This window comes from Thunnus albacares, chromosome 21, assembly GCF_914725855.1.
Source record: "Thunnus albacares chromosome 21, fThuAlb1.1, whole genome shotgun sequence".
Lineage (NCBI taxonomy): Eukaryota > Metazoa > Chordata > Actinopteri > Scombriformes > Scombridae > Thunnus > Thunnus albacares.
The window spans coordinates 15,360,347-15,628,968 of NC_058126.1; the positions used below are offsets into that span (position 1 = coordinate 15,360,347).

The 268,622-nt window shown below is 40.4% G+C and overlaps 7 protein-coding genes, 1 long non-coding RNA gene and 1 other non-coding gene across 11 annotated transcripts; 5 read left to right on the top strand and 4 right to left on the bottom strand.

The window, feature by feature from the left end:
- The first annotated feature begins 25,774 nt into the window (after positions 1 to 25,774).
- Positions 25,775 to 149,838, top strand: sema5a (sema domain, seven thrombospondin repeats (type 1 and type 1-like), transmembrane domain (TM) and short cytoplasmic domain, (semaphorin) 5A). The gene is made up of 22 exons (XM_044340182.1): positions 25,775 to 26,363; positions 59,112 to 59,323; positions 71,160 to 71,259; positions 73,839 to 73,884; positions 84,649 to 84,711; positions 88,130 to 88,228; positions 94,799 to 95,012; positions 96,319 to 96,604; positions 98,992 to 99,127; positions 103,077 to 103,281; positions 105,659 to 105,866; positions 107,764 to 107,881; positions 110,584 to 110,765; positions 111,851 to 111,994; positions 116,178 to 116,325; positions 125,322 to 125,547; positions 139,364 to 139,573; positions 141,851 to 142,021; positions 142,293 to 142,448; positions 144,408 to 144,452; positions 145,497 to 145,708; positions 149,431 to 149,838. Exons 2-22 carry the CDS (start codon positions 59,176 to 59,178, stop codon positions 149,548 to 149,550), a joined length of 3,237 nt encoding a protein of 1,078 aa, XP_044196117.1. The 5' UTR covers positions 25,775 to 26,363; positions 59,112 to 59,175; the 3' UTR covers positions 149,551 to 149,838.
- A 44,448-nt stretch (positions 149,839 to 194,286) lies between these two features.
- LOC122972134 lies at positions 194,287 to 199,495 on the top strand. The gene is made up of 2 exons (XR_006399644.1): positions 194,287 to 194,371; positions 195,941 to 199,495. It is a non-coding gene; the product is annotated as an uncharacterized LOC122972134 (long non-coding RNA).
- mtrr (5-methyltetrahydrofolate-homocysteine methyltransferase reductase) lies at positions 199,230 to 225,489 on the bottom strand. 2 transcript variants are annotated; one of them, XM_044338905.1, is made up of 16 exons: positions 225,312 to 225,364; positions 223,710 to 223,894; positions 223,346 to 223,490; positions 222,675 to 222,828; positions 222,377 to 222,494; positions 221,762 to 222,278; positions 221,505 to 221,618; positions 221,237 to 221,393; positions 220,983 to 221,071; positions 218,951 to 219,131; positions 214,643 to 214,685; positions 212,287 to 212,467; positions 211,481 to 211,599; positions 205,650 to 205,742; positions 201,880 to 202,080; positions 199,230 to 200,453 (listed from the first exon to the last, which is right to left on the bottom strand). In XM_044338905.1, the coding sequence occupies exons 2-16, from the start codon at positions 223,805 to 223,807 to the stop codon at positions 200,309 to 200,311; spliced, it is 2,355 nt and encodes a 784-aa protein (XP_044194840.1). In that variant the 5' UTR covers positions 223,808 to 223,894; positions 225,312 to 225,364; the 3' UTR covers positions 199,230 to 200,308. The 2 variants fall into 2 exon arrangements, with proteins under 2 accessions (XP_044194840.1, XP_044194841.1); XM_044338906.1 differs by lacking the exon at positions 223,710 to 223,894 and having other exon boundaries at positions 225,312 to 225,489.
- Positions 225,490 to 225,595: 106 nt separating this feature from the next.
- On the top strand, positions 225,596 to 230,980 carry cct5 (chaperonin containing TCP1, subunit 5 (epsilon)). The gene is made up of 11 exons (XM_044338907.1): positions 225,596 to 225,829; positions 226,759 to 226,819; positions 227,518 to 227,682; positions 228,237 to 228,435; positions 228,626 to 228,818; positions 229,215 to 229,364; positions 229,518 to 229,637; positions 229,805 to 229,990; positions 230,081 to 230,218; positions 230,333 to 230,513; positions 230,662 to 230,980. The coding sequence occupies exons 1-11, from the start codon at positions 225,725 to 225,727 to the stop codon at positions 230,787 to 230,789; spliced, it is 1,626 nt and encodes a 541-aa protein (XP_044194842.1). The 5' UTR covers positions 225,596 to 225,724; the 3' UTR covers positions 230,790 to 230,980.
- Positions 230,981 to 231,131: 151 nt separating this feature from the next.
- On the bottom strand, positions 231,132 to 233,363 carry cmbl (carboxymethylenebutenolidase homolog (Pseudomonas)). The gene is made up of 6 exons (XM_044338908.1): positions 233,239 to 233,363; positions 232,834 to 233,048; positions 232,600 to 232,707; positions 232,247 to 232,389; positions 231,888 to 231,979; positions 231,132 to 231,684 (listed from the first exon to the last, which is right to left on the bottom strand). Exons 2-6 carry the CDS (start codon positions 233,046 to 233,048, stop codon positions 231,505 to 231,507), a joined length of 738 nt encoding a protein of 245 aa, XP_044194843.1. The 5' UTR covers positions 233,239 to 233,363; the 3' UTR covers positions 231,132 to 231,504.
- Positions 233,364 to 234,917: 1,554 nt separating this feature from the next.
- On the bottom strand, positions 234,918 to 234,991 carry trnat-agu. The gene has a single exon. It is a non-coding gene; the product is annotated as a tRNA-Thr (tRNA).
- Positions 234,992 to 238,742: 3,751 nt separating this feature from the next.
- On the top strand, positions 238,743 to 254,403 carry LOC122972608 (E3 ubiquitin-protein ligase MARCHF6). The gene is made up of 25 exons (XM_044339845.1): positions 238,743 to 239,159; positions 239,871 to 239,970; positions 242,669 to 242,742; positions 243,019 to 243,162; positions 243,759 to 243,831; positions 244,043 to 244,211; positions 244,769 to 244,958; positions 246,466 to 246,527; positions 246,635 to 246,667; positions 246,784 to 246,835; positions 246,942 to 247,000; positions 247,102 to 247,182; positions 247,306 to 247,374; positions 247,679 to 247,753; positions 248,941 to 249,075; positions 249,222 to 249,442; positions 249,766 to 249,903; positions 250,017 to 250,239; positions 251,105 to 251,174; positions 251,385 to 251,566; positions 251,980 to 252,114; positions 252,352 to 252,441; positions 252,598 to 252,730; positions 253,036 to 253,171; positions 253,845 to 254,403. The coding sequence occupies exons 1-25, from the start codon at positions 239,141 to 239,143 to the stop codon at positions 253,930 to 253,932; spliced, it is 2,751 nt and encodes a 916-aa protein (XP_044195780.1). The 5' UTR covers positions 238,743 to 239,140; the 3' UTR covers positions 253,933 to 254,403.
- A 107-nt stretch (positions 254,404 to 254,510) lies between these two features.
- LOC122972609 (arylamine N-acetyltransferase 2-like) lies at positions 254,511 to 255,851 on the bottom strand. Its single transcript, XM_044339846.1, has one exon. It carries the CDS (start codon positions 255,545 to 255,547, stop codon positions 254,681 to 254,683), a length of 867 nt encoding a protein of 288 aa, XP_044195781.1. The 5' UTR covers positions 255,548 to 255,851; the 3' UTR covers positions 254,511 to 254,680.
- A 1,478-nt stretch (positions 255,852 to 257,329) lies between these two features.
- LOC122972765 (palmitoyltransferase ZDHHC20-B-like) lies at positions 257,330 to 266,757 on the top strand. Of its 2 annotated transcripts, XM_044340076.1 has the most exons (14): positions 257,330 to 257,490; positions 259,251 to 259,277; positions 259,667 to 259,761; positions 259,850 to 259,970; positions 260,085 to 260,154; positions 260,257 to 260,289; positions 261,056 to 261,176; positions 261,801 to 261,836; positions 262,057 to 262,189; positions 262,468 to 262,594; positions 262,705 to 262,794; positions 262,913 to 263,025; positions 263,133 to 263,180; positions 263,404 to 266,757. In XM_044340076.1, the coding sequence occupies exons 1-13, from the start codon at positions 257,373 to 257,375 to the stop codon at positions 263,174 to 263,176; spliced, it is 1,128 nt and encodes a 375-aa protein (XP_044196011.1). In that variant the 5' UTR covers positions 257,330 to 257,372; the 3' UTR covers positions 263,177 to 263,180; positions 263,404 to 266,757. The 2 variants fall into 2 exon arrangements, with proteins under 2 accessions (XP_044196011.1, XP_044196012.1); XM_044340077.1 differs by lacking the exon at positions 261,801 to 261,836 and having other exon boundaries at positions 257,333 to 257,490.
- Positions 266,758 to 268,622: the final 1,865 nt, after the last annotated feature.

The window sequence follows — 268,622 nt, forward strand, 5'->3', positions numbered from 1 at the left end:
TGTATTATATTTGTGACCCATTTTTAAAGATGTCATGATGACATAAATGACATTCACTAGGAACCAATGGCAGCTAGGGAAATCAAAATATTGAGAGACAAGCTGATGCAATGTTGTTTTTGCTGGCAACAAAAACATAGAATAATGCCAGCTTTATCCTTAAAGATAAGTACTTGAGTCAATACACCTGGTTACTTTCCACCACTGTTTATTTACTTGATTTCATCTTTCCTCATATTATCAGTTCTGTCTGTTTATGTAGTTCATTGTTTTGGGTTATACCAATTCACTAAAACATACATTTATATTTACTGAGCTTTGGCTGTGGCCATATTGCCTTTCTCAAACGAACCAGAAAGTTTTAACTGGTTCTTTTAGACAACATAAGACTGAAGTCCTGCACTCAGCAGATCATCACATTCAGCTGGTACAGTATGTGAGCACTAGAGAGCAGTGTTGCACCATTGAAGATTTCAGCCACATGTTTTTGGGCAACCTACACCTGTTGCTGAGCAGATGTGCTGAGTGTGAAATAAGTCAAATAGGTCGAATTCATCTCAGTATAGATTGATGTTTTTTTATTACATATTCCACGTGACAGCTAAAGAAAATGTCACTGACTTTTGTTCCAAAGTTCTATACTTTAGATGGAAAAAATAATTGGGCCCGATCAAGATCAATTGAACAACCCTCTGGTGGAATGTATAGCAGTCTCGATACTCAAGGACATTCATTTTTCATATCTTAACTTCTCAACCGCTGCATCGCTAAGCTGCATACAAATAAGCTTAGGCTGGAAAGTTCACAATTGATTATAGACCTTTTTGGTCAGCAAAATGTTGTATGTGAGACAGAAATCTGATAAATGGTTATTTGTTAGGCAAAACTACAAAACAAGCCATACAAGGAGAAAAAAATAAAGGAAAAACAACCAGGATTAAATGCATACTCATTATAATACCTGTTGTTGATGGTGGAAATAGTTACATTAATTAGGAATCACATATGTTGTTAAAGAACACACATATGTGCTTAATGAAATAATGCAGCTACTCATAAGTATTCATGTATTCATGATATTCAAAATAATTTGTGTCAGTATTAAATATAGTTAGAGCAGCAGAATGTGTTTATCAGTCCTACACTGGTTTTGCTTTGAGTTATTGATGTTTTCAAGGGAAATATTTGCATTTTGGGAAAGAGGCAGCGATCCATCTCGCAAACCGCTTTACTAATCATTACATCTTGGTATAAACAGCTGTATAATAGATACAACACAGAACAGACTTTTCAAGGATATTCACTGAACCCCTTTCAAGATTACTGAGGTCTTCAAGGGCGTTTGTGAAATAGAATAGAAGGCTCAATTACCTTGCGTTGTCCGCCAAAGATGCATTACACTTCCAGGCCTTGCCTATAGGTACAATACCTATCAAATGACAAGTATTTTGAGGGTGGTATGCAGTGGCCATGGAAAAAAGCCACACCTTTTGAATTCAGCAAGAAAGCACATTCCAGACATGGGTGAGGATGGATAAGACGTCAAAAATACTCCTGTTATTGATTTCCCTACCTCAAAGTCATTTCAGTTGAGGATACCCATCACTAGCTAGACCAACAGTGTTATTGTACACTGTTTAAATTTTTATCTTGCTTGAAATTCATATCTTATCCTTGTGCAACAACAGTGTAACACTGCAACACACAACAGAAGGAACCTTAATGAGTTTTGCAGGTCATTTAACTGCTAACAGATTTCTTCCTCTTGCTGTGGGCCCACCTTAATCATTTTTTTTTGTACTGTCTTACTTTACTTGTGAGATTCAGTTTAATCTAGCCAAATATACAATTAATTACGATTCTGAATATACATTTGCAGTACGTGAAACATAATTAATATGAACCATGTCCATCATAATTACATATGGAGAACTGAGCTCGGCTGATAAGCTTCAGTTCTTTAGCAGCCCCTCTGGCAAGCGGCCGTCTTTTGCAGATTATATTTGTTTCAAAAAGCTAGTTGGTGGGTTTAATAGTAAAGTTGTTTGTACACTTATCAGCTACTGTGGCCTGTTTACAGACAGGGGGATTTCCTGTCATGCATGTGTCCCAGAGTGTAAAGTGTCCAAACATTAACATCTGCTCAAATATTGTTAAAGATCAGAGACAGCATAGTGTGCAAATCATGTCAGCGCAGGAGAATGACATCTTTACCCACTTAGTTTTTTCCTCTGTTAGTGGGTACATGGTGTAGAAAGCAGATAGATCATATTTTTAGACAAAAAGTACACGCAGAATGTCAGTGGTGATGGCTGCGGTCACATTACATGCTGAAGTGGCCCAAATCAGATTTTGAAGTGGCTCAGGTCAAATTTTTTCATATTAGATCTGGGCCACTTGCATATGTGTTCCTAGATCTGATTAATATCCAATCTCTGGATATGCAACTGCTGTCAGAACGGTCAGATTTTATGTCTTTTTTAACATCTCACTTCTCTGTACATACACATATTGCCTGTTGTCATCATTCAGTGTGGGCATGAACATGTCGTCTTCTAATTCTCATTCTCATTCTCATCATCTGTGTTGTCTGCTGACCTTCACAACAAATAATCCTGAACACACCAGCACAGACATGTCGTCCATGTTTATGATTTGACTGTCGCACAAATTAAAATAGTGTTGTTATTCTTGTACGCATACAGCTCACATTTCAGTTAAATCTGTGCATGTGTGGCAGTTTAGGACCTCAGTGGTGTTCACACTGGAGCTGGATACATGTCACTTAAAAACATGAATGTAAACCATCAACACACACACACAAAAAAATCGGAATTGAGCATTAAGGCCTGTAATGTGAACATAGCCAATATGTCACATATGTCCAACTCATGCGCTTGTCCAGTCAAACTAAAGTCAAAATGTTTTATTCTGCTTTTCTTAATGGTTTCTGTGGTATTTCAGCATGACACAAACTATTTTACTACATGATAAGTAAAGTGTATTTATATATTACCTTTCTAGATCAGAAGTCACAAAGTGTTTTACAATGCAAGACAAAGCAATAGGGATGTGCAGAGATCCCAGTGTTTGTATTTGTATCTGTATTTGTTGAGGCAGCAAAATTATTTGTTTTTATAATCGAATGAAAGTGGAAAGAGGCTTAAAAATCCTGTTTTTGTTTTTATTATACTTTTAATTGTAGAAAATTAAAGTGTTACAATAAGTGTTCATGAATAAACTACCGTATGTAGGAGGTCCCCACACCAGGTCTCAAAGATGACTGCGTTGATCACTGAGATAAAACTTAACTCATCGCCTCCTTGCAGACAGACCTCTACCTATTTATACACCCATAACACAGAGACAGCACACTGTGCAACATGTAGGGAGGAACTTCAAAGGCAATTATTGCTTTGCACTTTTCATTTTCTATTTTTTACAACCTAACTTTGTGGGAAGGAGAAGGGGAACAACAGGTTATGGAGAGTCCCTTGGGTGCACTTCGCATGTGTCAGTAGCTCAGCTTTATCTCTGGGGGGGGAACACCCCAACAAATAATTTTTAAAATATTTGTATGAAACAAATATTCGTATAAAACCCATTATTTGTGCTTTGCCGAATAATGCATTTGTATTCGGGCACACCCCTACAAAGCAATATATATAAAAAAAGGCAATATAAAAAGTAAATACATATAGAGAAAGGATAAAAAGAACACAGCATATATATGTAAACTGTTCTGACTCTCTTTTCCTCCATTTATATAGAGAGTCAGAATATGTTTTTTTCTTCAGTAAATAGACTGAGTGTGTGCTTTGCTCCACACCGTGTTTTAAAATACTGCCGTCCATACCAGCTTTCATCAACGTCAAGTGCCGAAAGCATGATAAGCAGGTTCATCATTTCTCCTTGGCCCGCCGCTGTAGATATAATCTAGAGGGCAGAGGCATGCCTGCTCCTGTGTCTGTGTGAGGATAAGTGAGGATGTCTGAATGTCAGGAGGAAAGGATGAGCACTTGGCTCAGACAGGCATGTGTTTGAGCATAATGATGTGGCAGTCAAGATAACAGGTTGCTTAATTTTAAGAATGTATAATTATCTGTAGGTTATTATCATCATTAATTTTCCTCAGGACCTATTCATGATGGCTCCAGTATCTAGTCCCACCAAATGGCACAGTGTTGTGCAAGCAGTGCACTCTCTCCAGAGGTAATTTGTTGGTCGCTGGGGTCAATATGTTTTGCATTTTTTCTAAAAAATTACTCCAAATGGAAAGCTGTCATCCAGGCAAGTGAGTTTGTGACTTATACCCACCACTGGCTTTATCTGAGTGATGAAAGGTGAAAATTAGAAACTCTCTCTCCTCCTGAAGGACCTGCAACTCGTCTCAGCATCGGCCTGTGAAGCAAACCACTCATCTCTCCCGCTGCTGTTCCTTCAGCGGTGGGATAAGCTTCAAAAATAAGCTGAAAGTTGGTGCAGAAACAGTTTGGAAATATATATATATATATAGCTGACTTGCAGAAAAGTAGTAATTCTTATCGGGATTCAGTGTTCCAAAGTGTTCCATTTGCCCTTCAGCGTATTGGGTTTGACGTGATGTGCATTGCTGACTGCCATGACTCACAGAAGTGTGTCAGCTCGTTGCAAACAATGTCTCTCTGCTTACAGTTAGTAGAAAAGCTTCAAAGGTGCACACCATTGAGTTTGTCTGGGAGCTGTCAATACAGTAGACAAAGACCTGCAATACTCAGAAGATACATGTTGTGCAAGAAGCAAAGGAAGCAGTCAGGGAAACAGCAGAGACAAGACCAGTCTGTAAATCCCTCTGAATGGAATCACGCCTGAATCCTGCTAACCTCCAACCTTATGTTAATTTGTGTCTCTGCCTGCCGGGCCTCATCGCTCACCTGCTGTCCCAAAGAACAACTTCTAAGTCTCTTTGTAAAAGACGCCTCCTGTCTTGTGCCCGGGGAACTGAGAGGACTGTTGTTCCCGTTTATCAGCTTAGTGAGAATTTACATTTTAATTGAATTCTGATGTTTGAGCCAAACTATACTTGCTGAGTAACTGGAGCCCCTTCAGAGAAAGAACTTACAGACTTGAAGTGTGAGTCCACTGAAGATGACAGCCAGTCAGACCCATTCACATTGGCTATGCAGAATTCAGCTTCATGTGCCAAGATTGCTCATGCTGCCATCACCAGGAATATCCTTGGATTGTGTGTGTAGGAATATCACAAAACCGCAGCTGGGCTTTGTGTGTGTGTCTGTGTGTGTGCGTGTGTGCATATTTACACATCAGCTTGTATGTATTTTAATGAGTTTGAAAGTGCCACGATTTTTCATGCTTCCATTGCCAGGGATACATTTGGAACGTGTGTGTAAAGACAACAGAGAATTAGACTTGGGCTCAAGGTGTGTTTGTGTGTGTGTGTGTGTTTGCATGTGTGTTGTCTGTGTTCTCAGATCACTCACAGATCAGCGCTCTATCATACTAATTAGGATGGAAGCGTCCACTCCTACACTCTCTTTGATGTGGCATGTTGGCCAACTCTGCTGATGTGAGAGATTCTGTCTAATAAGACGCAAGATAAAAAGATATGATTCGTCAGCACCTGTCTTTGTTTGGAAAACCTCTCACATCTATTTACAATATCCCATCAGACAATACGTGGGTGCAAGCAATGGGCTTCTAGTTTTATGTCTTCACAAAGCCCACTGCATGTCTTCAATCATTTCAGCATCTGCTTTTCTACACTTAAGAGTAGAGCTACAACTAACGATTTTCACTAACAAAAATTTCATTTCTTGATTAATCAATTAATTGTTTGGTCCATAAAAGAACAAAAAATGTGATGTCTCCAAATTGCTTGTTTAGCCAGACCAACAGTCCAAAACCCAAAGTTCTGTCTCACACAGGCTCTGCCCTGTACTGGACTCTATGGATATTACTCTCCTCCAATCACACGCACGCAATCGCCCATGCATGTACATAGCCTGCCAATCAGTATGTGCCTACTGATTCCGTGTGTCCCAAGCAGTATAAAATGCAGTGCCTCACTGCAGTTCCCATCCTCTTCTCTTCAGCGATAACAAAATCAGCTTACTAATCTTACTTCTCCACGGATGAAGTTGCCGCTCCAAGCTCGCTCCTGCCTGTCTTATCTCTGCTGACATCTCTTCTGCTCTAAGTGCCTCGGACGGGACATGCTGAGAGTGGTATGATGCAGTCACCGCCCTGCATGCACTGCAAGGCACATTCTCCACCTCAATGCCAACAACAGTTTCCAGCTGTGTGACGTCTCACTTTGCTGCAACAAGAGCGAACCAGAGCTTGGTGAAGATGAGTTCACTGCTTCACCCGGCACTCCGCCGCTGAGACTCTCCAAGTGGCTTCACCAATAGATGATGACGATAACCTTTCTTCTGTGTTTGCAACATCGCTGACCTTTGGAAATCTGCCGCAATTTCCCGAAGGTTATGGCCATTGCCGCATGTAGGGCTCTCTCTGCCTGAGACAGGCTGTCCCGGTGTGCTTCATCCAGCCAGTCAAAGAGACTGTGTAATGCAGAAAGCACTTGCTCAGCTGGCAGCCCTCTTCTCTCTGTCAGCGAAGCAGACGGCGGGCAGCCTCATTTGCTAGCCGCAAAAAGCTTGGTGCTTATCTTATTCATGAACGCTATGTTAGGTGTGATGTAGTGAGATAGAAACACATCCCACCCGCCATAGTGGCACTCAAAAGCAGATCTGTCTCTTGCTGCACTCGCTGGTACCGTCATTTATCGGACCATCCAGTGTGACTCATCTCCCCAGGTAACGGTGAGGTGGTGAGTGGCAATATATCCTCACGTAGGAATAATGCCTCGTGCCCACACATTGAGCAGGGTGAGGCCGCCTCATGTCTGCTTTTTGTCAGCATTGTCTCTCACTGTTTTTCGCATGGGAACAGCATACACAGCTCACTGTTCGGTTTTAGGATGACACTGCCAGCAGCGTTACTTCCTCCTTAGGGAGTCATGTCCGCACACGGGCTGAGGAGAGGAGACTGCTCCACTCCCCTCTGGTTATTTCTATGAGAAATATGGAGGGTGACGGACACACGGTCACAACATCTAACACTGTATTGAGGCAGCCGACAGTGATACGTTCATAGACCGCTCCATTGGCTCAGCCCTTTCAATACCTGCCCCCCATGGGCCAGTCTTCCATTTATGGAACATTTGGCAGTGGAGAGGGCAAAATCCAGATATCACAGCTTCCTGGCTTCTGCTCCCCAGCTGACCGGTGGGCTTCATAGGCGAACTGCCTGCGTAAGGCCAACCTCTCCAGGTATGGCTCCATGGCTCCTGAGAGGGACAGGTGGATGCGGGCTGGACTGTTTGCACAGGTGGTGCAGATCATCAGCGAAAGCAGGATCCACCATTGCTTGCTACAAAGCTAAGTGGTTTCGACACCAATGCTGGTGTGAGGAAGGGAGACTGGACTGGACCCCCTGACATGTGCAGTGGGACATGTTCTTTCCTTTCTACAATATCTGGTGGAAAAGAGGCTGTCTCATGTCATTGTTAAAGTGTATGCAGCAATTGTTTCCTCCTGTCATGAGGGCTTTGGGAACAGACCTGTCTTCACCCACCCCCTCGTAAAACATTTCTTACAGGGGGTTAGGAGACAAGTGCGTGTCTCAGTCCCCCAGTGGGAACTGCCATTGGTGCTTGAGGCCTTAGTGAGTGATCCCTATGAGTCTCTGGAGCGCTCCTCTCTGAAGGCGTTGTCATTCAAGACAACTTTGCTGCTTGCGCTGACTTCGGTTAAGACAGTGAGTGAGCTATGTGCCCTGTTGGTTCACCCGCGTTGTGTGCTGCTTTGTGGTGACCACAGTGTTGCTACTTTCAGACTGAACCCCTCCTTTTTTCTTAAGAACACAAGGAGTTCATTTAGGTCAAGAACTATTCAGCTAGAGGCATTTTGTCCTCCACCCCATGGAGACGCCAGGGGTGCATCTATGGCTTTCTTCAGTGGGGTGAGCGTTGAGGACATTTGCATGGCAGCGTCTTAGTCTATGCCTTGTCCGTTTATAATGCTCTATCTCTGGGACATGACGGGCTTCTTTTCAACATCTGTGCTGGCAGGTACGACTGAGGACCTGTGAAAATGGTGGTGTGTGTCAGTTGTGGTACACATGAGGACCCTCCCAGGCTATTATACACGTGCATTTTCCCATGATCCAAGATGATTCGACTCAGGGAATGAGGTGTGCAGGGTGTCTATTGTATGACCAGTGACCCCTGCAAGATTAGGCCATGGTTTCACCCAGTTCATGTACATGTTAACTGCGATAGGTTGGATCCCCTACTGCTCCGCTTAAGCAGCTGGCATTATAAAGTAGTAGGAGGGCCGCGACGACTAACCTATTGCTGGTCGGGCTCAGTGAGGCAGTCTGATGACATGTCTTGGCAGGGTGAACATTGTACCCACAGAGTCCAGTAGAGGGCAGAGCCTTGTGAGATAAAACGAAGGTTTCCATATTGTAACCCTAGTTCTATAAGCACAGGCAGAGCTCTCTATCTATGAACCCTGCTGCTCCCACGCCATTCGCTGTTCAGGATGGGAACTGCAGTGAGGCACTACCTTTTATACTGTGTGGGACACACGGAATCGGCACGTCCTGATTGGCTGGCTATGTACATTCAAATTTCAGTGGGTGATGTGTGATTGGAGGAGAGTACTCTCCATAGAGTCCAGAAGAGGGCTCCACCTGTGCTTATACAACTAGGGTCACAATATTGTAACCTTTGATCTTCAATATTATAATATCTGACAAACAAAAGCAGATCTTCAAATTTAAGAACCTAAAACCAGTATATGTATGACATTTGTGCTTGAATAAGATTATAATCTTCAACCATGCTAGTAACTCTGTAAGGCTGTACTTTGGCACTTACTCAGGTTTGCTTTGAGCATGCTAACAGTAGCATGCTACCATGCAAATATCTAGCAGGTGTAATGTTTACCCTTTTCATCTTAGTTTAGCAAATGTTAGCATATTAACATAGCAATAAACACAAAATACAGCTGAGGCTGATGGGAATGTCATTTGTTTTGCAGGTATTTGGCCAAAAAGAATTGGACTAATTGACATTTTGACCTGATGATGGTGCTGGTTGAAAGTCAAAGGATGAGTTATTACAATTTATTCTGAGGGTAACATGAATATGTTTACCAACTTTCATGGCAATGCATCGAATTGTAGCAGAGATATTTCAGTCTGGACTAAAGTGGTGGACCGACTGAACAGTCAGCATTGATATATGCCACAAGCGTGGCTAAAATTATTTGAATTATCAAAATTGTTGCTTATTAATTTTCTATGGTTTATTGATTAATTGGCTAGCTTTACTAAGGTCATCATCTTTTACTGAAGGTCTAAATACAAAAACACAAGAAGTTCTATCCTTTCTCTGCTCCTTCTTCTGTTGTCTTCTGCTCTTGCAAGACACAATCTGATTTTGTGTTCTTGAAACAAGTTAAAAGCTGAAGTAAAACTCCAGCAAATTCTGTTTACTCTAAATATTGAATTGAACTAGAGCCTTCGCAAACATCAGCTTCACACTTGCCATTAGATTAGTACCAGTCCTATTTTAGAGATATTGTTCTGTGTTTTTTGAAAACAGAGACACAGGTGAAGGACTATATGTACTGTCTCATTGACACTGATATGAGACCACAATCAGTGCAATTAAAATGCTAATTCCAGCTGTATTATTACATTATTTCCAGACTTTGGCACCTGCAGCTTTCATCCAAGTGCTGTATATTGTAACAAGATAGTGATTAACTTCTGCATTATCATACTGATAAAGAGCAACTGAAAAGTCGAGAGCATAAATTGAGCGACAGACTGCCAGAGATGAGTTTCCAAAAGAAGTCATTAGGATTCTGACTAATTACAGTACATCTAGTTTGACCTTCCATTCTTATTGCTTCAACCCGAACAAATAGATGTTCGTCTCTCTGCTTTTACTTGGTGCTTATGGAAATTAAAATAAAGTTGTGGTACAGTAATAGATGTTAGCAGCGACATTGTAACTTAAGCAGATTATGCTTCGGTGTCACACTGGAAAGTGTTATCATTGTAACAGTGAAGCAGATAAGAGTTAATTAACTGATAATGGCATTCTATTCACTGAGATGAAAGTCAGTGAGTAGAAATGACAGGGTGGAAATGAAAGAGAAAAATGGACATTCTGTAAATCGTAAAGAAAAGCAGATAATTTCACTCCTCCTGATTAAGTTTAACATTGGGATGGCATGAATGCCAAGAATGCTGAGTAATCTTCATCACAGCTGCCACAACAATGACCTAAACCAAGAAGTATTCATTTCAACATGTCTATTTCTATACAAATTGCATGACAAGGTTCTTGGAGAAAACACTATAACTGTCACATCAGAGCCTTTGATCTCTTGATGATGACCTCTTTTATTCACTCCTACTCTTCTTCCAAAACCCAGCATAAGACACCAGAGCAAATTGATAGCAACAGCACCAAGGAAGCCGAAAATGTTCTGGTTTGGAGAAAGTAAACTTAACAAGAGGGCAAGAAAAACACAATTCTTCCTTCCTGTATGCGAAGCTTTTGATCAACTTTCCAGCTGGGCAAGTCGGGGGTTTTATCGGCTCTATCCTCTTCTCTCACAGATGAGAAACAATGTGCTTTATTCCATTACACTGTAAATCCAATCTCATGCTTCACGGTCTGTAGAAGAGCGGCAGAAAGAGGGAATGAATGAGATGGCATGGGGAAATGTTGACACAAATCCCAAAATCCCTAAGGCGACACCAGTCGGTCATTGGGGTACAGTTTAGGGATTCTGAGCAATTAACCAATCAATTAAGGGATTGATGGGGCCCCATGTAGCTATTATGGTAATACATGTGTTGCTGAAATGAGAAGTGAGCACTTGGCTCAATGACACACCAAAATCAGGCTGTTTATTGATTGTGTTGCCTATTTTAGCCAAGAGGTCACACTTGGGAAATGCCCTTCCTGAGGGAAAGCTTTCAAGTATACAATTAAGAAATAATTAGTATTTCCTACTTAAAATGTAGACTTGCAGCAATAAATTCTGCAATGTTATCACCATAGAGGGCAATAGAGCTCATTCTGGTCTTGTGAAAGTGGTTGAAAATTTCTGAACATGATCAGCTTGAGAATGAGTCTCTCCAGGAGCCCTCCATTACTGCTGTTGACTCACCCAGACAGCTGATGAACGCCTAAATCAATAATGGATTGGGAGGAAATAAATATTTAATTCTTTAAATCTGTTGCAAACAGTTTGTAATATTCACTGATCTATCTCTTTCATGATTCACTTGGTAATATAATACCTTTAAAAAGCCCCGAAGCTATATGCTGCTACCACTTTAGAAGACCAGAACAGCATTCATCTTCTGGCATCAGTCAAAAAATGTCTCACATGTGGAACAGTCACAATTACCTGTTAAACACTGAAGAAGCTGATGAATGACTAATTGCTGAAGAGGCTGTTATTGCAAAAAAAAATCTGTTCAAAATGTTGCATAATGCCACATAAAACCAAATCTATTCATCACAAGCTGCAAAAATCTAACATAATCAACATCTTTACTGACTAATGCTGCAGGCTTTAAACTAGATTTGATTTTTAATTGTATAAACTATGGACTGAAATCTCTCTTCTCTGGTTAATGATATTTTGTAATTACTCTGTGGATATGCATAGTTAGTTGAGAATTATTTGTTAAGGAAGTCCCACTGAGTAGTAGATCTCTGAATCCAGTGTGAATTCTGGGGATGGCAATGACAGTCTGTCAGCCAGTCCAAGTGAAATGTCTCACCAGCTATATATAACTAACTATATATTGCCATAAAATTTTGTACAATCATGAATCCTACTGACTTTGTTGATGCCACCAGGCATGTCAAATGTTTTACTTATCTTGTGAAATATCTACTGGATGGATTTGTGCAAAACTTTGTACAGACATTTGTGGTTGCCAGGTGGTGAATCCTGCTGACTTTAACCCTTTAACATCCACCCTTTTTATAGAATTTTCGCCTATTTGGCACACTGAAATGGAAAAGCTTATAACAGAAGAACTGCAAGGCCACGATACATGTATTAGGCTTCATTTGACAAGTGACATCTTCTAGTTTTTTGGAAATGTGCTTGTTTAGCATGTGGCTAAAACACAAACAAAACTACATCAGTTCAAATAAGGCTCAAAAAAGTGTTTTTGGTCCTTGTCTATAATGAGCCATATTTGAATAACAATAATTAGGGCATGCCTTATACCACAATTATGCAGAACACCATATACCTTCTACATCTTTTCAACCTGTATAAATTTCCAGACGTCAAGGCCCACTCCTTATGGGAGCTAGGGAGTTTTTAGTTTGTGGTGTCACTGGTGTTCCCGAACCTCTCCAATTATCTCCAATTGGCCAAATTGTGCCAATTGCTTTTACTCATTACTGGGTGATGTTACCGCTTACAACTGGCTTCAGCGGTTTGCTGGCGACCTGGTGGATGTTAAAAGGTTAAACAATGTCTAAACAACTATTGGATGGATGGATTGCCTTGAAATTTGGTACAGATACTTATGTCTTCCTCAAGATGAAATGTAATAACTTTGGTGATCCTTAACTTTTCCTCTACCGCCACCATCAGGTCAAAATTTGTCCATGACCAAATACCTTCAAACTAATGAAATTCCCATCAGCCTCAGCTGCACTCTTAGTTTGGTGCTAACCAGTAAATGTTAGCATGCTAAGATGCTAACTAAGATGGTGGTCATGGTTAATATTATACCCACATAAAGGTATAATATGTAATTATTCCGCATTAAAATGTCTAAAAACAACTAGACCTATGTTATATATTTTGTTGAGTTGTGTACTTACATTATCCCAAATGTTTCCAACAATTTTAAAACCCAGAGAAATCTGTCATTTTAATCAAAGTAACGGACCGTTTCATTTGGTCGCCTGTCAATGGCGTCATACCTCCTCTACCAATGAGTAAACATGCACAAGATGCATACAGCAGCGCTGTGTTTGTCCGCTACAATGGCGTCTACCGAAGAGTAACTTACTCACATACAAGATAATACATCGGCGTTGTGGTTGTTCCACAGAAACTGTTATAAATTGACTTTTATTCAGTTTTAAGCCACATTTTCATGATAAATTTAGGTCGCTTTTAACTATATCTTTTAGCTGGAAGAAGGATTTTAGTCATTGGACGTCTGGATCTTAAGTTATCAGAGAAATAAACTGGGCAAACATTAGCAGCAGCTAAAAGCCCCTCCAGGAAGTCCGGTGGTCGCCGAACATCGTCGGAGAAACACTGATTTTTAAGTAAAAACAGCTTTAATTAGTATTTTAATGATTTTAATCTGTGTGTACGTTTCTTTTTGGAGAGAAGGAGACCTCTGCGGATAATTCGGCTCCCAGGAGAAACCAGCCAAACGTCTGGATCTTAAGTTATAAGAGAAATAAACCGATGAGATTGATTGAAAGACCACTAGTGGCTGAAATTACATATTGTGCGTTTAAAACCAGGTCGAGGCTTTAAGTAACATTGTGAGTACAATTCCCAAGTATGTATGGCATTGTACCATATTGATTAAAGAGGACAGCCATGGTAATTTAAATAACCAATGTCACCACCTTTGAATTCTATTACCAATTACCAGAATTGATTAATTATGTAAGCAGTGCATATTTCCATCTTAACACAGTCACATCCCTCTACTCACCCCTGTAGAGTATGTTGCTTTTAAAAATCTTCTTCCAGCATGTGATGATGCTTTTTCAATGTGCAAAAGCATGTGGTTTGCCCAATACCATTAAAGCATTATAAACTTTCCGTAGTCTTTTGTTTTCCTCTGAATTCTTGCTTTTAGAGCCACTTTACGTCACATCAGTTGTCTCCATATAGTTTGTCTAGCGTACCCTGACTGAAGTGTTGAGACATTTCCTTTCATCTTGTCCAGAGGCATGCCTCAAAGATGGGAAAAGGTGAAAGTGACTCTGGGAGGGGAGGGGGGGGGGAGCATGTTCAAAGCCAGAGAAAAAGAGTTTCTTCCTTTTTTCGAGAACTGGCCTAAATTTCATGAAAACAAGCATGTGCTTCCATCTTATAATGCCATTTTGACGGTTCCAGTTCCACTGTGTGAGGACAGCTAGACTCTCCAGAGCTTACTCTCTCGATCAGTAGGCAGAGCAGCTCTTAAGACTTAAACTTCAGAGAGGAGTCTGTCTGAATATACTCACAGGTAAGTCATCACCCCCAATATACAGTTATGTCTACTTTGATGAACAGAAAAATAAATATCAGACTCTACCTCCTATACAGAGCCTGGTCCAGCGATGACTTCTAACCTCAAACTGGAGAGCTGCCAGTAATTGAAATTAATTAACTTGTCCAAAGTGAGGCAAAAACAATTACCCTAGCGCCCCTTGCTTGTCAACAAAGCTCGTTTCTCGTGAGAAGAATGGGTAGTGTGTAACAGTCCTTTGCAGTTGGCCCCTACAGGAGTCATACAAGGATGATGGATGTCTGTATTTCCAATGGTGCCTTCTTTCTAATGAGTTCCTCTGCCATATTGCAGGCTCATTATAAGAAACAGGATCTGCATTACTGAGAATAATAAGAAATGATAATATCCCGGTAATGAGCATGATTATTATCAGTTAATGCAAGTTTTGCTTGCTGTTGTCAGCCTTGCTGGTTATTTCCCTTTCTTTAATGGGGCAGTTTATGAAAGTCAATGTTATCTGAAGGATACAAAAATCATCTCTGTAACATACAAAGACAGTGTTGTGGTTCATTTACCAAGAACATACATATCTTAATGCAAGTTAAACATTTCTTCCAAAGCTGTTCAATTTCTTCAAGTCTGTGCATGCCTGTTAGACTGGCAAACTGTGAAAAGCCCCTCAAATTTTTGACATTTTTCGTTTCCTCTGCAGACCTAAGAAGCACACATAAATCAAGGTTTTCAAATCTCTGGAGATCGAAATTCAGCGTAGCGAGAAGACCAATCTTGAGTTCCTGTGTACACCTGCTCAGAGTGCATCACGGTTCACGCAAATACGAACTCCCCTTGCTTTGGTGGGTCTGTAGGTGTAGGTGTGTTTTGTGTTTGTGTGTGTGAGTACGAGAAAGACAGAGACGAAGGCACATCTGACAATGTGTACATGGCTTTACATTTATAAATCTAGTGTTTACGCTTGTAATATGAGTGTATACGACGTCTGTGCCCTCAGTCAGTGAGGACCATAGTCTACGGTGAGGAGACAGACCTGTGCATGTGTGCAATAAGACCCAGCTATGCAATAAGACCCATTGTGAGAACAGACAGTGTCGTAGGGCAAGAGGCCAGTGAAGGCACCCTGAAACACAAGATGGTGTTGAAAGAAACAAATTGCCTTCTGCCGAGTTAGAAATTGCAGGATTTATTCTCATTTCCTGGGACAGTTAAGTCAGTGTTGGTGAACAATCACTTCAGTCCCCTGTGGTCATGAGGAGCGGCGTACAGTTTATTCATCTACTTATTCTGTGATGGTGCATCGATGTAAACCTCCATTAAGGAAGAAGAGGAAAAGGTGGGAAAGTGGCTGTGACTTCAGGATGATTTTCTGCATATCAGCTGAGAGCGTTGCCGATAATACAAGATCCACTTAAAAATACATTTTTACACTCCACACACACAATGTGATTCCATATGGTGGTTCATACATACTGACTGGACAATTTCAAGCTATATAAATAATTTATACATTCTTTAATTGAGTGGTATTCCCCTTTTAACTCTGGGTCTGCCTTCAAAAGATTACAATGCACAGGAGATGGTGCTAGTTTTCCCCACTGTGGCTTCTCTGGATTATACGCGCCTTGAGTACTTACATAAGTGGCTTTATTTTTCTATCCATTTAGCCATGGGTAGCTTTAGCCTTCTCTATCTTCACTTAAATTGCTTTTGGCTCCCCAAAATTACTGACTGGGAATAAAATATCTTCTTAACACAGACTAAAATCAGCAGACTGCACTCTTTACTGTGAATGGCGAACACCATGCCCAGCAGTCACATACATAATTGTCCTCCACAGCCTTACCCTCTCCATTTTGACATTAATTAATCTAAAGCAATCTCCAAACTGCCCATGGGGCCAAGACCTCACGCCTCCAAACCTTCAATTCTCATGATTGAATTTCACAGAGTTCATCTCTCCAGCCCTTAACTTTGCCACTTTGCTAATGCTAATGGTAATCGAAAAAAGAAGACACTAAAAAAGAAAAAGAAAAAAACTCTCACCATCAGCCATATTCTTTTTGCTATCCATCATGGGCCATAGAGGGGAGGACAAAGACAAATACAGCTGGCCAGAATCTCAGCAGAAAAGTGAGAAAGATGACCCCCTTGAACTCTGGTGCTGCATTTAATTATCTCACTCAGTCCATTCATTCACCACATTTGGACGGTCTGGGACCCCAAAAACACTTTATTACCTCTCTTATACCTCTACACTGTACTGTAGCGGGCTAGTGGACCGGATACTCTGGTCAGACCCACACGGATAAGACCAAGATGGAGTAAACATTCATGATGATGTTATAAGCAAGAATAGGAAGCGTAAACTGCAATCAGCCGAGTATCCTATTTTACTACAGAGTTTGACCATATTCTCAGATCTTAAACCTCTTAATTATTTTGCTGAGTCTGACACCTCCAGCCAGAAGTACTCACCCCCCCCCCCCACCCCCACCCCGTTGCAGACGTATTTCCTCTAACCCTGTGACAGTTACGGCATTATTGTCCAATCCTTCCTCCGATGGAGCGTGGCAGTGAAAGTAGACTTTGTGGAGTCCTGGCACTACATAGCCCTGGATGCTGCTGCAGGGGCGCAGTAAGGCTGAGTAAGCCTGAGAAATTGCATGGCTTTGGCCCTGCTGCAGCGTGGGATGGCTCATTGAGTCTGCAGGTATGGAGCTGAGAATGAGGAATGACTGCAGTCTTTCACAGCTGGCCAGCCTTTCACTCTCTCCCTCACCCTTGCTATCTCTTCATACTCTTCCTCCCTCTACCCCTGTTTGTTCCCCTTTTCATCCCCCAGCTACCTTCTCTCCTGGGAAATGGCCGCCTCCCTATTTCTCTCCGGCATCAGCTACAGAACTCTCACCTCTCTGAGTCAGTCAAACACACAGTCATTCTTGCACAACCATGCATATGTGCAAGCATCTGTATCTCAACCCCCCACATGTGAAAGTGTTGCATTTATGTGTCAGCGAGTGCATGGGTTTTGCATGTCCCAATGGCTGTCTGGTTGCATGGGTGTAGATTTGGGTACAGACAGTAGGGACATGTCCCTGTCAATGTGAAAGTGTTGCTGAATTGTCTCTACCAGTTGCCAACTTTCCATTTTAACTCCACATAATGTTATCGGTTAGATCTCTGCAAAGTTGCCAGGTTTGTGTGTTTTCTGAAAAAAAAAGGTTATTATGATAAATAGTGGAAGAGGGGGAAACTTGACTTGATTGTCTGGCAGCCCTTAACTTTAAGCTGTATTTCGTATTGTTGACTAGCCCAACCTGGTAGTAGTAGTCTGTGATGAACAATGGTGAATTTGAAGCGTTTAGTATTTATTCATAGCTTAAATGTTTTAAATATAACAGAATTGAAAACGTCCTCACTGGACAGAATTAACAACATATTTAAATTTAAGGCGTTAGCTGTTAGCTGATTTACGATTCTTGCTCAGACATGTCGTTTAATTATAGAACTATTACTGAAGGCGAAAAAGCAAATTAAGACTTTGAGTCCTTTTTAAAGAAGAGCAGAAGTGTAAGTAACGGCTTTGCTAAAAGAATGTTCTGTAATCAATTATTAATCTTCTTTGACATTATTAGGAGAAATATTTATATAACCCCATCCCTTCCCTGTTCAAAGAGTGGATGAGTTATTATTGCATATGGGTCATTACAACATGGGTTATTTATAAGCTGAATTAGTTGCAGCTTGTCCAACTGATTTGTTTGTGAATGTGTTGCTTCATTTATTATGAAAATCCTGTCAGCAGCAGCCTGAGCAGCACAAAGACACACAGACAGGTGAGTTGTAGCCTCTCAGGTGAGCTCTGATGTCACAAAGACACACAGACAGGTCTGCTGCTGCCTCTTACGTGAGCTCTGACGTCATAGTGAAAGATCTAGCCAAAAGTTCAGGAGTTGAATGAAAAATAACGCAAATAGAAGTTTTTGAGATGATTTAAAGATATCAATCAACAAACTGAAAGAAGAGCAACAGAATATCAGTTGAGCTTTGAAAACCTTACAGCAGATAGTTCGTTCACATTACCTACAGGTTGTTATACATTTTCTTGTATTGATATTGTGGAAAATCTATCATTCATCAATTTTAAATATTATTGCCTGTTCTATCTCACACAGGCTCCAAACTGTACTGGACTCTATAGGTAATACCCTCCTCCAATCACACGTATGCAATCACCCACTGAAATGATTACATGTGTCTCGCTGCCACTCACATCCTTCTCACTTCAGCTGTAGCGAATCTGCTCACTGATCTTACCTCTCCATGGATGGAGTCGCCACTCTAGCAAGCTCATTCCTGTCCATTGTGCCCCGGCTGCTGGACACCTCTTCTGGTTTGCCTTGGTCGGGACCATGCAGAGAACAGCATGATGCAGCTATTGCCCTGCATTTACTGTCAACAACATCCTCTGTTTCAGCACTGGCAATGGACCATTTTTGGCTGTGTGATGTCTCACTCCACTGCGACTAGACCAACCCGGAGCTTGAAATAGATCTCTGCGTTGATGATGAGTCCCTTGCTTTGTCCAGTGTCCCGCTGCTGCTGGAAGCCTTGGCTAAAACCGTCCCAGTGGCTTCATAGCTTGACTGTCTGACTAATGTCATCCTCTGGTCTGTGTCTGCAATGTCGCTGACCTTCGGAAATCCACCTTCGACATCAGTTCACCATGGTTTCCTGGAGGTTATGGCCATGGCGGAGGAGCATGTAGGGCTCACACTGCCCCTGGCTAAACTAGTTTGCCGGCCATGTGAAAGAATTTATGGTCCGGCTCATCTGGCTCAACCAGCCTTTGTTTCGCCTCCTCTCCAGGACATTTGGCATTGTATCGAAGCATCCAGGAAGGAGATGCTGAAAACAAAGTCACCATTTGTGGGACTGATTTCCTTCCTGAGAGTGCAGGACCACATGGAGACAGGCTGTTGAGGTGTGCCCCCCCCGGAAGAGGCCCTTGCAGCCCTCCTGATTCTTCACCTAGCTGGCTGGTCAGAGAGCAGGAAGCTACTGCCTCCGCTGTTGAAGGACACAGACACACTGGAATATTTCAAGAAAAATTTTTTGCCACAGCAGCTAACAACCTGGGAGTGTCAGGTGTTGCTGTGGCTAAGCAGAACGGGTCAAATGTCTGAGCCACATCATCGGCCAGATGAATAACCTGATTCAAGGAGTTGCTACTGCCGTGGTGCATGTGATGTTGCTTGTCACAGTGGGCTTACATCATGTGTGGCTGGGATTCACCACCCTACAGAGAAAGTAGAGAGAAGACCTCCTGGGAGCTCCCATAGCTCCAGACAGTCTTTTCAGGTCCATTTTCTCTGTCACTCAGCGCTTTAAGAGAAAGCGCAGCTGAGCTGCCGTCTGCCACTCGCCCTTTCTTCTATCCAGAGAGGTGATGACGTGCACCACAGCAACACCGTGGCAAGGAGGAGAGCGCGCAGGCAGGGCAGAGCACCGTCAGCCCCTGCCGTGTCAGCCACCTCCCAGACCACATCAATGGAGACACCGGCCCATGCTGGGATTAAAAATGCCAGCAGACCTGCTGCAGAAGCCCTGTGCATGAGGAGAGTCTGCAGTGCTACAATGACTAGCAGCAGGGGAGAGTGTCACATTGGCGCAGGCTATGTTCAACAGCCTCTCCCTCCCCCCCGGATGTGCCGGTGGAGTTCACCGCCCCCTTCCACAACTGTTCATGTTCATGTGTTCTGCTGTGTTGAAAGTGTTTTAATTAAATAACTTACATTTTACACCAAGGAGCAAATCCTTCACCCTCCCCTCTTCCACTTCTCCAGCACTCCATGAAGCTGTAATGATAGCAGCCCAGCCTGTTTCATCCAGCTGGTCACAGAGGCTGTATAATGCAGAAAGCACTCACTCAGCTGGCACCCCTGCCTCTCTTCCCTCAGTTAGGGAAGCAGACAGCGGTCTCACTCAGCTGCAGGCTGTGCTAGCTGATAAATCGGGTGGAGAGCAACATGTGACAACCAAGGAAACACACTGGAAATTTATAGGTCGGAATATAATTTAATACCAGTTTGCAATAAATACAATGGATTAAAAACTGTTGGGCTAGGAAAAACTAAAATTATAAATATACTTCTAAAATTAAAAAAAATGTTGAAACTAAAAATACTAAAACTATAAAATGTTAAGATTACAAGCCTGACCCTAATAATGTCCTTTATGCCACAGTTCACAGTCTTTCTAGGTGGAGAGGAAAGGGACTGGTCCAGGGAAATCTGGGCCATTGGCACCATGGCACCTTGGCTGCACCATGGTGCAATTACTTGCCCTTACCCCAACAGCCGCTGCTTATGCCCAAGAGTACTTTGTTTTTCTTATACTCACACAATGGGGCAGAGTACAAACTCTGCCCCTTGTATGTGTCGCACCAAAGTACTCTGGCTGCAATCTAGTGTTCACACTGGTGGGCCTGTGTTTCCCATGTCTCCTCGTCACTTTCTCCCATCTCCGACTTTAGCTATGGCCGCCAGGAGGGGAATGGCACTTTGGGAAACTGGAGAGCATCACCCACCCACAGTCTGCGGTAGCCATGGGGGGCTAGCTTGTGGGCCTTCTCCCTCCTCCCCCACGATTCCGCCAAGGTGCACCCCTAGGTACACCAAGGGAGAGAGGGATACTCACACTGTCCACGGCAAAGCTACCCACACCTGGTTCCTACCTGGACGACAGGCAGGGTCAACTGCTGCTCCTCATGTCTGCTGTCCCTCCTCCAGACACGTGCTCTTTTGTTCTTTCTCCACCTGATTCCTTTGTCTGTCTCTCTCCTCTCTTGCGCTCCTGCCATGTTGTTTGCCCCGGCTTTTATTTCTGTCAGAAATGTTTGGTCCCTTCTCCTTGGCACGCCATTGGTCCATTGACCTGCAATCTCCTCTCCAATTGGTCTATCAAGTACAAGGGCTCAACCAGGTGCAAGTGTTTAGTAATCACGGTAGGAAGTAAATATGCATTAAACCACTAACAACAGTAAGTTTCAAACTAAAAGCATGCATAAAAACAAAGCACAACAATAAAAGCGATTCCAGTGGGTCCAGTGGCCTCCTACTGTACATAGTGGTGTTCACAGATGGATCCCTGACAGGTGGGGAGGACACCTGTTTGGGGAGAGCGATAGGTAGTGTGCAGCCTTAAGGGGAAAACTGACACATCAACCTCCTCGAACTTCAGGCGGTGCTCTTGGATCTCCAACACTTCCTGACTCTGTTTCAGGGGAAACATGATGGTGAGAACAGACAACCACACCACGGTTGCCTTCATCAACAGACAGGGCGGAGTCCAATTCACAGGCCTCTTGGAGATGGCAGAGAACCTGTTGCTTTGGGCCTCAGAACATTTCCTGTCCCTGAGAACCCTCTGCATTCCGAGTCTGGAAATCTGGGGCGCCGACCTCATGTCAAGAGGCGGCCCTCTGGCAGACAAGTGGGAACTGCATCCCGAGGTGGTGTAGTAGATTTGGAACTGGTTTGGGAAAGTGGAAGTGGACCTGTTTGCCAGTTGAAAGAACACCCACTGCCCACTCTGGTTCTCCCTGATGCCACAAGATGATCCATCCTTGAGGGTGGACGTGTTTGCACAAGTGCCATGGCCAAGGACGCTGCTTTATGCCTTTCCTCCTTGTTCATCTTGTTCCGCCTCTGCTGGAGAGAGTGAGACAAGAGCAGCTGTCAGTCATCTGGATAGCCCTGGACTGCCGTTTGATGCAGTGGTAAGAGATTCCCCAAATGTTGGTGGCCCAGCCCTGGTCCATCCTCCAAGTTTCCAAGTCTACAGTATCTAGCAGAAAAGGGGCTGTCTCATGCCACTGTTAAATTGTATGCTGCAGTTATTTCCTCCTGTAATGAGGAAGTTCAGCGGTAGTTCCCGCTGAGGCTCCAGTGAGGGATTCCTATGAGCCTCTGCAGCACTCCTCTCTGAAAGCGTTTTCATTCAAGACAGCTTTGCTGCTTGCGCTGACCTCAGCTAAGAGAATGAGTGAGCTGTGTGCCCTGTCAGTTCACCCCAGCTGTTTGCTGCTTCATGGTGACCACAGCCATGCTACTCTCAGACCGCAGCCCTCCTTCGTTTCCATGAACAGAAGGAGTTCCCTTAGGTCGAGAACTATTCAGCAAGATGTATTTTGTCATCCACCCCATGGGGACATCAGGGAGGCAAAACTGCATCTGTTGTGCCCAGTACGTGCATTGGCATGTTATGTTCACTGCAGTGAGTGCGTCCCCCAAGCCTACAGGCAGTAGGTACATGTAGGATAGCAGCATCATCAGCCTTATTCAGCAGGGTGAGTGTCGAGAACATATGCACAACAGCATCTTGGTCTACACCTCGTCCATTAATAAGGTTTTATCTCTTGTACATAAAGGGCTTTTTCAAGGTCCATGCCCAAAAGGGTGATTCAGGACTTGTTGAAAGGGTGGTGTGAGTGTCAGCTATGGAACACCTGACCACCCCACCCTGGGCAATATATGCCTGCATTCCCCTGTAATCCAAGATGACTCGGGGAATGGGGTGTGCAGGATATCTGTTGTATGGTTTTTGACCCTGCGAGATTAGGCCATGGTTACACCCAGTTTCATATTCATGTTGACTGGACTGGGTTTGGCCCCCCACTGCTCTGCTGAAGCAGCTTAGATTCTAAAGTAGTAGGTGGGCCACAGCGACTAACCTATAACTGGTCAGGCACAGTGAGGCAGGTTGTTGACATGTCACAGCATGGTAAACATTCATCAGGCTCTGCCTACTGTACCCATAGAGTCCAGTAGAGGGCATAGCCTGTGTGAGGTAGAACAAAGGTTATGATATTGTAACCCTAGTTCTATAAGCACAGGCGGAACCCTCTACCTATGGACCCTGCAGTTCCTACACCGTCCGCTTAAGTGGTTTCTGAATGCGAGCGGCAGTGAGATGCTGCCTTATATACTGTGTGAGACACTGGTAATCAGTAGGTGCATCCTGATTGGCTGGCTATATACATGTAAATTTCAATGGGCAATTGTGTGCATATTATTGGAGAAAAGTATTACCCATAGAGTCCAGTAGAGGGCTCCACCTGTGCTTATAGAACTAGGGTCACAATATCGTAACCTTTGTTTCCGGCAACTTATATCAGTGTATGAGTGTGAGCATATGTGTGCATATGAAAGAGAAAAGAGAGGTAGAGAGCACATACTGTTTATTTTGGGCCTTTGATAAAAAAAATGTCCCTACCAAAGTTAAAACCCAATCCACGCCCTTGGCTGGTTGGCTGGCTGCGTTTGCAAGGTGTGAGCTGACCTGGTCTTGAAACAGCAGAGTAACTGCACGACAGATGGCCTGTTTGAGAGAGGGATTTGGGGGCATGGTTACGGTCAACAGAGGTTTGGCACAAAAGCAGGGGCTTGGCCTGCTGTTAGTATCTCCCCTCCTTCCATCACTAGCTACAAAAAGACACACACAAGCTTTCACACATACACACGCCTGCAACAAGGAAACACAACAATGAATAAACATGCCAGGGAATATTCTCAAATTAGTATTTTGTCCTCTCTGCTATGCCTTCCCCCCTGTACAGATAAAAGTTGGCCTTCAGTTTCTTTCATCATGACATTACTTTGAAAATTTTATTTGGTCACTGCACTAAGTAGACTAAAAAAGATATATAAAACCCCACTTCTTCAAAAAGCTGAGAGATGAAAACACTAACACACACACACACACACACACACACACACACACACACACACACACATAAATACACCCTACTGAGATCTCATACAACCAGGTGAAATATAGGAGGCTCCTTCTGAAACAGATTTTTTTTTGGTTGCTTGGCAACTTGAGTTCGTTTGCCATCAAAACAGGAATGCTGAGCAACAAAGGTGGCCAAACACACACACACACAAACACACACACACACACACACACACACACACACACACATCCACAAACACTCCAGAGGAGACTTGAATGCCAGTGTAGGTTTGATTCATTCTGTCTCAAGCTCACAATCATCCATCACTGTGCCTGATGGCTCATTCAGAGACACTGTATTGTTTTTACCGATGAAACTTGTTCACTTGGTGCAGTTTAGACAGCTGAAGCCTTACTCTGAAGTTTTGCCGGAGCTCTGAAAACCATGCAGAGAAAAAGAGAGTCTGAAATTCCTGAAGCGAGGAGAAGAAGTTCTGGAGGTCACAGCACTCTCAGTGGATGAAATGTTTGATGGCTGGTGGCAGTTTATTTTGTCAGAACTGAGTTTTCTTTTTTTTTTTTTGTTTTTTTTTTTGTTTTTAGTCTCTTTGTTATATTTATCAACCACTGCTGCCGCCTTTGGCATTCCATATCTTCATCCAATCTGCTCTGATATTTTAAGAGAGCAGATCTGTTCCCTTTGCGTCTCTCTATGCAGCGAGAAAAAGTAAAAAGGTTACCCACGCATTTCCCAGAGTTGCAGGGAGGCCACTTGAAATGTAAATCTCAGCTTTACTTCCCCCTATCGTGGGTAGCTACATTTTTATGAAAATCACCTGATTTGAATTTAGATGTGGGTATACAGGAGCCAAGGCATTCACTGAGGCACGTTCCTGTTTAACGAAGAGGCGTATTAACTGGCTGTTGTTGACTGCGCTACCTGTCTGTCAAATAGACACACTTACTGTCATAGCCCTAAAGCTGTGTACGACACTCTTTGGGCTTTGGAGCTTGATACAGACTGCGTTCATACACTGAGGGATAAATAGGTAATTGAACTGGGGATGTCACTATTAAAATGCACAAAGGCACAGAAACACAGTGCTGTCACTCTCTTTCTTACTCCCTTCCACTCATACACCCACACTCATATCAGACATGACATATATTTACTTTCTAAGATCAACTTGCTGTGCTTCAAAATAGAGATGAATGGAAGACTGAATCATCTTTTACTGCTCTTTTTCTCAGTTGAAATCGTTTTTTGGCTATGAAGGCCTATAGCATTATCAAAACACAAAAGCAGTGACCTCATCTGCAATACAGGACAGCTGGGTCCCAGTGGTTACAGAAATGCATGACGGGGTTCAAGACCCACTTTCAGTAAGCATCCTTTCTGCTGAAAAGTCCTTGAAACTGATTCTTTACCAGCTTTGTCTAAGTGTGCACAGTTTTGATGTCTATATTAAGGGATGTGTGTCCAAATGTAGCTCAAGGTTCCCAGAATTACTTGCAAATAAACAAAGCATTAGTGCTGTTCTGAGGCTGACTTTCACCTCTGACCTCCCTGGAAAAGACAAGCTAGATTTTAACTGCTGGAATAGAGTACAGCAGTGCATACGGGTGAAAATGTCAATATAGCTCAAACTGTCCAAATCTCAGTCATCCCACTTGTTGCTAGATACTGGGCTGTATTCCTCTCCTCCACCTGCAGGACAGCTGTGCGCCGCTGCCACGTCTCTCCTCGCTGCTGGAGTGGACGCGCGAAGTGGGGGCGCACTCCTCAGCCATCAAAACCCTGCCCGTGAGATGCGCAGCTGTGACTGAGAGCAGCACTGGACACATCACCCACCTCCACAGCTCTTGGCTTTTTTTATTTGCATGAGAACTAGACGTTTTAGTTGAAGGAAAGTTTAGTTTTTATCTCCGTCGCGTTTTCGCACCCGCGCCCCCTCCCCTCCACACCCCCGAGGAGCGGAGGCATATTGTCTGTGGCGCAGCGCGACAGTGCGGTGTCCGATTACAACCCGTGCGCCGAGGAGCCACCGGCACAGAGCGCTTCTCTGTGGGGCAGAAATAGAACATACAGCTCCGGAGGGACGAGAGCGCAGAGGAATCTCTGCAGAGAGAGAGGGGGAGTTTTACCGAGATCGATTTCTGGAAAGAGACACAACAGAACTGAGGATATTTCATCTTCAGCTTGTCTTTATTTTTTTGTTTGTTCTTACTACTCTTCTCACCGGTACAAGACACGCAGCTTCGCTCTCTACTATATGAACGGGAGTTGGACACCTCACTTGGTAAGACGAAACATATTTTATTATTAATTGTAATTATTAAGATATGCCATATGCAGGCTCCTGAAGCAATTTCTCTTTTCGCGTTTGGGTTTTTTGTCTTTCTTGAAAATAAACCCATGACTTTTACTGCTTGCCATACACCTTATTGTGCAGTCATACCGCCTGTTAATATAGCTTACAATATTTCAAAAATGAGAATGTGCCGACATCTCACGGGAAACCACACACTAATCCACAAATCCAAAATTCCACAATGTAAATAGTCAGTTTTAGAAGTTTTGCATTCTGCTCTGCGATGTCTGACCACTTGGTGGTGCTGGCAGAGTGCAACCCACAGCGGAGAAAGCATGAGAGCTTCCATCAAATCTTTATATTCAACAAATTCACGCCGTGTTTGCCTTCTCTTTTCCGCTTTCAGTATCCTATGACAATTGATTAAAGTCTGGTATCACAACCAATATCGCTTCAGTAGAGCAAGTCTTCTGCATTAATTGCAGCAGGTGCACAATTATGCACTTTGAGAAAAACATGAAAAAATATTACTGGTTTTTAAAAAGAAAATAGTCAAGGAAATATCACTGCACCAGTCCTCAAACTGTCAGTGCCTTGAAACAATTTATCACTGTTGTTTCCTGGTTAATTGTGCCTCCTACCTTTTTATATTCTGATTATATTAAGAGCAGTGTTTTAGTGGCTGTATATGAAGTATCCTTGCTTTTATATGCTCTGAAGGTATTCTTGTTGTCTGACTCTTGTGTTATATATGTTGTTATTGTTCTGACTAAAGATTCTTCTTCTACTTGCTTTTGGTGAAATTATGTCAGTTATTTTAATGCACAAAGGATATGAACAAACCTTTATGAGACATACTGATTATGTACAGAATACAGCTTTTTATTTCAGACCTTCCAGCTACACACCTTCAACTTCAGGTTTCTCACACAATTGCAGAGCCAAATGCCGAGTCCTTGAATGTTTATACTTATGGTTTTGTGAAACTTTTTACTTTTTTATTTTTTACAAAACTTATTTCAGGAGTAGAATACTGTAGAAGCTTCGTTTGAAATAAATTTCTCAATAAATTCCAAATTTAACCAAACATCACTCTTTCATGAAAGCCGTCCTGAATCAGTGTCATATACTTGTCAGTGGTTAAAGAAGATTATAAAAAGGATACAGTGATTAAAGCTCTAGCTGTTTTGTAGGTTAAAACGTGATTTGTGTTGTGAGCATATATTGTTCGGGTGCTACATGAATTCACAGCTCCTCAGTTACCCCACGGCTCTGTCCTTGGCATCTGTTCTTACCGGCCCTGCAGCAGGTTTGGATGAATGCTTATCTCCAACTCTAATCATGCTGATTAATGTACAATTAACCGGACATAATTGTTAACTAAGTCACTGATTCACCATTGTTTATTCAGGCCTAGGGCGAACACCTTTTCAGAGTACGGCTTTTATGCAAATTTTAACACTGATTTTGTGTCCAGAGTATAAAGCACTGACACGTACTCTTTTCCATTCCATTGGTATTCATCTGGGTCTTTGGTTGTTTTGGTCGTGCGAGCTTTTGGGACTTGAAAGCTGCAGTTCTTATAAACACAGTCAGCTTCCTCTGATCTTATGGCCTCAGACCCATGAGGATGCTCTGGCTCGTCTGTCCTGTCACACTGTGCTTACCAATGGAAAAAAGTGACCCTCATCCAGATGGTAAAATTACTTTAGACTTGCGGCGTCCAGGCCTTTATTAGACGTTGGATGCTAAAGTCCCCCAGGACAGGAGAGGGAAAAGAGATGAAAAAGAAATACAAAATGAGAAAGAAGGACAATGTGAAAGTGCTGAATCAAGAAATCATGTGACACGATGCCTTTTGGCAAAGGTTGCCAGTTTATATTGCGGCTAGAGAAACAGTGCGTGGAGAAAAAAAACAACCAACATTAACGCTTACACTCCTGCCAGATAAAATCATGAGAGATGAGCATCAGATACAGATGAGCCCATAGCATGGAGAGCAGCCACACATTCCAGCGCCTAGTGAAGAGCAGCATATGATTAGCGTGATTGATATTTGCTCTGCGTTGGGAATTTGCCTGAGCACTGACACAGAACACAAGCACAAACACAGCAATTAGTCCCAGCCAGGAGAATTCCAGGATGAAAATGACCCCGGTGGCCTCAGTGGGCTGTGTGATCGCTATGGAAACCAATTGAATGACAAGACCGTCGACCTTTGTGATTCGGCATCCCTCGAGGGTCGAATCCTGTTGGGAGTGAAAAGTGAAAGGCATTATCATGCACGTGTAAACTAAACAGCCATTACCCTCTGGCCCCTTGGTGCTCTTTAAGGCCCTTTGGTTACTTATTTATCTGACACAAGCAAGATGGGGCTTTGGGATAGTTTGTCCCTACACACACAATATCACAAAAGATCTTGGTTTATTGGCTGTGAATTGCATGGAAGCCCGATTTTACATATTCTCCTTAGTGGAAGATTTATTGCTCTTATGCGAGTAAACCTGGAGACTCAAACAATAGTTGAAGTGGTTTGCTGTTCTTCCCCGCTGTGCTTTGTCCTCTCACTACCACAGGCTATTTATACATCACAACCACTTTGCCATTATCCCCCCTCCTCACCCCCCAAGCCCCCCACTTGTTCCTTCTGCCACTGCATACTGATTTCAACACTGTAGTCGTTCCAAAAAATCATCCCACATGTTAGAAAACAGTGATCCAAAATACTTATGCTCATTTTTGAAGCTCTTTGGGGTTATTTGTGCCAGTAGCACTGTATTCAGATATGTTTGCTTAGGATACATTTGCTGAAACCATTACAAAAACAGTATGCATGTTCTTATATTTGGATACATCAGCTTAATGTTACAAAAACAGTCAGCATGTTCTTATATTTGGATACATCAGCCTAATGTTACAAAAACAGTCAGCATGTTCTTCACAAAAAGACCAACCTCAACACTGGATCCAGACATCACAGTCTCTGGAAAAAAAACAAAAACTACAGATCGTGTCTGAGTTGAAATAACTTGGCATCACTGTTGACTCAAATCTGTCTTTCATGCCACACATAAAAAAGTTGCAAGGAAAATTATACTTTTTCTGGCCAATTTCAAATTTACATGGAACTGCATGATCACTAATGCAATTAAAATGTTCATGAATACAATGATCCTCCTACACATCACGTACTGTCTAACAAGTTGGTGACACGTCAATAAAACCATTCTAAAGCAAATAGAGTCTCTGTACAAACAAACATTAAAAACTCTAGACATGAAGCCACAAGGATTTCATCATTGCAATATTTTGGAAAAGCACAACTTCCTATGCTGGGAAAACATGGTTAAATACAGTAGACTGTGTCTTGTTTTCAAGGTATTACATACAGCTCCTCCACAACTCCGTACTTACATCACATTAAAAACAAGCCGAAGTACTTGAGCAAGAACTAGAAGAGATTGTCTGACTCCTAGAAGACAAAGTAGTTTTAGCTTTTTCTGTCAGAGCCTCTCAGGATTGGAACAATTTACCACAATACATAAGAAACTGCGCCGACTACCATTCATTCACCACAACATTAAGAGTCTGGTTCATTAGAAATCAAACTTGTGAACACTGGAACAGTGAGGTGTTTTTGTGTTGTTTGTTGTCTTGTTTGTCACTATTATGCTTAGTGTAAGAGCTGCTCCTGCTTATCATAGGCTCTGTACATAATATCCACACTTCACCTGACCTAACATTGTGTTGTCATGTCATTTGTTGAATGAGCTTTCATGCCATTTGTTGACTGTTGTCAAGCTATTGTTCATTTTGTGTGTCTTAAGAGCTATCTTTCTTGTCTCTATGTTGTTCAGGCTCTGTTTGTATCTGCATATGTTCACTGCTTTTATTGTTAATTGTATTTTCAATGCTTTTATTCATAATGCTTTCAACTATTGCCTGCCCAGGGACTACAGATGAAAATGAGCTTTTCTCTCTAAGTGGCATAATTTCAGAAATGTGATTAATATGCACTATTCTTGTCAAATAAAGTAATAAAATAAAATAAAAATAAATAAAAAATATCTGACCCATACAGAGAAAGTTGTCAGAGGGAAAGTGAATAGTTCTCTCTTTTCTGACATTCTTATTTATTTAGCAAGATGGTGCAATGTTGCTATGGCTACCTCCAAGGGAGCTGAGAGCCTGTCTGTCACAAAGGGCATTAAAATGCTGGCAAAATGAAGGTTTATCATCCACGCCACTTCTGTTCTTTAAAGGCCAAAGTGTCATGGCAGTTGCCATGGAGATCAGATGGAAGCTATTAAGTGGCATACAACCCCATGGCATCTGTTGTTTATCCTCACAAAAGTCTGCATGGCAGCTACGTCATTGCCATAGAGATAGAATGGAGTTACATCTTTCTCCATCAAGGTCAGCTCAGAAAGTTTTGTCACTTAAAAAAACGGCATGGTGCCATTATTTAAAAAAGAAACACACAATGTGACTTTATATTCTGCAAGGAATATCACACTATAACGCTACACAGCATTATAGTGTGAAGAAATAAATTGAGTTATAGTGAAAACATGCCATGCGAACACTTACACAATGAAGAGTGATGTATGAAAGGAGCTGGAAATGAAGTGATAAGAAGCGAATGTCGGCTCATGTCAAAACACACACACACACACACACACACACACACACACAAAGTCATGTTTCCATCACTTCAGAGGACATTATATTGACTTACATTCATTTCCTGGAGACTTATCCTTACCTTAACCCTAACCCTTACCCCCGTTAAGGGAGGCGAGTCCCCACAACACGACTGTAAACAGATTTACTTCCCCACAACATGAGGAATACCTGGACCACACACACACACACACACACACACACACACACACACACACACACACACACACACACACACACACACCAGTTCTCTGATGGGACAGATCCTTGTAAAACAGACAGAGGAAGCTGTGGTAATTTCACACTGCATGCTAAACAGCAGAAACAGAGCCAGTGCAGGTGTAGGAATTAATGTGAGTTTGCGATGCAGCAGGGAAATGCAGGCAAGCGATATGTGATCCTCGATTGCACTATTATTTCTGCTGCTGCTGCTGCTGCTTGGATCCAAGAATGAATGTCTGTGGTTTGAGTAAAACATCCAGTTTCATGTCCACACGTCAAAGGGAATTAGCACCACTAAACCAGCGTTCACTCGCCAGCACTGTTACACTACATTAGCTCTGTCCCTCTCTTTTCACTACAACCTCAAACCCCGCTCAAATAGCAGAGGAATCTGTCTTTTAACCAGGATGCCAGTATGGGAAAGAGAGGGAGGCTCTATTTGGGTCACGATTAAATAATCCCCCAAAGCCTCTTTTTCAGTGGGGATCAAGCCAAGAGGATATGTGAAAGGTTAAACAGAGATGGATCCAAACTTCTGCGACAACAGGAGAAGCGATTATTGTAAACTTATTTAAGTTTGGAGGTTTTTTTGTACTTTTCTTCCGCACTTGAGTCTGTATTAGGCTAGTGAGAGAGCAACCGAGGGAAGGAGAAGAGTAGAGTAGAGGGAGGACGGCAGAGAGTGTGACGAGGTGTAATGAGTCAGGGGAAAAGAGGTGAAAAGAGGATTTTAAAATGAGAGATCGAGGAAGAAAGAGCGAAGAGGCTTTGCTGGTCTTTGTTTATTGACTGATTGAGTGCCACAGGACCATTTGAAGGGTGAAAAGAGTCATGAGTTGTCACAAAACACACTTGCAGACACACATACACAGAGAAACACACACGTTTCCCTCTCTGGGCCGTCACCCAGCTGTATTTCGCTGGAAGATGAATGACTTTGAAGCATGAATGAGAGGATCATTTGATAGCCGCGCTCAGCTCGTATATTTCTCTTTTATAGGAGCTTCTTCTTTCAGGTTGTAGCTTGTACCTCTGAGGTGAGAGGGAAATGGGACTTCCTCCTGTGAGACTTTGACACTCTATGTATAGTCACAGCTAAATTAGCAGCTTGTACCTATTAAAGCAGGTGTACGGATATGCGTTTCTGTGTTTTATTTGCGTGTCGCGCAATGTTGTGTTTGCCATATGTTTTTCGTATCAGCAGGAGGAGGTAATGTACTGTAGCCAAAGTCTTTCGTGGATTTGAGTATTTTACTCCTCGTGGGAAATGCATCGCAGCATCTTATCTTTATAGAGCATATCATTATACGATAAGAACCTCTTTTGATGTGATGTGTTTAGAACTATCTGAGCTTCATCTATCGCACTGCTGCAAACAGCCAGAGAAGCTCTAATTTGATCAGCGCGAGGATATAAATACAGAAAATCCTTTAATCTTCAGCAAATGAAAACATTTATCTCTACTTTGAAATCATTACGAAGGGCTAATCAGAGCAATATCCTCGAAAAAAACCCCCCGAAATATTCAAGTTGCAAGAGGATGCGTGGGGATGCTTCCCTCAGCAATGAATGAGAAAACAAAATTACAGAGCGTGGTATATTCTTTTTATCCGACCTTATATGAAAGTTTGCGATAACATCTAAAAGATAAAGCGTCCCACTACTTGTAGTTTGGCCATGCAGGAAAAATGGGAACAGAAGAGAGATCAGAGGAGAGATAGAGAAAAAGAGAGAGAGAGAGAGAAAGGGAGATTTGACAGTGCAGATTGAGGTGAAAAGATAAGAACTTAAGTTTCTCAGACAAAGAGGGGAGGCGCGTGCAGTTTGAATGCAGTAAGAAAGGGCAACAGAAAGAAAAAAGGATGAGGAACTATATAGAGATGGAGGGGGTGATACAAAGAGTGATGAGCAGACAGGCAGGCCGAGTGGTTTGAAGGAAATTGCTAAATATACAAGGAGGAGTTTCTCTCTGGAGTCTAGTTGGTCCCCGGATGCATCTGACAACTGGATTCATCTGTCAGTGCTAGAGGTCCGTAGAGAGGGACAGGCGGAGAGGCAGGCAAGCAGGACAAGACAAGAAAGAGAAAAATAGACTCAGAAAGTCAGAGAAGACAAAGAGAAGGAAAGATGAGGGAAAGAAAAAAAGAGTGATACAGAGAAAGAAGGGAGACTGAAAGACAGTTTCAGTTTATTCAATAAAATCTCTCCAATCAGTGTCTTACTGTCCAGCTAGTAAAATCCAAAGGATGTTGCCACCAAAGTCCAAAATTATTAATGTTCTCATCTGAGTAGCCTTCAGTTATTAAGTTTTACAAGCAGCAGCAATTGATTTTGGGGTGTTTGTTGCCCTGGAATTTGCCTCTCAGGCTACATAGAGATTGCCCTTCTTATTGCTGGTGTTACCCAAGGCTGTAAAAAACACTGCCATATTTTCTAGAGATAGAAAAGGTGGAAATACAGCATAAACATCATCATAAAGCATCTAGACTCTATCAAGGAAACTAATCATGATTTGAAGTAGCGTTATCGCATAAATAATCCAGCAATTTACCTTTTTTTTTTAATACTTCTTGTTTTGAGGGACCTCTGACTTTATTGTGTGTCTGAAAATCAAACCTATGCCCTTGAAAGGAAGGCAAAGTAAAGAGTGAGAAACAAATAAGAAAACACAGTCGCATGGTGGCAATGGTTGTGAGCTCCTTCACACACACACACACACACACACACACTTACTGTATTGTTTTCCAAAACCATGTCTGCGAACACTACACACTCCAGACATGAGTCTCCCATGAGTCATGCCCTTTACTGGTCTGTGTGGAGCACGAACGTGAGTGTGTAGTCTACCCAGTTGCACACACAATGCTGCCTCAGTTCTGAAGGTGAAGCCACGCGGAGGATGTGTGGTCTGACCGTAACCACCAGCAGTGAATAACAAACCACTTATTATTCCTTCTGAATAACATTTCATTCTTTCTTGAATAAACCATCAGCAAGAATAAGCCCTCAGTTAGAAACCGGTGTGTCTGGATGTCTGCCAGGTGCGAGCACCTTATTTTGTTGATTGTGCATTTACAGTAAGATAAGCCGACTTGACTTTGATTTTTTTTTAAGCTCTGTGCATGCAGGAAGTGGTTATTTGGAGTTTAATTCTATTGTGCATGAGTGGGAGTTTGGTTTCAAGGGATGTGTTGTTATGGAACATTAAGTCTATTAAAAGTCTAGCCAGGTACTGGGCCTCGGCAATAAGGATATCAGATGCTGCAAAAGACAATGGAGTAATTCTAGAGGTATTGCCAGGAGTGTCCTTTTTTCAGCAGACAGCGTTGGTTGGCTAATGTAGTGGTCTGATTATGCTGTTCATGAAACAAGAGAATGTTTCTGTTCTCCTGCTCCGGCTCTATTGTGTTACTGAATTCCCATGAGAAGTGAGTTACGTTCAAGAGTTGTGCTGACTCTCTGCCTGTGCTTCTTCCGCTGTGCTGCCCTGTTGGGACTGAAGTGGATTGTTTAAAGATTCTAGGGGATGAAATGTGTTTTTCCCTTCTCGGTCTTGCATAAGTTGTTGTTAGGCACAGAAAAGAGAAGGCGTGCAAGCACACACACGCGCCCGCACAATTCTCAAATACAAATAAACACCAAAGTGCTGAAAAACACACATCCCAGTTAAGGTGGTGTTCTGCGTGCTATTGTGATGTTTTAACGGAAGAGATGAGCATTGAACCCTGCAGCATCACACAACGTAGGCCGACATTTGACATTTGAAAGGGAGAGAGGGAGAGAGGCGGTAAGATGATATCGACAAATAAATCTTCAAGAATAAACAAAGCTGGGGTAAATCGAGGCAGGAATGAAAATATGCCTGTGTACAAATACAAAGAATATTAATAGCTCTGCTGTTTATTTCACAGGCAGCTCTGTTCACAGGTGCAGAGGTCATCACACTGAAAGGAAAGGCTCCAGTTTCACTTTCTCAGAAGATGGTTTGCTCTATGTTGACCTCAGTTTAACCAGATATGACCCTTAACCCAACCCTGACTTCTATGCTGCCCTTTCATATATATATGTATCTATATATATATATCTATATTTATATATAGAGAGAGATAAATAGATAGATAGATAGATAGATAGATAGATAGATAGATATAGATATAGATATATGCATAGACATGCAAGAAGGGTGAGCTGCAAAGCCACACCAAACATACACACAGTCCATTTCTTTCATTGCTTATCTTCTCAGCAGGTGTCTAAAAGAAGAAAAGACAATTGCCCGATTTTCTGTAATCAGGATAAGCTGAGATCAGCACAGTCAGATCATTATAAACGGAGGATAAAATGGATTTTGTTGCAGGAATCCTTCACAGTTGTTTTTTACTGAAGCTATTGTAGAACTCCTAAGACAGGCACAGCGAGGGAGGGACTCCCACGCAGAGGATACATTTCCTCTGGACTTGCCCTACCACAACACTTTTTTGCCGTGCTCTTGTTGTCATTAAAAATAGACCTCTGCCCTTCTGAAGCGAGGCCCCGTAGCATCCTGATCTATTTTATGCTCCGTGCAGTTCCCCAGAGGCTTTCTGGGTGGAAAAGCACTCCCTTCACTCCAACAGTTAAGGGCGTAAGAGGATTCTTTCCTACAGGGTCGACGTCTTTTTATTGACTTTAGAAAAGCACACAAAAAGGAGTTGTATCGCTCAGTGCAAGAGAAAACTGTTGCAAGAGACCATCAGGCAGCTGATACTCAGGAGGTAATTGTGCGAGTGCAAATAGTTTACTTTTTTCTTCTTTTTAATGGCTCTGCTGGTGTTACAAAGAGCTCAAATTTGCAGCTGGAGATCTACAAACCATTCAGAATTGTCTTTAGAGTAAAAGGGATGTTTTTTCTCCTATATCCCTCAACCCCATTACAGTTTCCACCCTCTCTTTCACTCTGTATGGAAAACCATAATATTAATACAGTGTTTTATTCATCCCCAGAGGGAAATAATCTTTTCACTCGCCCTCCCTCTGATATGGGAAGGTCAGAGTGCAGGGTCAGCTGGAACTGGGAGGGATGCAGTAACTTATTCAAGGACACTAACAACCCCCGTGTTCAGTTTTACGGGTAGTGTTGTGTGCTAATAGGCATGAAACAACAGCGGTTTCTGCTTCCTGGAACCATTTCAGTCCAAACACCCACAGGCGGTTGCAGGTCTCTGCAAACAATGAGACCCACTGTAACCTGTCATTGTCATCAGCGGAGCTCCACACCCACACTGCCTCCACTCGATCCCCCCTGGGCCCCATATATCATAATCAACACTTTCTCATTCCAAATGTATGTTTCTTCTTAGCTTGCTCCTGAAAAGATGTGAGAGAAAACAGTCCTGTTTTTTCTTTTTTTTCAGTAATTGCATATGTGCACATGTGCATGCACCCTGTGTGTGATTCCTCACCCCCTCAGATATCCAGCGTTCATTAGGTTTAGCTGAAGCAATTATAGTAATTGGCAGGTTACAGTCACATTTTTTTCATCTTTTATTCTCACTTTTTTGTGCCTCTTAATAGTTTGCCACCTTTTCCCTCTTGCTCTGTATGAATCGATGACATCCTGACTTCTTGCTGAATACCTGAGTTGAAATTATGCTTTTTTAGAAGCTTCAAAAGCTAGTTAGATGTTAGCAAAATAATTTAAGCAGAAAAGGCTAAAGTGTCCCTAAGACACACACACACACACACACACACATACGCACACACACAAATAATCTGAATCATTGCATCCATCCTTAGCTGCAGAGCATGATTACCGTGAAGGAGGTAAATGATGTTAATTGCAGTGTACAGTCACATGATTTACAGCTATTGTTGTAAAGCAGTGGTAGCAGAATGTACCTAAAGAAACAATTACACAAATCATACTGTTATGTCTGCATGGGCGGCTGGACTGTAATTTAACCGCACTGCACTCTGATTCTGTGTTTGGTCCCACACATTCTGTCACTCAAAATGACCCGTTTCTCTCTCTTTTTCTCTCACACATACATACATTTATCATTTTTGCACAGAATGTAACTTGACGGGATGATTAATGCAAATACTCTCAAATCACCCAGCTGTATCATTCTCTTGAGAGAAGCGAGGTTTTGCACATATTAAATACATATTTCTACAACTATAGCAAGATGAATGCTCGCGCAGGAAAGCAGAAATTTATAGATGTATATACATGGATGGTGGGATGATAAAAGATGGACAAAGTAAAAGTGGACATACCCTTGGGGAGTTGGGAGGTTAAGGAATAACAGGGATGGAGCTGAACACACACCTGCAAGCCACATGTGGATTGTCCCGTGTTGGAAAACTCCATCGTCATCATTATAGTAAAGGGTGGAGGGGATCATTAAGTCATTATTTATGTGCTTTCTGCTGGTTTATCACCTCCAGATGCAGCCTCACAATGCAGACACCCACACTCACAGCCCCAGAAGAATAACATAATTGTATGAGCCAGTCAGGGGGTCCCGTCTAATAGAAAAAGTGCAGACATTAACAGTCTGGGCCAGCTGTAGAGACGACTAACCCACCACTTTTTTTTTTTGGCCCCTGTTAGGCTCGTTTACACCTAGTGTTGTTTATGTTGATTTACATGCTGCTCCCAGAATGAACCTTCACTTCCAGATTTTCTCCGGTTTGAGGGAATAACACATGCAGAGGAAAGTTTTTACAGGCAATTTCCCCTTTACAATAGCTGCAGTTTTCTTGATGAGCCTGAATAAAAAAAAATAAAAAAGAAACACATCACAAACGGAGCACTTTAAACTCCCTCGCACCCAATTTTAGCTTCTTCCCCCGCAACATTTTCCAGCCTATAAAAGCTGACTGTTGTTGTCGGTATTTTTGTTTGAACTGATTTATTTCAGGCTACCTGTCCTTGTCAGGGGGCGAGTTTGAATCAGTTTTCACCCATTCTGTCATTATTTCACACAGAGATGGATTATTACACTCATATGATTGCAGTTTACATAAAACAAAACCAAAAAAGAACAGGTGTGTTCATGAAAACAGACACACATATGGGGTCTAGGTGGTCTAAAAGAAACTGGATCTTAAACAGACCCTTCACTGTGTTGCACCTGGAGCTGTGGCTCCAGTGAAAGGCCATGAAGAGTCAGCTCTCTGGACACCGCAGTCCCAGATACTCAGAATACTGCCGTTTCCCCTGGTGTTTCCTTTCCCTTTAGTTTAAAAGGGGGAACAGTTGCTTTTCCAGCTGTGCCTGACCACCTCACTCTGAGCCTGTTCCCCTGTTGTTTTCTTGTCCTGATTCAATTACCTCTGTGGGACCACTCTCCTGACATATGACATACACTCATGGGCTGGAGAGATGTGAGGAATTGCAGTTTTACGGCATGCGGTGTGTGTTATTTATGGAGATCCCAGCCACTCTTCACAGCAAAGCCACACTCCTTTCCAACTTCGTATTTCCTACTCTCTTATTGAAGTGGCCCTAAACTCCTCAGTCCTCCTGTTTCCATCTAAACTCGTCTTCTATTAATCCTCTCCATTATCTTCCTTCTTTTGTTCCTGCCTAACCTCCTTAACACCCCTCTCCTCTTCTTTCCAAAATACTCTATCCTCGTCCCGTTTGCTTCGCTCCCCTAATTTCATCTCATCCAACCTCTTCTCTTCATCCTCTCCTGCATCTCCTTCATCCTTTGTTCCTCTATTCCTCCCATTATAACCAGACTCTCTCCTTTAATCTACCTCAAGTGACCCTAAACGACTTTCTCGCCTCTTCTTCCTCTCCAGTTTTGTGCTTCTCTCTATACATTTTGAAGAGCAGGTCAGTGTGTGTCTGAAAGCCATTCCCTCATCTAGTTTCAGTCCTACCAGACAGATGAGAAGCCTGGTGCTTCCAAGAATATATTGGCAGACACACATGCACATAAATACATACACAACATGCACGCCCACACAAATTCATGGACATATGTATACATATCCACACTTGCTCTCAGCAAATATGATATATGTAGGCATCCACGCGAACTCGCTAGAGTGTTCATCTGGAGCTTAAATTGCAGACATTTTCACGCACATACACACATATTTGTTCTGAGTTTATCCACTGACAGCACGCATTTGTACAATGCAACTCGGCGTAACCATGTGATGATTCTCTTTTGTGTTTCTATGACAGTATAGTACACTTCTGCAGTTATACTACAGACCATTTAACACAAGACTGGAAGTAAGAAGAGACCAAAATTTCTGCTAATATCTAATTACAAAAAATAACATTATTTAGATATTTCATACAATTGGGAATATGGTAGAGATTACAGCATTGTATGAGGGTAATCACAGAAAGAAGCAGATGCGTCTTAAATACCTCTAAGTTGTTGCTAATCTGCCTCTCATGTTGACATCGTAATGGGAGGATTTTGGCAGATGCAGTTGCATTAAAAAAGAAGCCTTACTTTATACAAAAAAAAAAAAAGTCATTATAATGACTCTAGTTGGGAAGTTATCCCCATATAATCATATCATCTTGAAATAAATGTTTAAGCCATTGTTGTTTATGAGGAACTCAATACAGTTAAATAATGCAGCCAAATCCAAATCATCCAAGACCCTACAAAGAGATATCTAGACTTAAACATCAACCACACAACACATATTATGTATGACTTACAAAACACCAGGGCTGCATTTTTTTTTTTCATTATTGCTTATTCTGTTTTCTTGACTCTGTTTTGTCTATATAATGTCAGAAAATAGTGAACAATGTCCAACTATCCAAAGATATTAAGTGTACTAATAGAAAAGCAACAAATTCTCACATTTGAGAAGCTGAAATCAGAGAATGTTTGGCATATTTTCTTGAATAATGACTGAATCGATTAAAGGATGATGAAAATATTTTTTTTGTCAGTCAAACAATCTATAAAATGAGTAACCTTGTCAGCTCTACAAAACATACACAATCTTTTCTTCAGGGTTAAAAGTAAGAGGATTTTTTGTACGCACAAAAAACACATCTTCACACATAGACTAAGAGACAATAAACAGGATCAACACACTGAAAATTGTTAAAATACACAAGAAGGTGCAGATATGAAACTCACACTAGCAGAGCAACATGCAAGGTAACATAAACTGAAACAAGTGGGTCAGGTACACTCACACTGACAAAGAGGCATTTCAGCAGTAATAGATACATTTGGGTCAGGTAGACAGCTGTGCACACACAAAAACACACACACACATACGGGCAGAAACATCTGTTTTTGGCCTACAATCAAGCCCAGATGGACCCCGAGGCTGGTGCGAAACCAACAGTGGAGACCACACATTAAATACGCCCTGTAGTCTTCGGACTGACTCCTGGAGATTTAGAGCGGTGAGGGGGTATTAACCAGGACCAAAACCTGCAATTGTTCTCATAATGACACAGGAAGGTATTTCCAAATTAATACGTGCCATAATTTCTGGGAAATTTAGGTCAGTCGACCAAAATCCGATGAGCGCGGAGTCTTGTGTGGCTTGAGACTCTTAGGCGTCATAATGTGTGTACAGTGGGTTGCATGAATATGCATTGTGAGGGCAAGTTAACTTTTTTTTTCATCTAAGCAGGAATATGAGGCCGAACCTAAACATAGAAAGTGAATTAATATATTGGAGTTAAAAGTGATGATATTCAGCTTTGATGTCGAGCGATCAAAGGCATCATGAAACTGCATGGTTCAGAGGGGCAGCGTTGCACTGTATATTTAGCTGTGAGCTTAAATTAGACCTGTCACAACTATAGACACATGCCATACTCGCTTGTGTGTCTCTTCATCAGTCGGGGAAGTTGATGTAGCTGTTGCTGCTGATTAGATGGTATTGTTTTTGCTTCCGGGTGGCATTTTGGGAGATGTTGTGGTGGCATGTATGCATTAAGAGAAAGGTCTAAAGAAATACAAAGTTTGCCGGTGTGTGTTTGTGCCTTTGTGTACTAAAGTGTGTGTGAGAGTCAGCTTGTCCTTGTGCGAGCCGTGAAGAGAGGACACAAAGTACCTGGCCTGTACCTGCCTAATCAAGTTAGTGGAGGAGCCTGCAGCTATGGAGGCTCAGAGAGTTAATACTGGCCCAAATAGAGACTACGGCTCCTCACTTTTATCCCGGAAACCTTGTAGTTTCCCCCACTAAACTCATTAAACACCAACATGAAGCCTAGAGCTGCTCAGTGCATTTACACCACACACACACACGTACACACCTGCTCTCCTTGTACTGCCGTATGCCTGCTGACACATGCATTCTTATAACAATTATAGACCATCCACCCGCCTCTTACCAACACAGAGGGGTGAGTATTTGATAATTCTTTCTTTGTAGTTGTACCCAGACGAAAATATGTTAAAGATATACTGCATCTGTGATATGTGTGTAATTTACAGCTTTATAAGTCTGTTTGATATGTGCCCCGACAGTATTTGCGATTGTACGTGCACACACACACACACACTCTCTCTTTCTCCGTCTCACAGACAGACAGGATGTGTGTTCTCACTCTCCCTCTAATCCCGGTTGCTGTCTCAGTTTTTCTGAGGGAAGTGATGACACATTATCAAAGTGATTTCTATTTGTTACAAGGCTCATTTAGGTCAATTAAAGGAAGTTCATTTTGTGTTGTCAGTGTTAGTGGCACCATACCCCAAAGACTTGCAATTAGTTGTCTGACTTATCTGTGACGTCCTCAGATAGTCACAAATGTTTGCAGTAGGGAGTCTTGAAAGGCTGTGTTGTTGGTACAAGGCAGTTGTGACATGAGCTCAAATGAGCGTTGTTGTTTTGAATACTGCATGCATGCATGGATGTGGAGCCTGTGTGTCTGTTTGCAAGCAATTTGTGCGGAGTAAAAATTTAGTATTAGTACCAAATACATAGTGAATTATTATTTCTTATTTATTTAAGTCACCACAGGTAGGCTTTAGATGTTGACATTTTATTTGAATTATGTAAAAGTAATCACCATTATCATAAATTACTTAAACAGCATGTTAGAGCGATGGAAATAAAGAAGTAGCAATAAAACTAATTTAGGTCTACTTTTGAAAATGGTTGTTGCTGGCAGTCTTCTTGGGAACAACATAATTGGTCATGATAATGTCTCAAAATTCAAGTGATAGCAGTCTATTTATGTTAAAACGTTGTGGTTGTGGGTTGGTGAAATATGGCAGAGTAATAGTTGGTACTGAAGTAATGAAAAATATCTTATTGGCAGGAACGGAACATATATTTTTAAGTAGGGATGCATCAGTCCAACTTTTACCGACTGCATGGGACTCATTTAGATCATATCATGTAAGTTAATATTAGGCTGTGACTGTGAACTTCTTAGCTACTGTATATGGGAGACGCGCTTTCTTTTTAGCCGTGTGCCTATTTTAATTATATACTTCTAGACAGCTTATGAGATTGAGTTGTTAAAATGCATCAACCTCAGATACATTACCGTATACTGACCCAAGGGCAAAAACACCATCACCTTCAACTTGTTTAATGCATGTAACACACAGGGCTCATGCTGTAGGATTACTGTTGATGTGTAGACACAGAGACCTTATAACCACTGCAGAGCCCGTGGCACTCGCTATCTGAGGCGAAATGCGTCATTCAGCTTATTTACAGCCTTCTGCAGTTATTCACCAAACCTCTTCACCTCTGTGGCCTTGTGTTTTTCCTTCTTTTTCTCACAAAACAAAACCAACCCACTAAATTAACACTACACCACCCCTCAGAAGTGGGTTTTTTTTACTTTAGCTGTTAAAACTCTCATTAATGAGATTTAATATCAGTCTTCTTTTTCTGTGCTGCTCTTTGTAAGCTTTGTAAACATGTAATAAAAGCTAATGTTACTTGTCCATTTAATGCTTCATAATGTCTAAAATGAAATTATATACAGTCAGTCCTTAGTAACAGTATCTAACTGTGAATGGCGTTGTCAGCACTTCAGACCACTATCACTACCCATGTTAAAATACATTTACTGTAAAGCACATTTTGAGAGTGATGATTAAGTATCAGCAGTAGATTAAAACATCAAAAGAGCTGAAAACCGACAGCTGTATTTAATGTGGATTTGCCATGTCTGGCTGATATCACAGCTGCTTAATGTGGTCAGTATCAGGGCCGATACAGATCTGACAAATCAGAGCATCCCGATTTCTAAAGTGATTCCCAGATCCACTTGTGTGTGTGTTTATGTGTGTTCTGTGTTTTTTTTAAATTTTCATTACTGATTCATCTGCTGATCATTTTTTTTTGATTAATCAATTAGTTGTTTGGTCTATAAAATGTCAGAAAATAATGAATAATCCCTGTTAACTGTCAAAAACCCAAAGATATTCAAATTTAGTGTCATGTATGAGGCAGAGAACCTTCAAATCTTCACATTTGAGAAGCTGCAACCAGGAAATGTTTGCCATTTTTGCTTAATAAATGCCCAAAACTGTTATTTCATTATCAAAATAGATGCAGATGAATTGTCTGTCAATCAACTAATCGATTAATTTACTAATTGTTACAGTGTTTACTTGCCCCTGTGTGGTCCTGCACACCTGTAATCTAATCTGTACCTACTTTGCATTCCACCTGATCCTCTGTCCATCTAACGTGGCATGATGATGATTTAGCAGTACACTGGCGGAGTGGATTAACTGTGCAGTTCACGCTTTCTGTCTGAAGTTTCATGCTTTTAAAGGAGGGCAGAGTGTCATTGATTAGAGAAGGAGACAGTGTGGAAACATTATAGTGAGACCTGATTAGTAAGAGTGTAGCGTGACGTGCCGAGGGATCAGCATCAATAATGACACCCGCAGAAAATCTGCTTGAGCCTCAGTTTTCTATTTCCCTCAGAAGTTTGATGTCTCCCCTCCTGTCCTTGTCCACAAACTGTGACAGCTGCTGAAATGTATCAACCCCCCCCCCCCCCCCCCCCCCCCCCCCCCCCCCCCACCACAACCACCCCCCACTCAAACTGCCATGAAGGTGTGTCATATAATTGCAACAATTTACCCTAATGTTAGTAGTTCACCTTTAGTTTGGTTAACATGTGTTATTATTTCCACATTACCATGAGCACTTCCCTATATGAGGGCAAAACCCTCATTTCGCTGTTTCTTTTTTGGCACTTTGTCAACTTTGTGATCTAATTCACTGCTTCTTGTGACCTTCCAATTGGCATTTACAGAGGAAATCTACCTGCACAAAAGGCTTTGTCACAGTGGTTAATGAGCACACGGTGAAGGACAACCTGGTCATTAAGCCTTTGGACCCAAGCATGGAGATAATGGCATCTATTGATGTGGGTGAGATAATGACGGGGCCATATGTGTTGTGGTCTTACGCTTTCTTCCTTACAGTAGATCCATTTGTGTTGATTTTAGTGAACTTCAGTGCAAGGGGGGAAATGTTGGTTGTTAAAGATGTCATCTATCGGCTCCAGTGCTTTATAAATAGAGTGTGAGTGGTGAATATTCATGCTGCATGGTTATTAAGTTATTTTGAACCCAAAAATAGCGAAAGAAGAGGTGAAATGAGCTGAAGCCACCAGGCAGAGTCTGAGTTAAGCAGTGAGTTTGGCATTCTGCAGAGGCTGTGAGGAACAAAATGTATTTTTGATTGATGTTTTCACTGTTTAGTTGGATATCATTAGGGACAGTGTTGAAGCAGATTTCTGTTTTTCATTCCACAGACATCATGACACAGCTACGTGATGACGGACATATCCCTTTCTATTAATATTTGTGATTGTTACCCCTATTCTTCCAATCTTTCACGGTTTACCCCTCAGAGAGTGTGTTGCCTAGACCCACGGATGCGACGAAATGTGTATGTTGTTGTGCTTCTTCAAAAACAGCCTGGCCTCTCTCATGGGGAAAATACACTGGATCACACAGAAGGAAATGCAATTACCGCCTCCCAGCAGAATCCTAATCACTGAGCCCTGATGTTAAAAGTTAGCCTCTTTAATGTGTTGAATTTCAAAGACGTAGCACAAATCATTTGATTCACTCACTCCCATCTTCACAGGATGTAAATAAGCTTATTAACTAGCCATTTTTAATATGGGCGTCCTATGACCTCAAGAGGAGCGTCTGACTTTATTCAAATAGGGTCTCAAAAGACACACCAGCTAAATTAATATATTTACAGTAAATATGTTTATTTTAACACTCTTTTTCAGTAACCCTGAAAAATTCTGTTGGTGTAGCAATTTGGACAGCAGATGTGTGCGTGCGTGTTTTAGATACACCTGAATAAACATAAAACCCCTCTGTGCATTTTCAAACCTCCTCCAACACAGCATGTAAAACTAGTTAGCATTCAGTTTAGTGTTGACGCAACATAAATCTCTAAGGTTTTTCTTTTACTATGCATAAAGTCTGTATGTAAAGTATGCATGTGATATATATGAATGCAGAATCAATATGTTTCCAGCAAGAAGTCCAAATGAAACGACCACATAGGTCATTTGACCATGCACTCTAGAACGACCCATAAGAGCATTTTCTAATCAGGTGCTTATATCGGCAGTAATCGGCAGGACAAAATCATTTGTCTGAGCCTTCCAAAACCGTTACACATCACTGTTAAAAATAATGATGTTTTATGGTGTGACAACGCTGTGGTTTAGGCACAAAAATCACTTGGGTAGGGTGGGAAAGATCATGGTCTGGGTTAAAATGATCACTTGAAACATGGTGTGAGTTAAAGTTACTACTCCCTTAAATTTAGGCAACCTTCATCATCATGGCAACAGTAAACACCACAACAATTGCAGTTACGGTTTTCAAAGAAATGTCCCAACTCGCAGTTGGGAACATGACATTCGCAGTTGATAGCGGGAAGCAAGCAGCGATCTCCTGCAGCAAAGTCCACTAAGTCCACTTTTTGCAAGTTAGGATCTAACCAGCCACCCAACCCGCCACCTCCGAATATGGAAATTTGACGTCATTTGAACTGCACCACTTCTCTTTGTCATAATTACTACGGCCGCTAGAGAGTGTCTGTCACTCAAACGTAACTATAGGTTGTTTTTGGCGACTGGCATTACGACCTATTGTGTCATTTTTCTTGGAAGGACAGGCTCATTTCAAGTTCTGCGGCTCCTAATTGTACCACTGACTAATAAAGTCTTCTTCTGGACTCCAACTGGGAATCAAATGCCCAATTAGAGCCCTTACCCTTAGGCCCTACTCTGGTAGAAATTAACAGAAAAGAGGAAGAAGAAGCAGAATTACTGAAGTAGTACATTCCATAGTTAGGCTGACGTCGTTGCCTTAACATGGCCTTAATAGATCCAGAGACACAAATTGCCTGAGGCTAAGGTGTGCAGGTTGTTTGAAAGTGGCTGCAAGTCTCAGGCGTCTCTGTTTTTTTTTAAGAGGCTAGCTGTCAGAGTGGACTAGTCCATTCAGCTCTCTGTGAAACTCAGTCCGTCAGATGCCTCACTAGTACATAGAAAAAGAAAAGAGAAGGAAACAGAGAGAGGCGAGACACACAGGGAAATAGGCCTACATCTGTTTGCTTGGTCTAGCAGAGACACGATCACATCGGATGCCTGCAGGCTCTGTCTCCAACTCTGCTCCTCTGTTGTTCCAGTTTACCTTTGGGAGACATGTTCGTGGAGACGGAGACTCAGGCAGGCACACACATGCAATCACACAAACACACTTAGACCACTTCTGCTATACCCTTTCTGTGTTAAAACAGCTGTTGTTAACCAAACCTATTTCTCTCTCTCTCATTAATGGTATAACTTTCTGCTATTGTGCCCGTCTCTGGCATTAACGGGACAAATTACAAAGGCCAGGCACTCAACAGACACACACAGACATGCACATATGCACACACTCTGGTAATTAATTGGTTCCAGTGGAGCCAAGAGCTAATTTACCATCCCTCCTGCCACATTTCTTCTGATACAGTCAGACAACTCATCTCAAGGCAGCTTCCTTATGGCTCCCTCCCCATCTGTAGGTCCTTTATGTGGGTTGAAGTATATGTGTGTATGGGAGTTTTTTTCTGCCAAAGAGGTGGTTGTTGTTGTTTTTCAGGCATATAATTACTGAGCTGTAGGAGTTGGCAGCCTGTTAGGCTTGTTATCTTGGATGTGTTGATTGCAAGAAACATGTGCCCCTTGAAGTGAAGTGAAGTGCCCACTGAAGGGAAGCATCAGTTAAAATAAGAATAACTATGCTAAAACACGTTTGTGCTAAAACATGTCCTTAGCTGTAGATATTGTTGTGCAGCTTGAACATTAGGCTAAGTGGTGAAAAAACTATGGAAGGCCATGTAGTTCACAAACTTTGTTAGATCTAGCCCAGTAGTTTAAAAAAGAAGTCATCTCCTTTTGTAAAGTAAAGGTATAAAACCCAAATTGAATAAAACTCCATTAAAGGAAAAATACAAAATTACAAATTTTAAAGTGAAAATATATGTTTTTTTGCTTTAACTTATCATAATGAAGTATATGTGGATTGCACAGTGTTATGTCTATAGAATAATGACACAGTCGGCATTTAGATTGGTTCCCTATAAGCTTCACTTTCACTGCAATTCTGCCACTGGTACGATCTCCCAGGAAAGTGAAGGCTAGATTTACAGCACAAAGGAAGTGCGTCAACCATTGCATGACCAAAAGAGGAAGAAGATAGCACTTTTGTTTATCCCAGTAGCTATTGGTAGCTATATCTTATAATAATTTGTCAGGTGGTCAACCTCTTTGCTAGACCAAGCAAACTAGTCTTGCTAGTCTTGTTATATATTTGTCTATATACATATATAATTATTGTTATATGATAAATGTGGAATATTGCACAGGCAAATCTGATGACACACTACTAATATCTGCATATGCTACGTTTTCGTTGCATTGAGTATACTACCCAGGGGTGTAACAATACATGTATTCGCCTCAAGCTGTCACAGTTCGGATGTTACAGTTCAGTGTATGCAGTCCTATAAAGAATATGTGACCCAAACAATTACTTTACTGTCAAAATAGTTTAATAATCTACTTACTCTGACATGCGGAACCATAATTCTATAGCATGAGTTCCACCTGCAACGTTTTGACAGTGCACCACTGAACTGTATCATAAGTTAACTATTCAGTAATAGTTTTGGCCAATGAGCCATTGTTTGATGTTTACATTTTTCAAAATAAAAGACCAAAATGTTATTTTCTACCTTTCTTTTTTTTTCTTGTTGTACCAAAATTGTACCGAACTGAGACCCCAAAATTGTGAGTTTTGTGTACCATTACACCTTACACCCCTAGTTTGTAGTTAGCTAACACTATGGAGCAATATCCTGGTCAGGGATGTCAACAGTTAACCACTGAGATTATTTGACCGGTTACAAATGTCAGTCTACAGGTTAATTTGTATACACACTCTGCTAATGGCTAGACAATTACGTGTTCACAACATCAGATGTGATCCTACACAGAGTGTTGCATTACGGGTTGTTTGTAGACTTAATGTTTCTAGGTAAGCGAGTGTCTTAAATTCTGTTTACAGTGAGTGTCCAGTTTAACCAGCAGGAGTTTCTGAAGGCTCATGTAACATGGTTTTGTGCAACAGAGGAAATAAATTCATGACAAATGAAAATGTGTCCAAAGCGTCTTCTGATGTCTCTACTGCAGAAATGGAATATGTCAAGCTGCCAAATACCACTGACACAGATGATAAGGAGCTCAAAAAGACAAACAGGCAGTCTTATAAATGCTAACTGCTGGAGAAAATCATTTTGACTGCTACCAAGAGCCTGGTAGGAGAGTGTGTGACCAGTATGCTTTAAAAGACAACGTGTATTAATACTTACACTGTACAGCTGCTTGTGCTTATCGCATAACGTTAATTGTTAGCTAATGTTACCGAACAGATTAGCTGTTAGTGTTTACGTTAATGTTACACATATATATGCGGGAGTGGGAGAAATCTTGCACTACTACTGATGATGGAGACACTGGGAAACACTGAGTCTGTTTATTTGCTGCATCGCATGTAGTTTTAAATGAGGAAATGTGCAGCTTTCTTTTAAGGGCACAGCGGCCAGTTCAAAACAGGACATGCCAACTGGCCGTGTGGGTAGTTAATTTTAGAGGGGGCATTACGTCCACACTCCGGGGCATCCACAGCACTGCCGTTTGGCGGTGGTATAATTCCTGCCCTGCATATTCGTTTGATCCACTTTAAATATATATATATATATATTATAGCCACTTTTAATGGGTCTGTAAAGTAAATACAAAAGAGTAAAAAATACAGTATTTAGCCCACAGTAGCTTATGAAGTGTAGTCAAGTACAAGTATGAAAAATATCACCATTTGGAAATTAGTAGCCTAAAATTATGCTAAAGTGAAGTACATGAGTACTTTTCCCTGCTATAGGAGGTCCAACAGTATGTAGCTGAAAAATCTGTACATTTACAGCAAGTATAACCAAAGAGATAAATATAAAGAGACTCAACCTCCCCTGCAGTGTAATCTATCTGTAAGAGATTTCATCCATCATTCCCTCAGTCATATTCTGTTACCTCTAAAGCTGATATGATTGATTACAATATTAGTAATTGGATGATTCAAAACTGCGGTATTCTAGGCAGAACAAAAAAGAAAATTTCCACTCACTGATTTCACATTTTCAACTGAATGAGAGGAATTCATCCTTGGATAAATGTAATTTTCTTTTCATTCAGAGCCTGGTTAGCATCAAGGTAGCATTTCATTCATCTGTGAGGCGAGACTGTGCCCTTTTGGAGGTACAGATCAATGAACTGGTCTTGTACTTAATAGTGACCCTTGATTTTGGCATAGCAGCGAGCGCCCTCACTTTGCTTCCTCACCTTGGAGGTGTAGGAGGCAGATTCGGTTGTGTGACTAGAAAGTCAGTTTTAGACTTGCACCTGTGCACAGCTGTAGACAGTGATAGTGTAATTTTGCGCCCAGTGAGACAGTCGGCTACCCGTTAGCCAAGCATGTAATTAAAGCTTTAAAAATGTCACCATTCCACAGTGGTGGGCTTTATGCCCCTTATCACTGCAGTCCCAGGTGAGCGTGTATGTGCCAGTATGAGTGCGTGAGTTTAATGTTTGTGTTCACTGGATGTGTGGTGAGTTATTTTGTTGTAGGTCTTGGAGCGTGGTGGCCATCTTCGCACCGCTGCCTTGATCAGTCATCAGATGACGCCACTCCTCTTATGTGGGCTGGCCCCGCTAATACACCACACAGAGAAGAGAAGGCTTTGAAGTGGAAGAAATCTTTGATGCCAATACAACATCCAAGCAGTTAAATGTTGAGAAAAAAATCAATCCTCCACGCGATTGTTTTGATCATCTCCAGGGTGAAAAAAATAGTGATCTTATGCTTGCAAATCAGTATAGGGTTTTGGGGGTCGGTGTTAATCTTCAGTTCTAGCTGTTAACTCAAAATCATTGATGACAATGGCATTAAAAAAGTGCTCCGAAACTTTGTATAAGAGGACTAGTAGCAACCCAACACTTGCTTTCCTGTCAGAGAGGTAACTTTGTAGTACCTTGCTAAGGTTGTTATGGAAATATCAACTCCCAGTGAGATGTAGTTCTGGGACAGCAGTGACAAACTCTCGGTTTCTTCTGTGAGATTTAAGCCACTCCAGTGCTGCGAGGTTGTTGTGACAACTTGCACCCTGTGAACAGCGCTTTCTTGACACTGAGAACAGCTCAGACAGTAGCCTGAGGGTCTGGGCTATGTGTCAGAGCCGCTGTCTCAGCAGCCGATCAGTGCCTGGGTCGGCCACAGGATTTTTCACAAGTTGACACTGTATTAAATAGACATCTCTCAGCAGTAGCAGCAACGGCTTGGATGAAGAGGTAGAGATTCAGAGGGTTCAGGCCTTGTGGGATAATGTTAATTGGCACTGAAAGGCAGTGTGTGTGCTGTCCATAGAGCCTTATGAAGCTGATTGTTTCACTCCTCTGTCTATGCCACATGTAGCTTTGTTTTCTGTTTTTTTCTTCTCTTAGAAAACTTTAAGAATAACTAGACACAGTTCCTAAAAGAAACCTCATAGTACCTTTATCAAAAGCTGAGAAGAAACCAGCCAACCTCAGAGATGATTAATTCTCTGTAATTATGAAGTTGGCTGTGTAGGCTACAAGGCCTGACTCTGCCTTACCTTGACCTAAATTTGGAAGTGAACATTTTTAAAAGCCCTGCTCTGTATTCAAAGGGCTAACCTGCCAGGCTTTCTGTAATGGTTTTAAGTCACGGGTCATATTGAACTACCTCCAGCAATCATGGAAACAGCGAGACAGGGCCAGGTCATGCTGGTAATTGCTGTCTAGTGGCGCGTGAGAGCTTTTCACGCAGATACGGATGTTTCTCTCTTTTTCAGGCGTGATGTCACTCTTTCTGCCACATATTGCATGTTATTGAAGCTTTGCCTTGTCTGGAATTGTGTTATGTAGACACACACGTAGACCGCATCCAGGCACGTGATAATGCATCAGCATGAGTGCGAGAGGGTAAGCAAGTTGAGTAAAAATAACAGCATAATTTGGGAACCTCTGGAGAGTTAGGGTGGGACTCAGATGAAATTGCTGGGTGTGTGTGAGCAAGACAGTGGAGAGAGTTAGTGTGTGTTTCTGTGGCTTGTTGTTTGTGTGGATTCAAATGTGTGTGATGTAAGTCCCAGATTTAACTGCACCCAAGCTATGGTTGTGGTCAGGCCAATCATCAGGGCTGGTCAAAAAAAAAGCCTTCCACCTCAGTACAGTACACAGCCTTTGGTGTGTTTATGGGTCATTGTGTTTTTCCACTTGTACAAATTTTTTAAAAGAATAACAAAAAAACAGAGAGTCTGAGGTGAGTACAACCATTACTCAAGAGCAGAGGAAGGTGACATTATCTTAAATCGATCCCAAGATTATTTACTGTAAAAAAAAAAATAAAAAAAAAGTTTCGGTAGAAGTTTGGCCAAACAAACTTGGAGCACTGAAACTAAGTTGAGTACCCGCAGTGTTAGTTCCAGTCGGCCACCAGAGAAGCTCTCTCCGGCTCCTCGTCCCCAGGGCCTTGTGTTTTATCAACTGAGTCCCTTCACTCCATATTCTGAGAGCAGAAAATAAACAGCAAATCACAGTTCTGTTTTCCAAACCATACCACTTTTGCTTGCGCAGCATTCCCAAACCCAACAACAGATTGGAATCTCAGAGCATCGCTCCAACAGGGGAACCTGATATTTGTTTTGTTTAATCTTTATTCCAATTTAGAGTTCTTTGTGGAACAGGTTCAACACAAGTTCAGCCTCAGAGTCAGATTATGTCAAGGAAAAGATATAGCATTACTCTAAAGAATTGTCCATGGCACAGGAACATAAACCTTATACTGTATGTCCAAATAATCACTTTTCAACAAGTAGGATTCATAACACCAAAAATAAACGTGTAAGAATTGCCAGAAAATGAATAATAATCATCAAATCATAAGAATAATGATAATATAATGTCAAATTCATTTTATTATGCAAAGAATATAGTTTAAAGTGTTCTACATTAAGGAGAAATAAGAAAATGGGTGAGCAATAAGGCAAAAAGTAATATATTCATATATATATATATATATATACAGGATGTAATATATAATAACATGCTCACATAGGCCCATAGGTCTTGTTTCTGTTTCTTTCTCACACACACACACAAGCAGGACTCAGTCCAATAGCAGAGAAATAGCAGTTGGGAAAAAGGAAGCTGGAGCCCAAAATGCATTCAGGCTGGGGAGAAAACTGGAAGAGCTGTTAAGTCAGCATTGTGTGTGTGTGTGTGTGTGTGTGTGTGTGTGTGTGTGTGTGTGTGTGTGTGTGTGTGTGTGTGTGTGTGTGTGCGTGTGTGTGTGTGTGTGAGAGAGAGAGAGAGAGAGAGAGAGAGAGAGATTGTGAAAGAGCAAAAAAGACAAACTGCACATGTGAACATTTGATTTGTGCTTCAAAAGCCACACTGTTCACCACAGATAAGGTTTTGAAACAAACAAGCCATCTGATCCAAGTGCGTTTTTCAATCCCACTCTTGGAGAGACACAAACATTTCCTCGCACGGAATTAATCTGCCCTCTGATCTGGGGGTCGTAGAGCGGAAAGGGTCCTGCTGTGCAGCGATGAGCCTTTGATGGTGATATCATCACTCCGTCATTCTTTCTGTCATCCTCCGCTGAGCTTGTGAGACACCCAGCAGACTGAAGTGGACTGAAGATACAAGCATAAACAGTGACAGAAAAGGTCAATGAAAGGTAGAAACAGAGAAGAACAAGGGATGGATAGCGATAGAAGTTAGAGAAACCTGACTAGGCAGCAAAAAATATATATATATCGTAATGAGAGCCAGAAGACAGTTAAAAGTCACTCAGTTAGCCACTGAGTCTGTCATGTTGTGTTTTATGCAGCAGTCATTCACTCAGTCAGGCACCTCATCAGTCTGTCAGTCAGTCACCTGGTTCGTTATTTTTAAATAATTTGTCATTCGACCTGTCTGACATTAGGTCATCTAGTGTGTCGGTTACACAGTCGGTGAACCAGTTGTTCAGTCAGTTAGCCTTAAGTCAGGCACTCATCTGGACATTAAATTGATCCCAAAAATCAGTAATTTAGTTAAGCAGAATCAGTTATTAATAAGTTAGTCTGACATTCAGAAAATACGATAGTCAGCTGTGCTTTTCAGACAGACTAACAGACAGCAAAGTGAAGAGCAAATGTCTCCTTCATATCCATGTGTGCTTTGGTCTAAACACAAGACACCAAAATCACAGATACCAATTGGCAGACAGAGACAAAGAACAACAAACAAAAACTGGCAATAACAGGCTTGATAGACAGAGTGATAAACAGGCAAAACCCCAGTCAGTCGCATCCAAAGAAACACGTGCACATATAAGCCTCACAAACCTGCAGCTATATAAAGCACCTCAGTCGTGTCTGTGTGTGCTTTTGGCCTAAAACAAAGTCTGGGTTGATTTTACTGGTGTGTGTGTGTGTGCCCTTTCTGGCCAGAGAGAGCAGAGTGAGAGAGAGAAAGAGAGGAGAAAGAGAAAGTGAGAGATCTCACACTCCCCTGACTGTGTTTGGACAGATGGATCATCAGTGCACCACTCACATTTGACAAACGTGTTTGTATGTTGGCCTATGTGTGTGTGCGTGTGTGCGTATAACTGTGTCAGCGTGACAAATACAAAGCCGACGTTTATTTGGGAGCCTATTCATTATGTATAGTGTAATTCAACCATTATGAAGTGCCCCTCAGACAAAATCAATAGTGGTGTTAATATGATCCTCTCTCCACTCGTTACTGCAGGAAGACTTTAATTGATTAGTTAGCTGACACCTCAACTTCCAAAATGCAAAGATACAGAGGAGTGTGTGTGTGTGTGTGTGTGTGTGTGTGTGTGTGTGTGTGTGTGTGTCTGCCTTGCAGCTCTCTATATGCAGCTGAAGGTGTCATTATGTAACTGTCGAAAACTGTGAAACAAACAGCTATTGACTGTCTGAGTCCATTTATTATTCATCTGTATACATTTAACTGCAAGCGGACCATTCCTTTGCATATTCATCATTTTTTTGAGGTTGATAAGTAACATGCAGTCTTTGAAGGGGACATATGCTTTTCATGCTTTTCTGTTATTTATATACTCTTATAATGTACGTCTATGTTGAACATGGTCAAAGTTCCAAAACATGAGGTGAACATATGTAAAAATGTTCCCTGAACGTTAAAAGCCCACGCTTAGGATTGCTCTGAATGCTTCATTTGCAATGTTACCTCTACTTCCTCTCAGTGATGATGTCAGATTGTTCGTGCATGCCAACAAACGACCATCCACTCCATAGCCTTTGTTGCTAAGGTTGTTGCTAAGGTTGTTCCATGGGTTGTCTGTGTTGTCCACTAGCATATTTTGGATCTGATTCGAACTCGAACATGTACAGATGTATTTGAGAAGCTAACGTTTCGATTAAAGAATGAAAAAAAGAAGTGAAATCTACCTACTAGTTTTTGTTTACGTAGTTGCCAGAAGCTAGCTGAGACACAGCCTCTGGGGTCTAACCAATCAAAACAGAGGGGGCTTCTCAGGAGGGGGGCCTTCAAGGGACAGGAGGTAAAACAGCCTCCTACAGATAGAGGCTGAACTGAGGGGCTGTATAAAGCGCCAGTATAAGATACATAAGCATTTTTTAAATTGTAAATCATGCAAAGATATTGCAGAGCCCCAGAATATAAATATAAATGAATAATAATAATAATTATAGACCTGGAAATGTGCATGATACATCCCCTTTAACAATAGGTTTTGTGAGGACATCAGAGATTCAAGCCATTCAACATTTTAGATAATTTGTAAATTTCATCAAAGTCATCAAAAAACAGGACTTTTTGTGAATTATATGAGTTTAAGTTCAAGGAGGAACATGTTGAGCCGGTAGATTTATAAGAAATTAGACTTTCAGTATTTAGTGTTTTGTAATTTGATGTTTAACGAGTACAGAATTTGTAATTTGTACTATAACTAAAGGAAGCAGAAACAACCTCAGATATCATCCTGATAGATGCAAGTTAGCCAAAAGCATTTAGGGAATAAAGCATGGTATATTTATGAAGAGTTGTGCAGCTTTAATTTTGATTGTCTGCATCTCTGTGTCTGTGTGCATTCCCAAAGTTAGAAAAAAGACATCAGAATTTATCCTGTCTGGAATACTGTGTTATGCTGTATCATCTGCTCTTTATGCATTTGAGATGACAACATTGTGTACCCCATGTTTAGTTTTTGCTTGGCTAGGGCTCCCCCTGCTCCATGCACTGAATGTACCAGTGTTGTAATCCATCACAGGTCCCAAAGTGATTTCAGTGTGTGTGTGTGTTTGTGTGTGTGCGAGTTTGCTGTAAACGCACTTGTACAGTACGTGTGTTCTTGCGTGTCTGTAGGTGTGAAAGAAAGTCAGAAAAAGGAGTAGGAGTGGGAGCAGGAGGAGGAGGAGGGTGACGAGGAGGTGGTGGAAGCTTGTGCTGATGCCCTGGAGATGATTTAGAGTTTAGACCACTGAACAGCACAGAAAGCTCTTGCAGTATTCTCCCACAGGACCAGTCGGTGGCTTGTGGTGAGCTAAAGAGAAAATAGGATCCACCAGAGATCACTTCAGGGGAATGAAACAGCAGTTCAGACGGTTTAGTTTTAAATCAAGTCATGGCTACATGGGAATAAATCAGATTCAGGCTTCAAATGCTGAAAAATATTTGCACTATCTAGGGTTTTAAAGGTATTAATTGTTTCGCCATGTAATGGCAGGTTTTCATTAGGGTTCATTTTGATGCAAATACAGTAAGTCCAGATATGGAAAGTAGGTAAACACAATAAGGGTTCATTTGCATTTTGAGTCTAGCATGAAAAGAGAACATTTCAATTTCAATTCAACACACTGGGTATGTTTAGTTTTCACTGCTGCTTGCATAAAACACTGCTGGTCATTATTTGGTTCCTTCTTCATTCATCATCAATTAGAAATGTGTTCAGTAAGGAGAAAGCATGAGCGATTAAGGAACAGATAAGAGAGAATAGAAACAAAGATCCTTGTATCCTGAACATGCATGTGTGTGTGCAGGCATGTTAAAACTGACAGGAGGTTACGTGCAGGGTTGTAACAAAGGGAGCAAGGTTAACAAAGATTGTTCAACTCACTGGCCTTGACTCGTACTCCTGTCTGCTAACCCTCTTCGTGCGTGTGGGTGTGAATGGGTATTGGTTGGTTGGAGACACATATGCACGCAAGGATCCATGTGAATACCACAGCCCTTTCAAATCACTCAATATATCATTCAATGCACACAAAACTGCAGAAACATCAATACTCTACTTTCCTATGTCAGCTTAATCTCTTATGAAATATTTCGACTAAGTGAATGCACACTTAAAAGTCTATAGGACTATATTAAAAATGACAAGAAGAACGTCCCAGCGAGCAGGCTACCTAGGGAAAATGACTCACTGGCTTTCAGCTGCAACAGGTAAAATAGCTGTTTGGCGAGGAAAAAATAGTTAAAGACTGTCAAGGAAACTAGCAGACAAAGAAAAGTGACATGTAAAACGAAAGGTTGACTAAAGCGAAACAGCGAAAGAGTTCAGAAGTTGACGTGTGAACCAACGAGACGAAAGGGAAAAGGAACAGAGAGGCAACTGGCAGTGGCTGTCACTTGCTTTCCCCCACTGTGGATGACAGGTGTTTTACATTACTTTGTGGGTGAAGGAAAACCACATACCCACACTGCCTGTGCATTTATACAGTGGACTCCGAATGAATTCCGTACAGGCCCCAAGGTCATGAGGCTTATTTATACACAGTAAAGGCAGAGTAAACTTTCCATTCAAGGAGAAAATGGAATAAAACCACCGCAGTCGCAGCATTAGGGTTTTTATTCGAAAGCAGGACAAGAGAGGTGCCTTATGTTCAATCGCACTCCAAGCTTTCCAGCACTATACTTTAGAGAGAAAGACATAAGGTTTGTCTGAGGAGAGCAAATCTTCTTCTTCTTCTTTTTTTTTTCTTTTTTGCAGCATACATTTTTTCCACATTTGATGCCTTCCGACAACAAACACTGTATTAATAGTTTCTGCTTATTTGCAACTGTGCACCTACCATTCACACTAAATCAAGTCGGTCATGGAGGGAGGATTGCTCTGTTTTTACTCTATACAAAGCAGTTTTTTTTTCCACTGACTGGACAACAGATGCAACAAAATAATAAGAATGCTCCACAGGTTCAGCTACAGAACACATTTTCTTTTATTAAAAACACTTTAAGGAAGGCAAAGCGCTTCTCATTACTGCCACTTCACAGCCCGGATCTTTAGTATCTTTACTCACTCCACCACACTGCTGCTCAAAATGAAGCATACTGTCAGGGAGGCTTATTCTTCTGTTGCGCACAGCGTGAATCATTCTTGGTAATAGCATCATATAAATGATTAAAAAGTAATGATGTAGATGGTCTAGACTGCTCATCAATTCACCCCCACAAAGAAAGAAATCATGAACAATTGAGTTGCGCAAACTGCTTTCTTTTTCTTGCATCAATGACTTTTCTAGGAGGCATGAATCTGCCATAAGCATTATATAATAATCACATTGAACAATTTGAGGGTTTTGTTCTGAATAAAAACATATCAGATTTACATCAGCTATAGGATTTAATTGACCCACGAGGAGTTCTGCGCAGCTCCATACATACAGTATATCAGGCACGTATACACTCCTAATAATGAATACACACATACACACACAGCAAACATCCAACTATTTCTGCCCTTGATCAAATATGACAAAGCTCCTGTCAGAACATGAAAAGACATGTACATGCACAATATCTCAGATACCGGAGGACACACACGCACATGTACATACGGTAGGTGTTCGAGGTAATGCAGAACCATGTCTGATTCATGCGCAAGGTGTCAGAGGTGAGAGGTGTGAGGTCTCTGGGTGCATGTGGGGAGCATGCAGGCTGTTGTTGCTCAGCATAAAACTCCCCCCCTCCTCTCAATCTGTCACACTCTCTCTTCTTAGCACCTCTCTCCCTTGTTCCCTGCTTGTGAGGATTTATTTTTACTGCTTTTCATCTCCCGCCCTGAATCCTTGGTGATTGTGGCAATACAGAGGTGCTACACTGTAGCAAGCTTTTCAGCGGCTGGATTAAAATTAAATATGAAATAAGCCTTTGTTTAAACCCCAAACTGTCGTCTTCACTCTCTGTCTCTTGTTGTATTTCTCCAGGTGTGTCTCTCCAATGCTCTTGGCCCCTGAGGCCTGAGGAGAAGTGAGCCAAGCCTAGGCCCCCATGGGACGCCCTGTTACCCAGCATGCACTGCTGCTGCTGCAGTGCATGCTGGTCCTGCGGCCTGGAGGCGTGGCCAGTAGGAGAGGGCCGGTGCTGCTGCCTGAATCACCCTGTCACAAGACAGAGCACCCACTCGTCCCACACTCAGGTAGGTTTCAAACAAACACACACACACCAGACTGAGACCACTGATAGGGCTCATCAAGTTTTCCCTCTGAAATTATGTGCATATTTTCTGTATGCTGCATGTAGTTATTTATACCCTTTTCTATCTCTCCATCTATTTCTCCAACACTTAATTCCTTCACTCTAATCACATCACATTGACCTCTCCTTTCCTACCTTCGCTGCAGTTAGATTTGTAGACCTTATATGGTCAGTTTCTTGATCGTTTCATCACCATTATGACTGTTGCTAGGACACATAAATACTAGGGATGTGCATCTACATCACTGAGGGCGATGTGATATGCATCTTGATGCATTGCCAGTGATCTGATATATTAAAGATATATATGAAGCAACTACCAATGTGATATGATACGATTCACCCCTATTGCAATGCAATGCGATTCAAAAGAATGATGCTGTGCAATTCAGTATGGGTCAGAGAGTTTGATTTTATTTCTTAAGCATACAGCAAATCATAAATTAACTAAAAAAATGCCATTTTTTTACATATTTGTTGCTCTACTGCAACTCAGTAAGCATGTCATTTATGCTGCTTCTTTTTGACCTCTAAAAGAACACTTGGACCTATCACAAACAGGCCTTTTCCCTTTGTAATGTAGTGTTCTCTGTCTCTAGTTTACATGCATATGCTCCGTGAACCAAACAATTACTGTCAAAATAGTTTAATAATCCACTTACTCCGATGTGTGGAACAATAATTTTACAGCACGGGTTCCACCCAGAACGTTTTGTCAGCACACCACAGCTGTAGCATGCCAGCGTTTAAACAGTTTAGAGAAGAGAAATCAATCTAAATATCAAATTATTGGTCACAAGTTATTGGTCACATTTCTAAATAATAAAGGCATAGGGCCCCTACGAATAATTATATATAAATAAGTCGGATTTTGCCGATGCAAAGATGTTAGATGCATTGCGGGCACGTTTTTTTTAATCGTTTTTTTAATCTTTTTTTTAATCGGGCAAGTGCATCATGAACGTTTATGCTGGTGCACTGATGCAAATCGGTGAATCTTCCTATCCCTAATGTATACTGTATTTTCTAGCAAGAAGAAAAGGTGATGTGGAGTAAAAGTAATTTCTAGAAAGGACCGTCTTATATTTGATCCTTGAAAACACAAAATCCAGGTGACATTAGGCTGACATACTTGTTCAACTCAAAATAAGTGAATTGTAGACTTTTCTGGTTGCTTCTTTGTGATCAAAATAATTTACATCATTCCTTACTTTCCTTTTTCGTTTTCCTCTTTCCTTCCCATCCTTTATTTGCTCCCTGTTCTTTTCTTCATGCACAAGCAGACACAATCTTCCTTATATGTGTTAACTACATGACTGTGCAGTTTTTAGATGAAGTATGTATTCTGCGTCAGATTTCATTGCCTTTCCCCTTGATCTTACATTGCTATTGAACAACTAAACTGTAATGAAATGCTGTGTTGAATGAAAGTATCAATAGCGATCAATGCAGTTCTGTCTGCCCACTGCGGAGTAGCAAAATGTCATTGAGCTGTTTTCAGTCCAGCAGAGTTCTAGTCAGATAATCACATAGCATTCTGTCTAGGAAGAAATTGACTGGAAGACCAAGGTCACTGCATGTGTGCAAAGAGCCACATGCATACCAAAACTAACATTTTGTGTACTACTCTCCCTCTTCAACCCTTTTTCTCTCTCTCACTCCAATTTTCTTCCCAGCCTTTGTCACTTCATTGTTAGCTGAGGTGGCACTCTTCCCTCTGCGCCAATTGAGTGCAGTGATGATGACTAACTACCCAGCTAACGTGATGCGTTCCCGCCTTGTGCTCTCTGCGCAAGGGGGGGATCATACACCAGTTCTTGGGTCAGCTGTGGTCAATGCGTTTGCTTTCTCTAATGTACCAGAATGGCCCATTAAGCTCCACTGGCTTAATGCTTTGTTTGAAATATAGGAACATTAATAAAGAGGGTCGACATTTCAGTTAGCAATCAGGCATGGTTCACTAACACAAAGCCTACTGTACAGAAGAGGAGAAAAGAAAGGGAGAGAAACTCAGAGACTTCTCTCTGTCTGTGGTTCAGTGTCTGAATGATCCGCTATGATGATACAATGATACAGTTTCTTACTGCAGGGAAGTAGATAATAGTCTCTAGAGCACTAGTGGAAATATATTAGATAATAGTAGATGATGTATGGTAAATGGAAAGGTGAAGTTTACCCAAATTACAAAAAAACATACTCACTTACCTTCAGTGCAATCTTGGTTTTATTTGGCCATATATTAAAATAGTCCACAGGCTTTGCTGTGAACAGTTTCCACAGTTTCAACTATTTTCTACCAGAGAAGTAGTCCATATGAAAAGTGTTGGCTGGCAAGTTCTGTGGGAAAATATGTTGTAACTTTTTTTCATTGTCCCTTTAGATGCATGACAGACAGATTTCACTTTGCGTTAAAGTTTGGCTTGATCAGTTATTGCTACATTAACTCCTGTTCACACATACAGGCTCTCTCTTGTGTCTCACAAGCTTGAAGCTTGAGGGCACATTTAGCATTGAGCCTGTAATTTACATACTGATGGGGCAGTTATTTTCTCCAGTTGTCACTGCACCAGCGTACGACATAGTTGTTCATTTCTAGAGCAATGTGTTTCCATGTATGTTTTTTTATTCAAGTTCTGGTAGTTAAAGTTACGGAATAGAGAATAGGGAAGCCGTTGAAGGCAATGATCAACTTTTTCTTTTCTTTGTTTGAAGTACTTTTATGTGCTTGAGTGAAGAAAACAACTGCTTCTAGAAGTACTAGAATTGCATTAATGCAGAAACCAGTGCAGCATGCATGTTAATTCCATTGCATTGTAAAGTCTCTTGACCTCAAAAAGTTCACCCAAAGTTGCTGAGAAAGTTATTTACTGTCTATACATCAGCTTTATTGCTCTGGTTATAATGCTAAAGCTCTACAGACTTTGCACAGCCAAAGGTTTTTTTTTGCTGTCATGTGAAAGTACATGAAGTTTCCTTTTAATAGAGGTTTTATCATTATACATTGTTTACTTCCCTCCCAATATTATTTATTCTCACCATGTGTAAGAATCAGCACCTTTACAGAGCAGCTGCTTCCCATGGTCTCATGAAGATGTCCATTTATCTTTGCCTTCACAGTTATTTTCCCCTCTGTTTTTTAATAACTTTCCTTTCATGGCCTGATGGTAGTCTTTGTGCGGTTCAAACACATCTCATTGTTCCAAGTTGTACAGTATACAAAGCTTTTTCAGACTGCCAAATTATAGCCCTCGCTTTTTTTGCAATAAACGCAAAAAAGCTGTGAGTCATTACAGAATATGCCAACACATATATGCATATGCAAGCATACACATACGCACAAACAGTGTGTGAGTGAAGAGAAACATCTCGTTAAACCTATTATCATTCTCTTTTGTGAGGCATTGTGCTCCATGTAATGTAGTGTAATCCCTGGTTGTTGAGAATGTGCAGTGCCAGGCTGCCATGGCTCCTCTTCAGCCAGGCTGGGAGGACTACAAACACATTAAATATACCCCTGTGAATCACAACAACACAACATTCACACTCTGCTAAAGCGAACCTTATCCTTTTGGACATACACAAACATACATTTAGAGCTGTGGGCTGAGTCTTAAGCCCCTTTCACATATGCAGTCTATCCCTGAAATGTTCAGAAACATTTCTTACATAGGATCATGTGTGAATGGGAGCAGGTATCGATATTCAGGGAAATCTATACCGCCAGTTTCCCACTTCAAGACCTAGTAACATTTCAGGGAAAATGCCAGTACGGCTGCACCTAAAGGGTTACGTTAGAAACCAATCACAAGATTCCACTGATGATGTATTTGAATCCGCAACTTGTTTGCGGTTGCCTTGCCAATACTTTCGCAGGTGAATTGTCTTGCAACTTGTTGAATATTAAATACTTTACAAGAACATCAGTACTGGACAAAAACAGCTCCTCACCCGCCAAAATAACAAGAGACGTCTTCTGCCGCGTACATGTACATCTGGCCTTGCCCCATTTTCTTCTTCTGTTGAGTTTTATGGCAGTTGGCATCCATAAGTGTTTCATGGCTACCATCTGCTGGACTGTCCCTTGCCCCATCTATTCTGGCATTGCCATGGCATATGTGAAAAGGTGTAAGATGGAAATGGTCCTGAATGTAGCTTCATGTGTGACTAGTGAAAATCACTAGCGGTGCCTGATGTTTCTGATTTAGATAAGAAGATTGATACCACTCTTATGTCTGTATGCTAAGTATGAAGCTGCAGCCAGTAGCCAGTTAGCTTAGCTTAACATAAAGAGTATTAGAAACAGGGGGAAACAGCTAGCCTAGCTCGGTCCAAAGGTAACAAAATCCACCAACCAATATCTTTAAAGCTCACCACATAACACATTAAAACCACAAACTGTTGTCTTTATACAAGTTTGTATAGCCTATAGTAGCAAATAAGATATAACGTGTTCATTTGTGAGCTTTAGAAGGCTAGGCGGACAGAGGTTGACTAGCTGTTTCCCCGTTTCCAGTTTTTATGCTAAACTTTGCTAACTTTCTCCTAGCTGCAAGAGCAAGCTAATGCTGTAAAAGAAAACTGTGACTAAACAGTTAGTCATATTACAAAAAATTAATCAACAACAATTTTGATTATTGACCGATTTTTGGCAGCCATGGACCAGCCTGTGGTTGGTCCATGGCTGCTGTGGTTGTCCGTGAGTGAGTGACTGAGTGATTAAAGAAGTTACACCATTGGTCAGCTGGTGGTGTTGGAGTTTCCCCATTGGCCATTGCTTTTTTAAAATGAATTGGTGCAAGATGATGGAAGTGAAGGACAGCAGTGTGACGCAGAGTGACTGTGTTTCTTGCTCTGAGCTCTGACGCTCTCAGCTTCAGAAGAGTAGGCTAAACTCCTGTTTAAACAGACACATACCAGCATCTGTACCGTCTCCTCCTCTACTGTACAAGGTGATTGACCCCTCAGCATTTGGATTTTATAACTGAACTAATAGCCTATTATGCAAACTGTTTATTTCTCTTACGTCTTCACATCACAAATGATGAACAACAGCATTAAAACATGAGTCTTGCAGGTAAAACATGCAATTCATGTAGCCTGGGGCGGCTGCTTTGCAGGTGTGCTTGATTTGACTGTAACTTCGGTAACTGGGCAGAGATGAGCCTCCTGAATTTGTACCCAAAATGCTGTCAAAACTTTAATTTACAATTTCCACCACAGCCTCCATGATCATCGACCACGAAAGAGACAGAAAAAAAGCACATAGAGGCATGAGGGAGAGCAGACAGTCAAAGCACCCCAAATAACCATCACTCTGACAAAACACTCAATGCAGAGTGAAAAATGAGAGACATCTGCAGAGTGAAACAGATGAAAGAGCAGGGGGAGTTAATAGGTTACTAGAATAGTTATAATTAGAATTAAAATAAGTTCTCTTTCAAATCAAACATCCCAAGATATGAGTGGAAAGTATTGTTATTGCAACTGCATTTATAACCTCTTTTTATTTTTTTTGACTGAAATGTAGCTTAACCATGTAATGTGATGCTACTTCAGTACACTTTAACAATAAATATTACTGGGACCACTACAGAAAATTGCAGATGGACATTTAATACCCAGGAATTCACATTATAGACACAACCGCTGACTATCGCTGTAACAAATTGGCCACAGTTTCACACATTGACCATACATAGTCCAGCCATAAAATAGGTTTTGACCTGGTTTCATTTAAGTCATTTATCAAGCATAAAATGGCAAACACTTTCTGGTTCCAGCTTCTCAAATGTGAGGAATTTGCTTTTCTCTGTTTTGTATCTTTGTAAATTGAATAGTTTGATCTTTTGGACTGTTTCATGGGACAAGCAATTTGACAACATTACCTTGGGCTCTGAGTCATTGAAATGGGTATTTTTCACAATTTTCTGACATTTTAGAAATTAGACAATTAACTGAAAAAAACAATAATTTCACAAATCAAAGGTCTTTGGCATTTCTTCTTGCTTGAGGTCCGAAAACTTAAATGAGATTTTTCATTAGGGTAAAGGTTATAGGAAATAAACAGCAGAACATGTTGCTGTCCTTCAGTAGCCTGTGTCACTGGACCTTTAACTACTCTATTGAGGCTGTTAGGCTCATTGAAACAGCTCCAAAACTAAAAAAAAAAAAACAGGACTTAAACAATACAGAGCACAAAGAGTGGTTATGAACTATCATGGGAAGCCAAGGTCAAGTTTTGTCTGAGTGTGTTCCAGTGACAGCGTTTCTTTCTCTCTGTGTGATTGTGGCCTGACTGTGGAAGGGTGTGCCTCACATGGGTTTGACCCCACTGGGGATGGTGGCTTTCTGACTTGGCATAACACTTGGCTGACAGAACTGCTACTGTGGTGCAAGGATGCTATAGTCTAAAGACCGCTCTCTGTTTTGTATGGTGGTTTTAGAAATAAAGGGTTTCAGAAAAAAAGTACACTGTACAGTTCTGCGGCAATGGCCCAAATGTTTACTCAAAAGGTACACTTGCCATGCTTTCACGAAAAAAGGTCTCAATATAGCGTCAGTAGAGGTCCAGTGTAAATGTATGTAATTTATAGAATTATTCAAGGAGGAATGTCGAAAGACTTCATCCCCATTTCCAGAGAAGGATATATTTTGGCGAAGGTCTAGTGACATTTGTAGTGTTACTGTAGTTCCAAGCCCCAGAGATATACTGTATTAATAAAGGGTTACATTTAACAAGTGTTCCTGGGTGTAGGCTTGACGGCTTTTAAAGGTTATAAACTGTGGTGTAAACAATGCCTTCACAGGCCAAGCAGAGGGCCATGTCTCTGAGGAGAACCGGCAGACTTGTTTTACAGCCACAGACCAAGTTCAGCTTTTATCATCCCTGAACGGCTAACACATCGTTAGAGGGAGGGGAGTGAAAGCAGGAAAATAAACAAATAGCCTCATAGCATTCATAAACGCAATAAGCTACAACTGATATCAGAGATCTTTTAATTGGTCATTTGGGGATGATTCTTTTGAATTTAATACCCAAGGTCTTTGGACTTAAATTCCAAAATATTAACTTGACTCTATTCATGTCCAAGGTCAGCTATGTTCAAGTCATGTTTTATTTTATTGGAGGAAAGGCTACCAATGGAATGATGAAGGGCCTGATCATATTTTTGGATCTGTATGTCTTTCATTTGCCTCTCTGCAATAAAAGTCCCACATGTCATTCCCTACATATATATTTTCATTTTTTTTTAATTGGCCTGAAGAGATTTGGTCATCTTGTTAAAAGGCTGTCTCTTTTCCTGCACTCAAAGAATCAAACGACTCCACTCCTAAATACATATTAGATTTAAATATTTTATTGCACACTTGTTTGTGGTTTCATGGTGGTTTGTTTTGCCTGATTCACTCACTGCCCGCAAGGGCCACAGCACAGCCATGATAATTTGAGTCTGAGGACTTTTAACTGTAAAATGTGCTTGTTTTTCTTTCTAGAAATAACATAATAGGAAGAAACCCCGGAGCACAGAGCCACGCGCAAAGGTTTTAACTGACCTTGCCTTTTGCTTTAGATTTTCTCAAACTGAGCAGGTGTTTGCTGTTTTGACTGCTCAGCCAAATCGTTTCCTCACATCAACTTGACCAAATAGTTGCAATTCTTCTGCTGCCCATTACCACAGAGCTGCATTTAGAGTGAATTGGCTCTTCATTTGTATGAGCGCCTGCTGCCACACTCTATTTACACCACTCACAGAAAAACCATTCATGTTTGAGAATTGGTTCCACATGTTGCCATTGTTGCTAGCCTGGCAGTACTGTAGAGCGTTAACTTTGAGCGCTGGCAGACTGAAGACTGGCGTGGCCTCTGATGCTGGGCGTAAATATTTATATATCCTGTCATTTTGCCTTTGTGTCAACTGCTCCGTGTCAGAGCGAGGAATAACAAACGGGATGTGAGTGATGGGGTGTTCTATTTTGAGGAGGAGGGAGACAGGGGTTAAGGGGATAAGATGGGACCCCATGGGAGGGGAGGGGGGAGGTTTATATATGTGTATGTGTATGTGTGGGTTCGTTGGCTTTGTGTTGGCTTGGAGCCCTGGCTGCTTTCTGAATTTTCGTCCTAATCCGTGTGTGTGATTCTGCATGTGTGTGTGATTACTCCTTCGTCTCATCAGAAGCCAATCCCCTGATTCAGTCAGCTGCTGTACGAGCATGGCTGTGATGTGATTACATTATCACATGCATTTAAAGCACATCTGATATGAACCCATGTAACAGGCAAAGCAGACCTGAAATCGAGGAAGTGAGATGGGGGGGCGGATGTTCTTACAGAGGGTTTTTTTATAGACATTTATTAGCTAGGGGTTGTCCTACTGTTTCCTTTGCAACTGAGCTAACGATAAGGTTGATTTGTTGGCTCTATATGGGATCATAAAACACTCCCTAGGGTGCCCCTAAAATTAGCTATTACAATCCCCAAAAAAACAAATAAATATCACATCAAATGGCTGTGATTAGTCTCTGTAGCGAAGCTAACTTAGTGTCCTGCAGTGCTGTTTTTAAAAATTTGTCCAAATGTGCCAGATGTTTGCATCTCTGCATCCCTGTTGTAAACCCAAACTGTGATCTGCTAAACCCCATGAATTTGACTTTGGGAAGCTCTGTATATTTAGCTCCACAGCCTTAGGAGAGACCATCCATGCTGCTTATGAATGTTTATGAATGGTCCTTGGCCTCATCACATAGGGCCATAAATCCTGTGAGTGCTGTTGTGTTCAATTAGAACCTTTTGCTCCCTTTGCACACTCCAACAAATACCCTCTCTTTTCTCTTTCTGTCTCACACATGCAGACCAACACATGCACGCACGCACACTCCATCACCCTGTTAGCAAGCCTTCCCTGGTGAGTCAGGGAGATTTATGGGTAGAAGCTGGGTTCGTCAAGCACCGTCTTCCCCCGGGGGGTGTCACAGCTACATTTGTATGCCAGGAATCCTCTCGATGGCATAAAAAACAAGCCCAATACAGCCAAAGGCCTGGCACAGCCAAAACTTTTTGTCTACCCCCAGAATAAGCAGAGCAGCAGTCATTAAGTGAAATGAAATCTTTGCGGTGAAGTTGGTTGTGGTCTCCCAGACATTAATTTCAGCACAGCTAATGAAAATGTATTAGTGCTTTGAAACCTGAAGTCAGATGCACTGTGTTTTTTCTTTTTTTGCAGTTTTCTTGTACTCATCACTGAAGACTTGAAAGAGAACAAGGGGAAAATGTCTTGAGATGACATTGTTTTGTTTGGAGAGCCAGAGTTTGGTCCCCCTACGTGAGCTGGAAAAGGCAGATGTTCTTCGGAAAACACGTTTTCTTGCTGTGTTTGTCTTCATTTTGAATCACTCAGAAATCCCACGTTTGTCACCGAAACGACTTGCTTTTGATGCAGTCAAGGGAGAGCGTGCTTTCATTTGAAATGCTGTCTGACAGGTGTGCCTGAAGAAGCAGATAATGTGTTTCGAGGAGGATATTCAAGCTGTCCTCTCCCTCTGTTCCGGCCCTGATGGAAAGCTCCCTGGTAAATTAAAAACGTCCCTTTGAAATTTTTAGTCTGCAAATAGCTCACAAATGCAGTGATGAATGACTTAAAATCACTGTAGCAACCGTTGCTAAAAACTCAGCCTTGCTGGAGTTCAGGCGTCTTCAAAAATATTCTTGCATGTTCTAAGTTCTAGCTATGTGAAGGAAATGTCCCATTTATGGTAATGGCTTATTGAAGCGTAATTTGACTTGCGTATACAGTAGTACTGGGTAAGTTATTATGACTACAGATCAAGCATGTGTTGAGCAATGGAGAGCATATACACCGCCATAATGACTGATTGACCACCCTCGACTAAACCTATCGGGTAACCAGACGGTAGACAGGCTGTCCTCATAGCTTGGCAACCAGCCGGGGCCTTTGATTCGATTGGTCAGGGGTTAATGGGTTGGGCGCCATGAGAACAGGCATGTTGTGGTGTCTGTCTGGGATATCTTTCTCCCGCTTTCTTTATGTGTGTGTGTGTGTCTAACTGTTCACCATACAAGACAAGGTCAGTTTCCATAACAAGTCTCATTGGCCTTGCATGATCCTTGCACAATATACATTTCCAGGAAACCAATCAATCAACAGTAGTTTTTAATGGTACATAGACATCAAAGGACTTCCCACTGAGCCACAGGACATCTAAATTTCAGTATTTTGTACACACATGATCTCATGTCTCACTTTGTTTTGGGGATTTTTAAGACAAGATGACATAATGTACGAGAACTTTGATCCGTGCAAAATGTTCTTTTGAATGAGTGACCTTAACCGAGGCTCTAAACCTTTTTGTTCTTCATTCAATCTCCTCTTCATTTCACTCAGTAAGGGGGCCCATTTCTATGTGATGGCAAGTAAGAAGTAGCCTGACAGTTTTATTAAGGAATTGTGATAACAAAATATGTTAAACTTTGTGGCAAACTATGGTAAATGCTCCTCTTGCTGCCTTCATAGCAGAGAAATATAACTACGTGCAATGCAATTATGCACACTTAATTTGTACATCCTACGCAGAGGGAAATGAAATTTGTTCTAAAAAAGGGGGGGCTTTATAACATATTGAGACACCCTCTATTCTTAGTTTACTGTAAAAGTGGCATAGAGACATGTTTTTTTTTCACTTAAAAGTAGAAAATGGGACAATACTCCATTACAGGTTAATGTCCCACATTGAAAATATTACTTAAATAAAAGAACATAGGTACTATCAGCTAAAAGTGTCAAATGAAATATACTTAGTTACATTCCACCACCTGTGCTCCCGCTCAGATTACTGTCCATGGGGAGCTATCTGCTCTGGCGTGATTTGTTTTGTCCAGAGGCTGCTGGTTCTTAACCGTGAACTGAACCTTTACTGATCTGAAATAACATTATGTTAAGCTGTGATAAAGATTCAGAATATCACTGGTTTTCATGGTTGGTACACAGACATTCAGCAAAGCAAATATTTAGGAGTTATCGCGGCTTTGCTGATGTGTAGCAACACCTGTTTGCACCTACTAATAATTTTTAGCACTGCTGCCCTATACATAGAGGCCAACATTTTAAATATAGTCTGACACACCTCAACTGCTTTCCTTCCTTATCTTCAGTGTCTGTGTAGTGTTTGTATTTTGTGTGTTTTTAAGGTATCTCGTTGCTTATGTTTTATTGTTTTTTCTTTTATTATATCTTGTACTATTTTTATGGTCTCATTTCTTTAACAGTTTTACTCTTGTGAAGCACTTTGTGACCTTGGTCTGTGAAAGGTGCTATATTAAATAAACTTTACTTACTGTACTTACTTGATTCCAGTTTCCACTGTCCAGGCATATACACTTGAGCTATATTCTTAGTGAACATGCCTTAGTTTGATTTGTAAATGTAACTTCTTGGAAACTTCTAAACTTATTGCAATGCAAAATTTAAATTTGACTGCCTTTATATTTACGCTTCAAATGCAAAGCAACATCAGTAAATATAAAAGAGCAAATACGTCTTCCCCTAAATTAATAAAAATCTAAACAAAGGCAGTAGTGGAAAGATCTACAGACTTGCTGTTATTATAAGTCTGGTCTTTAAGAGCCACTCTCTGAGTGTCTTAAGAAAAGTTACAGCGACCCTCTGAACGCAGCCAATTCATCAGCACAGCTGTCATGTGCTGTCTTAAATTCTCTACTCTCATTGGTTCACTGTCATTGTGTCCTGTGGTGTTGTTGGCAGAGATGGAGCCGTGGATCTTCAGGTTCAAGGCAGAGGGCACGGTGGATTACTCACAGCTGACCTTTGACCCGGGCCAAAACGAACTAATCGTCGGGGCCAGGTAACCTATATCTGACTTTGTCTTCTCTTATTCTCTGTCTCTTTCTGTCCCTGTCTCCCATCCGTTCTCCTTCTTTTGTTGTCTGCTCTTTTATTGTCTTTCTTTCCCTGCTTTTTCAGTGTTTGTGGGTGCATTGCATGAGTAATGATCAGTTTCTCTATAGATGTCTTCAAAAACCAAAGAGAAATGGCTGTGGAAATTGTTTCCAAGTCAGTTGTCTTTCTCAAGCCCAGCTGCATGTGTGTGTGTGTGTGTGCGTGTGTGTGTGTGTGAAGGGAATGCTCTCATTTAGTAAGCACAAAAAATTGTGCTTTTATTTCTCTGTGTTCATGGGAATTTGTGTGTTCTTTAATGTGTTGTGTGGGATGGGTGTATACACTCGCTGCTAGAGTCTCTGGCTGATTCCAAATGAACTGTGCTCTGCACTCCTCTTAACGGTTCAGTTGTCAATAGAACGAAACATGGTAACACTATATGGTACACAAAATTGCACGTAGTTACAGCCCGAAAAGTACTTACATATTAGTTCCTAATGGAAGATTATATAGTAGATAATGATGGGTTACTAGAGACCAGACTGGGAGATCCTATATTAATTAGGTAATGATAAGTTCATGAATATCTGTGAATTAATTCTGACTTTATTCTCAGAATTCTGAGAATATGTGTATATGTATATATATTTACACTTACCGGCCACTTTATTAGGAATACCTGTGCAATCTATTGCAATCCAATACAACAGCTCATAAATTCTACTTTTATGAAGGTTATACATTTTCAGTTTTTGTTGACATTGTTAGAAAGGTGATAATTCTACTATATGTTTATTATTGAGGTTGTGGTGGGTGGTGGTGTTGTACTGGAGTGCATTATATTTAAAAATGTCCCTAATATTTTGCCCCCCTCATGTATGTTAATGGAGTGGACAAAATATTAGGAATACCATTCAATATAATGTAGAATGTAGATTTTATGGCAGAGCTGTTGTGTTGGATCGCATTGGATTGCACAGGTGTACCTAATGAAGTAGGTGGTGAGTGTATATAAATGTATATATATATATATATATATATATATATATATATATATATAATGGTTTTGCTGGCCATTTTTTATTTTTAGCTATCATTCAGCCAATTCTATCAACGCTTGGTATTTGGAGCACTCAAAAAATCAAATAAGAAATTTAGTTCAGTTCTTGGTGCCAACTTGACGGCTCTCAAGTGTCTAACTGTGAAAGGCGATGTGGCTGGATGAATGGCTGCAGGCTAGGTTAGAAGTATGAGTGATAATGGAAGGAAAGAGGGATCGATGTAAATATCAATACAGTAAAACGGGGGGCCACGGCCACGCTGAGACCTGGCTGACCCACTCTTCAGGAGATTGATAGATCTCTGTGAAAGTCTTTGTATGTGTGTGAAAATGTCTGTGTGTACGTGGAGAGGTGTGCAGATACATTTAAAGAGTGTAACTCTATCTACTTTATGGAAAAAAAATAATGCCTGCTCTTTAAAAAATTATTGCTGGGATGAAAGAAATAAGAATTATGTGTTATTGTTAAAGTTATTGCAAGAGAACAGGGTTTTTTTTTAGAAAAGAAAAAAAACATATTAATCAGACATACTGATTTTTATGCTAAAATCTTTCAGTTAAATTTCTGAAAAAGTTGTTTTTGCTGGAAAATTCCATTAAACTTACCAGATTTTCAAAGGAAAAAAAAACAACAAAATGTGGATAATACAGACGTCTCAAAGGGAAAAGAAATTACAATAAATAATGCTTTTAGTCTTAATTGTCAGATCTCATATGGTCTCATTCTGGTAATGGTTCATAATGGTTTTAGAAGACAGCCTGAGACATCGTTAGTCAATATACAAAATATTTCTCTTGAGAGGGCATTCATTAGAACTGAATGTTTCTTGAAAAGTTGAAAATGCCAATGAAAGTATTTTGTCTCTGCCTTGCAAATTTAAAAAGCTTCGAGCAAGGACAGGCACTTATTAGAGCGTGGTTTCACCAGCAGGCTTTGATTTTCTTTCAGTGTCTCTCACACTCTTACTCTCCTGCTCCCTGTGTCACAAACACATAAAACTCCAGGAGATAATAGCATAAAGTATTTTGTTTTATCAAGTCTTTTTTTTTAACCTCCCAATTACTGTTTGAAGAAACCTAGATTCTGTCAGTTGCTGCAGTGGTTGAATAAAACCATTCACAATGAGTACCCTGACTAAGGTTAATTTTAATTTCTAAGTGGGGAAAACTTTAGAAGCGTCAGATGCAGCAGTTATAAGTATGTCGACATCCCCTAAACTGTTTTTCACCTCCCAACTTTTCTATTTAAGCAGTTTAAATCTGTATGCACCACTTTTGGAAGTGGAAATTCCTTTGTACTGGTGGTACTACGGATAGGAGGGGGTGAAGATGAAAGGACTAGAGAGAGAACATAGATAAATACTGTACAGAGCTTTGGCCTTTGAGCTGGGATGCTGTAACATCCACACATTTTTGTGCCTGGCTTATTCAGTTTCACAGAAAATAGCTCCATCACCTCACATGCTTCCATCTTTTCCTTTCAGAAATCACCTCTTTAGACTCAACCTGGAAGACCTGACACTGATCCAGGTGAGTGCTAATTCTCTCTAACTCCGTCTTTTTGTGACACTCCCACAGTCTGACTCGCACATTTTCCTGAGTGAATATGTTCTCTATGGAGGAAGTTCCATCTGTTCATACCACTCTTACAGTCACGCTGGCACAGGCATCCAGAGCACTGCCTGCCTCCGACAAACACCGTGCTAGTCGTAGCACGCTGCCAGCTCCCACAACTTAAAGCTGTTACAGTAAAATGGTTTAGCATTTCACATGTCACAACAACTTCCCATCCGGTGGAGTGACAGTGGGTTTGGTCGTCAATGCCGTGGGTTGATACACAGAGGGAGGGAAAGAGAGTTGGTATAAAGTCTAGTCAGTGTTAATACCTTTCATGTTGAAATCCAATTTGAAACTGAAAATGGCATATACTCTGCAGCTGTATTTCATTGTTACTCTTCTACTTTTTCTAGGGTATTAACACCGTGTGCAATTTCTTTTATATTATGCTACCGTTTTAGCTAAACTCTTCTGCTCTTTTCAGGGTAGTAAGGTCAAAAATTTAACATCCACAGAGAGAATCATTAGAATTACTAAACAGAGATTAAAGAATGCTAACTTCAGGGCTAACGCTTTGCTTTCTGCCTCTGGTGACTTGTAAAATTTGCACAAAACATCCATAAATAGAATAAATGCTCAAGGTAGCAATTATGCTTTTTTTTCAATCTGTCTTTCTTCCCCCTTCTCCCACATGTTGTCATTCACATTTTTTCTGTACCCTCTCAGTTTTCTTTCCTTTTTCACAATTGTTTGAGACCACATGCCCACCCCTGCAGGGCTAAGCATTTTGTGACCTACTGAGCTACCATACAAACACTGACACACATTTCTAGGTGGTAGCAGCAAGGCGTCTTTGATGGTTAGACAGCTCTTGATGTTTGCCATTTACACCCTGGAAAACCAGGGGAGAGGATGAGGAGGGAGAGAAAGAGAAACAGGGGAGTGACAAAGGCTAGATGGAGCAAAGGGAGAATGGAGAGAGTGGCGTTATATATTCGCCTGGAAAGGAAAATGAGAAAAATGGTCAGACGAAATAAGAAGACTGAATTTTTTGGATAGGAAGGAGTGGAGGGTGGCGCACACAAATGAATCAGGGAGCAGTGAGACAGCACACAGACAGAGGGAAGAAAGCAGAGCAACCCCCCATGGAGAGAGATGAGGATTCATGCGAGGCCGGTCTTTTGTGGCCGCTCACTGGGACACAGATGCTTTTTTTTAAAGATGCTCTGTGCCATCTGTGCACCCAATCATCCCCTCTTCTTTATTTCATCCTGCGCTCGGCTGGCCCTGCAGAATCAGTGAGGAGATTCCACTGACCCAATCAACCCCTCATCTCCAAGACATCTTCTCTTGAGAGAATAGGACCTGATAATCCCTGCCAAGGCTTGGGGCCAATTTAAGATGACCTGTGCAATGTCCCTGCTTTGCATTTGACTGGACCAGGGTTATAGTGTCAAGGGGAAGGCTAAGTTCAATGGCAGGAGTTTGAGGAGCACAAGTGCTATTCTTCCATTCACCTCCTTCTGAAATCTTTTCCTTTCCTTCCTTCTTTTTCATCCCGGCATAAAACAGGAGATTAATTGCACAGAGATTTGGTTGCCTCTATGTCTGAGTTTACATGTATTTGTCATTCTTATTGTTGTTGGATATGAAAGACTATAATGAATTTCCCCTTTGGCACCATTGCTCCACTCACATTACATGCATTGCTGATTGATCAAATAGATTTACAAGGGAATATGGTGCTGAAAGTGCCAGAGTGAACAAAGAAAGTTTGAGCACAAATAGTCGTTAGTTGTTCAGTGTGTTTTATGTCGGTTGCACGGATGTTCAAAAGAGTTGCATGAGATTTTTTTTTTTTCATGCAGAAGGAAAACAAGCTAAAAGCTACACCTACGCTTGTCTCTGTGATTTCACCCCATCCCCATGTATCAGCCTTGTCAGATAATGCCCAATGGCAGTGATTTGTTCTTGCATGGCTGGCAGCACTGAGAGGGAGGCTATGTATGCTTTGACAAAGCACAAGGCTTAGCGCCAGTGTAATACAAACAGTCTATAATATGTTAAAGAGGTGGATATAATTACCATATGATCAATGACAGCCTGATCTCATCTTGCATGTACATGATGAAAGCAGTAAAAAAGAGCCACCCAGGTCTTTTGCCACATGGAGGCAAAATTAATCCCTTCCACCTTTCCTGCCCTTGGCTGCAGTAGGAGTTGTTTTCAAGCATTCTGCGAGGCAGAAAATGAACTCTGAATACCTGGTAGTCATACCATTATATTATGGAGGGTTTAGAGAGCAGTGACACTTAGGGTGGTAGCTAAACACTGCTGGTCTAACCCGCTCTATAGCACATATCGAGTTGAGACTCTGAGATCGATTGAGCATGAGCCCAGCAACCATAATCTCCTCAGTAAATGCCCTCCTTGCTTGGAGGTAATAAAAAAATAGAAAAAAAGCCAGGAACATCAGAAAGTGGAGAGAAAGGGGACCTTTGTAAAAAAAAAAAAAAGTGATGATGCTAGTGATGATCTGAGAACTTTTTATGCTTTCATTGCCCCTATGTCTTCTGAGGCCGCCCCTTGGATTTGGTCTTCGGTAATTCCTGGGAGTAGAAGGGGTTCAGTCACTTAGGAGAGATATAAAGGTTTGTCTGAGGGACTGTTTACAAGACAGGGGGACACTTACAGAATCATAAACAGTATAAGTAGAAAATCTTCCACATTACATGAACTTGTGCATGTACTCAAACTGAGAGGCAATCGGAGGTTGAAGTGGAAAAAGTCGGGCATTCAAACATGAGTCAGCCCTCCCTATGGCCTTGATTGGAGTTAATATCTGGTACTTAAAGTTTTTTTTTCTGCAGTGTCTCAACAGCCTGAAGAGGCCTCCCTCTCCCTGTCAACCTCTACTCTCATCCTCACTGATCTGGAAAACATTGTCAAGAGCAAAAGGTCAATACGTTGTTCCACTTTCAAGTGAAAAAAAAAAAGACAAGGACTTTATTTCACAATATACTGGACTAATGAGAGAATCTATGACATAATTTAGAGCTACCACAGCCAGAGAATTAACTATAAAAACAGCAACCTTAAAGCACAATTTCTTTCCTCCGTCCAGGTGAATCCCACTTTGTATCTCACATCTGTTCAATATTGTCCTTCTACCCCCTTTGTCCCTCCCTCAGCTCCCTGCCCTCAACTCCTGCCAACCTTGGGTAGGCGTATCAACACTGGTACCACCATTATTTACCCTCTGTGGCCCAAACACTGATGAATTGGCCCCTCTGCATTTGCATTGTGTTCAATTTCCCATTGTGTTGCCCAGGCTGATGAATGGCCAAGCAGGCTCGATGTACCACTCAACCTTGTGTTTCTGTCTGCCCATGAGCTCCTCAAATAGTCCTTTGACGGCGATGAATACCCTAATGCAGTTATTCCCCCCTGCCCATTTTTGTTCCATTTTACCCTTGCACACCTGGTCCAATAGGCCACACACTTTCATGCTGTTCTTGAAAGCAGCTGCAATAAAGGCCCAAATGCACTGAAAGCATCTGATGCGTTCGTTTTGAAGTACACCTATTGTTTTAAATGGCTAAACATGCACCAAAAGCGTTATGAGGCACTTCAAACTTCCTTTACACCCCTACTCCGACCTTGTTTCAATTTTGGAGCATCAAATGAGGACCCAGCGACCAAAGCTGCTTTTTTTGCAGCCGAAAAAGAGAGAGATAGCACGAACAAGCTGAGAGTAAGAGTGAGAGAGAGAGAGAGACAGCATGGCAGTGGTTGAGTGAGGAGAGTTAGCAGTTGCAAGAACAAAGATGGTGAATGAGAGAAATAAAATGATATTTTCTGATTGTTTCAGTGGCGGTTTAGCACAAATAAATAACCATCAAACACTCAACAGATGATTTACTGTGGAAACAGACGCTAGTTTTATTTTCCTCCTCTGCATTTCTCCTTTTCATCCATTCATTCCATCCAACTCATGCAGTAAATACAAAGAACAACAGGACAAATCTGTGTTGGTTCTGTGGTGTTGGCATTTCAAATCTGATGCCTGGAGTGCGCCATAGGAGCATCAAATGACGTGCGTCAATTATCGCTTTCAGTGCATTTGGGCCTTAAGAGCAGGTTGAATTCACCAAACGCTAAGCAAAACTTTTAGAAAGAACATCCCTTTAAAAAATCCATTATTAATGTGCTGTTTCCATACTAAATCAAAATGGGATGCAGACAGTAAGGCTGAGTTTCAATGGAAACTCTGTGGCACAGCATTAGTCAATAAGCTCCGGGATGAGCAGGATCAGTGGCATTGTTTACCATTCAATAAAGCACCAGAGGAGGAGAAAATAGTGGATATTCACTCCAGCTCCTCTCCTTCTGCACTGGCACACAAACAGTCACATGAAAACACGATACATAACAGCTCCCACTGGCAACAGACACTGTATGGTGTTCAGATGTACACTGCGCCTCCATTTTTCTTTGCTTCTTCTCATAGAGTCATGTTGTTAGGAAGGAAGGGAACTCCAAAGAAAACAAAAGGCTCTCTCTAGCCTCACATGTTGTATTTAATGGGCCTGTCTCTTGCAATTACACTTCGTCAGGCAGACAATTAGCGCTGGTAATCAGTAGCTAACAGAGGCCGTCCTCCATAGGTTTGGAAGCATTGCTAATTCAATTACTAGAACCCACTAACTTGGCCATTTAAATGCATAGAATTAAAAAGCATCAATGGGATTAGAGATGCAGATACCAGCACAGTCAGTGATATCATGGAAATTAATGCCATGTTTAAGCAAGAGTGCTGTGAACCTGAAAACCTGTTAACACTTTGTTTTAAATGCAATCGGATCACAAGTGGACAGCGCTAAATACAAGACACATGTGATCCGATCACTCAAACCACTTGCCAAGGAGATCTGGGACGCATTTGACCACATATCTTTTGTAGTGTAAACACTAATGCGTCCTGATGTGTCCCCAACAAGGACGTAACAGGAAAATATGTCATCAGTGCAGGAAGTGGTGGTGGTCGGAATAGCCCATACATGTATATTAGTTCTTGAAACATTTTTGTTTTCTTTGCTAGCCCGTACAAAACAAATCTAGCGCTTGTCTGCTGACAGATGGTCGTAATAACTGTGCATGGGCCCTTTGACCTTCTGGCAGAAGTGACATAGGAAGTAACAAAGTAACAGTGGTCAGCTGGACACTTTGGAGACGCATGATAGACGTAGGTGTGAATGGCGATGTGTCTCGGCTGTCCACTTGTGTTCGGATCACCAACAAGCATTTAAAACAAAGTGTAAATGGCTTCAGAGTAGTAAGAGGCATAGTAGGGGGTCACTTCAACTCCAATTCATCTTTGTATGGTGCCATGATGATATGTATAGTGAGTCAGACCTACACACTTGCTCAGACATGACATCAAGACCAATTTCGTGTGTAAATCTTTCAGCAGCTTACATCAGCATACATCAGTCTGAATAGTAAATATTGTGCCAGCACATCAAAAGGTAATATCAGCTATTCATAAAACAGATTAGATTTCCCCGGCAGGATTTGTCCAGCTCTTACTCTCAACCCGCCATCTCCTTGTAATGAGACACACAGCCAGTCATTTCACAAAGCCAGACAGCTGTCAGCAGAGAGTGTGTTCTCTGGACCCTCTTTATGCAAAATATATTCAATATCATGTCTGGAAACAGTGCTGTTTTGGAATTCAGCTCTGCAGACTCTCCTCTGTCTCACTGACTACTTCACTCTGCCCACACTGTGTCCCTTGTTCTGGTTTTGGCTGACTTCTAAGTTGGACTCTGTTTTCTCTTTGTTGTTTTTTTGTGTTTGTCCCTTATTTTCCTGTTTCTGTCCTTTTCCCTATCTCTGTCTATCTCTCTCCCTGCCCACTCTCTCCCTTGGTATCTCTCTTGCACCCACCTCGCATTGACAATAGCCCCTCAGTGTGAGGGCTGACGAGAGGCTCGAGCACAATGGTTTATCTCTGAGGATTGGACCCATTACAGGGGACAGTAGAGAGGGCGGACACACAGAACGTACAGTATCTCAGGAATTTTTTCTTCAGCCTCCCTGAAGCAACAATGGATTGCTACCAACTGTACCAAATTCTATCTGCCTCTTTATAGATTTACATATTCCTATCACACTTTTCCTTGCTTAAAAGATCATTCCGATATATTACATATTTTATACCTATTGGTAATAAGACAATTGTAGTTACCAAGTTAATCTGGGAATGTGGAGACATTGCTAAAAAGGTGTCCCACAAGGCCAAAAACATGAGAAATCAAATAATCATCGATTCTACGTCAGGTTGGAAACAAACCCCCAGGTTAGCTAAACTTATTTTGAACTTGAAATAATGATGAACGATAAACTGTCCTCTTTTATGATAACCAGAGACTATATACCAACTTTCTGGTTCAACTTTTGGTATTCATGACTTGGGATTCGACTTAGACTTGAGACAGATGACTCAAAAGGACTTGACTTTTTTTCATCAAATATATGCATTTTTCTAGATATTGAGAAGTTATTTATTGTTTTTGAAACATGACTGGGTGATTTCTAGTGCAATGCACGCAAACCTGGCAACCTACTAGTTGTGCGGCAGACCAGCAGAGGCCAATGCAGAAGGCAGCTATCATGGAGGGGGCTAGTCCAAAAATAATATTCCCCCTGAAGCTGAAAGAAAGCGAATTTGTTCCCTTGATATCCAGTGTAAAACCAGCTTCAAACGCACTGGTTGTTTATCATTCACAGAAAACCTCCTGCGCCTCGTTTGTGTTCATGTCAACAGCAACAGTGAACACAACAGCTGTGAGTGCAGTGTCAAAGCTTTGGGTCTGTCCCGTTGGTCCCAAGTGCTGCCACTGCTTTAGCCCTGAATGTTTTAGCCGAGCTCTGCATAATTCTGGTATTTTCATGTAAAAGAGTGGAACTTAACATGGAGTGTGGGAGGGAAGGGGAGAAATATGGTGCTTACTACAGTGAGCGGAGTAGTTTCCAGTGTTTCAGGCTTTTCTCCATATCTCAGCACAGAGATCGGTCCATTGTGAGAGAGTGCAGAAAAGGCAAACGCCACAGTTTGTTTGTCTTTGGTCAGCAGAGATACACACACACAAGGCTCTCCAACATCATAAATCAACTTTCATTTATTTAGTTTCTATTACTTCTAGTATTTTGCTAGTATTTTATAACATAATCTACTGAAATGTCCGTCAGAATCAATTATTTATGTCATTCAGGCAGGTCTGCAATGTGTTAGATTAATGTCTGAATCTTACAATAATGTTGCTCAGATGTTACTGAAACATCAGTACTGATGTTGTTTTTGCTTACAGCTGCTGTGTGTCAGATTCTTTCCTTTGACTTTATTAAATACCTGCAGCATCACACAGCAGCAGAAACAGTGAGCTCGTCTTTGAGTTGAGAGAGTGATTTGCGCATTTACATATGTGGCAAGTGGCACAGCAGCAGTAACTTCATTAACACGCCAACAGGATGGTAATTAATGTTTTGTGTTCTGCTACACAGTACACAGTGTACAGTATATAGTGAAACAGCGTGTAATTAAACCGCCCTTATGGATAAATCCTGGGCTCCATCAAAGTTGTGAGGACTTTTTATTTTAAGTAGCTAAAAGTGGACAGATGCTGATAATATAATGATAATAGGATATAATATACATAGATGATGCTAAGGAGAAATGCATGACCCTCCTGAAGGGGAGCTAGGACAGGAGGCTTAACATTGTGATGTAAATTTTTCATGTCATACTTCTGTTTAGACTTTAGAGCCCTTTAGAGGTAAAGGGCTATATTATAATATCAGAGTCCCACTCTCCATTGTTATTCATTTAGGAGGCTTGTTATTGATTGCCACAAAATGTCAAATATCAGTAAGATTTATAAGGTGTAAGCAGGCTGCAGCAGTTTTCATTAACGTTGAAAATAAAACTCAATTTTTCATGATCACTGTCTTTTAACAGATTTAAATGTGGAAACTGGGATAGATCATGAGAATTTCATATGACTTGACTTGTCTTGCTCGACTTATAGCAGGGACTCGACTTGACTTGCGTGATTCTCACCATAGTACCTTGGGACTTGCTTGAGACTTGAAAGTTAAGACTGTTGTCTCGCAGCTCGTATCTTTTTACCCCATCATATTATATTGTAGTAATTTCCCTTTGTTCCCAGATCTTAGCATTTACCAAAACCAATAAAAACTATTACTTCTTGTAATAAACCATTATCCATTATCATTTAGATGTATATCTCCCATTTCAACAGATACCTTCCATCTAATAGATGCTTTTCTCCAAAGCCAATAACAGTTCTATAATAGATTAGTTTTTTTCTAATTTGGACTAATCATAATATTCAGCTCACTAAATTAGATCCTGGTCGTCCCCTTTTTTCTCACCTTCTTTGTTTCCTTCTTTGTTTCTCTAAGTCTATATCTCAGTCTCCTCTGGGTGACAAAGCCTCTGGAAAAGGTCTCTGTAATGCAGCTTTCTCTGATAAAGCTAAAAATTATTATTTAATGACAGCACATTGCGGACATATTTCAGCTCAAGACAGATTCATCTTAGGAGCGCAGTGGCTGAACAATAGCATGTTAATGAGCTTTTAATGTTTCTTAATGACACTGGCACTCGCCTTTGCATGACTGTGATTCTGTTCTTTACTTCGGACCATTTGAGGCTGGGCAGTCAGAGAGGGTGGCTTTAGTGGTCAATGAAGCCAGCACATCTCCACACTTACAGGCTTACGGACTTCACCTTCTTCAGGAGCCATAAAGTTGATGTCTTAAAGATGTAATGAAAATATGTAGTACTCCGAAAAACTGCTTTGAACTATGTTGGATGATGATAAATCACATAATCGCCCCATAATGATAAAAGCAACCACTTTGCGCCCATTAATGTGATCTCAAGTTGTAATTTTGCATTGTATTATGATTGATTTTTACACTAAACATGAGGGAGTAAGGTTTCGGGCCATTAACAGTTTTTTTTTTTTTTTTAACCCCCCCCCCATGCGATTAGTGAAAGCACTTTCAGCGCCCACATTCAATTCAGCTGGGACTGGCTGTGCTGCTGTATTTGCAGGCTGTGCTGCTTGTGCTGATGTGTGTGGTTTGTGTCTGTGGTGGCTGCATGGCCCCAGAATAGCCAGCTTTGGCCTGGAATGTGAACTGACACACACACACACACACACACACACACACACACACACATACACAGAGAAAGAGAGAAGCCAGCTCCCATTAATACTCCATATCTTATCCTCCCTGAATAGTACCACACACCCTAAGCTTTCTCCTCTCTCTAAGCTCCCTCCTGTTACGCCTGTGTGTGCGTTTACATGTGTGTGTGAGTGTGTCCATATGGGTGTTTCTTCACCTCCCAAAGGCCAATGAGGGTGGAAAACCATACAGCACACTTAAAACATACAGAGGAAACTCCCAGAGTCTTCTCAAAGAGGAAATGAAAGAAGTTCACCTAGGTGCTGAGGGGGGTTCAGCTTTCTCCCCCCCTCTGGTCCTGACATAAAACAATCCTGATATCAAGGTGAAATCTAATAATCTCTTTCAGTTAGTGATATTTACTGTATTCCCATAGAGAGCGAAATCCTTCACCTCTGGCCCCTAGCCAGGTTATTACTGCAGGAAAGTCACCTCTCTGTGGCCAAAGAGAAGTTGAATAGTTTTGCTTTTGGAGACTTTTCATGACTTGGCGTTAAGCGTATTATTGTGCCAGCCAATTTTTCTGCTAAGTATTCCTCTCTCTGCCAGTCATACGGAGCTAGTGGCACTGACGACTAATTCCGCCTGTCACACACGTAAGTGTCTTAGTGGCCCTGCTGTCCCGAGGCCAATACTCATTTCATGAATAGAGAACTTTTATCAATGAGAAAGCCCCCCCAGAGGTCACGCTGAAATTAAATGGTAGAAATCGGAGCACGCTGATGTCTTCCCTCTCGGAGGAGATGAGTCGAGGTTTTATCTCCTTATTCCTCTCTCTCCTCTAGTAAAATGTAAAAGGCGTCCCTCTGTTTCTTCCTCACATGTAAATCACGTTGACATCCTACTCCAGGGACTTGCATGTTATGTCTTGAGATCCCTCCTTTTCCCTCACACATAAATCAAATTGGCATCCTCCTCTGAGCGCACTTGCCTCTCGTTTCTTTGGGTCTCGGCTTGGTATGCACCTTAATTGGATTCCGTGTCTGTATTTAACATGGTTTATATACTTGTGTGTACTGTAAGTGTGTATGCGGATGTGTGTGTGGGACTGAGAGTACAGTGACGATGTAATGTCAAATTAATTTACCCCTAGCTTCTGTTTTAATCCATTCCTCCCACCTAAGTCAAGGAATAGTCATCACGCAGAAATCCATGCTGCAGCCAGCATATCAGACTCGTCACATTATGGTTTCCGTTACATTTTCTAACTGTGTTTTCATGTGTCCTCGGTGGCATTTTTATTGCTGGGCTATCTCAGACAGAGTCACCAGACATGGAATTGACTTCAAAAGGTGGGAATTTTGCCACAGTTGAGACAGCTGGGCATTGTTTTGTTTGGGTTCCCTTAGTGGTTTTCAAAGTGGTTCATGGTGACATGGCGCCAAATTTTTCTGATGTTTGCTTCTTCTTGATGGTTTATTTGGAGCCTTATGCTGCTTTTCTCTCTCTCTGCAGGAGGCTGAGTGGCACTGCGATGAGTTCACCAAGGGAGCCTGCTTCAGCCGTGGAAAGTCTGAGGTGAGTTGAAGTGATGCCTGAGCATTTGAAGTGTCATGCTGTTATATTGCTTTATCAGACACTTGTCACACCGTTGAGAAAAACAAGTTTAAGTATTGCTGTTGTATTTAACCGAAAAAACAGCTTGTCCCTCATTGAAAAGGGTACTTCACAAATTAAGCTTGGTTGTTACTTCGCAGCTAACCAAAACTATTGGTTTTGGTAATGGCATGTAAAGGGGCATTTCAGCAATTAGGACTGTACTTCTATAAAGGTGGTGTCTTGTGAGAGACATATTTAAGAAGAAATGGTCAAAATAAATGCAGGAGAGGCAGAGCTATCCTTACTTTTAGTCCTCATATGGGTCAAGCTCCAAATTCCCTAGATCCTACACTTACCACAATGCAACTTGATTACATCCCTTTCTAAGATGGCCTAGTAAATACCAGCATCTTTCAAAACACACCCTGTTTGTCATGCAAAAGTCTACAGCTATGCCATTGACTTTGTGAGACTGTAGTTAGGCATCAGTCTTGAAAGATAAATGCTACCATCAGCATGCTATCATGTTTACCATGCTAACACGCTGGATGAAAAGTCAAGGATCACCAAAGTTATTAGGAGACATCATCATACACATTCAGTATGTCATGTCACAAATGTTTGTGCCAATTCATCATGTAGATGTTGAGATATTTCAGTGGATAATTAACTTTGATCAGTCCACATTGCTTTCCCTAGAGCAGCACCACCAGTGTGGCTAAAAGTTTAATGTCCAAAGCCCAAGCCAAGATAACCCTGATCAACCTCATCACAGGGGTTATTTTCACTCTCTCCAGAGCCCAGAAGACGACTGCTAAACTGATATTAATGTGTCAAATTTATGGAGTCTTCGTAACAACAATACGAACAATAAAAACTACAAAGCAACCTCCACCACTGCTGAACAACTTTCTAAGCTGCGACCTCCAAACCAGCTGATGAGTGTTCAACATTTTCCTGTGGGTTTGGTATAAAAATAACACATGAACGAATAGATGTTTACCAGTGGAACTGGAGGCCCCAGATGTTACACTTTCCCACCAGCGCATCAGTGCTGCATAATAGTTATGGCTATAGAAAAAAATGTTAAATCTCATAAAGACAGAAATCACAGATCTCCCGACCAATCAACCTCGACAACCAAATAACACGTGAAGATGAAAACAAGTGATGATGAAACATATTGAAGCCTGAAAGCAACATGGAGCTCATTTTTCAGCCTTAACATAAAGAGTCAAAAGAAATCCCTGCTTTGTGAGTGGGATTGACCTGAGTGAGGATTTAAATCAACCTGTTGTGAAGTAAAAAAGTTTCCACACTTTAACTCTTATGCATAGACCTTGCATAAAGGGAGTTCCTATTGTTGCGGCAGTTTCTTTTTGTGCGCAAATGTATGTTTTTGTTTGTGGTTAAATGGCAAACTCTTGTCTACCAAACAGCTGGTTTAGAGCTGAACTTGACTTGTAGGTGAACTGCCCAGCCCTGATCCCTTTGTGGGTTTGTGTGTGTGTGTGTGTGTGTGTGTGTGTGTGTGTGTGTGTGTGTGTGTGTGTGCACCACTGTGTATTTATCCTCTTGTGAAAGGTGGTTAGGGACCCATAATAGGCATGCACAGGCTGGCCAGCACAAGATAGCTGTTGTGAATTACAGACCAAAGCTACCTCAGTCCTTGAGAGTCGCTGCTGTCTGGCAGAGTCAAATTGTTTTGCTCACTGTTCCCTTCTGAGGATCAGCTCCTGTGATGTACACTAAGAATAGCATTAAAAGACTTCATTCTCCTGCAGCTGACAGGGCTTTCGATGGTTTATTACCTAGCTCAGCGCGCAACAATATACCATCGCTTAAGCTATTACACAGATACCGTGCCTGTGCTTTGAGTGAATTTACAAGTGATTGTATTTTTTTTTTAACTAATGCACTCTTCCGCTCTTCTCTTGTGTATTTGATTTATTTCAACTGGGAGAAGAAAGGAGAGTTAAATTGACTTGACAGGACTTGATTGCTGACTCTGTTTTGTTTTATAATGCAAGCGCCAAGCATAACAGCCTCTGTATTACAGTATGGACGTGGAACATTTGTCAGGAAGTTTTCATAAACAAGTCAAGACTGTGAGGCTGGGCAAATATTAAATATGCCAGTATTTACCATAGAACCAAACTGCAGAGAAGAATTGAATTATGCAGAGCTCTTACAACCCACCCCCATCCCTGCACCCACATGTGCACACACACATGTACACACAAGCGTACAGTACATAAGGAGCTGTTCAAACAGCACAGATATATAAGCGTACATAACAAGTGCTAACTACACACATGCACACATCTTCAGTTTTGAACAGGCAGACACATAAATACACACACACACACATACTTAGGCTGTGCTTAGCACCAGGAAACAAGTTGTTTTACGAGCCAACCTCCATCTTGATAGGGGGAAATAAAAGTCCTTCCCCTCCATCTCTCCTGCAGTGCCCCCAACTCCTAAATCAGACCCTTGAGAAGGAGAGGAGGGGGAGGTCGCCCTAGGCACCTCTAGTGGCTCAGACAATAGCAGATTTACAAGGTTTTAAATTTCTACGAGGGCCCCTCATCAACCCAGCCATGGCCCCTTTCAGATGACGGGACCCTGCGAGTTTATTACCTTGTCCTAGGACAAAAACAAATGCCGCTCTCTGACATGAATACTGACTGCTCTTGTTACATTTGCTATGAGTTTTGTTGATGGAAATCTCCAGCGAACCTCCATGAAAGCCTGACGGCAGCGTTGAGAGTTCAAGGCGTTCAGCGGCAATCAATCATTCAGTCAATCACTCAGTCCGTCATTACCGCTTTATTTGCCGTGCACTTTTAAGCAAGTGCTGAATGGTTTGCTATAAACCCAGGCCAAAACCTCAGAGGAGGAGTGAGCCAAGAAAAGAGTGGTGAGCGTGTACTTCACTATAATTTAGAGAAAAGTGTCTTGAATTGATTAATGTAGAGAGCAGGCTAAAAAGAAACATGATTGAATAAAGTATATGAGAGGCTACATTTTCATTTCACTTTTTGACCAGTCAACAAAGCCAATGCAATTTTCTAAACTAATCCTGAGTGGTCCTCTCCTACACCCGCTGTATTTATCTCTTCTCCACCTCATTCAGATCCCTCTCCAAATCTGGTCCCTGTTGAATTAAGATGTGACATGGCTAAGCCGTGTGGGCATTAGCCTTGATTTGACTCTGTCAAGCTTGGCCACGTTTTAGAGTAGCCCTCCCGTGGTTGCAGGTGTTTGTCTCATTTATTGGCAGAAAGTGTAATTTTGTCCCGCTGCCTAATGCTGCTGCTTGTCAATGGATAGATAATGGTGCCGCTGCTAACTGCTAACGGCGATATGTGTGTTTGCTTCTGTGTTTCCATAGGAGGAGTGCCAGAACTACATCAGGGTGCTGCTGGTAAATGGGAACAGGCTGTTTACCTGTGGAACCAACGCCTTCACGCCCATCTGCACCAACCGAACGGTATGAACAACAACATCAGTTCCTGTTTGTGCCCTCTTTTTTTGCTTGTTTCTCATTCTGCTTTCCTTTGACTAGGTTCACATGAATACTAATCATTCTTGCCCAATTAAGGCTACTGTTACTATTTAAGTTGCCCATGTCCCATCTGTTTGTCTTGATTAAATTAAAGTCATTTTGCATATTCATGACGGTGAGACTTTACTGCTAGCATGTTTACTGCCGGCTGTGCAAGCTATTATTACAATATTATCTTATATAGACCACACTACTGCTGTTGTTTTTATAGTTGATATTGCAATGAATTATTTCACAGGGAAGTGATATTTGAAAATGTACTGTGTCTTTTTACTACAATAGCGTTGAATTGTTTGCTCTTCATTATCTCTCAAGTTTCTCCAACCCATCCATTCACTGGTGGACACACGCTCATATTAAATAGAGGAAAATTCTGAGATAATAGAATTACATTACAGAAACATTTCTCTCATTATTTACATTCAGCTCACAGTGATAAGGTAGTGCTTTGTCCAAACTAAATAAAGGGGAAAGAATAAATAAACACGCCAGGTTAATTAAAGCAATAGTCAGACATTTTGGGTTAGAGAGTTAGTTGAGAAGTTTGACAGCACTTCCATGTCTGTATGAAGCTACAGCCAGGCTTAGTAAGCTTAGCTTAGCAGAAAGACTGAAAGGGGGGACAGCTAGCCTGGCTCTTCCCAAAAGTTAGAAAATCCACCTACTAGCACCTCTAAACATCACTAATTGACACGTTATCTCTTTTGTTTAATCCATAGAGAAACCATAGTGTAAAAACGTTGCGGTTTTAAGAGGAGGTTAAGCGCCAGACTATTTCTTGGCCAGGAGCAATCCTCCTGAAGTCTTGTCATAAATGTGAGGCTGCCAGGCAACCAGCAGAAACCTGGAGAAGTTTGCTCTCAGCCAAGAAAGCAAAATAATGTCAAACTACTGTTCAACCAATGCTTTAACAAGATTTACTGTATTTATACTAATTTTTCAGGGACAGTTGTGTTGTTCGCTGCAAAAAACTAGCCTTTCTGATGCCTTCAACTGCTTGTCCCTCAAAAGTTTCAAATTCATGTCACAGTGCAGTATTGAAGTTGACAGCAGCCATAGCTGCTCAGTTTATTTTTATTTTTCTGTAATATGCATCACATTTGTTAGTCAGTGCTTACTGAAAATCAATATGAGAACACCTGTCACTCCAGGAACGCAACTTAATAAGTCATTATCTCGGAACAACAGTGATTGTTTTGTCAAGCTGGGTGGGCCTGATAGTATTGTGAATATGAATATTGAGTGGAATTGATGGAACTAACAGTATCAGAAGCAGAGGTCGAGGTTGATCAACACATTTAATCAAGGTGTGACTTGAGACGTGATGTTAATATCACAGGATTTACTGTATGAGTTCCCAGCTCCTGTTGTGCTTTCAGGGAAGGTAGACTAATTTCTTATTAAGCGCAGTTATTTAAGAAGTGGTGTTACCTCACACTTGTTAAATGTTGTAATCAAAACATTGCCTGAAGCTCATTACTCCCAATAATCATGGTTTTGGTCTACAAGTAAACATACTCCTTTCCTCATCTGTGCTGCTATGCTCTTCTTCTTGAGTCATTGCAGTTATTTAGCTTCTATTCTTTTGAATCACATTATCTTCGCCTGTGTTTAATTCAAATGCAGTTAAATATTTTCACCACTCTCTCTCATGCTTCTACAAATTCCCTTTAGCTTTTAATCCCATGTTTTAAAGGGATGTTTAGTCAAAATGTTGAGTCGCTATTGTGTTTCAGCAGGCTCTTGACACAGTGAGGGCACAAGATTTTTATATGTATTAACCACTGGTTTTTAACTTGCTGCTACCCTTTCATTTTTTATTACAAAAGCATACAGCACTAATAACCGTGTTTCTTGGTAAATGAAGTGTCAGCATAGAAATTTTTTATCCACTACTGTTGGTGACAAGTGCTTTCTGAAGTAAAGTATAGACCAGCATTTAAAATGTCAGAGTATTGTGCTTACCTTGGAACAGCAATCGGGCCATATCAAATATCTGCGTCTCCATCTCTGGGATTTCAGAGGAGGAGGTGGCAGGAGTTTACTATTATGATGACATTTGTTTTTGTCCAAAAGCACTGCATCCAAAGGTCACAGGCTCATAATGACTGTTTACCACTGTGAAAATACATATAGTTGAAATGTCATGACATTATTATAGCAGTATTTCATCAAGCACTGTCATATTTACCCACTGAACGTCTGTTAATATGAAACACTGGTTGGGCAAGGCAACAGCAATAGAATCACACTCAGACAGATTTACTATCAGCTGTGATGGATGAACAGAGAGGGGACAGAATATCCTATTAGTTTAATAAGTGCTATGTGGTTACAGATTAAACAGCTGTAATTTCACTGATTTTTAGCCATCCTACCACTGATGATGATGACAATGATGGTGATAATGATAGTGATCATGGCTTTTCTTGGGGGACAGAAGTCAGGGGGATGCTTTTACACAAAAAACATCATAAGAGAGCATGTTTCTATTGTTTTAGAGAGGATATTGTATGAATGCAATGTTTGGTTACATTATAGAGTGATGAATTTATGTGTTTGGTTTTGTAAATACAGTATTTTGCCAAATTGAATATCAAATTAATTGAATACATTCATTTTTGTTCATTTCTATAAGCAAAAATAATTTTATTCATTCATTCATAACACAATTTGAATTCTGAGCCTGCATTATCACCAATGAATCTAGGAAAGTCTTTCCATTATAATTCAGAAGGAAATATGAAATAAAATATACTGCAGCAAAGTTTCTGGGTTGTGCTTAAAAAACTAAACTCATTCTTATGCCTCCAAATACTTTGAAGGTTAACGTGCCGATGAAGCTGGTGCCACTTCATGTGGCTGGGGAGGCCGATACATGAGCCACACACTCCTCCCCCACAGGTGGGGCAAGGGAGCCCAGATATTGGGGTAATGCTGGCAGTACTCTGGTGTCGTTGGGCACGTCTTTCAGTCCTCCTCTGTTGGTTGGTGTAATTTATTTGTCTGATCATTGTAGCACAAGTGACCTGCCAGGCCGATCTATCAAGTGCCAAAGGTTCAAGATGGGTTGTGTTTATATTGCAGTTCTTCAGGAGGCCTTTGGTATAGTCCTCATAGCACCTCTTTTGTCTGCCGGCAGCCCGTTTTGCATCAATGAGTTTCCCATAGAGGGATTGGTGGGGTAGACGGTGGTCAGGCATGCGGATAGTAAAGACCTATCCAGCAAAGATGTTTTTTAGCCACTGATGCTTCCATGCAGATGAAGATGGTCATCGAAAGAATCTGAGTATGGGGGAATTGATTTTCCCAAGACAGGCTGAGGATCTTTTGAAGGCATCAGATATGGAAGGCCTCCAAGTTTGTGATGATGCTGTCTGTATAGGATCCACATTTCCCATAGAGCAGAGTGGAGCCACATACTGCATGGTATACGGCAACCTTGGTACTGACCTTGAGGTTTTTGTTTTCAAAAACCCTTATGCGGAGGTGCCCAAAGGCTGACCAGGCTTTGTTGAAGCAGTAGTTTTCAGTGTCAGGGGAGCAGTCTGAGGAGGGTGTGCAGCCAAGATAGGTGAACTGGTCCACTACTTTGAGTGAAACACCACTGATTTGGAAGCTGGGGGGTAAAGGAGGTTGAATAGTGAGTTGTGCCATGACTTCAGTTTTTTGAATGTTGACCTGAAGACCAAAGGACCGGTGTAGGCCGGAAATTGTTTTGGGCATGCTGCATGGATTCTGGGATATGTGCCAAGACAGTGCAGTCATCTGCATATTGAAGCTCACAGATTCGGCAGGTCTTTGACTTTGTATGGGCCTAGAGTCGTCAGATGTTGAATAGACTTCCATCTAGTAGGTACTCCAGATGAAATCTCTGTGTCATGGCGGAAGAGGTGGGTGATTGATGAGAGGAGGAGATTGAACAAGACGGGTGCCAGGACACAGTCTTGCTTCACTCCAACATTGACCTTGAAGGACTCTGACTCGAGTCCTCCTGTGAGTATATATAAAGATTCTAATCTAATCCCAGTCACTGCCAGTCATTCTCATACAGATTTTTTAAAACATCTTTAATATTTGTGACTAACATCGACGATTGACGTCACTTTTGTGTCACCCTAGGGTACCAGTAAATAAATAAAAGAAGGGGAAAATGGGAAGTAAAAAGATTTGTAGTGTGAGTCCACCGGAATGAAATGGAGGAAAAGCTGATTGAGCGGTAAAGAAAACAAATGTGTCTACAAATCAAAGAGCTATACAACTGACCAGAACCTGAAGTTAGCTTCATTTTACAGAGTTCACTACCTCCAATTTGATCTGTAGACTATACAGTCCACATTACCCATGTCTCTCCATCCAGGACCTCACCCAAACCTGGCTGGTTCTTGTGGGATGTCATTACTGATCAGTGGTTCGGTATTTTGCTTGTGTGATTACTCATTCATAAGGTTTATGCGCCTTCCTGACTGTCATAGACCAAAAAATCAGTGTCAGTTGGTGGAAACAATCTTCATGTGTGGTCTATCTTGTCTTTGTGGGTTTCAGCAAGTCTTCAGGTTTGTCCCCAGCTTTAATCTCAAGATGAGAAGGAGTAAGCACAAATCAAAGAAGTTGAGTTCGATATCTGCTCACACATGCATGACAGATAGCTATTAGGATGTGTCATTTGCCAGCCATCCACAGTGAAATATCAGTAAAAACCCTGTGCACTAACCAATCTCAAATCACACTTGCATAAGGCTTATGGCTGGATTTCCTGTCATAGCGGGTAACTAAAAATTCTCTCAATAGCCACAACAGCGTCTCAGTAGCTCCTCACATAGCAACCAACTGGCTCTCACAGCAGTCTGTGTAAGCTGTGAACTGTCGCTGAAAAGTCTCTATTGGAGGCATTCAAAGTCACTTCAATGTCCTACTCGCACAGCTGCTTGGTGTTTTACAGAGACGACTTTCATTTCGCTTCCTCAATATGCATTAGATGCACTGCAGTGTATCTATTTATCACTCTTCTTCTCGTTTTTTTTAAAGATCCAATTGACCTAAACACAGCTATTCCGGCCCGCAGAATGAGTCCTGTCAATAACAGGCTTTCATCTCAGTCCAGCGGAAAACAGACAGAGCTGCACTGTTTTGTTGTGGTTTGGGTGGAGCAGAGGTGGCAGGAGTTAACAGAACCCTTGATCCAAATCGACCGGCTTCAGGAAATTGGCTAAAGAACTCGCCTTATTTCCCCCAACACATGCACTGAATTGGGTCTGGTCTCCTGTGTGGAAGAGCTGTCCACAGATTATTCAGTTACTGAAAATGTGAAAATGTGAGAGGAGAGGAAAGATTGAGCTCTGAATCTTTCAAGACTGAGAGTTGTGCTGTCACTGGGGGACTTCTGCAACCAGAGATAAGTCAAAAATGTGGAACCTTGATTGATAGAGAAGTAATTACAAATAGAATAATTTTAATTATTATTTATGGATTTCAAAACCTGAGATTAGTGTTTGTTTTTTTTACTTTGCATCATGGATTTGCCCTCAGAACTTAGATGAACTTGGAAGGAAGCACAAACCATGAGCTAATCCCCATATACTGTGTTTCCTTTTGCATCATAAAATATAATTACATCTTGGATTTAAAAAATGCATTACGCCTTTTTGGTATTCGAGGCTGACTCACTGAGCTATGGCCTGTATTTTTTTAAGTAGGAACCAGTGCAGTGTGTCAAGGCTAAGCCAGGGTCATGCTGTAAAGTATTTTTAAAAAGCGCAGAGCTGGATTTGGCCTCACATTCAAAGCCAGAAAGCAGGGGAAGACTGCATCTCACATCAAGCCTCTTTTGAACACAGAGAGGCTTCTCAAAGATGTGGTATAATAATGTTATAGCCAGGCAAACAGCTGGTTGTCCTGCACAGACATCAGAAACCAAACCAAGGAAACTGTGAGGCCAAAAGTAACTTGATTTAAGGAGCCTCTTTGAGGAATTTTATTGGTTTCTTAACAGGTGGTTTCTTAATATTGAAGTTGAAACAGCTGGTCTATTTGTATGTTTTATGCTGCTAATGATTCCAAATGTGTTCTCTGATTATGTTTCTCGCTCCTGAAGGTTTCGCTCGTATATATCTTTGTGTGTGTTTCGCAGTAGATGTAAACCGAACAAAACATAATGAGATGAAGTATTTTTTTCATCTGCACCATTTGCATATTGGCAGCAACAAACAAAACATTACCAGACTTCTCTGGTTTGCATTTTAATGTTGCCCTTTGATACACTGTCTTATATTTTTTGCAGGTTTTCTACAATGATCCATTATTTAGAAACAAGAAGAAAATGCACCCTATCCCCAAGTATATTGCATCTTATTGCTTTAGTTACTCAAGGGATACTCCTGTTACAAATAATCAATCGTTCTCTTTTAGCTGTGTCTAGGCAACGTCTGTGTCCTGTCAATACTTATTTTTCCTCTTTCCATTAAAAACCTTCCACTTTCTTTCTCTGTGTTGCAGCTGACAAATCTGACCGAAATTCACGATCAGATAAGTGGGATGGCTCGGTGTCCCTACAACCCACTCCACAACTCCACCGCCCTCATCACCTCCAGCGGGGAGCTTTATGCAGCCACAGCCATGGACTTCTCTGGACGAGACCCTGCCATCTACCGCAGCCTGGGCGGCTTGCCACCACTGCGCACCGCCCAGTACAACTCCAAGTGGCTCAACGGTAAGGAGCTGGGGTGCAGATAGAGGTGTTACAGTGTATATAAATGGAGAGGAGTCAAAAGTTGAGTGGTTAGATAAAGATAAAGAGACATTTTTAAATATAAAGAAACAAATGAAGGAGAAAATTGTCATTTGGCTTTCCCACTTCACAGCAATTGAACATCACCGCTGCAGCTGGTGGGGATTCAGTGTTTTGCTCAAGGATACTTAAGCACGGCAGATGTTTATCTGACATGGGACTTAGAATCAGCATCCCTTGGTTGAAGGATTGTATTTCTCCTCAAATCACCACTGTGGTGCACCAAGTAGTGTAGCGAATGCTGGAAAAGAAGAGCCTCTCTTCATAATTGTTCTGTTGCCTTTTGTCAGTAAAAACTATTATTTCTATAGTTACTAAGCAACTAGAAAATCTTTATATTTAACTCAGCCTTTCTTTGAGTAGCATAAAATTGTGAATTCTGTCAAAAATCGATGTCTTTTTTCCCTGAAAGCTCAGACCTACTACGAGCACTAAATGCCTCATGGAGCCTCAGTGCAGATTGGAGAACTTCAGACAGCTTATGGTGTCCAACCTACAGAGGAGCAGGTCAATCAGTATCTTGTCAGCAAGTGACTTTTATCTGATTCACATTTAAGCTAAATTGAAAAAATAAATTAAAAGCCACCACATACATTGCTTTGGAGCAACCTCTGGGAAAAGGCTTAATAACTAATTTTATGGCGAATTGATTTTTTTCCTCTGTCTCCCCCTGCACTGCCCTCCAAAGGTGCAGAAGAGAAGAGAGTTGAAATGAGGAGGAGGGGGAAACACTTTCATTTAAAGATGAATTAAATCACTGTCAGCAAGAATAAAGTGTACGGTTTAGATCCAATAATGTCATACATAAAGATGAACGCCTTAGCTGTGACAGTGTCGTGGAGGTCGCATGTTTCAGATAGGGTGAGAGCTATTATGCTACAACTGTTTTGGTCATTTCTCATCCTAACCTTTAGGTTTGGGGAATGAAAAATGAGTTTTCTTATTATTACACAACGCCATTAATAACATGGCCTGTAGTTATTAATCCTGATCACCTGCTGTTGTGTGGGCTGCACGCTCACACACACTGCGAGTCAATCTGTCATAACATACATCCATTCCACCCACTCTCCCACTCCCTCTTACTCCCACAATCTTAAATATTTTCCTTTCTGTATTTCTTCCTCCTTTCTGTGCATTTTATCTCTCTATCTCTCTTTTTCTAATGTCCGTTCCCACACTCATTTTCCTCTCCTAACTTCCTCTGCTGTGATATCTCCTTTGACAGAACCGAACTTTGTCTCCTCCTACGATATTGGCAACTTCACCTACTTCTTCTTCCGGGAAAACGCAGTGGAGCATGACTGTGGTCGGACGGTGTTTTCCCGCGCTGGGCGCGTCTGTAAGAATGACATCGGCGGCCGCTTCCTCTTGGAAGACACGTGGACCACCTTCATGAAGGCCAGGCTGAACTGCTCCCGGCCAGGAGAAATCCCCTTCAACTACAATGAGCTGCAGGGAACTTTCTACCTGCCTGAGCTGGAGCTGCTCTACGGCATTTTTACAACCAATGTGTGAGTTATAATTTCACAATAATAAAATGACAACAAATTCCAATTCATTGAAAACAAACATACTTGGCTAAACATATTTCAGTAGTTTAATTTATTATGCTTTTCCTTATTGTCAGTCATATATATATAATGTTAAAATGTGATGTTCATATTAAACCTGACCAAAGTGTCAAATAATGAGGTAAATGTATGTAGAAGTAATCCCTGTGAGCCAAAAGCACCGGCTTCAGACTGCTCTGAATGTTCGGTTTCCAACAGTTTTTTCTCTTTGAGCCCAAGCTGACGTCAAATCATGATGGATTTCTTTATATGGTCATCTGCTCCATGCATAGCACACGAGTTCACTGCTCCGCTCCACTAGGACATTAGGACATTTTTCCATTGTTTTAGGGGTTGTCACGCGGAGCCATGACTCAAGTTGAGCTGGCACGCTGTGAGTGTTTTTCCATTACACAGCACGGCAAAGTAAAATAAATTTTTTACCTGTTGGAGGTGTGCTGGTCATCTGTAGCACTTCATCAAACATCATCATCACTGTGGCTGTTTCTACTTGTACTATCCCTCCTTGCATTATTTCTAATTGATCTGCTAAACAAATAGCTCCAAACAGCTTCATACATTATTATGTCGACCGGTTTTTAGCACTGCTAATGAAGCTCTGCTAATTCAGTGAGGAACACATTTCATTTGCTGTAAATTCTTCACAATAAAAGTCTCCTATATTTAGTTATTTAAAAGCTTTTAATATGAAGCAGTAAAGCAGGAAATGTTGGGTTTGCATCAGTGGTAACTTAACCTGACAGTGATACTGCTGCCCCTCAGCAGGCTCCGGAAAGCTGGCCAATCAGAACCGAGTGGGCTCTCTGGGAGAGACAGGAGTTAAAACTGCCTGTTAAGAGACAGGCTGTTAAGAGATAAAAAAGTTTTATGAAGAAGAAGAGTTTTTCAAACTGTGAATTATGTAAAGCTACTCTAGTGGAGTCCAAGAATAAAAATATAGAGCTGGAAATGAGCATAATAGGCCTCCTTTAACAAATATCTCTGTTGACAAATTCATTTTCCATCACAAGTGATTTCCTGGCAAATTATTATAATTTGCATACTTTGAAGGAAATCCAGCCTTTGTAAATAATCAGTCTAAGTCAATTATCAAATCGTTTGATCACAAGATTTAGTTATTTTAGAGCCAGTTCCACGGTTCTATTTGATAGTCTGTATAAGTTGCACTGTTAAGAATATACCAACGGTAGACTCAGTGCACAGCATGTTAATATCACTCAGATTTTCTGATTTTTAAATCTTGTTCTTAATGCACCCACAGAATAGCTCCCATGATTAATTCAGTGCTTTTGGCATCACATCACACACATTTGTGTAAACAGACACCTCGACTACATCCATGTTAACAGGCCATGTGACCTTTTGGCACCATGCACACTGAGTATATAAAATTGACTGACATATAACATGTTTTTTACATGGCCAAGTGGATCTTCAGTTGAATAGCCACTAGAAATATTCTCTTATATACACCCAAACTGGCTACACTTATACAAGCTGTTATTTCCCATTTAAATCCAGTGACAGAAGCTTACCATCACTTATTAAAATTGTACTCTGTATCGTGCTTATAAGAGATGGTATGCACCCATGGATGAAAACTATTATTTTCATAAACATTACAACCCTGTCCTCTTTTTGTCTCTCCATCATTCATTTTTTTTCTTTCCCATACACACAAACACACACTCATGTGCACACACACGCACGCACGCACAGACCATTATTAAAAGCTGAGTAATCTATTCTTTATGGTCAATGCCTTCACATTGCTGAAAAAGAAGTCTTTTGAAGGGTATTGGAAACATTTCCCCCTGCAGGCACAGAGTTTAATGAACAGCCGCATTGGATTATAATTCACATCGCCCAAGTCTCACAGTTTGAGTTGAGAGTTAATACTCTCATTCTTTACTTTCTCTTCGGTGGGAGGAGACCGGTACTTGTTGAAACTGACAGCTTAAAAAGTCAAAGCTGTATTTCAGGCTCGAGATCTGTACAGTTAATCAGACAAGCCGAACAGCTTAATTGTGTCCCATTGCTGGATTTATAATCCAATAATGACGATCACTTACACCGGCGTATGCGTCTGTCTGTCCAGTGTTTGATTTGTATTGTTGGCTGAGAGTAATACAAACAAATACAAACATGCAGAGGTCAGTCTTACAAATACAAAATCTGAACAGTCTCTTGCTATAAGGTGTCCTTTTCTAAATTTCTTTCTTCTAATACTTATCTCTGTTTCTCCCTCTCTCATCCATCATCCCCTCTATCCTCTTATCTCCCTTTGTTGGGTCTCTCTTCCCTCTTTTTCTGTTCCTGACATTCAGAAACAGCATTGCTGCATCTGCTGTGTGTGCCTTCAATCTCAGTGCCATATCACAGGTTTTCCATGGGCCCTTCAAGTACCAGGAGAACTCCCGGTCGGCCTGGCTGCCCTACCCCAACCCCAACCCAGACTTTCAGGTAACAAAAATATAGAGAAGCTCTTCTTGCCTGGACTGTTTTGAGACTCAGCAGCTCAGAAACAATCCAAACATTGAAAAAACATGTCCAGTATGGCAATTTATGAACCATGCATGTGAGTTATCGTCCAGAGATAATCATTAAGGATCATTTGTTCATGCTTGAGGTAATTTAGACCAACATACTGCCCAATCAGCCAAACAATATGTGTGGCTGGGTGCATGCCTAAGGTAATTTGCATCTTTATGCGTGTGCGTATCCTGATACATAAATGTGTGTCCGTCCTGATGAGCTTGCCTCAGAGTCCCAGCAAACTCCTCACTCTCATTAATTTCTTCTCTCTTTCAATCACCCCTCTCTCTGCTCATGAACACACACATAACGACTGCTCGTTATAAGATCCAGTGGTTTTTACAATGGCACAATCATTCCTTTAAAATGTCTCATAACCTTGTTCTGTGAACTGTAGTCCTTCCCAATAAACTGTCCTTGTTTTGCACAAGTGGCCCTTTATGTTTATATTCTGTCCTAAAAACCCGGAGGGGCAAACCGAGCAAAGCTGGGGCACCTTATCCCGATTTGAGGAGCTGCTCTTTACTGACGACACAGAGAGAATGTTTTATTAGCAGAAGAAGTGGCTCTCATGGAACGGGCTTAGCAGATAGCGAGGGAGCTAATCCATGCAGCTCTCCATGAGGGATTGAATTCCCTCTGAAGCCTGGCTGCCAATGGGTGACACACGCCTCACTTCCACACATGTTCTCCATCACAGGCCCTCGATCATGTTTCTGTCAGGCCAGCAGATGCATGAGCATTCGAAACGCCAGCTATCAAAAAGTTGCACACACACATTATCTATAATGACATGCTCATGCAGAAAAAAGTAGATAAATGCTCATGCAGAAAAAGCACTAGCTGTGACAGTTTCCTAAAAAAAAACATGCACTCACCGTGAATCTGTAATATAGAAAGCCTCTCACTGCCGTCATGCATTCACATGTCAGCCTATCATTGCTAGTTGAGAAAAATTTACTTACCCTTTAGAAAAAACTGTTTTCCCTATCTGGTCAGTGCTGACCACAGATTTATCCTGTTCAGCATATGGTAGGTGCACCACAGAGGGGTGTCTATATACCACAGGCTTTTATGAGGCTGTGTTCCTCAAGGATAAACTAGGATCAGCTTTTCCTCTCTGTCCCCATCTCTCCACTTAAGCTAGGGCACAATAGCTGCTCCTCACCGCTGGACCGATGCACACTTTATCTACGTTTCAGTGACATCTTCATCAAGCATTTGTCAATGTTGGAGGATTAGATTTACGAGCACAGGATTTATGGCCTGACCATTTTTTTTTTCTTCAGTGCTTTGTGCACACACACAACTACACACAGGTACATGCTCAAATATGCACCTACAGGAAACCTACACCCATAAAAATCACTGGCCATTTACATATCGTGTATGCAAATGCATTCATGAAAATAGTGGGATATATATTGCTGCCAAATAGGGATAATTATGACTGTGAACTCATCACTCAACACACACAATGGTCATTGATTGAGAGCTTAATTCCCCGTCTGTCTGCAGAGAAAATCCCCCCATTTATTTGAACCACACGGATTGATCCTGCTGGGTTTATTCAGGCTATGAGTCATGTTCGTTGTGCGTTAGGAGCTAATACTGTCTCTGTGTTGTATAGGTTTTCTGTCACACTGTAATTGCTTACTGTAAAAAGGCATTCATTCCTAAGCTCCATATGTAGGAAAATATGCTAACTTAGACTTTGAGCCAAATACTGATGGAAGATGCTGTTATCTTAACATTTCAAGTGCAGCAAAAACAGAAGTGTAAGTTTACTGTGATCATGATCATTTGGAGACAAAACTGACAAAATATTCTAATCAGATCTTACTGGGATGCTGAAACTTTGAATAACCTGGGAGGCGTAGTAGACAAAAGCCCATTTTGCAAAAACATGCTGTAAAACAACCCTATTTTGCAGTGACACTTATCATCTTGGCAGAGCACACTGCGCTGATGATGAGCGAGACAGCTGAGTGTTGTATGGGCCCTCAGCCAAATGATGGTTCTGGCCCTCACCTTGACTCTACTGTGGAAATCACACATCTATCTTTCTATATCCATAGATGCCATAGACCTCCACTGGTCAGCATGCCTAAAAACAATTATGGAGATGCTTTAGGATTCACACACATGCATGGAATGCAAGGACAAACACACCGAAGGCGAACCACAATAGGAAACCTGAGACATATGTTATTATATAGCCCACACCACACATGAGCCACACATTTTTGGCATAAGCAAGAGGCACAAGTGCACGAACATACACAGTTTTGCATTTCCCTGTCCTTCAGGGCTTTAATTTCCCATCTCCTGATGTGGTGAGGGCACTGATCCGTTGCCCATCCCAGGGAAGCCCTCCATGATTCTCATATGTCAACCCAGGGAAGGCCAGAGATTGATCTGTATAAAGTGTCTGTGCCATTGCCACTGTAGCTAGTCAGTGGGAACTAATCGCCACCCAAGGTCCAGTCTCAGCTAAATATGACCAGGTTGTATATGGTTAGCCTGGAGCACATTCATCCAGTGCCTCCATGATACTATGCTCAAAACAAAGACAGTTATTTGGATTACTGTTATTGTCAAGCACAGCTTATTTTGGTTTTCTCTGCTCTTTGTCCTAAAGTAGGCTATTCTTTGTGGATGAGGCCTCAATCCTCAATCCTGACCCCAGCCTGGGACTTCTTTTACTGAAAAGGACATGCATGGTTAGCTTTACTCCTCCAGCTCTCCCTTCAATTGGACTGGCTTTATGCCTCACTTTGCTCTTGCTTTCCTCCCCCCAAAAAACATACATATGCAACAAAAAGAAAGACTGTCTATTTCCTACAGTGTCTGCCTCTGATAGCAATCTGCCTTTGATATCATATTCTATACAGTTCCAGTCATAACAATTGTAACCTCTGTCCAAGATCACATGCTATTTTGGTTCCCAGGAACAAGAAATACAGTTTAAATAATGTCATTTGAACTAAAGAAATGAACAGAGATGTTGAAATTGCTTCAATATTAAAAAAAACACAACCTTTAGCAGCACAAAAGTATAAATTACACTTTTGACCCCTGAAAGCATCCTGTTTTTAACTCCCATTTGGAAACAGTGCACGTTATTAAAGTCCTTTTAATAATTGCACTCTGGGAAATATCTTGTATATCAGATATTTCACATTATAAGCAAGTACTGTGGCACTGACTCTGCTATGGTAGCAAAACTCTACGAGGACACAAGATGAGAACTTGGAGTCAACAAGGTTTGATAAAACCAAATTAATATGTGTTTATTTGTGAGATACTCCTGTTATTGCAACTGCAGTGTTTTCTAGGCAGGTCCTGCCATTTTGGGCACGTGTCATTTTGATTCTTTATTTTTAGGGGGAGTCCTTTGTTTAAATTATATTTCTGCATTTTTTTTTCTGTGATATTATGAATAGCATCAATGAAGCTCTGAAGATGAAAACCTTTTTAAGATATTAACGTATTTTTGAGATAAAGCGCGAACAATCAGAAACATAATTATTGGCGCACGAATAAAACTCACCAGCAATATATATGCATATGAGAAAAAATCTAATAAAAGATTGTTCAGTCAAACATTCATTCATTCTCCTTCCATTAGCCTTGGTGTATTGACTACAAAGCCTTAAGGTTGAAAGGATAACAAACCATCACAACGAAGCAGCAATTGACTTTCAAGCCTTGTTCATTTAATCATTCAATCCCTCTCTTTTCCCGTTTCTCTCTGTACGTCTGGCCACGAAATCTTAAGCTTATTAAAGTAGCTTGTCATCCCAAAGATGTACACTTGGCTTTTATTAATATATATAATATATATTATAATTTTCCAATCTCTCCATCTCCACAGTGCGGCACCATTGACTCTGGCTCCTATGTGAACCTGACAGAGAGAAACCTGCAGGACGCTCAGAAGTTTTTGCTAATGCATGAGGTTGTCCAACCCGTGGTTCCAGTGCCCTACTTCATGGAGGACAATGTTCGCTTCACCCATGTGGCGGTGGATGTGGTGCAGGGGAAAGACATGCTGTTTCACATCATCTATTTGGCCACTGGTATGTTCCTGACAAATGACATGTCTTTTTCAGTGCATGAGGGCATATTTAGCAAAATCAGTCTGTTTTCATACATGTACAGTATTTGTTTCTATCTTTTTTTATTCACTGGTATATTTTTTGTGTCTTCTGTGATTTCGTGTCTTCTTAAAGGCCCTGAAAACCTTTTTTTCTTTTTTTCACAACCAGCTTCTTATTATGGGTGATGTGCTCTTAAATTAACACATCATTTTCTGCCAAAGTTAGAACAGTTTTGGTTACTTCACATGGGAAATTTTTGTATTTTTGTCAACGCCATTGAATTGAAGTAGGCGGGGCTTGATTGGAAAAAGCTGATGTCACATACTTCCATGCACCAATCAGGATTTAGAAATATTTGAAACAAAATGTGATGATGATGATGTTGCCAACACTGTCAGCCAAATTTGATCAAAACACACATAGAAGCAGATTAGCTGGGTTTTTGGAGTGTTAAACTCTTTACTGCCTGTCTTTCCAAGCTAAAGCTTTGATTGTTGCTTCTATTGTCACGAATATTGTTTGTTATAGATAAAACCACGATTTCAGGGGCTGTTAGCCCTTGAAGTGCACTTTATGCAAGAGAAAAAAGAGGCCTGTGAGAAGAATAATGAAAGCAATAGATCTGTAGTTCTAAGGAGACATCAAAGCTTAGTCTTCTGACACGAGTTTGATCGCTCTTTACCTCCATATGTCCTCCATATGCACTGACAGAGCACACACACATGCACCGTACACTATAATATACACATGCACAGACAACTGTGCACACATATCAATCCCTCTCTAAGAGATCATAAATGACTGCCAACAGTCATGCGTCAGAAGAAGACAGACGGGTAATTAATAACACACAGCTCTGATTTAACCCTTACACAGTTTCCCTGTCTGAAATGCGTGGCAGCGTCTGCTTATCGGTTAGTTCATAACAGACTGTTATATCATACTGGTGTGACAATATGTGATGTTAGACTTGGCGAAGTGCCAAAAACTGTATCAGCAAGACACTAGATACACACCGGGGTTTGGGTGTCTGTTCAGTATTATACTCATACATACAATACGGATTATGAACGGGTGTTCTGAGCTGAATTTGAACGTAGTGACCCACTTCACTGTGCTAATGTACCATAGACCCACTGGGAAATGTCAACATGATCTTCCTGTTGTAGCGTCAGTGTTATTTTAGGATATCACACATACACACACACGCAAACTCACAACCTATTCCAGTTCACTGGCTCCATGCTTGGCATCTACCTCAAAAACTCCTCTCTCATTGTTTGCATGGTGCTGTGATCAATGTAGCGTCGTAGCAGAGCTGCCCACACTGCAAGTTCCCCAGACAATAACCAGACACTAATGAAAACATCTGATACGCTGCCAAGGCCATTGGCTAGCACACATACTGTACCTAATCACATGCAATTATTAACACTTTAACGCACTGTGCTGATTGCGGGCCTATGTGGAGAACCTGATAGCTCCAACTGGAGGTCCGAACATGTCAAAGTGTAGGGTTCTTTCATATGAGTGCATGGCTTGCAGCAGATTTCACCAAGCTCTCGCTCATTAGTAATTTCAACCTTGCAGCAGTGTTTTAATCTTCCAGTTAGCGTGAAGAGAATTCAGTTAAATGCAAAAGACTTTTTCAAACTTCCTGGTTCACCAAAGCACCAAAATTTTAACCTGTTATGGAGTCTTAGTATATGCCTTGAGAAAAAGGAAACTTTGGTGCAATACTTAACCTTTACATCCCCCACCTTGAAAGTATCTATTAGCAATTCACCCTTCTTCCCTTTGCATCACTATCCACCTAATTACTTTCTCTTCACCCAAGGGATTGCATGTATAATAGATTATGTTTGTTTTAGCTCTCCCAAAAGAAAATCTGCCCCTAACTTCATCTCAGGAGGCCTACCTTACATAAAAGAAAGGTCAAGGCGTATTCACAATGACATGGATTTCCACATTCTTCCCTCTTATAACTATCACCTCAAAGAAATGAAGGCCAGAAATCATGTATTCAGGTGCCATACCAATTCCCCGGTGGCATCTACAGCACTGAATGTTGATGGCATAACCAAGCTTGGCACGCCAGACACCACCATTCTTTTTGACAGTGTTATTTCAGAGCCTCTCTGTTAGAGAGCGATTGTTGTGTGGTTCACTCTGAGTTCACGTCAGCTTGCGTGCAGTTTTGTTCATCCAAGTTATGCTTTTTTGTATTGTTTCCCTCTTCAAACTCCCCTCTACTATTCTTACCCTGCCCCTCCTTTGCTCTTTCCTCCACTACTTTACCTTTCCTCTTGCTGTTAAAAACCCTCCTTCTTCTTTGTGATCAAATCCTCTCTTCCAGATTATGGTACTATCAGGAAAGTGCTTTCCCCTCTCAATCAGTCCACGGGAAGTTGTCTATTGGAGGAGATCGAGCTGTTCCCGCCCAGAAAGAGGCAGCCGATCCGAAGCCTGCTGATCCTGCACAGCCGCAGCGAGCTTTACGTGGGTGTAAGAGACCAGGTCATCAAGATCCCGCTCAAGAGATGCAGCTACCACAAGAGCAGAGAGTGAGTACATGCCCAAACACCATTAATCTCACTGGAAACTGTCAAAAAGCAAATGTGCACACGACAAAGTTTTAAAGCTCCCTCTCTCATAAGATGCTCTTTATCTGAGAGCGCCAGGCCTGTGTGGTGGTCAGGGGCCTTTGCTGAGATTTAAAACCCTGTAAATCAGCTTTTGTCTGAGCCACTGGAGGTGTCCACGGCTGCCCTCTTTCTGTCTAACTGTCTTCCCCTCATTGTCATTGACCCACACACAAAATTGTGCGCTTTCCGCCTCGCACACAGTCCTGCTGCAGCTGTGTGTGTTTATCAGATATATTGAGTTTCTGTCTGTCTGGAAGACAATCCGTCAAGGCATAAATATTGGCAAAGAAAACCTGAGACAGAGGCTGGGATGTGAAGACTCAACACGAGATTGGGATCCCATCCATCATTGCACGCAGAAAGGAATCACACCTGCATTCCTTATCTCTCACACAATGAGCTGTTATTGGAATACACAGAAGAGTTAAGGCTTTATATTACAGCTGTGGCTCTGTGATATATGCTGCAGCCATTATGGCACTTCATCACCTCTTTCACAGTTTTACTTTTTTTTTTTTTTTTTTTTAAGAGAGTGCAAGAGAGTCAGAAAAAAAAAACACATAAAAGAAATAAACCCGTGCGCACAGACTGGCAGCTACAGGGAGTTACTGAGTTCATCGCTGACATTTCTTTGAGGTTTACCTGTTTGAAATATTAGACGGCTGTCTCTCTGTTTGGCTGTTTGTGCTGGGTGGCTCACTGATGGGTAGTGTACAATCTGCAAGGCCCTCAAGGCCCTCTGAAAGACAGGTATTAGCTTGTTCTTGCTCCTTTTCATTTTGTTCTGCTGCCGTCTCCCCTGATATCCCCGTCCGAACAGATACACTCGATAACTCTCTGCTTTTTGTTAGTCACACAGACGTTACGTCACTCGCCGTGTCTCTGCAAGCAAGCACAGAGTGTTTGCCTTTCTGCATTTACATACAGATGGAAGCATATGATCTTGTGTCCTTGTGTTTGTGTCTGCGTGCGGATCATTGTTATGGAATCCACGGACAACTTTGGTTACATTTCACCAGGGGCATATCAGGGTGCTTTGATGCCTCAGGCTCCGAAACATGTCATTGTGCTGTCACCGTAGACGCATATTTGCATGAAAAGAGTAACATCAGGCTTTTTATTGCACTCAATAAACCACCTGAAGCAGATACGGCAAAGACAGATCTAGCTATCTTCGCTTCTGTATTCTCACAGTGAATATTTGTTGGGCTGATAAGGTATTTGAGTCAGAAATGTACGTGTGTATGGTGAACACAAAACTATAATCCTGGCATTTGCCTAATGATTACCTGAAATATCAGTCAGCACATTGTGTTAAGACATAATTTTAGGATGCTGATGCAAAGTAAGCATTGTGGAGCATCCCAATGCTCCACATTCATAAATAAACAAAATTAACATTTTTCTCCCGCCTGTCTCTCATATCCCTGCCTTTCTTATCGCGCTCCTCTTCTCTGTCTCTTCAGTAGCTTCTCTCCTCCCAGTTAATTTTCTTTGCACTTGCCTCTTTTTCCTCTCCTCCAAAGTTCTCTGCCTTTACACCTCTCTCTTCCTCTTTCTCCTAATCTCTTCCTTCCTTCTACCTATCTCCCCTACCTTCCTCTCTCATCTTATCTCCCCCAATTCCTATTTTTCCACCCATCACTCTCCCACCTCCTTATCGTCCGACTTTCTCTCTCTCTTTTTTTTTTTTTGCATTTTGAGCTCATGTTTGATTTCATGTCCTGTCACAATGCAGAGTCATCTGTACTCATATATGACAGGTTAATAAAAGCCGATTAAAAGTGAACTTTTATTCTTTCTTTTCTCCCTCCAGAGCGTGTGTGGGGGCCAGAGACCCATACTGCGGCTGGGATCTGTTGCTGAAGAAATGCACCACACTGGAGGAGAGTGTCCGTATGAGCCAATGGGAGCAGAGCATCACAAAATGCCCTGTGAGTATCGTAGTGCTGCTCCCTGATCTGTAATTACCTCATTGTGGTGCACTTGCTTCCTTTTCTGTCTCTACTTTGAAACTTAAAAGTTGGTAAAAAAAAAACACAATTATCGTTACTCAGCCTCCTTGTTCACTCTTTTCTCCACATGAATTTAATACTCACATTCATCTGTGCTCCTCTCCTCTGAAAGCTACAGCCTGCTCTGTATTCTCTCCATACACTCACAACTTACAAGCAACAGCCCCAGAAGCCAGACTGAAAAACATATCCTTGCCAAAGAAAGGCATCTTGGGACTGAACAACTTGACTATAAGGGAGCGGCTTGTACCCTGGGAATGATCAAGAGCGCTGCCTCAATCATTCACCTCTGACTGCTTGTTCATTAGCAAAACAGCTCTTCCATTTATTTCAACGTGCACCAAATTTGGGAGCAGCATTAGGGGGCGGTAAGCCTATCAATTTCAGCATGGCTCTGCTTTTTCAGCGTTTCACAGACATCATTTTCAAGCCAGTCACATCGGAGAGCGTTGTGTTCCTCCGTACCCTTTTATGTGGCTTCATGTTCAGACAAATATTTGGCACTCAAGCCACTGAGAACCCAGTGGCATCTGTCAGCAGAGCTCTGGCAGAAACGTGGCTAACGCTGTATGCACATATGCATTCAGACATGCACATATGCACATGCATATATGTGTATAACCGAGCATTTTTGCCAAGTCAGTGTTGCAGCTCAACATTTTCTTGTTATGCTGGGGGAAAATTTGCCACAACCAATCAGAGCATTTCTGTAGTAATTACTGTAAGTCAACCAGGACCCGGTTAGCTAAGCTGTAATGTTATGTTTAGATAAGAAGTGTATTACATATTGTGCACATGTATTTTAAATGGGGAGGTCTGATTAAAGATAATACCCATATTCCCAGCAGCTTTATAGCCACTAATCCTTTAGTTTTGATGTATTTTCAGGTGGCCACATACCACTGCCCACACCACAGATGGACTATGTATTTACCCACTTAACCTTGGTCTAACCAGGTCCAATCCATTTAGGGTGAGCATGAATTAACTCCAGCAGTAATAACTTTGTATGCTGACAGAGAAATGGCTATACAATAGGATTTATGAAGCCAGGCCAGGACGGGAAAATTTTCATGCTTGAAAATAGTTCTATGCCAAGTGAAGAAAAGCAAAAAAAAAAAAAAACATGACATTGTCTTCTATCAGTTAGTTTCGTTCCCCGTGAGTCCATTAGCAGTTTTGAAAAACAGCTAAAGTGACTGAATGTCTGCTCTGTTGCAAAGTGGAAGTTTGGAGCTGGAGGCCTGTCAAGGGTTTTGCACACTGAGACGCGTTGTGTAGGCAGAGACAGGAGATACGCTTTACCAACCTATTCACAAACGCCATCTGGCACCACAGTCTCATGTCTAGATGGAGAAAAAAAAGTCTCTCTGTGGTTTTAGGGAGAGTACAATAGAGTCTTAGTCACTGTTCTGTATGTTTTGTCTAAGTTTCCACTCAGGTAAAATGGAAATGACAGTACAGTAAATGTTATAGTAAGGACCTCAGTTCAGTAAAGTAACTTTAATCAACCCACACTCTGAAAAAAAGACATACTGCTACAGTATTCTTGAGATTAAAAAAAGGGAAATACATCATTTCTGTCTATGAAAATGTAATTATTCCTCTTATAATCCACATAAAACACGATAGCCTTCAGACTCTATCATCCCATTTCTGGTGTCCTTCTTTTCTAAAAAAAAGATTCTATTCTCCATTTTAATAAAAGTACATGTACTTTTCTCACCAGAAAAAATAAGTATTTTACTGTCTTTGGCTGTGTGTGTTTAGTATAGTCATTGAACAGATATTGTCACACATATGTGCCATGTCATTCATATTCTCAGCTATAAATAATTGAATAATTGGTGAAAGAGATGTGATACTGGCCGTCTCTTTGTAGTTGTTTGCTTTCTAGGCAGTCCCTTAATGCAAATGTTGTCTGTCTTAGCCACGCGTCCCCCATTTAGGAACGCAGCAGAGTTCAGTTACCAGTAAGAGTGGAGGGCAAACGTTATTTCTGCTTCTGCCACAGCAGCTAATGATCACACTCTCTCTTCTCCCCATGTGAAAATGTTTTTTGCATTTTTAAATCACCCTGAAATGCAGCGGCAACATAGCTCATATCATCTTCAGTTCTGAATCTCACACCAGTTCTTTTTGTGTGTGTGTGTGCATTTAGCTCATATGCCCAGGACATCACTCGTAATTCATAGCTCCTGTTATACCGGAGCCTTCCTGTTTCTTTCTATTTTGCTTCAAATATCTATTTATGCAGCCACTTTTATTTCCTCATATTTCTGTCCTTTGAGTGTGTCCATTCACCCTTCTCATTTACCCCCCTGAATCTCTTTTTTCCTTATTTGGAAACTCATCATATCCTCAGACAATTTTCATATATCTTCCTCATGTTTGAGGTACATTTTCGTGCCTGTAACTGAACAATTTTAGATTGCTGTAGATGATGTAATTTCTGCATCTATTTGAGGAAAATTGATTTCTGTTTGCACCCACCATAGCTGTGGGCTGTGTTTCCCAGAGCAACGCATTCCTGAGAGCATCATTCTAATGCAATGACCGGTTTCTGAGAAAAGCCATTACTTTTGAAAGTTCTATTTTTGAACGTTCTTCTTCGCCAACAGGTCCGTAATGTGACGGTCGATGGAGGCTTTGGTGCCTGGTCAGGATGGTCCACTTGTAGCCACAATGATGGAGGCAGTGCAGGGTCCTGTCTCTGTCGGACACGAGCCTGTGATAACCCCGCCCCTCAGTGTGGCGGCCAGCTGTGTCATGGGATCAGTGTTGAGGTCGCCAACTGCTCCAGGTAAATTTCTTTGGTGATACATAAGCTCATATCTGTAAATCTGTCTTCTGTCTTTACTATTAGTATTTGATGTATAGATCTTTCTCTCTATTTAGACAGATGGATAGAACATCAGAGGGATAGATATAGATATTTATTTATTAATTCACAGCACCCTCACACCTACTTGTGTAAGGGTGCTGTGAGGACAGCTTGTGAAATCCACACACAGTAAATTGTTCTGTGTTGAATATTCAGTGTCACTTATTTGAGGCTAACAAGTGTTGATTGGGTGTTAGTACTGATTATGACACTCTCATTGTTAAAATCTGAGATGCTGCTGCTGTGCATCAGTCTTCAGCCTGCTGAACATGGCATGTGAACACACACCCTTGCATAAAAAAACACTGTAAGCCTTGTGAGCTGATAATGGGGAAGCAATTAATGATTATTTTTGTTATTAATTAAACTATAGATTATGTCTTCCAATCGAATAATATTTTTGTCTAATAAATATCTAAATTTGGTGATAAATGTCCATCGTAAGTTACCAGAGATGTATTGAAATTAAAACAGAAATACATTTTTTTAACTATACTTCCCTTAAACTCTCAGATTATCATTATCAAAATAGTAATTGATTCATTTTTTGTTGATCCACTAATTTCCCACCACCAATCATTTGGCAATCATGACAGCAGGTTGCAATAACTTGGTTGCAGAACTTGCCTGTCCTGTGTGCAACCAACAATGAGGAATGGGTTTTCTGTCTAGACATTTATTTCATCCTGAACAACAAAGATTGCAGAATCTGACAGGAAATTGACTGAAAACATCTTCTCAGGCTATCTCTATTATTAATGATGTTAAATAGCTTTTATTTATACCTTCAATTTCAGAAAGACATATGGCATGGCTCAGCTTAAATTTATACCGTATTCAAAGCAGAGTTAAATGAGCTAGTTTCTCGTGGGGTGATGAACTCGGGGGATTCATGTGGTGAGGCTATTATTAAAATCTTCAAGCTGCAATCTTATTGTTGTTATCCACCTCTCCATCAGCGGCTGAAGTAACTTAGATTGATGTTCCTCTGTTTGTCTCCATAGAAACGGAGCATGGACTCCCTGGACATCCTGGTCTCCCTGCAGCACCAGCTGTGGCATCGGCTTCCAGGTTCGTCAGCGTTCCTGCAGCAACCCAACCCCTCGCCACGGTGGACGAGTGTGTGTGGGTCAGAACCGTGAAGAGAGGTAATACATACACACACATACTTACATTTTATACATGCAATCATGCGTACTGACTAAAGCGAATACTTTCTGTATATGCGTGTTTGGATTTGTGTGCATGTGAAAGAAAAGAAAGAAGTCTTTTTGCTCCGTAATTTGCAACCTGCAGTTAGGAAGTATGACTTTGACTGTGACTTTTTCTTTTTCCTTTTTTTTCCCCCCCTCCACTTCTGTCCAACTTTGTGACAGCCAATTAAGAAATGTGTGGGATAGGCCTGTGCTTGGGTAATTATCTGGCTTTCACACACAGACCGAGTCTACGTTTTGAAGATTTGGAGGCTTTGGCGTAGAATAATCGCCTTTTAAAGATGTTTGTGTGGTTTCTAAGCAACTTTCAAGGTCTGAAAAAAAAAAACAGTTTTTCAAGGAGAAAGTATGTGAAGAAGCACAAAGAGACATACAAAGCAGCCCAGGTAGAAAAGGTCAGGAGATGAAAAGTTTTAAAGTTGAAGTTTTGTTCGTCTCAGTGTGCCAAATCAGAAAAGGAATAAGTAAAGCTGTGACAGCTCTGGGGCGTTTGAAAATTAGATGGCAGTGGCTTTATTACATTATTTCAATTTGATCTTAATAACAAGTGACATATCTTAATTAAGGCATTCTTCCTCTCTGTCCATAGTGTCTGTGTTACTGAGCGAGGCATTATGCTGATGTTTTTCATCCGACTTCTGCTGTTAACCAGAGGTGGAGGGAGAAAAAGTGCAAATAAATACAGTTCAGAGAGAACAGGGAAGGAATGAAGAGAAATAAATTGTTACCAATCGTTACTATGGCAACAGAAACAGCGTCACGATGTATGAGTAATTGGATATGGCCTTCAAGAATGAACCTTATATTACATCCTTTTTTCTCTCTTTTCTCTGCACTTTTTCATTTCCTCTTTCACTCCTCTCGCCTCTCACCCTCCTCTCTCTCACTCACTGGTGTTCCAGGTAGAGCAGTCCTTAGCGGTCCTTTTCTCAAGGACTGCTCCACCAGGAGCTCTGTGGAAAATATATGAAGTGACTGGCACAGCCCAGTTACTTATGAACCACACCAAAAAAAAAAAAAAAAAACGCTGGCTGGCACAAAAGACCGCAGGAGACCAGAAACAGGTTTTGCCGCCCTCTCTATTTTTCTTTCTCCGAGCTTTAATCTCCTTTGTTTCATCTCCCCTTCCTGCTCTCAGTACTTGCTCTGTTCAGCTATTTAAAACACCTTAGGCCTGTTAGGGGCCAGCTATGAGGGCTGGAAAAGGATCTGTACAAGGTGTGTGTGTGTGTGTGTGTGTGTGTGTGTGTGTGTGTGTGTGTGTGTGTGTGTGTGTGTGCGTGAGAGAGAGAGAGAGAGAGAGAGAGAGAGAGAGAGAGAGAAAGAGAGACAGACCAACGGACGAACATTGAGGCAGGAAGATAGAAAGAGAAAATGTGTTAACAGATGAATTGTGCTGTGTCAGTCTGTGACTGCCTGAGGGAGAAAAAGATAGGATGCAGGGAAATGTTTGCTTGTGTGTGCGCGTGCATGTTTGTGTGTGTGTGTCCAATATGAGCATATCCAGGCATGTCAGACAACGTGTATCGCCAAAGCTTGGAGAAAATAGGGAAAACCTTTCAATGGAAGATCACCGTGTGCAACGGTGTCCAAAAACTTCTTGCACATCTGTTGTTTATAGTTGCCCATGTGTGAAATAGGTAACATCTTCTGTACAAGCTTTAATCTGCATGGAATGAAAAGGACTGGCACTTTATCAGCTTTTGAACACTGAACGATTCTTTTAATAGCGTGAACGGCTTTTATTTTATGGGGCACAGACCTCCTTTCAGAGGTGTTTGACGTCTGCAGAAAGCCTCACTACACACTTTGTTCTTGCCTGCAGTACCAATGCACTGTTTGGATTAATGCACATGCCTCATGTTCACATGTGTGCCTGCATAGGGTACAAGCTCACATGTACATATGTTTACAAAAACTAAAAAGATTCAAAGGACAAATTAAACCTCTTCTCCCACCTCTTTTCAGGCCTTTCTTTTAGCCAACAGGCGTCCCATAAGTTTTATCCTGATTGTTTGCAGCAGGCAGAGCTTTTAAAGATAAAGCAAATGTTTTTGCACAGCAGCGCTATGGGCTTAAATCTGGCTGTTTAATGCCTGCATTTATGGACCTTCTGTTGGTATTTCCCTTAGCACTCTGACATCGTCCACACTGCTTACTCAGCCTATAGCAAGTAATTAGCAGCGGTTTAGTCTGATCAGCTCTGTGTGTTTTTAGAGCATAAAGGATAAGGGAAGATGGACCAACGCCACTGACTTGTTGGAAATAATTAAAAGTGTGTATGATGATGATTTTAAAGCTCTAAATCTGCTGTGTATTGATGAGAGCAGTTTTTTATTGGTGCAGCAGGGGAATTTTGTGTCTGTATGCAAGCCTGCATTCATGAATGTGAGTGTGTGTGTGTGTGTGTGTGTGTGTGTGTGTGTGTGTGTGTGTGTGTGTGTGTGTGTGTGTGTGTGTGTGTGTGTGTGTGTTTGTACATCTCTTCTTCTCTCAGGCATGTACAAGATTGTAATCCACACACACTTCTTCTCCAACCCCGCTCCCCCAAACCCCGCTGTATCATCCCACTACAAGTGTGCAGATTAGTAAAAGTGGAAAAGAAGACTGCTCTAAGGATTTTAACAACCAGGGTGTACAGAATCTAGCTTTTGATTCACCATGAACAATAGCAAAGTATTTGGGAATAGTACAATGGAAATATCCAGCCTGAGCCGCTGGAGAAAGGGAATAAAGTTAAAGCTATTTTAGCACAAGAGGACTCAATTTTCTTCAAAAGGCAGTCATGTGCCAAAACACAACAAAATAGCAATAAAAGCAATTTTATAGTATGCATAAAAAGTTATAAAATAAATTATATGGCTCTAATAAGGCTGGCATTCGCCTATCGTTATTGTATAATGAGGACTGAGTAATTACAGTAAGTATTTTAGACATCGCAGTAATCCTGTCTTGTAAAACGATGTAATTAGAGATGATGTATGCATCTTTGTGGCTTTTTTAATAGGCTGTGTCAATGAATTATGCAAAATGCATATGCATGTTCATTAAGATTTGAGATTGAATTTTCTTAGCTTGTGCTTTTTTATCCTTCCGACGCTGCCCTTTACACCACACACACAGATATATGTCACAAACCTGTCTCTAGTGGCGTGATTCAATCATATGTTCTGGTTCACTGTGTTCTCTGCACTCAATGGCCACATCAAACAGATATGTTGGGCTTGTTATAGTTTGTTTTAAGTGAAGTTTACACGCCTTTTTTTTTTTTGAGACATCCCTGTTTTGTGGTATGAGCTCTTTGTAGCTATTTCAGTTCAGCGGCAAAGCTAAAAAGTGTGGTGACGTCTCCAGTGGCCTTCACATATAATTTTAGTGCTCCTTCAGATAAAGTAGTTATTTAATTTTCCAGAGACGAGTCGAAGGAAGCTGTCATGCTGGATTCAGTAGTTACCCACTTCATTCATACATACTTCAAACTACCTTATCTTGTAAGTACAGTACGGGACTGTAGGTAACAAGTACATTTACTCAAGTATTCTTATTTTATACCATTTCTACTCCACTATATTTATTAGACATTTACTGTAATTACTGTACAAATTAAGATATTACATACAAAACTTTATGACTTGATGAATTGTTATCAATGAAAGTAACCAACAAGAATATATAAAATCCTCAATTTTCTGCATTTAGTTCTTTTACTTTTGATGCTTAAAGTATATTTTGCGATAATACTTCCATACTTTTACTTGATTTTTTTTTTTTTTTAAGTGCAGGATTTGTACTTTTAATAAAGAAAATTACGAGCGTGGTGTTGCAACTTTTACTTCAGTAAAGAATCTTCTTCCACCACAGCCAGCAATTACCTAGACATCCAATATGTATGCTCTAATATTTTCATATCCCTTGGAGATGTTTTTCTGTTTTTATGAATTGTTTTTCTTTCTTTTTATCGCTTGATTAATGGATGTCTGACATTTAATCACCTCTTTTTTGTGCTGTATACTCGTTGCGATTTTGCTCTCAGGTCTCTCATGACAAAACAATCTTGATCTCAATGACGCTACCTGATTAAGCAAACTTACAAACTGAGCCCTTTTCTCCTTTCCAGGTACTGTAATGAACACCTGCCCTGCCCGCCGCACGTCTACTGGTCGGCCTGGTCGGCATGGGAACGCTGCACCGTACCTTGTGGCGGAGGCATCCAGTCACGACGAAGAATCTGTGAGAACGGCAACGACTGTCCGGGGTGTGGTCAGGTATGTCACGCAAAAAACAAAAGCTCTCACATGTACCATCCATCTATATGTCCTTCTCTCTTGTCTATTCATTGTTTAGGATCACAGCCTGAGCCATTTGAGGCGATGAGCAGTCACTGGTGATGAAATTGGAACATCTAACATGACCAAATCCCCTGGCTATATTTATACAGTGGCAGCATCCATCAGATTTATTACCAAGACCCATTTAATACCACACACACACACACACACACTCACACACACACACACACACACTGTAATCACTCCACATATGAATAGGCTTATTTTCTGCCACAAAGCTCTCTCCAAAGCACGGATGATGCAAGGAAGTGTTGAAATATGAGCCTCTGCGTTCTCCTTGTTGACAGAATGATGTGATGCTGGTGTTATTTCTGGTGCTATTTTCACACACACACACACACACACCCTCATCCACAGTCCTGGTAAAAATAAGAAGGAATGAACACGATAGCTGTAGCCTCTTGTGTCCCTCTTTGAAATGAATTAAAGAATATGGGTCAGGGCCTTGTGGATGCACTGGATTCTCGAAGAGTATTTTTGTTTGTTTGTGTGTTTTACTTACAATTTTGATAGAAAAATGTAAGTTTTGGATGGTGTAAGGACAAAAGGACAAAGTTGATCCTCAAAGCTTACTTTTTTAAATGTATTACCATGTATTTGATATGTGTATAAGCACATATTTCACTATCTGCGTGTATGTGGAATAAATGATTGCACACAGAGATTCACTTTGTAAAACTAAAGTGGCGTTGGATGACATCTTTTTATATGCTTCCAATTGCTAAAAAAGCATTCAACTACCCAAATCACATTAAGCTAAAAGAGCACATCCCACAGGTTGTGTAATGGCCCGTTGTGAAGCTAAATAATACCCTGCCAGCATATGAAACATCCCACACGAGGCCTCGCAACCTCAAGAGCATATATAGTATCTGATAATTGCCCATGACATATTAGTAGCTGCAGAACACCCAAATGAAAAGAGTGACCTCCCATTAAGCAGCAATTTAGCAGTCACATCATATCTTCTACTGCTACGTGTACCTACCTTCTCTCTCTCCGTGTATCTCTCCCTCTCACTCTCTCTCTTTCTCACACACACACACACACACACACACAGATGGCAGCTGTCTTATTTCTGTCATTAGGTAGTGGCCATTATCCTCACTGAAGCATCCTGGGAATGCGGGGCATTCCTAAAGGAAACTCAGTTCAGAAACGGAGACTGATGGTGAGCACGAGGGAATCTCAGTACCTCTGCATTGCTGTTTCCAAAAGGGAAAGTCTATCTTTGACTGACAGTATTTTTTTTTTGACTCATCCTCCGTTTGGAGACAAGCTACAGCTCAGTTGGTATCTGGGGAAGGAGTAGTCTCGTAATGATTACAGACAAGAAAGTGACATAGAAAGAGCAGAGCTGTGTCAGTGGGAAAGGTCAGAAAGGCACCTTGTATAGACTCACCCGCTCCCTCTACTTCCTCTGTTTCAATCATTAGCAGTTTGACACTCTTCTTCTTCACTGTTGCTTTTGGACTTTCTCTTGTTGTCCCTTTTTGTTTTGTTTTGTTTCCCTATTGACTCCTTGTCTTCTAACATTGCGACATGAGCTAATTGGGGCCGTCTCAGCCACCAGAATTGTAATTACATGCAGACTTTAGATACACCTTTGCTTTCTTGGGAGGATTTTATTTGGACAGCTTGGCTAACAGGTATTATTGCTGCATATTTACTCAGATCAAAGAAACATTTGCTTGCCTTTCATTTACAACTCTGATAAGATGCTTAATGGCACAACAGTTAATGTATAACAATGTCCTCAATGCAATTAAAGCCTCTAGGAAGCAGAGCTTCAGTGTTTAAGGCAAGGAACTTTAAAAAAAAATTGAAATGGCATGCATGTTTTTAATGAAAATAGTTATACATTTGTATTCAACACTTGAAGATAAAGGGTGATGGGAAAACATTCTTTTAATTTCATCAAAGACCCCTCAAAAAAGTGTTATGGAGTTTGTTTTTATGTGCCATCTGTCTGTGTTCTGTTCCCCTAGACAGATCCATGTTTAATTAAACAGAAGGAGACCATACACACACACACACACACACACACACACACACACACACATTGCAGACCAAACGCCCCGAGACCTTAAAATAAATGTGTTAGATGTCGGTGCATGTATGTATGAGTGTACGTTCATATTTACCTGTCAGGATTGATGTTGCTGCAGCCACCTGTGGTCAGCTCCAGGCGTTTGCCAGACATTAATTGACAGTGGTAGGGTAACATCTGCTTGGTGTTTTACAGAGATGTCAGGCAGAGAATTTGCAAGAATTACTAATACTTACTTTTAGAACAGTGCACCGGTAGATGGTTAACACTCCCAACATGCTGTAAAGTGAATCACTGAGCAAAAAATCTATTCAGTTATTTATTTTTTGTGATTCTCTATTGATCGCTGAAGTACAATTTTCTACGCTTATATCCATTCCACAGGGAGCTCACAGAACAACGATTCAGAATAGCACAAGTGAAACTAGTTGGGATTCAGGTCAAGGACACCTTAATTTAACCACAAGTGTCTCTACTCACTATGCGACCCCTGAAAACAAAATGTTGCTACATTCATGATTAAAAGAACAGACTCTTGGATTTATTTCCCTCAAACCTGCCCTAATGTGGCCCTGTGTGTGTCATTGCCTTCAGCCTCAGCAGTCTTATCATCAGGGAAGTATTTAGTCCCGAGGTGCTCTGCGCCTCATTTTGCTGATGCAAAAGGGCACATGACTGCAACTTCATCAGTCTGAACCCCGGTCCACGCGGCGCTGCTTCATCTCTCTCGTTTCACTGTATCTGCATTACAGGTTTGAATCCTCAGAGGAGCTTGCAAAGTCTGGGCTGGAAATAAATATGCATGGTGCGCGATGCTCTGGTGGCCCAACGCCAATGTACAGTACCACGAGTACATTACTTAGCCCCATCTTTACCTCTGTGATGACTCAAAGGCTTTGCTAAACAAGAGGAAATGTGTTCAGTCAGTCAACCTTGGATAAAAAGTCATTTTTTTCAAAACAATGAAGCACTTAGTCATTATCCATTAAGGGTAGGTATTCTGAAAAAGAGGTTTGATACAAAAAAAAAACATTTGAAAGATAAATTATAGTTTTTCTAAAAGAAAATAATTCCCTAATTGAACACTTTTAAAGAAGTTCACATTCCAAGTTGAATAACATACTGTATATAAATGCTGACTGAGTTCAACTTGTTCATAATCATAAGAGACAGAAAAAGAAAGATTCATTTTCTTTTCATTATTCATGGTGCTACAGTTAGTTTTCAGGGCTCATTCTCAAATTTCTAGAAGCAGTGATTTACAGAAAAAAAATATTCACAGACACCTACATATTGGCCATAATGCATCAAAGCAAATATGTAGTCTTGGCCCTGGATTTTTATTCTGTGGCTACTTTTTGGTGTTTATGTTTCAGTGTGTTCATCACAGCGTACTTATCTTTCTGTCAATCATATGACACTCACAGGGAGAGATGAACATCTCCTCCATGAAATAATTTAAAAATGTGTGTGTTGTGAAATTTAATATCACATCCATGTCTTTTTACATTGTGCATATTTTATAGCCACCAGGTCACCTACATTAAGGCATTACAAACTATGCCAAATGTGTAAATTTTAAAAAATCCACTTTCATAATTTCTGCATACATCGTAAAATAACTTTAACTAGATCAAACCAAAATTAAATGAGCTACATCTCTACAGTAAATGGCACCCTGGTATTTTACTTTAATGGAAGACGGCTTATTTCAGAGATGTTCCGTCTTCAAGAAGATATCACTCACCTTGGCATTTCCTACTTTATACAGTAAAGTACATCAAATATCAAATCTCACTTCCGCGGATCAAAAAGGACCATTGTTCTCCTCTGAACTGCACATCTTGACTCTTTCTCCGTGAGTTAAATAAGTCAAATATGAGCCATGCAGAACTGAGGACGCACAGAGCTGCTTAATGATATTGAGAGCTGTTCTATTTACCTGCAAGGAGTTCAGTTGTGCAGCCAGGCTATGAAATGAAAGTTAAGTACCCGGTGTTTGTGTAGGCACACTGATGTGTGAACACACTTGTGTGTGTGTGTGTGTTTGTATTGTTCAGAGTGCTCACTGAGTGTTAGTGTATGTGTGCGTGCGTGTGTGCACTGTTGTGTAGCCAGGAGACCTGCTCCTGGCCGACAGCAGGCTTCATTATAGAGTCAGAGTGGTGGGGAGACAAAGAGAGAGAGAAGACTGTGTTTGACAAAGTGTGTTTTGGTCGACGCTACTAATTGAACTGATGTGTCACAGAGACTTGAGGAACATTAGGCCTCCGTCTCCGTGGACTCGACCACAATAGATAAAGATGTAGGCACTGGGGAGGATTAGTCACTCTCACATCTCACATCTGTGGCGACTCACTTAAACGTCAGTGTACAAGTGTGTATATGTAGGCATCATAATATACATCAACGCACATGCTTTCCTCTCCTCGCACTCCTTCTCTCCCACACACACATACACAGCTCTCCCAGTCCAATTAGAAGTATAATGAGTGTAATGATGGTAGGAGGCTGGAGAGGCACGACTCCTTATTATTCACCTCCCAAAGCTGGCCAGACACCACACACAGCCTTTTGTACCTTACATACATACACACATTCTCTCCCCTTCACACACACACACACAAAGAAGTAAAGACATGCAGTATACTTCACTCTCCACTCCCCATACGTATATTCTTCAATAAAAATAAGCAGCGAGTCTGAGGACACCCAGACACTATGCTGACACATACACACTCCCTCTCTTTCTTTTTTTGCCCTTCTTCCTCCTCAACGTGTATCCCCTCAGCCTATAACACCTGAAAAATAAGCAGAAAGGTCTGTGGATGGAGACAGAATGAGATAGGAACTGCCTGAATCCATAACTCAGTCATGCATAAACTTATAAACATGCACCCACACGCCCACACACAAATCAGTGCCCAAGTGCCAGCCTAAAGTCAAACTTTCACTCAGTAGTCAACTTGGCACATGAGTACACAGTCTTGCACATACAGTACACAAACAGCCCGATCACCACATCTATACTGACCAACCGGGCAGCTTGTTCGCGCGAGGCAGTAAAGATGCTATCACGCCTCCTCCCGGCCCAGCTCTCCTGAGCTCCAGCCAGAAACACATTACAGCGTTGGCCGTCTCCGAGCAGCTGCCTGTTAAAGGTGTTGCACAGCATAAAATCACCGCTCTCCATTTGCCCGTAATGCATATCACCATTCTCGCCAGGGGGAGCATGGATATGAGTTGAAATCAGCAAACTAATTGAATCCAATTTTGCGTTCCACATGCCACTTGTCACATTCAACTGATTTCCACCATGTGCTCACTTTCGGTTAATTTCTCAGAAATTGAGATGTGAGTGTGGCTGAGTGAGAAATGCAGGAAATGTATCTTGGTTTTTGTTGGGTTTTTATTGGTTTTTTTGGGGGGGCGTTGTAGCTTTATCACTTTGCTTTATTAGCTCACCATATCAGCTGGAGAGAATGAGATGAAACACAGAAAGAGCTAATTTTGATCACCTTGTTTTGCCTAAATGTATGAAGAGCGCAATTAATCACAGTTTTAATCCAAATTCCTTCTTATTTTTCATTCAGACAGGCACATTTACATTTACACATTTACGAACATGTAATGTATGCCTAAGATGACCTATTTGCTGCTCAGGCACAGAGAATATCATTTGAGTGGAGTTATTTAATTTGTGTGTGTGTGTCTGTGTGTGTGTGTTCATGTGTGCGTGCGTGTGTGTGTGTGTTGGATTTATGAGATTTTATGGGCAAAGCTGTACTGATGTTTATTTCACATCCTCGGGTCCATTTTCAATATTTTGAATGCATTATTCAAAACATGTTATAAAAATTGCCACTCTAAGAGCAGCAGGGACTGTTTTTGTTTTTGTTATTATGCTAGATTTTGTATTCACATGCATAGCTACTATAACAAAGTTCTTTTTTTTGGCAGTAAAAGACAATAAACTGCCCATTCTCTTTCAACAGTTGTTATTGGAGGTAATATTGTCAGCAGTGGGAGTTTTCAACCTGTTCTGCACATCATTGACTCCCAGGAGACACAGAGTCGATACTGGGGACCACTACTGTATCTTCATGGCGTTGCGTCTTATTCTCGCTTATATTTATGGTGATTAGCTTGGATAGCAGTATAATTATTCATATTATTTCACTACTTTTATTACATTTTCAATAATTTTCAATATAAGTATACTCCACATAGACCATTCTCACAAACAGTCCTCAACACACACCCACACATAAATACATATAAGAACAGCAGCATAATTATATAAAGTGGCTAATTTAACATTTGGCTATGGGACAGCAGTTGATAATTTGCCTTTTGGCTGACCCTGGTGCATTTACAGTGATGTTGATCAATGTGCATTGCCCTTATAAAAAAACACATAGATAAATAGATAAAACAGCGGAGAGAACAACAGTAGAATTTTTCTTCACACTATTACTAATTCCAATTTTGTGATTGCCACAAAAGTTTCACAGACCCCTCCCTGCAACTCTTCCACAGACCATAACGTCAGTGGTTCCCAACCTTTTTGGCTTATGACCCTTTAAAATTACCTAATGTCTACTTGTCATCCCACATCATGGGTCATGACCTCAACGTGGATGCAAGTTTTGAGTATTTCAACCAAATTAGTCATCTTCCCCTCCATAATCCTGTCATTTGAAGGATTTTAATGTATCCAGTATTTCACAAAAAGCAAAAATTAGAGAAAGATCATAAAAATGATTTCTTACCCCTGAGATTTTTCTTGAGACCTCAGGTTGGCAACTATTGCTTAAAGGTCTACAGCAAAAATATGAAAGTAACATTCAAGTGCATGGACATTCATACAAGGACATTTTTAGTCAATGCGACATCTTTATGACATATACATTGATCATAATGCTGTAAGCTACATATACCTTAGCTTTAGTTGATGTTGATGCCTTCAGAGACATTGAATGAGGTTTAGCTTTAAACCCAGTAATTATCTCCTTAGCCCTCTGCATCTCCACTAATCCTCTGAGAGTACAGGGAGAAACGCTCACCAGACAAGCCTCATTAAATATTTACTGTGTTTGGCCACCATCAACAACTCACACAACAAACACTCACAGATCGTTTGCCTTTTTCCCCCCTATTCATGCCATTTGTTGCTTTTTTTTTGTCGCTGTAGGCAGCAGCGAGACGCTGAGGTGGACTCTTTTCCCCCTTCTTCCTCTTTGTTATTGGCTGATAATCACAGATTGCCGGCTGGTCTGTGATGCGTGATAATGTTAAATATTAATGTCTGGAGATGATTACTGCGCTAGATGGGGAGAGGCAGGAAGTGCGGTGGAGGTGACACCCTCATTCATCACGGGGCCCTAACAGAATCTAAATCCTCCCAGTGTTTTTAACCTTGGTACCCCGGGGAAGAGAGGCAGAGAGAGAGTGAAGGGAGAGGAGGAGAGAGGAGGAAATAGAAACAAAGGTGGATGGGGAGAGACAGAGAGAGATGAAACAGAGATACGGAGGGAAAGAGGAACAAGGGGAGGGAGAAAGAGAGCTGATAAAAAGCGAGTTATGAACAACAAGGTGATGGAAGAAATATAAAGATAGATGGATGGATAGTGGGACTAAGAAAGAGCATAAAAGGTGAAGTAAGATGGTGAAAAATAGACCCGTATACTGTATAACGTATAGTGCTCCTCTCCTCAGCTGACCTGTCAGCGTATCCCATGTGACAGGCTGATGGATATGCAGAAAGGAACTCTTATCTTATTTTGTCAAGGTCTGGCAGTCACTCAAGGCCTATTCAGCATAAATAAACAAGTAGCGAGGAAAATGGCAGCCATCTCACCTTCTCTTCTTTGAGTTACTGTGTCATTTACTCCAGACGTATCACTACCTCCACCTCCTTATTTATTTAGCCAGGCACAAAAGGAGACTGGACTGCCTATTACCCACCTATTATCTCCTTGAATCTCATCATCAAATATAGCACTATAGAAAGCAAAATATTTCTCAACCATGAGTCCAAATAGAAGATGGCTGAGGGAAGTAGAGGCCAAATATATACTCATAGCACTTCTGAATGAGACTCACATATCATCCTGTTCGAGCTTCAGTGCTGTGTTTTTCATTTTTACTGCCCAGCTCACAAAGCCAGATGTAGATGGGAGAAAGAGTTGCCATTATTGCCTTCTCTTTTTTTTTCTTTCCCCTCCACTTCTCCGCCTCTTTCTCTATCAACTTCTCCAGGTCCCTGCCATCACCCCTCCTCCCTTTCCTCCCCCTTCTCCCTCCAACCCTCCATCCTTTCCCCTTGGTTATAAATTAAACTTGATCAATGACCTTTTCTGCCTGGCTTGTTTGCCTCTTGCCATGTTCAGCAAGTGGTCTAATGGGAATGTATCCTTAGTCAGTGTGTGCCTGCAGAATGGCAGGCTAGATTGGGCCAGGCAAAAAGGGTTTGGGTTGGTTGGTGACAGGTATTTTGATGGATGAAGGCTACTAGATTTAGCAACATAAACCAGCCAGAAATGGAATCAAGTGGCTTTCAAGGATGAACAACGATGAAAGCTTTGAAAAGACAGTTTATTTCCTCATAAAATAAGCTGTTTAATATCATATTAGTCACTCTGCTGAGAATTTCAAAAGCCATTGTCCTGTGCATTATTATGCTTGGGAAATACACTAGAAATTTCTGTCTGAGTGTGTCATGCTTAATTATTGCTTTAATGATGTGTGATTATCTCTTCCTTGCCAGACAGGGCAAAATCACCTGCTTGAAAACGTGCTTGCCACAACCAAAAGCTCAACGTTAAGTGCAGTAAAAAAAATTTCGTCTCTGTGACTGCAGGAGTACCAGTCGTGCAACACCCTACCATGTCCTGACCTAAAGAAGACCACGCCCTGGACTCCGTGGACACCTGTCAACATCTCAGACAACGGCGGGCACTACGAACAGCGCTTCCGCTACACTTGCAAGGCTCGCATCCCAGACCCCAGCCTGCTAGAAGTAGGCAGGCAGAGGATCGAGATGCGCTACTGCTCCAGTGACGGCTCCACCGGCTGCTCCACTGACGGTGAGTGAAGAGTGGGAGAGACAGATGGTTTCTATCCAGTTATCTCAGCCTCTGGATGTTTCAGTGTTATCTCCCTCCAACTGGCTTGCTGCGCCTCTGCAGGCTAGTTATTGGCCTCCTCGCCTCAAGCCCTCCTTTCTCTCTGTGTGTCTGTTGTTCATTAGATCTTCTCTTTCCTTGTGTTCTGTCTTGCCTTCTCTCATTTTCAAACTTTGCCTCTCTCTGTCCTGCGAAAGTTAACAGAGTGCTGTCTTAATCAGCTCTTGTGTTTACGGTCCCGTGGTTCTCGACTTTATCAGCGGATCAAAGCGTCAGACGTGTTAATGAACTTCCAATCCACGAAGCCAATCAGCAGTTTACAACTAATTTTAGAACTCCCATGCAATCTTTCACACACACACACAAACACAAATCCGCAAACACACACATACAGATGAATGCACACAGTTCAATTATAGGCACACAAACACACTCTCTTTATCCATCATCCCAGCTATTCCCTTTTGTCTGAGTTGGTACACCACACAGTCTCAGTCAGCCACGCCCCTGGTGAATTAAACGCTGTAAACGTTTGTACAAGCAGGCTGCTAATTGACAAGTTGTTTATGTTGTCAAGTGGAGGGATACATATTAGAGGGCAGGCAGGCTGGCACCACACCACAGTAAAGAGGCTTCAGATACAGATGCAGCAGTTAAGTTTGTTTATGGTATTGCTCACAGCCTCAGAGGGAAAAGCAGGTTTTTTAAGAGTTTGGAGTTAGCGCCTTGCTAGGCTGCGGCAACCTCCCATCGCTTTGAGTTCATGTATGTCTCTGGGTGGTCTGTTGCTACACTACTCACATGCCACATACTGCAGAAATCACTGGGGTTATCCCTAATGTACACTATCATGAGTTTTCTCTCTTTTGATCCATCTCTTCCTCCTTATTTCTGATTATTAGTCTCCATCTGTCCTCTGATGCTTGTCGCTGGTACAAGTTGTTCTCTTCACACTTTGAAGCAGACGCTTAAATGTTCCTGAAGGGTTTTAAATGAGCGCTGGCAAGCAAAGGGAAAACCTGACTTCAGACTCAAAGCCTTAAGAGGAGTGACAGGCACACATCCAAGACATTAGCCAACAAAGACATGAGCTTTAATAGGTCTGCATTGTTTCTGATTAGCAGGAGGAAGTAACAGATACAATGTGTTTCATTAGAGGTTGTCACCAGAAACCCAATGTCAGATTAGTTTCAGTGTTAATTACACCAATTGAAAAGCGAAGGCTGTGGGTTCGGCAGTCACTTTTGGAAATGTGTCAGTCAGAGTCGGAGGATGTGAGCAGCCTATAGGCTACAGCAGACAGATGGTGATGTATGAGCTGTGGAGCACAAGTTTCAAATCCCCTCAACAACCGGTGTTTTGTCAAATCTGTCATCAGGAAAAATGGGAAACACTGTTGACTCAGTTTATTAAGGTGAAAATTATCTTCTAGCATTTGGAGCCCCTGTTTTTTAGAAGGGAGGTTATAATTTCTCTTTTAATAGAGAGAGACTTCATTATATACCCTGTGCCAAAGATTATCAGCATCAGTGATCTGTCAAGATGCTATTGCACTTTATATTCCACTTATATCGGCGTTTTAACTAGATAATTAATTAATATCACTGCAGGCTATATTGCTGGCCTAATATTGCCTCAAAGCATTGGCGGTGCCTTGTGAATTAAACAGAGTGATTTTATATGAAATCAAATATATTTTGTATATTTTTTCCCTATTCGCTTCTTCTAAATGATCAGTCAAACAAATTTCTTTTCAACATCAAAACTGGTTTACTCAGAGATATGGTTCTTCTTCTCATCAAACGCTTAACCGTGCATGTTTTAGGGGAAAAAACTTCAGTGTGGAATTTGAAACAATTTCTTCATCCATGGGGAAAAAAAAGACTTCAGTTGTACTGTGCAGCTTGAGTGAAAGCAAGACCTATTGAGGTGTACGTGGCCTCTGTGTGCTACTCTCCTCTCCTCCCGCGTTGATTGTTCATCTTCAGACTTCAATATGATTCACTTCTCCAAGGAGTCTTAAGTCATAACTGTCGAAAAAGAGGATGGACTCCAGTGATCCACTTCTTCATTTCAACCATTATCAAACTTGCCATCCATCTGCAGAGCACCGGTGTGTGTACTTGTGGGTGTGTGTGTGTGTGGGTGGGTAGACATGCATGCATGTGTGCAAGTCTTTTGGGTTGGATATGTGCGCTTGTATGTATGTTAGTGTAGGTGTGTGCGTGCATGACATGTCCTCCTCCCACCGTCCACCTCTCATAGATGCATGGGGTGCCTGAGCCCCGGGGACAGCACTTAACTTTTCTTTAAGCAAGAGGCCATTGCAGGATAATTACCGTCACAGTGGTGGTGTGTATTGATGTCCACAACTGGGGCAAAGGACGCTGCGATCCCTCCGAGATGATGAGCACCCGAAAGGAATGGCGTGTCACCTGATAAAGATTTACTATTTGCATCAGGCGGGTTAGTATCGATTAGAGCTCTCCGCAAAACCGGGGCTTTTCTTGCTAGAGCTGTTATAAAACAGGTTGCCATTATGTGTGTTTGTATGCATTTGTCTGCATGCTTTTGCTTACATCTCAACAACATCCAACAAATCAGTGAGGTAAAATATGCATAGAGATTATGTATGCTAATAAAAATAGATGCTCCTTTTAAACAGATTAATAGGAGTGTCTTTAGCAGTCAGGGATAGAGTGTTTCAAGGGAATTTACCAGCCAGAAATGTCCTTGCTTTTGTGTTCTCATTTGAAGCCAACACATGAACTTTGAAAGAACTTTCTCACTGACGTCACTTCCCTGCTACTAAATAAAAAGCCCAGCCAGTTTTCTGAGATCTTCTCCATCTCCCTGCGTTCGGGCAGAATGTCATCATGTTTGTAGCTTTGAGCGTCAGAGCTATCAGATGTAGTACCTGACATTTGACGATTTGGATCATATTCAGAGATACGGCGTGTGTTATTGACACATACCTGGAAGTCTTGTCTGTGATGCGCAGATACGGAGAATTAATCCTCTGTCAATGGAGAGAAGAAATTGATGTTTGAGATATGCTAGCGACTTTCCCAACCTCTCGCCAGCTTCCTGCAAGTCTCGCTGTCTCTCATATTAAGATCTCTATCTGTCTTTATTATGAGGGATTGATTATGAATATATGATTTAACCAAGCATTTACAATGAGCTTTTAAATAACATAATGAGTTGTTTCGTATCAGTGATTGTAGCTTAATGATAGCAATGTGTTAATTATTTAAGATCTGTAGTGATTTAAAGACCTCTCGTCATGTACGCCCAGTGATTAGTCTTGCAGCTTTTGTAGCCATTTTTCCTCTTTATCACATATCACGTGCCTGAATGAAGCCAAACATTTGATAATTTGCATTACTGCCTGTATAGACATATATTTTTAAATGTTCATGTAGTAAAATCCTATGGGCAATTTAATAAAACATGCCTTTTCTTTTCCTGCCAATTATGTGACTCTTCTCTTCACTCTATACTTACAATAATACAGTACTTCTTCATATATAATTTATGCTTAATGCATAACTTATGGGCGGTTTACACAAGGCGATTGGTTTTTGCATATTCTTCATCCCACACACTGTCCTCTTCACCTATATGGCAGCACAGTGTAGCAACTTAGCATCCCAGAGGTTCAGTGTCTTGCTCAAAGAGACACCAGCAGCATAAATTTAATCATAGATGCAACTGAGCATTCAGGAAGCCGAACCCGCCTTAGTCACTGTCTAATTCCCATGTGGCATATATGCTGTTTACAGTGATAACAGTAACAGATTTACCACTCATAATTCTTTAGCATTTTTAAAAATAAATTATTCCTTTATAACCAGGCTTCTCATTCAACCCAGTCACGGTTCATTTTGCTGGCTAAAAGGATGCTGGCTAATATTAGTACTGGTAGCTAACTGGCCAATTAAGCTCCATTAATTCGTTAAAAAGGCTGATATTTCAAGCAGACAGGTTTTAAAACAAGAATCCTGTAAAGAGGTCTTGATGGCTACTTTCATGACAATGTGCTAAAAGACACATTATCAGGAATGTGTTGGTTGAATGTGTTGGATAGTTGGTTTCATAACCAGTTGATGATCCATGGGAGACAAGGAAATAAAGATACAGTTGTTTTTCTTGTATTACAGTGTAAAGCTAGTTATTCTAATATTTATAATAGCGAAAATGTACAATCAGACTGTTACAGTATTTTGGTCTAACAAAACTCTGTTGGACTAATTAGCTTTTCAAAAAGTTTACACACACTATGTCGTGCTACTGGATTGTAAACTTCCCCATATCCAATGAAGAGGAGAGAGCTGCTAATGTTAGCCTTAACTCTGCTAGCATCCAGGGCCAACTGCCATGCATTGGGTAAATATTACACAGATGTGCTAGTTATGAACTGGGCTTTTATGCTTTTACATAACCCACAAAACTAATGTAGTTAGATAATACTATAATGTGCTCCTTGGCATCCTTGGTTACCATTTGGAAGCTAGTAGCCAGACATGCCAATGACTGCAGTTTACATTAGAGCAGTGTAACTCATTACTTACACTTTTACTCTTAAGTCTTGGAGACTACACTCCAGAACTACCCATAGTAGCTTTTTCAGAACAACCCAAAATAGGATCGTAAATTGCCGCTTCCCAAAACTGTTACAAATCACTGTTAAATAATTATGTTTTATGGGGTGACAACACTGTGGTTAAGGCCTGGTTAGGTTTAGGCACAAAAAACACCTGGTTAGGGTTAGGAAAAGATCATGGTTTGGGATAAAATTATCACATGAAATGTAGTTAATACTTCCTTAAATTTACACAACGTCGTCATGTCAACAGTGACATATACAAATGTCCCGAATCGCAGTTGAAAATGGAAATGATGTCATCTGAACTGCGTCAGTTCCTCAGATCATAATTACTATGGTCACTAGATGACGTAACGTAACTATAGGTTGTTTTTGCTGGCTGAATTTAGAACTATACTGTCATGTTTTTTTCTTGTGAGGACAGGCTGCTCTCACTGAGCCCCATGTATAATACACTGCTTCGGAAGTAGAGAAATCCACAGCTTGACTGGTCTGATGTGCCTAGTCACAGTTGCTAAGCTATGACTGGACAATTGCTGTTTCAAGGAAGAGGTTTAGCAAACAGTCAATTGCTAACCAGCTTTCAAACCAGCAACCTGTCTGTCATTAGTCAGTCTCTACCTAAATAAACTTCTAAGTTATTAGTCACTCTTGCTATATGAAGCCACGGAACAGCACACTGCACCAACAGACAATTTAAATGGTGATTTCTGTGAAGCCATATATCTATGAAAGAGATATGCCCACATGATTTAATCAACTAGTGTAGTGCCTGTTCAGAAGGGGCCAATTGCTTGGCCTCTGGTATTGCTGCTTCAACGCATATAAAAATTGTTAATGTGAGGTGTGACTGAGTATATACACCAACAACATGAAAGATACTAACAATTTATTATACATAGATGTTAAGTACTATAAGTGAATCTTTTGTCATTTCAAGTATAATGAGGGCTGTATTTAAAAATGATATACAGCTTTTATATAGCGCTTTTGAAAAAATGTGCATCCTAAAATAAAGTGGATCGATCACGTTGGGCTCTTGGATTGTTTATTTTCTGTGGCTTCAGTTGGGATCATTTGAGTGGGTATATTTGCTGAAAAGATTTGTTCTTATATGAGATATAATGGTTTTGAACTGTTCGTGGGAAGTAGCTTAAGAGTCTGTCCATTCTTGATTGAAAGCTGTGTTTATGCTGTCTACTTTTCATTTTTTAGAGCATGCCATGTGAAAAAACTTTTCTCAAGCTGAGCTGATACTAAAAGGTGAAAACACTGCAGACCACTGACTGGTCAGTCATTTGTCTCATTCAGGGGCTTTCTGTTTCAGAGAAAGCTTCCCACCGTTCCCTCACACTGTGTATGTGTGTGTGTGTATGTGTGTGTGTCTGTGTGTCTCTGTGTCTGTGTGAATGTATGCTTGTGTTGTGTGTGTCTAGGTCACTGTCCCTCAGCTTGTGGCATGTTGAAACATATTGGGCAGCAAGATATGCCAAAATTTTTAATTTTGAGAGGTCATTAAACTCTTTGAAATCTGAAATTACAGAGTTCAACTGTTAAAGTAAATGTTCCACATTTCATTGAATGTTTTCTCTCTCTCTCTCTCTCTCTCTCTCTCTCTCTCTCTCTCTCTCTCTCTCTCTCTCTCTCTCTCCAGCCGCCGTGTTTGAAACAAAGCATTCACACATATGGAAAAAACAACACAGATTTGTCCTGTTGTTCTTTGTATTTACTGCATTAGTTGATGTAATGAATGAATGAAAAGGAGAAATGCAGAGGAGGGAAATGAAACAAAGAGCGTCTATCTCCACCACTAAATCATCTGTTGAGTGTTTGATGGTTGTTTATTTGTGTTTTAGAACGTAACCACTGTGAAACAATCAGAAAATAACATTGTATTTCTGTCATTCACAGGCTTTTTCTCTCTCAGAGAAAGCTTTTCACCGTTGTCTCTCCTCACCAGCGCTTTTTTAAAATGAGTGTGGAATTCAACAACAAAGCCTAATGTTTAACCTTATCAAATCAAGAGAGGTGTCGTCCCCTCATATCTCTCATGGCAGGGTTTTACCACTCTGATCATAATATGCAGCCCCACGCCGCTGCTGCAGACCAGAGCTGCTCGCTGATCGCTTGTTTATTCGAAATTTATTAATATTGATTGTGTCTTGTATCCAAATTGCACCATATTTAACGCTGCACTTCCTTAGATCCCCAGCAATGCACCTGCTATGTGTGAAGTAGATCAGATGAATGGTTCTCGAGATTTGCGAAGGACATACATACTGACAGAGATTTCTTCCTTTAGTAGAGAGACATCTCTACATAATAAGAAAGAGTCAAAAGTTTAGTCAGGCTAGTTTTATGAATCGGGCTTATAAAAGCATTGAAATCAGGCATTCATCCCAGGGTTTCTTTTTATTTGCATCTCACAAATATTGAAGTTGACACACTGAAGGAAAAGAAAGCACGCCACAGTAAGATGAAAAACATTTCTGAAGAAGGTTGTGAGTTTGTAATTTTGCTAGCCTGTGTCGGTGAGTGATGGCTTCATTTTTTCCCAGGGAGAAATGGTAGCGTGTCAGCAGGCTGATGTGTTTCACTTCAGCTGATCTGGTATCAAGGCCAGGGCCTTCTCATCGGCGACAGATTAGTTTCTCCTGCACAGATGTCATGAACAGACACTGAGTAGACACAGGACAGTGCTGAGGGACGCCTCTGACGGATGACAACCATTCCAGTATCCTTATTGTCTTTCTGTTTCTCTGCCTCACTCTCAATCCCCACAGTCAGCACTCTCTTTGTCTGTGCCTGTTTATCAAGAAAGAAACAGAACTAGTTGAGCTAACGTGAGCACAGTGTTTATTCAAGTTATACAACACATGTCTTGTGCCTGAGGTGCATTCTTCTAGTGGAAATTGCTACAAAAATGGATGAATGATTTTTGTGGATATTCGGTCATTAAGAGGTTGGCATGTACTCCCTATCTTTTGCATTCTGAGCACTGCATTATCACACATCATATATTTTAACAACGGGAATTCAACTGGAAATGTATAACAGTGTTTAGCAACAGAGTATGACTTATGTAATTAGACTCCGTCAGCATGAAGTATCTTCATAAAATAAAGGCCCATGATGACAGGAGATAGAACAGGGTCTCCCTGGAGATTGACGCTGGTGATGGAGTGAAGTCAGTAAGTGGAAAATGGAAGCTCTCAGCTGAATCTTCCGGACCAATCTGGAGACGGTGGTGCTGAGGGGGATGGGTGGGCTGTACAATAGTAAGTTTTTAACAGCAGCACCCAACAGTGGAATGATTGATGAAGTGTAGGCAGAAAGACGATTGGCTAATTCTGATGATTTAAGAATTTGTGACTGACAGAAACTCTGACAGCATGGCAACGGAGAAGTGACAGATAAGTTTGGACAGGTTAGAAATAGCTGAGATTCCTCAACAGAGTAATGAAGGCAAGACATGATCTGAAGGGATCCTACATAGTGAACTTTTGCCAAATCTTCATTAATAGTGGGTATACACAGCAAGGGTGTAGTTTTATTTGGAAAAAAAAAACAGCTGAAAACAGGTGAATAAATGTCAGGAGCAAACTGACTGAAGGCCAGCAGATGAATATCAGCTCAAACAAAGAGCAAGTTTCATTCACCACAAAAATAACAAAGCACTAATATCTCATATTTTGGCTAAAGTTTCCAGCAAAGTTAACTTTGAATTGCTGAATCTTCAGTCTTCACTTCAGGAGTCAAGGAGTCTGCAGAAATGCAGACAGCACCACTCCGCCATCGCAACCCTCATTGTGGTCGGAGGGGGGATTCAATGCTGCCTTCAAGTGCTCCTCATAAACTCTAGGTGTACTCCTGCTTTACTCAGAGTCTGTATTTTTGACGGTATTGAAAATCATACCTTCAGGTTTTCTAAATACTTTGTAATGTACCGTAATACCGTGATACTAATTGTGATATTGCTGCATATCTTGTAGTACAGAAGCTCTCACTAAGTTGTTGATGACTCCCCTTATATGTCTCTCTGTTATGCCTCAGTTAAGTACATAACCCATGCCCTCTCTCAGATTACTACCAGATGGAGACGACAACCCTATGATTGCATTTGTCCTTGACACCAAATTTGCAGGGCACTGTTGTAGTTCCTATTTCACCTTTGCTCCCAATATGGCACACATAGAGCGGCACAGATTTTAGTGACATGGAGTCAACAATTTAGCAAGCCAGAGTAGGCGAAGATAAAAACAACACTGGCTGTCGGGAAAAATGTACTCACAGAGTCACTCCTTGCCCAACATGGCTACATGAAATTATGACTCTGAGCTCTTGAAAACATTTTAACAGGAGGTTTTGACAGCACCTTCTAATCAGGTTTCAGCAATAAAGATTGCACACACAAGAAGTTTCTAGTCTCACACGTTCTGACTTAGTGATAAGCTTGTCTTCGCTTGTCAGCCCTGACATTGGTTCACTTTCCGCTTTGTTGCTTGTTTTGACCAATCAGACTGGATGCTACCTCAGAGTGGAGAGCAGTGCTGCGGTACTTCAAATTGCCAGGGAGAAGGAAATGGCTGTTTCTTTGATGGATGCAAGTTTTTTTTAGGTAGAAAAAAATCAATCCTGTTTGTACTGTTTGTTGGCAATTTCAGGTTGTTGGAGTTGCTTTTGAAAGCACCTACAATTACGACAGACCCACCACGACAGCCTGCAGTACCAGCTGGTATTTGGTGTTACCTGTGATTGTATTGGCAAGTGAGATAAATGGATAGAAAATGGTCTTGACCCTCTTGATATTTGCCTTTTTCTGCTGTGTTCACTTAAGCAAAAAGTCAGGCATGAGAGCTTATGTGCAAGTGCTCCAAGCTCAAGTTCAGTCACAGCCAATTTATATCTTCTATCACAAGTGTATTGCATATTTAAGCTGATTTACTACCAAGTCCATATAATTTACATTGTTGCCTACACTTTTCTAAAGCTCACCTTAAACTAAATTCCCACCTTTCAATCAGCTGCTGGTTTCAGTTGTTTTCACTACAGTATAAAAAAAAAATCAACTAAGAGACTTGAATCCTACATGCAAACGGTAATACATCACAGTAAACATTTATTTACCACAATTTTCATGTCAAAGTTGTGTTATTGTTGCAGGGACCATTTTAACACTGTCTTTGGTGATGCATTCATGGGCAAATTGACAATCAGAAGCTATCAGAAAACTGTCAGAAAATCAAACTCACTTGATAAACAACAAGCAAACATGCATATTGTTAAAAGAATAGCATGAGTCGAAAATGTTGCTGTTTGGCAGCTGACTGAAATTGTCAAATGTTGGCAGTGATGGAAACTATTCTGTATGTGATTTGAAGCTAATGGTCTGGAAGCGCAACCGTGAACTTGAGTTTCACCTACTAGAAATCAATTTTAACATGAAACCCTGCAAATGTCAGAAAAAATATGTCTCAAGCCAACAGTAGGTCTCTCAGTACAGACACAGTCCAGTAAATCTCACTGTAGTCAAACCTACTGTATAAGTGGGTTATGACTATGTTTTAGTAGAGGACGCCACACTCTGAAAGAGTAGGTCGGGTCTTTAATCCTCCTTTAAAAATGTGTCACATTCACAAGCCTTCACAAGCCTTGCCTCAAGTGAATTCACAAAACATGTACTCATATCAGGCTAGCGTGTATATCCATGTTCTCGTGTACTTGTGTGTGTTCTCATGTATGTCTTTGTTTCTGTAGATGTGCTCTGATCCATCATGCTCTTCAGTTGCAGGGTTTTAATTGTGCCCTTAGAAACTTTTAATTGGATCTTCCATGAGAATTCCCCCCTGGAGGGTAGTTGGGTCTACTATTTCCTGGCAGACCTTAGGACAGCTCAGGGAATACTGTCATATCGTACAACTGTACGCAACCAGAGCCCCTCTTTTTATGGTTTCATGTAGCATGACATAAGAAAACACAGGCATACATTTGTATGTACAGACACACACACACTGAAGAAAATCGGTTCCCCCACAGGGAAACACTGCTGAACTGGAAAGTAGAGGAGGAGGAGGAGGAGGGAGGAAGAGTAATGGGGAGTAAATATGCTGTTCAGAATCTAGGACAGGGTGGAGGAAGTACTCCTCCTCTACTCTCTCTCAGTGTGGTCCAGTGTTTTTCTGGTGTTGATAAAACTTTGTTCACACGTGATAGTGCATCTCTCCTCCCTCTTCAAGGTTTCAGATTTTTCCACCTCTCTGTCTCTGACATGTCTGTCTTGAAGCAGACTTGTCTCTCTGGTTTGCGGATGTCAACTCATCTCCATCTCTGCCTCTGTCTGTCTCTTTCTTTCCTCCTGATTTGCCCTCATTCCTCCCACTTCTTTGACTGAGTGCCTTTGCAGTTGCCTATACAGTACATTAGATTGCACAGTATTGCGTGTCTGTGTGGCCTCCAAATCCCTCTTCCTCCTTTTCCCACACATACATACTGTCTGTCTCACACACATACACACACATAGAAGTTCATAAGTTTGTTTACAGTATATTTTGCCTTTAAGCAGGGTATGAGGTTGAGCAAAGGGAGGGAGGGAACTTTTTTATGTCCTAGTTTTTTTGGAGTGGGGACTATTTGATGTTGCACTGTGTCCTTTGTCTCAGCTCAGCTCATCAGGAGAGCGAGGATTAATTCTCTCCGGCCGTGTGTGGTTCTTCTGCGGATCGATAGATCCAGTCGCTACCTATTTGAGAGGGAGAGCACCACGCTGTTTGTTTTGGCGACGGGAGGGAGCCCCTGTGAAGTAGCATTAACAATACACACAGTACATCAGAGCAGTCACAGGCCAATGATTGAGCAAGCAGAGAGAGCAAAGTGCTGTGTGTGGGTACTATGCTTATGTTAGTGTTATTTTAAGTGTAAATTTTTGTATTTGTACATACCTGTACTGGGGTGTGTGTGGGTCGCAAGTCTCCTCTTGGCTTTTTTTTTTAAATAAAAAAGAGCATATTTGCATTTATATTGTGAAAAATGACCAGAAAAGAAAAAAAAATGTTTTTGTTTTTCAGAATGACAAATGAACAGTAGAATGTTAGTCCACTGTGTGTCCAGATGACTAAAAGGCTCTTGTAATGTGTGCGTACATGTTTGCTTGTATGAGAGGGATGATTATGAAGCACTCCATTTCCTTTAGAGCTGAGCAGCAATCCAGTCTCTTGGGCTAAAGAGGGCTTGATAAAGAGTACGGGTCACAGTGGCAGGCGGGATTGTTCGTGCCACTGTCTGCTCAGAATCGATAAAGAGCGGGGGCCTCGACGGGCCTGTCAGCACTCACGCCAGCTTGATGCTGGGGTTAGGCGGCCTGTGCACTGCCAAGGTTGGCCATAGTTATGAGGAGGTCGAGGATTTGCGCTAGGTAAACACACTGTCCTCTCCCTGAGAATACAAAGCAGCCATGCCACGGTAACTGTCAGTGAAAAGAGCACGCTGACAAAACAACGAGGCCAGGTTGGAGGACAGAGAGAGAGAGTGTGAGAAAGAAACAAAAAGCAAGAGAAGGTTAATGGGAAAGATAGACAGAGGGGAAGAGAAGGGATACAAGAAGCAGTGAGAAAAACAGATGAGGTAGAGATAATAAAAACGATAAATCAAGAGATTAAAAGGAGAATCAGACAAAAAAGGAAGGTTGCTGTGGCACGGTCCAATGGCAAAGTCTCAGGATCCAGATGTGCTTCTATTGTGTGTTTCAACCCTCTCCTTTAAAGAGATCAAGAAAGAGAGCAAGAAAGAGCAGGGTGACGCAAAGCAGAGGCAGCACAGACTAAAAATGAAGACTTCCATTGTTATCTGAAAAAGTAGACAATAGTTTTGTTTGCTGAATGAGTGAATCATCAGAGAAGTGCTTGGACAGTTTCTGTAATTTCATTGGAGGTGATTATTTTTCACTCAAACAGATGAGTTCAGTCTTTTCATTCAAAAAGGCCAGAAGCTTTTCTTCCTCTCTCATTCTGCTCTCTGTGTCTCACCACAAGGCACATTTCCACGGCGCTGATTAATGCATGCAGTAATTATAGTTTAATAGAAATTACAGTTTCATATTTCATTAGGAATCCTCTATTCAACTCATTCCAGATGAGAGTACACAGATTAGTCAACTGATGTTGTTTGATGAGCGAGCGCGTCTGCATGTTGACAGGACACACTCGGCTCTCACTGAATCCATCTTTAGAAAATGACAAGAGATCTGTGAAGAATTAAATGATGGATTACATTTGTGCAGCTGATTTCTGACGCCATCAATGTTGTATCCATCCATCTGTCTGTCGACTGTATTTATCTATCTTGTGCTTGACTTTCTTGAGTGAATTTCTCATGTTGGTTCTTTATACTCTTTTTTGCTTTGTAGCAGTATTAGTAGTGCAATACTTCAAATAAAAACACTGAAGTAAGGGTTCTGCTCTAGTGCACAAACAACTAGCACATCCATGCTAACAGCTCTGTGAGGCTACATGCCAAGGTCAGCATGATGTTTAGCAGGTATAATGTTTACCATGTCCACTATCTTAGATTGCGTGTTAGCACACTAACGTTTGCTAATTAGCAATAAAAACAAAGCCTCTGGGGATCATGAAAGTTGGCGACTAAAATGGTCTTGAATGGACAAATTGGCCTTTATGTTTATATATTTCTGAGACATCAGTATAATTTCAGATATGATTTAGTAAACAGACTAAACCTAATATTGACAGCATCTATGAGTCTCTATGCTGCATGCATGTGGTGCTCTAAAAGTTGATTTTTTTTTGAGGAAATCTGTGCTTTACAGCAAAAAATAACTTAATGACAACAGGAAACAAGAGGTAGGTGCTGTTCTTTCAGCACAAATCAAGCTAAAGCTTTTAAAGTATCTCCCTGCGGCTCAAGTAAAGGCACAGTCACTATTATCAAGAGCTGTTATTGACTCTTGCCCCTCTTCTTGCTCTTCAAATCCACACAGTGATGCCAGGAAGGGAGGATAAGTATCATCCACTTTCTTACAGAAAACTACAAGGTTTACAGGAAAAGTTGTCTTAATGCTGAGAAAAACTAACAAAACCACATGTGTGAGATACAGCAGTTGTTTTGATAAGGTCTCTTTTTATTTACATCATCTATGCTCTCTAAATCCAACAGGTGAGGTGCTTCGTCTCGGAAGGATCTCAGGCCACACAGTAAACGGCGGCTGGTCATCCTGGAGTTCCTGGTCCCAGTGCAGCAGAGACTGCAGCCGGGGAATCCGTAGCAGAAAGAGGACCTGTAGCAACCCAGAGCCCAAGTACGGAGGTCAGACCTGCCTGGGGCCAGCACAGGAGTACCAGGAGTGTAACATCACCCCTTGTCCAGGTAAGAGGCGCACACATGTATCGTATACACATACTACATGCCAGCTTTAGTGGCAAAGACACACATACACAAACAACATCACGGGCATATTAAGCAGGGGACACACAGAGATAAAAACACACACAATATCAGGAGTCAATTACTAAGCCAGCTCTGTTTTTCTCTCACACACAGATAAATACACACTATTCATACTCGGGCCATGTTTTTCCCCTTGATTAATGGATAAGGAATTATAGTGACAAAATGACTTACCAAATCATTGGGAACCACAAAAGAAATCAGTTGTAGATAAGAGGTATGACGAGGACCCCAATTTACACCAGGAATCAAAGAGACAATCCCTGTGGCGCTCCAGTATGTAATTACATTGCTGGGTAATTATGCTGCCAGCTATGGGAGGCCTTATTCTGTTGTGAAAAACCCTGAGACAATACATTTTCAACACTCCTCTAGCGGAAAACGGCAAGAGGAAGCTTTCTAATTAAAAGAGTACTCTGTCTGACAAGGGAAGTAAGCTGTCTAAATGGAAATCCAGTGTTTAGTTTGGCATAAGGCACACCTGGTATCCAGCACAGACTCCAAGCAGACAAGCAGGACGTCGTCTCAGATGATTATTAATCAAGCCCCCCGGAGAAGGTTGCTTGGGTATCTCGCTAAAAGCCTGGATCTTCACATCGTCTTCAACACCCGTGATCTGTCTTCATAACTGCTGCCACGCAGTAAGCAAGCAAAAGAGACAAGAGAGTTAACGACCATTGATACTATTTTTACAGCCTGTTAATTCATTCAGCGCAAGTGCACGCCATTGAACTCCCACCGGCTCGAACGCAGTCGCTAATAGGGTGAGCTGTTATCAGCTCCATGCTCAGATGAAGACTTTGGATGGATCCAAGAGCATAATATTTGCTGTATCCAGGGAAGCTCTGCCTCTATGGTCGCCGCAAGTGTTCCCCTAGAGTAAAATGTCGAGTGAATGGTCTTTTATTATGCTGTGCCACATCCCTATGCTAATACATGTAATACACCTATCCAGAGATGTTGACTGTAATAATACCACAGCTACAGTATGTTGATGAACAACTCTGCACTCTTGTCCCCCAAAGAAACAGATTTAACCTAGCTTGAGTAGCAATATATTTATATACAATCCATGATGAATACTAATGCATGCTCAATTAGCACCCCTCTGAAAGTGAGATATTATTTTGAGGCAGGCTGATTGTGCCAGTAGACCAATTGTAATCCTCCTATGGCTAATCCAGTTCTTTTTAAATACTTTAGTGCACTGTGAAGGAGAAGGAGAGGAAAGGTGTTATGCCTACCATCCATCTGGTTTGGAAACAAATGAATCCGTGTTTTTCTTGCGTCTACGCCTGAGATGAGACGATCCGTCATCGAGGGCCAGGAATCGACTTCCGTGTCACTTTGTGATAGAGAAATTACACTGAGATGACAAAAAGCATCGGCAACTTCAATTACCTGCACAGTGCTGCCAGCCATCCGCAGGTCTTTAAAAGCAATTCTCAAGTGGTTCCGAAAAGGGAATTTCTCTCTGCCACAATGAAGTGGGGTTTTATCCAGATGACTGGCAGAGTATTTACCTCTGTTGTGATTCATGGCCAAAGATTGCCCCATTTTAATGCTCTTTTTCCTCCCCCCCACCTCATCTCCATCTCTCCCTCTATCCATCTATTTATGTCTTCTTTGTGTATGTTTGTGCAGATGCTGTCATGAATTTTCACGTTTTTAACTATGTGATGTTTGCCACTTGGCACCACATGAAGGGAGGAACAACAACGCATATTGCAATGGTTCATTTATCTTTATTAATCACAGGGGAAGCTGTTGAATTGGGGGGGTAGGGGGGGGTCAGGGGTTTGCTGTAACAGCTGGATGAAGCACACTTTCTGTCACTTCAAAACACTCTCTTTCACACACACACAAACATACATATTCAAATTGCTTCATATTCCTGCGTCACGCATCGCTGTTTGAGATGGCTCGGAATGACTTCCAATCACTTGTTGTTCGGAGTAAATTGTCTTTTGAAATGACCTGGAACTGAAATCCGAGAAAACAAGAAACTGTGTAATTTAGCAACTATTTTCTGTTGTCCTCCATCAATTACACAAGTAAAATTGTTTATTCTTATATAATAACTCAGTTTTTAAAATAATTTCAGCATTAACACAAGCATGTTGATAGTGAAATCTGCCTTTACATGACAATGTGAAGAATCAGCTGCATAATGGATTGAAATGTTGTTTGGTTTAGTGGATGGCAGCTGGTCATGCTGGTCTTCATGGTCCAAGTGCTCGGTGACGTGTGGAGGAGGACACTACATGAGGACGCGAACCTGCAGCAACCCCCCACCAGCTTACGGAGGGGACATATGCCTGGGCCTGCACACTGAAGAAGCACTGTGCAATACACAGCCCTGTCCAGGTACACACACACACACACACACATACACACACCTCAGTGATAAGTAGCTTAGGGCCCTTACGCGGCCACCAATCCATCACAGGTTCATTGCTTATTTTCTTTAGTCTCTCCCGGCTCCTCTGAGGGCACTCATGCGTGACTAATATGCAGCTGACAGCACAGACAAATTCATACAGTACCGTGCACACACACAGACACACACGCATATACAGACACACACATATGGACACTCTGGACAGGTTGTGAGATATACTGTCATTTCTGTTTCCAGAGAGTTGGTCCAGCTGGTCGGAGTGGTCCCACTGTGACTCCAACGGGGCCCAGCTGCGTGTGCGTCACTGTGATGTCCTGTTTCCCACTGGAAATCAGTGCTCAGGAAATACCAGCGAGACCAGGCCATGCTCCCCTGACTCCAATTTTATACCAGGTAATCACACACACACACTTATATTGCAGTCTTTTTGGGAACACACAAGCTTCTTTTCTTTAGTAATGTCTTGGGCATTCATGCATGACTTAACACACAACTTTGAGCACACATACACACATTCGGCACCACCCGCCACCGTATGCCCACAGCGGTAATTCAGTTAATTTTTCAAGAATCCTGTGATAATGAAGTACATTATTGATCCATTGAAAGGGCTCGTCTCGGGTCAGAGGTCAGGTTCAGTGACAAGGCAGCACTTTTGGGGATTAGTGTCTTGCTCAAGGACTCCTGAGTGCGGCAGGTGATTACATGGGAGCGTGTACCCGGGTGCTACGCTTACACCTACTCATTCCTACAACCCTGCTGCTGTATTACTTTCATTATGAGCTCAGAGTTTTATCAGGTCATGCAAAAAGCACTTACAGCAGCAGTTTCACTTTTTGCAAATGTTGGAAAGAAATGAAGAAATGTCTCCTGGTTAATGTTTTCTGTACCCGGTCAATGAGGCTTAAGCTTTTTGTTTTTTTCTACACAAAAATCCGGCATCTATGTTTTAGCAATGATCTTATCTTTAAAACAGAAACCTCTCTATTGCAGTGTTAATGTTAAATGTTAAATGTTAAAGTTAAACATTTTGAGATATGCCTACTTCTTTCTTTTTCTTCTCTGTCTTGTGTTAGGTTAGAAGATTGATATGACTTTCATATCTGTCTATTAAATATTAAGCTGGTGCCAGGAGCCGGTACACTTAGCTTAGCAAAAAAACTGGAAACAGGAGAAAACAGCTAGCTTCGCTCAGTCCAAAAGATTAGACAATCCTGGTACCAGTGACATACAAAGCTAACTGTACAAAAAACAAAGTGTAAAAACATCAATTTGCCATTTTTTGAGAGATTATGTGCCAGACTATTTGCCAGCTAAGAAAAAGTCTGGCACACCTCACAACTGCCCTAAAAATAAAATTTCGTCATTTTTAAACTTTGGATTTTGCACTGATCAATTAAATTACATACAATGTATTTAATTGTGGATCTGGTTACTTTTGAACAGAGCCAGGCTAGCTGTTTCCCCTTGAGTGGTGTTTGTGCTAAGCTAAGCTAACAGTTTCTTCATATGTACCGTACAGGCAAGGGAGTGGTATCAATCTCCTCATCTAATTCTCTGCAAGAAAGCATTTAAGTGTAAGATAAACTGTATTGATGCAATACTGCGAAATTAAATGATTACACAAAAATACACTTTTGAAAGACACAAAGTTCAGAAAGTCCTAATAAAACCCAAATATACGCATGCACACACACATATATCCCACACACACAACATTAGTATTGATATCTGCTTAGACAGGCATCTCCTTATTGAAAGCCAGTAAAGCGAGACCGAAGAGCATTGATCTGTGCTACAACGAGATCAGCAAAGCAACTCCCCCCTTTAACGAAGAATGCTTGTATTATTCACACTGTTTGACTGGGAATACTCCAACTACTATTAAATGTTTAAATATATTTGGCTAAAAGTTTTTAAAAAATGTAGCTCAACTATTAATTCAACATTCCTGGGCAGAATCTTTAAACTTAAGGAATCATTAATCATTAGATAGAATAAACATTTGATTGAAACATAGATTTATGTAACCTTTCTGTATTAATTAGCAGGGATTACCCATTTTCCTTTCCTATACCTTATTATCCATCCCCCTTAATAGGAGAGGTAGTTCATTAAGGTTCATTAGCAACGTCTTGTACTTCATTTCTTTTAATGAGAGCTGATACTTTTCATAAACCAATCCAGGTGCCACAGCCATGATTAGCTAGTGGAGTTTTTATGATAATCTGTTTCATATTGAGTACAGCTTTCACTTCACATTCACCTTCAAGGGTACAATTTGTCACGCTAACAGGAGTGTGTTTGTACGGCTTTTGGCCCTAATTCTGCTGTTTCTTCTTTCTTTGTCAGAAGTCTCGATTGCACGCTCCAGTCAGGAGGAGAGGCGCTGTGGAGGTAATTTATGTGTGTGTGTGTGTGTGTGTGTGTGTGTTTGTGTGTGTGTTTGTGTGTGTGTGTGTGTGTGTGTGTGTGTGCGCAAGAAATAGAGGGAAAGAAAGATGCGGGGAGGGGAGGGGGGGGTGAAAACACTTGGCATTACACATACATAGTGTCTTAGGCAATAAGCTAGCTTTTCTTTTCTGCTTGGCAGTGTATAAATCCAGCTGTAAACACACCCAAGACACATTAAAGAAAAATGGTGATCCAATAATATCTGGTGGTAGTCTGAGATGCTTTGTATTTTTTCGAAAATGCATCACTCTTTTCAAGCTATAAATGTCAGCTCTCATTTTAAAATATTGTCATCTGAAGTGCAGTGTGGAAGCGTCTCAGCAAATGTTGCTGTCTATTATATACAGTAAGTAGTGCTGCTGATGGTTTATCTCAACTTTCATTGGCTTAGGATATACTGTACAGTAAAACCCAGAGGACTTTGTTCCACAGTTACAGCAGAGTTTGAGTGAATGGATAAAATGACTTTTAACAGTGTTTACTTACTACACAGCTGCAACGATCCAGGTATAAAACTGCTCTGAGTTGATGAAAATGCTCATAGACTCCTCCAAGTTGCCTTCAAGTGGTTCTTTGGGCTCACAGCAATAAGCTACATGAGGAGAAATGAGGCCTTTGGGACCTTTTTGTCCTGAGTTTTGCCTCACAGACGGGCTACAGGCTGCTTTAACCATCTCATTTAGCTTGAAGGAGGCTGCTGTAAGTGTTGCATTACGTTGGTTTTTCAACGTAATTGTCATCCGTAACTGGTTCCACTAACACACAGAAAAAGAGAAAGAATAAGAGAGAAATAAGATAAAGAGAAAAAAAGACAAGACAAATATTCTTTAATTTCCACAACAGTCCAGAGGGTTTTTTTTGTTGCAGAACTCTCCATCATTACCATATGAATTGCAGCTACAATTACCACTTCCACTTGTATGAATTGACAGAGAATTACCCCCAGCCTCTCTCAACCTCCCTCTCCCCCTTCCTCTCTTCCCCCAGACTTCAACCTGTTCCATATGATCGCCGTGGGGCTCAGCAGCTCCATCCTCGGCTGTCTGGTTACCCTGCTGGTCTACTCGTACTGCCAGCGCTACCAACAGCAGTCGCACGACGCCACCGTCATTCACCCAATCTCAGCCGCACCACTCAACACCAGCATCACCAATCATATCAACAAACTGGACAAATACGACTCCGTGGAAGCCATTAAGGTCTGTGGACAGGTTTGCACATGGTTCACTGCGGGTCACACTTGACAGATGTCCGGATGTGTAGACGCAAAGCAGCATTTCTAACATTTCCTTACTGTTTGACTTAATCAATTGATCTCACACTCCCAGTCTGAGTCAGTGAGCAACGGTTTGCTCTTCCTCCAATGTCAGTTGTGATTAAATACACTTCTTACTGCATGACTCTCACTGTCACATCACCTAGTGCACTGACACTCTCTAGTCGTCGGCAGGCGTGCATACATTTTCTCTCTGTGTGCTCTGCTGTGTGTCTCAGTGTGTGACTTTGTTCTGTCTCAACGGTCATACACTGCTTTCTCATAACATACTAATGCAATTACTTATCAGCGCGTGGGTAGGTAATCAAGGAAGAGGCTCCGCATCTGCACATCTCCCTGCTTAGACAGGCTCTTTGTATCATTATTGCAGTATAGTGTAGACTGTCAGATACACCATAGCCACTGACAGAGATCCAGTTACTCTCATGGAACAAACAGCCTCTTATCCACTGATACACCAGACTTTTAGTGCCAGACTGAGCTAGTGATTAGTGTTTGTCCATAGCTGCTCCATGCTTCAGCTGAGCTTTTTTTTAGAGAATTCCCAGCACTCTGAGTCAGAGGGTGTTTCAGACACTTTAACATGCATTTCTTTTACCTAAAAAGAGGGTTCAGAAGCAAAGAATGTGGTAATAATATTATACCAAACACAAAATTGGATTCAAAATATTTTTTTAGAAATTGCATTTGTAAGATAGTCTGGTTCTAGCTGGCCACTTTTAGGCTCTGGTACCAATTTGTCTTACTGCTGATAAGCAGCTATTGGACATACAAACCCATTGGAATAAATCATAGTCTTAAAGCAGCTAAACTGACCATTTCTTAAGCCCCATCCCTCTAAGTTTCTGTTTCTACACCTCCTGCTTTAAGCTTTTTGTTCTCACGCAGTGGGAAACAATGATAACAGCAGCAGATTTTGAAATTCAAAGTAATTCAAACAGTGGACTCTTCTTCCAGTTGGCGACTGTCGATTTGTCAGCTGGCACATTTTATAAGCTGTAGCTAACTAGTTTATTAAGCTGACATTAGCTTCATGTATTGTTTGGAAGAGCCATCTCCAGTTGACTTATTTTGACATGAGACTCTTGTATAAGGAATCTTAAATATGCTCTTTCTGGCTATATTTACTTTATATTTTGCCAAAAGTATAAGTATTAAAAGTATGATAAAAGTAAGATCGACTAACCTCAATATTAACATAAACTCTGATAGCATGGACTGGCTACCAGTAACGCTTGGTAAAGCTGAAGTAGTAAGCTAATAGCTGATCATGATAATGTTTGCAGCTTAAGTAAGTGCAGACAAACATGTTTTAATTCATTCCTTTAGCCAATGGTCAGTTGGTAATCTTCTACTCAGCTTGGTATCTGCAGTATCAACTTGATTTGGTTGTTTACTGTAATGCTGATAAATCCATAATTGTTAGGAAGTTTGTTTTTTGTAAGCAGGAGTTGGATGCTCAATTTTGTCAGAGGAAGTCTTCAATATCAGCAATAAATAAAGTGAATACCTGGATGTCTGTTTGCAAAACTACTTCACAGATATGAAAGTGTTTTGTAAGAATGCTACAGAGTGAGTACAGACCCATTGGCACAGTGCAAACCTCTCTGAATGTAATTTCATTGTGAAATAAAGGTGTGAGGAGCATTCATCTGTCACGCAATTACAGTCAGAAGCATAGGACATAATTCAGTTAGTTCGGTTGCAGATAGAGGTAGCTATGAATATAGACAGTCCATGTGAAAATACAAAAAGTGCTACATGACAAATGAACACTCTAATTTTCCAAAAGCACATTCTGCCTCCAGCCTTCACTCAGTAAGCCTAAATGGTTCAGATGTTGCAGTGAATTTTCAACCATTGAAGTGTGCAAAGCCGTAATAAGTGGTTGAATTGAGTGTTTATAGAAAGGAATGATTAATACTTAATACCATATTTTAGAGAGTTTTGGCTCAAATCCTGATGTTGATGACACATTAGTCATTATTATTATGCACGATGTATCATTTTCATAAACGACAGATACCCTTCATACTGGTTTGTTGGCCAACTGGAGTATTTCCAGGCGTCTAGTTTATGATCACAAACCTAAATCACCATGTCGCTATAGTTTTATGTACAGTTTATCATATTTCCAGAGGGAATATGGCCTTAGGGTTTCTTTGAGGATGACTCTTGCCCATTCCTTTCCCCCTTGCAGCCAGATGTGTCGGTACTCTTGCCCTTGGACGACCCCGCCATGCACCAGCCTCTCTCTGCTAACATGGGGGTGTCCATGCGTGGCCTGGAGATTTTCTACTAACCACTGACCTCTGACCTCTACAACATCCCGCCTCTTGACCCCCCCCAACAACTCTTTGACCCCAACCACTACTACTTCCTCTTCCCCACCGTGCCCCTTCCACTTCCTGTGGCACTTCCTGTGTGTGGCAGGTTGGAGTACAGACTCTAGTTTCTCTTTCTCTGCTCAGACCCCTTCATCCCTCCATCCGTCCATCACGCAGGACCCCTCCCCTTCTCCCTCCCGGCTTGTGAGAAGGCAGTGTATCCCCCTCCCCCCCTTATTTTTCTCTGTCAACAAGTGCCTCCATTTGCATGTTTTTTTCATGTTTGTCTTTGTTGTTTTGTCAGATTTTTACTCGTCTTGATGGTTTAATTTGATAGGTTGAGAAAGAAAATTCATTGTGATGCTGTTTTAAAATACTCCTCTGTTACCTCTCTATCACTAATTCCACTTCATAGATGAAGCAAATTTTTTTGTTGTTTGTTTACTGCACCAAAAACGCAAATGTAATCATTCTTCAGCCAATTAAAGAGATTTAAAAAAAGAAGACAAAGTAGATGATGCTAACAAGCATCGTAGCGCAGCTGTTTAAAAGCAGCTATGGGGCCACCTGCAGAGACACATAACCGTCTGCGGGACTGCGGGAGCGTTGATTACATTCCCTTTGTGTGCAAATCACATAATGGGATGGAAGCAAAATATGAGTTTATTGTCCAGCACACTCGTTCCCTATCAGTGTCAGTTGGAAACATCCATCAACTGCAAATGCAGCATCATCAAGTGTTCAATTACACTGCCCCAAGGGACTCCTGGCACGCACTCCACCACAGACTGGATATGAACACATCCATTTGCTAAATTGCTGATGTTGTATTGAGCACCACATCAGAAGCTCATTCCATGTTTACTATGTCACGCAGGGACAGAGAAGATGCCCCCATGGCTCTTCCTTATTGTTTAACAGAAAAGTGACTCCATTGTGATCGATTTTTATGGCTTAGATCGTCCTAGAGGACCAACAATCTGAGGGCCATAAAAACTGCTGATGCTGGGTATTAGAGATGACAGAGGTGGACATACGGACGCGCATCAAAATAATTTAGCCTTGGCTTATCATTTTTCCTCCCTGTTTGCAAATGCTTTGACCTTGCTCTGTGAAATGTATGTTTCATTCACTGAGCGGCCTCCCATTGATTTGTGTTGCTCCTTTTTTTTCCTTTTGTTTTGGGCTAGATGGATTTGCTTTTACCTTGCCATCTGGGCTGAGTAATCACTTGATCCATGTGTCGCAAACAAGTCCATACTGACTCCTCTCCCTTTCTCCTCTCCATCCTTTTTTTTTTTTTTTTTTTTATCCGCAGGCCTTCAACAAAAACAATCTGATTCTGGAGGAAAGAAATAAGTACTTCAACCCACAGCTTGCTGGGAAGACCTATACCAACGCATACTTCACCGACTTCAACACCTACGATGACTATTAACCCTTGATTCAGCTGTTCAGACTCCACACCGTAGTGAGGACACCAACCCTATCATCCATTTTGACTGTATTCTTTTCTTTGTGCTTTGTATTAAGATTCGTGACACCATGCGTGGGATAGTCCCACTCTGAGACTCTATGGCAGCTGGTATGTAATGAAAACACAGACACACAGTGTTGCCAACAGAGGGAAATGCCTACTTTCTCTCAGGTGCCTTGGGGTACACGTGGAAATTTTCGCGGGCAAGTCTTGCCTTGACTCTCACTGAGAAATGGACAACTGGATTTCCCGATGTGGACAAAAAAAAAAAGGGAAAAACAAGAAGCAAATCAAAGAGACTGTGGGAAATGTGATCCCTTTTAACTTTCTTGTGACGCCTCTAAAACAGACCTGCATTTGTAATGAGGGGAAATAACCACGAAACCGCTTTGCATGACTTCATCTGACGTGTTTTCTCTGCCGTTCTGTTTCGTTTTGCATGAATGATCGCATTCCATTTTTTTTTTGATGACTTGCAACCTGCGTTTTTTGCTGGTCTTAGGTTCAGGACTGGTTTTTGTCTGCTGCACAAGTCATAAAAACAAAGGCTGTGGTGACGTCTGATGGCTTTTACCATTTGCTATTGCAGTAATCTCCAGATGGATCAATATCCACCTCCAGTCCTAGAATCAGGATGTAGATATTTGAAGTCTGTGGTCAGGTTTGCCCATGTTTTGGGGTTTTTTGTTTTTTTGTTTGTTTTTGTTAGTTTTTGTTTTTTTTCTGTTACAGGCTCTTCCAGGGTCTAGCAGCTAGCAGTTATTGATTGATTTAATTGTAAGTGTAAAATCTTTTTTGTGTTGAGTTTTTTGCTTTTAAAGGTACATATGTTTTTGTACAGGAAGTTAAGTTTGAAGCCTATGTCTGTAGTTTTTCTTAATACATTTATTCAATGTCTCAAGTGTTTAAAGAATAAAACATTTTCTTTTGAAAAGAAAAAAGTTTATGTGTATTCTGACAAGTAATCAGGATTGTCCATATCAGCCTGCATCAAGTTCAGTCTTTGTCACAGTACTTTTTATATTTTTTGTAAAAAAAAAAAAAAAAAAGTTTTTGAATTTTGATAGTGTTCGCTATTTCTTTGGCTTCTGAGTTATATATGTATTTGTGAGAGCAGGATGTTAATGGCATTTACTGTACAGATGGAGTGTAGCAAATACTATTCTCCTGAATCCCAACTGGAGTTCTAACCATAATAGTATAAGATGAAATCCATTCATCAAGTCAAGATATTTCTGTTCAAACTGTATAACCAAATATTAGGTTATTCAATGGTTCAGTTGCAACTAACTCTTTTTACATGTTTGCTTGTGTTACTGTGCATAAATTAAAAACTGCTTCGTACACAACAGACTTGTCAGAGTTTGAGTTTTACAGATTCACTGGCACATAACTCTTTTCTACAATCTCATTTGTAAAGCTTTGATGTCGTTGAGCTCATCAGGTTTTATTTTCTCTCTGACTCTTATGAATGACCTAAAGATGGCTTCAACTAGAGTGAAAGCAGACAGTGATATAAAGCACTTTCTGTCCAGTGCGGCTTGCTTTGACAACTTTGGAGACTTGTATATTCCTCGAGCAAAACACTGTAAAAGCAAAGTCCAATAAGCCCACACTAGCATTTCATAAATCACTCAAAACCAGAGTAAAAGACTCCCCCCCACTGATTTTTTTAAAAGGAGTCTTCAGCCCGGACTCTGCAGTGACAAATGGCATTGGCAACAGTAGAAGGATACCTGAAGGATACAAATCGTGTGAGGCAGCAGGGTAAAGGAGGAGGGGTCACTGTCTGAAGACCAAACTCTAATCTGTATGATGGGATGTAACACCACACATCGCACTGTTCTCCATCAACCTTCAACCTGACGTCCCATCTGTGTGCAGGGGGTAATGGAGGGGGTGCTATTAATCACCTTGCTATTTGGACGAGGGGGGGCTGGTGCTGATCCAACCCAATGTACGGCCCATCTCTCTCTGCCTCCAGAGAATCAATCTCTCTTTACCTTGACTTCATTCTTGGTACCTGAGAAAGCAATGCTGCAACAGGCACACAGACGTGGGTGTATGAGCAAGTGTGAGTGTACATGTAAGTGGGTGTTAGAGGTTGGAAGAGTAGTTTGAGCAGCTAGAAATGTGTCCATTTCTCTTAATATTGGTTCTCCTTATAACGCATTTCTGGACTACGTGCTTGTTGTATAAAACAGCCATTTGTTCCACATTGACCCCACCAAACCTTGATTGATGAATCATTAATGGATGTACACATCATGTATATTTCCTGTACACTCTACAGCCAGTAGAATAATGCTGAGGCTTTCCTCAGCACTTTCATCATACTGCAAATTTGCCAGCAGCAAAAGCTATGCAGCTCGTAGTCAGTCAGACACATGTGACATTCCACTTTGACAGGAGGGCTGAGGACAATAAATGACTTTCCCAAAGTGGCATTTAGGGACTGTTAAAGGTCACAGCTAAAGGTCACAAGAGCAGAGCTTGTGCATGTCAGAGAAACTGACTCTGTGAATGCTGGCATGTATATAAAGAAGTCAAAGTGTCACGAGATGTGGCTCACAGGAAGAGTTGCAGTGCAATCAGTTTATTGTTTATGTGAGTATAAAAGGTTTTATTACAAACATTCATAGTTGACAGAGGATGAATCCTAATGACTTTAGTGATCCTTTGACATTATGTCTAGTGCCACCAGCACGTCATGTTTTTCACTTATTCAGTGAAATATCTCAACATCTAATGGATTGATTGGCCCAAAATTGAATAAAGACATTCATGTTTCCAAGAAGATGATTCCCTCCGACTTTGGTGATCTCCTGATGTTTCCTATAGCGCCACCATGAGGTTGATGTTTGTAGTTTGAATAAAATATCTCCACAACTATTGAATGGATTGCTATGAAATGTGGTACAGACCACAAAAAGTCCACAGTACAGACTTTCATGTCTCCTTCATCATGAATAACCTTAGTAATGCCCTAAGTTTTCTTTTAGCACCATCATTGGGTCAAATTTTTTATTTGTCCAAAACCTCTGTTTATAACCTAACATATACAAAACTAATGGCATTCCCATCACTCTGAGTACATGGTCTTTAGTGCTGATTATAATGTTAGTATGCTAACATTTTAAATGTCATACCTGCAGTATCTTAATGTTTTCATTTTTTGCTTGATGAAAACTTTTGGAAAGTAAAACAATGTCAGTTAAGGTTACAGTATGTTGTTGCCATGGATTTACAAAAACAACAACTGACAATAGTTACAATAGAAAGGTAAAAACAAATATTAATTTAAAAATAAGTCTGTTGTATTAATTAGTATTAGTACAAGCATTACTTCAGATACTCAAGGTTTCAATCAGAGTCTTGAGGTTTATAAATACCTCAGAATATCTCATTGTTCTGAATAAATCCATAAACCTAATTTTGATTAGTGCAAATATCAATTCTAATATGTGACAATATTGATGAGAATATTGACTCATAAACATCCTATCCAGAGTGGGAAAGCTCTGCTTCCATGCTCATTTTCTGAATATTTGTCTGATTAATACCCACATTATGTGAAATGGATTTACTATAAATAGCTTTATCCAAATATGAGCCAGGATTCTCTGTGTATAACCATTTTGCTCATGAAGCGTTCAGGAGCTCTGTTAATTAGCACCCTGTATACAGAGGGCTCTGAGTGGCAAACAAGGTGAGTGAGTGAGATTGTTCCTGTCAGGCAGGTAACAGAGCGTGAACATCCCATTAAACACCTCTCCTTCCTCTCGAGACCAGTTTTTCTCTCATTCACATGGATCACTGTGCTTTCGACTGGCCTTTCGACACCTCCCTGAGCAGATCCACCACCTTGTCTGTACTGAGTATCGGCAGAACTAACTGTACAGATATTTCAAAATTGCGACCCCAGTCTACTAGTGGCCACTGCAGCCGCTGTGGATATTCAGAGCCGGCTGCTAATCCAGCCAAACTATTTAATCATGTGTTACTGAGGAAGTTGTAGTTAAGTCTGGTACGAGACCCCATGCAGTCAGCGCAGTAAGTTCTGAAAAATGCTTTCAGGAAGGAAACCCAGTGATAAATGTATGCTGTTGCGTTATGTTTGTACGAGCTGGGAGAAGTGATGGAAGTAGATGTTGACTAAACAACCCCGGGGAAGACTGAAGACTGCTGAACAATTAATGAGCTGTCATGAAATGGTGTGTTTTTTGCAGTAAGGAAAATAACTGTGATTACCGATGTCTGTTATGGAGTGGAATCCTTGAGCAGGGGGTTGCAGTAAGTATCGGTTTATCTGTGCACACATGCACACACAGACACTTTGAATTAGATATTTTTCACAGCATAACACTGCTGAGCTATAGCTTACCATGCACTCACTCTGTATCTGTTTTTACCTGAGGCCAAGGTGAAACTTTGTGGATTTACACTTCATTTGTTGCTGTTTTGAGGATGTGAATAGACCACCTCAGACAGAAGATTCTTTAACTATCCCCCAATGCATTAGAGCATCCCCTTAAGTATTATATTTCTCTGTATGTTTTGAAGCAAACATTCCTTAATTCAGCCTCAGTCCAGATTAACATTACTACAGTATGTATTCACAACAAACAGATGACAGAGATTTTTTTAAAGCAGCTCTAATCTCCATAACCCCCTTGCTGCCATGCTTAAAGAAAAAATATTATTCATTTTGGTGACATCTTCTAGGAAAATTGTGTTTTAGCCACTCAGACTCCGAATCCTATACTCATTACGTTAGCATCTGCCATTGGTGTAACTTTCCAAGTTTCCAGATAGCACAGCAGTTCTCTGTTCTCTACACAAACTCTCCATTTTCTTCATTCTTTGTCCCAGACAGAAGGAAGCACAACTTCCAGCAGCGCTCACTCAGACAGATATGTGTGGGTAGATAGGAAGCTGGCACGACACTGCAAGTTCCGTCATGGCAGACTGAAGGATGAATGTCACCGTAAGCGCTAATGCCAGTTGAGAGATGCCACCATAGATTCCACCCCAAGACATCTGGAATCCCAGGTGTCCGTCCCGCCGATCCAGGTCTCAGCTGCAGGAAGCCAAGAGTCCTCGTGGATGCCAAGAGCCTCGCAACACCAGCCAAGCCACACTGAAGCTTATCAGCTCCACCACAACCCTTTATGGGCCTATTCACCTCAATCAAAGCTGTTATTTAGGTAACGAGCCAAGATGGCGGATATCGCCGCGCTCCAATTACCCTATGTCTCCTACATCTTTCCCTGCCAGCTTCCCCACAAGCCCTGATTCTCCTCAGTGTGCCCAGCTGCTCTGGCGCTGCTCCGCTTCCTCAGTATCAGTGCAGAGGGAGACCTTTCAGAACAGAAGAGCTCTGTCACCGCTAGATACATTCACAAGGGCTATTGATGACTGTCATGTTGTTTGGTATAGCAGGTCGTATCAATAGTGGGGAAGTGTCTTTCAGAGTGCAATTGCGGTGGCTGACTGATGTTCAATAAACCCACTCAGAGCTGCAATCAGATTTTTTAATAACATATTAATTATAATGATTATAGTAGAAGCAGCTATAATGGTCGTTTACTCCAAGTTCCTGATCACTCATCACCTGAAGAGATCATTATTGCTACCTGCAATGAGAATGAGTGATTACAAAATTGCAAAGTGTGTTTTTCTCCGTTGCTGTTGACATATGAATGACCTGAACATAAATTAAACATTTTTCAAAGATATGAAACATAGTAACACATTGCTGTACATTTTGTCATAGTAATATTGTCATATTTTAGCATAGACACACCTTTCCTTTACAGTTGTTTTTTCATTGCTGTAACCCTGCACTTTCATTACCCATGTATGCACTTTCATTCATTTTCTCTTAATTTTCCACTGTTTCACTCTTTAAATCACTTTGAATTGACTTAGTATAAGAGTTGTGCTCTACAAATAACCTTGATACTTAAATTTGTAATTTGTACCTCCCATTGTTCCACATGTAAATGTTTTTTGTCCTATTTTGTTTTATCTTACTATATATGTATAGATTGTATTTGTTCTCACATTGCTGTAGAATCATCACATATTTGGTATAGAAGTATAATCTCACTCAGCACATCTTTCAGTTAATTCAGATTAAACCTAAACTGTAGGTAATTCAACTCAGAACTCAGTTTGCCTACCTTTACCTAAAAGGATGGTCAAAAACCTTTACATTTTTGAATATATAAGGGTGAATTACTTCGGTAGACACTGGTCATTAGGTGATCATAATGTATTTATTCAGGTCTTTCTTTATCATAAACAAGCAGTACAATACGACCACCATGTCTTTCACACACTGAAGAGTAAGAAGCCACTGAAAGTGTTATTTCCATCATCAGAAAGACCATAGCCAGAGGGAAGGTGCATGTACACTAAATCTCCCTTGTTTAATTGAAGAGTTAATGCATTGGACAGGTACAAATGGCCTTCATTATTGTTGTAATCCCAGTTGTAGATTAATTTCTAGTTATTGTGGTAAAAGTGAAGACCAAAATATCCCCCACTACGGTAGTCAAAGGCAGTGAATCTGAAGTAATAGACTCCTCTGACCGATGCTATGAACATGCCTGCATAAGAAGATGAGTAAAAAGAGGTTACTATATCAAGCATTGTGACTGTTAGAATAGTGAAAGTGTGCTTGAGTCTGTCTGTTGAACTGTACCTAAATTGCGACTGTAAGCATTGCCAACGTTAGTGAAGATTTTGTCGTACTTTAGAAGGATTTCTGAGTTGAATGGTCCCACCGAACTGGTCAAGCCAACAGAGAAAGCAATCTTGCCTGTAAATAAAGTGATATTTTATCAGTGATTACATTATTAGGTTAACATATTTCAATACTTCCAGTTAAACCATAGCTTTAAAATATTTTATATAAAGAAATTGAAACTATCTGAGAGATCAGGAGGCCTTGAGGTTAGAGAAAGTCTGAAAGGTTTTTGTACTGCAAGTCTGTCACAGTTATGAGCATTTTTGACAGCAAACTCACGTGTAATGTATTATTATGTACATGCAGAATATAAGAAGAGTTGATAAAGTCTCCCCAACGATACATCAAGCTCAGCACAGCAGGGATTGGAGAGTTGCTCTAAACTCTTCATTAATACATAAATTAATCTGTAATAAATTTTTAAAATGCCAGGTCGAAAGAGACCACCCAAAAACAATCTGTATACCGTGATGGCGAAGAATTTGTATAACATATATTTTATTATTATTATTATTATTAATATAAAAAGAATAGATTCAATTTTCCATATGGTAATGTCAGTCCAGGAAGTTATTAAACTCTGAGCTGAAAAAATTGAATTTAAGGGATTTTCTCCTCTTTAAACCCCCTCATTTTTGAGGGTTAAGTCGACTGCTATATTGCAAAATGTGCATATGTTATAGTGAGAGGAGCATGACTCTTCACCTCTCTTCTCTCAGAGTAACAGTGTTCTCAGGTTGTCTGTTTGAATTTATTAAATATATGTGTGTGAACTGCATACATACTACATTGAAATTCTACAGGTGATTTTCATATGCAGTGCATTCACACTACAAAAATAACAAGTGGAAGAACAATTAAAAATGCCAACATTCACAGTAAAATTGCTTGTTTTTTTAGTGTGGTGTTGATGGAACCCATATTGTCCCAAAATACAATGCACAACTATTCACACCTCACAAAAAGGGATATTAACTAATTTTTTGGCCACTAGGAGGCAGTAGAAACGAGTTGTGAACACAATATGTCATACTATCACCTTTTAAGTTGATATGGCGAATTTGTGAGGAAACAGTTGCTTCTTTACGTATTGTAATCAGTAATACATATCTACCACTATAACCCAGCAAAAAGTGATATGAACTAATTTTTTTGGCCACTAGGGGGCAACAGAAACAAGTTGTGAACACAATACAACATATCAGCTTTTACTGTTACTGTTATTGAGCTTAAGTATTCTGTATCCTTTGAGTAAAATGGAAAACCTATATGGCACAGACATTATAGCTATTTTATCTTATTTTATGTGACTAACTTGGGCTTTCCAAAAAAAGCAATATGTAACCTTATATCATCAAAGTCATTAGTCAGTGTTACCTGCAGTCTCTTTCTGCAGTTGCTCTATGTCAATATTTTGGAGCTGCAGTTCAGTCACGGTGCTGTTCAGGTCCGCTCTCAGAGTCATAACTTCCATCTTCTGCTCCTCTGCTTCTTTTTCATTAGCTGTCATTCTCAAGTCGACAGCATTCAATCTGGTTTCTTGCTCTGAATGTGCAGAAAGAAAATCATGATAAATGCCGATTGACAATTAGTTAGTTGGATTATTATTATTGTAATCAGTAATAAATATTAGCAAATGTTAGTAATTAGTCTAATCAGTGGAAGTTGTTGGATAATTTCTAATAGTTTTTAAGAGGAAAAGAAACACTACGCTGAATCCCACATTCATGCTTTTTCGAAGATGAGGTTAGCAGGTTCTGGTAACTGTGGTAACTTCCTCTTTATGTGTGAAGGATGTTGTATTGTTCAGAGAGGTTATGTGAGAATGAGCTTTGATTTGATCACAAATTGAATTTTAGAAGTATTAGTAAGTCCACTGTAATATAATTTAGAACTCCCACTGGTGTGATGAAATTTTCAGATGCCCTTGTATAATAATTGAACCTGAAACTTAAAGCCTCATTCAGACACGACCCCCGCTGGAATAAAGTAAGGGTTTGGTTCAGTAGCCTACCTGTTTTTGCTTTCTCAAGGCCCTGTACAATTATCTTCTGGTGTTGTACTTCAGTCTCAGTGGTACTCAGCGCTCCTTTTAGAGTGGCCACTTCCTTGCTCTGATTGTCCAGGTCTTTCTCACTGGCTGCCACTCTATGTCCAATACCTGACAGTTCTGCTGATAGCACTAGAATTTTAAAGAGGGAAAAAAGCACAAGCTGCTAATATGCATTCAACATATCTCCAACCTATTGTAAATACTATCATAACAAATAACGTGGAAATATTCAAAGCAAAGCCTTGAGCAAAATTCATTTATGAAATAAAATAAAATGATTCAATATTTCCACAAAAAAAAAAAAAGCCAGTGCTGGAAGTCATAAAAATTGACACCTTTAAACCAACAAATAAACAAACCAGAAGATTGGCTTTGTGGAAACTGTTTGTTTGAGCTTTTACATCCAAACGACTTGTATTTCACTGCAGCATTGACAGTCATGAAGCGGGGAAATGTGCCCATATGCCGGTGAATCACTGTGGGTATTATTTCTGCATCCATAAAGTCAGGATCCAATTTATTGTCATCCTCAGAAGAAACACCGCATCCTGTGATGCTATTATAAATCAGTTGTTTGTTGCAGAATATTTTGTGATATTGTGAGTTGCTTTCCCTCAACCTTCCCTGTGTAGTTTTTACATCAGATAGTAACTTTTAAAAGTACTTTCCATAAACAGACAACAGCCTGGATATGAATACAGTGCAGTGTCATGAGGTTGAACTGCTTCTTTTGACCACTGATGCAAGTCTTAAAGCAGAAAAGTTTCACACTGATACAGTGCAAATATCTAACCGTAGCCATTATTGCTGAGGTTAGATATTTAGATAGAAGACAGTTAGAAAAAAGGCAACTGACTCGAATGCCAACTAGAGGTACAGCTTAACGGACAGGTTCAAAATTTCCCAAGTACGTCTTAAAACAACAGTCAGTTGTCCATATGAACACTGAAACAGGTTTCACTCGATGTAATAATTCCTCCAGTTCATACAGCCCATTAAAAGATTCCTTCCTAATGTGCTAAGTGATGGGGGACAAAATTCACAGTCCTCATTTTGTGCAAAAACATATTCGAAAGTGTATCTGAAATTAATGTGAGACTTCAGCAGCCTGAGTTATTCAAATCAAGTGGATATCTTCAGCCTTTTTAGTACAACATTCCCTCTTTGTGTTTCCCTGGACAGTGTTTTTGTTGAGCGGCAGTGGAAGCATAGTAACAAAAAGAAGGAATTTTACACTAATAAGGCTGTAACTTCGACAGATATCTATTTGAATTGAATAATTTGGACAGCTGAAGCCTCATTCGGATGCATATTGAATTTGTTTTTTGCACAGAAAGAGGATTTTATCCCCCATCACTTAAATTGTAAGCACATTTGGTGTGGATATTCTAATGCTCAGTATGAACAGAAGGAATTATTACAGCAATCAAAACCAAGTTTCAACAAGTTTCAATGTTCATATGAGCACCTGACTAAACCTGACTAAAAATTGTGAACCTATCCTTTAATGTTTTAACGCAATCAGTGTCTACTGGTGCATACTGTATCAATAAAAAATAAAAAAATACCACCATTACATCTTGGTTTTATCTTCTTGGTTTAGTTCTGCCTGTATCATTCAAATGGGATCCCTTGTTTAGTGTTTTCTTTTCAACAGTCTTTTTTAATGGTGTCATGGCCTTCACAGCCAATTATTCATCAGGAATTGTGGAGTGGCACCTTAATGGTAATTGCACACTGTTGAATAGTGTTTCTATGGCTCTCTGATTTGGAGGGATTGACACCAACACCTCATATTTATCACTGATGCTTCATGTCTGAATAATATTAGAACAATCCACTGTAGCTAGACTACTGGAAGTGTCAACTTGAGGTATAGCTGTATAGTTTGGTCAATTAATGATAAGAAAAAGAAAAAATATCCTTTCAAAGAGTAAAATCGGAACAATAAAATCATGCACTACAGTTTCTTGGTGACCCACAGATCTGCTCTCTGCACCTCCACCTTCTTTGACATGAACCCCGGTTCAGCTGTCAGAGGCAGAACTTTGCTCCTCTCCTCCTCTGCCTGAACCTCACTTTCTCTCATTTTGGTCTCCAGGTTTCTCAGCTCTACCCTCTGCTCCACCACCACGGTCTCCAGGCGGTGCACCATGTCTTTCAGCTTTTTCAGCTCATTCCAGATTTCTGCAATGGTGCAATGGACGGGTCGGATGTCTGAGCCACCCCTGATGACAGGAAGAATAGCAGCACTGTAACAGTCACTGAACCCCTCATTTTGAAAGAACACATCTTCACATTTGAGCAGCTCAGGCAACTCACTTGCTTTTTATGTGCTGAGTATGATGGGAATGTAACAGGTATCCAGCAGAAAATTATCCATTTCATGTCAGCAGATTGTTAGTAAAAAACAAAAAACAAAAAGCTGTTAATCTAATCTGACTAGTTGTGGGAAGAGTAGAACCTGTTTTACATGGCAGCGTTTCAGTGTCAAACTTGTCACTTGCAATCCACAAGCAAGTTTCCATAATACAAACAAAGGCATAAAATCATAAAACTGTTCAAATACATTGCTGCACAGTATGTGTACAATTATGAAAAAAAAAATCTGTGTAGGAATCACAAAGACTTGGACAGGGCTGGTGAATCAGTATCATTTTTTTCTATTACCCCAGTAGCTGGTTGCAGTTAACCTTCCATAAGTGTGTATAACTGAATACACACTGGAAAAATTACATCCTAGAAAGTGTAAAATTAAGGATAATGACTGCTGAGAGGAACCAAAATTCCAGGTTGTTCCAGTCTTTCTTTCTCTGTGATCAACAGTGAGCAAGAAGCACTACTGGATCATAAAAAATGTATTTGAAAACATTTTCAACAGTCATTTTTAACTGAAATTGAAAAATATAATGAGTAGTACTGTGACCAAATCAAAATCAGTCATGCGTTGTGCTGCTCAACAATCAAACTAGGACTATACAATAGGAAACAAACCACGATATTCAAAAATATTTATTTAATTCCAACAATGTTTAATAAAATGCAATTTAACCGATTCCTAGCATGAGATTACAGTGAGCCTTTAGTGACATTCCTTATTAATTCCTTCATATGTGAGTCTCTTTGCTTTCATCTTTCCAAGACTGCAGCCAGGTAGAATAAAAAACTACATTCACAAGTTAACAGTATAGCCTGTAAATTTCAGTCCTGTGTCAAGGTCTGTGAATATGTACTGTGGCACTGCCAGCTCTCGTCTAAATCAAGCTTACTGTATACTTACCGCACCGGTCTGTAACTAAAGCCTGCTTATTGCCAGTGGTGAAAAATAGCTGATTACATATTTCATGCTCTTTGTTTACTTGAGCCTGCAAATGTGAGGTCATTTGATATTTCCAGGAGTCATTGAACCTGAACCAACTCCCTCAGTGTCGCCACCATTTACTTAGTGTTTAGGTTGAGCCTTGAAATATATGTTTTTATTCCCATAGAGCAGTAACGATTTAACATTGTTTCCCATGGCAACATGAATATGGGTTTGATTTCAGCAGGTTTGAGGCAGGGCTGCTGCTGGCCGTGTGGGTGCCATAAGCGTAATTGGGGGTATAGCATAACTGTACAATAACAGTATATATTACACTAGAACTAACTATAGAACAGGCAAAAAAAAACACACACACAAATATTTGGAGGTGCAATCTTCTTCAATAAAAAAAGCAAAGAAATATATTTTCATTATCAATGTGATTTTGTGACAAGTGATTTTGGGGACACCACACTGTATAAAAGTGAAGTTATTGAATATTTGTGTAGTATCTCTTTTCGGTGTTGCACTCTTTAGACGGTCCCTGCACACTCGTCTGTGCATGGTCCAGCTCAGAGGACGGATTGTTTGAGTAAATTAGGTTGTAGCTTGTTTATTACAGTAGGAAAAAGGTGTTGTTTGTGTTTTAGCAGTATTTCGCTTATAAATTTTTGATCAAATCTGTGAATATATTGCCAACTTTACCAAGATGCTGTTTGGTGCCCCCTCCGGCACTTGGTGTACGGCACACAGTGCATGATGTACGTGTATGTAGCAGTGGCACTAGTTTGAGGTCATATTTTCTAGTTGAGTGCAAACGTCCTGACCTCATACAGTATTATCTTTTATTCAGTGCTATTCAGAGCAGCACAAGACACTGTGTTTTCATATGGACTGGATTAGAGAGCAAGAATAACGTGTTTTAGTCTGTAAAAGTTTTCTCTTTAAATTTCCTCAAACCTTTTATGGCTCTGTGGATAGCAATGTCAATCTGTTGTTCAGTCCACTACTTTGGTCCAGACTAAATTATCTCAACAACTAATTGGTGGATTACCATGAAATGTACAGATTCATGGTCTCCGGAGGATGAAGGCTACTGACTTTGGTGACCTCTCTACTTGCGCCACCATGAGGCTGACATTTTTTTACTATTAGTTAAACATCTCAACCGTTGGATGGATTGTCATGACATTTGGTACAGACATTCATGTTTGTTTCCATGTTTCACAGGATTATTTGTAATCACTCTGATGATCCCCTGACTTTTTTCTCTCTTATATTGTTAAATATCTACTTGATGGATTGTGAAATAATCAGAGGCATTGATACAGTGGTGAAAGAAGCATTCAGGTTATTTACTGAAGTGAAAATAACAAAATCATACTATAAAAATACTCTATTACAAGTAAGAGTCCTGTATTTACTTGAGTAAAAGTAAAAAAGGATTGGAAACAATCATATTTTTATAAGATGACCACATGTTCTGTATGTAAACACTTCATCTGCAAAGTAACTATAGCTGTCAAACAAAAGTAAAAAGTAAAATATTTCCTTTTGAAATGTAGTGTGGTAAAAGCATAGTACCACAATCTCAAAATCATAGTTAAGTCATGTGAGATATGTTTTCATCACATAATTCTCATGAATGCACATCTATCCTGTTTCGGGAAGACTTGGTTTTAGGCCAACAGGTTAATGATTACATTCATGCACATGTGACTCCTGTTCAGTCCTATTTGGATGCTGGATGTCGTCTGACATTTTCCAAGAAGTCCCCATCACTGACCTACACTGTTTTTTTCAGATAAGCCTTTGAGTTTCAATTAAGTCTAAAGTCAGGTTAGAAATGGCTTTTCATACGTTTTGTAAAGGAACACTGAGGACTCTGTTGGTATAAATATGGACCTCTAGTCCTTTTTGGAAATATGTCTACATTATTAGAAAGTCTTTGAATGTTTGAAAGTTCAAGTTAAAGTTCCACCAACATCTAATGTCCCAACATTTTTTAAAAAAAGACACTCTTTAATTTCCCCCTGGGCACTCCTTTTCATTTTTCTTTCCATTACAGCACCTGCTATTCCACTAGTTTGCTTTTTGCTGTGACCAGTCATGCAGAGACTGAATGACTAAAACCAGGAAAACTGACGGTGACAGGTTAGCTAATAATTTTAACAAAAGACATGATGCACGTCATGGTGTTTGACGAAGCTCTGTGAAGGCTCTTGAGGTGTGATATAAAAATCTTTCTACTCACACATTTTCACTGATGGTGGTGGACAGGAAAGGTAATATGTGTGAAGTATAGGTGGTGGATGGATGATGCATGTTGTAAGACTGATGGAGCTTTTGTTTCATAAATCTCCAACTCCTGCACATACCTGTATGACGCTGTTGGTGTGCTTGTATGAAACCTGAATCTAGCACTATTTGCATAATTAGCTCAAAGACACTTTTTTCTTTTTCAAAGACATTCTTGTTGTTTACTTTTACTTATTTGTCTCACCAGATGGCTGGAGTTTACTGCATTAAAATCATTCACATTAGTGTCAAGTAAGTTGTCAATCACAGATATGCAAACAAATTTTCTTTCATATGCTATATTGTCTGGGTGACCTCCTAAAATGTTTACCGTTCATTATAGTCTCCCATGTGGAAAATCCATGACATCTGGCCCCTAAGAGGGCTTAAACAAACCAGAAAAAGTGTTTTAAAATATTATTTGACCCAGGTCTCAGTCTTGGTTGTGGAAGCATGAAGCAGCATAGCTGATATCTCATTAGTGATGGAGTAGAGGTCAGGGTGAAAAACATAGCACTCATCACCTGCTGGATGAAAAATGAAACCTTTCATGAGCCACAGGAAGGGAGGAGATGAGAGAGAAAAAAAGAAAGTCGGAGAAAGATAGAAGTCGACAGAAAGAAGACAGGTGGTGGAGGCGATGGATACAGGCAAGAGTGAAAACAAGACAGAGGGAGTAACTCGTATTATTACCTCTTCTAGTAGTGTAACATCTTTCATTTTTACACATTTATGAAGTGTTTTTTTTTTTTTTTTTCACTTTACTGGTGTTTTCAGAATTTACAGCAACATCCCTCCAAGGTATAGTTTGCCTGCTTGATTAATGAAAGCACTCAACATAGGCATTGAAACACTTAAGGGATTCATGCGCATAAGAAAATTGATTACCTGTAACCAGAAAACAATGCAGAATGAGAAAGTGTAATGACTGGGCACCTGTTTTACTTCACGATCATTAAGGTCCAGGAAAGCAATCATCATGTTTTGTAAGACTTAAAAAAAAAAAAAAACAACAAAAACATTAATTTACAACAGAATGAAACATTAATATCACACAGATAGGAGTCTAGTTCTGTTTTGATTACAATAACACTTTACATTGAGCAGATACACAACTATCTTTCTCTTTCAAATGTGAATAACTTTGCAAGAACGCATTTGAATCTGAAGTCAATCACAAAGGCTGTTTAGGGCAATGGTTCTCAAAGTGGTGTCCGGGGACCCACAGAGGTCCTTGAGGGGATTCCAGGAGGTCCTGGCAAAAAGAAGAATAATTTATTTTCACTTTAATTCCATCCATAAGTAACACAGTGACAGAATGTATGACTATTTTTGTAATGGGTTTCATACACTTTCTGTAATAAAACATCTAAAAGCAAAAGTCTTATCAGATGAGGGACCCTGGGACAAAATCTTATCAAATGAGGGTCCGTGGTCTAATTTGTTTCAGTTTCGGGGTCCTTGATGTGAAAAAGTTTGACTGGTAAAGGGGATTAATCAGTGTTAATTTACCTTATTTATAAAATAACCAGTAACCCATCCCTCTCTACTTCTTTACAGCTAACAATTAAAATCAGACTTTACTGCTCTGGATTAAACCAACTCTTCATTTCACCACCCCATTAGATTCATCTTCTCTGCTAATGGGCCTTGTGATGAACTATTGATCTACAGCAAGGTGTCTCAGGAAGTAGAGAAGTCTGCACCAAAGAAACCACACTAAAAAGAAAGAATATCTGCAAAAGGTCCTTTTTAAATTTCAATATTCATTATAAGTTTTTAGTTTTCAATACTCATAGCTGACTGGTTGCTATGCCCCCATTCTCTAGAATGACACATAATGCTGTTTACAATAATAACAGTGGCTCAAAATTTGCAACAATATCTGAAACAGTGGGTCCTCGATTTGACACAAAAGTGAAGAAACAGGTTTCTCATTTCCAGCCGACAACCGTGGATTTTGACAGCTGAAATGACAACTGTCGCTATCAGATCTTATCAACTATAGCTTGCTTAGGCTAATGCTAAAGCTTAAAACTCTGCCTGTTGGTTGAGAACTCCAGATGACTTTTCAATGTTTCCAGGTGCATGATGGCTACATACTGCCAAAAGACTGAGGCTAACATGTCACAGGCATATACTATATATAAAGATGGTAGTAAGCACATAGCAGACATGTCTTCAAATCTTATTAACAGTCAGCATCCTCGCCAGCTGGGTACAAGGAGTAGCATTGTTCATGTAGCCCAAGTAATTACTGTATTATTAAGAAAAGCATTATCGAAATGTTAAAGATAAAACCACAGTTTCATTCATCCCCTACACTTTTGGAAGACCAAAAACAAAACACTCCCTCCATATTCTCAGTTAATTGCCTCGAAATGTCTTTTAACCTCATATGTCCCTAGTAGTTAGTAGCATTTTGATTGCATGAAACTATTCAACACCAAACTGGACAAGTGAAAGCAAAGGTCACAGTGTGAACAGCTCACCTTTTCTAAATGAATGTTAATCAATCATTAACCCGTCTAACACAAATGCTAGTTTGTCAACATGCCCTTTCCTTTCAGCAAACAAATGGTGATTACTTTCACCTCAGACCACCTTGAATGGGAAAAGAATATGATGAAATATCAGCAAGAAATTGTCTTGCATGGTAAAATTCCTCCTCAGCAATGTGATATCTGTTATTAGTGATGAGGTTTTTCATTTCCACAAGAGGATCAGATACATTAGGGGGAAAGAGTGAGTGATGAAGGTAATTAGGATAGAGGTTGTCCTATATTGACCTCTGCTCTTCAACCTTCTCCAGACCTTTAAGGACTTTTCTTTCTGTCAGAGGCCAGTTCTGAATGAAAGATTAATAAGATCCATCTGAAGGCTGTGATCGGGTTGTGATTATTAATACGGCTTCAGACTTGCATGTACTGTCATCTTAGAGGAGAAGAAAGTGATTTTCTTCTTATTACTCATCTATATATTTACAAATGCTTTTTATCTAGAGAGGGAAAATATGATAGGCAATCTTGCATGATATGCAGTCTGTAATTATCCTGAATCTCATTGATTTACTCCACATCCAGACTCCCCACTGGTAGTCTATAGAGACAGATATGAAGGCTCCAACTGGATTGTAGTGGTTCAAACACGGCTTTATTAAATTTCCTACAGTTCTCCATTTATTCATTGTGTGCTTCGCCTGCTGCTTGGTAAGATTTGCAAGGCAGTAGAATTTGATCCCTCCTAGAACAAATTGAGATGTACTGTACTTGCAGCGCTCAGCAGTAGGGCCATCCAGCAGCTCAGAGAAGCCATGTTGTGCTGACTAGACTTCAGCGCTCACCTCACCACACACATACACCTACACAATGGACCTTTATTCTCGTGTGTTGCAGAGAAAACCAAAAAGTGTGCATGTGCATGTTTCTCTGAGTGTGTTTCGTGCATGCGCTTTTGAGTTTAAAGGCTATATGAAATTTAAAAGGATGTGTAGGTTTGTGTAAGTTCACATACTGTATAAACTGTATGCAAATATGATGCTGCAATGCTAAACGAGAGGAGAGGTTTAAGAGTAGGATGAGAAAAAGCAGGTACCATCTCTAAGAGTTTTTTTTTCTCAGACAGTGAGAGCAGCGGTCAGGATGATTCTAGGTTTTAGACACATAAACACCTCTGAGAGCCAGCTAGGGGCCTCTGAGTTCATAGGATTGATGTTGCAAAGCCCTATCTCCCACTCAGTTTCTCTCACGCACAGACGCACACATGCACACAGAGCTCTTTCTCAGCCTCCCTCCCTCCATCCCTTTATCTCTCTCTTTCTCTTTCCCTCCTGCCCTCCCAACTCACCTTTTCTCATGATTAGATTGACTAGCTTTGTTTTGGGCCCAGCAGCTCAGGGCTAGAGAACCACTATAAAGGGGAATTGCCTTTAACCGAGAAGAGGTTTGTCTCAGCTTGCTGTTGGCTCCTGTTTTGAGCCACAGGGTATTCAGTGTGCATTGCAGCACACCGTCTGTATGCGTTATCCCTGGCCCCTGGCCAGGCGAGGCAGATCACTTCTCTCAGGTTGAGTCTATTCACCTTTATTTGTATTGCATACCCCTTTTTAAACCACTATGGAAACATCAGTCAGAGCCACAAAGCTTGGAGTAGCAGCCCTACCTCAGCAACTGAGCTGAAAGTAAATTGCTACGATCATCTTTTTGGGAATTTATATTTATGGCAAATTCAAAATCAAAGAACATGGTCCACTGCATCTTATATTGGTGTGACATTGAGTTGTCCTAGAAGTTCTTTCTGTGTGACCGTTATGGGCATCATAATGAGGAATGGACGCACTTACGGAGTGAACGCCACAGCAGTATATCAGTGGATTTATGCTTACAGTTGCCTTGCATATGGGTACCACTACCTTCTTTTGTTTTTTCTTTACCCCCTGGCTACTTTCCTTGGGCATCATATCAATTTGTCCTCATTTTGCCTCATCCTGTGGCAGTGGTGTGAAAGCTGAGATGCAGACAGGGGAAGAAAGGTGTGTGTGTGTGTGTGCGTGTGTGAGAGAGAGAGAGAGAGAGAGAGAGAGAGAGAGAGAGAGTGTGTTTGTTTTTGTCAGACAGAAGAACTGAGCAAGAGAGAGAGAGAAAGGACTAAAGAGGGAGACAAGAAAAAGAGAAATGGTGGCGAGAATGGCAGGTGGTGGGGGGTAGTCTGGGTTTCTTTCCGTGTCACAGGAAGAGTGTCTGGCCCGTAACGAAATGCCAACCAAATGAGGACGGATCAGGGGGCCGAGCGTAAGCCACCCTGAGCCCCCATTACTGAGCGCAGAAGACGGATGGGACCGTTCGTCCCGAGAGAGAAGAGAAACACTCACACACATTAATACACACCCTCACATTTACACCCACATGCACAAGCCTCAAGGACACAGTGATACACAAAAAAACACACATTTACTCCATACAAATAAATAGATGGAGGCAAGTAGATAAAGTACCTCGATCCTTAGAGAGGTTATAATATATCCAGGGCATATATGCTCTATTCATACACTGACACTGATTCAGAATAAAACTCTCCATTGAGGATGTAAATCCAAAGACATTAGGTGGCAAATGAAAGCCCAGACACTGATTCACTGACAAAGATACACATACTTAACACAACAAATGTCTCACTACGAATAGAAGCTGGCTATGATCATTTGCAGATGGCAAATCAACCATGCAGCCAGCAACCATTGCTGTACCCAATGACGATGAGTGATGAAAAATAATGTCATAAATTTGTATCTCAAAACCAAATTTCAAATATTCATTTGGCATTTCAGAACGCTTAAGCACCCAAATTGTTTGCCTGTCTTGGCTTTCAGTAGACTCTGTGTTGCCTTTGAAACAATCCAGATCAAAAAACACTGCAAATGATTTCCTCCTATTGTTCTTTAACGACTGCAGAAGTGTAACTTTATGGGGCATGACTAAAGCACTTCTTCTTATTAATGTTTCTGGTCAATGGCTTCCATCAAAAGTAGAACAGAGGATCAGAGGAGCAGAAGCGGCTGAATAAGGGAGATTTATGGAGTAACCCTGACGGTACTAGACCCATATCAAACGGCACGACGGCAATCAAGTCTTTTACAATGGCTGAGCATCAGGCAGTTCTCACAGTGTAATACAATACTAATATCACCCCAGCTGTGAGGAGAGGAGGTCAGAGAGGTTTCAACTTATTCAGTGAGTAAGAGCACTTACACTAACTGCTGTTTATATCAAGTTTTAATGGTCGCACACAAAGCCTTGTATCAATTTAAGTTGGGGAGGTGTTATTCATTACACAATTATTACATATTGCATCTTTGATACTACATTCAAACGTTTCAATGTGGTATATTGTGATTATGAATTTTTAGTGTTTCAAAAAGGAGAGATTAATTGAAATATATTTATTGAAGTTAGCAACAGAGAAAGACTTTGGTGATTAAACTCCATCGATTTGAAGCATCTTCATTAAGGGCCCCCTCCAGACCTGCTTTACAACATATAACTTACAGTCCTCTGCTTGGAATAATATGTGTTTGATGTGGCTTTTCCACAAAACGAGGTAAAATTGCTTCTACCCCTTCTTCCTCATTAAAAAATCCAGAATCTATGTACAAGCAGATATTGTTCATTTCAAAAGTTTAATTGCTGGACACAACATGTCTCCTACTTCACTGAAAAGTCCATTCTCAGTGTATGTGCACTGGAGGCTTCACATTTCCACATCACACTTGTGTGAGTTGCATATTGGACCATGATTGGCTCCAAACTAGTGGTGATGTCACAAATCATGCTGGTAGGCACACGCCTTTAACTCTGAATTAAGATTTAAGGTAAGCACAGAGAAACTTTCCACTTTCAGCAGATTAATGTGAAAACAGCCTTCTACCTACACTGGGGTCTAGACACTGGGGGTGGTAAAGTAGAGCCAGTAGGTGGTTGATGGAAACTCTCGGTCCAGTCTTCCTGGACATCCTGGAGGTCATGGTGGTGAAGGGAAGGTGGTGGGTTGTGCTAAAGTAGGTCTGAAAGATAGAATGACAGAATTGCATCCAGGGACTATTAACTTTAGGAACGGAACTGGACTGTGACAGCTCAAGAGGGTCCAACTGTAGCACCTCAGACCGCCCCCCTCAGGCCCCTCAGCAGCAGTGCCAGATGGGAAATGTTTAAGTATTGTACCAGAGGCTTAAAATTATAGTACTTTGAGGAAACTTATCATACAAGAGTCATAGCCAAGAGAACAAATAGGCATAAATGTGTAATTTCAGGAAACATGGTCTGCTGCCACTGCCTGTGCTGGCTGCAACATGATCTGTGTTCTCTTTGAAGTCCCTCTTTGAAGATGAGCGGTCACAAATATGACTCAAAAAACATATTTAAATTACTAATGTAAAATATCTTTTCAAAGGAGGTATATCGGAGAGAGAAAAACATGCATGTTAGAAGCTATTCAGACCATGAGATCTTTAAATGTTGCTGTAGACATCTAGGCTACTGTCCAATTTGTTGCGTCTTTCCTCTGCGCTGCAGATGTGAGTTTTTAATTTCCCACAGCACTGGAAGGCAGCAATTGAAGCGACTTGTGGGACGTAACCAGTACAGGTTGCCCTGCACTAATACTAAGTGTCACAAAATGATCAAATTATCATACATTATGAGATTTTTGACATTATTGTTCATACATTGTACAGAGGGAAAAATTATCTTAAAAATACGATCATTATCATACATCTAGCAATGCTGCCCCTTAATTATGTAATACTTATCAGATTAAAAGATTACAAATTCCAGTGTAGCTGCAGGCGGTGATTGTAGGGGTCCAAGCACACCTTGAAAAAGAGAAAACATTCACAACACAGCAGGTTAATGGTTCCAAACAATTTTATTCTATTACAGAACAGGTTAATCTTTCTTCTATCTTTGTAACATTTCCAAAATTTCCGGCATATTAACAATGTCTTGCAATCCCATGTGAAATGGGCCTTATCTGTGGAATGAAATGTAAATAAATCATTCATTCATTCATTCATTCATATCTGAATATGATATAGCAATACATGCACAATCGGTGACTTGCTGTAGCATAATTAAATGACCATGGACATACTAACTAATAAAATATTTAACAGTATATAATAAATAGGCAAGGCAAGGGAAGTTTATTTATAAAGCACATTTCAGCAACGAGGCAATTCAAGGTGTTTTATTTAAAACATTAAAAGCATTGAGATAAAGTGCAAAAGAAACACATTGTAAAAGAACATTTAAATCAGTCATTACGGAACTTAAAGAGAATACAAGCTAAAATAGAATAAGACAGATAAAATACAAGAATAAAAGTTGCAGTGCGGTGTAAGAAATGAATAATTACTCGATTTAATAAAAGGCAGTGGCAAACAGAAAAGTCTTCAGCCTTGATTTAAAAGAAGTGAGAGTGGCAGCAGACCTGCACTTTTCTGAGAGTTTGTTCCAGATATGTGGAGCATAAAAACAGACGACCTGTGAGGTCTGGATGGTTCATAACATAGCAGAAGAAATGTATTTGGGCCCTACACCATTCAGTGCCTTATAAACCAACAGTAGTATTTTAAAATCAGTTCTTTGACAGACAGGAAGCCGGTGTAAAGATCTGAGAGCTGGAGTGATGTGATCCACTTTCTTGGTCTTAGTGAGGACTTCAGCAGCAGCGTTCTGAATCAGCTGCAGCTGTCTGATCGATTTTTTAGGGAGACCTTTGAAGACACCATTACAGCAGTCGAGTCTACTGAAGATAAATGCATGGACAAGTTTTTCCAAATCCTGCTGAGGCATAAGTCCTTTAATCCTTGATATATTCTTCAGGTGATAGTAGGCTGACTTTGTAATTATCTTAATGTGGCTGTTGAAATTCAGGTCTGACTCTATGACTACACCAAGATTCCAGGATTGGTCTGTGGTTTTTAACATTACCGATTGAAGCTGAGTGCTGACTTTTAATTGTTCTTCCTTGGCTCCAAAAACAATTACTTCAGTTTTGTCTTTGTTTAACTGAAGAAAATTTTGGCACATATAGTCCCCTGGTGATATGGTTATGTAAATTTGTGTGTCCTCTGCACAATTATGGCAACATATTTTGTTGTTTTCCATAATCTGAGCCAGTGATTATAATAATAATAATAATAAGGATCAGGAAAATGAGAAAGAAAACCATATGGCGTTTTAATTATATAGTTGCTGATCACACTTCATAAGTTTATTAGAACAGCATTTGTTGGAAAGCTAGATGCTGGCAGCTAATGAGCTACCACAAGCTGTATGCAGTAAACTGCAAGCCAATGTTAGCTAACTCGCTAACCTTTATGGGAAATTATAGTAGTAAGCCAATAGGCTAGCAGTCGGAACCATAAATGTATTTTCAACAACAAAGCATTTATGCTGAATACAAATATGAATAAATTATCAGCGGTATTGTAATATTTGATACATGTGTAGTCGTTCAGGGCTTTGCTGCTTTGCTGCTTTGCTTCAGTTTCCCACAAACAAACTTGAAGCACAGCCAAGAAAGCAGTGGCAACCGGCAGGGCAGTCATGCCCTTGCCTTATGAAAGTCGGAACAAACTTTTAAATTACACCTTGTGTACACACCTGTGTGAAGATTCAGCAACTGGATTGCTTATTTCTTGCCTCAAATGGGTGGGTTTGGGTGAAATAAGTGAAAGTTTACGTACTTCATACAACAGAACCCTATGCTCAAAACCCATTGGCTCACAGACCTGGGGCCTCAGGAGGGAGGTCTGCGGTTGGACCCTTCTCTGGCAATGTGGGAAAGAGGACGTGACGGAGAAAATTAGAACAGGAGAATATATCAAACATTCACCATAGAGATCTTTGTAATTCCTTCCTCATAGCTTCATAAAAATAACTTACTAACTAAACTTGAAGTACTGCATATTAAGATATAATTTCATTAACCCATCTGCCATCATGAAGATTAAGGCCACTCTAATTGACCGTTCACTAAACCCTCTCTCGACTCTACTCCCTTTAGCAGAGATTGTTGAATCATATCTCAGCAATCATAACTCGGCACAGCAGGTCTGTCAGGCTTTGAATTTCTACACATGTCGAAACCAAAAGATACAAGAGCAAAATTCTAAGGAAGGGGGCATGGGCTTTACAAAATGTCAATTAAATCAATTAAGTCTGATAATAATTTTATCTCTGCAACCGTAAACCTGCCTATTCATGATGAGATTATTCCCATAATTTCAAGATGACCTGCAACCCTATTATTCCTGTTAAGGTCAGGCATGGCATATGAAACAAAGAGATGAATCAACATACAGGCATTGAAGTCAGCCGAATGTAGGATATTTTAGGCAAGCCAGCAGCACGCTTCATTAGTATGAGCAATTAGTATGGATGACTGTGCATGTGTGTTGTTTTGTTCTCCCACCTTTGATGAGAGCGTATTGGGACAGAATAGCCAAACCAAAGATAGCCGGAAAGCGAGACAGAGAGGGAGGTGAAGTGTGTGTGAAGCTGTGTAACCCTTGTTATTTCCAGTCTACTCCCAGGAGGCTTGGTTCCTATCCAATTAATCCCTAATCAAACTGGGAGCCGCAAACATGATCTGATTTGGCCTCTTCACATAGTGATGCTCTAATCAGTTTCCCATTCAAATAGGATTTGGAGGGAGGCCAGAGGACACAAGTCTCCTCTGTTGTTGCGATTGTCCTTTGAGATATTATCACACACCGTGACATGTCCTACCCGACGAGTCCCGGTGTGTCTTGCAGAGGGCGGTGTCACCACGCGTAGTTAGGCGACTGTAAACTTGAATGCAAGGTGACAGAGAACACTGGAATTATTCTGGCAGTGTTATCTGTCCTCAGGCGAGTTGGTGGCTCTTTAGTTTGTACAGCGCCAGATAGCGGAGGAGTGGTGCCGACTGCATAATGTCTGAGGAGAGAGGAGCCTGTAAACAAAATCTGATATATTATTCACACCTTGGCAAAAAGGTATCCACCGGTGCCTGATGTTGTGATATGTGGTGACACCTCACATCTGCTAGCTAATGAGTCAGACTGCAACAGGGCCATCTCATCAAGGGCATCAGTCATTGCCCCACTGTGGGACAAGAGAAGAAACTACATCGCCGTAAGGCCAAGCTTCTGCTGCAATAAAGAACAACAAGCAGCTGCAAAGCACCAGGAGAGCACTTAGATCAATCCATTAAGAGGCTGAGACACAGCACGGGCGAGGAAATAAACACAGTGTACAAAGAAAAGTGGAGTACAAGAAGGAATTAAAAGTAAACCGAAAGAGACACACGGGAGGGGAGGAGGAAGCAATGAGTCAAAGAAAAAGAAAAGAAGCAGGAGTTGGTTGCAAAGAGAAATAAAAAATGTGGCTTAAAATGCCTGGCATGTTAAGTATCCTCCCTCTCACATTATCCAGACTAAAAGTTTTGAAATCAACTCTATTTTAACTATTATTTCCTCGGCGTGCAAGGACAGAGAGAGGATAAAGACAGTAATTTCTATTGTAGCAGCACTTATTCGAGAAAATATGAAATAATGCAACCTTGAATGAGATGTGCATTCAAATGACAAAAGCATGCCTGCTCTGCACCCTGGCTCGCAAATGATTTTGACCTGAGGTTAATTTGGTAGTTCAGTGCCCCCTAGAGGTTACTACCTTATTTCAGCTGTTTAATAACTCTGGCTTTGTATCTACATTTCTAGCCGTATTAATTACTCTGTCCATTTATGGGATGATACATTTTGACATAGAACTGTCAGAGCAGTGTCAGATATTTATTTTTGCAGTATTTTACAACAGACCTGGCTAAAATGAAACACAATTTTAGTGCACCCAGTCCCTCAACCTGTCTCATCAAGTATAAGACCTTAAAGCCCCTAAAAATGTGGTCTCAAATGGTAAATATTTCTCAATAACATTGAATATCAATTACTAAATATGCAACAATAAAAGTTAAGGTTTGGAAAAAACATTGTTAGATATTATTCATTAAGAGTTTATCACTCAAAACCTCGGCTAATTTGTATCATCAGAACTGTGTGGGCGTGATTTCAGATTTGATTGACTGTGCTGGCATCATAAACAAACAAAATTGTCTTTGCATTTATCAAAAATACAGAAATTGTCATGTTAATTAACCTATGGATTGAACTTTGGCAGAAAACTGTGTGCTCATATAAAACCCCAACACCCTTGTAAGAAGGAAACTGAGAAAATAGGTTTACAGGGCCTTTAAGTATTGGTTTCCATCATATCCCAGAATGCCATACAACAAACCCCAGTGGAGCAGGTTTGAAAATGTAGCTGTTGGTTTACTGTGTTGATCTACTTTTGAGAGACTGAAGGTTATGAAAGTTAGGATTTATGCTTTCTTTGAGACTGCATTGCATTCTGGTCCACCAACAATAAGCCTTGGTGGACCAGAATGCATTCTTCTTCTTTTGTGACAGGCTTGTCCTTGTTTGTCTGAATCTAAGTGCAAAAATGTTGAGCCTTGAAAAAGAACCTGACATTTACCACTGATGGTTTAGATAACAGGAAATATTCTACTGATGATCACTCACTGTACATTTGATCAGTTAGCACTTAAGAACGATCATCCACCCAACAACAACAATAAAATGCCAACAAATGGAAAGTTAATTGCCTTAAGTGTTAAATCATTTTATGCTTGGTTTTCCTTTTAGGACAGAGAGAACACACACACACACATACACACACACACACACACATGCATGTTCACAGACAAACAAGCATTGTTCATCCTGCGGTTCTTACAAGTGGTCATGTGCATCAAAGCGTACTTCACCTTTCATAAAGTGCTATGGAAAACAAACACCCACTTCACTCAACTCTCAAAACATGAAGCATGGAGGAAGTGCAAGCAAAGTGAGCACCTCATTTATCAATCCCCAGTTGGCCAACGGTGGGTGGGCATCACTGTCAAAAGGCCAATTAACAAGAAGCCCATTGTGAGCAGCACAGAGCAGCACAGGAGAGACTAACCATTAGCAGAAATTCATCATTAGGAAATAATGGGACCAGAACAAGAAACACATCCTCAGCTTCAAATACTGTCAGACATGAAAGCTATTTCAGACTGCAGAATAGGTATAAGGATGGTGTGTCTATCTTGTGATCCTCTAATAAAATCCATAATCCTTGCGCTGATTCTTTGCACCACAGATTTAAGCGGCATTACCTCCACAAACATCTCAATTACAAAAGCACTGCTTAGAAATCAGCCAGAGCAGTTGCTTTATCTCACTGTGGAGTTGGAGTGGTGGCGAGTCCAACTAAACATGTCAATAGTGAAGAAGGATCTCTGGTCTCAGACACGAATCCAGGTCAGGAGGAGAAGCAGGGAGATTTCCTGCAGCGAGCGATCAATACAGTACAGATAATATCTGAACAGGACAGAGATGGGCTCTGCAGTTCAGGAGCAGACTGGGATTTTTAGTGTTTTGGGAGACCATTTGCTTCATACAATGTTGTTGTTTCTTGTTTTTTGTTTTTTTGGGGGGGTTGTGTAAGATTATTATGTTTGTTGTAGACAACAATGATTCCTAGAGCCCTTAGGCAGCAGTCTGGAGGATTTTTTGTCCAATATTGGATCTATGTTCTGATAAAGTTGTCTGGAAAATAGTTTGCAAACTTATTTATGAACTTTGAGAATTTCTGGGTCTCATCATTTTGAATTTATCACCCTATCAACATTGCAGCACTTACAAACATAAAAAGTTGACACCAAACGATATTTTTTTCTCTTTTTAGTAAATTTTAGATGTTTGATGGAGGAAAAAAAGAGGCTATTCACATCTCTTTTTTTCTTAAAAGTCTTTATTCTGTAGCTTTTTTATCTTTATTTGTTCACACAATTAAAAAGATATGATAACAGCATGCAATAATAGAGCTCAATGGAGGTCCTTCCTAATACAAAACAACAAGCAAACAAAAAAAACTAACAAGTATAACAAGAACAGATAAAAGAAACATAAAAGGGGAACTGGAAACATATAAAAAGCGGCTAGAGACATAAAAAAAAAGAAACCAAAACTTTAAAAAAAGGACCTAAAAAAATAAAAACAGAATTAGAAACATAAAAAGGTAACTAGAAAAATAAAAACAGAATTAGAAACATAAAAAGGTAACTAGAAAAATAAAAACAGAACTAGAAACGAAGGGAAATAGAAACATAAAAAAGGTAACTGACCAAAATGTTCCCTACAAAGATAATATGGAGATAATAATACATTAATAATGATCATTAATAAATCAATACATTTGCATATTTGAGACCAACCATTCTCAGATTTCATGGTACTTTAGTGGTAAAGAGGAAAAAGCACTAGTCAACTGTCTCAGAATCGTGGACCCAAGTCTCTGCAGTCCGGCCTCCACTTCAGAAGGGCAACCGTTCAACCTGGTGATCATACTGGTGGGAAGCCAGTGAGGGTTCACATCCTTGTTAATGTGCTAGTGGACTTCCATTTGTTGGTCAGGATGTGATCTGGGCTTAAAATGGGATTCAGCAGCACTTGGGAAATTGCCAATTCCATATTTGAAGAAAAAAAGGGCTCAAATTATATCCCAATTCCCCAGAAATCTTTGTGTAAACTTGCTGATGGCTTCCAATCCCAAGGTTATGGAACTGCTCACCATATGTATTCAAAAACTCTTAATAATTCATTCAAACGCTTGGCCACACAGCCCTGAACACGAGGACAAAAAGAATCGTCCTTCCTAACTTTCTGGTCTCGCTGCTCTCACCTTGATTCAACTGACTGGCTTTTCTTTGGTCCACTTTGAAAATTAGCTTTCAGTTAGTGCGTGGGCGTCTGTATGTGTTTGTGTGTGTGTGTGTTTGTGTTGCTGTGACTGGCTTTGATGGCGCTCCAGGTCGAGGTTGCATGTTTTGTCCCCAGGAGACACAGGCTGATTAAGAGGCTTTGTAGTGTTTAATAGCTCCATGAGACCAGCGGTTCCACACCGGCTCTTCAGCCAGTGACCACAGACAGCCTGTTCTCCTCTGAGGAGACCCACTCCTGAACCCGCAGCTTCTGTACACACTCTCACCTCAACTGCACCAGCCAACGCACAGCTTGAAATTCACCGCACACACGCCAGCCAATGCAGTCTTTACAATGCACACTCAATTTCCTCTGTCTCGCTTTTCATCTCTGCCTTCTTCTCTTTTATGTCTCTCTCTTGTTGCGTCTGCTTCTCTTTCTGTGTCTCAGACTCTTTCATGTGTCTTTGTTTCTCTTGTCCTCACATTCTGTTTTTTCTTTATTTTTGTCTGTGGCTAAGACACACATATGCACTGCTTTCTCTGTTTCTCTGTGTCTGTCAGACTTTGTCAGAAACATAACCTGGCAAGGTCAGTCACAGTGATCAGCTGTCAGTCAACTTGGCATGGGCAGGGCTACGGTGAATTGAGTGGATGATGATGTGTGTGCATGTTTGTGTGTGTGTGTGTGTGTGTGTGAGGGTGGGGTCTGCCAGTGTGAGGTCTAAAAAGATAAATAAATAAAGGTGTGCAGGTAGTGGTGACCTTGCTACACAGCAGCAACATCTGAGCGGCTCTGAACTTAAAAAAAAAAAAGCAACATGAGACAAAAAGTGAACACAGAAGTTTGGGACAGGTGTAAAAAAAATAAAATAAAAAGAAAGAACACTCAGCTGAAAGTATGTTTGTGGAAATTTTGGTAAATTTTTATGTAACTGGTAACTTTTCAGGCACAACTACTGTGTGTAAAATGTTAAGAAGATAATACTATAAATACACTCCCTGAACACAAACACAAATGAACATACCGTTGTCATCCTGTGAAAACTATCATTGCAGTTCCAAGTCTTTTGAAGATGATTCAACTCAACAATATATTACAGTCAGGCTTTGCGAAAAAGTTTTTCTTTTGAAGATTGAAGGCTACCTGGTTTGTGCATAAGCTTAAGTTTAATATGAAATGGGATCTCTGAGCCTCAATTACTGCCTGGTTTGCAGTACTGTTCATTGTTTTGCCCAGATACTCACTTTTAATTAAAAGGAGGTTCATAGCTTTTCATGGCATATAGTTCCGATGCAATGGAGTTTAAAATGAAGTCATAGAGTGCTCAAGAGGTGAAAATTAGCCTCTCTCACACAGAAACACACACACACACACACACACAAGTCCACTGTGTCCTCTCATTACTGTTTGTTTCTATTTATTGCATTCAAGCCTCTATGGGATGCATATACTATGTTACTTAAGAAGGGAAGGAAGCTCTTTATCTCCTTCACTCTCACACACGCACATAAACACAAGCAGACACACACACACATGGGAGGAAAATCGGTCGTCAAGGGGTGTTACAGTGGATATCAGTGTTAACACAAGTAATTGCCTCCCTGCTCAGGAGCTTGTGAGTGTTAATCCAGCTTGACAAAGTTTGCTCTTCAGTGCGTGACTCAGAACACGGTGTTTTATCTGCGTCTCCTGGTTTTGCTCCTGCCAGGACTACATCAATGGTGTGCGCCGCGTTTGTCTTACAGTTGATGGGACTGCGGAGGGCAACTCACTCTAAAAATGAAGTGAATTTATCATCTTTGGGAAGAGAGAAATAAGAAGTCCCAAAACTGCTGATATTGAGACAAATTCTCCTCCTATTGTGTAAGATAAGGAGTATAGCGAACCTTTTAAAAACCCAAATCTCATCAACTAAATACATTATCACATTCCCCTGTTGGAAGCAGACAGTGTGGGAATTACTACGCCTACAGCAGCTGCTGGGTTTTGTTATCTTTTATCCTCATGATAAGATAAAACATTTTCTCATTTCCTTTGTTTTATGTTTCACACATTCAAGACAAGGTGAGCTCTCCTAGAGGTGTGAGCACCGATGTTAAGCAGCCTGTTACCAACAGGAAAGATGTCATTTATTATGAAAAATGCTTAATGAGATCTTCCCCGATACCACCTTGTGATTTGAAACTAGACTATTCCACCTCTAAATTTTTAATGATAATATTAAATATTAAAGATATGAATAAAGTCTGAGTTGACAAAGCAATTAGGTATTGACTGACCTTTTCAGTGTGTTTAGTATTCTGCATCACTCACTCAAGATTCATTTTACAACCGCACTGAGCAGTAGGAGAGGAAGCAGTGGTAAAAGCACTACAGATCTATTCTAGTCAATCAGTACCTGAGGAGTCTGGGGTACAATCTCAGAGTTTTCATGTCTTAGGCAAAGCTCATGCAACAAGGCACAGCAATATGAGATGAAGCTACCTATGAATAGAAGTAATAGAAGGACAATTTCTGCGTTGCTGAAGTGGAAAGGATGGCGCCTAGTAATTTTGATCAAGAACACTCAACATAAATTTCTAAGAGTGAGAGGCTGGATGGAAAATGACAAGCTCATTATTTCACATGTCTTCATCATACCACACTTCCTAAGACAATCACAATGATGGGAGTTTCATCAAGTTCTAGCTTTTTTGTGTTAGAAAGGTTGCAAGGCTAGAAGAGTGAAAATGATACATCCATGCAAGAAAAAATTGAAACTTTTTATGGCTTTATTCCAAAGTACTGGAATAAAAAAGCAACAAAAATCTTATATTGGTCATAAAAGGTGATTCCTACTGATTTAATGCGGTGTTCTTTAAAATATAACAGGAATTATGCATAGTAAGCATTTCTGACTCTGGGATTTTCCATATCCTCTTAGTTTTGGTTTTAACAGCATTATTTTCACTTACAGCGAAAGTAATAGGCAAACCTTGTAGCCAAGCAAAGGTGAACCATGCTCATCCTGCTATTGAGAACCTTTCCAACCGTTGACTGATGGGCTTGCAGACATAAGAAGCAATTAGATTGGCAGCTCTCCAATTCTCTCTTCTATAGCAATTACAGTGAAGTCTCATCGCCTCCTCTGCACTCTAGATAAGGAGCTGAAGGGGAAAAGGAGAACATAGAGAAGCCTCAGCAATGTCTGGAGGTCTCTGCACCCAAGGTCCCACAAGGAGAGGCCCTACAGTACACTGAAATATTTTACCCAGGCTCACAGATGGGATCAGGGAGACAAGGGAACAGGAGGCAGACCCATTACCATTAACATAAAGTAGACACAGTCAAGCCTGTGTAAATGCCATAGTTCAAGCTGATGCCAAAGCTGAAGTTTCCCACACTAAGTGCCACCTCACCAAGCGTGTGACATTCTGACACTTTGTATTTTTGCAGCAACATCGACCGTGACACACCAGCAGCATAAAAGCCTGTGATAGCCCTCACATATTCAGTCGGCGAGTAAACTCTTTCAGACTAACAGACATAGATCTCTCCAATTAGAGGAAGAATAAAAAGAATCATTGGTCTGTCCTGGGCCTGAAAGAGCTCCACATGCTCTTGTGTCCACCTCTGTCTGAGCATGCAGTTTATATGATGAACCAAGGCGGCACAAAGGTCACTCAGCCTCTTAGCTGATGTTAAGATGAACAGAACTGTCTTTGTAGACAACAGCTTGGGGGGGGGGTTCAGTCGATGGGTTTGAAAGGCTCCCCAGAGTGCGCCTTGAGGACCACAAGTAGCTCCCACCGAGGAGTGGCTGCATGTGTCACTGATCCCATCCACCTGAACCCTGGCAGGAGGCGTTTCAGGAGGGGATAGCTAAAGACAGCCTGTTCTTCTTAACCCACGTGACAAGAGGAGATGGCTGAAGCTTGAGGAAAAATGCTTTTTTTTCCCTTCCATTTTAGCTGTGTTACATCAACGTAATACATCCTCCTGCACTGGTGCTGAATTCTCTATGGAGGAGCTGGTCATGCCAACACATTTGTTAATGATCGGTTGTGGCACTGCAATTACAGCACATGAGTGATGAAGGTGTTGGCACTGGAAGCAAGCTTGCTTTCTGTTACCCTTCCTTTTACAGCCCATTACAGTGCATCAGAAAGGGGGTAAAAGGGGCATTAAATGATCTTACGAAGCTATGGAGACCTGTGAAAGTATGTGGAATTAATGTGACTATGCTATGTATAAACTGTAAACTAGGCATTTTTGCATTATTTGATGCTGTTTTTTAAATGCAAGCAGTCATGTTGTTAGGTTGGACTGTTTTAGTTAAATTAGTTGCAGTTCTGTCAGAAATCCATACCTGCTATAATGATGTTGGCAAGGGTCTTTGCCTCCTCCTCGGACTCTGTCACAAACACATGCACACCTCCACACACATGCTATGGCATGTGAAAGCAGAAAGGCCAGTGACACCAGTGGCTAATTAGTGACTTGCCTCATTAGTCGCCTAGTCTCCATCTCTGGCCCCAGCAATTATCCCTCTTAGGACCACACCAAGGTTGAGCCTCCCTGTCTTCATCTCTTTCTCACACATATCCACCCTTGCTCTCTCTCTCTTTTGAAAACAAGATAGTGTGTGGGGAGGTAACATGTCAAGGTTGAGATATTTTTAACGCTATTTTCATGTTGATATCAAAATCTGTTGACTTTCAAATGTACTTCAAAATGATCTTTTATTTTAGAGGTTTTACACAACTTTCCTATATTTTCAGCATTGTCATTATTATAGGCCTAGCATGTTTTATTACTTTGATCGTCAGGTTTTAAAATTTGCTTATACAGACAGAGGCGTCATGCCCCTTAAAATATATGAGATTGGATGGTTTTAAAAAAGTGTTTCAATTAGGTTTAATCACATAGTATATAAGCAGAAGTCGCTTTTCTGTATTTTTTTTTATTTGTATTTAACTCTGCCTACTACACACAGTTTCCCCCTCTCTGTTTAGGCTACTTAGAGAGATGCTCAGCTGTGGAAGTTGTGTTAAATCATTGCAAATTGCAGTTGTGTTAACCACAGTGTGAGAACAGTATGACTTGAATAAATCTGTAAATTATTTAGAGTTTCAGAATTTCCCTTTTGAAAGTGACAGTAGCAAAAGGTGGTTTCAACTGTGACCCATGAGTAATTAACCTTATTTTGTCAAAAAAAAAAATGCTTCCTACAAAACAGGGAATAGACAAAAGGAATTTTTTTTCTTAGAATCAAGAACTACATAGTGTAAGTGAAAATAGTAGCTACATGTTTGTGAGCTTTCTTGACATTAAATAATCAACCATGCTGGCAAGCAACTAGTATTCATTACCCCTGAGTTTAAAACCTTTCCCCTAACATTTTCTTGTCAATGCGATATAGTGTTAATATATTTACTTATAGGGGGCAGTATGATGATAAACATAGCAGCCAAAGCAGATAATTAGACTGCTGGTAACAACTTGGTTTGGTGTGAAAAATAACATTCATTTTGACTGCAACTGTGGCCTCTCAAAAAAATGACTACATGACACCCCTGTATACAGATATCACAATTTGTAGAAATAATGGGACATATTGTTAATGTATCAAGAGTACCAGATCTATTTAGTGTATTATTCAGAGCACAGAAGCCTATTTTTGAATAATCCTGTTTCTATGCATTTCTATACTTGTAGATGTAAAGCACTGGTAACACTTTACATTACAGGCTGCAAATTGCAGGGTCAATATTTTGTACATACAGGCTACCAGTGAAATACTTACTTGGTACTTACCAGTAACTACAAGGAAAGACATTACAAGTAATAAAGGGATAACAATTCTAGGGGGAAACTAGAGAATAACCCTGTGGATCCAACATGTCAACTCACATAGCTTCATTCACTCATTCTTTGTTATCAGCCCCTAGAGGCTGTTAGGAGACATAGTATTGTGTATTGTTCCATTACCAAAATGTAACAACATTTTGACAAAGAGGACTGGGTGCTATGGAGTAAAGGCATCTAGCTCCATTAATCTGAGTGACCCCTATAAATTCGCCTTAACTAACTTTATGCTATAGTTATATCAGCGCACCCCAGCCTTTTAGCAGACATAGACTCTTATAAACACATCTGCACCTATTGGCTAGAAAGTGTTTTGAGTAGTGATTAAGTCAATAAAACAATATTACCCTGTAAAATCCACAGCACTTATTTTTGTAAATAACGCAGGACTTAGTTTATGTTTAGTTTATGAACGCAGCAAATGACAGAAAATTCTCAATTAAAGGTGCAGTGTGTAGTATTAAGTGGCATCTAGCGGAACAGACTTGGCAGGAATGGACTATAATATTCATAAGTATGTTTTAATGATTGTATAATCCCATGAAAATGAGAATCATTGTGTTTTCATTACCTCAGAATGAGCCTTTTATATCTACATAGGGCACAGGTCCTCTTCCACAGAGCCCGCCATGTTGCACCGTCATGTTTCTACAGTAGCCCAGGATGGACGAACCAAACACTGGCTCTAGAGAGGGCCTTTCGCATTTTTCATGGCCACCATACACACTTGGAAGGGGGGGGGGGGGTATTCAGTTGGTTGCGATCTGCAACCTCACCACTAGATGCCACTAAATCCTACACACTGCTCCTTTAATGCATGATTTCACCAGTTTCTTTTCCTTCTGATTCGACAGAGCAGAGCAAGTTGACACGGGTTGTTTAGGGGTACTTACAGTGGACTGCTAGAGGTATTTTTTAAAGTAGCAGTAATCCTGTTTGGGTGCAGAAATACTGAGCATACACTGGAATATTGCCAAAATATTATTCCACATTATGCAACTGGGCACAAACGATCATTAGGCCTAATTGCAAACACGAAACCCTCGGTATTTTTTCATTCCCTCTCCAGTGAATCTTTGATTCTTCATTAAAACTCACGGTCCAGTTTTCACCCAATTTTTGTCAGTTTGGAAGCGGAAGAATATTTATAGTTTCAGCGGTCTGTTGCCCTCTTTTTCCCCTGTGTCCAAAGTAAAGCTGAATTTTAAACTAGACTATTAAATAGGCTGCTGGGGCGGTCAGAGTCTCACGTATTTGAGTGGCATATTATTTGGATATCACTGTGTGCATATCTACCCTCCCATCTCATTTTCCTCACCACTCGGAGGAAAACATAATTAGCTGCCTCTGCTCTCCATGCTTCATGGTACAACAGGGCCAACTCACAGAGGGCTAGATTAGGTCTATCTGTTCAGGCCAGGTCCAAGCCCAAGGTAACTACTAATAGCACAGAGGTCCCCTTTGGCATTGCAAACTGAGCAGTGAAATCATCCTGCTATACTTCTCCTTCCTGATATTTGAACGGTTTACTTATCTTGTTAAGTTGTAGTTAACTGGTAAACTGATGCAGAGTCACCTCATACCTTCTAATGTTTAACTTCTCGTCTGTCACCAGTGCATGGCAGTTTCTGTAAGTGTTGGTGCTTGCAACATTGTCACTTTATGACTTGTTGTCAAGTTTAAGATATTCGTCAGAAGTTATCTATGTTATGTTTAAAAATGTTCTATTAGATAGCAAACTATGCTGTCAGTGCTCTATTCCTGCCAGCGCCAACTCAAAAGTTACTATTAATATAACAAACATGGATCAGAAAAGGTGATTCTTAGTGCACAGAAGGAGACCTCCAAACCTCCAGGTGTATGCGAGTCAAATCAAGAAAGAAGACTACCGCTGGCTTGTGGCATGCAGAGTCAGGTGGTGCAATTTTCTTTGCTGCCATGTCACTCGAAACTTTTATATCTCTTTTCAGGAGTTGTTTGCTTTGACAAGCAATCTTGATCCAAAAACTGTATGCTTTGAAAAAGACTTGAGAGATGAACCAGCGGGCAAGGCAACTGCTTCTTATCTAAAATATGTGCTCTGAAGTGATTGATGAGCGCCTGGACCTTTTCACAAGCTGCCGCTCCTTCAAGCAACATATGGTGGGTAAACAACAGAAGTGTGATTTAAAAATCTGAGCAGCGTGTGATACAAGGATCAGCTACTCAAGGACTGTTATGAAGCTAACATGCAATTTTGCTGGCCTGACATTTCTCCTACATTGCTTACAACAAAAGGGCAGGCTCCTTTCTCTTCAAAGTCTGAATTTCCAGACACGACAATATTGCATTATATAATCCCAGTGAAACAAACGCATTCTGAAGGACACTCCTGTGAACACCAGGGAAGACAAGAAGCTGGATGTTCCCTCTAATTAAAACTGGAACAAAGAGGGAGTCAAGACCTTGATGAGGAATGCTCTTTGTCTTTATCTTGTACTGCTTTAAAGTGCAATGCTGCACATTTTTTATGATGACTGCTACAAGGTGGTATGTTTTATTAATCTCCAGATTTATTATGCAAATATTTGCATAGTACTGCTGTGACACTTCTGGTACAGCACATTCAATAAGAATATAAAATACTATAAAGTTGCAACTGTCTCAACAATTTAAGCAGTACTTTATCTTGTCTTAAAGCAGAGAATTGCAGGTAGTTTTCATTTCCTACACTTTTAGTTTAAGTTTGGAGGCATATAGTGTGTTGTCTGACTTCAGACTATGCCTTTTTACAACACAATTCACCGGAAGATTGGTGTCAACTTTTGACTTCAGCCTTGTTGTCCAGCCTCCTCTGAGATTTGTGGAAAATATTCTCGGCATTCAAATGTCTCACTCAGTCCCTCCTTTTCTCAGGGCGAGGTTCATGAGCTTGCATGAAACCCCGAGATATCTGTCAGAGACGGTGATTTATCACTGAGCCATTGCCAGTCTGCAGATAAACGGCAAAATTTAGGCTTCAGCAGTTGTCTGGAGGTGTGTGTGTGTGGGTGTGTGTGTGTGTGTGTGAGGGTATGGCATGCAAACATGCATACATAAGCGTGTGCTTCAGCTCTCGAGGGAAATATATTGCAGACTCATACAGCAGATGACTTTTCATTATTGTGATTACTTTTTTTAAAGGACGCTAGGAAGACCAGCCGTCTCAATTTATTAGTTTTGATGATATACTGTACAGTGAGGAGAAACAGGAGCATGAATGGAGCAGTAACCTTGGCTCCTGGTCCTTAGGGCCCACAGCCTGTTGGTTTTATCCAATCAGGGAGTGATTTACACAGAGCCTGTTGGTTTTATCCAATCAGGGAGTGATTTATACCTGGAGACACAGGTGATCACATTTAACTACAATTAACTGGCTGGTGGGAGAGAAATCAGCAGCACTGTGGGTGGACATCCGGGATTTGAAACTAGTGGACAGGGCAGAACAGGTAAGAATTGTAATTAAGTGAGCCCACAGCATGTCATGTTAGTATATTGCTGAAGTTAAAACACAGTACTGACAAGAAAAAGTGGACTGACTGCCAAGCCACATGAGACGTGATATATTTGCATTTGGAGTCGTGGCTGCTCCTAAAAATTGGTTGCTTCTGGGCATGTTGACTAGAGAAATCAGAGAAATAAATCATCATGATGGGCTGTTCATTGCAGCTTGCATGTTGTTGTATTCAAGTATGACCAAAATATATTATGACTTACTACACTTAAAATGAAAACCTTGTGCTAGTTCTGTTGTACCTGCTATGGCAAGATAACGTGCATCTTAAATATTCTAATTAGTATTCAAGAAATATACCTTTTTTAAGCTAGACATTTTGACCAGCAAAATACAGGTGAAATTAAAGGATAGGTTCACAGTTTTTCAACTCTATCTTAAAATAATAGTCAGGTGTCCAAATGGATATTTGGACACCTGAGTATTTTACAATGAGTGAAACAGCGCCCCTCTAAATGTTATGTGGTGAATATGTGGTGAAACACTATATTGCACTCCTATTGTAGATCAATGTCACGTCTACAAGGATGCCAAGTTGAAGTTGACATCCCTTGGTGAAAAAAAGGATTAACCAATCAGATGAGGCTATCATCATGCCACTGCCAAACTGTGATTAGTCAATCATATCATAGCATGTCATCAATGTCATTGAAATAAGATAACAGGAGATAACCATTAGACATTTGATATCACCGTTAGCAACATCAGCAAGTGCAGTAATGGAGGGTGGAGATTTGGAGTTTTTCGTAAAAAACAATTTTACTAAACTACCACAATAGCAGCAACTTAAAATTAAATATCACGGCAGGCCAACGCCAAAACTAGAGCTGTGTACGGAGAGGAAAAAAGGAGGGACTCTGACTTTCAATGTGGAAAATTATGTCCACACAGAGTGCCTAGCTGGTAGTGCTAAATTTCAGCGGCTATTTTGCTGGCTGTGCTTCTTTTCGACAAGGATTCGTGCTCACTGAACAATCCTTGGGCCACTACAGGATTCATCGACCTTGCCACTCTGTCACAGGCAATTGAGAGGCACGGTATATCAAAAAGTCACATAGATAGTCATAGTCATTGTGCTGTGAAATTGAAGCTTTTCTGACACGTCAGGATTGACGAGGCTCTGGACTTGGCAAGAACCATTAGCACAAAGGAGCACAATGAACAGGTGAAGACGAAGCGGGATATTCTGATGAGAGTCATTGTTGCAGCCATGTACCTTGCGCGCCAAGAACAAGCATTCAGGGGACACAATGAGGCTGCTGGGAGCTCAAACTGGGGCAATTTTGTGGAGTTGGCATATGCATTTGCGGAGTATGATACTACATTTGCAGAGCACTTGGGATTGTCAACAGTCTTCAGTGGTATGTCAAACACCATACAGAATGACATAATTGAAAGCACAGCTATCCAGGATGAGAATGATAAAGAAATAAACATGTCTCCTTTCATTGCTGTAGAAGTGGATGACATGTCAGACATTTCCTACAAGTGCCAACTCACTGTCATCATCAGATATGTTAATGAAAAAGGCAGTGTGCGTGAACGTTTTCTTGGCTTTTTTGATGTCAGCTCAGATAGAGATGCAAAAGCTTTAACATCAGTTGTGATGAGAGCCGTCAGGAACTACAGTCCCACAAATAAACTCATTTGTCAGACTTATAACAGAGCAAGCTGCATGAGTGGACAGCAGAGTGGAGTGCAGGCTTTAGTGAAATCCCACTGCCCCAATGTGCTATTCATCCACTGTTATTAAGTTAAATTTGGTTTTAGCACAAGGCACAAATAACCTTCAAGTAGCCAAACTGTTTTCTGCCAGTCTTGATGCCTTTCACAATTTTCTCTCACGTTCATCACTGTGTGAAGTTGATTAAGTTGAGTGTGTACCAGGGGTTTCTGCTGTGAGGTGGAACTTCAAAAGCTGCAGAGTACATGCCATCCATGAAGGACGCATGTCGTTCTGTATCGGTTTCAATAAGATATTGATAGCCAGGATGGGACAAAGAGACCATTGCACAGAGTGAAGCCTTGAAGCAGAAACTTGAGGATTTTGACTTAACCTTCCTGCTCGGGATCTTTCAGTGCATTTTCGGTCTCACAAAACCACTCTTTAAGGTTCCGCAAAGTAAGACAGTGGACATCAAAAAGTGCCAGGATTGGATCAAGAGCACTCTCAAAGCCACAAGAACAGATGGGACTTTCAGTGGCATTTATGATGAAACAGTCCAGGCAGTCGGAGAACCTGTGCCCCGAAGTAAACGTTGTTGCCGCGGCTGGGAGGACCTGGAGCAGGGGGTAACCAACACCAAGAAGGACACGAGGAAATTTATATCTTTCCAACATCTTTACTTCCAGATTGTTGACAGTATAGTATTGCACAACATGACCCAAAGATTTGCAGATATGGAGCACCTGAGCTTTTTTCGGGTTCTGGATCACACATTATTTGCATCTGCAAGCCCGTTGCATTTCCCAGCAGTGAGTTGGCTCTGCTGATCAAACGTATCCATTCTTTGATGAGCAGAAGTTAAGGAATGAGCTGCACATGCTGTACAACAAGAAGTTGTTTCACAACCCACCAGGAGAGCTGGTACAGCTTCTTTTTGAGGATGACCTACAGAGCACACTCTCCGAGGTCAACAAGCTGCTCCAGCCCATGCTCACTATACCAGCCACCAGCACATCAGCAGAACTCTTCTTTTCCCTTCTAAAAAGGATAAAAACTTATCTGTGGACAGGACAGATTTGTCAACCTAGCCATTGACTTTGTTGCTGTGGAGGACCTAAAGGCCAGTAGGAAATTCTATGACATGGTTATTGACCACTTTGCCACCATGGAAGACTGGAGAATGGCCTTCCTCTTGAAATAGGATGAGTGAAATGGACACCCCCTTCTTCTCTGTGGCTTTACTGTTGACTGAACTGCCCATGTGGCTATGTGTGCAATTTTTGATGTGGTTATTGTACCTTGCTTGCCTGGGTTTAGCTGAATGTGTTAGTCAGTCCACTAAAGTAGTTGTTTTATTGTGGTTGTTTACACACAGAAAATAAGCACCACAAACAGCACCCATAGGGCCAGGTCACCTGAATAGATGAGATTGTGACTGTTTATAGCCTCTGCAGGTCTGTTACTGGGTTGTTTTAGGTCATGTTGTATAATGAGTATTTTGGCCTAGTTTTAAATAATAAGGAAGTATGGAAAATATTTGTGTATGTCAAGCACATACAATGGGGTTTGTAAGTCATGTGTTTGTAGCCTATTGATATTATATGATATTATATGATATTTTATGATGTAAATGTAAAACTTGAAATGTCTCCTGATTGAGTTTGTGAATGAATGCTTCTTTTATGTGTATTAAGCGGCCGGTTATGCATTTGGGTGGGGGGTTGCATTAATTAATAAGAAAATGAAGTAGATAACAGGCATGTGCAAGTCCTGCATCTGTATGATACAATTTTGTGTAAAATGATACTGGGCGATGTAATAGCTCATCTGGTTACATTACATTGGCTGTAAAAGTGGCAACATACCATTTCTTGCCCCCCCTTAAAACAGTCAGATGCCCAGACTGTTTTAAGACAGACTTGAAAAAATGTGAACCTATGCTTTAATAGCATTAATGATCTGTTTTGTTCTATTAAATTGTCCCAGTAAGTCAGCAGGGTGACAAAGAGCCACCATTAATGTTATTAGTCCCACCTGTGGCCTTCTGTTATTATATGTCAAAATGTCTGCTGTGAAAAAGGTCAATTCCCAGCAAAGCTCCACCAGCTTCAATCTGAGCAGAGCCCTAATCAGCCAGCATAATTGAAAACTGTTAGGTCTTCAATAAGTTATCTAGTTATCTGACCAAATTAGGGCCTCTGTCATACATTTACACATTACATGGTACATTTTGAATGGCTTAGCATAGCGTGTCCTAGGCTTTCTAATATGTTCATACCAAACAGATAAATGAAACACACCAAACTCATCTGATGTTTCGGGGATGGGTTTAACCACTCTAAGAATTCTAGACCATCACAAGGAAACTAGATGTACATAGCCTTATAGCCTTAATCTCTTTTGTGTAAACTACTTTAATAAAAAATTAATTATCCCCTTTCATTTTGTAGAATGTATTATGTAATCACCCAGACCAATTTTAGTGCGGACAGAGGGAGTGATTACATGTTGTTGCAGATCAAAGACATTAATTTGTGCAATTTCTGATAACCTAATTCTCCACATGGAAATAAAAATGGAATACACTACAATAAGAATGATTAATTATTTGCTTTATTCTTCATAAGGCAGCAGGCAAGGGTTTCTGCTTGCCATTTTTCCTTGAGTCAAAAAATTGGGCCACTTTATAAAATGTGATGAAATTCAGTGTACTGGGGGGAATGTTAAGTAGTGATGGCATAAAAGCTTTTAAGGATTATAGGCATGTCTCCAAAAAACATGTTCTGTGAGGCAACATTGGGTTTTGTTTTGTTTTTTTGGTTTGGTTCTTTGTGTCTTTTTTTCAGTTTTTTATTAAAACAGTGAATCAATCATTAACCTTCTACCAACTGGGGTACCTGCAGACCTCAGAGGTATACTTTTTTGTCATATTTCACAGGTGCTTTATTCTATCATTCCAATTTTTCATTAATTTTTCATTGAGTTTGTTCCTAATGACTTCGTATCATTGTTTTCTGTCTCTGTTTTAATTAGACCCCAGTCAAAAGCACCCAATTCTGCACTCATTGTCATTCACTCACTCAATGTCAGTCATTAGGAAGGCTTTGTGGAAAGATTGTACTTGGGATAAAAGCTGCAGTTTGTATTAAAGAAAAATACATATTTTAGTTTTACACAATATGCAAATTAACTAACTTTCCTAAAACAATAATAATCATTAATCTTTTTTTTCATATGATATTACATAACTAATAAAGTTTTGAGAAGAAATAAGTTAACATTTTGCTATGATGGTTGTTTCTTACAGTAGTTTATTCAGTCGGTAGTCCTTGTATGTTATGCATGTTGGTAGGATGAGGGTTAATACAGATATCTTATAAAAACAATAAGGTGTTACAGTGCAGGGAGTGAATTAATTAACCAAGGCTCTTCAATTACTTCTACTTTGTTATATAGTATTTTTGCTCATGCACATACACCTTCGCTGCACTTTCCTTGCACTGGTATTCAACATTAGTTTTAAATAAGATTGTATAATTCTGCTAAGTTAGCTTACTCATATTGCATACATCAACTGAAAAAGTAATTAGTTCATTTTGTTGCATATGTTGTTGAATGAAGATCAAATCAGCTTATGATCACTATGGTGTTCCAAAGTTTACCTCTTTATTTAATAAATTTTAATTCATTAAAATTTGTAACTTAGAGCAGACTGACTCTTTGTTGAAGTGTAACTTGTTAGAAAGGGGTCCTTTCTTTCATCACCACTGTCATCAAAATGACACCACATTTGAGATGTGTTGTTGCTGCTACTTTAAAACTAAGACTTGTTGACTGCAAATAATAAACCCCTCTCTAATATTAGTGCAATGATGAAAAGATCAGGTGCTGTATCAGTTCCTTAGCAACAGCCGTGGCAGTGTATTGTAGCACAATCACAGCTCCAAAAGAAAACTGCCATGTTTAAGCCCTTTTTAATGACTGGCTCTGGATCAAACTCCAGTGTAATGGTTCTTGAATGGTCTTCTCATAGTTTTGTTCTCAGAGAGAAGTAATTAACTTGGTCAGTCTAACTTTGATCCTCTGCACAGTGTACAGTATGGGCTGAGATATGTTGCAATTTTAATGTACCGTGGAGTGTACAGAATATATATTTAGTATATTACGTTCTTCAGCTTCCTTTTTGGCATCTTTCACTACCATCAGCATCATTTCCAACTGCAGTAGGCAGCTGTTTGCCGTGTAAATAATATAAACCCACTCTACACCTGCCCACATTTAGCCACTAGCTGGTGAACAAAGTGAAGCATTTAGTAGTTAAAGAGCCAGACAGTTCCCTCAGGAGTTGGTGGAGACCAAGACAGAGCTAAAAGGAGAGTGAATATTGGACTTAGGCACCTTTTACCATGTGACCAGGAACATAACTTCAAATAAAAGTAGAGCAGCTAGCTAGCATTTTAACTGTAACAACTTATAAAATGATAATATGTCAGTTTTATTGCCACTGCCAGTAAGATCAATCTTACTTATATTTGTCTGGTAAATGAAATGTGAACTATGAGACGGTAACCTTAGTAAAAAGAATGAAAACAGGGGAAACAGCTAGCTTGACTCTGTGTGAAATAAACTTCACCCACCAGAAGCTAAACACCTGTATAGCTCTCTAATTAAAATGTTATATCTTGTTTTGTTTAATGTGTTCAAAACTGAAGTCTAAAAACAAGACAAGATAACTTTTTGGCTGAGAGCTGTCTGAGATCTTGCTGTCTACATAAGGTTGCCAGGCAAACAGCAGCAGTAACTGTAAATATATGCTGCCTTCAAAATAGGCTACTGTGTTCACAAGAAGAGTCCATAGAGTGGTATTCGCATCTTCCAAAGTGGAAATTTTCTGAAAGCTCCGAGTTCACGAGTTGTGATGTGTCATTGACATTTTCTGAAATAATGGAGGCCATGAAAGTTCATTTTTCGGTGGATGGTAAGTTATATTGTAATTTTAGTCGTTTAGAATTTTTCTTAGTAATTTTATAATATGTCTGAGGAAAATGTTGACAGTCCCAACTGCCTCATCCTTTGCCTCTGTCATTATGCCTTTGCATTTCCAGCATTACGTTATGTGCCCGCTAGCTTGCTAAATTGTTAGCCTCAGTGGCTAACAGAATGACAAGAAAACAACAAAGAGTCTTTTGGCGTTTATGTTGTTTAGCAGTTTTCTCACGACTTAAGCATTTGAACGTCAAGCATATCGTGTACATGTCTTCCCATGTTGTAACCACGAGCTCATGAGTTCCATTTGGAGGCAGCAATAATTTCCCTGGACTTACAAAAAAGAAATCTGTAGCCATGACTGTAGTTCAGAACTTCAGGTGCACTAAAAACTAAAAATCTGTTTTTAGCAGTTTCTTTTCCCAGTGGTGTTATGCAGTTTTTAATCTCCACTTTCAATACATGCGTATATCTCTGCATATCAAATTAAATTAATTCCCAATCTCTCAAATGAAGAGAAAACATAATTCTTGTGTTGATACATGATGCGCCTGTAACACTGACACGCTGCAATACAAACTGTTTATGCTGTAACCTGTGTAATTGCTCTTCGTACATATAGATTTTTCAATAAAACAGTAATTACTGAGCAAAATCCCAGCAGCCCCATTACACACACATGGGCCGTCACTTTAGAGGAAGATGATTAATCACACAAACAGTTGCTCATTTTTAAACACATCCTTAATGCATTCTTTTGCCTCCGGGGCTATATATCACCTCCTTTGCACGTTCTGTGTTTGATGAAGGTTTAAACTTTTTACACGGCTCTTGGACCCTTGTTACACAAGAGAACCACCGGTTTGTGTGTGTGTGTGTGAGAGATGAATGTGTTTGGGGGTGACTGTAAGGCCATCTCTGCGGGAGTCAACTCCTAAAAAAGGGTCAGGTGATGTTGTAACTCACCCTGGTTCACCTCCCACTGCACAGAAAACACAGTATCAATCAATTCTATTTAAAGTGCAGCATGCAGCATGGTCCCTAATACACTTGACAATTAAAGAGAATACATAGGAAAAAACATACAGCAAGTAAATAAAATAATAAAAATTAAAATAAAACAACCACATTAAAAACATCAATGTTAAAGGGATGTTAAAAGGTGATGCATCCGACTTAACTCTAGGATAGACTGTTATAAATTGAATTAAGGTAGTTTTTCAGTCTTGATTTAAAATTTTCAATTGAATGTGTTTCTTTAACATGTAATGGAAGGCCATTCCAGAGATAAGGGGCATGGTAGACAGTAATAAATTCAGAGTCAGGGACCTCTTACGCTTTCTCATTGCACTTCTACCTGTACCTGTTGTCATTCACCATTTTATCCCCACCACCCTTATCTGTTCAGCCCTCTCTCCTCGGAAGAAAATTGTTTTTGTATGCCTCTCTAAATCTCCGCTCTTTCTCTATATTTTACCCAATTTCCAGGCCCTAACAGTCAATCTTTCCCTCTTTACAATGCCATTCGACTTCTGCCTCCCTTTGTTCATCTCTTTCACAGCGTGGCACTGCAAGTACAGCTGGACATTAATCTACTACTGATGAGCCCCACTCACCTGACGGCTCATGGCTGCTTATCAGGCATTGGGTAAGATTAGGACAGCCTCTAGAGCCACGGTGGAGTTTTAGCAAGAGGACGATGAAAAGAGGTTTGGTAAAAACATTGTCATTACCTTTCAGACACCTCTATAAAGACTAGAAGCCCATTCACATTGAAAACAATAACTGTAATGGCAATATTTTGTGCTCACCACACAATATGTGATAAATTCCCCCCAAAATAAAGCCATAAGTATATACTTGAAACTTCATTTTAATCTTTTTGTCATGTCTTTGTGAAAAAATATCACTGTGAGATCAAATTAAATATAAGGCGACAGTTCACACCTACATCCTTTTCTATATCAATCTTTGCTACTGTTTACACTGCACTATGATGGAAAAAGCATGTGGAGAATCTGATTTTCAAATGAATCTCTTCATGTGCGTATTTAGTTAGCGGCAGAGTGGGATGTATTGATCGAACGCCATGGTAACACAGGTTCGGCATATCCCACAAAGCAAAACAGCAACAAATGAAGACAAATGTGAAGTGCACACAGATGATCTTTCCTTCCATCCTCCTCTTTCTCATCCTGTTTTTGCTGAACAGTTTCATCTCAGCACTTAACCTCACCTTAAATTTGAGTAAGTCATTATGGCTGTCAAGACTGAGGAGGCCATAAATCCTGCTAAGTATTCATCCATCGTTGTAAGTTTAAATATGCCTGACCAATTTTTACATTTCCTTGACTAATGGAGACAGACAGAGCATCCATCGCTGGAACATCATTAATACATTTGATGAGCCCAGCAGTTTCTCCTGAATACATCTGGACATGCACTACCTGACTGCAGGGGCATCTTTCTTCAAGGGGTCGCATGTGTATTTAAAAGTTTTTATGATATTTTTCTCTGTATGCTTTCCTTGGCCAGTTGAGTCAAACATAGATATATTTCTTTAAACCCTCAGGGAGAACAATACTTTCTTATTGAATACTTTCTCCTCCTGCCAGAATCAATTACAGCAAATGTTTGTTCTGCTGAATCGGAAGCAGTGGTATCTCTCCTGCTCCATCAATAAACAGAGACCGGGACAACACTATCTCACAGTGAAAACAGGAAACTCAATAGAAGCACTACAGCCTTTTTAGAAACAAACAGATTATCCTCCAGCACTCCTGACAGATGCTAAAGTTAAAGTGTTTGTGCACATCTGGGACTCTGGAGAGCAGGCAGACTATGGCTCTTTATCTGTTTATGCCACATCAAAGAGCTGAGTTGACATTCTCGGGTCATTGACTGCAGACTGGGACACAGCACAGACAGAGTTGAAGTGTCCTTTTTTAATGATAAGACACAGGTGAGACAGATGGAAGATGTTGGAGAAAATGAAGCTTTCTGCTGACCGCACTAATGTAAACAGACTCCTCCACAGCAGAACAGCTTTCATACTGAATAAAAACTTTAGCCTTCTATTACAATGTTAGGAATCTACAACAGGGCCTGGGTAAAAGATGGATAAATGATGTTGTCAAGCTTAATCTGGTGAAGTTGCTCAAATTCCATGGAAACTGAACCATATCTCTGTATGGAAACTTTGTGAACTGGAGATAATAGCCAAGGTGGGCATACAAAATATGCTTCCCCCATTACAGTACCTGCCTCTGCAACATGCACACATAGTTGCACACATTCCTCTTTGCAAAGCTGAATCCGCCAAAGTTTTGTCACAAGGGACAAAACTTGGTTTCTACTCGCTGTTTACTCTTAAAACTACCCCTACGTTGTTTGAACTGCAGTCATATCCACAAACCTGAGCCAAATGAATTGGACATATTGTCACTCGCCTAATTAAGGCGCACTCCTCGCAGAGCCCGGCACAGGGAGGGAGAGTGTGGGAGGTTCCAGTTACTCTCCTCATCACTACTTGTACTTTCTGCACCAGGAAGCCGAATGTTAAACAGGTCTTTCCAAAAAATCTCTGAGCTCATTGACATTAAGTGCATCTCTCCACTTTTCATAATAACAGTCATTATCTTCAGCACACATCTTTCTGCTTCATTTAAGCCATTCTTAACAAGGGGTATCTATCATGGAGGTGCTACTGTTCTCCGGTCGCAATGACCTCCAGTGCTCTGATTTATTCCTAACCACCTCCTCTCGCTCTGTCTTTTGGTTTCACTGTGGGACTAAACCTCCACTGTGAACCTTTTTAATTATGAAGCCGTAATTTAAAACTTCATCAGTCCTGGGTGGATGCTGGACAGGGTGACATAAGCAGCCGGCAGGCTCTCCGTCATACGGCTGGGGTCATTTTTTAAATGGAGATGAGGGCATGATAATAGGGTAGGTAAATAAGGGTAGTTCAGCTCAAAGTGTACTTCCATGGTTCTACAATTATTCTCATGCACATGAATAATGATCATGGTTTTGTCACTTTGATGAAACTTTCCTTCTTGTTATAGCATGCATGCAAGTTTCTGTCATTTCTCCAACACACAGCAACAACAAATTGGAGTCATTCATTAAATGAAGGTTATCTATCACCGTGTGTGTGCAAGTGTGTGTGTGTGATGAGATTGGTGGTGCTGTTAGACACGCACGGCATCATTATTTTGATTTTGTCCTCCTCTGCTCCTATGACTCGGTGAAGCAGCAGGACACTGAGAGATGAGGGTGAGGAAGTGCAGCCAGCTGCGCTTGGACAAACACAAGGACAGCTCTACCTTTGACAACATTGTATTAAACCAATTATTTACTATCAGGGACTGTTCTCTGCAACAGTGGATGTTTTGTTTACTCTCCTCAAAAATGTATCGAAAGGGGTGCCATCTACGGCGCAGGCGGTGGAGATTGTAAACATGTTTTTCTCTCCCCTCCTTACAAGAGGATAAATAAAAAGACTGCTGTTAGAAGATTTAATTCTGAGAAGACTCTCTCTGGGGCTCTGTGCTGCGCTAAGAAGCCCATTGCGAAAAGCCTTCAATTAGCAGAGTACGCCTTCATCTTCTGACTAAAGTCACCTTGAACAATCAAATTATCTCTGAATTTAAATAAAAACCCATCATTGTCAATCAAACAGAGTTCATTATCTCCAAAATAATTTCCATTGCGCCTCTTAACATGCCAAGAAAACTTCCCTCCCCAAGTTGCACACCCACACACTCAAAACCAGGTGTGTAAGGTCATCTATAAACACACCTGTTATGTCTGCAAACTCTATAGACAATAAAAGGAAAACAGACAACAGCAGTTTATTCTTTTAATTCCTCATTACACAAGGCACAGTTGTGTTTGTTTTAACCACAGTTTGTGAGATTTTAGCTTGGTTCGCCTGAGTTCACCGTCTCCAAACTGGCATACTGCTGGGTATGTGAGGGAAGACAGACACAAACAAAGTTAGATAAATTACTCCGGCCAGAGCGGTGCATTATCATTAAGATTCACGCCCTCTGTACTTAGAACTTAACACGGTATCATGATAAATTAGACACAACTGTCCTCATCTCCATGGGCTTCATTTACAAAAAATGTAATGTAGCTTTTTTAAAAATCACATACATTAAAACCCATTACCAAAATATGGTAAAAAGGTTAAGTTTATCCACAGTGTTTTGGATGACAATATGATAATACTAACTTTAGATACACTACACTACATAATATTGGAGAATTCCATTCAAACCAGCTTATTTTGGAATTGAAATACATTTTCACATCATTTATATGAAAAATGAAAGAATTTCTACCAATTATGACTTCAGAGGTATTGTGCAACTGTGGTGCATTTGGTAGCTGGCAGTGGGCTGCCTTGGCACATTCCAAAACAAAACTAACTCATTAAAAAATGATTTCTTGTTCTCCCTGTATGACAATAAACAATTTACTGTGCATGTGTTGTTAAAGAAGTACAGATTGCTGTGTTGTTTCCATCTAGGTTGGAGCGATACCCCACTTTCAGTCTCATCAAAATCACTTCATCACAGCCGGTGAAAGTAAATGGCTTTTCCCGAGACAGGACGAACAGAGTGGGCTTGTCAACACTAAAAGCATTTTCACACTGCAGGACCAATCTCCAGCACTATTGCCCTGACCAAGGTCATTTCTGTTCAAACAGCAAAGCACAAGATGATGTAGCGAACAGATATCCCTGGGTCAGCATGGTACATTCCATCTTGGTAGCATTGGGTGGTGTAAACTACCTCCGGGCTTCAGCATCCACAATTTTATGGTTCTAGAGGTTACAGCTGAGCATGCTGATTTTTTTTTTGAAGGCGTAGAAAAGCCCAGCGGATGCTGCAAAATGCCCTTATCTCCTCATCCGCTCTCAGCCCCAGATGTCCTGTAAGTAGCGTTTCTCCTCTCTTAGCCCTGCCAGTGTCTTCATGGCCTCCAACTGGTCCACTTGAAGCTCTGTTTTGATCATCTCTATCAGGGTGTCGTTCACATCCTTAGCCATGTTCTTAGCATCCCTGCATATGGTGGAAATAGTGCAAATATATTAAGAAAAAACAGCAATACAATCATTAGACATGTTTTTCAGACAGTGTGAGATATGTGTTGTGGCAGACTAATATTTCTTCAAACTAGCAGGTGCTCCCAGTCCAAGAGTATATCCTGGAAGGAAATTGCTGAAATCTCTATCTCACTGTTGCAGCATATTGGGGGGGAGATTCATCATCCTATGGACTTAGAAGCGATATTTTTTGAAGAAGAATTCATGCAGTTCCAGAGGTCATTTACTCAGAGGTGAGGTAAGCGGCCTGGCAGTCATCACACAAAGAAAGTGATACTGTGAGGGCAGCAGCAGTACAGAGAAGTGTTGTGAGAAAGAAGAGTGAGGGTTATACAGTAAAGTTCTCTTCTCACTCAATAACTTGCCCTCTTCAGCACCTACTGTTAACTTTTCATGAGTGACTCAATCCTGATAACAGGAGGACACAGCGGCTGCACATGGCAGGTTCCGGATACAGCTCGTTTGCGTCACATTGTGTCTCCATTGTGGTTGAAATGTCTGCTGGAAGCATCTCACAGTCGGCCCTCGACCACTCGGTTCTTTAGCAGCAAACTTTGAAAGGTTTTTGGTCTCTCTCTTAGTAACACTTTACTCCGAAAAAGAGACCAGACCCTAAAATAGTCTATCAATTGTTTGTTTAGATAGTCAAAACTATATCATTAGTAATAGAGACCATATTTTCATGTCATATAGGTTTATCGCCTATATTTGTACATTGTTGTGAAGTACTGTAAGTGTGACTTTACTGTTTATTTACTGTTTATTTATACAGTCAAGACATTGAGACAGTTACACATTTTTGTTCTTCAGGTTCTGTACTTCAGCATATTCAATTAGAAATAAAATAATGGATAGTACATTAAAGTGCTAAGTCTCAGCTTTTGAGTATTTTTACATCAATATCTTGCACAACTATATTGATGTAAACTTTAGTTGTAGTAGTTGCAGTTGTAGTATCTATTATTTTATTTCAAATTGTGCTGAAGTGCAGAGCATTAAATACAAAAAATATGTGTAATTGTCCCAATACTTAATTTTTGGACTGTAAGGTGTATGCCCTCCTAGGTCCAATCTCATCGTGCCATGTGCTATATGTACCCTACAATGCCATATTGGACAGGTCTTTCTTGTAAAAGAGATACTCTCAAGAGACTTCCTGATTAAATAAAGGTTTAAAAACCTGAAACACCTGAGATGTCTGATTAAATATTCATTTTCTGTCAATTGTGAATAAGGCTTCCAGGCTTCAGAGATACATGGTGATGTGAAAAAAATAGACCGGACATGTAAGGATAGCCAAAGTGGAGAAACGAGCAGCATGTGAATAAAGGTTCAAATCAATTTTACAGCTGAATTATTGTCATTATGGAAGTCAGTCTTACCCACAAACATAGAGGCAACCGTTCTGTTTGAGCAGGATGTTGGTAATTTGCTGGCTGTTAAGCAGCAGGTTGTGTTGGACGTATCTGGCCCGTCCTGCTGAGGCGGTGGCCTTCTCCGCCTCCTCCTCACAGTTATCTCTGGAGAAACACACCTTGAGGTGGCTCAGGGTACCGCTGGACACAAAGCCCTCCAGCTCCTCTCTGGGAAAAGGTACGCAGAGACACATCCCAATTTTTTTTTAGATCAAATTCAACACATCGAATCATTTTCTGAATCAAAGGTAGTTCCTGTAATCTTGGACTGGTTGTTCCTTATTTGTGAAACATCTTTCTGAAATATGGTTTTCAACCAACTTTGCAAGATGTCATCCTTCCTTGGTTATATGGAGAAATACAGGCTCATTTTTATTATAATCAGGACATAAAAGTAGTAACTGCTGGCCTAATAATGCCAAGTATTTAACACGATTTTCATACAGACTGTTTATCCTTTCACATACAACACTCCCTTAAGATATTTAGCGATAGCTTCAACAGTCTCACAAGATATATAACTCCCAGATCATTTCCTAACAACAAAAAACCTGCCAAACTTGATAAAACAGAACACTGATGGGCAAAAGGTCTAAACAAAACTGTGCCAAACAACCAATTTATCTTGTTAAACAAGAGAAGTGCAAAAAAAATATGGATTTCATAGGCAAGGCCGAGTCACTGATATAAGCATCTTTTTTACAATCAATCCTCCCAGCCTTGCAGTTGGGTGTAACCTTGCTCCCGGTCGGTGGTTTGCTTGCCAACTACTCCTTCTTCTGCCTCAGTGTTTTTACAGGGCCTGCGGTGCTATTGGAAGGGAGGGAAGGAAGGAAGGTGGTGAGGGAGTAAGGTTTACTATGGCTCAGAGCATCTTGTTTAAAGTTAAGCAGTTGGAATCAGCAGAAACACACGCTCAGCCATGACCGCACACACACTCATAACAAGCCTCTGCTCCGAGATCATGGGTGAAGGTCTTCGCTTCGGGGGTCTGTGTTTTTGCAGTAACCCCTAGACTAAAATAAGACATTTTGCACTAACACATACACTACGATGTGAATACTAAGGGGAGGGATGTGTGTTGTTGTCTTTGTTCTGTGTGAAAAATCCAGAATTGTTGCTTCTCCTGCAAAGTTACCATCTAACCTTTGACTGAAGTCATTAAAAGAAATTCTGTTGACCAAGATGTGGGATTACAAAGTCTGACTGAACATGAGAGCAACAACATGAATAAGAAGAAGAGGGATGGCTGAGTCTTATTTGTTCGACTGAATATGAATCATCATGGATGGATAACCATGTGAGCAGAAACTGGCAGATGACAAAAGACAGAGTTGACTTCTTGGAAACAAGCAAAGTCGAGAGAAAGAGCCAAAACCTGCCAGACTCTTCAGTGTGTTTATACACATAACAGCCTGTGGCAATATCCCGGACCCTAACGTGAGCCCAGCAGGCCTTCCAGTCCTGTTTCCCTTACAGCATGAAATTACATGCCATCAAGAGGCTGAGAAATCGCAGGGAGGGGAAAAGGATAAGTGCAGCGGAGGAGAGAGGGGAGGACTGGATGTCTAGGTGTCTGGTTTGATGTGACTAGCAGCCAGATTGGCATCAACCTCTCACAGGGATGTTAAGTGCTGCGACTGATTGAGGTTCATTGCAAGCTTTGTTTTTTTTCCTGGTGGAAAACTCAGAACAAGATCGGACCATTGGTCACATCCACAAATTGTTTTTTTGTAATGTTTATAAGCATAAACATTTATGATATATTATATTAGTTCAACTTGGAATTCCATCCCCTTCATATAAAGTAATGCTTAAACTTTTCTTTAAAAATCTGAGACATTGAAAAATGGTAGAAACTGTACTAAGCAGGTTTCTGCATTCCAAGGAAATGCCAGACATCAAATTGCACTTACTTTAAAAGAAATCCAACAGAGATGAATGCGGGCAAGCAATTCAACTGCAGGTATGCTGTTCTCATTCTGGTAACCTATTTAAATCGAGTACAACTCTTCACGGGTGGCTCATAAAACACAGACTAATCGCTTTGGTCAACACTGTGGGGGTGTTCATCAGAGAAGCCCACACTGTGAACAAACACTGCCTACTACCTGGCTGTGAGTTGGTATTTAACTAAGGGATAGAGGAAACAAAGGGGAACAAACAACATCCTCTGTGATTTATTCTTGTGTGATTAAGGATGCTAATCCATTCACACTATTTAATCCTGCAAGAGAACTCGATCAGTGCACCAGAATTGAGTACATGCTCGCCGCTGATACTGGGTAGAGCCGATCAATTAGTATGTAGTCAGGAGAGAGTAAAATCAAAAGAAACAGGCAAGAGCTATGATTTACTCACAGGGTGCTGCCAGTTTATCATGCTTTAATAACATAAGAAGTCAGTCAAATTAAATTAGTATCTCTTTTTTAACACCAAATTAAATTTACAGGGAGAAAACATAATACTCTGAGTCCAAATTTCTCATGGCGTGTTTTATTATTATTAACGAAATTCTTATTATTATGAAAATTATGTCACTTGCCAACATTAACAGTAATATATTTTATGTTAGCACATCTCTCCTGGACAGAAACCACTGCACCCCTACAGTTACTGGCTTAAATACAGCCAACCAAAAACTCTCAAGCTAATAAACAGTAGGGTTTTGTTCAGTTGCATTTTATTTCATGTGAGTACATTAGCCAAATCTGCTTATCAAATCTGAATCTTTAGATCCCTCATTGAAATCATTTCAGTTTAGCTTTCAACAACTTCAAGCAACAAAAGTCATACGTATATATATCTAATTACATATTTTTGGCTACTTGGGGACGTTTACACCCAGCAGACATGGAGCAATATTAGCATTCCCTCAGAGTCCTGTCTCTGTCTAGCTGACCAATTTAAGCTCAAGATCACTCTCCTTTTTGCTCTGTTTTGGTCTCCACAAACCAAAACAATGAGCTGAAAGACAGTAAAATGCTCCGTAGAGTTGAGGGTTGAGGAGAGATTTGAATGATAATTCTCTGTGGGTTTGTCAATACAAGTGACCTTTTTTATATTACACATAGTCACTGGATCCACTGTCAACATAAAAATATTTATTATGTCCTGCCAATCACTTATTTTGCACTTTCAATTAACAAAACATATTAAAGCAGTTTTAACATTACATATTTGCTATTTAGCTAAATGGCCACCTGAATGTTTTGAATATTATTCTTTGCTGACAAAAAATAGAGCAAGATATAAAATTTGATGAAAGATTGGCTAGCTTCTGAGTTTAAGAAATCTGGATATTTTGCCAGCTTGGAAATAGAAACAGCTAACAGAACTCAATAATATGTGACGTCTACATTACGTGCTAATATAACACAACACTTGTGTTCTTGACCATTTCATTCACAGTAGAAATGTGGCCATGGCAAAAATAGCTTAGCGTGTCTGTTTTCTTTCCATAAATAACATACTGAACATACAACAACACATCCTTGAGATGGGTGCTTAATACCGTATCCACTATAACCACATATGGAATTGAAAAAAGAACACCCACATCGTGTACACAAAGTGGGAGATGTTCATCATTCAAGTCACAGACTTCAATACATGGAATGAGCTGTGTCAAGGTAAAGAGGGAAAGGTTAAGAAAAGTATGTACGTATGTGAGTATACTGAATGAATATATGGGATCTGTGAATGACCACCGAACTGAAAAGAGAAGCCAAGCTTACCTGAACAGGTAGTCTCTGTCTCTGTGGCGACAACCGAAGAACAGCCAGGTCTCACCATATACTGCCTCAGGGTTCTCCTGCCTCTCGTTCTCTCTGAAAGTCAAACAACGGATGTTAGCGGTCGGTCAATACCAACAGACGACCAGACCAGATGGAGGAGAGGGCGTCCTTCCTCGCAGCAGAGGTTAAAGAAGAGTAGTGACACCATTAAGCACTGTCTGCAACGACAGTACACTGAGTGCCACAATTGCCTAATGCACGGAAACGGCTGTGTGCGCTGCAGCTAGGACATTATATGTATTATGAAATTTCAGCATAACAGAAGGATAGATCCCATCACTATAAACAGTTGCTGAAAATGAAACTGGGGCTCTGTGTGTGTGTGTGTGTGTGTGTGTAAGTGTGTGTCCAACTGTTTAATGTGTGAGTGCAAAAAAAAAAAACACCACTAAAGTGATTCCTCTTGCGGATTGGGAGTTTGGCAAAGCTCCCAGAATCCTTTGCAACGGCAACGCGGCGGCATAAAGCGGCTCTGAGGATGCTGGTATCTGTGCTGCACACCTGCTGCAAAGGTGACAGCTCTCCCGGAGATAACAACAGTTGGCCCCCAACCTTTCATGATGCCATCAGTCAGTTGACTCTCTAAACAGCCAGGCATTATGTGTTGCCCCCCCCATCTGGTGGGAGGGGGCAAGATGGGGGATGAGAAAAGAGAGAGGGGTGTTGAAGTGACCAACCACGACGAGGGGCAGAGGAATACCACAGAGAGGCATTGAGACTGGGCCCTTTGTGCTTCTCTGCTGCACTCCAAGGATAAGGTGCCGCTTCCCCCTGAGCGCTATCCTTTACTTTTCAGCAACAGACTGAATCATGCTTTGTGTTTTCTACAAATCACAAAATGAAAATGGCAGCCAACTCTTTGGCTCAATGGAGTTGCACGGTGCAGTGAAATCAAGCACAAATACACCCGTTTAGTGCTGAAATAATTAGTCAATTGATTGAATAATTAAGTTGACTGAGAGAAAATGATTCGCCAACAATTTAACTCATCAATTATTGTCAGTGTCAGTCAATCTGGAGTGGGAGTACAGTTTAATTAACTTGCTTCGTGTGGGAACAATAAACAGACGAGATTGCTTTCACATTAGCGCGGCATTCAGGATTCAGATTAGCAAGATTTTTCCAGACAACATAATGAAATGTACAAGGTTTCAGGTGGTTTCAGCTTCTCAAATGTGAGTATTAGATGATTTATTGATTAGTTGCCAACTATTATTGTTAATCGCCAACTATTTTGATGATCGATTAATTGTTGTGAGTCATTTCTTCAGAGGAAAATTCTCTGATTCAAGTTTCTCAATGTGAGTATTTTCAGGTTTCTTTAGTCTTCTATGATAGTAAACTGAATATCTTTGTGTTGTGGACTGTTGTGGACAAAACAAGACATTTGAGGATGTCACATTGGCCTTTGGGAAACAGTGATTTTTCATCATTTTCTGACATTTCATGGACCAAAGAACAAATCAATTTTTCAAGAAAATAATCGACAGATTAACCGATAAGTTGCAGCCCTAATTAGCTGTTTCTCAGCTCTATGTTGTTGCAAATAAATTATATTTGGGTTTTGCATTAATGTGACCTTGGGCTCTGGAAACTTGGGTTGGACTTTTTTATGTCAATGTTCTGATATTCTATTGACAAAAGAGGTGAAAAAATAATGAACAGATCCATTAGTGATGAAAAAACCCTTGGTTGCATTTATACGCTAATTAGCCAGTGAAACTAAATGAAAAACTAAATCAATGAAACAGTCTGATTGTGAATACTTTAAACAAAGCATTGCCCTCATTAATGAGATGAGAAGTTGACCAGTTAATAAAAAATGCTTTGGATAAGAAGCATGTTTGAACTTTGTGTCTGTGAATAGGGCAGAGTAACAGAGCTGTTTGGCTGACTTGATCTGAAAGCTCAGATCCCATCCATTAGCATCCTGGACGAGATTCTTCTGATCTGCAAACAGCCTCAAGTAAACTCATTTTAGTGGGCTCGTCTCTCTCCTCTCGCTGCCTGCCCTAAAGGGATCAATACCAATATGAAAAACCTGGATTCCATTCTGAGTAGACCACACCGGCGCCTTTCCCTGAATACAAATTACATCACATCACATACCCACACTATAACAGCCTGCAATACAATCCCAGGGGGAAGGCAGCATCTACAGAGCACTCCATTTGGGGTCGAAATCAGAAGCGGTTGCCTTTCAGCACCATTCACATGATCAGCAGAGGGAGAGGGGGAAACTACAAGGGAAGCTGAGGTGAAGACTTGGTAAACATCACAATTATCTAATATCTTTTATCCGTGTTCTTTGCAGCTCAGTGCGAGTGGTGCTGAGTGGTTTTCTAGGCATAAAAATACAGCGAGAACAAAAATATAAGCCAAAACGCAACAACAGCTTGAGGCTTAATCACTGAAATTACATTGTGAAATTACACCCATATACAGTGAACATGCTGAACTCAAAATGTTTTCATAATACAAGACAATGATGAGAAGCAAGACGCTGTAGCTAATTGTAATCAGCTGTCTGGTTAGACTGATAAATGGAAGCTCGATATTCGTTCGCACAAACTTCAACACAAGTTGTGCTGAATGGGCCAAGTACGCCTACTGGCATACCTAAGTATTAAACTGAGCAAACTGATTTTTTTCAAAAGAGAATTTTGTAAAGAAGATTAAGGCTATCCACTGAGTTAAAATACAATATTTTTTAACCGTCACTGCTCGGAGCTAAATAAAGAGACACTGAAAATCCCATTCTCCATAAAATCCTTCCACGCAAAACCACAGTAATCAATATCAGACAACTGGGGGGCCTAATTAAAATCTTTTTGGTATCACCACTGGAGCCTCTGACCTTTAGAGACTATTTTTCTACTTGTTACCAGCGCTACAACCTCATACAAAGTACTTTTGAAAACAGCCATTGATTAACAGCGGGGGTGGAAGTAGGAAGATCGAAGTGTCCCCATGTTGTTGTGTTGCTAACAGGACCCTTCTCGGGCCCCGAGGCAGATACGGCGCCCCGTTGACAAACTGGCGATTGTTATCTCCTATCAGAGTGCAGTGTCAGCCGCTGAGGCTTTGTTTGGAATCTCAAGTTAGATTCTGTCTGATGCCGCGCGCCATGACAGGCTTTTACAATCCTACAGAACAATATGCAGCTGGCAGGGGAGAGGATAAGAGACACAGAGAGGGAGACGGAAAGGGACGAATTGGCTGAGGAGAAAATTGAGCTGAGGACTCGTTTCACACAAGTTTATTCTCTAACAGCGAAGAGACTCTTGGAAGAAAAAGAGAGAATATTTGATATTTAATGAAACCAGTTTTTAAAATAATAAGGGATTTAAGTTGTTGTATTATGAAACAATGCCTCTCAAAATCAATCAAGGTCTGAATGTTTTTCTTGCTCCAACAAGCAGGTCTGCAAGGACAGATCATTAATAAATCACTTAAATGTGAAATTTCAGGGTTGCTGCACATTTTTTGAAATCAAATTTAATGCTTTTTAAGACCTTTCTGAGACCTCGACAGAGAAAATATCCTTTCCGCAGCAAAACGAATGCGCATTAGGGCTGAGCTTCATGTTTGAAATCAATCTGACAATATTAATGGGGATATTTTTCTGGATTTTTTTTGTATCTCCATATAACAATCATATGTAAAATCTCATAAGCAATCAAATTAATGGCAAATGCAATGAACTGTGTCTCGCTGCATTTAAATTTAAAATTTTAATTATAATTTGCTTGAAATCGTTCATTTTGACAAGATTGTGTAAAAAGAGGCTGTTGTGGTCGGTCTCACCCTCACAGAGCAGGTTATAGTTAATTCTCCCTATTAAGACACACTCTGCTCTGAATATACAGTATATCTACCTTTCATCCACTTTAACAGTCCATTAAACCTGTAAACACCAGCTGAGCGGTTACCAAATTAAAGTCTGCTCCTCTACTTCATGTTGGCCGTTGCACCTCCGCACTGAAAACATTATTATCCAGATTCTAAAAAAATATCAGTAATAATAGAGGACTTTATGTCTTCTTATAAACCCCCCTAGCCAACTGTCTTTAGCTGAGCATCATCTGTACTTAATCCTGTTACCTTTGTGAGAGCAGGTGGTCTGTAGAGAACCAATCAAAAAATTACCAGAAAAAGAAAGAGGTGGACTGTCATGCCAGAGACCAAACCATATTTAAATAAGTGGATCCTGCGGGGAGATATTTCTCATGCAACTAGGCATCACTTCAAAATTTATGATCTACTATAATTAAAAATAAAACATTTTGAGACATTTTATGACCCTTAATTCTGAAAATCTTATTTAAGACTTTTTTTTTTAAGGATCTGCAGGAACCCTGATTTTGATCTTAGATTTCCAATGTTTGGGCACCACTATGTGAATCAAAGTAAGACTGATATGTTCATATCACTGCCATACACCAGAGCTCTGTCCCTCTGGCTCAGCCTTGATCATTAAGAGGAGGCGTCTGTCTGCGAGTGGTGTGACCGGGTCAGCGCCGTAACATGTGCTATCTTCAGTGCTCCTGCCTCCCAAAGGCACTATCACCTCTCACTCCAGATGACCAGTCATCCTTCTCTGAATCTGCTGCGGAATAATCCGCCGCCGCCATCGCCTCAGCCATCGCCGCGTCACCTCTCGGTGCAATCACTGCCGATGCCACCCGCCACAACAGAGCGGCCGTCCGGGGGATTTAGAGACAATTGGAGTTGACTGGGGCACAACCTCATTTATACAAAGCCACCCAAGAGTTAGATGTGTCAGTCAGACTAAAAAGGCTTACGCCGCTTTCTGACAACTCATGGTGGCTGTGGGCCCGGTTCAACACATGGGCATCAGCCTGGATAGAGGATCTTCAGTCACGTTAAGTCGTTCTGACAGGTCATCTTTTTACATCTTCTTCTTATTCTTGATTTAGCTGTCAATTCAGAACCTCGGAAAATTGAACAAAATGTCATGCTTTCTTTGCCAAATGATAGCACTCCTCAAGGATTTATACTTACAACAAATGTTTAACAAGCAAGGGAGAACTACAACGTACTCAGCTAACAGTCAATATCCTCACAGCACCTCATTGGCATTTTCTAGCAATGATTTGCTCCAACAGCACAGCCGCCACCTACTGCACTCTTTGCTTTCAAATCAATAACGCCCCATGTGCCGCTTTGACTCCTGGCTGTTCATTACTGACCAAGTCATAAATGTGTGCAACAGAGAGGGCCTAATTTACAGTATTCCTGTTGAGACCAGTGAAGCATCTGAAATAACCCCTGACATGATCACAGCCCTTGTTGCTAGATTTATCATGCCTTCCAAGATGTACATGACGTCGACTTTTATCGGCTTTGAGTGGGGTCTCATTTAATTCTCTCCGCAGATTACTTGAAAATATGCCTAGATGATGTGCACTCGACATCACTTGAGCATTGTGAATATTCATTACTGAGTGAATTTGAGCTGGAATAATCCTTGTCACACAGCGCACCAATCAGCACATAACCTGCGTGTTGCAGATGCTTGACATGAACATTTAAGTGACCTACTTCAGCGTTAGTTCTTGTAACTCATATATCACTGGCATTGGATCAAGTGTCTTCCAACTTGAACTTGATTCCACTCAAAAAAAAACTGAGCTCTTGATGGAGGAATCTCAACAGAAGCCATGTGTCTGTACATCATTTATTATGGTGCAAGATAATGTTGTAATGTAATGTTGTAATGTAATATGTAATAATGAAATTTGCTGTACCTTTGCTGGAGGAAGCCAATAAAGGGCGCAACTCCTGTGCCTGGTCCGACCATTATGAAGGGCACTGATGGGTCAGTGGGAGCTCGAAAGGAGCAGTTTGGTCTCAAACTCACATGGATCTAGGGGTCAGAGGCCATTAGAATGCATTTAAAATAATGAGAGTAATTACAACAATGCTGAGAAGCCGCTGTGGACTTACCAATCTATTAATTGATCTACTTAATATTTTAAGACATACTAATGAGAAAACTCATGAGCTCCGACTGAAATCCATAGAGTCTGTGGTAGAGAGGATTTACTTTCTTTAATTTAAATTAATTTTTTAATTAACCACACACAAGCAGGCCCAGAGCTTTTCTTTTTTTAGTGTCTCACACATTGAAATTGAGTGTCCAGAGAAGGCTAAAACATTCAGTAGAAACAGGTTGAATTCCTAATGCCTCAAGTTCCCTGGGTTTGCTGAAGACACTGCACAATTTTCTGATATTTTGCTCCACACTTGCCTTCTCTTTTATTCAAGAACCTCTTGAACTGTAATATTTGAAGTAGAATGAGCAGTCTAGCTCTCTTGGCATTTTTATTGGAACAATCAAAACTAAGACAAAGACAAAGTAAGGAAGGCACAGGAAGGTGTAGTAGGATTTTAGCCTATCCATAAGGTGTACATGAATTTGCTTTTTCTCTCCGAGTGTGGGGTTGTAAACCATTACAGCTCCTTGTACTGAAATATATCTGCCAAGACCGGGAGCTTACAAATTTGCACATTCTAGTCTCAGCTCTCCATTTTCCAGCGAACTACTCATTACCTTTGGCAGAGCCGGGCTGCTGGAGGATTCAGCCTTCCCAGGGAAAACCAGGACAGGATTGATGAGGTCAAACAGCCAACCGGTACACAAGCCTTGCCTCCCTGCAGGCCGCCCATGGCATGCTGGGAACTCTACCACATTGAAGACAAAATGCAGCTTTCCTGGGTGCCTAAGACAGGAGCTATAGAGATGGGACCACAGAGAGTTTGAGATGGAGAAAGACGAAGATAGAGAGAAGCAGCAGTGAGTGTGTGTGTGTGTGTGTGTGTGTGTGTGTTTGTGTACAATGCATACAGACAGACAGTGACATGCAAGGAGATTCACAGAGATGAAGTAGAAAATAGTGAAATACAGAGACAAGCGGAGAGAGAACAGAAGGGTACAAGAAGGCACGAGCTTTACGAGGGTGGATAAATTCTCAAGGCTAGACAACAATTCTGCTACAAAAGAGTCACACAAACCAAATTTTGAAAAAATCCAGCTGAACAACAGCTGATCAAAGCAACAAGGACACACAGAAATTTAATGCGATACCAATTACAAATATGGACATGACACTGGAATGGTGAGTGTACTAAATCACCTACACAAAGATGTCTGCTTCATTCTAGACAAAAAAAAAAGATAATAATACAGCTGTGAAAAAAATAACTTTCCCTCTGTCTTGCTTCAATAAAACTGCCTCTCTTTCCTCTCCGTGCCAGTCTCCACTGCCGGCTGAAGAGCTCTCACGCTCTCTCATCCTTCATTCTCTGGTTCCTGTGGGCCTCTGGAGACCTCTATTGACCACAGCATCAATAATGCAGGCCTCTAATGTCTCTGCACCATCTGATAAACTACAGCCACCATCTCTCCGGTCTGTTCCCTGTCTCTCTACACTAACACATACACACACACACACACACATAAGCAGCTAAGTGAGGGGCTAATGAGAGGCACTGAGAAGTTTTGACGTTGTGTTAGATGTTGCTGTTCTACATGAGCTTTAAAGCAAAGCTAATGGCTACTAGCTTAACAGGAAGAGCAAATCAATGACTGGCTAAGTGAGGAAAAAAAGAGGGAACACTTAGACCTATTTAAACTAAGGACAACTTGCTACAGGCTGCACAATATTTACAGTAAATTCATTTGTGCAGCTTCCCCCCCAACACTGAGCTTATTAGGAAACGACATCTACAAATAACCCTCCAACACAAGCGCACATAACAGAGTCTGACAAAGGAGATCAATAAGTGGCAGATACCAGATAAACGCATAAATACAGAAATAATAATTATTATTACAAGGTCTATAAATCAAGATTAAGATAATATCTTTTGTTTCTTTTTTTTAAAAAGTTTCTAAATGTTTCCAAACCTCATGTGAAAAATGCCAAACTTCATAAAAAGCCTCAAGCTCAATCCACCGCTGTCAAGGAGCAAAATAGTGGATCTCCGTGGATAGCAATGCATTTCCAAGCCGCTAATAGTGTGAGATCAATATATATTTTATCATGCAGACTCCAACCGTCTAGTCTAGTAGTACCTTATAAACAAAGTCAAGGATTTAGCAATATATCGTGATGCATGCACAGGGATCAGATATCAACAACAGATTTCCAAAACAAGGTTAGAAGGTCACAAGACCAAAACATATGCAAAAAAACTACCTCTTTGCTACAAATGCCGATATAAAAAATTACATTTCACCATCCATGTACCTTTGAGACAGAAATATGTTCAGTCTAGTCCTTTCTGATGTATTTGTAATAAATGCCATATACATTTTAAAAGTATTCTTTCTATCTTCCCCATTATGAGAATAGACCCAAGTTTAGAAGAAAACAACTGTTCAGGAGACCCCTGAGTAGAATTAATCAAGTGTCCTATTTGAAAACATCTAAATAAATGAGGAATGTCATATTTCTGTTACAGTTGTGTAAATGATGAAAGAGCTCCATCTTCAAACAAATGAGATGTATCAATTATCCCCTCAGCATACCATAATATCAAAACATTTCCAGAACAAATAGCAAAACTTAGTTTTTTCCATAAAAGTAAAAAAAGAGAGATCAGTGTAATTCCAAACTATTTATAAATGCAAACACTGTTTCTGTGTTAGCAATCAGTCCAAAATGAGGCAGATGTTTCAAATTAAGCTGAAACACACCCATGTATTCAATTCTTCATCTTTGTACAATTTCTTAATCTATAGTAACTGTGCAGCTAGGAAACACAAGTAGAAATTAGGATGATTTGAGCCTCCCTGATCACGTAGTAAGAATAAGACAGACTTGTTATTCCAAATGATTCTATAAGAACACAGTGTGCAGTTTTATATGGTACAAAATGTAAGCTTCACTTTTCTGTCACCTTACCTGGCTGCTGAATAAGGCCTGGGCTGCAGTTTCGGCAAATGCTCTGAAAGGCAAGCACAACTGTCAATTATCCCCGCTGTCTCGCTCAGATTTTGTTACACAGACACACCCATGACAGAGAGGAGACATAATAAGCAGAAGTCATCTTGGTCCATTGAGACGTCCTACCTATCCTCAGTAACCCCCACCCAGGTTACAGTCTTGTTTCTAGGACAGACACACTTCTATATTTATGAAATTACAAACTCAGGGTTATGGAATCCCAAGTGTCCAGATGTGGAGCCAGTAGGAAATAGATTGCTTATGCAGACCTTATTTCAATGCCAGCCATGAAGGTGCCCTCTTTTGGGTAATATGCAGTGTGCATTGCATCCGTAAGAAAGTGTCAGTGAAATCAAGAAAACTTATAAGAGTTATAGATAACTTTTACCCCTGTAGCAACAGGCTATGCCATTTGCTATGCTGTGTACACCACCAATTATTTGATGTGGGAAAAGAGAGTGAGTGATTGATAGTTGGATCACTTGTGCTTGCCATGTACTCCCTTACATTTTATTTGTATCTAAATGATAGATGAACCTGGAGAAGTAAAGCTGCAGCATAAGTAGCAGCTGAGGCCTAACAATAACACATTTTTCTGCTAAATTGCTTGGAAAGACAAACAGCTGGACTAAATCAGCTCCCTCCCTCTCTTTCTGGATTTTTCTGACATCTAAACAGCTCAGGGTGTTAGGGAGACAGCTCCGCACTTTGACGTCCATTTCATCTCTTTGAGTAAAAAAAAGGTGATGTATGGCACACTTAAAACTGACTTTGAAAGAAGGTTTTCAACAAAAACAAAGGCCTTGCACAAATAGTAGCATTCTGCTTTCAGATACTAAAAGAAAAACAAAGGTGCTAAAGAATAGACATATGAACTAAACCAAGACATTCAGTATGATAAAAATATGAATATGATGCAGAGAATTATGCAAGTCGTTATTTATCTAAGAGGCAAAGATATTTGTGTGCCAAGATCTGATATTTTACCACTAAATGTTGAAACTGCACAGTACGTAAGTCTGGAAGAAGAAACGCAGATTTGTTCAGGTGTCATCTCAATGATATAGAAGACTAGTTTAATTCTGTTTTTGGCTATTTACACAGAAAACATTAAAAAGGTAGTAAGATCCTTGGAGAAGCCTGGGAAATGACAAAAAAAAGCTCTTTTTCTAGGATAAACTTGAGGCTTGTAGCATTTCTTTCCTTTCTTCTTAGAAGTTTTGTACATAAACATATGGTATTCAAAAGAATATATAAGTATAAACAATGTTCAAATTGATGTTTTTCTTTTAATTTATTATATGTGTTACCGCAGGATGTTATATTTCGATATTTAAGTGTCTAAACCTCACCCTAACCCTAACCCTAACCCTGGCATGAGACGGACATAAAAACTAAGAAAGTCACCAGTGAAGGGAATTTATATTCTAAAAAGAAGTTGAAATGTGTAGACTTGGAGGCTCAAAAGTTATTAATGACTGGGGGGACAAGTCATTTTACAAGGACAGCACAGATTATAGGTTATCCTTGCTTTGTTATAATCAATATGCTTGTACTGTAGATACAACCCACAGCAAGTCATGTGTAAATAAATCTTCAGAAATAATTAAAAAATAATAAGCTGCAACATGATGGATTAAAAAAATCATTATTTCTTTCACAGTTTCTCAAAGAAAGGGCAGTAAATAACACCTTAAATGACCAAATCTTTTTGAGCAGCATCTTATACAACATATCAGGCAATCCATCCTATTGTGGAAACACACAGCCCTCCATCAGAGTGTGTATCATGTAAGTTAACACAATCCCTCACTTCTGCACAGCGCTCAAGTTGCTGCCTCTCTATCACAGAGTGACAGCGTATGTCCGAAACAGAGGACGATCAATCCATCATCACACATCACTGCGCCGTGATGATACTGCTGGCAGATACAAAGGATATATCACTTTTAAAATCTTTGAGTGCAAGGTTTTTTGTTACAGTGAGTGGTTTGAGGATACATCTTAAATTTTGTATTTTAAAAAAGGTCTCAGTTCTAAAATAGAATACAGTCCCGGGGTCCCCGCTATGTTTTCAGAAATGGTCCTTTTCAGGGTATCATCGATCATACTGCACAATATAATCTATTCCATCTGAAAAGTCTCTCTGCGCTGCAATTTATATGCAGAGGTACCAGTTTAGTAGGAAGAAATGATATAGAAATGTAGCTGAACATAAAATTTATTCTGCTTAAGATATATGGATAGTTTCTTTGCTGCATATGAAATTAGGGAGGTTGTTAGCATTAAGCATTAAGAAAAATTCCCCATAGAAAGATTTTTTTTTCTTTATTTAATAGCCTACAAATGCTAATTTTGAGTTATTTGTAAGAAAGGGACATGCAAGCGCATGGTTTTACAAACCATTTAAGAGTTTTTCATGGTATTTTATTATACCTCAAACGAATAAAATGGGAATGTCTGATGTGCGGTGTGTTTTCTGTGACTGGAAAACTTAATTTTGAATTTCAAGCTTTTCTGTAGAGAGGGGGGAGATCCATCTCTTGAGATACAGACACATTCTCTTTACTTAAGTTTGGTCACAGTCAGGAAAAAAAAAAATTATAGCACCCTGCTATAATTTCATTTGAGCCCTGCGGTAAAGTAAATTGAAAAAGATGCTCATGGACAGCATTCAGTTCCCTGGGGCTATGACCCCAAAGTTTTCATCTGACACACTATATGAAACAATGGATCATATAACAAGAGAGCTGACTCTGGGAAGCAGGAATCTTTCTCAATTTATACCCAGCATTTACTTTTATACTCCGTCTGCATTTGGCCAAAGACATCTGGGCTGAAACACATCTCTCCTATATAACAGCATAAACTCTGATCAGCAAACACCTCCCCTTCCGTCAGGGTAATGAACCGAAAACAGTGCAAAAATGCGGTGTACTTGAACAGTGACGCACTGAGTCAGGGTTGACCATTAACCTCTGATCCATGCTGACCCCCTGCGTGCTTGTGTCCTTGCGAAGCTCAGTGGCTCACCGGTAAACGGCCCCCTGTCTCCCGCATAGCAGCTGTTGCCCTGAAGGGCCTCCAACACCGCATTTTTCACCAGCACATGATTGTCCCGATTGCCAATTTCTGCATCAGTTCACCACTGAAAAAAGGTGCTGCGGCTGGCAAGTAGGCCAAAAATAACTGACACGGGGCTAGGCCAAGAGCTGTGACACAGCTGTTTTAGAGGACAACTCTACTTGTATATAAAGCTGTAGCCAACTAATTTCACTGTCTGGTAAATTTCAGTCAAAGCTTATTAGATCTATACTGAACGGCGAGCCAGCTATCTTATTGAGCTGAGAGAAAACGAGTCTGCTACCAATAGTTGACTCCAAGGGTCAAAGGAGGGATGACATAGATGGCAGACGACAGCTACAATTGATCAATATTATTAGCAGGGAGGGAAATAATTAATTCAGTGAGAAAATATCTCACAAGTAATATTCTGCTATTATGTTCACAGAAACTGTGACACAAAAACCGTATTGGAGCCATGTGGACCTCAAAATGAGACAAGAAAATAAGTGTTGATCCTTTGGAGAGCCCTCTGATATACACTGTCTGACCATTCTGTATAATTAAATGCTCTGACAAAATCAGCCTTGAGTTTGTGTAACTCATTTTACTGAGGCTACAGCGACCCCTACTGGTGGGAAATGATCTGGACAGACAAGCCTCAATTGCTGAACTACACTTCAACACTTCAGAACGCACACTAAACATAACCCGAGGTCTTATTATACGTGAAATTAATAGCTCTTAAGTAAATTATTCCACTGATAATTTCTGCAGGTGCAGACTAAAGCCCAATCTTGTGTCAATCACAGTAATTCCCCTGTTTGCATCAGGCAATATGAAAGCCTGCATTTAATTAAAAATGCATCTATTATAATAAATTTGTTTAAAAACTGAAAAGAAAAAACATCTTTAAAATATGCCAAATATTAGACTGCTTTTTTCTGTAGTTACTAGGTAATTGCCAAGCATGAAATCCACCTAAATGCTGCATGGCATCTAGAATGAATAAAACAAAAGTAGTGAAAATAAACGTGATGTTTGATCAGATCTTGTACTTCAGAGTGGTTCTCATGTAGCCTTTTACTATGAACGTATATATCTAGCAAGGATAGTTTTTACCCTTTAACGTGTGTTTGTTATGGACTCTGAGGATTATGGATCTTATGACTGACCGACTGAGATAACAGAAGGCTTGCTGACCTATGAGGAGGCTGAGAGGAGGCGAGCAGGATGGGAAAGCCGCAAGAAGCTCCAAAATGCTGAGGCTCTGATCTCTCACATACAGGTTGTAGTCCTCAGCGCCTTGTTTACTGCAGAGCTCCTGCAGTCTCCTTTTCTGCACACTGTCCCTTGTATTCTCCACCAGTGCTCGAAGAAATGCCTGACAGAGAGAGAGAGAAGGGAGAGAAATTGAAAGTCATTTGAAGCTGTTCTAAACCTCCATCAGAAGCAACGGTGCTGATGTTTTTTTTTCTTACACAAGTTTCCATTCACAACAGTAATACATTTTCTGACACTGCTTCAATGCCACAGGAAATGTAAGTCTTTGTAAGTTTTCAAGATACATGAAAACTTTATTGTTGGAAGACTTTATAGCACTAGACCTTGAAACCAGCCTATTTATGAAACGCAGCCATTTTAATATGCACAATGCACTTTCAACACCCATAAAATTGACATTTAGTTTTTAAATGCTTTTCAAGATACTGAGAAATTAAATCCTTTAATAAATTAATCAAAATCAATTAATATGTTACATTTCCGAGAGACAAGCTGCTGTTCAACTGGTATCTCATCAATTACTCTTGTTCTTTTTGGAAACTATGATGTAAACTACAGGATTAAAGGGATCATGAAGAAATATTAAAATGCGTCTCCTGAACAGCTTTTGGAGTGATTTTATTTTATTCCACAACCATTAATTACTCTGACACAGTAATCAGTATTTCTAAATATTTGTCATGCCCAAGTGTTCTGTATAATTTCAGTGATTCATAACAGTTTATATGTGCACGTATGCGGAGATTAGTGGCATGTTTTTAAGGCTTCTATTGGAAGAATTATGATCCCTATCTTCCAATAAATCCCATGCAGCCAGCACTTAACCAGTATTTTAACAAGTGTCACACAATTGCAGAAGCCTCTGGATGTCTCTGGTGATAAGATTCTAACATTTGTCTGAGGAGAAATAGTAAACCAGGATGAGTCGAGTATTTAATGACATTACATATATTATAGGAAATGTGTAAAACGAAGTGACTATTTTTTACCTTCCAAGAGATCATGGAGATTAAAGATTATAAGCATTGTAAATGCTTTAGTAAAACAGATTAACTGCCTGGATTACACAGACAGGTGTTGTAAAATAAAACTCTTTCTGCCTTATAAGTCTGTGCACAACATTTTGACCTGTGGAGATCAATTTGTGTGCAGAAATTCAATAAAAACTGAGGAGCAAAGAAGCCCTATACACAGCAGGAAACTCAACAGATGGTAGCTGGTACAATTAGGATGTGCCCTATCTTTCTGACACATAATCAATTTGATTTGGATGATCAAACTGCTTATGTTATACAATCAGTGCAGAAATAAGGGGTATTATTTCCCTTATGTCTACCAAAGTCATATCTTGTCACGTAGCATATTATATAAAACATTTTTAAACAATACTGAAATTTCTGTGTTTAGTAAGGCAGCTATCGACCTGCTGCTGTATTTTGACATTTTACAAATTGTCCTCCTTTCGTCATCCAGTGTGCTGTTTACCAAGAACAGTAAACTACTGGTGCAGCTCATGCAAGATGGAAATTAATGGTTTTCAATTTGGTTAGAATGTAATGTTTTTATTTAATAATGAATTCAACTTGCATAATAACAATTCAGGATGAGAGTTTTATGTTGTGAACAAATAAGTTAGAAATTAGAAGCAGGAAAGAGAATAAAAGGAGGTACTCAGTGATTCACCAGTTAGCCACTGTCACTACTGTCACTGTTCAGGAAGGGAATCATTGAAAAATAATTCCGTCAACATATAATTGCACCTCTTCATGAAATACAATTCATTTTTCTCCAAGCTTTGCCAACAAGAGCTCTAGCTGGAGAAAACATGACATTTAAAAAATGTCTTCCCTCTTATTCAACTGAAGCACTAAAATAATAAGTAGTGTTGAAAAAGTGGCTTGGATTATGCAATTCACAAATTCAGTAGTTGTGGAGCCATGTTTGGACATACCTTCTTAGGAACACTTCTAATCTCTAGACACCATGTGAACAGGTACAGCAGAGAAACGTTCTGAGGGATGTAGGATGGCACCTTGGCGCCTATAACCGGGGAGGAAAGAACATTTCAGAATGATCAGAAGAGGGAATGTCACAAACATAAATGCAAACATGAACATGCAGTGTGCCATCAATATACACGGGATATGGTGTTGTAATATATTATAAGTTAGGTGCTTGTTAAAATAATTTGACAGCTGCATTTACCTTTTTTTTTGGTGTCCTTGCGTAAAGAAACATGGACGCAATGATTCCTCTGATCCTGAAGGCCCAATCTATGGAGCAAGTCCTCCACCTCAGAGGCCCTGTTTGGGCAGACGACATCAAACGAATCCCCTGGCTGATAGGTCATCATTGGGTAGGCCTTAGGATGAAAAACAAGCATCTAAAATTCAAACTGCAATCTAACTCCATCTGAAAAGATGCTCCAGGTTTAGAAAAATGCAAAAACAGAACATTATATTGTCAAGCTTACAGAGATGTCCATTTCTAGGAGAAGGGCCGTCTTGACTGAATCTCCTCTGGTCAGCTGAGCTGCCTTGGATATGGGTACCTCATGAAGAGTCTCTTTGTTTGACGGCCCTGTAATCTGAAAAAAAAAACATTTCTTATACAGTAAATGCGGGCAAAATGGCAAAGAAATAATTCAACTTGTATAATGCAATCTTTAAAGAGGAGAAAAAAGTGAAATGTGGGGCAGATATTGGTTTTATCAACAACATCATTCCTCACCTCTCCCATAGTGTCTACTTCCTGAAGAGAGACATCGAGGTAGGGAGGAGGCAAAGCAGGGACATTGAGAGATGACTCAGACAGCGGGGGCAAGGAGCATGTCAGTGAAGCTGCCAATGCAACATGGTGAACTCCAGCACCCCCAGTCTGTGTCTCCGGTGCTGATGTAGAAACACTGGCAACACCACCAGAGTGGGATGCCAACCCAGGCCTCCCTGCAGAAGATGCTGGCCTGACATCAGAAACGGCCGTCTGTGTAGCAGAAGCTGAAGATGAAGCACCAGATGCAAATTTGGAATCAGATTCCACAGATGCTCCGACTGACTTGCCGTTCTGGTGGTCAGTGAGGCTTAGGAGGTCTAGTTGGACAACTGGTATGGATGAATCAGGAGTTTCCTCTGTTAAATCCCCCGCATCCCCTTTAACGTGAACAGCCCGATCAGAGGCCATTTTTGATAGGGCTCCTTTGATTGCTTTCCACAGTCCTTCAATCCAGGGGTCCAAAACCACCTCCAGTCTAGAGAGAACAGCATCCATAAGATGATAAAGTGACAGCAAGGTAATAAAAACAAAAAAAAGTTAGATGCTTATACTTAACTTCTCTGCATAACTTACCCTACACCATCATCTGCATATCCCGTCGCATAGAACTGTTTGGCTCCAAGTTCCTGTAGACGACGCTCAATTGTCTTCCCACAGTTGCAGAAATTTGCATAATTTGTGTCTCCTAAAGCTGGAGCAGACAGATGAAAACAGATGAAGATTTCTCAAGCCAGCCACTGTTTAGAAAGTAAACAATGTGCAGAGCTCTGCATTGGAATGATTTACATAAATATGCTTTGCAAATGGAGCTCCCTAGATTGACAGATGAACAGCCAAACCAGCTACCTCAGACCCCCATAATGGAATTTACCTAAAAGCGCATAGCAAAGGTGTTTATAGTGGTCAGTGGAGAGGGTCTTCTTCTTGATGTGCTTCACAAATTGAAGTGCATTGTCTGGCGGTTCCCCATCTCCAGTAGTAGACACAATAAAGATCACTGGGGCATTCTCCTTCTCCAGATTGTACTGGAACCAGTTATATGATTAATAAGTGACTGGTGTTTCCACAAAAAAGAGCACATACAGTAAATGTCCAGAGAATCATCAGGAAAACTCACTTTTATTAAGATGCTACTGATGTGTTTAGGGCTGCAACTAATAATTATTTTCTTGATCGATCGATTAATTGTTTGGTCTATAAAATATCAGAAAATGATCAAAAATTTTGATCACTGTTTCCCAAAGCCCAAGAGCCTAAAATGTCTGTTTTGTCCCGACCAACAGTACACACCCAAAGTTCAGTTTACAATCAATCACAGAAGACTAAATAAACCAGAAAATATTCACATTTGAGAAGCTCGAACCAGAGAATTTTGACATTTTTTCTTTAAAAATGCCTCAAAATGATGAACCAATTATCAAAATAGTTGCTGATTATGTCATGTCAAGTTTTTCTGTGTCACTAGCCAAGTAATACAAGAGAGGCTCAGACAGCTGCACTTCAAGCTAAATTATTATAATAATGTATAATAACAACGGCTACATTTTCGTTCTGGTTCAAGCAGCTGAGCTCAGCAACCAGTCCATGCTCCTCTGCCTCCTCAGCTATCCCTTCTGCTATGGACTGGGCTTGGCCCTTCTGAGACCCATAGAGAACTACGAACCGAGGCTTCACTTCACAGGGCATCCTAAAGAAAACACAGAAACAACACGGTCATTTCTAAATTAACCGACCCCTAAAAATCATTACTCCATTGTTGTATCAAGGCAAACTAGTGTGGGAAGTGGTTAAGAGAACTTGTGTGTGCCTTATGGTGATGTTGCAATATAAAATATATAATCATAACTGAACTATTATTTATATTTTCCAAAAAAGTGAAGTTCAAGTTGTGTTTTTCTCAGCTTACCTAATGTTACATAACACAAGATTAGACAGGTAACAGGTGAACTGCCACAAAACAGTCTTCACACCATTGTGTAGAGCAGGAACCCTGAGCACCACCATAGACTAACGGGTGTTTTGGTTTAACAAGTGACTGTGTTAACTGGTGACTTTCAGCTGAACTGTCCTTGATTGTCGTGGTGACGGCAGCTGTTGAAAACACAAACAGAACACGTAGGTATCCCCTTATCAATTTTAGTTTAATCAATACAAACTTATCTGTGTTTATTATCTACGCTAACCATTTACATAAGTCAAATTGTGCTCAGCAAGACACATTAACCTCTCACAATGTTTCCTATAATTTGAGAAACAAAACATAGCATATAAACTGGCAGCGCAGCTGTAGCCTATCTTGGGATTTTATAGTGTTTTTTATCCACCCGGTTTGACCAGCCTACCGTCTGTTTAAATCATGACCCATCAGTGTGGGATACTGCAACAAGTATTCAGTGTTTCCACTATCCCTGCAATGAATTTATCCACAATTTTAGACCAGATGTTTCCTCCTTATGTTCCTTCTGCAAAAAGGAGATTGAGTCCTTTTCCCTCTTTTTTTTCATATGTCTGTACTCATTCAAGTAACTTTCGGACTCAAATGTCCTTCTTAATCTGGGAGACTCATAAGATCTTTGTCCCTGTTACAGAAAGTATGGTTTTATTTTTGAATGAAGAGTCTAACAACAATGAAGTTGATGAAGTTGATTCACTGTGTCTTTTGGGTGAACGTCATATTCACAAAGCCAGATTTCTCCAGTTTCTTCCTAACAAAAACATGTTTTATGTAAGTTATATTTATTTCTCTCTTAATTTCTGTATTATGTATCTTTGTACATCGTACAATTGTATTTATGCTTGTATTTTTGTGATTCGTTTTTTTCTCCGATGCTCACTGTACTGTTGTTTGTATTGTAATATTGTTGTGTTATTAATAAAGTTTAAAAATAAAAATAAAAACAAAAAATAAAAAGATTCAGCGTTTCCTCTACCCTTGACAGTTGACAAGACATTTAAAAAGATTAGCTAATTTCAGAAAAAAATACGTGAAGAAATGTTAATACGTCTTGTTGGCGACACCATTTAATTTACATAATGTCAAAAAAGGACAAAAGGATCAGACCAAAAGATACTTAAGGTTATTATTTCTGTTCGTGTTTTCAACAGCTGCTGTCACCACGACAACCACGGACGCATTCGGCTAAAAGTCACCAGTTAACATGGTCAATCGTTAAACCAAAACACCGGACGTTGCGTCAGTTTTGGACGTTCACAGCATACACTTTTGCATACATTATCAACTACACGTGGACTCAAGCATTTTATCTATTTTATGAAATCTATATCAATGTAACTTCATGCTGTCAGCAAAGTTACACGTTGTAGCTAATAACTGACAACTACGTAAGTTAGCTATGACAGCAGGGAGACTACTGTTTACCATGTGTTGCCCATATCTAATCGCCAGTGGGTGTCTTTTTCGAGCTAAATCTATCCAGTTTAAAACTTAAGTACAAATATGTAAGTTAAGTGTCATAAAAAGCAGAAGTTGTTGGAAAATAGGCTGTACCTTCTCAGGACCGTTGTGGAAATTCATTCAGTACGAGTCCCTCCCGTTGGGAACTCACGCGAGATTAGACGAGCACAGACTTGAACGTGATCGGAAGAAACCACATTACAAAACCCTTTTCCCTCCAGTTTGACTCTTAAAATACTCTATATGAAATGCTTCTAATGATGTTTCGGAATCATTTTAAAAAAGTTAAAGTGATTTGTTGTCATCCTGGATAAAAATGGTGCAAATGTGTAATAATAAGACACAGTTGACGTGACTTGGTTCCTTCCTCCCCGCCCGTGGATCCTTCCAGAATTTGCCTGCAGACCGGTGCGGCTTGCAGCTCAGCCACACTCCACAGTTACACAGCAAAACTCATCTTTTTCATCCGTGCTTCACTTAATAAGTGACCCAATCCGTCAGCCAATATGTCCTCGCTGGGGACATTAGCCTTCGATGAATATGGAAGGCCTTTCATCATCATTAAAGACCAGGATAAGAAGACTAGGCTATCCGGCATTGACGCATTGAAGGTACAATGGGTTAGCTAACTGTGGCATGCTGGCTAGCAAAGTGCTAATTTGTTTTAGTTAATTTACAAGGCACATTAAGCCAGCTTGGTATATGTTAATATGTACAACTAAGAGTCATAAGTGTCAAAGTAGTTATCTAACTAAGCTGGTGTTGTTTTATCAACATGTTATCATTATCTAAATGTTTCGCTAGTCATTGCATGCTAACATGAGGCCCATGTGCTTTCTGTACAACGCTTAGCCGGTGGGTGTTGCTACATTGGGCTGTGCCCCAAATGGACATTATTGATGCAAATTATTTTCATATTAACCCTTACAAACTATTCATATTCTGACCCTTCACAGTGTTCCTATATAATTATTCCCTACACCAAATTTGAACCACAAATGTATTTTGCATCCATAGTCATTATTGAAAGGGTGATTTATCCGTCATTTATGTTTACGAGAGCAGAGAGAGTGTTTTCTTTAGTTTTGAGACTATTCTTTTACATGTAAAATACATTCAGTCTCGGGCTGTCTAAAACAGGAGAACATAACGGCCATAAGTATTTCCATTAATTTACTGGAAGTGAAGGATGCAACAACATTTGAATGGTAGACTTCCTGAAAACCATCAACACTGACTCAGAACACCCTCTATGTGCTAAAATGTATACCAGTTGCACAAAATTAAATAATTTTGAAAATATTTTTTGAAATATTCTTATATATTCTGATATTCTTTGGGAAATATTACAGAAATTCAGGTTTAAATAATGTAATTTAGGGTGTTTTGTTGCTGGCAAATGTTAAAATGGGTCAAATATGACTCGAACACTATGTAAGGGTTAAAATGTCAATTTTTTTCTCACAGATGGCATCTTCTACTTGTCTTGTGCATGAAAGACTAAGATGTGAGCTGACATGGTCTTGTTTGTGTTTTGCAGTCTCACATTATGGCAGCTAAGGCAGTTGCATCAACACTTAAAACATCTTTGGGACCTAATGGTGAGAACCAATGCAATGCAGTCACATCTGACTTCCTAAAAGATCCTGGATGAGTGCTTATAGATGCTGAGCTTCTGTGCAACTTAAAGATCCCCATCCAAACATGTTTTAAGATGTAAATAAAATACTCCATTTTGAGTAATAATTAGTGTCTGATATGGTGTGCCCACACAAAGAAAGTTAAATTATTTTGTTATAACCCTTAAAATGTCAACTTCCTCTCCCCTGTTAAAAATTCCAGAATCAATAAATATGCAAATATTTTTACTTTCTAAAGTTTAACTGTTGGACACAGGATGTCTCCTGCTTCACTGAAAAGTCCATTCTCAGTGTATGTGTGTACTGGAGGCATCATTTCCACATCACACAGTTTTAACAGTTAGCTTCCAAATTAGTTGTGATGTCAAAAATCATGCTCATGGATACATGCCAGGTGAAGGTGAAAATAGCTTTCTAGTGTCAAATTCTGCACATACATCATTCTCCAAAGTAAAGCTTAAACATTCAACTGAAGTAACACAAAGAAACACATTTTTGAGTGCAGGGGGTCTTTAATTATCATGAGACATATTTGATCACTAATTTGTATATTTGGTATCCTTCCCACATGCAATTGTGTTTGCAATGTCAACCCTATGGCCAAGATCACACTTCATTTTCACACTTTCATTAACCCTTTTTTCAATTTTTGCATCCAGGTCTTGACAAGATGATGGTTGACAGGGATGGAGAAGTGACTGTTACCAACGATGGAGCCACTATTCTTAGCATGATGGATGTGGACCACCAGATTGCTAAACTTATGGTGGAGCTGTCCAAGTCCCAGGATGATGAGATTGGTGATGGAACTACTGGAGTTGTTGGTACGGATAAGGAAGATGAGGGGTCTAGGGGACTGATTTTTAATGGCTATAAACCTGGATTTATACCTCTTGTTGAGGTGTGCTGGCAACCCTAATGTAGATACCTTAGGCATATGAATAGATTTATAGTTCTGCGAGATTAACCAGTTGATTATTACATTTATGCAACCCTAGATGGGTGTTACGTAAAAGGAGATAACTGTGCTGTACAGTCTCCATCTCTAAAAGCAGTTGGATTTTGTGCCACCATAGGGGTTGTGCATCTTATCATGTGATGTGCTACAAAATACTACAAATACATGACACTTAATTCATGAGCTTCTGTTAACGCCATATTATAGTCTCAATGCATTGAGGATATGAAATACATGGGAGGCTTCAGAAATACGCTGAAACTTTAAGCATCCTGTAGCCATTTCAGTGTGCATTAGGAATATGCAAAATCAAATGGCATCATCGATATTATATCAATTCTGATGAAGGCAACCTGTGGTATCCAACCATTTCAGCTATTGTTGGTCATGATCTTAATGTATTTTCCTTTTCCTCCTCAGTGCTGGCTGGGGCTCTGCTTGAGCAGGCTGAGCAGCTGCTGGACCGTGGGATCCACCCCATCAGGATCTCTGACGGTTATGACCAAGCCGCACGTATTGCTATTGAGCAGCTGGACAAAATTGCAGAAACCTTCCCCTGCGATCCCAACAACACAGAACCGCTCATTCAGACCGCCATGACAACACTGGGTTCTAAAGTGTGAGTTTATAGACACAATAGTGTGTTTTGTTTTGTTTTTTTTACCATAACACAATTATCAGGAACTGGTACTTCAGGGGGGTAAATTACAGAATATGAAGGCATATATTTAGTGATATTTTTACTTTGTAACACTAGTTGCACCTAAGGACTGCTAAGATGTCAACAAAATTGTACTTTTGTCTTTCAGCATCAACCGGTGCCACAGACAGATGGCAGAGATCGCAGTGAATGCCATCCTCACTGTGGCCGACATGGAAAGGAAGGATGTAGACTTTGAGCTTATCAAGATGGAGGGCAAGGTGGGAGGCAAGCTGGAGGACACACAGCTCATCAAGGGAGTCATAGTTGACAAGGAGTTCAGCCACCCTCAGATGCCCAAGGTACAAAGGGATATCACATTCAGATGTCATCTGCTCTATCTTCAATGTCACCATCAATCGTGTGGAATCAAATAGTTGACAGTGTATATGGACAAATTTAATGTGTGTGTCTGACATCCATCCATGTAACAGTCACAAAAAATCCTAGTATAATAGCCATTTTTGTTGGACATCATCAAAGCGTTGTTCATTATGAGTCTAATTACTTCAGCATGTGTTTCATAGCAATTAAAGGATAGAAAAGCTAGAAGTAGATAGTAATGTATGAGTTACAACATATAAGGACAGTTATTTGCTTTTTAGTGCTGCAAAAGGACACTACAAATTTTATTCTATGAATTTGTGACAGCTGTACAATAATGGGGCTAACACCAACCATTTTTCATCACTATTCAGGTTCTGAAAGATGTCAAAATTGCCATCCTCACCTGCCCATTTGAGCCCCCAAAGCCCAAGACCAAGCATAAGTTGGACGTTACCTCTGTGGAGGATTACAAAGCCCTCCAAAAATATGAAAAGGAGAAGTTTGAGGAGATGATCCAACAGGTTAGTACCACAGAATTTGTTAGCTGCTGATGCTTCAGGCAGCAAGTAAATTTCAGATGATCACAAATATGACGGCTACTAAAACTGAATTCTTGGCAGCTATGTTGGCACATGTGGTTAATCTTAAAATATAAACTCTTATTTTTCTTTTAGGTCAAAAGCAATGGTGCTAATTTGGCCATCTGCCAGTGGGGCTTTGATGATGAAGCCAACCACCTTCTGCTTCAGAATGAGCTGCCTGCTGTGCGCTGGGTCGGAGGGCCTGAGATCGAGGTGAGAGACATTTGTCACATTACGGAAAAGTTGCTGTTACTAAAAATGTGTGTATATATATATATATATTTGATGGCCATGTGGTGCTGATGAGTAGAAGGTTTATGATACAAAAGAGCTTTATTGTTTGTGTATGCAAATTCATGTCAACCATGTTTCCCGTGCAGTTGATCGCCATAGCCACAGGAGGCCGCATCGTGCCGAGGTTCTGTGAGCTGACCCCCGAGAAGCTTGGCACAGCTGGCTTGGTCAAGGAGATCTCCTTTGGCACTACAAAGGATCACATGTTGGTTATCCAGGAGTGCAAAAACACCAGGGCAGTAACCATTTTCATCCGTGGAGGCAACAAGATGGTAAGCACAAAAACTTAACTCTCTGCCTATGTATCCATTGATGTTGATGTATCCCTGTTGATTTACTATTTATTCTATCTGTCTCGTTAGATCATTGAAGAGGCCAAGCGTGCTCTCCATGATGCTCTTTGTGTAATTCGCAATCTGGTGAGAGACAACCGCGTTGTGTACGGAGGTGGAGCTTCAGAGATTGCATGTGCTCTGTCCGTCAACCAGGCTGCAGATAAGGTGAGACACCAAAACACCTGAGACTTTGTGAATGTTTTCATTTAGCATTAAACATGATGATGCTCATGTTGCTGCTTAAATCCCCTCTAACTTCCTTGCCTTTCTAATTTCTAGTGTCCATCATTGGAGCAGTATGCCATGAGGTCATTTGCTGATGCTTTAGAGGTAATCCCAATGGCGCTGGCTGAGAACAGCGGGCTGAACCCGATCCAGACTATGACAGAGGTCAGAGCCAGACAGGTCAGAGAGAACAACCCCTTCCTTGGCATCGACTGTCTGCACAACAACACCAATGGTAAGGAACCACATACACACAGGGCAAGATACAAGCTCATGTGTATCCCCTGAATGCAGTATGTACCAATATGACTTCATTCCAACTACATAACTAATTAGCACATCATGACATTGGATGTTTTTTTTTTCCCTTTGCTCCCATACAGACATGAAGCAGCAACATGTGATCGAGACCCTGATCGGCAAGAAGCAGCAGATCTTGCTGGCTACTCAAGTGGTCAAAATGATTCTTAAGATCGATGACATCCGAAGCCCGGGAGAGACTGAGGACTGAAGGCCTCCTGAACACCAGTAGGTGCTCTGTGCTCTGGAACACTCAAAGATGTCTGAGCTGCTCTAGAGATTTTAGGCACTTCCCCGAGCACCATGTCCAAACCGCACTGCGTATTGCTATTTATCGTTTGATACAAAATGTTCAAGCTGTTGTAGTATCAAAGTCACCATTAAAATGTTGGTCCGCTGAAATTTCCAGACTCTGTAGTTCTGATTTCATGCTCCCAGTGTTGAACCTGATGATAATACTTGACTTTTATTTGTATACTCCATGTTAGGTTACATTACATGTCTTTCAGAACTTCAATAAAATGTTTACAAGCATGACGCATACAGAAAGTGGTAAGATTACACCTCTTTAAGTGTTCTTTAATGCTTGTAATCTTACATGTACAAGACAACATACTGCATCCAGTTTGTGAAAGTGCTTAATAGCTTTGGGTCCACAACATAAATTCACATTTAACTGGTATTGAAATCACAGTTTCTTAATATCCAAAGGTTCAGACTCCTAAATTAAAACATACAAAAAAAAGTCACCAATCAAACAAAGATTTGGGCAACAATGACCAGCATGCTATAAAAAGTACCTCTACATTTTACTTTTTGGCCTTGTCATCTTTTCATCTCGTCTATGAAACAAGGTTAAAGGCACCAGTTGCTTGTCCAGTGTTACATGTCCCTGACTGTTGTGCTGGCTCGTCTGACCTTCTCAGTTACATGTACTTGTTCAGCCAATTAAGCATGTCTGTTCTGGACTCCTGAATGCTTGATCTGTCTGCAGGGTTGATGTCTTCTCTCTTGCGGTGAACAAACCCATGAGTCTGGCCAGGAAAGATCTTGACCTGGTAATCCACCGTGCATTTCTCTTTCAGCTTCGCTTCAAGGACTCTCACCTGAAGAGCAGAAGGATGTCAGCACAGGTTGTTGGTGGTTGTATATCAGAGATTGTAGCATATTAGAGGGTTATGGAAATTATTGCAAGGACGCCATTTGATATTTAAGTACCAGGCAGGTATACCATCACTATCAAACTGGCAGAAATCCTTTATCTGTTGAGTATATATCCATAAAAGCTATTAAGTTGATGCATACTAACCTGGTCCAGTGGGATAACCTCATCTTTCTCTCCAAAGATGAATAGTGTAGGACTCTTCAGCTCATATCTGTCCTCTTTCTCACGGATGATTCCTGTACAGTATTGCATAAGCCCATCACAAAACCACCCAACAGAAACTATATTGCGTTCATTCCTAGATGTGCGTAGTCTTGTGCCACGTCAGTGTGTTATGCATTATGAAAATGAAGTTGGCACCACTGCCACCAAGACAAAATCATGCATATCTCTCATTCAAATCTCTTTTTGTGCATAAAATATCTGAAATTTCACAATATTTTTAAATATGTCAGGCTCTATTGTTAAAATAAACTGTGACACTTCATGCAGAAATGACAGACCATAGACTGACACTCCAGCTTTGACCTCTGGATACTGCAGGGCCAGGTAATGTGTGGCAACCCCTCCCCAGCAGAAGCCTACTGCTCCGATGTGTTTGGCCCCACACTGCTCCTTCAGGAACCTCAGCACCGCATCCACCTCTCTGGGAAGGAAATGTTAAGGTCAATAGTGAACAAATGTCTAGAAATGAATGTTATCACAAAAATCCAAATCATATGAACAATTGTTCTATTTAAATGACCTAGAATGTGAAATACAATAATGAAAACCAACACCAACTAGAGCTAGGTATTTCAACTTTCACCTTGGACATTTAGCTGCTAAACAAACTGAAAATTAGACTTCTAGTTACTTGTTGATGTTGGTCGGCTTTTTGTCTTCAAGCCACTCCTGAAATTTTGACCAGTCATGTGATGGACTCCATGGTTCCTTTCCCACATAGAAGTCTGGACAAACAGCACTGCTCAGGGGAAAAAAAAAAAAAAAAGTCAGAGAAAATCACTGTTATGCAAGCTTGTAAACATCATATTAAAGCTAAACAGTACATTACAGAACACACAGTGGAGGAACATTGTATTTTACCCACATGTATCCATTGGCTGCCAGCATATCAGCCATGTATCTGGTATTGGGAAGCTGCCATCCATAGATGTCTTGTATGACAATGATGGCCTTGTCAGATGCAGCGGAAGGCTTTACTAGATAAGCTTTAGTGTGCTCTATCTGAACCTCCTGACCGAGCCCCCCGTACTCCATCCGATCCCCGATATCACAGGGGCATGGCTTAGCCTCATTGGCCATCTGCTGACAGACAGACACAGTCAGGTGGGAAGTGGGAATACTAATTAAAATGGACATTTCTCTGAACTGTGCACGTTCTGGGAGTCACTTAAACAAGGTTATGAAAACATTGCAACACAATGACAAAGCACTTTTCAAACAAAAAAAAATCTACAATGGAGTGAAGTTTCAAAAGCAGTACAATACATACCGTATCGGTTTCTGGTGAAAGAGGAAACAATCTGTCTATCTAATCGAGTCTTTTGTAGCCGTAAAAAGTTGCAGCAAAGTATTGATTGTGTATGAATATTGTCAAGTTAGAAAGGCAGCAACAAATTCCTGCCATGATCTTCAAAATAAAAGCTGTAAGTACACCTCTCTATTGGATGTTCTGAGCAGCCTTTGGATGGTGGATTCAACAGTAAATTAAAACACTGGGTGATAGTAATAGTCATATATGCTAATGCAAGGCTATGGCTTTAGGGTTGTCAACACTTGGCAGCGATGAGAAAGATTTAGACAATTTTAAGTATACCGAAACATTTTGAGTCTCAATTACATATCTGTGGTGCAGCTAAATGCAACCTAGTTCTTTATCAACACACTTTGAAACAAGAATCCTTTGAAATACCGTTAATTAGTCCCAGAGATCCCTTAATTTGTCCATTAATTTGCAAAGGTCAGATTCCTTAAAAATGACCAAAAACCATGAAAACCTCCCCTGAATTTCCACCTTAATTAAGAAATTAAAGTTGTTTAAGGTATAAATTTAAGGTGCAATATACAACATTCAGCCCCACTATATGTCAGCAAACAACTATTTGCTATATAGTGGAGTAATGGCATCCTGAGCAGAGAATGAAGTCACACTTCCTCTGTGGGTGTTGTTATCCCAGCCTCTCTATTCTTTGTTTTGATAACCAGTTTGGCCACGCGTGCATGTGAGTCCCTCCCTGTCCTCCTCGTGTCCGTTTTCAACATGGTGGCTGGGGCACAAACTTTCTCATATTACAGCTGAACAGTACACTAAAATATGTTTCTGAAAACATTTGAGGCAAGAAATAGGCAACGCAGTAACAGAATCTTGATCCATATTTTATCAGCACTGCCTAGTTTGACAGATTGATCTGAGTTTCATGAGCTGTGTATTCAGATGCTGCTTTCTCTTTTTTCTCCAATTTTATTGAGTAAACAATACGCATATTCGTTTTGGTTGGAGATGCTGGAGCTATAGTGCACCATCTAGTTGTGCTGAATGCCATATATCGCACCTCTAAAGGGTAATTTGTCATGGTTTTTGGTCAATTTTAATTTTTTTTACTCCTTTTAACCACTCAAAGTATGCAGATAATCTATTTAAAATTCCTTGATTTATTTCAGTCCATTAATATATCCATTAATTATCACCTTAAATGTCCATGAAAAATATTTCAGTCATTATTAATGGGATTCTAAAGTAAAAATAAATAAAAAGGGATTCTTAGTTTCTCAGTCACAATGACTCATCTCTATTGCTGTTGAGTTAAGCTATGACATTTCATACACTCAGTAGCATGAAGTCACATGACAGCTTAACTTCAAGAGATAAAAATATTTATGGTTGTTTTTTTTTAATTGCTGTTTTTACTATTGTAAGTAGTTTATGCATAAACCATAAATCAACCTCTAAATCGGATGTAATCTTGTGTTCTGTGTAAGTGTGCATAGTTTCCACAATGAACATATAACTTGACATTTTGCACACTTCAGACAACTTCTTCCGGTAATACTGTGACTACTTCTACCAAATTGTCACTGTTTGCTAGACAAACAATGACGGACAAAGAGCGGAGAGGTTTATACAGATTACTGATTGTTGCACAGAGCTCTGGTCCAAGTGGTGTGCCTAAAAGGCACCGCTGGGATTCGAACCCAGGATCTCCTGTTTACTAGACAGGCGCTTTAACCAACTAAGCCACGGCGCCGGTAATGTCCTGCTATCATAGACCAGTAGTTCATGTCCACGCGTATGTCATGGTCAACTTTCCCACTTTCGTTTTCTAATCAAGACTCATTGCCAGCACCGCTCTCTGTGTTGGTTTAGTCCCCTTTTGGTAGGGTTATTAAGTTTTCTTAACGTTCCGCGAACGTTCGTTTTTTGGTAAAATTACTATTTGCGGAACATAAGACAAACTTTCTGTAATAACCCCCAGGCAACGTTCCCCGAACTGAAAGTGGTTTGCTGGAAAGATGTGTTATTAGATAATTATGAAATCCATGCTTTCATTTATGAGATTGTTTTCCTGTATGTCACAGTTTCAGTGAACACGTGAATGCAAACAGAAATACAAGATTAAAAAATACAATAAAACTAACAGGTTTGAGAAAAACCAATAAAGTAAAAAAATAAATAAATAAAGATAAGTAGTCCGTGGCCTTTATTTAAATAATAATGGAGACAAAATGTTTGTTTTTTTTACTGTTAGTTAAAACAAAATAACATTACAGATAGAGCCTTTTTGTTAAGAGAAGATTCAATAGTTTTGACACAAAGCTCAAAAATAAAGGTTTGCTTGCAGAGGATTTGCATCTGTGTGATATTTGTGTGCTAAAAGCAATCACACTTTGTTCCTCTCACTCTTTATTATTCCACTACTTCTTATTCCACAAGCCATATGTTTTTTGGACCTTTTCAACTGCTGCACTTTGTGCTAGAAAAAACATTCAAATGTCACTGCAATTCAGCAGACGTGTGCTGTCTGAGTTGGAACTTTTGTCAATTTCAAACTCTCTGTTGTGATACCTTTTGTTCTTTTGCAGCAATTTACGTCTAAAGTGGAAGCTTTTACAGCAGTTTTCAGATCTCACCAGTGCAGAGCAAAGATTGTTTTTAGACCAGAAAATAAATTCTAAACACATCTCACTCCCACAGTTTTAAAGCTTCTAGCACAAATCATACCTCAAAATGTTGCCACAAGCCCCCTCTCTCTCAAAATGTAAATACATTTCCCATAAGAGTTATAGTTTTTGAGATCTAGACTTCAATTGATAGCAAGTACACTGTCCAGCTCTCATTGACTCCAGTATTAATTGCAGGTGCTCCCTCCTGTTTCTTATACTTACAGATTCTCTTTTCCTTCAAATACTGTGTACAGATATTATATATCCTCATTCTAAACTAATCCTGCTGTTACCAATGATGTACAAACCTCTGGGCTACAAACTTTAGTTATAAGCAAATAAATTTTCCCTCAACAAAATTGGAACTTTTTCTCAATACATCAGGGCTAGTCTGCCAGCTCACTGGTTTAAAACATGCTCACGGTCAGATTCTCAATGAGGTTTGATCCTTGCTCCTGGCAAGACTGCTCTTTTTAAGGAAATACAGGCACAGAGACACACAGCTGGTTCTAATCAGCTGATTGAGATTCTCTCTTTCCCTTTTAATTGTAAGTACATTCAAACCTTCCGTGGCTTCAGGTTTCATTAACAATTCAAAACTGTTTCAGTCTCGCGCACACACACACACACACACACACACACACACACAAACAATACATAAAATCTCTTCAAATTTAGTTGTTGAAAGTGTTAGCTTATTTGAATATACTTCCCAGCAGGTATTGCAGTGGTGTGAAAATTGTCCAGAAAACCTTTTATCTGGACAATTTACATGATGGAGGCTATTGTTTGTCAGAGGAGTCAGATGGTTTTCTCTCTGATCAACATCAAAACAATTCAAACCATGATGAAGATAGATGTGTATGTTACTCACTTGCTGCAGACTGTTACACTTGTGACTTTTATATAACCTCCCCTGTAAGTGGTGCTACAATATTAAAATAAATTGCTTGTAGCAGCAGCAGCAGCTGGCAGTCTGATCAGCTAACAGCAATCAAATGCATTTTCTTCAGGAAATGCACATTCTAGTAGGTTAATAAGATCAATAAATTTAAAAGTGGTCATATCTAGTTTTGTTAGTATTCAAGCGTAAACCAGATGCTTTGGAGAAAGATTCAGTCACACTGATCACTGGTGGTATCGTCTGTCACTTATTACAATGTGTTTGTCTGCAGTTAAGATACAGTTGAGTTTAATGCTGCTGCTGTTGTTTTATGATCAAGTAAGAGATATGGAAGTTATTACAAGATAAGGCCTCAATGTTTTTTCTCTTTGGTGAATGAGATGTGTTTCCATAGAAAACACCATGAAAATCAAGGACATTGGTATCACAAGCTTAAATAAGGTTTACTTATGGTTAAGAGAGGATTGCAAAAGAAAGAAAACATATGGAAGTATAAGTTGGGTTAAAATACCAAGTTTAAGTTTAAAGGGAAGGAAAATTATGTTGAAGGGGAGGACACATGGATCATTTATTTAATTTTCATGAAAGTTTACATAATATGCAGTTTTAAGGCAACTGATGAACAATGAAGAAGAGCATAAAGATAAATATTGAGGATTGACAAATTGAGAACCGTAGTTTTTGTTGTAAAATTCTCACAACAAAACAATTTTATAGAAGGGAAAATCTCACAAGATGGTCCACTGTATTCAAACTTGTGCTAAAAATGTTGTTGTATATTGTAGTTGTTTCAAGAAACATCCTGCAGATGTCGCTGTTTAACACTTACAGATGTTTTTGTTTGTTTGTTTTTTGTTTTTAAACTTTATTAACAACACCGTAATGATACAATACAAACAGTATAGGGAGTATTGGAGAAAAAAATACACCAATAAACCACAAAAACAAAAGCAGAAATAAAATTTTACGATGTAAATCATACGTAATACAGAAATTAAGAGAGAAAAATAAATGAATATAACTTAAAAAGTGAATAAGCAACATTGCAAACCAATTTAAATCATCTGGAAATGTTGTCAACAATGTTTCTCAAGAGATGAGATGTCCTGCAGATCTGAATGTCAACATAAAACAAGTTTTTGTTAGGAAGGAACTGAGGAAATCCGGCTTTGTGAATATGATGTTTGTCCAAAAGACACATCAACTTTATCAAGTTATCATTTAAGTCCAAAAGTTTCTTGAATGAGTACAGACATAAAATAAATGAGAAAAGGACTCAATCTTCTTTTTGCAGAAGGAACATAAAGTGGAAACATTATGTCTAAAATTGTGAATGAATTAACTGCAGGGATAGTATTATATGTATGTATGTATAGTATTAATATGGATTTCTTTAACTTTATAGGGGACAAAAAAATCTGTTAAATTCAGGGCAAATATTCCTACAAAGGTTAGGAAACATCACTTTCCAAGGATGAAAGTGCCTACCCAGTAAGTAACATTAGAGAGGAAAAGTGAAGAAGTTAACAGCACTTTGTCCAATTTAGATACTGATCTAGATTTTAATTGTGTTTAGAAACGAGCCCCTGGCGTTGTAATATCAAAAGATTAATATAAGTAACATCAATACCTATCTATTCAGGAAGACTCTTATCTTAACATCCAACTCTTGTTATTATTATTTTCTTTATGTTGTGTGTTCAATTATTAATATTGTAAGCACTTTGAGTTACACTGTGAATGAAAAGTGCGTTTTATTATTATTATTATTATTATTATTATTATTATTATTATTATTATTATTATTATTATTATTATTATTATTATTAATAATAATATTAATAGCTTACCCTCATCAACGCTTACCCTTCACAACCACGTGACGGTTGTTGTCCCTGCCGTAAAGCTTGAACCGCTGTCGTAAAGTCAAACTATTGTGACCTGACAGCCAGTAAGCAATGACGTTAGCGCATGCGTATAGCAAGCTTAGCTAGCCGTTTGTCTCCGAGGTCTAAACTGTCATTACAGAAACACGGAGGATGTAACGTTTTTCAAGTTTATTTTTACATTAAAGATACACCGCAAAAAATAAAACCGTAGCGACGAACACAAGCTGGATGTGAAAAGGGACACAAAGAAGCGAGCGCTGGAGTTCAGTCGGAGGGGAAACCATTTTATGATTGTCAATGCATCCGACCCACAAGGATATAAGTTACTACTCGTCTCGCTAGCTAAGTTAGCTAGCTAAACGATATTGTCCGTGTCGTGGATGGGTTCACTGTACACGGTACTCCTGGAAGAAACGGTGACCGGTGCTTAGCCGAACAACATGGATACTGCCGAAGAAGGTAAACAGAGACTTGTCGTTGCTTCCCAGCTAACTAGAGTTGAGTAGCACATCAACGGGAGCCAAGCCTGCTGCTGAGCTGGCCTGCTAGTGGTTAACTGAGCTGAGTAGCTTAGCTGAATAGCCTGTAAATGTGGTGTGTGAGATGCATTCAGAAAAACGAGAGAAGGCAGCAAAACATAGAGCTTCATATAAAGGTATATACTGTGAAGCAGCAATGTAACAGCATAGAAAGGACCAGAAGTTACTGGTGATGTCATCATGAGTATAGATATATAGATAGATAGATGAGGGAAGTTTCTTGTGTAACTCAGTCAAGTGTGAGGATCTTGCTAATTAGAGTAGCTAACATGACCAGTTTCGTGTTTTTGGGGGGGTTTCTTAACAGGGAAATGCAATTCAGTTGTCCGTTTGTTGATTCCATTCAACTCATGGTTTTCTGCAGTATAACCCAAGAAACAAATGCATAAATCAATAATCAATATAATATGTCAAGCTATCCATAAATAAGGTAGGAATGTGATCAAAAATGTGTGCACTAGAATAATAATCAAAATAAGCTGTCATGAAGGAAACTCACATTGTTGCTTAGTTTTAGTCTGCTCATCACTGGCTTGCTTGGCTCTGACAATGGGAACAATATACTCACCCACATGTTGTGTGTGTGTGTGTGTGTGTGTGTGTGTGTGTGTGTGTGTGTGTGCACCCTCAGCGGATATTTGTCGTGTGTGCCGCTCCGAGGGGACCCCAGACAAACCCCTGTACCATCCCTGTGTCTGCACAGGCAGTATCAAGTTCATCCACCAGGAATGGTAAGTGACAGTTTTGAATACATGGTATAATGTGCCAAAAGTTGGGTGAGCATTTCTATGGAAGCCCAGTATTCATGTTAGATCATGTTTTTACCTAATGCTAGGCCCTGCGGTGAATATCAGACTGTGCCAGTGACATTAGTCAGCGGTGTTCGGCTGCGTCTCCCTTTGACAGCTGTCATTATTAAAACCTTGTCACACCCCCTTGTCTCCACAGAATCGAAATGTCAACTTCCCTTCTCTGTTAAACATTTACATGGTCAGTAAAAGATCAGTGACAGTAATATGACTTATTCACTCACTGTGTTAGTTAACTTGTTGCATTAGTCACTCCAAAAGTGTACTTTTAAACGATCAACCCACCCCAAAAATGAACCTTATGTCATAATCAGTTTACCCAAACCCAACTGTGACAAAGATGGATTGCTGAAAATTGATTGTGAAAGATTAATTCTACTGAGTTATGAGGTGTTATAATGGATTATACAACACAGTATAATGCAAATCATATTTCCACAACATTTTTCTCCAACATGGTTATTCCTGTCCCGCCTCTATGCATGTGAGCACAAAATGTCTTAAAGAGACCCTGTTCAGAGGATATTTGTTTTTTTAAATCAAAATCTGTAGGTTATTTTTAATGTCATAGTTTAAAAAAAGAAACCAGAATTTGTGTTTACATGGATGTTTCTATAAATAGATTATTGATCAAAGAGGATTATAATCAGATTACAACGGTGCAGTGCAAATACTCTCACTTGACTAGAAAATCCAACAGGAATTTCCTTTTTGTAAGAGACTTAAGGTTTTGTTTTTACAGGGTGGGTGCTTAGTAATTTGATCACTTGATGGCAAATGCCACAGAAGAATCATGAAAGGATGCAGAACAGGTTCGTCCTCTATCGCATCCAGGTTAAAGAGTATCCCAGATCACTGGCCTGTGGCACGTCTGCTATCGGCGTGTTGAAAACAATTCCAGCCACTGCAGGTGTTTTGGAGATCATACTGTGTTCTCATTTGTTCTATCTGTGTGTGAGCGTCACTGGTAACAAGAGGGTCAGGTGGATTGAAACCCCCACGCAGAAGCAAAGGCTGAGCCTGGATTGTTCTGTAGTAATTGTTTAACATCAATCTGTATCCATATTAGTTTAGTCACTCCACAAAGTTTAGAATAACAACCTACTGTGTCCAGATGGTATAGTTTTGCTGAGTGTATGCAATCTGCAGCTAAGCTTAGTTCATCTTATTTTATTGCGATTGCTTACTAATAAAGGCAGACAAAACTCACAGCAACATCCGGTAGCAGACCCAGTCATGTTTCATGTACTGTAGACTTCATTGTCCAGAAGTGCCACAGATATCAGGCATTTTTGGTGTGGGCAGTACTTACTGCACAGTTGAGCCCTGTGGAAATGACAGGTACTGACCTTCTCACAGCAGGGTGCCCAATGTGTGTTATGAAAATTCAACTTCAACCTATCTGGTACTTAACTTAAACCTGCCTGTATATGAGCAGATGACTTTCAGTTTCTACTGGTAATGAAACAGGGAAATACGTTATACAAGACAGATAAAGTAAACCATCATAATTTGGAGTAATTAAGGGAATTATGGGATATTTTACAAACAACTTCCCTCACAGTTGTTTGTTACAATGTGTTTATTGGTTTCGAGCTGTATCTCTACATCATATGGCCAGTTTCCCAAAGATAGTCCAGCTGCTTCTGATCTTTATAACTTTTTCTGAACTGAACCATGAAGGCATAAATGCGTCCTGTATTCTCTTTGGATCACACTTGCTTACTTGTGGTGCATAGATAAAACGTTTTCATCAGGGGAAAGAGTTAGAACCTGGAAGATGAGCTGAAACTTGGATTGGTCTCTGTAGGTCTAATGACACAGTTCTTTATCAGTCAGTCATACTGTATGTGTTGGAATCAGATGGCGTAATAGCTCTCTTACGTAACCCAGCTGTTAATTCCACAGTCTTGCCTACACTATGTCACAACAAGTGGGGATGGTGTTATTATGAGCAACATACAAGCACAAAGCAGTTCAGAAATAATGGATACGCCCTTTTTAGTTGTTAATCACAGAGTTGGTTTTTTAACATGACTGAAAGAGGATAAGTGCTCACAGTTGGTGTCTGTTGGGTCCAGAGTTCTTTGAGAGGTCATCAGAGGTGTGCCTATTTCCTCATCATGCTATATCCTGGTGTAGCAGCAGCACTGGTATCTGTGAAAAAGAATATGTTGAGTCAACATCAACGTAACTTTGTGATGTTTAAATCTGCAACACAGGAGAAATTTCTAGACAGTTTTGGAGGGTGAAAATGTTACAACTATGGACCAGAAAAATCCAAATATTCCAAATCTGTTTACCAAACCAGAACTGAAATTTCAAATGTGACCACATACACACATATTCCTCTTTTTTATGTTTGTGGTGGCTTTAAAGTGGATGGTTTAAATGAACCAAGCTCTGCAATAGGTCTCCTTCGGTGTTGTGAATTTTCAGTTTTCTGATGTCTCTCCATAAATTCTTACATGCAAAATTACAAACCACTTGATTGTAATACTGGTCTGTGTAAGGAAACTGGTCCTCATCCTGGGATAAAAACATACACATATTCAGCCATCACATGCATTAAGTTGTTGAATTCTGCTCTAATGTTCACCTTCTAAATGTTGTTTTACAGTTTGGTTCAGTGGCTGAAACACAGCAGGAAGGAGTACTGTGAATTATGCAAGCACCGATTTGCTTTCACACCAAGTAAGTACATGTGGCTGGATGGATCATCCACTGTAATGTATTAAACAACCACAAGTTTCCTAAACAAGCCTCGCAGATGGGGCCATATGGTTCTCCTTTTTTATCAGTCGCTTTTACCAGTGACAATTTTCTTCTTCATCATTATTGCGTAATATATTTTGTTAATACACAGTTTTGAATAAGAGAAACAGCTTGCAGAACTATAAACAGGAAAAGATGATACAAAAAAGATAATTTGAATGTCTCTGGTTCACTTTCTCCTTGTTTCCTCTTCAGTTTACTCCCCAGATATGCCCTCACGTCTGCCCATTCAGGACATTTGTGCCGGCCTGCTGACCAGTGTGGGCACAGCCATCCGCTACTGGTTCCATTACACACTGGTGGCCTTTGCATGGCTCGGTGTGGTTCCTCTCACTGCATGTAAGTCGTATATGTTGTAGAATGTGTATTCAAATAGTGGATTAAACCTTTTGTACAAATAATTTCAATTGCATAGTTTAAATAAGCATCTTAAACATGCAACATTCTTCATGAATAGATTCATCAAATCAATGAAGGATCATATTTTATCTGACTTCATCAGATCAGTTTGTTTAAAAGGTTTGAGAGTAGATCTTTATTATAAGTTGACTGCTTAAATGTATCTCCTTATCCACTTTTTTTGGTCCCATTAGGGTGAAAGGAAGTGCCTCATTTTTGTGCGCACACAGCGCATAATACGGTTATTGAAGAAATTACCATGATGTGTAATGTGACCATGACATAAGCCTTACGTATTAGCTCACGTTTATGGTTTAACATGATCAGGAGAATTACTGCTTAGGCCCCATTATATAACCGGCAATGCCTTATGTGTTCCTAGTTATCTAAATACCCTTCAGTGCGCAATGTAAAAAATGTATGCTAAATCTGTTTAACTCTCATATTATGTAAGTTGGTATTCTGCAGGATTTTGTAAATATTGTGCAGCGTGTACAGAATAATATCTATTTATTTATCTTGTGTCTCTGTTTCAGGTCGCATCTACAAGTGTCTTTTTACCGGCTCTGTGAGCTCACTTTTGACACTGCCATTGGACATGCTCTCTACGTGAGTAATGATACCAGCATTCTCCAGCACTACATAAAATAGCATTGAAAATTATGTCAAACATAATGAAAGTTGGTTTATCTGAAATGTGATCTAGAAAATTTAAAACACATTCTCTTTTAATGCTTTTCCCAGAGGCTTCGTTTTTAAGGACCATACCAGTCTTTTGCCAATATGTTAATATGTTTGTTTTATCATTGCGCTCCCGCAGAGAGAACCTGCTGGCAGATTGTCTACAGGGCTGCTTCGTGGTCACCTGCACCCTGTGTGCATTTATAAGCCTGGTCTGGCTCAGAGAACAGATAGTTCATGGTGGCGCTCCCCAGTGGTTAGAGCAGCACCAACCGCCACCACCCAACGCAGCCGGACAAGCCAATGAGGTACATTGCTTTACCGATAGCTAATGAGGTGCTCAAGCAATATCAAGACAAAATGTTTAAATCTGTTTTGTTTCCTTGTGGAGTAAGACTGCAACTAACAATTATTTTCATTATAGATCAATGTCAATTATTGTATCAATTAGTTGTTTGGCCTATAAAACATCCAAAAATGACATGAAAATTAAAAACTAATCATTGCAGCTTTACTGTGGAGCAAAGTTCAAAGGTACAAATATTTATAAGAAGGTTTTAAATATGGTGTAGATGTTGAAGAATTGTTACATGACAAGTGTTCGTAAGAGTAAGTACATGAGTTCATCAGAAATGAAGAATGAAAATGTTGATGGTGCACACAGAGAGTTTTTTGTCTGTCTTCTATTACCATGTGCATCATTTGGTTGCCAATATTGTACCACAACCCATATATTTACTCTGCAGTTTCCTACCATGACACATAAACTGATGCATTCACTCATGTGGTCTTAGTCACACGCATGCACACAAAACCCCACTATGTGTCCTTTATTTAAGAATGCATCTTCTTCCCTCACCCTCAGGCACAAGCTGCAGGTCAGGGAGCAGCTGATGAACCGCCTGCAGCCCAGCCAGCCCCTGCTGATCCACCAGCCCAGAATGAGGCAGAGCCTGAGCCCCCTGATGTCCCCCCAGACCAGGCTGACGACCCTGAGCTGGAAGAGGAGGAGGGGGCAGCCGCTGAAGATGCAGACCCCAACAATGGAGCACAAGGTTGGAGTTTGAGAAAGGGCTGTTATTCAGTTTAGTATTGATTTAAATTAAAGGTATAGTATGCAGGATTTGTCAGTCAGTGTTTGTAAACAGACAGCATTCAAAGTTGACCCCTCCTCCCTAGAGAGAGAGAGAGAGAGAGAGAGCAGTGGTGGACAAGTGAGTTAGAGAGTGAATGAAGAGAGCGAGCAGCGCTGGTGAGAACAAAGCCATGAATCAGATAAATAAAACACTACTTTCTGATTGATTTACGACGATTACGTTCTAAAGCATAAATAAACACACCCATACCTCCGCACAACCCAGTGGGAAGGTGCCGCATTGCTGGATTTTGTGTGAATGCAGAGCTTTATCCCGTCCGCTGTGGCCTCTCTGCTCTCTGTGTGTGTAGCTCAGCCCTGCCCTCGGTCAAGCAAACACACAGACCTGCAGCTCTTTATGCATCCATGACACTGAGCGGAGCAGAGGAGAGAGAGACGGAGATGTAACCTGGTTGCTATGCTACGACTCCCAACCTCACACCATGTGCACTGTTATTGGCTGGGGGCCAGAAGCGTCCTGAACACAGCAAAATAATTAAAAAATACAGGCAGAGGGCAGAGTCTCTGCAGATAAATACACCACTACACGCTTTTAGTGGGTCATAAGTGATGATTAAGAGGGATTACTTTTTTTTTCTTTACATTGTTTTTAGGATCGTGCATAGTATACCTTTTAAGCACAATACCTATAACTACCTATATTGCAGTAGCCATTTTAATCAGAACTAAAGCCAGAGGTGTCGAGCTCTATTTTTCTCCAATAAAAAAAACAAATTATTTATTGGAGCAACATCTGTTTGTAACAGAAAACAACAGTGTTTTTGAGAATGCAGTCTTAATTTTGAGAAACACTAGAACAGACATTACCATTAGCATTAGAGCATACAAATTGTTTCCACCATGGTCTCATTTGTTAACAATTTGCCAAGGCATCACAGTTAATTTGAGAATGATATAATGACATGTCAGAAAGCTACCCATAGTGCTCATATCTCACTCATTTGTTTTGTTCTACCATGGTTAATGGACTGATTTTTGCCGCAGGCTAAGCAAAAAGGGCTGATAATGAGTTGTGATAGTATTATGCATTATTCTAGCTGCGGGGTGTCACAGCTAAATGACTGCAGCCTCACAATAGCCTGCTTTGCACGTCAGAGTTAACAAATTTTCCCAGAATAACATTAATAATGGAACAGTAACTGCCTTCTGATATATTGTTTTTCCGCTCCGTTGCCAAAAGATTACTCTAAATCAAAACATATTTAACCAGACAGACACTATAACAGGGATGTCCTATTCAAATACTGTGCTGCTGCCATATCTGACAAGCAGGAAAATACAGGTTAAATTTATTTTGACGAAGACATAGGTGGGATTATGTTGTTAATGTAGATATTTTGAAATTACCGACTGTTATAAATGTAGTAATCTTTGATCGCATTTAAACATGATATCTTTCTATGCAGATGACATGAATTGGAATGCTTTGGAGTGGGACAGAGCGGCAGAGGAGCTCACCTGGGAAAGGGTAACATGACATTACCGATCTCCAAACACTCCAATCTTAGTACACACTTTACAAAACACTACAGGTACAAGTCTACTCACATGAAACACTTTCTGTTTCCCACTCAGATGCTTGGCCTGGATGGTTCACTGGTGTTTCTGGTAAGTGTTGATATCCATATTTGTCAGTTGTGTTTTTTACATTGCAAATATTTTGCATGTTATTATGCATATTTAAAGTCTTAACACTTGATGACTCCTGTGTCTTTGTCTTATAGGAGCATGTGTTTTGGGTAGTGTCCCTTAACACGCTCTTCATCCTGGTCTTTGGTGAGTAGACTGAAACACATGTAAATATGATTGCATTTGTCAATTTTAAGTTTATGGAAAGTGTAGAAAAAAAATGTCTTCCTTTCTCCCCCCCTTTGTCATTCAGCATTTTGTCCCTACCACATTGGGCACTTTTCTGTCGTGGGTCTTGGCTTTGAGGAATATGTAAGACACTACTTTCATCAGCTCAACTTCATTTTTATAATATTGAGTCTCTTAAATTATGTACCTTAATTTTTTGACTGCTTCTAAATATTTTTCTTTAGGTCCAGGCTTCCCATTTCGAGGGCTTAATCACAACCATTGTGGGCTACATACTGCTGGCCATGACGCTCATCCTCTGTCACGTATCCTTTCACCTAACAACATCATCCCCCTGTACACCTCTGAAATGTAGCACTTAATCCAATTAGTATCAGATGCTGTTTGGTATGTGCATGCGGTGTAGATCCTTAACGGCTGTGTTTTAGGGACTGGCTGCTCTGGTCAGGTTCCAGCGTTCCCGACGTCTCCTGGGAGTTTGCTACATTGTTGTCAAGGTAACACCGCAAAATGATTTTCTGCTTCATGTTACTCATGTAAGCACTGTCCTTGGTGGAAATGCTCACTGACATATTCATTTCCTGAGATTTATTACCAGAATATAACACCGAATCATATTTTATTTACAGTCAATCACAGAAACTGTGGGATGGAAAGAATTTAATACAGTAATCAAGATAAATAGCCAGTATGCTAACAGACTGCATTTATAGAACGCCCACAAGCAGTCTTTTACAGTATCAAAATACTGCTCATGATAAATAGGTGTAAAGTGTTACTTAGAAACTGCTTCAATTACAGGTCTCTCTGCTGGTTGTTGTGGAGATTGGTGTTTTTCCACTGATCTGTGGCTGGTGGCTCGACATCTGTTCTTTAGTAAGACTCTCTTGCTCTCCTTTCTCTGGTTTAAATATGACTGTATTACTCTTATAAATCATGTTGTTGCTTTCGTTTTTGAAAACTTGGCTCCTCACATGTTTCTCGTTAAACTGGTTTATTATGTTTTTAATTGGTAACATAGTGACAATAGGCTTATTTTTAATTTCTCATCCCATATTTTATATTGGAAAATGCTGTCATGAAATAGTTTCTTTTTTTTCAAGCAGTCTTTAAGGATTTCTCCACTATCACTGTAAAAGCTATTCTTCTAAACACAGATGCTTCTACATTGTTTTCACACACATTGCTAAAATGTGAGTGGTGTTCCCTAATCCGTCACAGAGCCGCTGAAGTGGCTTTGAACAGGGCTGTGTGGCACAGACACAAAAGCAGATGGTGTTGCTCTCAGTTCCTGTATTTATTAACACACAGAAAAATAGAAAACAAACTGTTCTATGACTGGCAAGAGTTACGCATGCCTCTGTGCTGCAGCTCCCACGAGTTCACATGCAAACTCTTTATGCTAGGTAGCAGGGAAGCAAGTCCCTCTAACCCTTCAGTCGACCTAAGCTCACCACCCTGTGCTGCTCAGTGTAAACCAGTGGATATGTGTTTCCCCTGTCTTAAGTCAGTCAACCTGCCTCTGAACAGGTGCACCAGCTAACACAGCAGAGGGTAACCATATCCCTACTGCTCTGCAGCTGTTCACCTGTGGAAAGAATTTCATTTTCCTGAAAATGGACTGTGTGGAAGAGGCTATCTTTATCATTTATCAGCTTGTCACACAAATGAAGTGGCGCCTCTGATAATGACAAAGGTCATTTATCTTTGCGACAAGGCTGTTTTTAGAAGGTAGAATAAATATATAGGACATCTAAAATATCCACTCTATTTAAAGGTAGAAATAGAGACAACGATACTTACATAAGTGAACAATCTGGACTTAAGTTTGAATAGCAGTGGAGGAATCCGTCATCTTGCAGAAAATTATCTTTCTTTCTTCTCATTTTAATCTGTGAAGCATATGGCATATGCAAATGTAATTCATTGCACATTTCACTGTGGTTCATCATCAAGCCAACTGTGCACTCATTCATTAGAGAGCATTATCTTAGAACAAATACTGAATTTGAATTGATCTAAATGTTATCTTTATGTAACATTTTACTCTCTTCGTCCTGCAGGAGATGTTTGATGCGTCACTGAAAGACAGAGAGTTGAGTTTTAAATCAGCACCTGGTACCACCATGTTCCTGCACTGGCTCGTTGGAATGGTCTATGTCTTCTACTTTGCTTCTTTCATCCTCCTCCTGAGAGAGGTAAGATCCTTACAACAAACAGTAACGTTTGCTTTCTTAGGTTGTGATTTAGAGAAGCCAGGCCTAAGTTACTTTACTGTATTTTTGCTTATGAAAATACAATGTGATACAAAAACTGTAGCTAACTTGTGTTGTTTGTCCATCAGGTGCTGAGGCCTGGAGTGCTGTGGTTTCTGAGAAACCTCAATGACCCAGATTTTAACCCGGTGCAGGAAATGATTCACCTACCTATCTATAGACACCTGCGGCGGTTCATCCTGTCTGTGGTGGTGTTTGGCTCTATAGTGTTGCTCATGCTGTGGTTGCCCATCAGGCTGATTAAGCTACTGCTGCCCACCTTCCTACCATACAATGTCATGCTCTACAGGTAACCAGCAGATCAAATTATAGGACACTCAGCACTTAACTGTATGAAACCTTTGTCTCCCTGAAATGATGTGAGAAACTCCTTCCTCTTTATGCCAGACAACCCCAATGTTTTGCTGCAGTACATCTTGAGCTAAAGAGGAAATATTGACCATATGGCCGGTGTGAATGAATGAGCAAAGACATAAGAGGAAACACACACTCCATCTGATTTTATCAAATTAACTGCAAACAGAAGTCACAAGCACCAAAACTGTTATGTGCAACCATTTGGCACTCTGTTGAAATGTCTTTTTCTGAATCTGTCCCCTTCTTCTCCCTCAGTGATGCCCCGGTCAGCGAGCTGTCTTTGGAGCTGTTATTACTGCAGGTTGTGCTGCCGGCTCTATTGGAGCAGGGACACACTCGTCAGTGGCTCAAAGGCCTAGTGAGAGCCTGGACAGTCAGTGCAGGATATTTACTGTAAGTAAAAAAGCCAGTGACCTGCTTGAATGCACTTTTCACATTTCAACAAGTTTGTTTTTTGTTTGTTTGTTTTTTTCTCACATTTTTTAACTGAATCTCTGCCTCCACAGAGATCTCCACTCCTACCTCCTCGGGGAGCAGGAGGACAATGATGCCAACCAGCCGGTGAACAACAATAACAACAACAACCCTCCCCCTGGTCACCATAACAACAATAATAACCCGGCCCCAGCTGTTGGCGAGGGGCTGCATGCAGCCCACCAGGCTATCCTGCAACAAGGTGGACCAGTGGGCTTCCAGCCGTACCATCGTCCTCTTCGCTTCCCATTCAGGGTGAGACAGTTCTGTGGTTTCGAACACATAATGCTGTAGTTTTTGGAATGGGCTCTGCAAAATTATATGTTTTATTATTGTCTTTTTGTTTTCTTTTTTCATGCAGCTTTTGTACTTTTTTTGGCTTCCAGTGTCAGGAATCTTTTGTTAGAGTTTACAGTTCTCTCCCTCTGGCTGATGTTTGAACTTTGGCAGTGTTTTTTGAAATCAGTAACAACATGGTGACTGTAGCCTGTAAAACTACACAACATGACAATGAAAAAACTTTCATTGGCACCATTACTTGAATGCAACTGCAAGTTCAGTGAAACGTTTTACCAAGGCTGCTACTGTAAAAGAAGGCAACACCCTCTTAATTTATAGTTACCTTAAAAATGAAAGAGGTTTGTTTGCAGGCAGGAGAGATAGTGAAAGATGTTAACTTTTGAGGTGATAATGCACTGAGCTAGGTTCATCTGAATATCATAATATAATTCAAAACTGATTGTAAAACAGAAGCTGCAGTTTCTTTTTCCCATGCAGTCTCTTCTTCAGATTTACTACAGCTGCCTTCTATTTTTGGTTCCCCACACAAATTATAAACATGCCAACGCCCTAGGTACCACTTACTGAGGCCATATAACTCCCAGTGATTCTGAGTTTCTGCTTCTCTACTTTCTTAGAACCGACAGATGTGATACACAAAGCACCCCCCCCCCCCCCAAATGTCCACATACACTCCTCTTCCTTTATGTAAAAGGCCTTGATCTCGACACTCATGGACATAGTTATTATATCCTGCGCATTATAAAAGTGTTTTTTTAGTTTATCCAGTGTGTCCAAACACGAAGCTTTTATTCTAAAACATCTGTCCTCTTTTCTCCAGATCGTGTTGCTGATCGCATTTATGTGCATCACTCTGCTGGTGGCCAGTCTGGTGTGTCTTACCCTACCAGGTGAGATTTGGACCAGCCACCAATTTTACACTTTGTTGACCCACACCCAAACCATAATTGAAGGGTGCATCTATGTGTATGCATGTCTGCTGTTTGAACTATTCTATTTTAAGCTCATATAGTAATTTATCTTTCCCTCAACCAGACCCCGAGGACCACTGCAAAGTTAGAAACAGTTTAGTCATGTATGTTTTATCACATGTGTTTCAGTGTTCACTGGGCGTTGGCTGATGTCCTTCTGGACAGGAAACTCCAAAATCCATGAGCTGTACACAGCAGCATGCGGTCTGTATGTCTGCTGGCTGTCGATCCGCGGAGTCACTGTGCTGCTGGCTTGGATGCCCCAGGGACGCACTGTCATCGTACATAAAGTCCAGGAGTGGACACTCATGGTAGGCATTAGTAAGCAGCCTACGCCGTTGGCAAATACCAACATTGGGAAGTAGAGTGACAAAGTAATTAGTTTTCCAATAAATTCCATCTGAATGTGATATTTTGGTTAAACGGTTGCTTTCTGTCTGAGAAGATTTTGTAGCCAATATCCAAATTTTTCCTGCATCCACATTGCAGCTCCTACTAAAGTGATCAACCTTTTCAGTGCTGCAACAGTTTTGTCCCATTGAAGAACACATTTGGTGCCATAAAAGGAAAATAAAATCAAAATTACCACACTTGTTACCATCATTTTTTGCTAACACAGCCCTGTAATGTGGCAGGAAATGGAACATTTTCAGTATACATGAAACAAAATGAGGACTTTCACAATAAATGATGTTAATTGTCTATCCTCTATATGTTTGTGTAGATCCTGAAGACCCTGGTAGTAGCTCTGCTGGTCGCTGGAGTCATTCCACTGCTGCTGGGCCTGTTGTTTGAACTGGTCATTGTGGCTCCACTCAGGGTACCTCTGGACCAAACTCCCCTCTTCTACCCCTGGCAGGTATGATTACGTGTCTTTCTGTCTTCTCACCATCACTCTTGTTTCCCTCCTAAAGACTTTTATTTAGTGGTTCACTTTTTATGTATTAATGTGTAGTGGTTCTTTTAATCAGTTTGCCAATTTATTTATTTTTATACATAATTACATGTTTCTCAGCAGGATCTATAAACCTACATAAAGTATCTGTGAATCATGAAGGAGCTCTTCTTACATTGTTTATCTCTCTGTTATCCACAGGACTGGGCTCTTGGAGTGCTCCATGCCAAAATCATTGCTGCCATCACTCTCATGGGTCCTCAGTGGTGGCTGAAGACTGTTATTGAGCAGGTGAGTTTTAGATGTGTATTACAGGCAAATATTCAGTTAAACACTGAATCTTATGAGGCTGTGTAATTCTTCTTTAGTCTGATAAAATGTTTATTACAGAACTTGAACTAATGGTGATTCATTAAATTCTATAACAAGTCTAAACTTTCTTCTTAGGTTTATGCAAATGGTATTCGCAACATTGATCTTCAGTTTATCATCCGTAAACTGGCAGCCCCGGTCATCTCAGTCCTGCTGCTGTCTTTGTGTGTGCCGTATGTGATCGCTGCTGGGGTGGTTCCTGCTGTAGGTGAGTGTCTGAGTACAGGTGGATCAGTTAGAAAGGTTATTTGTTCAAGCTTGCCATTTTCTCTGTTGGTTTTTTAATTTCACCTATTGAGTGTGAGGCCAAAACAGGCGCAGTGACAAATAGAGCTGAGTAATAAATACAATCTCAATTGCAAAGGGAGAGAAATAAAGCACTGGCCTCATCCACTTTAATCCACTTAGTTATCAAGCGACTTAACATTTCTTATCATATTTTTTTTTTTGTTGCAGTGACTACAGTCACTGTTTTGGTTAAACAATGTGTAACTTAGTGTGTTACTTCCACAGGAGTGACCCCAGAGATGGAGATTTTAATGCAGAGGAGAATCTACCCGTTCCTCTTGATGGTGGTCTCACTTATCGGCATCCTGTCCTTCCAAATCCGACAGTTTAAACGCCTTTATGAACACATCAAGAATGACAAGTAAGGTTTTTGTAGCGTAGTACACCAGTAGAAAGCAATAAGTGTTTATAATAGTTTATGATGTGGTCAGTGATAAAACTTGGGCTTTTTCGATGTGCACAACATTTTGGATGGTAACTGTAAAGCCAGTTTCCAGTTTTCCAGAAACAAACAATGCAAATATTTCCTATACTAGTTGGAATTTAGATTTTTTTAAAAACTTCTTTAAAGGGGACATAGCATGCTTTTTGTGGTTTTCTGTCATTTATATACTGTTATAATGTCGGCTGTCGAGGTAAAGTTAGAAAACATGAGGTGAATGTATGTAAAAATGCTCCCTGCAAGTCAAAAGCCCAGGCTTTAGCCTGCTCTGAATACTCTGTTTGCAAAGTTGCCTCTAATGCCCGATCAAACTGACATCAGCTTGTCATGCACACTCATGCATGTCTGTTCCCATAGCCTCAGAAGTCTGCCGAGAAGCAGTTTCTGGAAGCTAACCAATCAAAACAGAGTGTCTTAAAGAGACAGGAGCTAAAATGGGCAAAATTTGAATTCATGTGTCAAAGTTGTCAAGGAAGTGCATAATTATGTCCTTGAACTGGAAATAACGCCGTCAGTGGAGCTGTGATAAGACTAAAAACAACAAAAATCAGTGTTATGATTGTAATGATAATAATAATCTCTCTCCTTGCAGGTACCTGGTTGGCCAAAGACTTGTCAACTACGAACGGAAAGCTGGAAGATCGACTTCAGTCCCACCCCCCAACCCTGTCGCAGAGTAGATTTTTTGTGTCACACGTCGCCACATTTTGCACCTGTTGCCCTGCATACATCCTGCCCCCAACCCCTCCACCCCAGCCCTTTTTGATTTTCAACTCAGTCCTTGGACCGTAATCCTTTTTGAATCTCCTGTGGATCTTGGTGGATTTGATGGATGTCATTGAATTTTTTGAATTCCCTTTTATGCCCATTAAAGGTGGGCAGGGAAAATGTATTATAATCATGGGACAGCGACGTAATCCCCTCAGACAAAGGGAGTGGGCAGGAGGGTGAGGGTTAGAGGTTTGATTTGAAGCTCAACATCTGTATTGTCGTTCACGCCTTGCTTTGTAAAGTGCTACCTGATAATTTGTACATGTGTAAATACTTTGAACGCAGACTTTGTCTTAAAAAAAGGACATATGGATTAATGCAATGACCATTGTACATCTTAAAAGTGTATGTATAATTTATTAAATCAAACTGACAATTTATCTGTTTTTGTTGCATGTGTCAAGATGAGAAATGTACAGGTGGTTGTTGTTTAACAGGTAGATTTGGGTGTGGCGGTGAAGCGGAAAGATCAGGATCAGGCCAGTTCTACAGGTCCAAGTTTTCCAGCAGTTTTTTTTTTTTTTCACTTGGGTGTTAAAAAATCTATTTAAAGGACTTTTGTATTACATGTATGAATCAAAGACTTTTTGCAGTCATCTCAGTGAGAACATTGATGCATTTTTTTTATTGCGCACAATATTGCCTGTGGAAGCATGATCAATACATAACTGGAGGTGGTATGATTGTCTCGTCCTTTGGTATGAGTGGAGAGTCCAGCATTATTCCAAATTCCTCTGCAAGAACACCAGGAATTTCATCTTCTTTAAGCTCCCTGGTTGTGGTTGTTGTTGTCTCGCCCCCTTTTCCATCTGTTGGAAATATGGTAGTGATGAGTCTGTGGCCAATGTAGGTGAGCCTTCCACCTGGTTTCAAAATGGTGCAGAGGGACTTGCAGAAGAAGATGGAGCTGGTGGAGCTTTGGTGGTACTGGCACATCTCAACAAAATCCTCCAGACACCGAGGTTCAAGGGTAAACTTGTAGATCTCTCTCCAGTCTCCATCTGCGCCTCTATTCTCCTCCTGTTGCCATTCCAGAAAGTGCATACCCATGTCCTTCCTGAGCCGGTACACTCTGTGGCCCTGCTCCTGGGGGCCACTGGTCTCAAGTGAAAGGGGGAGACTGAAGCCTGGGCCCCCGAACCCAACGTCGCAGAGCCAGCGCCGGCCCTCGATGCTCACCATCAGGATCAGATGGTCAAAAGGTGGCCCGTAGCAGCCTGTGATCTGATTCTTCACCTGGCCAGAGAGCAGAGTCACCTGGAAGCCCAGTTTGACCAGTAGCCAGGAGAAGAGGCCGTTGTTCTCAAAGCAGAAGCCGCCTCGACGCCTGTTTACTATCTTATCGTATAGAAGTGGGATGTCGAGGTGGACTCTTCCGCCGCTGTGCACCGTGAGGTCTTCAAACGGCACCGACAGCAAGTGACAGATGTGAACCGAGCGTAACGCCTCCAGGTTGGGTTCAACTGGGGCCACAAACCCGATGCGCGACAAATATTTCTCCACGTCCATCCCCTCTGAAGTCATTCCGCTGCTCTAGAAAGGTTGGATAACGTGTGTCCACTTTCGCTTTGTTGTCTTGAAGGCAGGCTCGATAAACTGTCCTCAAGTCAGCTATACTGCTTCATAAAGTAAATAAATATGACACATGGAGGAAACATCCATAAATAACTTGTCATAGCGGTAAGGAAACTTTTTTTTTAAAGTATTTTTTGTGAAGAAGTTCCGGACATAAAGAGAGTTGTAAAAACAAACTTTTTTTTATGAATAAACTTTTTTCAGTGCATTTTTTGTCAAAACTTTATTGACAAAATTCCTGTTGGAGTGTACAATCAAATCATATTGATGCAAATATCATCAAGTAAAAAGGGTATAAAGAAACAAATGCATTACAAATGATTACAACGAAATAAAATAATGCAGATTAAGTTCAGTTTTTTTTAATCATACACATTTTTGCGTAATTGATTACAGTTTATAAATACACATGTAATGTCAGAAAAGTAAAGATTTTTATAAAACAACAGTCGTGAAAACGTTTTTTTCTATCAAAATCATAACATTTTCAATGAACTAGAGAACTTGCATAGTGAAGAGCTGCTATTAGATTCTGGTTTGTTTCAATAAAAAAAACAACTGACTAGTGGTGGAAAGTAACTCAAGTACTTAAATTAAGTACAGCTTTGAAGTATTTGCACTTTACATATACTATTACAATATGTAGAAAAATGAAAATTGAGTATTTACATTTTTCTCTGCTCCACTACATTTCAGAAGGAAATATTGAACTTTTTACTCAACTACATTTATTTCACAGTTTAGATTTAGATTATTTAGATTTTTACATAAGATTTTTAGTTTTTATCCTGAGTAATTTCATGTAATTATTAAACTTTCTATCACGGTATTTATGAGATGTATAATGTGCAGTAATGTTGAATTATTTGGTACTGTACAGCAGCAGCATGTGTGTCCAGGGCAAATATCCCTCTGGGACAATAAAGTCTTATAAAGAAACAAATTCCTATAAATTACAATACATTGTGAAACAAAAACATTAGAAGGGAACATGGTATGCATGGTATACTAAAATATAGCATTACATCAAATATATCTATTTCAATATTCATCTTAAGTTTCTTTTTTTAGAAAGTTGGCTACATCAATCCAGAACATTCATATATGGTGAAAAAAATCGATGGAAAATACTCTCTTTTTCTAGTCCACAAAAATCACACTTATAATCAATATCCAGTTTGAATCTTTCTATACTTTCTATGCAGTATCTTGACAGACACTTCCTTAAACTTGTTATTGATACAGTATTTATCACAAATGTTCCACGCTTTCTCCCATAAGGAAGACCAAAAAACATCTAGATGATGGGACAGTAACACAAATAAGTGTGTTCCTAATATTTTTGTCAGAGCACTTCTCTTTCAATATATATAGATATTTTCCACAAAATCTTCAAAATTAAAATCTGTCACCATCTATTTTTTTTTTATTAATAAAAGGATAATATACAAACATTCAGGTAAAGCAGTAGCAGCACCTACAAATCATAATTTAAACAACATAAATTCATATGAAGGACTTACATAAAATAAAAATTTAAAAAAAACAAACAAAAACAGGAGAATACATATACACAAAATAAAAACATATTCAGTCAGAGGGTTCTGGAGTAAAAGTTCCATAATGTTTCAATGGCTCATCGCGTTTTATTGTTTAATAAACAGAGTTATTTAATGAGAGAATTAGGAGAAAAATCTGGGGCCACCTCCAGTCTCATTTTGGCTCGAGTGACGTCACAGGTGGACACTCCCTTTCCCCCAGCAGAGGGAGAAAGATGGCGCCCACACACGTACTGAGATGCTGTCAACGGGGTTTAGCATGGATACCTGTGATTTTCATCGCGCTGGTCGTCTGCTGGTCGTATTACGCTTATGTGGTGGAGCTTTGTATATGTAAGTGGAAGTCCTGCCGTCTCTTTAAAGCCTTTTTTTGACAGCCGGTGTTTTCACTGCGCTGTCCACACAAACACACAGCTGTTGTTGGGCAGCAGGAAGTAAACGGACTGCAGCTCAACAATGGTTGTTGGTCCAAATCTAGATACAGCTAATTATCGCTTTGGGTCGCCTTATTTTTAACCAGCGATGTGTTTTGGACTAAAGAAAACTTTCACCGTGCTGTAAATGTCGCTGTGTCTTTTTGTGTCGAGCTGAATGGAGTCTGGATGGAGAAAATGAAAACGCTAACTAAACGGCATTTAGCCGGTTAACCAGATAAATGCTCCCTAAACTGAGTGATAATGTAGCATTCTAGCTAAAAATTGAGGAACAAATTTAGATTTTATTGTGAATTCTTTGCATAACATGTGTATTTCAGGGATTTCTGAACTTGCGATCACAGTTTTCCCCCCAGATGATGAAATTTGGTGTCAACAGACCCCATTCAAAAAGACTAAACCCAACTTTTTGGGCGTGTTAACCCTTTAAAATTAGCCAACATCTATTTCTGATCCCCCTCCCTTTCTGATTATATGGCCTCTGTGTGTATGTGAATCATGAGAAGAGCTGCAACAAACAATGATTTCCATTATCGATTAATCTGTCGATTATTTTCTCAACTAATCAATAAGTTGTTTAGTCTATAAAATGTCAGAAAATGGTGAAAAATGTAAGTCACTGTTTCCCAAAGCCCAAGATGACGTCTTCAGATGTCTTGTTTTGTCCCAACCAACTATCCACAACCCAAAATTATTCAGTCTACATGTCAAGACTAAAGAAACCAGAAAATTTTCACATTTTGACAAACTGGAATCAGAGAATTTGGACATTTTTTCTTAAAAAAAAAAAAAAAAAAAAAAGACTTAATTTGATAGCTGACAACTAACAGATTAATTGACTCATCGTTGCAGCTCTAGTCAGTAGCTCAACCAAAAAGTTATTATTCTTTTCTTTCTCCATTTGTTTCATCTGAAGGATTTTTAGATGTCCAAAGAGCTGAAAGCATCATGTGTATCACCGGGGGGGGGGGGGGGGGGGGGGGGGGGATAGATTAACATTTAGACAAAAAGTTGATTCTTGACCTCAGAAACAGAAGTTGACCAATACACTTCACCACACATTGTACTAAACAGAGAGAGTTCCTTTTTTCTGACCACTTCTTTTTTGCCGGTATTGGCCCAAAAATTCGAGACTGAATGCTGATTCTTGTAAACGATAGACAAAACAATCGAACTGCAGCAATTCATCAATTAATCGCTTATTCATGTGTGCTGTGTCATGCATGACAGTAAACTCAATATCTTCAGATTTGTGATCGGACAAAGCAAGACATCTGAAGACGTCACCATTGGCTCAGAGGAATTATAACAGACATTTTTTCAGCTGTTTTCTGACCTTTTATAGATAAAACGTAATCATTAGTCACAGCCCTAAAACAATCTCTTGAAAAGATGGACAAAATTCCCTTATAGTGATCAGAAAAATGGAAATTCTGCGACAACTGGGCAAACTCCATCTGCTGAGGAAGATCCTGTGATGCAGTTGAAAGCTCAGGAACAGCTGCTGTTTTAAATTTCCTGAACAAATGCATAACTTTGTAAAGTATATTTTCTGTCAAATACAGTAATGGATGAATGACATGATGCTCACTGGTGTCACTAGTGACAGTTTTTCTTCATTATTTAACATTTCTCTTTTCTCTGTTTTGTCTCTTGCAGTCACCATCCCCAGTATAGGAGAGCAGAGTAAGTGAAACCATTTTAATTTGATACAGTATGAAGGGAAGTTTAGTGAAATGAGCCAGTTTGCTACTTATAAGGATAATCTCTCTTTGCTCCAGTGAAATGTGCTCTGTAGACTTAGCTAATATTAAAAAAAAAAGAAAAGGTTGGCACACTCTTGCTCTGTCAAAGTGCTGAGGTCAGTCTACTTGCAGTACAGCGCTCAGCATTAGCTTTCCTCTCTCATTAATTAAATATGTAGATGTGCAGGGTTTCTTCAGAGTACGCATATCCTAAGTGACAGCCGCAGTTTCTTAAATCAATTTTTAATGGTAGTTTGCTTGTATTTTATGTCAGTGTTCATATCAAACTGTGCTGTTGGTTTTGACGTTTTGCTTCGTTTTTCCCTCCAGTTGTCTACCTGATCTTCTTCCACCTCTCTTTCATCATGTTTGTATGGTCTTACTGGAAGACCATCTTCACCAAGCCCGCCAGCCCCTCCAAAGAGGTACAGTAACCCAATTATCCAACGCTTATCTCCTAAACGTCAACTTGATGTACACATTTCTTTTTAAACTTTCCTTTTTGTACTCCAGTTCTGCCTGCCCAAGGCTGAGAAGGAGCGTTATGAGAAGGAAGAGAGACCAGAGTCCCAGCAAGAAATCCTGTGGAGAGCCGCCACCAGTCTGCCTCTGTACACCCGCACAGGAGCTGGAGGTACGTCTGTGTGTCCCCCAAATATGAATTTTTGAGTGTGTGTGTGCATTTGTCCATCTTTCTGCCTGTTTGGACTACCTAAGAATGAGATACTATTTTGTTAACACACTGCAGCAATCCGTTACTGTGACCGCTGTCAAGTTATCAAGCCAGACCGGTGTCATCACTGCTCTGCATGTGACATGTAAGAAAGTCTCCTTTTTTATATTTTATTTCTCTCTCAAATAATGGAAATCTTTTCTGTCATGTTTAACCTGTTTTCTCTATCTCTCACTGTGTATGGCAGGTGTGTGCTAAAGATGGACCACCATTGTCCCTGGTATGTAAGACCTGATAAACACAACTCACACCTTACTCTTGCTTTTACTCCGCTAAGTTAGGATGGGTCACACATCATACCAAGCATATTTGTAGCAGCTCCTTCGGGAGATGATTCTGTTTCTGATAGACAGCAGTTCTTCACACTTAACAGCTGCTTTCTGAAGTGATGCTGTTCTTACCTTACACATAAGTGAGCCAAACCTCTTCATTATGATGAACATACTGGCTAGTAGTGTTGTCACAATAGCAAAATTACATGCAGCCATGCCTCTCATTATGTCACCATGAAAGCTGCAGCGTGCATATGAAAGAAAAAAAATAAAAAACTGTTGACATGCCCATTATGCCTGCAAAGAGTGGAACAGATTGCTGCACTCTGATTAAAACAATGTCACTCTTAGTACCAGTACTAATAAAATGGGGTATAGTCCGGTTTTAACGGCAGGGTTTTGCGATACCTCTCTAGTATTGGTATACCATGCAACACTACTGGCTAGCGCACTGAATCATCAGCTGAAAATAGTCCACAAAATATGCACAATTACTCATGTTAAGTAAAGTTTGCCAAAAGCCAGTGTCCAGTTTCCCAGTGAGGAAAAAGAAAGCAACATAATTCACTTTGGAGCCAAAGAAAGCAAACTATCAACTTGGTATAACCTTAATATTCAAACAAAGCCTCCAGCTTTTTAAAGTTCATGTTGATAAGGTTTCTACTCAGAGGTCATGATGTCAAATCTGACCTTTCTGTTTTCATGTGTCTTCAGGGTGAACAACTGTGTGGGATTCTCCAACTACAAGTTTTTCATCCTCTTCCTGGCCTACTCGCTGGTCTACTGTTTGTTCATTGCGGCCACCGTGCTGCAATATTTCATAAAGTTCTGGACAGTGAGTAACGACACGCAGATGTGGTGGTCCCGGCTACATAGTCTGCTCACTTCCACTCAGTGTAGTAGCGGATGAGAGTGTGTGTCTGTGTGGTTGTAGAGAGGATGCAGGCCTCGGCGAGCATCCTCTGAGTTGGCTGTGCATGGTGCTGAGCTCTCCTCTGTTTTCTCTGTCCTCTCTCACCCTTCACCCACTGAACCCCCCCCCCACCTCCCCTCCCCTCTCTGTTTCCCCTTTTGTTATCCCCAGTTCTCGCACACTGATTCATTGTTCTCTGATCTCCCTCTCCACTATCAGAATCATCAGTCACGCCACTCATGCGGCCGCAAACACCTCCTCTCTCTTTTTTTTGTGTGTGTGTGTATTTTCTCTCCTTTCTCCACTCCACTTCAGTTTCCTCTCATCTTCCTCTTTCATCCCTTTGTTTCCTCCATTCTGGGCACACGTTGTGCATTCACCCACTCTCTTCCTTTCATTTTTTTTCCCCCTAACTTGGCCTTGACTCATATTTGCCTCCTGATTTTTTTTTTTTTTTTTTTTTTTTTTTATAGTCCCCGCTCCCCTCCCCACCTGCTTGTTCTCTCCTGGTGTTGCTAACCAGTCTTGTTTCTGTTTGTACTAAAGCTTTGCCGGAGGAAATCGGCAGAGAACTGCCCAAAGGTAACCCAGCCACCCTCCAAAGCCTTTGGTGTTGCAGTGCCTCACCATCGTTGCCATGGTTTTCGTCGTGATGTGCATGCAGTGCTGTTCACATGACACTCTTCTTATTTCTCTCTATCGCTCCGTTTTTGTCTTTCTTTTCCTCTCTTTCCATAAATGAGTGTGAATTTGTTATTGATTTCTCTCTTTCTCTCTCTCTCCCTCTCTCTCCTCTTCCCAGAACGAGCTGCCAGACAATCATGCCAAATTCCATGTCTTGTTTCTATTTTTTGTGGCGGCCATGTTCTGCATCAGTATTCTGTCCCTTTTCAGCTACCACCTGTGGCTTGTAGGGAAGAACAGGTCCACTATAGGTAACACACACACACATTCAACAAGTTTTTTTGTAATTTCTGTCAAAAACATGAACCCATTTTTTTATGTACTTGCAAATGATGATAACTCAAAGTTAGTAAATCATTAAAAATCATTGAATATATATTTTTACTGGATCTGAGAATAATTCCTTCTCATCTATGCTCTCAGATTCTTATTTTCAGTCCAACCTTTTCTTTTCTCTTCATTGATGTTTGTTTAATGATCTCTCTCTCTCTCTGTCCATCCTGTCTCTCCATTCTTCTCGCTTTCTCAGAGGCATTCAGAGCGCCGGTCTTCAGGACAGGCTCCGATAAGAACGGCTTCTCTCTGGGTTTCCGTAAGAATATCACTCAGGTGTTTGGAGACCAGGAGAAGTACTGGCTGCTGCCTGTCTTCACCAGGTAAAAGAGACAAACTTAGAATCGAACAGAGTAGATGGACGGGCACTTATAATGGTGTCAACAATACTGGATCCCTGCTACTTATTGACTTCGTCTCTTGTTTACTACAGTCAGGGAGATGGTCTGACGTTCCCGACACGGCTGGTCAATGTTGACCCAGAGCAGGCCACAGTGACCCTGAATCCAGAGCCCAATAAAAGGTGATCAATCAATACAATAAAAGCCATATTATTTGACATGAGGCTCTAAAAAAGATTCATGTTTGGGAAGGGGCTATGACACACAGTTCATTCTTTTTTTTTATTTGTTGTGCACCAGTGCTGCCGACGTCCCAGCGAGCCCGCTCAGCGAGTCACAGAACCACCTCCTGAGCAACGACCAGCGTGCCAACAACATCGGAGACCATCCGGATAATAACACCCTCAAATCAGGTGAGCTCCACCAGGGATGATATCAATATTTCATAGACAGAATTAACATTAACCACTCGCTGTCTGGCATCTGTCACCTTACTGCATTTTCTGTTCTGTCTTCACAGCTGGAAGTGAAACCATTACAATCTCCATGGAGAGCGAGTCCTAACCAGGTGAACAAAAGCGAACCCCAATTCTGACCTGATGATCCGTGTATGCCATTTAGCAGTCATACTTTTGCGTGCACATGTCAGATTTTTCACCTGGATGTGTCGCGTTGCATAATTATGTCAATTATGAACACTTATTTAGAGAAAATTGGAAGCAGCAGTGTAATCACCAGTAATTTACCTAATTATCTTTGTTTTGTTTGCTCTCTTTTCTTCCCTGTCACAGGAGAAACTCCTCAGTCATCTAATATGATGCCTTAAGCAACGCAACAGTTTAGTTCGTCACCATGGAAACAGTCTCCCAGTGCAACCCCATCCCCACAGATCCATTCAGAGTAACTATGGAAATGCATTCCTTTTGCCCGTCACCGTACAGCAACGCATCTACGGCATTGGCATTTTTCGCATGCAGTGTCATTAGCAAATCTCACACATGCCCCTATAGGACATGTCACACAAGCTTGTTCCCTCTCACACCAACACACACACACACACACACACACACACACTCACACTCAGACACAAGCTAACAGTCGCACATTCAACTGTATACTTTTTTTTTTTTTTTCTTTTTCTCACAACCAGAGCATTTATTAAAAATGAAGGACAACATCCAAGCATCTTGGAGGGAATAGGAGCTACTTTTGGTGTTTTTTTTTAATGAGTAAACTTTTATTTGTGCCAAAAGCTTCCTGGGTGCACCAGGACTCATTAGGATAGGCACAAAGCTGCAGTGAAGAGCAGGGGCACAAGCTGGAGCAGTATGTTTGTCTTTGAACATTTCTCTCTCGTGGTTTTATAGAAAGGCAAGCAGTACATCCCGCGGAGATGGCCTTATTTTTGTTTGTTTTTTTGTTTTTTAACATCATGTCGGAGCGCATGTACGGCCTGCACCTTTTTTTTTTTCTTTCTTTTTTTTTTTTGAATACACCCAGGCTGTATCACAGAGGACTCTATTGCATGGCTCAGTGGACTGAACCAGTGCAAAACAGGGAAGACTGTAGCTTGGGGTTTGGATGGCATTTTGGATATCAGAGCACAAGGTGGCGCATTTGCACTTTGTAGATTATCAATGTCCATCAAACAAGGTGCTGCTTTTTATCATGTCCAAAAAGCATCCCAGGTATAATGGATATTGGAGGATCATGTGATTTATGGTGTGGTGTAGTGTGCGTGTGTGTGCGAGCCTGCGTGTGTGTGTGTGAATATATGTAACAGTTGAAGTGGCAGGGTTTTTTTTAAAACAGCTAACAAACTAAAATAATCAGCTTTATGTGTTTTTGTGGCCAACTTGTGTTAAAACATGCTGCTTATATTCTGACAGTTTGACCTGGGAGATGCATTTCACACAGTGCAATATGCAGTATCCTTCACTACCTGATCAGTGATTATTCTTAGTATTTCCATCAGCCCAGTGTCTACAGCCTGTTTTTTTGTTGTTGTTGTTTTTTTTTCTACAGCTCAGCGCTTCAACCTTTTACTAAAGTCACCAACATTCATTGCCAAATAAGGGCTGACCTGTCAGGAGCTCTGACCTCTGAACCTGAAGTGTTTACAACATCCTAGCTTTATCTTAACCTCACTGGCCAATGTCATCATAACCAAATTATATTTACCAGTCGTTCAGGCGCAATATTTTATACAAGGTTTATCTGTCCTTCCTGCCTGTAGTGGGTCACGATGTCCTTGAGATGCCAGTGCTGGTCCAGCAGGTGGCGACAAGGCTCCTGTCATCTGCCCTCATTGAGATGCAGAGTTTTCCGGCTCAGGGCTCAATTCACTTTCAGTCTGATTTGCAGGTGCGGTTTTCTTCAGAATTAAATATTTTTCATAACAAGTAATTAATATGCATTATTTTCCTGTAATAACTCCAAAAACCATAATTCATTTGAAAAGAAAGTGAATTGAACCCAACTGATCTTCAGTTTAAAAAAAAAAAAAAAAAGTAAAAAATTAAAAAAAAAAAATTTAAAAATAGAGGTGTTGAATTCAGCTTCTGCTCACCTTGTCTACGCTATACATGTATGTGTTTGGAAATCGGCTCAGTGTTGTGACCTCCAACTGTTAAAGGAGCCTTAAGTGAATTGTCTTATGTCCGTGCTGAACATTTGGGATATGATAGTGACTCAGAGGGTCTGACGAAGTGTCTGAACAATTCTGAAAGCACCAGAGAAACAATTATTCGTGATTATTATTCGAAACATTTTTCATGAGAACAACCAAATATAACCAGTTCAGGAATGAGTTACATAATCTCCTATGAATTTTGTTCGTGATATGCAACTTTCTGACTCACATTGGAGGGAGACGGACCTAATTCCACAAAAAAATCCTGATGTCTCTCTGATCACATCCCTGCGACTGTTGCTGGATGAGTCTCTTATTAAACTATATCCCAGACGACTCTGGTGATGTACAAGTTTACAGCTGTTTCTATTGTACAGAGTGAGTAGTGGTGTTGTTATACGGTGTATTTCTCAGTAATCGTTGTCACAGTTGTGCTGAATGTACACAGACGGGACAGTGAGGACGTTTCGGTGTAACGATGAAGCGGACTTTTGCGTTTACGTTTTATCCTTCCGATCATGTTTAACCTTTTTGAGCCCAAGTGTATTTATAATTACTCTTTACAAACCAGTGATTGGAGGATATTTGTTAATGTATGGAGTAAGCTCATGATGGGCTCAGCGTCAGAGTCACACTGTGGTTTGATCTCAAAGCAACAGATGAAATTACTGTCAGATCTTTTCTAAACCTCACATTTCAACATTTAATAAAATGAAAAAAAAAAAAAGATATATATTCTATACCATCTATAAGGAGCCTGGCTCGTTCTGCTCATTACTTCTGGCCACTGATTCTGAAACATTGGACCTGTCTTGTTTTATAAATTGCCTCTATTCTCTCTCTCTCTCTCTCTCTCTCTCTCTCTCTCTGGGCTGTTTGGCCTCGAGACTAAAGTGCGCGTGTGTATTTTGTAATGCTTAACTGAGTGTTTTTTTTGTAATATTGTCGTCTTGGGAGAAATGCTTCTGTGCAGCCATGATATTTTTTACATGTGTGTACACACATAACGTCTGACTAATGCTCAAAAGCATGGCGCCTAACCACTGTAAACATGTTTTACCATGATGACAGGGATTATGGTGTTAAAACAGACATTGGGGGTTTTTCAAATATAGAAGTATAGCTAGGTGTATCATGTTCTCAATTTGCTTTACTCTGGTCTGTCTCAACTTTATAAATGAAGCCATAAAAACTACAGTGAAAACGGAGGAAGGATCTGAAAAATTGTCTAATTTCTTTCTTTTTTTAAAGACTTACAGAATATTTTACATCTGTTTTCACAATGCAGATGTAGCCTATCATAACTTGCTTATTGCTACCTTTTGGTTTGTTTTTTGTTACAATGTCCTATTTTACAATGTGTGTGTATATATATATATATATTGATAATGTAAGAAAAAGACTACATATATATTTTTCTTGTCTGATTAATTTTACTGTTCCTATTTTGTGAATGAAGTACACGCCTCTACACAATTAACGTAAAAAAAAATAACAATAAATGTTTTTTTTTAAAAACCTCCAGTCTAACTTCGCTCTTGTGTCAGTTTTGTGTAATTCAAGATTTACACTTCACTTTTTACATGTGTTGAGCAGATGTTTGTTTTTTTTTCTTCTTCAAGGTTGCTTAAATCAAATATAAATTCTTGTACAGCAGAACTGTCACTCTGCATTACAAAAGAATAAGATGAAGAGTTAGTTTGTGTGTAGAAGCTAATCTGTATCAGTATGTAACTTCCTGGAGTGAAACATGATTGGCAGAAATTACACAAAGATGCAATGACATCATTTCTACTTTATGTGTAGCTGTGTTTAGCCTTGCTTTGGTTTCTACACACATTGTCTCAAAAAGTGCTTTTGAATAAGTTTGGACACAAAGCTAAAACAGGCAAATTACTTCATGCCTGTGATATTTGACTGAAGTCGAAAATCTTTGTGGAATGAGGTTCAGGAACCCAGCTGAACTTTGACCTTTGCTATCTGTCTAACACCCAGGTCTTTGACCTCTGCACATGAGGTAATTTGTGCAAAGATTATAAATTCACTGTTCTGCTCGTCCACTTGAATACGTCATGCTTCACTTACATTTTCTTTCAGTGGCTGTTTGTAAATCATGATTTAGGCATATGGAGACAGAACAGACACAAGTCAGAGCACTGATGTATTACATTTACTCTGCAGGTCTGTACAGCACACTGGCCAAGGTGAGAACAGCATGACTCGGCGTATACTCTGTGATGTAGAGGCCAAGTTGTGGAAATATAATAGACTGAGAAAAATCACTAATGCAGTCAATGCGTCCTGTGCACATGTGAGCTGTCAGCTGCCAAGGTAATGACCTAAGTGTCAGATTTTGAGGGAGAGTAATCAGTGGTTTGTTACAAAAACAAACAAGCCTAACCTGCGCAAGGCCAAAGCAGCCGCAGTTTCACTGAAGACCTTTGGATGGTTTATCCATTAAGAGGAAAACCACCATTAAACTGATTTCGGACAGTAACATCAGTGTCTACAAACAAAGCCTAGTGGCCCTTGACACAAATTCAGAGCATCAAATGGATGATGCACTCAGGTGACAATGTTTGAAGTTGTTTTTTTGACTTTGAAGCTATATCCAAATGAACTTTTATCAGAGTTCATTCTCTGCTGAGATTTTCCCAAGATATCATCACCTTCACAGTTAGTTTCTGTTTCGTTATTTTTAACGAGGGATGTGTCCAAACTCACCATAAAAAAAAAAAACAACTAAGCTGTATGATATTACAGAGACAAGATATGGATTCCTTTCATGATGAATTTTCCCTCATGTCTTCTGTTGTGGCAGAAGATTTCTCTGTAGATTCTTGAAACTTTCTGTCAATTTCATAAGCTCAAGAGTCAGCCAGTTGCGACAAATCATATTGGGTGAGTATGCCACCCCTGCAGTAGATACATAAGCTAAGGCGTGCCTTGACGCAGTCAGAGTAAGCACGAAATAAAGTTGCTGAGACTTGATTCAGTCATCATATAATGTGAAACAGAGATTTGTCACCCTGTGCAATTTGTAACAAAAGTGAGTGCAATGTGAACACTGAGTGACAGGGTCTGAGGACTTCTCATCCTCCGCAGAGGGTGTGTTATAGTTTCCTGGCTGGATGTGAGCATGCATCCCTGTTTTTATACCCTTCAGTCATATTAATCATTCCTTAAATGTGTCTGCACATGCAGTTCAGGGATGAAGAGATTTAATCTCAGAGCAAGGTTTGCTTGAATGGACAGGCAGTTTTGATGAACAATAAAATTAGGATATGAGGTAAATGGGAGCCAAAATGATGTTCAGAAGCAAAACAAAGACAAGTCACTAATGTCAAAGCTAGTTAAGGCAAGTTCTCATGGGAGACA

Coding starts and splice junctions, on each gene's coding strand:
- sema5a (XM_044340182.1), top strand. CDS start 59,176: ATGGGACGCCCTGTTACCCAGCATGCACTGCTGCTGCTGCAGTGCATG. Junction 59,324..71,159: donor CCCACTCGTCCCACACTCAG/GTAGGTTTCAAA, acceptor TGTTGTTGGCAG/AGATGGAGCCGTGGATCTTC. Junction 73,885..84,648: donor AAGACCTGACACTGATCCAG/GTGAGTGCTAAT, acceptor CTCTCTCTGCAG/GAGGCTGAGTGGCACTGCGA.
- mtrr (XM_044338905.1), bottom strand. CDS start 223,807: ATGGTGGTGCTCAGGGTTCCTGCTCTACACAATGGTGTGAAGACTGTT. Junction 221,394..221,504: donor TCCTAGAAATGGACATCTCT/GTAAGCTTGACA, acceptor TTTCATCCTAAG/GCCTACCCAATGATGACCTA. Junction 211,600..212,286: donor GCAGCCCGGCTCTGCCAAAG/GTAATGAGTAGT, acceptor TCTGACCCCTAG/ATCCATGTGAGTTTGAGACC.
- cct5 (XM_044338907.1), top strand. CDS start 225,725: ATGTCCTCGCTGGGGACATTAGCCTTCGATGAATATGGAAGGCCTTTC. Junction 229,638..229,804: donor TCGGAGGGCCTGAGATCGAG/GTGAGAGACATT, acceptor TTTCCCGTGCAG/TTGATCGCCATAGCCACAGG. Junction 230,514..230,661: donor TCTGCACAACAACACCAATG/GTAAGGAACCAC, acceptor GCTCCCATACAG/ACATGAAGCAGCAACATGTG.
- cmbl (XM_044338908.1), bottom strand. CDS start 233,048: ATGGCCAATGAGGCTAAGCCATGCCCCTGTGATATCGGGGATCGGATG. Junction 231,980..232,246: donor AGCTGGAGTGTCAGTCTATG/GTCTGTCATTTC, acceptor AATACTGTACAG/GAATCATCCGTGAGAAAGAG. Junction 231,685..231,887: donor AGGTTATCCCACTGGACCAG/GTTAGTATGCAT, acceptor TCTGCTCTTCAG/GTGAGAGTCCTTGAAGCGAA.
- LOC122972608 (XM_044339845.1), top strand. Junction 242,743..243,018: donor CCGATTTGCTTTCACACCAA/GTAAGTACATGT, acceptor TTTCCTCTTCAG/TTTACTCCCCAGATATGCCC. Junction 252,731..253,035: donor TGGGGTGGTTCCTGCTGTAG/GTGAGTGTCTGA, acceptor TTACTTCCACAG/GAGTGACCCCAGAGATGGAG.
- LOC122972609 (XM_044339846.1), bottom strand. CDS start 255,547: ATGACTTCAGAGGGGATGGACGTGGAGAAATATTTGTCGCGCATCGGG.
- LOC122972765 (XM_044340076.1), top strand. CDS start 257,373: ATGGCGCCCACACACGTACTGAGATGCTGTCAACGGGGTTTAGCATGG. Junction 262,595..262,704: donor CTGCTGCCTGTCTTCACCAG/GTAAAAGAGACA, acceptor TGTTTACTACAG/TCAGGGAGATGGTCTGACGT. Junction 262,795..262,912: donor AATCCAGAGCCCAATAAAAG/GTGATCAATCAA, acceptor GTTGTGCACCAG/TGCTGCCGACGTCCCAGCGA.